The 258216-nt window shown below is 34.4% G+C and overlaps 1 protein-coding gene across 5 annotated transcripts; it reads left to right on the plus strand.

The window, feature by feature from the left end:
* The first annotated feature begins 2227 nt into the window (after nucleotides 1–2227).
* Nucleotides 2228–227327, plus strand: UBR3 (ubiquitin protein ligase E3 component n-recognin 3). 5 transcript variants are annotated; one of them, XM_081261280.1, is made up of 40 exons: nucleotides 2228–2874; nucleotides 29142–29281; nucleotides 32735–32890; nucleotides 39128–39271; nucleotides 39836–39885; nucleotides 52264–52330; nucleotides 56375–56505; nucleotides 57589–57817; nucleotides 64067–64246; nucleotides 64877–65010; nucleotides 84477–84563; nucleotides 93015–93080; nucleotides 93173–93262; nucleotides 94649–94777; nucleotides 95373–95425; nucleotides 95515–95648; nucleotides 96160–96245; nucleotides 97587–97728; nucleotides 99638–99734; nucleotides 106816–106957; nucleotides 111847–111951; nucleotides 113247–113420; nucleotides 113621–113653; nucleotides 115422–115882; nucleotides 123602–123690; nucleotides 130266–130415; nucleotides 137964–138097; nucleotides 142549–142659; nucleotides 146626–146838; nucleotides 148246–148382; nucleotides 155190–155275; nucleotides 167736–167841; nucleotides 176633–176736; nucleotides 205559–205683; nucleotides 210737–210844; nucleotides 210970–211095; nucleotides 220935–221114; nucleotides 223596–223805; nucleotides 224501–224640; nucleotides 224927–227327. In XM_081261280.1, the coding sequence occupies exons 1-40, from the start codon at nucleotides 2324–2326 to the stop codon at nucleotides 225042–225044; spliced, it is 5718 nt and encodes a 1905-aa protein (XP_081117406.1). In that variant the 5' UTR covers nucleotides 2228–2323; the 3' UTR covers nucleotides 225045–227327. The 5 variants fall into 5 exon arrangements, with proteins under 5 accessions (XP_081117406.1, XP_081117405.1, XP_081117408.1 ...); XM_081261279.1 differs by having other exon boundaries at nucleotides 2229–2874; nucleotides 32732–32890; XM_081261281.1 differs by having other exon boundaries at nucleotides 2230–2874; nucleotides 32732–32890; nucleotides 146626–146826.
* Nucleotides 227328–258216: the final 30889 nt, after the last annotated feature.

Raw genomic sequence — 258216 nt, forward strand, 5'->3', positions numbered from 1 at the left:
ACATTCCTACCATAAAAAATATTGTTCCTACTATGTACAAAGTATTTTGCCAGCTGATCACATTTAAGTTTCACAATAAACCTGACAGGTAATTATGATTATCCTCATTTTTCAGGCAACAGTGATAGCGTTTAAAAGAAAAGAAAGAACAGTGAAAGAAAATAATTCAGGGCTGGGGATGTGGCTCAAGCGGTAGCGCGCTCGCCTGGCATGCGTGCGGCCCGGGTTCGATCCTCAGCACCACATACAAACGAAGATGTTGTGTCTGCCAATAACCAAAAAATAAATATTAAAAAAAATTCTCTATCTCTCCCTCTCTCTCTCTCTCTCTCTCTCCCTCTCTCTTAAAAAAAAAAAGAAAATAATTCATTGTTCCTGATTGCACCTGTTTCCCTTTCTCCCCGTCTCTTTTCCTCTCCCTTTCAGTCCTTTAAGATCTCGAAACTATACTTACTGCAATTATCTCATTTGTTTAATATTGAAACAGGACATTTTTAGTAAGTTTCTCAACTCATGCTTTAGAAATATTTTTGAGAAAAAAGCATGACAATGCATAAGGATTTGACCTATATTAACTCCTCTACAGACTAGACTAGTCTGTGCAACATTTTCAAGATTATAAATGTTTAACAATCCTCTGGAAAATTTTTTTGGTACTGGGGAATGAATCCAGGGGCGTTTAACCACTGAGCCAAGTCCCCAGCATTGCACCCCCTTTGTATTTTCTTTAGAGACAGGGTCTCACTGAGTTGTTTAGTGCCTGGTTAAGTTGCTGAGGCTGACTTTGATCCATGGGCCTCAGCCTCCAGAGCCATGGGGATTACAGGGATGCCCCACCACGCTGACTGAAATATATATTTTTTTCATCGTTTAATATCATCAAATTAGTTGTCCTAATTTTCTTTTCCTCCCTGTTTAAAACACACTAGGAATTTTTCTACTAAAGTTCAGAAGATTTCCATCTTATCTTATTCATGCAACAAATTGGTTTACCAAATGTTTGCTGGGCTGCTATCAATTGCTCCCTGTTGCAGCTGGAGATAGTACTGAACGTGTTGCTTACTGTGTTTTTGGGCACATAAGTCATCTCTTTAAGTTTTTGTTTCCTCTGAGAATACCCACTTCATAGGAGTATTGAGAGGATTTAAAATAAATAATATACAAGGAATTGGCAAATATTAGATATTCAAGAAGCATTATTTATTACTGTTCTCTTTTTATTTTATTTTATTTTTAAATTTTCAACGGATCTTTTATTTTATTTATTTATACTCAATGCTGAGGATCAAACCCAGGGCCTCACACATGCCAGGCAAGCACTCTACTACTGAACAACCCCAGCATCTGTAATTGTTCCCTTAAACAACTTTGACTAATATTTGAGCACTTATGGGCAATGATAATGAATATTCACTCTTTGCCTTCAAGAAATTTACCAGTTAGTGCACTGGGACTGACATTTTTACAGTTTAAGGCAGTTATATTATTAAAAAGAAAGTTAAGATTTTTTTTTTTATAAGAAAGGAAATGACCTGACCAAGCATTGCCAAATTAGGGGGGGTATAGATATAGGGTAGGAACCAGGAATGATAAGGACCCAGAGGAAGGATTTGGTAGAACATCTTCAAAAAATGGTCAACAGGCCCACTGGTCTCTTTACTATGATGAACCTGGAATACTATTAGCAGATAAGAATGGGCATGTGAAATAAATATGAGATTGGAAGATATGTAATGATGGTGGGTTTTGAGAGATGATTTAAATTTGATTTTGGTTTCCATTAGAAATTTTGAACAAGAGAATGACAGCAATAATACTTTTTAGTTTTCTAAAGAATGCACTTCACAAGATTAACCTGGAAATAGTGTGAGGGTAAGAATTGATTCAGGCAATAATTAGGCGACTGCTTCAATAATAGTAGTCAGCAGAAACTTAGGTTTTGCAAACGGTAATAAACATCACAAAACAATGCAGGTGCCTAAAATATATCTGGAAGGCATACATAATCTTAAGTAAATAGGAAAAATTTGCTTTTACTAAAGATTTTCTTTAAAGTCAGTGCCTTATTTCAGCGACTTTCATCTTTGAAAGTTGAGAACCAAGAGACGTGGGAAGGAACCGAGGCGGAGCCCAGGAGAAAGGGGTGGGAAGAAGGGACCGTAACCTCAGGGGGTGTGTGCAGGGGCGGGGACCCAGGCGGAGGTGCGCGGCCGCTCCGGAATATCGCGAGAGTTGGGCGGGCCGAGCATTCGCAGCAGTCAATTCCCCCACCCTCCCGGGAGGAGCCGCCGGCCCTGGACTCTCCAAATTCTGAGCTCTCATCATGGCGGCGGCGGCGGCCGCGGCGGCCGTCGGGGGGCCGCAGCAGTCCCAGCCCGAGCTGCCCGCGCCGGGGCTGGCCTTAGATAAGGCGGCCACTGCAGCGCACCTCAAGGCTGCCCTCAGCCGCCCGGACAACCGCGCAGGTGCTGAGGAGCTGCAGGCGCTGCTGGAGCGGGTGCTGAGTGCCGAGCGGCCGCTGGCCGCGACTGCGGGCGGTGAGGAGGCGGCGGCGGCGGCCGGCGGCGGGGGCGGTCCGGGGGCGGCCGAAGAGGAGGCCCTGGAGTGGTGTAAGTGCCTTCTGGCGGGCGGCGGCGGCTACGAGGAGTTCTGCGCCGCGGTGCGGGCCTACGACCCCGCGGCGCTCTGCGGCCTGGTCTGGACAGCCAACTTCGTGGCCTACCGCTGCCGGACGTGCGGCATCTCCCCCTGCATGTCGCTGTGCGCTGAGTGTTTCCACCAGGGCGACCATACCGGACACGACTTCAACATGTTCCGCAGCCAGGCCGGGGGCGCCTGTGACTGCGGAGACAGCAACGTGATGCGGGAGAGTGGGTGAGTGGAGCCCTCCCCCTGGCGAGGCGACCCCAGGCGGGAGGCTCTGCTGGCAGCCCTGCTGGGGTCGGGGGAGGCCTGTAAGGGGGAATTGGGAGCCGACCCTGAGCTGTCAAGGCAAGGGTGTGGGGGAGGGCACAGCCACATGGGGTTGAGGTGACTGAGCTGTCAGTGGTGGAAAGGGGGTGGGGAGGAGGGGAGAGCGTATTTAGAAAACCGGGCTGTGGATTTTCGGCAAGGGATAAGGAGAAAAGAGCCAGTACGTGGGGTAGAAGGGGAGGGAGAAAGAATGGATACTTGGGGAATCTGGTATGGAGCTGTCAATTATGTACTTGTGGGAAAGGCTGCAAAGCTGTCTGCCAGGTTCTTGAGAAGAGACTTAGGAAGTGATTTGGATTGACTGGGGAAGGGGTGATATTGGGGACTGAATTGGGTCACAGGATGATGAGAGCTGGGGAGGTGGACTTGCAACTGCAGGAAAGGACGCGCGGGGAAAATCTTCTGAACTGTCAGTGTGTCTGTCAGTAACAGCGAAGGAGCTCTTGAGCTGATGGGGGTTGAAGGAGGAGGGAAGGGGAGGGGCCTGCATGAAAAGTGACTGTTGAGCTGTCAGTGGAGTATGTGTGCTGGAGTGACATCTAGAATTAGGGGTATTGAGCAGTCAGTTATTGAATACCCTTCATACCAGAAGAACAAACAAAACCTTGAGCAAATTAGGAATCAAGTGTTAGCTCTTCCCCAGTTAAGGGCACTTTAATAATCACCAAGTAATTTATGAACGTCTGTCTAAAAGGAGATATTCGACAAATGCGTCTTTAATAGGATCATATATATTTGACAGGAGTTAGTGTTAGGTGCTGGGACTTGTGACACCACAACATTTCAAAGTTTGCAGTGAGTTGAAGAGTTAATACAAATAGGATTTTGGTGTGGGACATAATGTCAATGTCAGGAAAAATCCTGAGATAAAAGGAAAAACAGTGAAAAAGAGGAGATTTTGGCTGGGCAGCAGTTTAAAGAACATTATCAAATTAGTTATTCAAGTTTTTCAATTTTCAGGTCTTAATAGGCTGGTTTCTTCTTTGAAGTACTTGAAGTACTGTTATTCCAAAATATTTTTACTTATTATGTGCAAGTAATGCTCCTTGGATGTTAAAAATGAGTGGAACACTGACTTACCCTTTAATCCACTTATACTTGAGCATAAAGTGATAAATTCCTTAAGTAGCAGCCTGGGAATTACAGGAGGAAGAGGAGACTTTGGTGTCGGTGTAAGAAAAAATCTTCAGAAAGGAGGTGTTTTGAGCTTGCTAACAAAAACAGCAACAACAACTACTGTTGAGCCAACATTTGAGGCCTGGAAATGTATGCCTGACACTCTAAAAACATTTTTAAAAGTTTAATGTTTGAGGGGCTGGGATTGTGGCTCAGAGGTAGAGCACTCCCCTAGCATGTGGGAGGCCCTGGGTTTGATCCTCAGCACCACATAAAAATAATAAAATAAAAGTATTGTGTTCAACTACAACTAAAAAATATTTTTAAAAAGTTTTAATATTTGAATAATATTAAATAAACTATTAACATAACTAAAAAAGTAAAAAGCAATACTGTAATAAATATATACACAATTTGAAGTTTCCCTCCCATCTGATCTCCTATCTGCCCAGTTCCTTCTAATTATTATTAGATTGTCTTAGTGTAAAATGGAGATTAATGTTTCCTAATTTTGCTGTCATTTTTTATGGAAAGGGTTGTACTGTTCTACATCTTGCATTTTTACCTTTTTTTAAAACATGTCTTTTCATATTAGCAAATCAGTGTTCTCATTCTGTTCTGTAAAAACTGCTACATAGTGATCATGCCATGAATTTGACACTCTTGATTTAGTCATCTCTCTTTTTTAAAATATTTTTTAGTTGTTGATGGACCTTTATTTTATTGACTTGTATGTGGTGCTGAGAATCGAACCCAGTGTCTCACCCATGCTAGGCAAGCGCTCTACCATGGAGCTACAACCCCAGCCCCTAGTTATGTCTTTTGATGGCATTTGGGTTTCCAGTGTGAAATAAAAAATATGGTATGCCTGTCTTTTCCCACTTGTGCAAGAATATCAATGTGATAAATTCTCAAAAATGGGATTTCTAAATTGCTCTCCATGGGCTTATTACTAAGCAGTATATCAGGCTGTTTATTTTCCAGCAGCCTCATTAATAGATTGTTATTACACTTTTTAAAAAATCCATTTGTTTGTTTAAAAGTTGTCATATTTTAACTGCTTTATGTAATTTAATTCATTTTATCTTCAATTTTGAGACAATTGCTGTTATTATTCTCATTGTACAGAAGAGGAAAGTAAGGGCACAGCATTTAAAACTTGGACAAGATCATACGTAGGGGGCTTAGTGGTAGAGCACTTGTTTAGCATGTGTGAGGCACTGGTTTGATTCTCAGCACTGCATATGAGTTAAATAAAGGTCTATCAACAACTAAAAGTATATATGAAAATAATTAAAAAAAAAGATCATACATAGGTAGGAAAATAGATATACTGGCTCTAGAGCCTGACTGCTCATTCACTTTTCTCTACTTTTTTTGGGGGGTGGGTGAGTCAGGGGGTTCTGGGCTCTATCACTGAGCATACTGCCAGACCCTTTCTTATTGGTTCTTTTGTTCAATACTGCGCATTAAAAAAAAAAAAATAAACCATTAATTTTTAAAAACCTTTCTTTTCTCCTCTTCATCTCTCCAGTCTTCCTCCTTCCTCCTTCTCTTTGAGGAACATCAAAACATAGGAGTTGGATCACTCCTTTACTGTTACTTAGGCATTTTTACTTCTTACAATAGGTTAACATTTAGAAGACCCCCAAAGAACATCACAGTAGGAAATAATACTGATTCTTTCTTGAATTTTGGAATACAGTGGTCATTATCAGGTTGTCTTAAATGATACTCTAATCTGATCTAATTCAGTGCAGGAATAGAAACATGTCAGTGAGTTTCTTTTTCTTTCTTTCTTTTTTCTTGTGGTGCTGGGGATTAAACCCAGGGCCTTGTGCATGTGAGGTAAGCACTCTACCAACTGAGCTATATCCCAGCCCTGTCTTTGAAGGTACTCATATAGGTTTAGGGCATCCTGTAGATAATTTACATCCTGAGCTCATGATAATTGCCTTACTGAGATTTCACAGAATTTATTTTTCCCTAACCTGTCAGCCTTCTATGAGTTGATAAATAGTATTTTATGATTTATTTTCTCCATCAGACATGTAGAGTTATTCCTCTATATGCCAGTGTTTGCCATGTCTGATTTCAGAAAGGGCACGATTGAACAAAAAACAGTATTGTGGAACAATAAACAGTATTATGTGATTATGCAAAAGTTTTTCAGCTCCTTGTGTTGGATAGAGTAATTCTTCTATGCTGTACACCTAATCTGCTTTAAGAGGTAGATGGTGTTGGCCAAAAGTGCAAGGTAAAATGATGCCTCTGAAATCTTTTTAGAATTAGAAATTAATAAATTATCACTATTCTAGTAGGCTGAGGCAGGAGGATTGCAAGTTCAAAACTAGCTTCAGCAACTTATCAAGGCCCTAAGCAACTTAGTGAGACCTTGTCTCAAAATAAAAAGATCTGGGATGTGGCTCAGTGGTTAAGTGCCCCTGAGTTTGATCCCTGGTACTCCCCCCCCCCCAAAAAAAAATCAAATTATCACTGTTCATAGTAAGAAAAGTGGACTGCCCTGGCCTGGACAGATTTATTTAACTTTTTAAAAAAAGTTGCAGTATTCTACCTTTTTAAAAGGGCTATACTTTAATTTTCTTCTTTTTTAAAAAAAATTTGTGACAGGGCCTTGATAAATTGCCCAGGCTGGCCTTAAACTTTGAATCCTCCTGCCTCAACTTCCCAGGTAGCTGGGATTATAGGCGTGCATCACCACACCAGGCTAATTTTCAAATGTTGATGCAAAATTTGACTATTTTCATATTCTGTCCTATCATATAGATGTTTTTTGCCTCCTTGCTCTTTAAAAAATTCTAAGCTCTTTAAAAAATAGGGACTTCCAAAGCCAGTGTAGTTTCTTGTGTTTAATAGATGCCACTAAATGTTGAATCAAATTAGGCTATACCTAAAAAGTTGCTCTAAAATTACTTTGCTGTAGCTATTTGAGAGGAGGTATTAATTATCAAATTTGTGGCAACTTTTTTTCTGAGCGCTTCAGGGATAATTTTGTTTTTAATTTCGAAAGTAATACATTTTTGTAACAAAATAAGTGGATAAAATAAAAAAAAGGTTTTTTTTCTCTATTCTCCTTTTTTTAAAATTTTTTTTAAAGAGAGAAAGAATTTTTTTTTTTTTTTTTTTGTGATGCTGGGGATTGAACCCAGGGTCTTATGCATGCTAGGCAAGCACTCTACCAACTGAGCTATATCCCCAGCCCGAGAAAGAATTTTTTTTTTTTTAATATTTATTTTTTTTAGTTTTCGGCGGACACAATATTTTTGTATGTGGTGCTGAGGATCGAGCCTGCTACCACTTGAGCCACATCCCCAGCCTGAGAAAGAATTTTTTTTTTTTTTGAGAATTTTTAACATTTATTTTTTAGTTTTCGGCGGACACAACATCTTTGTTTGTATGTGGTGCTGAGGATCGAACCCAGGCCGCACGCATGCCAGGCGAGTGCGCTACCGCTTGAGCCACATCCCCAGCCCGAGAAAGAATTTTTTAATATTTATTTTTTAGTTCTTCAGCAGACACAACATCTTTGTTTGTATGCGGTGCTGAGGATTGAACCTGGGCCGCACGCATGCCAGGCGAGCACGCTACTGCTTGAGCCCCATCCCCAGCCCTCTATTCTACTCCTTAATGACAGATTTTCTTTACTATCCTTTGAGCTTAGTTATGCATTAGAAGATGTTGATTAGAATTTATCCAGCATTTTAGGAGATTTTGCTTTTGTGGTGCTAGAGATTGAACCCAGAGCTTCAGGCATACTAAGCAAGCACTGTACCACTGACTTACGTCCCCAGCCCTTGATGGTTTGTCATGGGAGGTTTTAGGTTGTTTGGTTTGTGACAGTGCTAGAAATGGACATAGTGAATGTCTGGTTAGTGCCATTCTAATATCTTGTTCTTGTCCTTTAACATATTTATTGGGCACTGTCTCATATTTGTACACATAGAATTGTTTCATTTTCCTTTTTAAAATTACATAGTATTCCATTGCATTTATATTATTCTGTGATTTATGCATTCCTTCCCTACTGATAAGATGTTTACATTGTTTTTAGTCTGGACCTTTGGTAAACATTGTTGTAGTTAATATCCCTGTATGTGCTTCTTTGTTTGTATTTGTAAGCATATATGTGAGGATAAGTTCCCAGAAGTCATATCTCAGTTAAGTAAAATGTGTACTTTAGCTGGGCTTGATATATACCTGTGATCCCAGCTGCTCAGGAAGTTGAGGCAGGAGACTCACAAGTTTGAGGTCACCCTGGGCAAGTTAGAGAGATCCTGTCTTAAAATAAAAAAAAGGACCAGACAGGTAGTTCAGTGGTAGAGTGCTTTCTTAGTATGCATGAGCCCCTGTATTCAATTCCCAATGCCACTTAAGGGAAAAAAAGAAAGAAATGGGGGTGGAGGAGGGGGGAGAGGGAGGAAATTGTTTATGTTAAACTTAAATAGAGTCCTCCAAAAAAGTTTACATTCTCTCCCACAAAGTATAAATTTGTTTCTTTAAATCTTGACCAATATATATGGTATTATCAGTGTTTTTTTTTTTTTTTTTTTTGTGTGTGTGTGTGTGTGTGTGTGTGTGGTGCTGGGGATTGAATCCAGGGCCTTGTACATGCTAGGCAAGCACTGAGCTATATCCCCAGCCCTATCAGTGTTTCTTTGTAGGACAGTTTTTATTTTTCTGTATAGAAAACTCAACAGTATATATATAGTTTACTTTAATGGGAAGTTTTTTATCTTTTGCCTTTTCCAGCTTAACAGTGTGAGCCACAAATGTTGGGCCCAGGACATTGCTTCCCTAGCGATGGTAGATCTCATCATTATCTGTTATTATACTTGGTTCTTATAACTTCCATCAGTTTAGCCAGAGCTCCTTTGTCTCCTGAGTTAACTTGTATGAAGGCAAAGATGGTACGCATCTTGATATAAATAAGAAGTCCCAGTCTACCCTTCCTTTTGATGATGTAGTAGGGAACTCCTGTCTTATAACACAGGAAGGCAGGAAGACAGCTAGCTCTACCAGGTTCAAGCTATGTGTAGTCAGCACCAGCTAAGCCTTCTCATTCTGCACTAAGGTGGGGAAGGACAGGTGGTCTCTTGGTTGGGACGTCCCTTTCGTCCACCGCTTCTCCTTAGCATGGCAAATGGTCTCTGCTTCTTCTCTTACTTTTTTTTTTTATATTTAAAATATATTTTAGATGGACACAATACCTTTATTTTATTAACTTATTTTTATGTGGTGCTGAGGATTGAACCTAGTGCCCCAAGTGTGCTAGGCAAGCGCTCTACCACTGAGCTCTAACCCCAGCCCCTCTTCTCTTACTTTTTATTTGGTCTGTAATTATGAGCTAATTTAAGCAGGTGAGTGTGTCCATCCAAAGCCTGGGTGAACTGGTTAATCTCCAGAGGCACTTTCAGCCGCTTATAGAAGATAGCCTTTGCTGCTGCAGCCAGATGTAGCAGGGTCATTTGAGAAATGGGCCCTTTTGAGTTGGATATCTTTTCCAATGCCACTTTTGGGCTTTTTATCAAATATGGGATTTACCACCTCTTGGCCTCCTGGTTCTTCATGACAGCAAAAGTGGGGCAACCTTTTCCTCCTTGGCCTCCTTTCCTTTAGCATGTTAGGCATCTGGAGAAGGAGCTGATCTTCCTTAATCTCATAAGACAAAATGATATCTTGTTTCAACTATCACCCCCACCCCCATATCTTCCCAGATTGGAGTATTTTGAAGCAAATATCATATATTGCATAATTTAATTTATAAATTTCTCAGTAAAGGGATGTGAACTGTAAAATAAAACATGACTCATGTGTCCATTGATGAATGATAGAGAAAAGAAAATGGGATACACACACACACACACACACACACACACACACACACAGAGTGGAGTATTTATTCAGCCCCTAAAAAGGAACAAAATTCTTTGGTGCATACCTGTAATCCCAGCAACTCCTGGGGTAGGAGGACCACTAGGGATGAATGCCCCTGGGTTTAATCCACAGTATAGGGGGGAAAAAAAAAGGAACAAAATTCTGACAAATGCCATCCAATAGCATGCATAAACCTTGAAGACATTATTGTACCTGAAATAAACCAGTTGCAAGAGGACAGATATCATATGCTTCTGTTTATATGAGGTAGCTGGGATAGTCAAAATTCATAGAGACAGAAAGAATAGTGATTATCAGGGGCTAGGGGACAGGGAGAAGAGGGAGTTATTTATTTTTATTATATGGTACTGGGGATGAACCCAGGAGTGCTCTATTATTGAGATACCCCCGACCCAATCCTTTTTTTAAATTTTGAGATAGGGTCTTACTTAGTTGTTGAGTCTGGTCTTGAATTTGCAATCCTTCTGCCACATTCTCCTGAGTTGCTGGGATCACAGATATGTGCCACCACACCCACTGGAAGTTATTGATATATTTTCTTAAAATAATCATAATTCTTTTTGCCTACTTGTCTTTTTTTCCTATGGTTCTGGGGATCCATCCCAGGTCTTCATGCATGCTGGATAAGCACTCTTAACACTAAGCTACAACCTCAGCCCACAATTTATTCACTCATTCATTCTTTTCTTTTTTTGTCTTGAGCCTGGGATTCAACCCAAGGGTGTTTAACCATTGAGCAATATCCCCAGGCCTTTTAATTTTTTATATTTTGAGACAAGGTCTCCATAAGTTGCCCAGGCTGGCCTCAAACATAGTCTTCCTGTCTCAGCCTCTTGAGTCACTGTTATACAGGCATGTGCCACAAAACCTGGCCCACAGTCAGTTCTTCTTCTTTTTTTAATATTTGTTTTTTTAGTTGTAGTTGGACACAATACCTTTATTTTATTTATTTATTTTTATGTGGTGCTGAGGATTGAACCTAGGCCTTCGCAAGTGGTAGGTGAGTGCTGTACCGCTGAGGTGAGTGCTCTACCGCTGAGCCACAACCCCAGCCTGCACAATCAGTTCTTATGTAATTTAATATCTAGTGAATGTTCAGATTTTCCCAGTAGTCTCATAATTGATTTCTCAGAGTTGATTTGTTAGAATCAGGATGTAGACAAGTCTCTTATTGTATTTGTTGTTATATCTCTTAACATTCTTCATTCATAAGTTTTCTCTCCATTTAAAAAAAAATTCTCTGCAGTTAATTTGTTGAAGAAACCCACATTCTGTGTTTTACTGATTGTGTCTTCGTGATATTTAGGATATTCTTCTGTCTATTGTATCCTGCAAATCAATAGTTGAATTTAGAGACTTGATACAATTTCACATTCTTTTTTTTAATTTTAATTTTTTGGGTACTGGGAATTGAACTCAGGAGTGCTGAACCACTGAGCCACATCCCCAGCCCCATTTTGTATTTAGAGAGAGGGTCTCACCGAGTTGCGCAGTGCTTAGCTTTTGCTGAGGCTGGCTCTGAACTCTGGATCCTCCTGTCTCATTCTCCCAAAGCAGCTGGGGTTATAGGCGTGTGTCACCGTGCCCGGCCAATTTCATGTTCTTTTCTTCTTTTTTGTGAAAACACTTTTAGTAGTTTTAAAAAATATTTTTAGTTATGAATGGACACAATACCTTTATTTTATTCATTTATTTTTTTATGTGGTGCTGAGGATCGTACCCAGTGCCTCACACATGCTAGACAAGTGCTCTACCACAGAGCCACATAACCTCAGTCCTTTTTAGTAGTGTTTTATACTTACATTCTATCATATTAAATGCTACATATTAAAAGTTTGTCTCAACTATAGTAGATGTTAGATTTGATCAGTGGGTTTTGGTTTGTTAACCTGATAAACATTTGTTACAAAGTTCCACATGATGGTAAAAATTTTAGCAGTTATTAATTATCACTGTCCAGAATCCATTATTTTATTAGGGGTTTCAAAATGGTGATTTTCTAGTGGCTTCATATTTTAATAAGAATTCTTTCTAAAGGACTCTATATTTAGTGTGAAGAATCACCTATACTCATGTATCTCTAGACGTTTTTCAGAGATCTTTGGAAGGGGAGTACTGTGGTCAAACAAATTTGGGAAATTCTACATGCTGGTATCTTCATGGATCTCTGCAATGCAGACATCTTTAAGAAATCTTGTATCTGTAACTTTATAATCTAAGGTATGTTCATTAAATCCAAGCAACCACTGATTTCAAGTCATACCAACTTGGAACTTTTGTTTACCTGAGTATTTTGCCGTTTCCACAGTATCAGTATGTCTAAAGTTGAATCAATTATATATCTTTCAAAATAACTCTCTGTAGATTTTCTTTTCTCCTTAAAAACAAAATCACTGTCTTTCTTTTTTTACCCCCTAGTCAGAAACACCAGCTAATAATTGCTTAAGTCACAAAGATAATTACTGTTTGCAGCTGAGGACTAGTTTGGCACTGGTTTATTAGTGTTACTAGGCATCACACTTTTCTATGATGAATTATGAACTTTTGCACCATGATTCAGTCTGTTGACTTTTGGTCTTTGTTATCTCATGACTTGGGGAAAACAGGAAAATGGATATTGGCTAGATATTTAACAACGGCTGCTTAGTGTCATTCTTAATTCTTTTCTTTATGCTTGCTTGTTATAAAAATCTATACTTTTGCCTCATATTTGTTCTTTTCATTCTCTGCTATTACCTTCATCCAGGACTTTATTCCATCATAGCGTATTCCTAAGTTGCTGTTTTTTTGTCACTTATATAAAATTGTGCTAGTTATGTATATTTTACTTAAAATAGCATTCCATTGTTTATAGTCTAAAGTTTAGAGCCCTTAACTAGGTGTCAAGGTTTTCCTCAACATGGTCAACTCTATTGCACCTCTGTTGCTCTGTGGAATCCTCTCCATTATTTTTTAGCTCAGCTTGTATTCCTGCCTTTGAAGTCTCATGTTATATTTTGTTCTGTAAAGTGCAGTTTGAGTTTTATTTTTATTGTGAATGAAGTTCATCTGTAGAGGCAGCATTCCTATTGCATAAAGATAGTATAAAACCACAGTATAGTACTTTTTTCTGACCTAACATTTTTTTTTCATTTGTCATTTATACTTCTACAAATAGTGAACTTTCAGTAAAGTGTTGGTAATGAGGACTTGTGGTTTGCCTACTCTCATTTATATCCAATGAAGACCTGTGCTTTGCCTCTCTCATTTATATTCTCTTCACATGTATTGAGATTTCAACAGACTGGTCAATTCTGCCATATTTTGTAGTTATTAGTTTTATAGGGAGGGTGTTTCTTCCCTGTGAACCTGTAATTTTCTTTTTTTTTTAAAAATAGCTAATCTTTTTTTTTTTTTTTTTTAGAGAGAGTGAGAGAGGGAGAGGGAGAGGGAGAGAGAGAGGGGGAGAGAGAGAGAGAGAGAGAGAGAGAGAGAGAGAATTTTAATATTTATTTTTTAGTTATCAGCAGACACAACATCTTTGTTTTGTATGTGGTGCTGAGGATCGAACCCGGGCCACACGCATGCCAGGTGAGCGCGCTACCACTTGAGCCACATCCCCAGCCCCTCTTTACAGTAATATCCATCTAACTCTCAAGTCACCAATTCAAAGGAACATAACACTTCTTATGATGTAAGAACTTGGAGGAAGAAGAGCTGAAGAAAAATTTCCATTTCTCTTTTCATTATACTTTTTTCATTGTTAGTTTCATTGAAGACTGTACTTCAGCTGGCAGTATAATTTTAATCACCTTCATTATAATGAAGTTTCACTATAATAGAGTAAGTCTTGTTAGGCTGAATTATTTTTTTCTTATCTTTCATTACTATAGAACTACTAATTCTTAATTCTTATTGCTGTGCTGGAGATTGAACTCAGGACCTTATTCTAGGTAAATGCTCTATCTCTGAGCTATATCCCCAGCCCTATAAATCTCTTTGAAACTGTTAAATGCCAGGCGGTAATCCCGGTGGCCTGGGAGGCTGAGATAGGAGGATTGCAAGTTCAAAGCCAGCCTCAGCAAAAGCGAGGCACTAAGCAACTCATTGAGACCCCGGGTCTAAATAAAATACCAAGTAAGAATCTGGAGGTGGCCCAGTGGTCGGGTGTCCCCTGAGTTCAATCCCCAGTACCAAATCCAAAACCAAAACCAAAACAAAACTGTTAAATTATGAAATGAATATATAGAAAAATTCAAACATAATGTAACTTATACATTTATAATTACCACTGAAATTTAATAGATTTTAACCCTTTGCCATGTTTGTTTTAGAGCTGCTTTCAATAAAAATAAAAATAATTAAAGCCCAATCAGAGTTACCCTTCCTTTCTTTTTCTTTCCCCAGGAAATTTCATCATCCTAAAATTCCTATGTCATATCCATACATGTTTTTGTGCTTTTACCACATGGAAACGATCCACATTAATTGTTTTATTGTTAAAATATTACATGAATGATTTTATATTATGTGAATCTTTTTACAATTTGCTTTTTTTCACTTACTATGTTGTTAATAATAGACAAGTTTCTTCATTTCTAACTACTTTTAAGTATTTAATGTTACGACTAAACCATAGTTATCTGTTTCTTTGTTGAGGGACAGTTAAGTACTTTTTTTTTTTTGAAATTATTGCTTCCAAAAGGGCTCTACTGAACAACTTTGTATAGAAGGATTAGAATTTCTTTAGGATAGATTCCTAGGAGAAGAATTATAGGACTATAGAAGGTTCTATTTTTTAACATTACTAAATAAGAATTGTCCTTTAATGGTTGCTTTACTTTCTATTATACTGTCATCTGAAATTTGAGAAAAATTCTGTTCTTACCAAAACTTGGTCTTATGAATACAAATTTTAATTTTTTGCCAATTTATATTATATAAACATATTTTTAAGGTTTGTATTTTCCTATTAGTAAAATTGAGTATGTTTTCATATGTTTTGGGGCCATTTGAGCTCCTTCCTTTGTGAACTTCTGGTTCATATTCTTTGCTTATTTTCTATGTTGTTTTTTCTTGTTGTCTTACTGAGTTTTAAGAAATAGAAATATATTTAAGACACTGATACTGGGTTATATGGGTTTGTAATCTCATCTATCAGGCTCGTCTTTTCACCATGTAACATATAAATGATGTTTCCTATGGTTTTGAAAGTTTGAATGTGTCCCCCAAAGGTTCTTGTGCTAGAAACTTGGTCCTCAGTGTGACAGTGTTAAGAGGTGGTGGATCCTTTAGAGGGAGGCTTTATTGGAAAAGTGATTAGACCACTGGATGTGCTGTCTTTTGAAGGGATTAATGTATTCTCTTTGGGACTCCAGGTAGTTCCTGTCTTCCTGTCTTGCCATGTGATCTTTTCTGCATGTGTTCCTATCATGGTGATACCATCTGCTATGTGGCCCTCATCAGAGGCTGAAGAGATGGGGCTGTCTGATCTTGGACCTACAAAACCATTTCTCCAAAAGAAACCTCGTTTCTTTATAAAGGATTCAGCTTTAGGTATTTTATTATAGCAATAAAAAATGGACTATTATAAAAGGTTTTAAATTAAAAAAATGTAGTTTTTCTTTTCTAGTTTGTATTATTTGTACCCTTAAGAAAAAAATCTTTACCTTTTTAAAAACATGTTTATGTTTTCTTTTAAAAGATTTTGAGATTTTGCATTTCACATTTAGCCTTTAGTAAATTTGGAATTTATTTTATGTACTATGAGATTGAGATCTAATTTTTTCTTTTTCAAAATGGAGATCTAGTTGTTCTAACACTGATTTTTTTTTTTTTTTTTTTTGGTGGGGGTTACTGAAGATTGAAATCAGGGGCACTCAAACACTGAGCCACATCCCCACCCCTGTTTTGTATTTTATTTGGAGACGGAGTCTCACTGATTTGTTTAGCACTTTGGTTTTGCTGAGGCTAGGTTTGAACTCATGATCTTCCTGCCTCAGCCCCCCGAATTACTTGGATTACAGGTGTGCACCACCACACCCAACCTGATACTGATTTATTCAACTTTTTTCCCTCCTTTCTCTACAGTGCTACCTCTATCACATACCAACTTCTTGTATGTGTTCTAAGCTCTCTATTGTATTGATGTGTTTCTTACAATAATATTATCTTGCCTTATTAAAACATTGAAATCTTATGGGGTAGAATTTCCATATTATTACTCTTCAAAAGGAGTTTTGGCTGTTTTTTTTTTTAAAGAGAGAGGTGAGAGAGAGGTGAGAGAGAGAGAGAAGAGAAGAGAAGAGAGAGAGAGAGAGAGAGAGAGAGAATTTTTAATATTTATTTTTTAGTTTTTTTTTTGGCGGACACAACATCTTTGTATGTGGTGCTGAGGATCCAACCCGGGCCGCACGCATGCCAGGCGAGCGCGCTACCGCTTTGAGCCACATCCCCAGCCCGAGTTTTGGCTGTTCTTGTTTCTAAACTCTTCCATTTGAGTTTCAGGGCCAGCTTGTTAAATTCTGTGGAAAGCTCCGGTTAGATATGGACTGGAATCACATTTAATTTCAGGACAGGTGACATATATAAGGTTGTTGTAACACTGTTTGAAACAGGGAAAAATTGGTAACATTGAGATTAGTGAACAGTGGTTTAATCATGCAATTGAATATAAAATATATAAATTGACATTTATTTTAGCTTGTGTTGCTATAAAACAATGCCCAAGGTGAGGTAATTTATATAGAACGGAATTTATATTTATTTCTTAGTAAGTGAAGTCTAGGCAGGCCAAGATCAAGGTGCTAGCATTTGGTGTCTGGTGAGGGTTTTCTTATTGCATCCTTATACATTGGAATGGGTAAAAAGTGTAAAAGGGGCCTATACTATTTCCCTCCAGCCCTTTTATAAGACTGAGATATCATGACTTAACAATTTCCCCCAAAGCCTTATCTTAATAACCACAATGGGGATCAAGTTTCAATATGAATTTTGGAGGGGACACGTATTAGTTCATAGCATTCTACTCCTGGCTCCCCCAAATTCATGTTCTTCTTAGTAGAATACACTTATTCCATTCCAACAACAACTCAAATAAGTTATATATTTCTGTCATACAATGGTGAAATAGACACAAGACAGACATTTTCAATCCAAAAGAGTCAAGAAGAAAGTCTAAAGTTGAGTCCAAAATTCAGCAAGGTAAACATTAAGTCTTAAGGCTTGAGAACAATCTTAACTCCTTGTTCTGCGTTTTGGACAGAGAAGGGTAGAAGTTAGGTCCCCAATGCTCCTGGCAGCCCTACCCATGGCTTTTTTGGGTACAGTTCACACAGTTCTCTCATGGTTTGGGGTCATGTATCTGTGTCTCTTCCAGGCTGGAGTTACATGCTGATGGAGAGAGTTTGCTTATGTTTTATTATTTTTTTTCTCTGTTCTCAATTTCATGGATATCTTTTGTTATGTTCATTCGACATTTTGCTTTGGGTTTAATTTTCTCACCTTTTATAGTAGTTTCTTTTCTTTTCTTTTCTTTTGGTATTGGGGATTGAGCCCAGGGCTACTTTTCCATTGAGCTACATCCCAAACCTTTTTTTTTTTTTTTTTTTTTTTGAGACAGGGCCTTGCTAAATTGTTAAAACTATCTTAGAATTTGTGAAATCCTCAGCCTCCCTGGTTGCTGGGATTACAGGTGTGCACCACCTTGCCTGGCTCTTTCTGGTTTCTTAAGGTGGCAGCTTAGATCATTTATTTGTGGTCTTTTTCTCTAGTAGATTTTAATGTTATAAATTTCCTTCTAAGCATAGTATGAGGCATCACATTTTTTAAATATGTTTTCACTTTTATCCAATTCAAAATAGTTTCTGTTTTCTGTGATTTCCTCTTTGGTACTTGGATTATTTAGATGTTTTGGGGATTTTACAGATTCTGTCTACTAGTAATTTCTAGTTTAAATTGGTTATTGTCAGAGAACATGCTTAAATGAATTCATTTAAAATTGTTAATGTTTCTTTTCTAGTTTAGAATATAGTCTGCCTTGATGAATAGCCCATATGCACTTGAAAAAAGTGTGTATTATTTTGTTGTGGGTGTAGTGTTTTATAATAAAGTTGGTTGATAGTGTTGTTCAGGTCTAAATTTAGGAAGACTTTTTTTTTTTTTTTTTCCTCCTCAGTGCTAGGGATTGAACCCAAGGCCTTGTATGCTAGGTAAGCACTCTACCACTGAACCCCTACATTCTGTTTTTCTTTTTTTTTTTGATATATATTTTTAGTTGTAGATGGACTCAATACTTTTATTTTGTTAATGTTTATATGTTGCTGAGGATCAAACCCAGTGCCTCACACATGCGAGAGGGGTACTCCACCACTGAGCCACAACCCCAGCCCTTTTCCTTTTTCTTTTTTTCCCCTGAAACAAACTTTTTTTTTTTTTTTTTTTAGTGATACATGACAGTAGAATGTATTTTAATATAAATACATGGAGTAAAACTTCCCATCTTGTGGTTGTACATCACGTGGAGTCATACTGGTTGTGTATGCATATATAAGAACATAAGAAAGTTGTGTCCGATTTCTTCTACTGTTTTTCCCATTCCCATACCCCTTCCTTCCCCACCCCCTCCAATCCAGTGAACCTCCACTTCCCCATTTCTCCATTGTGAGCAGTATCCGCATGTCAGTGACAATATTCCACCTTTGGTTTTGGGGGATTGGCTTACTTCGCTTAGCATGGTAGCCTCCAGTTTCATCCATTTACTGGCAAAAAAATGCTGTAATTTCATTCTTTATGGCTGAGTAATATTCCATTGCATATATGGACCATATTTTCTTAATCCATTGTTCTGTTGAAGGGCACCTAGGATGATTCCGTAGCTTAGCTATTGTGAATTGAGTTTTTATGAGCATTGATGTCACTGTCATATGCTGATTTTAAGTCCTTTGGGTATAAACGAGGAGTGGGATAACTGGGTCAAATGGTGGTTTCAGTCCAAGTTTTCTGAGGAATCTTCATGCTGCTTTCCAGAGTGGTTGCACCAATTTGTAGTCGCACCAGCAATGTATAAGTGTATTTTCTCCCCTATATCCTCGCCAACATTTATTGTTACTTGTATTCTTTTTTTTTAAATGTTTAGTTGTAGATGGACAAAATACTTTTATTTTATTTATTTATTTTTAATGTGGTGCTGAGGATCGAACCCAGTGCCTCACACATGACAGACAAGCACTCTACCACTGAGCCACAACCCCAGCGCTGTTACTTATATTCTTGATAACTGCCATTCTGACTGGAATGAGGAAAATCTCAGTGTAGTTTTAATTTGCATTTATCTAATTGCTAATGATGTTGAAAACATTTTTTCATATATTTGTTGACCACTCATATTTCTTCTGTGAAGTGTCTGTTCAGTTCCTTAGACCATTTACTGATTGAGTTATTTTGTTTTTTTTTGGTGTTAAGTTTTTTAGTTCTTTACATATAATGGAGATTAATGCTCTATTTGAGGTGCAGGTGGCAAAGATTTTCTCTCATTCTCTAGGCTCTCGCTTTACATTCTTGATTGTTTCCTCTGCTGTGAAGAAGCTTTTTAATTTGATACAATCTCGTTTTTAAATTTTTTTTATTTTTTAGTTATAGTTGGATGCCATACCTTTATTTTATTTATTTTTATGTGGTGCTGAGAATCGAACACAGGGCCTCCCACATGCTAGGCAAATGCTTTACCGCTAAGCCATGACCCCAGCCCCTCCCCCACCCCGTGTTTTGATGATGGAGACTTGGGCCTACTTTTTCTTTTAGTAGGTGCAGGGTCTCTGGTCTAATGCCTAGATCACTGATCCACTTAGAGTTGAGTTTTGTGCAGAGTGAGAGATAGTGGTTTAATTTAATTTCATTAAAACCATTTTATTACATATGGATTTCCAGTTTTCCCATCATCATTTGTTGAAGAGGCTGTCTTCTCCAATGTATGTTTTTGGTGCTTTTGTCTAGTATGAAATAACTGTATTTTTGTGGATTTGTCTCTGTCTTCTATTCTGTACCATTGGTTTTCATGTCTGTTTTGGTGCCAATACCATGCTGTTTTTGTTACTGTAGCTCTGTAGTATAATTTAAGATCTGGTATTGTGATGCCTCCTGCTTCACTTTTCTTGCTAAGGATTGCTTTGGCTATCCTGGGCCTCTTGTTTTTCCAAATGAATTTCATGACTGCTTTTTTGTATTTCTATAAAGAATGTCATCAGAACCTTAATAGGAATTGCACTGAATCTGTATAATGCTTTTGGTAGTATGGCCATTTAAAAAAATATTTTTATTAGTTGTTGATGGACCTTTATTTTATTCATTTATATGCGGTAATGAGACTGGAACCCAGTGCCTCACATATGCTAGGAAAGCATTCTGCCACTGAGCCACAGTATGGCCATTTAAAAAAAATTATTATTTTTTATTTTTTTAAAGAGAGAGAGAGAGAGAGAGAGAGAGAGAGAGAGAGAGAGAGAGAATTTTAATATTTATTTATTTTTTTAGTTCTCGGTGGACACAACATCTTTGTTTGTATGTGGTGCTGAGGATCGAACCCGGACCGCACGCATGCCAGGCGAGCGCGCTACCGCTTGAGCCACATCCCCAGCCCTAAAAAAAATTATTTTTAGTTGCAGATGGGCATGATATTTTTATTTTATTTATATATGGTGCTGAGGATTGAACCCAGTTCCTTACATATGCTAGTCAAGTGCTCTACCACTGAGCTACAACCCCAGTCCAGTATGACCATTTTGACAATATTAATTCTGCCTATCCAAGAACATGGGAGATCTTTCCATCTTCTAAGGACTTCTTTAATATTTTTGTTTAGTGTTCTGTAGTCTTCAGTGTAGACATCTTTCACCTCTTTTATTTGATTGACTCCCAAGTATTTTATTTTTTTCCTTGAGGCTATTATGAATTGGGTAGTTTTCCTAATTTCTCTTTTAGTTGATTCATCACTGATATTTAAGAATGCAATTGACTTATGGGTGTTAATTTCATATCCTGCTACTTTGCTGGATTCATTTATGAGTTCTAGAAGTTTTCTGGTGGAGTTTTTTTGGATCTTCTAAATATAGAATCATGTCATCAGCAAATGTGGTGCTGAGGATTGAACCCAGGGCCTCACACCTGCTAGGTGTGAGCCACAATCCCAGCCTATGGTGTTAAAAGTTTTTTGAGTTCTTTATGTATCCTGGAGATTAGAGCTCTGACTGAGGTGTGCGTGGTAAAGATTTTTTCCCATTCTGTAGGCTTTTTCATCATGTTATTAATTGTTTCCTTTGCTGAGAAGAAGCTTTTTGTTTGCATCCATCTCATTTATTGATTCTTGATTTTACTTTTTGTGCTTTAGGAGTCTTATTACTACATGATGAAGATTTGGGCATACTCTTTTTTCTATTGGTCGCAGGGTCTATGTTCTAGTGTCTAAGTCTTTGACCCACTTTAAGTTGATTTTTGTGCAGAATGAGGGATAGAGGTTCAATTTCATTCTGCTGCGTATGGATTTTCAGTTTTCTTAGCAGTCCTCAGGAGCTCAGGAAGGCCCTGCCATACCTTGTGTCACTGCCACTTGCTGAGCACTGGGACACCACCACAGCAGTAGCCACCAGCCACCACCCTTCATCACCCCAGAGATGTGGATTCCCACTCAAAAATGTAAAATTTTTAATAGATATATTTTTGACTTTACTGCCATCTTTTCTCTTATTATGTTAGTGTAAACAGAACTAGCAATCATGTAACCATTTAAATTCATTTGAAAGGTGCGAGGAAGGAATTATGTACAAATACTTGAGAGAAGGGTACTCTCATTCATTAGCTCTAACAAAATACCCAGATTGGGAACAGGTTAACAAGGTTCATGGAGAAGAGCTAGGCAAGAGGCAGACAATTTTTGAGAACTTTCCATTTTGTTTAGCTGCCGCAATCTGGCTGGGCACAAAATCACGAGCCACTCACAACCTTGTAGATTCAAACAGCAATTCTACACACACATTCTGGGGAAATCCACACTTCCACTGGGCTCTGCATCCCAAAATACTCTCTGAATCCCGCTGAGAACTCTACGGGAACTCAAGGAGCGGGTGCCTAGAGGCAGCAGGATATGCCCTATTCCCAGCAGGGTCCACCTTAAACCTGGAACTGTCCTAAACCCAAGGAGAGGGATACTCCCTATTCCCAGCACGATATATCCTAAACCTGGACCCACCCTAATCCAGCAGGATCCTCCCTAAACCCGGATCCACCCTGGTCCTTGAGCAGGGTCACTTTACTCAAACAAGCCCATTTCCACAATGGCGAGTCCTCCCTCTAAGCAACATGGGGTAGGCTGACAAGGAAGTTGCCATGCGTCATTCTTACTTAGCTATGGCTCTCAGCATTTAGCATTGACTTGTTTATTATCTATCAGGGTATTTTTGTCAGGGAGTTAGAAGATGTTAGTACATGTGTATACATGTTAGTATGTGTGTGTGTTTTTTTCCCCTAAAAGCGACTTTATTTTTTTGAAATCTACATTTTTGTGTATGTGTACAAGGAAAGGAATGATGAAGAAAAGAGAAAGACAAACCTGTATCAGAATTCTAGTCAAAAAGATGCCCTGAGCATACATTGGTCGTTTATTTATTTATTTTTTTAGCAATGAAAAGCTATAAAGTACGCATTCTTCTTTGTCTTTGAAACGATTAATGTGTTGCCATAATTTTGATAATTATATTTTCCCTCAATTATCCATTCTATAATTACATATCTTTAAAAAAGAGGGTTAAATTTTTATAAACTGGAACTTTAAAACTGATAATTTTGACCCTTTTCTACTGAGAAAGTGGAACAAGTTTATTTGTAAAGAATACATATAAACACACATGATATAAATATTCATGTTAGCTGAGCATGGTAGCACATGCCTGTAATCCCAGTGGCTCTGGAGGCTGAGGCAGGAGGATCACAAGTTCAAAACCAGCCTTAGTAACAGTGGGGCACTAAACAACTCAGTGACCCTGTCTCTAAATAAATACAAAATAGGGCTGGGGATATGGCTCAGTGATTGAGTGCCTTTGAGTTTAATCCCTGCCTCTCCCCCAAAATATGTAATAATACAAATTATGTAAATATTTGTATAATTTGTGTATGTGTTAGATGCTTTTCTGATTCTTGAAATATGTGGTTATTTTAGTTGTCCTCTCCTTGCCTTCCTATCTCCAAACATATCTCAGTAATTTTCAGTGGACCCCCAGAACCTCCCTTCCCCTGATTCATTTTACCTCTGCTGTTCTTAGAGTCCAGGACATTTAAATTTGATACTAGTGAAGTCAGAAGGAGGGTTTTTGGAGGGCTGGTCATGTTCTATTTCTTCATCTTGAATCAATGGTTACTTGGGTATGTTCATTTTCTGATACTTCATTGAGTTATACACTTACCTTTTGAAGATTTCATCAATTATGTTTCAGTGAAAAATTTTGAAAAGATAATTCAAACAAAATTTGGAGAGGCCATGTTATCTACTATTTCTTTCACTTCATCTGATCATCTGTAACATCCAACCCCATTAAGGAATATTTAACCTTTTTTAAAAAAAATAATTTATTTCTTCTTTTTGTGTCTTGAGCCTGCAAACATTGATTGTTATTATATAAACTAGCAACGCAAGATTTTTGTATCAGACACAACTACAACTCAAGTTTAGGATCATCCTTATGGGACTAGGTGCTCCACACATAGAATTAAGAAAAGTGTCTCTTGCTTAGGGCCTTCCACACAGTAGGCACTCTATAAATGTGGAGGGAAAAGAGTGGATCTCAGACTCACCTGTCTAAGGTCACATGGACAATTCAGGACTTAAACCCAAGTCAGTTCTCAGGTAGGTCTGTTATTCACAGATTTATTTTAATTATTCAAGAAATATTTATGAACATATGCTTTGGGACATCTGTTGTATTCCTCCTGGGTTCCAAGGCCCAGCACAACAAAATTAATATTTAACCTTCTTAATCTTGCAAAACTGTTAAGTATCCTTGAAGAAAGTATATGTGACCTCTGAACTACTAATGTTACTACACTACTTCCTATCACATTTTTTTTTAGTTATACATGGACACAATATCTTTATTTTGTTTATTTATTTTTATGTGGTGCTGAGGATCAAACCCAGGGTCTCTCACGTGTGAGGCGAGCGCTCTACCACTGAGCCACAACCCCAGCCCCCTATCACATTTTTTTAAATTGGGAGTCATATTGGTTGTGTAGAAAGATCTCCTCTTGTTTTTTTGGGAGAGGTCTGCAATACCTATTCATATACGGTTTCTTTTGTCAGGCTTTTTTTTTTTTTTTTTTTTGTATTGGGGATCATTGAACCTAGGGGTGCTCTACCACTGAGCTACATCTCCAGTCCTTTTTATTTGATTTGAGATAGGGTCTCACTAAATTTTCAAGGCTGGCTTTGAACTAGTGCCTCACCCTCCTGAGTTCCTGCGATTACAGGTTTGCACTGCTATGCTGGCTTTTGTCAGGTTTCTTTTTTTTCTTTTTTCTTTTTGGTGCTGGGGATCAAACTCAGGGCCTTGTGCATGAAAGGCAAGCACTCTAACAACTGAGCTGCTGGAATTACAGGTGTGCACCATTGTGTCTGGTTTCCTTCATGTTATTTGACTTGTAACTGAAGTTATCACCTCTTCAGAAGGGCTTTCCATGACAAAGTGATTATAAAGGAGCCTACATTGTGCTGTCAAATTGTTTTCATAGAATTTATTACTATCAGGTATTTTCATATTTATTCACTTGTTTCTTTCTCCATCTTCCATTCCCCTTTTGTAGTAGAATGCTGGCTCCATGAGAGTAAGGCCCCTGTATTCCTAGGGCCCAAGTACTAGACATAGAGTAGCTTTTCAAAAACATATGAACAGCTGGGATTATTACATGGTCCCAGGTTATTCTTTAATTGTATGCCCTTAAAATAATTTCTGATGTTTTACTATTAGATTAATTTTTTATTTCATCAAGCCTTTATTAAGCACCTGCCATATAGGATGCTTTAAGTGTCCACATTGTGCTCAGCTTGAAATACAAAACCCAGTTTTGTTTGACAATCCTGTGGTATATTATATCTATGTTGGACAATCCTTCTGTGTCAGCTTTCCTTTATTGTAACAAATACCTCAGATGATCAGCTTATAAAGAGAAAAGATTAACTTTTGGCTCACAATTTTGGAGCTGTCAGTGTATGATTGGTTGCTTTGGGGCCTGTGGTGAGTCAGGATATCATGGCTATAGCACATGGCAGAACTGTTCACTTCATACTTGGGATATGAAAGAGGAAGAGGAAGGGGCTGGGATCCAGATATCTCTTCAAGGGCACAACCCCAATAACTGGAATACTTTCCACTAAAGCTCTTACTCTTAAAGCTTCTATCATCTCGGGCTGGGGATGTGGCTCAAGTGGTAGCGCACTCGCCTGGCATGCGTGCGGCCCCGGTTCGATCCTCAGCACCACATACCAACAAAGATGTTGTGTCTGCCGAGAACTAAAAAAGAAATATTAAAAATTCTCTCTCTCTCTCTCTCTCTCTCTCTCTCTCTCTCTCTTTCTCTCTCCTCTCTCACTCTCTCTTAAAAAAAATATTAAAAAAAAAAAAGCTTCTATCATCTCCCAATAATGCCATGGGTTGAGGACCAAGCCTTTGGGCCTTTGGGGACATTTATTCAAACCATAGTACCTACTTAACTTAAACTAGTACTCAGAGCTTTGTCTTTATTCTTTTGGCTATTAATTTTTTCAGTCTGCAGCCTTTAAAAATATTTATTTTTTAGTTACAGGTGGGACATATATCTTTATTTTATTTTTATGTGTTGCTGATGATCAAACCCAGTGCCTCACACATGCTAGTCAAGCGCTCTACCACTGAGCCACAACCCCAGTCCCAGTCTTCAGCCTTTTGATACACTGCTGTGAAACTCATTCCTAAATTACTTAGACTATACTTGCTGTTCCTTCAATTTCTTTCAAGGTTGAAACTGATTCCTCAATGCTAGTTAACACTGCTCAAATTATTTCTTATTCTTCACCCAGTAGCTCTTTTGAATTTACTTCTTTTTTTTTAATATCTTTATTTTATTTTTATGTGGTGTTGAGGATCGAACCCAGTGCCCCGCACATGCCAGGTGAGTGTGCTACCGCTTGAGCCATATCCCCAGCCCTTGAATTGACTTCTTTCCTGTGCAGAAAATGTACAAGTGAGCATTCTGTGTCTTCTCGTCTTTTCTGTTTACTTTCCTGTTTTTCAACTGTCAAATCTTTCATTGTATTTTTTCATTTTTTTGTGCCTAGTATGTTTCCCCATTCTTCTATTCTGACTTTCCTTCCTTCCTTCCATTTTTTGTTCTTCATATTTATGCTTATAAAGCTCTTTCCATTGTCAAAATTATCTTAGATCACCACTGGCTCACTAATCTATCTTACAGTTCAAGTTCTACTTTATCTTTGAGGACTTTTATAGAAATGGTAGCATTTAAAAATTTCCCTTTCTTTTATTTAGATATTGTGTTTTCCAGGTAGAAGAAATTCTTAAATTCCCTTTACATCGTTTGGACCTTCAAGTGTAATGTTTTCTAAACTTTTTTGTAATATGGTGGATGTAGAAAATGATGTTTGGATCACCCTGGGACAACTGTGGAGGCTGCTTAGGCCCTGCTCCTTTATCTGGCTTGAAGACTGTGGGAGTCTGTATCTAGGGACCTAACAATTTGAAGCTCCACCTTAAGGGTTGATAGACTTCAGTGGAGTGTGAATACTTTGAATATTGTATTTTCCATGTATGTATATCTTTTTCCTTGAGAAGGAATCTTTTGATTCTCTTCTTCTTCCCTCTTCCCCCCTTTGTTTGTGGTCCTCGGGATTGAACCCAGGGCCTTGAAGTTGCTGGGCAAGTGCTCTACCACTCAGCCCTGGCCGCAGCCCCTTCATTAGATTCTTAAAGTGGTCTGTGAACAAAAAAAAAAAAAGTGTTAAGAATTTATACTTTGAACTGTGGAACTAGAGCCACATGTATAGCACAACTTGTTTGTTTTGGTTTAAATTTTTCCTTTTTGATTAAAAATTATACATGTGCTTTGTTATATAAAACTCAAACATTACTCGTAGAATTAATGTAAAAAGTGAGCCATATCCCAGTTAATTTCCACCAAATCCCACACACATTTTCAAAATATTTTTCATTTTACATCCACCAACATTTTTCTTTGTCCTTCTTTCTTCAAAAGTGTCTTTATAAAAGATATTATAATGTATATACTACTTTACAACTCTTCTCAATTTATTTTGAATACTTCAGTGCTTGTTGATCTACCTCATTATTTTTAACAAGTGCAAAGTATTTATGGATCTACCATAGTTTGGTTAATTTATCTTTTATCAATGAGCTCAGGAGTTGTTTCTGCCTTTTGTGTAGTGTAGACTAGTATAATGAACATATTTTTTGTAAGTATATTTTTGCAAATTTAGAAGTATTTCACTAAAATAAATTTCTATACATAGAAATAGGTGGTTAATGTTATAAATATTTAAAAATTTGGGATGAGAGGTGGGAGGGAAAGCGAGAGGGAAGGGAAATTGCATGGAAATGGAAGGAGACCCTCATGGTTATACAAAATTACATACAAGAGGAAGTGAGGGGAAAGGGAAAAATAATACAAGGGGGAGAAATGAATTACAGTAGAGGGGGTAGAGAGAGAAGAGGGGAGGGGAGGGGAGGGGAGGGGGGATAGTAGAGGATAGGAAAGGCAGCAGAATACAACAGACACTAGTATGGCAATATGTAAATCAATGGAAGTGTAACTGATGTGATTCTGCAATCTGTATACGGGGTAAAAATGGGACTTCATAACCCACTTGAATCAAAATGTGAAATATGATATGTCAAGAACTATGTAATGTTTTGAACAACCAACAATAAAAAAAAAAAAATTTGGCCAGGTATTGTGGCGCATACCTATAATCCCAGCAACTTGAGAGGCTGAGATAGGTGGATTCCAAGTTCAAGGTCAGTTTCAGCAATTTAACAAGGCCCCAAGCAATTTAGTGAGACCCTGTATTAAGATAAAAAGGGCTGGATAGGTAGTGTAGCACACTGGTAAAGTGTCTCTGGGTTCAATCCTCAGTACCTCCCAATTTTTTAAAAACATTTCTATTCTTTATATTTGTATTGGCTAAGACTTGGTTTGTGGCATAACACGTGATCTATTTTATAGAAGGATCCATGTGTTGCTGAGAAAAAAGTGTATTTGCTTGTTGATGGATGAGATATTCTGGGGACTGGGGATGTGGCTCAAGCGGTAGTGCGCTCGCCTGGCATGCGCACGGCCCAGGTTCGATCCTCAGCACCACATACAAACAAAGATGTTGTGTCCGCCGAAAACTAAAAAATAAATATTAGAAAAAAGAGAGATATTCTGTATATGTCCTTTAAGTCTAAATTATTGATTGTATTATTGAGTTCTGTGGTTTCTTTGTTTAGTTTTTGTTTGGAAGATCTATCCAGTGGTGAGAGAGGTGTGTTAAAGTCACAAGGCATACAGTTAAACGTCTGTCTTAACTTAAAAGATATAAATATATATGTTTATTTTTTATTTATTTATTAATACAATACGTTAGAAGTAATTGATATATGAATTGAAAATGTAAATTCTTTGGAATGATCATCGTATTTTTATAGGTTATAAAGGAAAGAAGCAACAGTACTTGAAAGTAATAAATTGCAGTTCAAAATATAAATTCTGTGATGAGATTTTCTTTTGGAACTTAACCAGTATGGTCTTGTCTTAGGAAAAATATCCCTGAGTGCCATTTTTTTTTTTTCAAGGCCAATTAGAACTATATTCTTTTGGGACCAGTGGTGAGGCTCAGTTGTAGAGTGCTTGCCTAGCATGCATGAGGCTCTGGGTTTGATCCTTAGCACTGCAAAAAGAAAAGGGAGCAACTTATTCTTTTAACTTGGTGCCTTAAAAATCATGAAGGAGGACCATATTGACTTTATTGGCTAGTATTTTGTTTATGAATATTGGGAATGGAAGTAATATATTGTTGACCAGTTGGATATCACTGTTAATTTTTTTCTTTTTTTTTTTCATTACAGGTTTTGCAAAAGGCATCAGATTAAATCAAGTTCAAATATTCCCTGTGTTCCCAAAGACTTATTGATGATGTCTGAATTTGTTCTTCCAAGATTTATTTTTTGTCTTATTCAGTACTTAAGAGACGGCTATAATGAACCAGGTATGTTTCAAACTATTCCTTGCTAGTACTCTTTATAAGTTCCTAGTTCACAAAGTTTTACATGAATAATGTGATGAATTTTTTTAGACATTATTGTTTTTGTTTACAAAAGAGATGACTAAATACAGAGACTGAATAAAAACACTAGAATAAATGATATTACTATAGATACCTTGTAGTAGTCATGGTTTGGTGTCAAAATGTTTTTGATCAAACTTATTTGACCTTTTGCAAATGAAGAAGTAGTCCATTTTATGGGGTTAAATTCACTTTATTTGTAATCATATTAGGATAGAGCAGAATTAAGATGCCCTGGAAATGTTTGAATTTAATTTATATTTTTAGATGATAAAAGCATTGTATTTTTTTCTTTCTGGTAGAAGTCTATATATTGTAATTTTTATTCCCCTTCATATAGTTTATATAATAATTCATAATAGGGTCACATTGCTCATTTCCATATTACTGGTAAAATGTGTGGGTATACGTATCATGTTAGTATTAAAAAGAGAAAAGAAACATTCAAATTATGGGTATTCATTAAAGATTTTTTTGGGTGCTGGGAATTGAACTCTGAGGCACTCAACCACTGAGCCACATCCCAGCCCTATTTTGTATTTTATTTAGAGACAGGGTCTCACTGAGTTGTTTGGCACCTCACTTTTGCTGAGACTGGCTTTGAACTCTCTATCCTCCTGTCTCAGCCTCCTGAGCCACTGGGATTGCAAGCGTGGGCCATCATACCTGGCTCTTTTTAAAAATATTTTTTTGGGTGTCAATGGACCTTTATTTTATGCATTTATATGTGATGCTGAGAATTTAACCCAGTGCCTAACACATGATAGGTAAGAGCTCTACTACTGAGCTACAACCCCAGCCCGCTACAATCTTGATTAATACATTTTAGTTAAATATTTAGATTTTGTTATCTATTAAAGTTCTTAGTCTGATGTGAATTAGAGATTATCAATGATGTAAAATGAATTTATTAACTTTTAATGTCTTTTATATACAATTTTTAAAATTAACTTTAACTTTTTTGTTTATTTTATTTGCTGTGCTGGGGATTGGACCCAGGACTGAGCCATATCCAACCCTTTTAATTTTATTTTGAGGCAAGGTTAGTAAGTTGGCCAGGCTGGCCTTGAACTTGTTATCCTGCCTCAGCCTGTTGAGTCTCTGAGATTATAGGCATGTGCCACCATGCCTGGCTTGGTTTTCATTAAAAAATATATATTTTTTAATGAAAAAAATATTTTTTTATTGGTGCTGGGGATTGAACCAGGAGTTTGTATACAATCTTTTGTTAAGTACTTCTGCTTCTCTCAGAATATATATCTTATAATACAGAAAAATATTATTTTGATTTAGTCCCAGACTACTGTTTCTTTGAGGTAACAGAATCAGATACCAGCTATCAGCTGGGTTATTGAGATTTCCTTTATCTTCAATTTTTTTGATACTGGGAATTGAACCCAGGGGTGTGCTACCATTGAATTACATTCCCAGCTTTTTAAAATTTGAGACGGGTTATCACTAAGTTGCTTGCGTATTTCTCATAAACTAGTTAACAGATTTTTTTGGAATTTACCTTTTATATTACCGGTGTTCTATTTTGGAAATGTAATAGGTTTAAGTAATTATGAGAACCTTAAAATTTAGTTTAGTCAATGACTACTTCACATAAAAGTGTACTATTGGTGATATTTAGCAGTTTAAAAAGGTAGATGACATAAGTATATAGCTGTGATAATCATGTGTTACCATTATTTGAAAACACGAATGAGTAGGAACACTTTTTGTATAAAGATGAGGAAGAGCATGAGAAGAAGATTAACATTAAACAGGGATGAGAGGTGGGAGGGAAAGGGAGAAGGGAAATTGCATGGAAATGGAAGGAGACCCTCAGGGTTATACAAAATTACATACAAGAGGAAGTGAGGGAAAAGGGAAAAAAAAAACAAAAACAAGGGGGAGAAATGAATTACAGTAGATGGGGTAGAGAGAGAAGAGGGGAGGGGAGGGGAGGGGAGGGGGGATAGTAGAGGATAGGAAAGGCAGCAGAATACAACAGACACTAGTATGGCAATATGTAAATCAGTAGATGTGTAACCAGTGTGATTCTGCAATCTGTATACGGGGTAAAAATGGGAGTTCATAACCCACTTGAATCAAAATGTGAAATATGATATATCAAGAACTATGTAATGTTTTGAACAACCAATAATAAAAATTAAAAAAAAAGATGAGTTTCATAAATATGGGTTCGTGAAATTTTTCTCTATTACCTCTTTGTACTCAGCATCAATTTCTGTATAACAAACAAACAAACAAACAAAAAAACCCCCCAAAAAAACCAGAAAAAGCAAAACAACTCCATTATTTTGTATAGAGATCACTATAAATTAATAGAAGGTAATGGAAGTTAAACGATCTTGTGGTTTTACAGTTGCTTTGAGTTCTTTTTCTTTTTTCACACCATAATCCTTTGACCATTGTTAGAGCTTGTGTCAGAGACTTTAGAAACCAACAGCAAATATTAATTAAATATCTGTTAATATATATAAATCACTGGGGCTGAGTATGGTGGTGCATGCTGATAATCTTAGTAGCTCAGGAGGCCGAGACAGGAGGATCTAGAGTTCAAAGTCAGCCTCAGCAATGGGTGAGGTGCTAAGCAACTCAGTGAGACCCTGTCTATAAATAAAATACAAAATAAGACTGGAGGATGTGGCTCAGTGGTCGAGAGCTCCCGAGTTCGATCTCTGTTTCCCCCCACCTCCCCAAAAAAAGATCACTGGGAAGAGTATACAAATGAATAGTATACAATATTAGCTTTCCATTGAGAAAGTAAGGTTTTAGATGCTGAATAAAGAATGAAATTAATGTCACCTTTCCTGGACATACAGGTGCTCCCTTAGCTTCCTTATATGTGTTCTTCTTTTAATCAATTATGGCTCAATGCTAAAGATTTCTATTTATTTCTTCCTTTTAGATATCAACTTCTCTAAAACATCTTTTTCTTTTTATATTTAATATTCTGTGTCATTACTGTCTAAGATTTTTATCTCTCCCTTCAGCTATACTAGGCATTTTGCCTGCTGTGTTTTTATATATATATATATATATATATATATATATATATATATGATATTTTTACACACATACACATATATGTACTTTTTTGGTGTGTGGTACTGGGTATTAAACACAGGGTTGCTTTCACTAAACAATATCCCCAGCCTTTTGTAGTTGCTGAGGCTGGCCTTGAACTTGTGATCCTTCTGCCTTAGCCTCCTGAGTCTCTGGGATTATAGGTATGTACTACCATGTTCTTCCTTTAGTTATCATTGATTGTACATATACATATACAAATTTTATATGTTTACTTATATCTGTGCGTATATATGTATACACACATACACATATATACATTTTTTTCCCTTTTAGCAGCTGATGTATCATCAGAAAAAGACCTTAACAAAGTCCTTCAGCTTTTGGAACCTCAAATTTCCTTTTTAGAAGACCTAACTAAAATGGGAGGAGCAATGAGGTCTGTTCTTACCCAGGTTTTGACAAACCAACAAAACTACAAAGATCTAACTTCTGGTGAGTAAAATGTTAGATGAGAAATTTATAATTATGTTACTATAAGTATACATTTTATAACTTAAAAGCAAAATGTGGATTTTTCATAAAAAACTTGAAGTTAAGAGAATTCATAGATGAGGAAGTTGAGCTCCAGAAAAATTAAATGATCTATTAAAGATCTCACAACTAATTTATTTTGAGAAGCCCAAGTCTTTCAACATTTGATGTAACATATTTAAAAAAGAAACCTTTATTTTATTTATTCATTTTGTATGTGTGTGTGTGTTGCTGAGAATTGAAACCAGTGCCTCACATGTGCAAGGCAAGCGCTCTGCCACTGAGCCCCTTGATGTAACATATTTATAATTATGCTTTACTGCCCTGTTTCCCAAAAGAACAACCACTTTTATGTTTATAGTTTTGGTATTTTATTTTATTTATTTATTTGTTTTTTGAGAGAGAGAGAGAGAGAGAGAGAGAGAGAGAGAATTTTAATATTTATTTTTTAGTTTTCGGCAGACACAACATCTTTGTTTGTATGTGGTGCTGAGGATCGAACCCAGGCCGTGCGCATGCCAGGCGAACGCGCTACTGCTTGAGCCACATCCCCAGCCCCCTAGTTTTGGTATTTTAAATTTCTGGATTATATGGACTAGGATTTTATTATAATAAGGAGTTTAAATTATAAAACTTATTACTGAATGTTTTATGTATCTGGTATACTGTAATAAAAATAGTTTAAACACCTTTAGTTTGCCCCAATTATTGTACAATAAATGCATCAATTATTTCAAAATCTTGTTATAAATATTTTAAACAGTGCTTTTTCTTAGTTTGTGAACAACATAATTTGAAAATTAAAGTTCATCATGTTTTTTTAAGTGGTAAAATTTTCATGTGTATTGTTTACCATATTAGATGCTTATCTGATACACTTATTTCTTCAATACTTCCTTTTGACTGCTAGTACTGGGGATTGAATACTGGACCTTGTGCTCATGAGGCAAGCCCTCCACCAGTGAGCTACACCCTCAACCCTTTAAATTTTTTTTTTTTAAATTTGAGATAGGACCTTGCTAAGTTGCACAGATGGTCTTCAAAATTGCAATCCTCCTTCCTCATCCTCCCAGAAACTGGGATTACAGGTGGGGTGGCATCACTATGCCTGGCTAAGTCACAAAGTTCTTATTAGGCACCCACAAGGTGCTTGACTCTGGACCAGGCACTGGAGTGTGGGGTAGGGAAGGTAATAGTAAACTTTTATTATTCTATCCTTGCTCTTATAACTGTGGTCTAGTGAGTTAGGTTTCATTAATTAAACTAACCCCCTCTCTCAATTGTGTAATTATAAACTATAATAAGTGCTGTGAAAGTGTTGGGCAAGTGATTGTGAAAGAAAGATCCAATTTCACTGGTGGTAGAGGCGTGAAGCATCACTGCGGAAGCAGTATTTAAAGTAAAACCTAATGGTTGAGAGGGAGTCATTTAACTAAAGGATGAGGGAGTTGAGTATAAAGCCATGGAGTTGGAGTCCAGGTAGATGACATCTGTTTTTGGCTACTGGAATGGCTCTTATGTCATAACAACATAAAACTGGACAAATGATGAGGCAGCTGTTTTCAGGCTCTGGATAATAGGTAGCCCATGACTGTGAACTCAGAAGGGAAAAAAATGAGATGAGCCTCATGACAGCTCTGGGAATAACTTCCTGATTATAGAGAAACACTGGTATTGAAGCAGAGCATTGTGGTCTTGTTAAGAATGCAGAGATTAAGGTGTAGGACAGCTGCTGTCATTGGAAATTATGGAGTCTTGGGGTAGAATGCTGAGATATAGTGGGGGCAGACTTGTGAGGGAGTCCTGGAAGTGCTTAGCTAAAGACTGGATTGCATATTTACAGGATGAGACTACTTAAACCTTACTACATTGATTACTATGGGATTAAAAGCAGAAAAGAAATAGTAGAGGTCATGCAATGTTGGGGGAATTGGAGTTTCAGTTCAACCAGACCTCAGATATTTAGCAGAGTTACCAGTAGGCCAAACCTTGGTGTGAAGTCTGTTTTAGACAAGCCTTTAAGAAAGCCTATATTTAGCTGGGTGCAGTGGCGCATGCTTGTAACCCCAGCAGCTCAGGAGGCTGAGGCAGGAAGATCTAGAGTTCAAAGCCAGCCTCAGCAACGAGTGAGGTGCTAAGCAACTCAGTGAGACCTTGTCTCTAAATAAAATACAAAATAGAGCTGGGGATGTGGCTTAGTGCCCTTGAATTCAATCCCTGGTACCCTACCCCCTCAAAAAAAAAAAAAAAAAAAAAAAAAAAAGAAAGCCTATAACTCTTATCAGGATTTGCAAGGAAGGAGGAGTTTAGAGGTGATTCCTGTGACTCAAGAGGGCCTTCTGAGCAATTAGGCTTTTCACAGGTCTGCTCCTTACTGAGCATGAAACCAAGCCTTCATGCATTTTTGGTATTCAATCTTAAACCTTACTACATTGATTACTATGGGATTAAAAGCAGAAGAGAAATAATAGAGGTCATGCAATGTTGGGGGACATTGGAGTTTCAGTTTGGTATTCAATCTGTGATTGAATTGTCTTCTAGAACAAAATTTAATATTCTTTAGAGGAAGGAAATAGAATCCAAAATGTTCTATAATGTGTCATGAGAATATCCAGAATATAATAAAAACTGATGAAAATATAGGAAAACAAACTGTGCTATAGGCAAGAAAAAAAAATAGCCACTAGAAATTGATCTTAAGGTGGCCCAGATATTGGGTTTATCTCATAAAGATACGAGAGCAATTATTACAAATATATTTACCTATTTTAAATATGTTCAAGATATTTAAGGAAAATATGTTCAAAGAATTAAAGGAAATGTGTAAATTAATGAGTGAAGTGATAGGAATCTTAGCACAGAATGTAAACAAAAAGAACCATTGGCTTAGTAGCAGCTTTGATAGGGTAGAGAAGTCAGTGAATTTCAAGATGAATCAACAGGGCTGGGGATGTGGCTCAAGCGGTAGCGCGCTCGCCTGGCATGCGTGCGACCCGGGTTCGATCCTCAGCGCCACATACCAACAAAGATGTTGTGTCCGCCGAGAACTAAAAAATAAATATTAAAAAATTCTCTCTCTCTCTCTCTCTCTCTCCACTCTCTCTTTAAAAAAAAAAAGATGAATCAATGGACTAGACAGAAAGAAAAATGATTAAAGAAAATATACAAATACAAAGAAAATCACACGTAGATCTTTCCTAGATTCCAGGCAAAAGGACGAGTGTCTGGAAATATCTATGGATGGAAATGAGCCTATTTTTAAGGGACTGTAAAGGCCAAGGTGGTTGATGTGAAATGAATAGGGGGGATAGTGTCGCAAATAAGACTCCTACATTAGACTAGATCCAGATCAGACAGGTTCTCATGGTCCATGTAACATTTTCTATTTTGTTCTGAATGTGGTGGGACGTCATGGAAATATTTTAACCTTAAGAGTGAGATGATCAGATATGTATTTTAAAAAGGTGACTTGTTTTGCCAACAATTAATTGGAAGGTATAAGAAAAGCAGCTCAAGGGGCAGAAGTCTAGGGTAAAGACGATGGTGGCTTGTGCTTGAGTTTTGGTGATGAAACTGGAGAGAGGTGAAGTTCATATCTGGACATCTGTTATTTCTTATCCTAGAAAATGGTTTGTTATTCAGAAATTATCAACTATTGAGAAAGAGAACAAACAGGTTGTTCTTAATCATTGGAGGAATGTATATTTTAGGAATATTTTGTGATAGTTTTCCTCTTTTGTTTAAACAATTTTTAAAAATATTGTTTTAGATATTGATGGAAAAAGTATTCATTTATTTATATGTTGTACTGAGAATCGAACCCAGTGCCTCGCACATTCTAGGCAAGTGTTCTATCACTGAGCCACAACCCCAGTCCTAAACAATTTTTAAAAATTCTTATTTCCCAGGGGCTGGGGATGTGGCTCAAGTGGTAGGGCGCTGGCCTGGCATGCGTGAGGCACTGGGTTCGATTCTCAGCACCACATAAAAATAAAAATAAAGATATTGTGTCCACCTAAAACTAAAAAATAAAATATAAAAAAAAATCTTATTTCCTGAAGTTAATAGCAACAATTCTTAACTTTTAATGATGGAAATCAAATTAGGTTTTAATTCAAAAGCTTTGAATTTGCAGTCTAGATTCCCTTCTGTGTGAAACTGGCTAGCTATATTATCTTTTGTTTAAAAAATATTTTTTGTTATACAAGGGCACAATATCTTTGTTTTGTTTATTTATTTTTATGTGGTGCTGAGGATCGAACCCAGGGTCTCACACGTGCGAGGCGAGTGCTCTACCACTGAGCCACAACCCCAGCCCCACTATATTGTCTTTTTAAGCCTCAAGTTTCTTACTTAAAAAAAAATGATGGTTATATATTTATTTTTCTCAGGGTTATTGTGAGGGATTGACTTAGATGAACATTTAGCATTATTGAAATCAATATGTGGCTTGTATTATACAGCAGATATTTAGTAATTTCTTTTTTTCCCATGAAGCTGGGGATCAAGATACCCAAGGCCTCACACATACTAGGCAAGTGCTTTACCTCTGACTGAGCTATACCCTCCAGGCCTGAATCATTTCTTATACAGAACTCTGAAAGTTCTTTGTTCTTTATTTATTTATTTATTTATTTATTTATTTATTTTTTAGTTATAGATGTATATATAGTTTTATTTATTTTTATGTGGTGCTGAGGATCAAACCCAGTGCCTCACATGTGCAAGGCAGGCAATCTGCCACTGAGCCACAACCCCAGCCCAAGTTCTTTGTTTTTCATAAACTAATTCTTTATTCTTCATGAACTGGAATTGAAGGAGGAAATTCCCATTTGTTTAGTCTGTGTTGGAGTTTTTAAAAAATTTTTATTTTTTAATCAAGGGCAGACAGAGATTGAAAATTATAAAACAAAACAAGAATAAGGAAACCAAATAAAAGAGAAAAGCTCAGCAAATATTAAACTAATTTATATAATCAGAGAGATTCACAGTTTAAGATGCATAATCTACTATGAAGAGGTGAATGCCATGGAAATTTGCCTTGATTGAGAAAATAATTGTTTCACTTAAAAAACTCTTAATTATCAATCTGTTTTTCTTTTACTATTATTCCACCCTCCATAATACATTAAAAAGCAAAAACAAAAGAAAAAATTGGCAATAATAAGCTGAAATGCTTAAATGAAAGTTCTGGGATTGTGTGATTGTAGAACTTAAACCTTTCCGTATTTTTGGAAGTAAATTGTTTTTATTAATATTTCAATAGAAACTATACTTCTAATTCCTTAAATGTGATTGACACAGGAATTAAAATAATTTAATTTGTAGTATTTGAAAATTCCATTCAGGTATTATCTCTTCAAAAAAAAAAAAAAGCTTTTTCTAGGTATTGTGCTTTGAATAAGTTTGAATGCTTGGAATTACAAGATCACAGATTGACAGACCATGTGGTGAAGTCTGCCACATAATTTTCATCTGTTGTATTATCTGCTCCTCTCCCCTCCCCTCCCCTTCCCTCCCCTCCTCCCCTCCCCTCCCCTCCCCTCCTCTCTAAATATTGGTACTGGGGATAGAACCCAGGGGTGCTTTACCATTGAACTACATCCCCAGCACTTTTTATGTTTTATTTTTGAGACTGAGTCTCACCAAGTTTGCAGTGTTGGCCTTGAAATTGGAATTTCTCCTATCAGCCTCCTGAGTGGCTGGGATTATAGGCATGTGCCTGGCTGTTTATTTTTCTTTACCACTGATTTTAAAGTTCTTGAAGGTTAGAATCATGCTTCATTATTATTATTTTTATTTTTTTATTCTAATTTGTTTTTAAAAAAATTTTTGTTTTGCTATATATGACAGCAGAATGCATTACAATTCATATTACAATGTAGAGCACAATTTTTCATATCTGGTTGTATACAAAGTATATTCTCTCATTTATTTTGATGCCAGCTGCTATTTTCCTATTTGTTACAAGTATCCTGTGCCTTTTGGAATTATTAATAACAAACACAAGCACAAAAATATTATCTGAAGCTATTTTATATTGTTCCACTTCCAGTAGAATATTTACCTATTTTATCATGTGTATATTAATTAATGAGATGTCTGTATTTAGATTTTAAATGGAATATATATATATATATATATATATATATATATATATTTATATATATTTAATTTTAAATTTGTTTTAAATATTAGGTCCTGGAGAAAATGCTTGTGCAAAGAAAAGTCATGAGAAGTACCTTATAGCTTTGAAGAGCTCTGGACTCACATATCCTGAGGATAAGCTTGTATATGGTATTCAGGAGCCATCTGCTGGTACTAGCACTCTGGCAGTTCAAGGTTTGTATAAGTATTTAGTTTGAGCAGTAGTGACTTTTCTGTATTAAAACAAAAATAACAACCATAAAACCCCTGAAATGTTCATTATTGAACAAATTTATTTTGAGCTAAAACAGTGTCATTTTTTTACAAGAAAACTATTATAAATTTAGAAGCGAGAAAGAATAAATTGGCTAAAGAAAAAAAATATTTTTCTTGAATGGAATTTGGTTACTTTTATAAGGTTCTGGTTCTAACTCATGAGAAATGTACCACTTGGTATTTAAGAGTGTCCCCAAACTTTATTGGCTTAGTATGTTAATAAATCATGGTTTAAAACTAAAAAACAAACAAACAAACACCATTTGTAATTATTAAATCTGAGATTTTCCATTGAAGTATTAAACCTATTAGGCCCAAATTTATTTAAGATAAATGTTGACCTTTGCCAAGATAACTGTTAAAACGAGGTGTCTTAATACAACAAAACTTAGCTTTTTGATATTTATGTGTCTCAAAATAATTTTAAAGTAAATCAATATATAACAACTATGAAGGGCAACTTTTTTTTCCTCCCTTCTAAAGGTTTTGCAGGTGCAACAGGAACATTGGGACAAGTAGATTCTTCAGATGAGGTGAGACTTAAAGTTTAAAAATTTAAAAAAAAATTTAAAAAGTTATAGAAGTATAAAGATTTGTGTATATTATTTGATTTAAATCCCTCATTCGGTTAGACTAGAACATGGAACCTCAGAGTGATTTTTTAGGAAGCCTGACCATAAAATTACTTAGTAATAGGGCAAGGACTACAAGTAGAGTTTTATTTCTTGTTTCTAATTCATTTCTCTTTTTACAGTTTAAAAGTGGGAGATGTAAAGTAGAAGGAAGACCAGTTGAGTAGAGAAAGGGAATAAGGGGAAGGAGGAGGGAGGGAATAAGGAGGTACTGGGGAATGAAACAGACCAAATTTATATTGTTATATTGTGTGCATGTATGAATATGTAACAGTGAATCCCACTAATATGTATAATTATAATGCACCAATTAAAAATGAACCACCCTAAAATAAATAAAAGTAGGAGATGGATCTTTCTCCTAAGAAAATATCCCCAAATATATCTGTGTACAATGAATTTTGTATGTTCAATGAAATTGTCTTAAAAAATTTAAGTCTAGAATAAATTATTAAAAGAATATGAATTTGGGAAAAGGGAGGAACTATGGAATGAAATTTACAAAATTATGCTATGTACATATATGAATATACCTCAAGTGAATTCCATCTATATGGATGTCTATAAAGCATCAGTTAAAAAATAACACAAAACCAGTAGAATAGAGGAAGGTCAATAGGGGAAGGGAAGAAGAGGGGGAAAGAGGAAACTACTGGGAACTGAAATGGAGCAAATTAGATTCTGTGCATGTATGATTATGTCAAAATGAACCCCACTATTACAAATAACTATAATACACTAATAAAAACGTTTAAGAAACAGAATATGAATTGTAATCATTTTTCTAATCTTATAATAAAAGTAATGCCTTACATGAACGATTACTTAAAAAAAAGTGCTATATTTGGAAGTAGATCGTCAATTAGAAATTTTGGTTTTTATATTGTTGATTAATAAATATTTCTAATAAATCCTTTATTATCATCTCATTTTGTAAGTACATGAAAAAATTGCTTTATTACTTTTGTTTATAATCTGTGTTCTTAAAAAATTATAAAGTTTATATATATTCTATGGAATAATACTTTTAATGGCTAAAAATTAGAAAAATTATATTTAAGCATACACAAGTGCACCAAATGCTTCTTTTGGAAGGATAGTTTCTGTTATAGAATCTTGTAATTAATTTAATGCCTAGATTTAAATTTTATATGAATATTTTCCCTCAAAAAATCCTCCCCAAAATGCAACATTTGAAGCTTCAGTTTGGACAATTTTGAAGAATTTTCATCAGATTGGACATGCAGTTAATATGCCCTTAGGAATTTGACTTTGAAATTAGGCTGCCTGAGTTTGAATTCTGGCTTCTGTACTAATTAGTATTGTGATCCGGGCAAGTGTCTTAACCTCTCCATGCTTAGATTTTCTCATCTGTAAAATGGAGATACTAGTTTTTAGTTCATAGGAATATTAAGAGGGTTGAATCGGTTAATACATTAACTATTTAGAGCTGGGCAAGATAGGGCATACCTGTAACCACAGCTTTTTGTAGTTTTTACATTTATCATGTTTTCCAATGGAATAAAAATGAAATCATTTGGACATTTGAAAATGTAAGAATTTGAATCACCTGTAATCCCAGTGACTCAGGAGCCTGAAGCAGGAAGATTGAAAGTTTGCAGCCAGCCTCAGCAATTTAGTAGGGTCCTAAGCAACTTGGAAACCCTGTCTTAAAATGAAAATGGCTGCAGATGTAGCTCAGTGATAAAGTGCCCCTGGGTTCAGTCTTCATTACAAAAAAAAAAAAAAAAAAAAAGGAAGAAGAATTTGAAGTACAATATTTAATTGGAAGTTGATTGAAGGGACATGTACTTTATTTTTTATTTTTTTTAAGAGCATCATTAGGATCATCAATTTGTTTCCTCTTAGTGTGCAATTAGTTCTTCATGTATTCCTCAAGGCATTACAATATATACCCTGAAAAGAACTTGAGCTTTAGAGTCAAGAAGACTAAGTTTGAATTTTTGCTCATAATATCCCTATGATTTTTTGCAAAGTCATTTAACTTCTGAACATTAATTTATTTGTTAAAAGACGGTAATTCTAATGTTAGCAATGGTCCCTGTTATTGACCAGGCATATATGTGGATTTTTATGTATGTTTTCTATCCTATTGTCTTATGTATATAAGGGATTCAGATATTTGAATTTTTGAGTTATTATGGATCACACTATAGAAATTTCTGCTGATATTTCTTTTTCTTTTTTTTTTTTAACATTTTTAGTTGTAGATGGACACAATACCTTTATTTTGTTTAGTTTTTTTTTTATTGGTGCTGGGAAACGAACCCAGTGCCTCATCCATGCTAGGCAAGTGCTCTACCACTGAGCCACAACCCAAGCTCTGCTGATATTTTTAGGAACTAGTTACTAATGCATGGTTTAAAAACAATGAAGGTTGCTTCCAAATATAGATTAAAATTACTGATGTAATGTGAATGCATTGTAGTTGTTTTGCTGGACAATTCAAATAAAAGTTTTTTCTCCACCCTTTCTAATACAGGCCCCTCCTTTAGTTAATAGTTTGAATGTCTTTGACAGGCCCATTTCTATGTAGTTAAATAACTATTTTTACAAAAATGTATAGTGTGTGTGTGTATGTGCATGCATGTGTGTAAGTAATACTGTAAAACAGTATATTGTTTTGTAACCTGCTTTTATTTACTATGTTATATAAATCCATCTTTGTATACTATTCTTTTTTTTTTTTTTTTTTTTAAAGAGAGAGTGAGAGAGGGGGAGAGAGAGAGAGAGAGAGAGAGAGAGAGAGAATTTTTTTTTAATATTTATTTTTTAGTTCTCGGCGGACACAACATCTTTGTTGGTATGTGGTGCTGAGGATCGAACCCGGGCCGCACGCATGCCAGGCGAGCGCGCTACCGCTTGAGCCACATCCCCAGCCCTGTATACTATTCTTTCTGTTTGCCAAATAACATTCTAAAATATGAATAAGCCACAACTTATCCATTTTCTTAATTTCCAATTTTTACAAAAAAATATAATGCTTTAATTTCTTTTTGTGTAGATGTACAAGTAGTTCTCTAAAATGTGAAATTGTGAGGTCATGGCATATAACATATCTTAAATTTTAATAGGTTATACTTTTTCTGATTATAAAAGTTACACATGCATTTAAAATAAAAAGTGAAAGACCAGTCATGTTTTAGTGACAATGTCAGGAAAATTTCTATTTTAAGATTATGGCTCGGCACAGTGGCACATACCTGTAATCCCAGGGGCTTGGGAGGCTGAGGCAGAAGGATCGAGAGTTCAAAGCCAGCTTTAGCAACAGTGAGGTGCTAAGCAACGCACTGAGATCCTGTCTCTAAGTAAAATACAAAAAAGGGCTGGGGATGTGGCTCAGTGGTTGCGTGCCCCTGAGTTCAATACCCAGTAAACACCCCCGCCCCCACCAAAAAAAGATTGTGATCACAATTTTCTGTATAAAATATATATTCATGTTGTATTGATGTATATACTGCAAGATGTTTGCTTTATGGCAATTGTGTGATGTAACAAGCAAAAATGAGATTTAGGAGGAGCAATTAAAATGTTATAAAAATTATGAATGCTATAGTTAAAAGGGACCTGGAAATTTTTCATGTCTAATTTTCTTATTTATGGATGAGGAAGCTGAATTCTTTAGAATTAATCAATTCACTCACATAGTGAATTTCATGTAGTGAGTGGTAGCACTGAAACTGGACACTAAATCTCCTAATTGCTGGTCTAGTGTTCTTTCTGAAAAGTGAGTCAATCACTGTTCATTTCTGTTACTATTAAAATAACTAGACTATTGTATGCAGTAAATTTTTTGAAAACTTTATGGCTTAAAATTATCATTTTATTTTGCTCATAATTTTATGACTTGGGAATTTGGGAAAGGCAGCTGGATAGTTCTCTCTTGGGATATCTTATGTGATTGCATTTGGTTGTCCCCTGCATCTGGGATTATTTCAAGGCCAAACTCAGATGGAGGTCTAAGATAACTTACTCTCAGAGTTGACAGTGCTGGCTGTCCAGAGGGAGCTCAGGTGACTATTCATCAGTGTTTACATCTGGCTTCTCCAGCATGGTGGTCTTAAATTAGACGTCTTTACATAGTGACTGACTTCTCCCAGAAAGATCAGCCCAAGACAAAACCTGTAGAGCCATATCTGAACTAGCCCTGGAAGTTACATTGTGTTACTACACTGTATTCTATTAGTTATAAGTGACTACAGTTAGCCCAGATTTAGTGGGAGGATATACAGATCCTACCTGTAGATGGGAGGAGTGCCATAGAATTTGTAAACATGTTTTATAACTTCCACAATCACAATGTGACATTAGCTATTCTTTTCATCAGATTCTCTTGATATCCAGTAATGTCTAGTGATTATAGCTAAGTAACATCCCAATGATTGATTTTCGATTTTTCTATTTCAGTGGCATTTTTCTCCTGAGAAAAACTATACCTAAATATGAAATTATAATGTAGCAGGATGGGGTTGTAGCTCAGTGGTATAGCACTTGTCTAGCATGTGTGAGGCACTGGGTTCGATTCTCAGCACCACATAAAAATAAAGGTCCATCAATAACAACAACAAAAATTAATTACTTGGGGCTGGGATTGTGGCTCAGCAGTAGAGCGCTTGCCTCACATGTGGAGACCCTGGGTTCAATCCTCAGCACCACATAAAAAAATAAACAAGTGAAATAAAGGTGTTGTATCCAACTACAACTAAAAAATAAATATAAAAAAAATTTAAGAAAAAAATTAATTAAAAAATAATGATGTAGCCATTAATTTGGACATATAATGACTATTGAAGGATTTTAATGAAAAGAATAATGGCTGCTATTGTACATTGAGACAATGAAAACACATATTTCAGACTGAAAGATATTTAGGTAGCTTATTTTTACCATTGTAAAGTAAAAAAGGAATATTATAAAATTTTGCTGTGTTTATTGCAACTAAAGGAGTAAAACATACTTTTGAATTTAATAATGAAACTAACTTTATGTGATTTGTCTGCTTGTCATTGTTGGGGTCATCTGTTTCCTCTCAGCTTTTGTTTCTTATTTCTTAATGAGAGATATTATTTTATTAGGACTGTTGGCCTACATGGAAAAGAAATTTCTATTTGGGTTAGGTATCATAAGCAAGAAGTGTGTTAATTGAGTATTTCCTGTAGAGGGAAACATAAAATTTGCCACTTAGCCAATTAAAAACTAATGGCATTATTTTAAATTTGTATTGTACTTTTATTCTTTTCAAAGTATTTTTCACATGTATTACTTTAAAATGATCCTCAGCACCACATAAAAAAATAAGCAAGTGAAATAAAGGTGTTGTGTCCAACTACAACTAAAAAATAAATATTAAAAAATTTTAAGAAAAAAATTACTTAAAAATAATAATGTAGCCATTATTAACTATTTAATAATACATTATTAAATATGTAATTTTTTATATTTAAATATGTAAAATGATTAAATATGTAAGCATCAATAAAGAATGGAGTATACAGATTAAGGAGAAAAAAGTTGAAGGAATAAGGTAGATAGAAAGATAAAACTATTTTATGATTTAAAAATTTCATTAAAGCTTTGAAGTCAGCCTGCCTGCCTGCCTCTCTCTCTTTCTCTTGTTTCTTTTCGGACACTAGTAGGCACAAATGGCATGTTAGTATTTCTACTTGACATTTTATGAAAAACTAGATATGACTTAAAGACTAGAATTTCTGCACCTTTACTGTGTAAGACCCATGGGATTATGAACCAAACCCTTTTTGTGTTTTTATATACTTGTAATTTAACAAGTAAAGGAAGGTAGGATGAGAATAGGACAGCATCATCTTAATTGCTAAAAAAAATGTAGAGGTAATTGTAATAATTAAAAAAGTATTTTAGGACCTAGGAATGTAGCTAAGTAGTAGATCACTTGTCCAGCGTGTGTAAGGCCCTGGGTTCCATCCCCAGTACCAAAACAACAACAACAACAACAACAAAACAACCCCCCCCCCAAGCAAAGCAAACAAAAAACAAAAGAAAGAAAAAAAAATAAGTTGGAATTTCGAATTGGAAGAGACTCTAGATACAATCTAATTCCAATACTTCATTTTTAAAATGAAGAAAGATTAGAAACTATTAACAATAGAAGATTTCTTTTTATTTTGCAGTTTTATTTGAAGGAGTATATATATCACAGTCTACTTAATTTTATTATACAAGTAGTGTCAGCTGTTGGTCTCTGCTGTCCCTAGAGGAAAAGAACATTATGTACTCAGCAGTGCTATTTATACACATTACATTCTTCATACGATTACTTCTTATTCTTTTTTTGTGTAGCTCATATGAAATAAGAGGAGAAAATGTTTGTGTTGTGTGGAACCAGAAAGAAAATATATTAAGAGTACATCTTAACTATGTGAATTATTTTTAAGATTTAAATTTATATCCTTATTTGTTTTAATTTATAACCATAATCCAAATCAAAAGTAAATTACTTTATATATAAGTGGGTCTAATTAGAAAGTTTCTTAGAAGGAATAGGATCTTTTAGGTAAAGAACTTTTTAAAAAAATATTTTTGTAGTTGTAGATAGACACAATATCTTTATTTTTATTTATTTATATGTGTATATGTGGTGCTGAGGATTGAATCCAGGGTCTCATGCATGCGAGGCAAGCACTCTACCACTGAGCTATAACAATACCCAGCCCCTAGGTAAAGAACTTTTCAAGAGAAGATTATTCACTGTGATATTTTTCCTTTAGCAGTATCTATTTGTCTGTGTGCAATGACCAGATCATTAATTTCTGTAACTTTGATGTATTTAGCTATTAATATAAGTGAAATAATTTAAAATACTTTTCTCCTGGGGAACTATGACCAGGTGAATGAATGTTCATTGTGAAAAAATTGAAAATATAAAAAAGTACAAGGAAGAAAACATTTACCTTCAGGCCTACCATACAGAAATAACCATTGTTTATTAATTTTGTTTGTTTACTTCTAGTCTTTTTTTCTTGCATACTTTCACATAATTGAGAGATAATCATTAGCAAAATAAAATAAGTCACTGTGTAGATATGCTCTGAATATTCTCACCTTTATTAAAGACAGAATCCAAAAGAACAATTAAAACAAATTTGCTAAATATTAGCAAAGGTAGGATTATTGAAATTGAAAATTGGAGATGTTTTTCATAAATGAATAAGAAATAAAATAGCTTTACTTCAAAAGATATAAGGTTAAATTTTAATTTGTAATCATAAATTACATTAATTGGGAGGGGTGAGGTAGAAAATCATGTAAACTTTTGGTGAGAAAGGTCTTAGACATATCTGATATATTTCTTTTCCAGTGCAGGAATTGATTTTACAACATTCCTGACAATTGGTAAGCTTCTCTGTAAACAGTTCCAGTGGTAGTGAGCTTACCTAGTTTATGGGCCAACTTGTTCCTTTGTTTAACAGTTCTTATTATTAGTAATTTCTTATCAATATTATATAATTTCACACATTTATTCTTATTTTGTCCTCTAGAGAGATTTTTAATTGCCATATGATATCCCTTTAAATATCTACCTTTATTTAATATTCTCTGTTGTGCATAGCTTTTTCTTTTCATCTATTTAGTAAATTCATTTCCATTTAAAATCTATGATCTGGTTCTGTGCACAGTGAAGAGACATCTTTTGATAAGAATACTGTGCCTTCATTTAGGCCTAAAGTTTTTTGCTAGTCTGTTAATAGCTATTTTAAACTGTTGGCAGGAGCCACAGTGGTCAAATAAAATGCCTAGGGTGTTCACTCCCCTCCCCTTCCAGTTCACAACTAACAAGTTAAAGCTTCCTTTGTTCTTGTAAAGTTGATTTAAAGTCTCAGATTACAGTGGTTTATTTAAATCTTTAAGTTTTATTGTATTCCAGTTTTTCAAGATCTCTTTTGGATTTTTTTTTATTAAATAGTCTCATTTTTTTGAGTATTATTTTAATCAACTGTGAATTTACCTGACTTCTTTTTATGGGGTTTGTATTTTTCATTTGCTTAGTAATTCATCAAAGAAAAAAAGGACTAATTTGAATTGAGAAACTCTTTATTGTGGTCATGATAACTGTTTTGCTATAATGAATATATTATATAGAGATTTTATAGACTGGTAGTTGAATATGTTTTTCTTGTCTCAGTTCTAATTGTCTCTTCTCTAAAATAATTTGCACCTATGTCTATAGTTTGTCCCAGAAACACTTGCAGCAATGGTGCCTTGCCCCCAGGGACTAGTAAAATTCTGGAAGGGGGCTGGAGTTATGGCTCAGCGGTAGAGCACTCTCCTTGTGCATGCAAGGCCCTGGGTTTTAAGAGAAGATGAATAAGTAAATAAAGTATAGCATACCTGCTGTGTGTGTGTGTGTGTATGTGTGTGTGTGTGTGTGTGTGTATGTATATGTATATACATATATATATATGTATATACATATACATATATATATATATATATATATATATATATATATATATATATATAAAATTGTGTCCAACTACAACTACAAAAAATAAATATTAAAAAAAAAGTCTGGGGCCTGTACAAATGCTGAGTCAGGATTGTACTCATTTTATTTCGTCTTATCAGTTAGACCCTCTTTTCCCAGTGTCCTGTACTGTTTTCTCATGGATAAATGGGAAGAACTTCATTTCCCAATAATGAATTTGAAAGGATGGAAAATTGTGGTCATGATGACTTTTTTTGCTTTGATCTTCCTTAGTGTCTGAAATTCCAACCTTTGGGAGTTATTTCTGTTCTATCTCAAAATAAAAATATCATATTTAGATGACACAGTAGTCCATCATCTTGAGCAGTTTGTTGTGATTGAGATTAGAAATCAAGGCAGTATTTCTTAATAAATATTTATTAACTTAAAACTACAACCCATATTAATTGTTGAATAAATAGGAAATAAATGTTGAAAAATGATGATAAAATGAGCTATAACTCTGTCACGTAGAGTAACTCATTATAAACATCTGCATTCTATTTTAAGTTCTTAAGAAAAAGTATATAAGGACTTCTATCTTAATTTGTAGTCTAGAACATTTCACTGTGCACTCTGAACATCAGGCTGGGTGCTGTCACAGTATAACAGAATGAAGAATCCTGGCCAAGAGGGGACAAGATGTAGTCTACTCTCAGAGATACTCAAACCATTTTGGCAAAACCACATTTGTCACTTTGAAAGGGAAGACAATTAAAAATATTTCAGAGGTCAGCATATCAGAAGAACTTCATGAATATAAACAAATAAATAAATATATACACACACATACATACATACACACATACACATATACACACATATATACATACATATATATATATATGCGTATATATATAAAACATCTGCATTCTAACAGATCTTAATACATAGACTATTTTAATGGTTTCATGCTATAGTCTTGTATCATTTTTTTCCATCAATGATAATTTTGACTATAATATGTTAACATTTTATTTGTGTAGATTACTTAAATGATTTCTTATTCCATATGTTATTGTACATAACATGCTTTTTTCACAGTAATGCTTTTTGAATGTCATCTGGTAACAATGAATATAGAGTTCTAGCATTGTTTTTTCTTTTATGGTGCATTGTTTTTTCTTTTATTGTTTTTTCTTTTATTTACTTATTCATCTTCTCTTAAAAGCCAGAGATTGTTTTCTTTTGCTTTTATACATAATATTGTTATGAATAGTCATGTACATACTTCCTATTCAATTGTCTCATTACTTTTTTAGGAAAAATTCTTAGAATTGGAATTTCTGTGTTAAAAACACTGTAAGGAGTTTTGACATATATTATCAACTTGTCATTCAGAAGTCTGTACTATATACTTTCACCATCAGTGTGCAAAAGTACTAATTTTTCCACCACCATAGATGAAGATAATCTATTGTCCTAGTTGTGTTTGCATACCATGATATTAAGTCCAATCCCATGGTCCATGTCTCCAGATTTTTGTCTTTGTACCTTAGTTCATGCTCTTTCTCCTTTTTATCTTCTTCCTCCTCTCCTATCCCCCCAGCCCGCACCCCTACCCCCTTAACCAGGGATTGGACCCTGGGGTGCTTAATCATTGAGCCACATCCCCTCTGTTTTTTTTTTTTTTTTTTGATGGTAAGAACTGAATCCAGGGCCTTGTCTGTATTAGACAAGCAATATACCACAGGCAAAAAACTGCCATCTCTTTTCTTCTCAGAATGACTTTTCCTTCTTTTACTTGGCTACTTCTACTTGTTCTTTAAAACTAGAAGGCCAGAAAATTTATAAAACTTCATATTGCCATGGCCATTACTGGATCAAGGATACTTTTTACAAGGGAAGTTTATTTTTGAAATTTATGATGTGATTCTAACCTGGGACTTAACATATTTTTTCCAACTTTGTCTTTTGTCTCAGGTCTGGGAGAATAGTTTCATAAATTGCTATTAGTTGAAATCTTAAATCTGAATTCTTTGGGCCCTGTGGCATGATATTCACATTTTTCTGTCTGTCAAGAATCCAAATTTCATTCTGCTGAATTTCTCCTGGTGCAAGGTTAGAGTGGTAGAGGAGGAGGAGAGTGTAGTTTGATAGTCTTGCTGCCAGGTTGATGGCCATAGAGACTGGACAAAGTGAGGGATTAACAGGGCAGGAATATTGAAGTGCTCAATAAATGCTGAATAAGTAAGCTAAATGGTAGCTCTGGAAAACCTAGAGAATAACCCTGAGGAATGATGCTGGATTTGACAGAAACACTCTAAAGGATATGAAGTATAGGCCAAAGAAGCAACTCCAATAAATCAAGCTGTAGCAGGAAGCTCAGACTACTTTTCTACTTTGGAGGTTTAATCAACTCTGAGAAAGTATTTGGGAGTTTTTACTACAGTTCTAACCTGTCACCAGGTTAGAACTAAATCTATGTCAAAATATTAACACATATGTCTTATAATACCAGTTGACTGATATACATTTGAAATATAGGGAAAGGAAGTATAAAATGAAAGTTTTTGTTTTATATGTAGAATTCCTGATTTAGGAGAGATGGAATAGTGGGGTAGAATCATAACCTGTAGATGAAGAGGAAAATCCTGAGCTCTATTATAAAGATATTAGAAGCCTTTCCAATAACATTTTAAGAAAATTAGAAGTGAGCCCTTATACCTAGAACTACCTCCCTAAATAGGTGCACCTGTAGCTTTATGTGATTTTCACAGTGGCAGGCTCCTGCATCTGCTTCTCTTCCCTATGTGTTGTCTCATCTGGCTGATGCCCATTTTGCTGTTGTGCAGTGTCAGCATCCTCTGAGACAGCCTGAACCATGTCAAGGTGTTTGCCTGGGCATACAAATTATCTCCCCAGGTACCAGTTATTGTTTCTATTACTTCTTTGGTTACAAACTTGAGTAGGTTGTGAGTGGTTTTCCCCTCACCCTTTTTTCTCCCATAATCCTTGTTATTTTAAGTGTGAGGTTTTTCAGGAATGCATGTATCACATGTGAACAAAAATGCCTATATTTCCTTCTTTGTTTTTTCCTAGGCATACTTTGATTTATTATTATTATTCTATTATTTTTAAACTGTCAACTCCAGCTTATAATGCGTTATGTTTTTTTCTTTCAGAATTTGATTTTTTGAATTCATATTGTCTCAAACTCTTTGAAGCTTTTATCCTATTCATTACTTTAGTCCTCTCCCCTTTTCTCTTTCTTTCTATGATAAACTTTCTCCCTATTCTCTTAACTTCTGAGTGTAATTATTGTCATGTATATGAGGTTAGGAAAATTTTTATTTTGGCATTTTGCGGTGCTTAAGAAGCTTCAATTAGAAGCATAGGTTAAGTTTAAGAGCTTTTGTATTTTTAAAAAAATATTTATTTTTTAGTTCTAGTTGGACACAATACCTTTATTTTATTTATTTATTTTTATGTGGTGCTGAGGATCGTACCCAGGGCTTCACACGTGCTAAGCGAGTGCTCTACCGCTGAGCTACAACCTCAGCCCTAAGAGCTTTTGTATTTTAACACTAAGGATATTTCACTATATATTTAAATAAAATTAGCATAAAAAGATTTTTTATAGTAAATACATAAAAGTGAAATATGTTTAATAGTGTATAAGCATGCATTTATTATGTTTAATTATATATATGTATAAGCATGCAAATATTATGTTTTAAGCACATTTGTATTTATATAAAATGTATAAATTTATGAATATGACTATTTATAAATCTAATGCTTTTTTCCCCCTCCAGGAGGATCAGGATGGGAGTCAAGGCTTGGGCAAGAGAAAGAGGGTAAAACTGAGCAGTAGCACCAAAGGTATAAATAGAGTATAATTGGCATAAATTGAGAGAGTGTGTTTATGTGTGTGTGTATTCTGTTTTTTCCTTGAGCAAAATGCCCACCCCCCAAAAAATCCTTAATCACTAAGAACACTTGATGGTTACTAGAGCCATAGTGACATCAAAGTTTTTTTGAAGGGACAGTTATATTGTTAGATTTATTTAATGATGGAGGAAGTGTTATTAGGAGGTAGTTGCAGGGACCTAAAACTCTATTAGGATTTAGTTCATTGTTTGTTATCATAAAACGAGCATTATCATACGAGTCCCCAAATAGAAGGTTTTTTTTTCATTAATTAATTGATTTGGATCCAGTGTTTTTGGTGTAGAGTTTTAGTTTGGTTTTCATCTTTTTATAATCTGTAGTATGCATTTTCTAGAGTGGAAAGGAGGAGCAAAGGAGAAACAGGGGGGAGAAATACAGAAACACAATGTACAATGGCAATGAATGAATAGCATTAAACACATAGTAAAGGCTCATGAAAAACTAAACGTGTTTAGTCAAAGCAAGAGGTAGATATGCCTACAGTAAGGGAATAGATTAGTAGTAATAATGGGTAAAATATTTATTGGCTTTTCTTTTATGGGGAGGTACTGGGGTTCAAACCCAGGAATGCCCTACCATTAGGTACATCCCTACCCCTTTTTATTTGAAACTAAGTTGCTGAGACTGTCCTAGAACTTGTAATCCTTCTGCCTCAGCTTCCCTAACTGCTGAGATTACAGGGTTACCATACTCATTAAATTGTTTTATATGTGCTAGATACAATGCTAAGCACTTTGTTGTATTATTTGACTTAATTTTCAAAGTAACCATTATGAAGTAGGTTTTAGTATTACTTCCATTTTATGAATGAGGAAATGGAGGTATGTTAGAGATCTCAGCTAATAAGAAATAAATCCTTAATTCAAATCCTAGAGCCTAAACTTTTAACCACTGTTTTTCTTGACTCATTAGTGGGCAACCTGTGCTTTGAATTTTTGCCAGGGATATCTAAATTGTAACATGATCCATTTTCTGGGTTAATGCGGTCTATTATAGAGTCTCTAATGGTTAAAATATGATTCTGATGAAAAGAGTTCTTTCTTTTGCTGTTGATTAAGTGTATTGAGACATTTATAGGACTACCTGGAAAGGTGGAAGCAGTGGGCATTTTCATTATAGGCTCTTCTTCTGAAGGACGATTTCTGAAGTTTAGTGGGTAGTTTAGTTTTTATAAGAATTTGATTCAACATTTGCATGTGAACTGAAATAAAATATGTAATGAAAGGCAAGAGGCCAAGTACTATGTTAAAGTCACAGTCTATATTCATAGCCTGAGTTTTAAAGATGAAGAAACTGAAGCTTAGAATGTGCTAACTAACATGGTTAAGATTACTGAAAAAGAGTTAGTGAGGTTGCAGAGGTTGGATCCTCAGTCTAGTTGAGACCTTGCCTTACTTATGCATTTACACTGCACTGATTGTTTTAGAAATATCTTTTTACATTTTAACTTAAGGCAGATTAGGCATTGTTAAAAGTCATGACAAGATTTTAAAAGTATATAATCAGATAAGTCATATAAGAATTTTTTCTTTTCAATATCTTTATTTTATTTATTTTTATGTGGTGCTAAGGATCGAACCCAGGGCCTTGCACGTGCTTGGTGAGCGCTCTTCCGCTGAGCCACAATTCCAGCCCCATCATAGAAGCGTTTCTAATCACATTCCATAATATTACACATAAAACATATAACACATGCTTTAAAATCTTGTGAGACAGACATCACCATTTTAAGAAAATCAACAAAGACATTGCATTTTTTTTCCTTCCTGAAGATAAAGAAATTAAATTCCTCATAACTGCAGTTATTCTCATTTTAAGAGAAGTCAGAACTTTTTGGGGTGCATTCAGATTGATTGTTGATTTAAAACAAAGTTAATGTATTTTCCTTCTGAGTACATGCCAATTAGTAATGATGGTGGCTTCAGACTTTTCATTTGGCTAATGCAGGCTTGCAGACATAACTATGAATTCTAAGATTAATAGCACTAGTTGTGTTCAGCTTTGTGAATATGTTAAGGAGCATTTATTTAGGATTTTTTTTTTTTTAAATTTGGTAGTCTGAAATTTTTAGTCATGTAGGTGCTAAGTGAATTGTGAGAATTAAATAAGGTATTGAAATGTGCTGTTGATTATATTCTGTTTTTAAGTTATAATTCTTTTATTCCTGTTATCTGATTCTCTTAGGTCCTACTTTTATTACTTTTTAGCTTTGAGTCGTCAGTATAGATCTTTGAATATATTTTGCCTCATTTCTTGCAAGCTTAGTTTATTTCTGTTTTTAAATCATTATCACACCATGGGCATGATGGTGTTTCAGGAGGAAATGATTTCTGTCTTACAAGAAGAAAATTCTGAGTTTTGAAAAATAATTACAAAACTCTAATTGTATTTACACCTAATCCTTATTACATATTGCTTATACTGATTGCACCAGAGGAATTTATTTCCAGAACATACAAGATTTTTTTGGGATTTGTTTTCTTCTTTAGTTATTAATAAAGAAATAGGGCTAAAGTCATATCTAATATTAACCAATTCAAGATTTAGTAAACTCACTGTTTTATAAAAGAATCAAGTGATGGCATATTGAGCCTACATTGTTACTCTTTTAGACCTATTACCTGAGGAGATGTGGTGTGGACATTATTGTTTAATAATAGAACTGTGAACTAAGATAGTGTTAATTGAGAAATTGCTACAAGGTTACCCTGCAAGATATTTGAACTGTGATGTATAGGGCTATACTTGACTATTTTGAAGTGTATATTACTGACACCCCCACTGCCCCAATCTTCCATCTAATTCTGCACAGTTGACATTTGCTGTGTCCTTATCATTTTCAAGGAAAAAAATTAGTGGGCAAAAATATGAGTTAGAGAAAGTGAAAGAGATAGCAAAAGTATTAAAACTATCCAGTTCATCAAATACTTGTTGAGATTTTCTGTTGACTAAGCATGGCAAGGATGTAGAAATTTTTATTCATGTAGGTTGCTAAGTGAATTGTGAGAATTAAATAAGATACAGAAATGTGCTGTACCTAGACTTCATAGAGGGGCACTTGTTCTTAGAAATAGGCCTTCTATTTAATCTGCATTTGAATATCTTTATAAATAAAGGGCATCAGTTACCTTTTCCCCTATATGTGAAGAAGGCATCTTGAGCCCAGTGCAAGTACACATATCTAAAATTATTTATACGTTTTTGGATATATTCTTACCAGAGAAAAGTAATATACTAGAGGAAGCAGCACATAAGGAGTTTCCTTTAGTAGTGATATTAGTATCTCATTTATGGGAATTCTTTTAAATAAATAGATGAATTATTGAATCCTATAAAGAAGATAGCTATCCTTTTTTTAGAAATGAAATATTTTGGTGTTATTATGTCCTAAGCAATATTTATTTTTAGCTTAAAATTATTACTGTTATTTTAATTAAGTATTATTGAATAGTTACAGGCTGAATATCCCTTATCTGAGTTCATTGGGACCAGTTTCAAATTTTGGTATTTTTCAGATTTTGGAATATTGGCATAAAATTTACTAGTTATCTGCTAAAAAATGTGGAGCATTTTTAACTTTTTAATATTTTTTTCTTAGTTGTTGATAGATCTTTATTTTATTTATTTATGCATGGTGCTGATAATCAAACCCAGTGCCTCACACATGCTACTGCTGAGCCAGTGTCCCAGCCCTAATTTTTGATGAGGAATGCTCAATATATATTTTGAATCTTTGTAGAAATTTTAGATAAATGGCCTGTGTTTAAGGACAATTAATACTTATTTTATTACTAATTTATATTAAAATAAAGAGATGAAGTGTTTTGTTATTTATATGATTATAGAAACTTAATATTGGTATTATCACTGCATTATTGAAAGGGTGTCCTTAATTTTTAGATACTTTCAGGTATTTGTGTTTGATGTGCTGTTAATTATAGTAAGGATTAAATGAATTTTCTTTTTGTTAAGCAGATCAATCCATAATGGATGTATTGAAGCATAAAAGTTTTCTAGAAGAACTTTTGTTTTGGACAATAAAGTATGAATTCCCTCAGAAGATGGTCACTTTCTTACTCAACATGCTTCCAGATCAAGAGTATAAGGTATCCATAATTTTTCTTTCTTTTCTAAACTTTGCTTTGTCATCATTAAATCTTTTTTTAAAAATTTATTTCTCAGGTGAGACTTATTATATTATAGATCTAAGGATTGACATAACATAAGAAAACATTTGCTTATTCTCTTGCTACCACAGGGTCTGCACAAAATGCACACAGGACCTTAGGTTTCTCTTTAGAATTCAAAAAGTCTTTGTAGAACTTGAAGGGAATGCTGGGGGACAAACGTTAAAAACACAAATGTAGAGGTAAATATGTAGTTAGAAATTATTCTAAATTCTCTGAAAGAAAGGTATAAAATGCTATGATAAAGTTTAATGGGGTAGCTGAATTTAGACTAGACTAGGAAAAGCACAAGGTTAATAGTTGGTGGCCACAGTTGTTAACGAGAATGGTTACTGACTCAGGTATGAATGTAGGTAGAAGTTTTTAGTTCCAGAGGGTTTGAACTCATCATTTAGTATCGTGTGGTTGGTAATGGCAAAGTTACATACCTCAATGTATGAAAAAAGAAAGCATGGTATAGTTGTTATGGTGTCTTTATTTCTTCTTAAAAATTATGACAGAGGAAATGTACATCCTGCATATGAAGGAAATAAAAGTAAACTAAATATCATGTTAGACATTTAGTCAGATCATTTTCTGCTTTCATATCAAATAAAAGTTTTTACTTGTGGAGTAATCACACTGACTCACTTGTTTAGTAGTATTAAATTCTCCATGTGGTTTGTGGCTGAGACTTTAGATTTTGTTGTTAAAGTAGGCAGCATATAGCAAAGACATATCCTTAGACCTTAGTAAATTGATACTTGTAAACAAAACGAAATTCTGTATTCTTAAACCATAGTGTTTGCAATTGCTTTAAAACTAAATTTTTTTAACCATCAAAATATTTGCTGATATTTTGAAAAAGGGAAAATCTGACTTAGGACTATCATCATCATTGAATTATTTTTTAATTACCTTGGATTTCATCACAATTTAGTAATAGCTTTAAAATATTTTCAACATTATATTTGTATTTTAAATTCAGTTAAACTAATGTATTGTTTTCCTCCCTATTTACAGGTTGCTTTTACAAAAACTTTTGTTCAACATTATGCTTTCATTATGAAAACACTGAAGAAAAGTCATGAATCAGACACAATGTCTAATAGAATTGTGCATATTAGTGTTCAGTTGTTCAGCAATGAGGAGCTAGCTAGACAGGTAACAGAAGAATGTCAGCTCCTGGATATTATGGTCACTGTACTATTATACATGATGGAAAGTTGCCTTATTAAAAGTGAACTACAAGGTAAACTTCTTGACCTGTCATATATTTCTCTATCTCTGTCTGTTCTTTTTTTTTTTTTAAACATTTATTTTATTTTTATGTGGTGCTGAGGATCGAACCCAGTACCTTATACATGCTAGGCGAGCGCTCTACCACAGAGCCACAATCCCAGCCCTATCTTTGCCCATTCTTATTTCTCAGTGGTCCTTCATTTTAACTTCTCTTACATAATTTATATTACTTGAATATTTGTATGTACTGGGCACTGTGTTGAATACTATTCATATAATATCTCAGTTAAGCTTCTCAACAACTGTCTGAGATTGGCATTATTATCATCACTTTAAAGATAAGTACATTGAAGCTTAGGAAAATTAAGACATTTGCTATAGATTATACAGCTAGCAAATGACAGAGCCAAGGAAGATTTCTTGTTTCTTGAGGTGAGAACCTTTGTTTTTCACCTTGGCACAATCACATGAGAAGACTTTGTCTTCATTTATTTGTCCCTGGAGCTAAACTTAAAAACAAACAAATAATAAGCAATATCTCAGATTAAATCATAGGACCCACCCATTCTTTGGGGAGGAGAGATTTTTTTTAGTTGAGCTTTGCCTTGTTCCACTGTTGTACCTTTGTTCATATTAGCTTCTATTTTCTCAATATACTCACAGTCTGTATTCAGATATGACATTGTATCCTAAAAATTGATATATGCTCACGGTAAGACTTAATGCCTTATATGTAATAATAGCTGGCTAATTATGATAGCTACCATCTTTTGAACATTCTCCATCTGTCAGGCTCTTTTTTCAGTACTTTTATGCTTTATTTCGTTTAACTGTCATTAATTCTATGAAGCAAATATTGTTGACTCCATTTTATAGATGAGGCAACTGTGTCTTAGTGATTGAAGTCATGGTCTCTGTCATATAGTTCTAAGTGATAAGGTTGAGTGTCTGACTTAAAAGCCCATGCTCTTTCTACCCATGATATGATTTTGCCTTCTTTGTGCAGGTGTAGTGGGAACATAATGTATTGTTTATATTAAGCAATATACCTCTTTACTTTTTTAAAGAAAAATTTAAAAGCTGCTTTACATTATAATTTTTCTGACTTTATGTAGCATGACCTTTTCTTTCTTTCTTAGAGATTTAACTACATTTGTTGATTTTTCTTTTTTTCTTTTTGAAATAGTATCTGTCATTAATTGTATTAATGTTATATAGGATTATATTTAGAGAAAGGCTTCAAATATAGAATTTTTAATTCATAAACTAGAAAACTTTTAAAATAGAAGTATCTGCTCTTTAAAAATTTTATTGATATATTATAATTATGCATAATAGTGGGATTCTTTATGTCATCTATGTACCTGGACATAACATAATTTGATCAGTCTCACTTTTTACTATCTTCCCTTTCCATCCCCACCTCCTTCCTTCTGATCTACTGATCTTTCTTCTAGTATTATTTCAATCAGTATATTATAATTATATATAAGTGAGGTTCATTGTGATGTATTCATATATGGACATAGCATACTTTGATAGATTTTCTTCCTCAGTACTTTCCATGCCCTCCTCTCATCCCTCTTTCTCATTCCCCTTTCTCTGTTGGTCTCCCTTATGTTTTGTGAGATCTCCTTTTTTCATTCCCTACCCTCACCACCTCTAGGTTCTTATAAGAGAAAACATTTCACCTTTGATGTTCTGAGCCTGGCTTATTTCACTTAACATGATGTTCTCCAATTCTATTCATTTACCACTAAATGATATAATTTCATTCTTCTTTGTGGCTGAGAAAACTCCATTATGTAAATATACCATGTTTGCTTTATTCATTTGTCTGTTGCTGGGCTCCTAGGCTGGTTCCATAACTTTGCTGTTGTGAAATGTTCTGCTGTACACTTTGGAATGCGTGTGTAACTATAGCATGCTAATTTTAGTTCTTTTTGATAAATACCAAGGAGTGGGATACCTGGGTCATATGGGTGGTTCCATTCCTAGTCTTTTGAGGAACATCAATACAGCTTTCCACAGTGGTTGTACCAATTTACAGTCTTACTCCCAATCTTTGCCAGCATTTATTGTTATTTGGATTCTTGATGATTGCTATTCTAACCGGAGTGAAGTATCTGCTTTTTTTAAAAAATACCTTTATTTTCTTTATTTATATGGGTGCCAAAGATTGAACCCAGTGCCTCATAGGTGCTAGGTGAGCACTGTACTGCTGAGCCACAACTCCAGTCTAGTATCTGCTGTTTTGAAAAGAATCTGAGTCTTTTTTTTTTTTTTTTTTGGACTAAGTAATTTAGTTGTGCTTAAGTATGGTTTGCATTTGGTCTTTAAGGAAGTATGTTTGGGGAAAAGATGTGTGAGTTTGCTTCTTCTTCTTTTTTAAATCATCAGCTTTCCTGAGAAAGTTTTTTTATATCTTTCAGGCACTCATTAACCCATCTCAGTTTACCTACCTCAATTTAGTGTTCACTCTCATCATTCTATTGAAATTGTCATGTACAAATATTGTCCAGGACTTAGGTGGTCACGTGTTAAATATATTACAGTAGATTACATTATCTCCAAGCCAGTGTCTAAAAACATCTTCAACATCCTTCAAACTTTGCTTTTTTTCTCTTTAAATAGTAGCATGGCATTTGATAATATATATGTATTGCTTTTCTAAAAGCACAATAAGTGTTCCCTATTTTTACATTAAGGATATCAGAATGATCCTTAAATATATTGTGTAGCTACAGATATTACAATAGGATCCCTGTTTTTTTTTTTTTTTGAGAGAGAGAGAGACAGAGAGAATTTTTTTTTAATATTTATTTTTTAGTTTTTTGGTGGACACAACATGTTTATTTTATTTTTATGTGGTGCTGAGGATCGAACCCATTGCCCCAAGCATGCCAAGCGAGCTCACTACTGCTTGAGCCACATTCCCAGCCCCAGGATCTCTGTTTTTAACATTAAAAAAAATTTTCAATAGCTTCTTTGTAGACTTTGCTTAAAATGTGATTAGATAATGTTTTGTTTTGTTTTATTTTATATGATATTATTTTAGATTTTATTTATTTTGCAGTGCTGAGGATTGAACCCAATACTAGGTAAATGCTCGACCACTGAGCTACATTCCTAGCCTCTAGGCAGTATTTGAACATTTGATCTATACTGTTAGTAAATATTGAGCTGATGCAATGAGAATTTACGTGACTAGCAATAGCTAGACTAAAAGGAAAAAGCCTTCTAGTGGTACAGGATCCCTACTCAATGCCTTTACTTTGTTATATTAATTTTTATACTCCATGGTAATTGTGAATCCAACCATAACTCATGATTTGCCATGCCCCTGAATTTTACAATTTGTCTTATGAAACAGTTTGTATAAAATGTAATTTAAAACAATGCATCACATAACTATAGGAATATCTGTAGATACTGAAAATTCCAGATTGATCTTCTGTCTGGCTGATAAAACTAGTTGTTGGAATATTTTTGGATGTCTTTAAACACTTCAAATGCACAAACTCGTTAGTTATATCAAGCTTTTTTTTAAAAAACTTATTCTATGTGTATGTGCATGAACATATGAGTGTGTGTTGTTTTTTTTTTTTTACCACTAAAGATACCCTAAAAACCTGCAAGTCATCTTTACTTCTTTTTTATTTCCTGTAGATACAGCAAACATAACCAACTCTGTCATTTTAACTTTCTAAATATCTTTATAACTACTTCCATTCATTTCTGTTTTTATACCACTGTTCCACAGTTCAAACCAGTGTCATCTCCAGATTTCTTTATTTCTACTCATCACCACTCTCCTGTAGTTCCTTTCCATGCTATGCAACTAAATCATGTTTTCTCTTCTACCCGCTCCCCCAATGTCTTGCTGTTCTTGTCACGATTACTCCCAATGTTGCTGATGTGTCATTCTCTAGCCTCATTTATATTATCCCATCTTCTGCATGTTCAAATGATTCTACCCTTCTTTGTTCAAATGATTCTACCCTTCTCTTACATTATTGCTCCTTTACCTGAACACTATTTGTTCCCTTGTGTCTAGTTTATTTGGCTCATCCTAATTCTTATTACATTTTATAGGTCTCAGTTTAAGCATCACATACTCAGGATAGTCTTTCTTGAATTGTATACTAGCTTTATTTGTTCTTGAGATTCTTGGAATTTTCCCTTTAACATCCCTTACCACACACTTGTTTAGATGTTAAGCTCAGTGGACAAAGATATAATATGTATCTTGATTTTTTTGGGCTTTATTCTTAGAGATTAGTAGAATACCTGACCCTTAGTAGGTTCTCAATAAATATTTGTTGATGAGTGAATTTCATTTAACACTGAATCATTGCTTTTATCTGTAGTGAGGAAAGTAACAATTTTGGTAAAAATAGAAGTTCTAATTATCTCATTATAAACCCAAAGGCGTTTTTCACAAGAACACAGGAGCATTTAAAGCAGTGTCAGGAGAATAGTGATTTTGATCAGTTATATTCTGCTTATTCATCTTCTGATTTCAATTACATAGGACAGTTATTCTCATTCTCTCTCTCTCTCTCTCTCTCTCTCTCTCTCTCTCTCTCGTTAATCTCAACATCCTTTAGCACTGTCCCATCAATATCACTGATTCATTGGCTCAAAGCGGCAGTATAAGGAGGTTGCTTTTCAGAATCTCAGGTGTGGATAATTTGAGAAAGGGTCCTACCCTCACCCCTACCCGCTCCTTTACTTATTAAATTACCTTTTTTCATTCATTGAGAAGTACTAAAAGATAGCATACTTCGCTTCACTGGATTTTGTTCTTCAATATTGTTTAATTTAAGGGCTGGATAAAATAATTCCATGGGCTAAAATATAAACTTAATGTGTAGAAATTAAGAAGTGCATTGGAGGACCTACTCACTGATGAGTTTGACAGTAGGTGGATAGTTGAAAAAGTTGGTTAAAGTGAGGAATCATTTAAAAATGACACACATGAAGCTGGTGTGGTGGCATGCTTTAATCTCAGCTTTTCTAGGAGGGTGAGACACGAGAATTGCAAGTTTAAGGCCAGCCTCAGAAATTTAATGAGACCCATCTCAAAATAAAACACAAAAAGGGCTGAGGTAAAATGTCCCTGGGTTAAATACCCAGTACAAAAAACAAAAGCAAACAAATAAAAATATGTACCTTAAACATCATATTTTAACTTGAAACACAGAAATGCATTGTTCTTTCTTCAGTCTTTTAAATTTGGACAATACGTTTTCAGGATAGTTTCTTTGACTGGAGTTTTATCTCATCTTTTTTGTATGTACTATATCTGTATATTGTCATATGTGAATTCCAGTTTCAGTTCCTTAAAGTTAGAATGTAAAGGTCGTTGTGACGCAAACTGAGTGTAAAATACATCTAGGCTTTTATGATTTTTCTGCTATAAGGTTTTCTCCCCTCCCCCATACTTATTGCCTCTCAAAAACATGTGATCCAGTTTCTATAATACCTCTTAAAATGTATTTATTGATATTTCATTAGTTCATGCACTTTTGATTTAGATTTTATACTTATGACAAAAAGAATAGTTAGCACAAACAGAAATAAAAAAAAAAACATATTCCTCATTTTGTGGACTAGGAAATAGATAACTATTCTTGAGCCTTCTGTGTCTGATGTGTATTAGTATGTTTTATAGTGCTAATAAATTTTAATGATAAAGATTTTTGTGCAGTCTAGTTGTTTCCCACCGCAACAATGTATTTAAAGTTTGAGGATTTTTTTTTAAAGACTTGAGAGGTTTACAAATTTTTTGGTCTTTTATCTTTGAAAGATTGTTTGTTAACAAAGTTGTATTTATGTATTCCTTGACTAGAAGAAAGCAAATATGTATCACTTGAATCATTTAGATTTGATTATTAAGGTAGAATGAGATTAATCTAGGGATAAAAATCTTATTGATAAGGACTGAAAATATTATTAGAATAAAAAATATTTTATGAGCATATGGTTAGCTCAATATGCAATAATAATTACTATAAAAATGTACCAAGTTCTTTATGTTAACATCTCATTTAATCTTTTAAAATATATATTTTTTCCCATTTTACAAATGAGGAAGTTGGTTCAGAGAGTCCAATACACTTAGAGCTATATAGGTACTAAATGGTAGGCTGGGATTTGAATTTAGATGCTTCTGATTCTAAGATGTGTAACATTCTGTATCATTGGCAATTTTTTTTAAAGTTATTTATTTTGGGGCTGTGTGTGTCTTTTTTAGATGAAGAAAATAGTTTACATGTGGTGGTGAACTGTGGAGAAGCATTACTGAAGAATAACACTTATTGGCCTCTTGTTAGTGATTTTATTAATATTCTGTCTCATCAAAGTGTGGCTAAGAGATTTTTGGAGGACCATGGTTTGTTAGTTACGTGGATGAACTTTGTATCTTTCTTTCAAGGTATGAATTTAATCTTTTTGTTAATTTTTTTTTTTGTTTCACAAATGTCTCATGCTAAACTATTAAATAGTATTTAACAATTGAAATGTCTTATTATTTTAATTGTTATTTATAAGAACTTTTATAAATTCATAAAAACACCAGGGAGTTAAGAAAAAGTGTTGAATTATTAAAAAGGAAACAATTAAAAAGGAAACTTTTTTTTTTTTGTGGTGCTAAGGATCGAATCCAAGGCCTTCTATATGCTAGACAATTCCTCTACCACTGAGCCACACCCTCGCCCAAGAGTGTAATTTTTTTTTTAGCATCTCAAACCATTAATCTAGAAATGTGAAATCTAGTCTTCCATAAAAATTTCAACTAGCATCAGTTAAGATTCTTCCTTATTTAAAGATACCCATTTGTTATATGAGACATTCACAAAGTGTTGTCCAAGAAAACATAGTTTGTGAAAAAATTTTAAAGTTCTAGATTATTTCATTTTAAGTAATTTATTTCTGTATGTATTATGCAATTTATGTAATTGTGTGTGTCAACTTGTGTTGGGTACTAGGAAATGTTTTACTTGCTTTTTAACCTGAATTCTTGCTTCTGTTTGATGAGACCTATGTATGCTTTAATTTTTGTAAGGTATGAACTTAAACAAGCGAGAACTGAATGAGCATGTGGAATTTGAGTCTCAGACCTACTATGCTGCCTTTGCTGCTGAACTTGAGGCCTGTGCACAGCCAATGTGGGGGCTCTTATCACATTGTAAAATTAGGGTATGTTGGAAATATTTTTGGTAATTTCTGTATTTGTTTTAAAAATAACTGTATAAGAAAAAGATTTGTGAAAAAAATGGCATGTTTATTTGCATATAATGTACAGGGTTTAATTCTGTTTCAAGTTGAATTCAGCTTTGTGAAAGTTGACTTGAGACAGTAATTTTTATTCTTAGGTTGAAATTAATTTATATTATCTGATCTTCTCAGCCTGCCCCTATTTTGAATAGTCTTTGAAACTTTGTAAGTCTCTACATTCACTTTTATTATTTCTTTTTACTTATTATCAGCTGTCTAATGCTGCTTATCTTTCAAAGGGTAAGGATACTCCTTGGTAAAATTTACAATATTCAGATTCCAGGCACAAAATAAATTTTACACAACTTCCAGTTGTTGATATATAATAAGTCACTGGTTTGACGGGTCCCCAGAATTCTTTTTTTTTTTTTTTAAATATTTATTTATTTTAGTTCTCGGCGGGCGAACACAACATCTTTGTTTGTATGTGGTGCTGAGGTTCCAACCCGGGCCGCACGCATGCCAGGCGAGCGCACTACCACTTGAGCCACATCCCCAGCCCCCCCAGAATTCTTGAGTAGTTCAGAAAAATGAAGTCTTCTAATCCTATTAAAATAAAGACTTGACTAAATATTTGATATATGATCCCATGAAGTCCAGCTTGTTAGCCTGTATTAGTAGCATGCTGGACAAGATTTCATAGAGGAAATATTTTAAAACCCCTTGGTTCTAGTCTTGGTTTTGCCTCTTTCTACTTGTGTGATTTGGTCAACCCATTTAAAACTATTTGAACTTCTCAGTTTTCTATCCTTTCAAAACAAAACAAAAGCAAATGGGACAGAAAAGCCTGTTCTTCCTTATAGGTAATTATGAAGCTCTTTTTATCTATCTTTTAAATGTGTGTTTTCCTTCAAGAAGATTTATATTTTTCTCCCAGGAGTTCAGCTACTTTCTAAATATAAAAGTCTCACAACTTTGCAACAGTCTAATTAGATTCAAATTTCTAATAGGTTAGGTTATTCGTGTAGTTTTCCTAATAGGTACGTGAATTTTCTCAGATCCCAATTAACTTTTTTTTTTTTTTTTTTTTGGTGTTAGTAGGGATTGAATCCTGTGCCACATGCAAGCTAAACAGGTGCTCTATCACTGAGTTATATCCGTCGCGGTCCCCACCCCCATTAACTTTTTAAAACCATTTTTTCCACACTGTAGTTCCTTTTGTGTCCTTCATGTCCTTTGATGGAGTTGTTTGGTCTAGAAACCTCCCCTTGCTGTACTAGCTGTGTTCAACTTATAGGCATATACCATGAATTCATTCTTTCCTTTCAGATGTATCTCCCTCTACTTCTTTTTTGTTTTTATATTTTAAAAATTTAGGTTATTAAGATAATTTCTTACCTTGTTTCCTGCCTCTAGAGTCTTCCTACTGTTATTCATCCCAATATTAAAGTTATTTTTCTAAGCTCTGCATATCTCTCATTTGCTTAAAAGTCTTTCAGGTTCTCATTTGTCTAGAGTGTAATGTCCTAAAGAGTCATTTAAGATCTTCCATAATTTACCCTCAGTTTACCTTTTTTTAAAACATTTATTTTTAAGTTGTAGGTGGACACAATACCTTTTTTATTTTATTTTTTTGTGGTGCTGAGGATCGAACCCAGTGCCTCACGCATACTAGGCGAGTGCTCTACCCCTGAGCCATAACCCCAGCCCTCAATTTATCTTTATAATTAATCTTATATCACCTCCTATTTTTTTTTTTTTGGTTGAATAGTATTCTATTATGCAATGTCCTTTCTTGATTCCTGTGCTTTTGGTCAAGCTAGTTCCCCTTTATGGCAATATGTTCGCTTATTTTTTTTCCTTTGCCTAGTGCTTTTCTTGCATTAGAATTGTCTGGGAAGCTTAAAAAAATACAAATGCCTAAGACCCATTATTAGAGATTTTGATGTGTTTCATATGCAGTGGGACCTGATAGTGATTCTAGCCAGAATGAAGTACCACTGGTGCTAGCTTTTCAGAAATTCTACTCATAAGACCCAGCTGCTAGGTAATCTGCTCATTAGTCAGAGTTGTGATTCTATTCACAGTGTTTTCATAGTACCTCATTTAATCTCCACTGTAGCATTTATAAAACACTGTGAATTTGGTTTGTTCATTCTAAAAAAATATTTATTGAATGTGATTCTATATTATATACTTCTAGATGCTTAAATTTTTGGTATTAATAGACATGGATCTTGTTTTTGTGAAGCAGTTTTACGGGGAGGTAGACCTTAAGTAAAAAACACAGCTTTACTTTTTTTTTTTTAAGTTGTAGATGGACACAATACCTTTATTTTATTTGTTTATTTTTATGTGGTGCCAGGGAATGAACCCAGTGCTTCACACTTGCTATGCAAGCTTACTCTACCACTAAGCCCCAACCCCGCCCACTGCTTTACTTTTATATGTACTTCTATAGGAAAATAACAGGTTGCTATGAGATAGAGAAATGGGTTAGGTCTGAGAGTTAGACAAAGCCTTTCTGAGGAAAGAAAATGGCAGATCCAGCTTTGTGAAAATAAGTGAGGTTAGCGGTGGTAGTGGGGAAGGTAGAATAGAATAGCCTACCTTTAGTAGGAAAATGATTGATTCATATAAGGAGCTATATAATCTGGAACTACAGATTAGATAAAACAGTGATGGATAGGCAAGGACCAGGTTATTATTTTGGTCCTTGTAGATCATGTTGAAGAGTCTTTGATTTGGGGCTGGGATTGTGGCTCAGTGGTAGAGTGCTTACCTAGCACATGTGAGGCACTGGGTTCGATCCTCAGTACCACATAAAAATGAAATAAGAGTCTTTGATTTAATTTTAAAGGGAAGCCTGTGTTTTTTTTTTTTTGTTTTTTTTTTTTTGGTGCTGGGATTAAATCCAGGGTCTTAAGCAGGATGCACAAGTGCTCTACCACTAACCCACACCCTAGCCTCTGAAGATTTCTTTCTTTTTTGTTTTTTTAATATGGGGATCAAAAGGGTCACTTTACCATTAAGTTACATCCCTAGCCCTTTTAATTTAATTTTTTTTTTAGTTGTAGATGGACACAATTTATTTATTTATTTATTTATTTATTTTTTAATGTGCTGCTGAGAATTGAATCCAGTGCATCACACATGGGAGGCAATTGCTCATCCATTGAGCTACAACCCCAGCCCCTTTATTTTTTATTTTACGGGAGGGTCTTGCTATGTTGCTGAGGCTAGTCTCAAACTTGTGATCCTCCTGCCTCAGCCTCCTGTTACTGGGATTATAGACATGTATCACCCTTCCCTGGCGCCTGTGAAGATTTTTAAGTAGGGGTTCACTGTGATCAAATTTATACTTAAAAAGTTATTCTGATTGCTGGTGAAGGTGGGGTTGGGAGAAAAGAGCAGTGGGAAGCAGGAACATTAGGAGTAACTGACCAATTAAGATGCTACGATAAATCCATCTCATTTATATGTGTAATCTAAGTAAGACTTAACAAAAGTGGAGAGTAAAATGGTGGTTACCAGAGGCTGGATGTAAGGGAGTGGGGAATGGGGGGATTTTTACCAAAGGGTACAAAGATTCAACTAGACCAGAGGAATAAATTTTTGAGATCTTTTGCACAGCATGGGACCATAGTTAGTAATTATGTGTGTTTCAGATTTTCTAAACAAATAGATTTTTATATGTTTTCAGTACAAAAATGTATCTGAGATGTTAGATATGTTAATTAGGCTGATGTAATATTTCTATAGTGTACACATATATCCAAATATCACATTGTAGCTCCCCAAATATATATATAATTATTATTTACTTAAAAGATGCCTGGTGGGCTGGGGATGTGGCTCAAGCGGTAGCGTGCTCGCCTGGCATGCGTGCGGCCCGGGTCGATCCTCAGCACCACATACAAACAAAGATGTTGTGTCCGCCGATAACTAAAAAATAAATATTAAAAAAAATTCTCTCTCTCTCCCTCTCTCCTTCTCTCTTTAAAAAAAATTAAATTAAAAAGATGCCTGGTAATAGTCTAAACATGAAATGTTAAACATAAACTTGAATATAAACATTGAGATTTGATTTCTTTTGAAAAGTTATAATTTGGAGGTAGGATCAATAAACTTGGTGTGATGGGTTGTATGTTATTGTTGAGGAAGAGAAACTTTTGAGTAACTGTGTGGGGTAATGTTTGTAGAAGTAGAAGAGACCGTTAGAAAAGAAAGTTTAGAGAGGTTCAAATTAATTTTAGATAGGTTAAGTTTGAGAAGCCTGTGAAACATTCAAGTGGAAATTATGAAGTGACCATTGTAAGTCTCAAGCTCGAAAGATAAGTCTGGATTGTTTATAAATTCTAGATTCATTGATATATAGATGATATTTATCACTAGGGAATGGGATGAGATCAAGTAGGAAAAGAAGAGACATGAACTCTAAAGAAAAAATGACATTTAAATATCAGAGAGAGCTGGGAGCAGTGTGCAGGCCTCTAATCCCATTGGCTTAGGAGGCTGAGGCAGGAGGATAGGAGTTCAAAGCCAGCCTCAGCAAAAGAGTGGCATTAAAGCAACTCAGTGTGATCCTGTCTCTAAATAAAACACAAAAATAGGGCTGGGGGTGTGGCTCAGTGGATGAGTGCCCTTGAGTTCAATCCCCAGTACCCCCAAACAAACATACAAACAAATATTTATGGGAGAGGGATAGAAGAAAAATCAGAAGAATGCAGTATCCTGCATACCAATGGAAGACGATGATTCAGGAAGGTGGTTTGACGTGATACTGATATGAAGAGATCACTATTTTAGGAAGATTATTCTGACAACTGTGTTTAGGACAAATTTGGATTGTGAAACTGGGATAATTTCTGATAATGAAAAACCATTATTTCCATGCAGTAGTTAATATTTCAGCTCTGAAGGCCCAGATTATAATGTGCTGTGGTTCCCTTAACCTAAGAAGTTAAGAGGGCAGTGAGAAAACAGACTTATATTGTCCTGACAATATCTCAGAGAGTAATTTCTTTGTGAAAGGAGCATCTAGATCCTAAAACAAACTTTCTCTTGAGCAGCACCCACACTATACCAGGCATTGTACTTGACACTTTACATATATTCTCTTCTAATCTTTACAGTATTTCATATGAAGTATGTACCATCATGCCTTTCTTTCAGAGGTAAGACAACTTGTCAAGTTCACATAGCTATCAGTGAAAGTTGAATTTGAAATCTGTCTGATTTCATTAACCACTCGCTATACTTATTTTGTAAGCAAGAATTTCCAGAGCTTTTTAGAAATAGTGCTGACAAGTTTTAGAAATGAAAACTAGAAGGTTATTTAAAGTTTAAAATGTATTTCTCTGTTCATATTCTCCCCTATAAAATATGAAACTAAAGGAATAAGCAACATAAAAGGAAATTTCATGTGATTAAATTATGTCTGTGCGATTGCCCTGAATACTATTTGAGTCTTAAAAACATTAAGTTCTAGTTAAAAAAGTAATAGTATCCAGGTATTTCAGTTGGTGGAGCATCACTTTTAATAACAGCCTAATAAAAGCATATTGACTAGAGCATGACACAGTTTTAGAATTTTATTAATTTTATTTTCTGATGGGAACAAATAAGTTGGAAAATCTCCATCTAGTGGCAACTTTCAGTTACTGCAAACTTTATAGACATCAAATACTGTCTTGACTTCTTGGAGCAGTTAACTACTTGGTATCATAGTGTTAAGATGTAATAGAATATTTAAAAATACTTTATTAGAGCATTATAATTATACATAGTATTTGGGTTCATTTTGACAAAATCATACGTGTGCAAGGAATTTGATTTCAACTTCCATCTCCCTTCCCATTTCCTCCCCTCCTCACTTCCTTTAGTCTGCCTTTCCACTCTACTGATTTCCTTTTACTTCTTTCTTTATTTTTAATTGGTACTTTCTACATATACCTAAAGTGAAATTCACTTTGGTACAAATAATATGATTTTTTTTTCTTTTTTTTTTATTGGTTGTTCACAACATTACAAAGCTCTTGACATATCATATTTCATACATTAGATTGAAGTGGGTTATGAACCCCCAATTTTACCCCAAATGCAGATTGCAGAATCGTGTCGGTTACACATCCACAATTTTACATAATGCCCTATTAGTAATTATTGTATCCTGCTACCTTTCCTATCCCCTACTATCCCCCCTCCCCTCCCCTCCCATCTTCTCTCTCTACCCCATCTACTGTAATTCATTTCTCTCCTTGTTTATTTTCCCATTCCCCTCACAACCTCTTATATGTAATTTTGTATAGCAATGAGGGTCTCCCTTCATTTCCATGCAATTTCCCTTTTCTCTCCCTTTCCCTCCCATCTCATGTCTCTGTTTAATGTTAATCTTTTCTTCCTGCTCTTCCTCCCTGCTCTGTTCATAGTTGCTCTCATTATATCAAAGAAGACATTTGGTATTTGTTTTTTAGGGATTGGCTAGCTTCACTAAGCATAATCTGCTCTAGTGCCATCCATTTCCCTGCAAATTCTATGATTTTGTCATTTTTTATTGCTGCATAGTACTCCATTGTGTATAGATGCCACATTTTTTTTATCCATTCATCTATTGAAGGGCATCTGGGTTGGTTCCACAGTCTAGCTATTGTGAATTGTGCTGCTATGAACATCGATGTGGCAGTATCCCTGTAGCATGCTCTTTTTTTTTTAAAGAAGGGGAGCGAGATATTCTTTTTTTTTTTAAAGAGAGAGTGAGAGAGGAGAGAGAGAGAGAGAGAGAGAGAGAGAGAGAGAAATTTTTTTTTTAATATTTATTTTTTAGTTCTTGGCGGACACAACATCTTTGTTGGTATGTGGTGCTGAGGATCGAACCCGGGCCGCACGCATGCCAGGCGAGCGCGCTACCGCTTGAGCCACATCCCCAGCCCCGTAGCATGCTCTTTTAAGGTCTTCAGGGAATAGTCTGAGAAGGGCAATAGCAGGGTCAAATGGTGGTTCCATTCCCATCTTTCCCAGGAATCTCCAAACTGCTTTCCAAATTGGCCGCACCAATTTGCAGTCCCACCAGCGATGTACAAGTGTACCCTTTTCTCCACATCCTCGCCAGCACTTGTTGTTTGACAAATAATATGATTTTGTTAAATTCATTCCTTATTTCTTCCCCATTCCCTTTTTCCCTCCCTCCCTCTTGTTCTCCTCCTACTCCACTGAACTCCCATATGTTTTTATGATATCTGATTCCCTCCCCAGTTACTTTTTTTCCCCATTGTTTTGTTTTAACTTCCACATGAGAGAAAACATTTTGATTTTCTGAGTCTGACTTATGGCACTTAACATATTTTCTCCATTTCTAGCCATTTATTGGCGATGCCATCATTTCATTTTTCTTATGCTGAGAAAAAAAAAAACACTGTTGTGGGTTGGGGTTATAGCTGAGTTGGTAGAGCGTTTGCCTTGCATGTGTGGGTTCAATCCTCAGCACCACATGAAAACATATAAATAAAATAAAGATATTATGTCTGCCTACAACTAAAAAAAAATATAAAAAACACTATTATGTATGTATACCACATTTACTTGATCCATTCATCTATGATGGGCATCTGAGTTGATCCATAATTTGGCTATTGTGAATTGTGCTGCTATAAACATGGAAGTGGCTATATTGCTATATTATGCTGATTTTAGTTCTTTTGGATAAATACCGAGGAGTGGGATAGCTGGGTCATATGGTGGTTCTGTTCTAGTTTTTTTTTTTTTTTTTAAAGAAATCTCCATATTGCTTTCTAGATTGTACTAGTCTGAAGTCCCACCAACAATGTGCAAGTGTACCTTTCCCTCCCACATCCTCATGAGCATTTATTGCTTTTCCTGCTCTTGATAATTGCCATTCTGATGGAGTGAAATGAAATCTTAGTCTAGTTTTTAATTTTTTTTTTTTTTTAAGTTTTAGATGGACACAATGCCTTTATTTTGTTCGATTATTTCTATGTGGTGCTGAGGATTGAACCCAGTGCCTCACACATGCTGGGCACTCTACCACTGAGCTACAACCCTAGTCCCTTAGTCTAGTTTTGATTTGCATTTCCCTGATTATTAGAGATGTTGGGCATTTTTTCATGTATTTGTCTGCCATTTGTGTTTCTTCTTTTGAAAAATTTCTGTATAGTTCTTTTGCTCATTTATTGATTGGGTTATGTTTTTTTTTGGTATTGAGTTTTTTTTTTTAGTTTTTAACATTCTAGATATATACTCTGGATACACACACACACACACTTATCAGAGGAGTACTGGCAAAGATTTTTTTTTTTTTTTTCCATTCTGTAGGCCTTCTTTTTGCTGTGCAGAAGATTCTTAATTTGATGGCACCCACTTAATTTTTGTTTTTATTGCTTAAGCTGTAAGGGTATTGTTGAGAAAGTTGGTACCTGTCCACCTGTGTAATGGAATTTTCTTCTAGCAGTCACAAGGTTTTCTGGAATAATTCCTAAGTCTTTGAGCCATTTGATTTGACTTTTGTGCAAGCTGAAAGGTAGGTGTTTGATGTTATTCTTCTACATATGGATATCCGGTTTTCCCAGCACGATTTGTTAAAAAGGCTACCTTTTCTCCAGTGTATTTATGGAACCTTTGTTAAGTATCAGATAGCTGTAAGTATGTGGGTTTGTCTCTGTATCTCCTATTCTATTCTGTTGGTCTTCATGTCTGTTTTGATGCTAATATCATGCTATTTTTGTGATTGTAGCTCTGTAGTATAATTTGAGATCAGGTATTGTGATGCCTCCTACATTGTTTTTCTTGTTCAGAATTGTTTTGACTATTCTGGGTCTGTATTCTTCTGAATGAATTTTAGATTTTTTTCTAGTTTTGTGAAGAATGTCATTAGTATTTTGGTGGCGATTGCATTGAATGTGTATATTTGTATATATATAATATATATATATATATACTATATGTATATAATATATGTATATATTATATTATTGTATATATATTATATATATGTGTGCTTTTGGTAGTGTAACCATTTTGACATATTAATTTTGCCTACCCAAGACTCTTCCATCTTCTGAGGTCTTCTTCAATTTCTTTCTTCAGTGTTCTATAGGTTTTGTTGTAGAGGTTCTTCACATTTAAAAAAAAATTTTTTTTAGTTGTATTTGGACACAATACCTTTATTTTACTTATTTATTTTTATGTGGTGCTGAGGATTGAACCAAGCACCTTTCATATGCTAGGCGAATGCTCTACCACTGAGCCACAACCCCAACCCCTCTTTCACATTTTTTGTTAGATTAATTCCCAGGTATTTTATTCTTTTTGAGGTTATTTTGAAATAAATGGTTTTCTAATTTCTTCCTCAGCTGAATTGCTGTTGGAGTATTAAAAAAAAGCTACTGATTTATGAGGGCTAATGTTGTATCCTGCTACTTTGCTAAATTCATTTGTTAGCACTAGAAGTCTTCTGGTGGAATTTTTTTTGGGGTGTTCTAGATATTGGATCATGTCATCAGAAAACAGAGATAGTTTGAGCTCTTTGTTTTCTATTTGTATTCCTTTAATTTCCTTCTCTTGCCTGATTGCTCTGGCTAGAGTTTCAAGAACTATAATGAATAGAAGTGGTGAGAGTGGACATCCTTGTCTTGTTCCTGTTTTTAGAAGAATAGCTTTCAGTTTTCTCTGTTCAGTGTGATGTTGACTTTAGGTTTGTCATATATAACCTTTATAATGTTAAGGTAATTTCCTTTTATCCCTAGTTTCTCCAGTGGTTTTAACATGAATCATTACTGCCTTTTATCAAAGGCCTTTTCTGTATCTATTGAAATGATCATATTCTTATTCTCATTTCTATTTAAGTGGTGAATTACATTTGTTCATTTGCATATGTTGAACCCATCTTGCATACTTGGGATGAAGCCCATTTGATCATGGTGTATTATCTTCTTAATGTGTTTTTGAATGCAGTTTGCTAATGTTTTATTAAGAAATTTGCTTCTGTATTCATCAGGGATACTGGTCTGTAGTTTTCTTTCCTAGATGTTTCTTTGTCTGATTTTAGTATTAGAGTTACCCTGGCTTCATAGAATGTGTTTGGGAGTTGTTCTACCTTTCATTTTCATGGAATAATTTGAGAAAGACTAGTGTTAGTTCTTCTTTAAAGGTATGGTAGAACTCCGTTGAGAATCCAGCTGGTTCTGAGCTTTTCTTTATTGGTAGGCTTTTAAATGCTGTTTGTTTTATTACTTGATATTGGCCTGTTCAGGGCTTTTTTTTTTTTTTGTAGTTGTGGATGGACAGCATGCCTTTATTTATTTATTTTTATGTGGTGTTAAGGATCGAACCCAGTGCCTCACATGCTAGACAAGTGCTCTGCTGCTGAGCTATTACCCCAGCTACTGTTTAGGTTTTCTCTATTTTCCTGGTGCAATTTGGGCAGGTTATTTGTTAGAAATTTGTCAGTGCCTTCTAGATTTTGCAGTTTATTGGAGTATAAATTTTTAAAATAGTTTCTAATGATCATCTGATTTTCAGAAATGTATGTGGTAATATCTCATTTTTTTATCTCTAATTTTGTTGATTTTGGTCTTCTCTCTTTTGGTTAGTTTGGCTAAGGGTTTATCAATCTTATTTACCTTTTTGAAGAACCAACTCTTGGTTCTATTGATACTGTGTATTGTTTGTTCATTCTCAATTTCATTAATTTTGGCTCTGATCTTTATTATTTTCTGTCTCCTACTGATACTTTGGAGTAGTTTTTTTTTTTTTTTTTTTGGGGGGGGGTATACCAGGGATAGAACTGAAGGGCACTTAACTTCTGAGCCACATTCCCAACCCTTTTAAAATTTTTAAAATTTTGAGGCAGGGTTTTGCTAAGCTTTGTAAGGCCTTGCTAAATTGCTGAGGCTGAGGCTTGCTTTGAATTTGTGATCCTCCTGCCTCAGCCTCCCAAGCCAATGGGATTACAGGCATGTGCCACCATGCCTGGCTTTTTCTTCTTTTTTCAGTTCTTGAGGTAGAGCATAGCTTATTTATTTGGAATCTCTCATTCTCTCTTTATTTACTGTAGGCACTCAATTTTGCAATGAATTTTCCTCTATTATTAGTATTAAAGTATTGCTTTAATACTATCCCAGAGATTTTGATGTTATTCCTTTATTTTCATTTGTTGTTTCTGTGATTTTTTGATTATATTTCTCATTCCTTTTATCCATTGTTTATTTAAAAGAGTAATGTTTAATCTCCATCTTTTTATGTGATTTCTATTATCTTTCTTGTTGTGGATTTTTCATTTCATTCCATTATGGTTTACTAGGATGCATGGAATTATACTGATTTTTTTGAGGGTGGTGTATTTTCTAAGACCTATAACCTAGAATATGGTCTATTTTGTGAAAGAGTCTATGAGCTGCTGAGAAGAAGGGGAAATTAAACTATTTTGGGATGAAATATTCTATAGGAGTCTATTAGGTATTTTGATTTATAGTATTTTTTATGTTGCATATATTTTTATTGATTTTATGCTTTGATGACCCGTCTTCTGGTGATAAGGGTGTGTTGAAATCACCTATTATTATTTTTTGGGTCTATCTAGGATTTAAAGTCAAGGAGTATTTTTTTTTTTTAATAATGTAACTGGATGCATTGATATTTGAGGTACATGTAAGGTCAGACAGTGGTGACCAAAAGGAGGCAGATTTAAAATGGCTGCTGAATGAGGCTTTATTGAGATTTTGCTCCCAGGCAAGACCCTTAGACCAACAGGGTGGGTCTGAGGAGAAGCACACTGGGGCTCTACTGGACTGGAATTTTTATTGGGCTTAGAGCAGGAAAGGAGGGCTTGGGACAGGAAAAGGGGTTTTTAGAGTCCCATGTCCTACTGGAGTTGTTGTTGGTGGGAGGCTGGCTAAGATCCAGGATTGGTCAGGAGACCCCACTGATTGACAGGTGATTTTGTCAGCATCTGATTGGTGTTTCTGTGTCTCCCGGATTGCTTGGTGCTTTGTTCCTTAGCCATCTCCATCGACCTGACAGTATATATATTTGCTACTGTTTTATTTTCTTGTTAGATTGTTCCCTTTACCAGGATGTAATAGCCTTCTTTGTCACTTCTGATTAGTTTTTATTTGGAATTCAGCTTTGTCAGATATGAGAGTAACTATTCTAGCTTGTTTATGGACTCCATTTGTGTAGAATATTTTTTCCATCCTTTTGCCTTCAGCTGTGAATATCTTTGCCTATGAGATGAACACCTCTCGCAAATAGTGTATAGTTGAATCTTGTTTTTTGTTCCATTCTGCTAATCTATGTCTTTTAATTGGGAAGTTGAGACCATTTATATTCAGTGTTATTATGGATATGTGTTGTGATTTGCTGCCATTTTGATTATTTTATTTTGTTTTGATTTTTGTTTAGAAGATTAGTCTTCTCTTGATTTTTATCTATTTGGGAATATTGAGATTTTTTTTTTTTTCTTTCCAGGCTCTCCTTGATTTTAGTGTCTGAGTTCAGAATCAGAAGTTAGCCTTGTTGGTTTGCCTCTAAATATTTCTCTCTGGCAGCTTTTAATATTCTTTCCTTATTTTCTATGCTGGACATTTTGATTATGATGTCTTGGAGATTTCTCTTCTGATCAGGTCTATTTGGAGTTTTATATGTTTCCTGTATGTGAATGTCATTTTATTTCTGATATGGGGAAAATTTTTTTGTTATTATCTCATTGAAAATATTCTTAATGACTTTAGCCTGCATCTCCATGTTCTCTTCTATCCCAGTGATTCTCAGGTTTGGTCTCTTGATGTTGTGCCAGAATTCTTGTATATTCTGGTCATATTCTATCATTTTTTTTCTTTTGTTGTATTTTGTCTACTCAATCATATATTCTGTCTACAAGGCCTGAGGATCTATCTCAAGGTCTGAAGTTCTGTTTACATAATCTAATGTGTTAGTGATACTTTCAAGTGAATTAAAAAAAATTTTTTTTAAACATGTTGATGGACCTTTATTTTATTCATTTATTTATATGCAGTGCTGAGAATCGAACCCAGTGCCTCACACATGCTAGGCAAGTGCTCTACCACTGAGCCACAACCCCAGCACTCAAGTGAATTTTTAATTTAAGTCATTGTGTCTTTCATTTTCAGGAGTTCTGATTGACCTATTTTATGTATATATATATATATATATATATATATATATATAATTTATTTATTTATTTTGGGTACTAGGCATTGAACTCAGGGTCACTTGATCACTGAGCCACATCCCCAGCCTTATTTTGTATTTTATTTAGAGACAGCATCTCTCATTGAGTTGCTTAGCAACTCGCCTTTCCTTAGCTGAGGCTGGTTTTTAATTCTCTTGATTGCCCTGTCTCAGACTCTCGAGCTGCTGGGATTACAGGTGTGTTTCACCCCTTCCAGCTTTCAGTATTTCTATTTCTTTAATGAAATGGCTTAGATCTTCTTTTACTTCATGGAATATTGTAATAATCAGTAATTTTTCCCTCTTCATTCAACATTTTAATAATCAGTTTTTAAAAAAATAATCTTTCGGGGCTGGGGATGTGGCTCAAGCGGTAGCGCGCTCGCCTGGCATGCGTGCGGCCCAGGTTCGATCCTCAGCACCACATACCAACAAAGATGTTGTGTCCGCCGAGAACTAAAAAATAAATATTAAAAAAATTCTCTCTCTCTCTCTCTCTCTCTCTCTCTCCTCTGTCTCCTCTCTCACTCTCTCTTTAAAAAAAAAAATCTTTCTCTGGAATTTCATCCATTTCCATATCTGTAGGATTCTTTGTTGGGGGATTATTAATTTTGTGCGGAGATTTGTTTTCCTGTTTCCTTATGTTGGGTATTAATTTAGGTGAATTCTCCATCCTCTTTTATATGTGTGTCCTTATATGTGTAATAGTTCTTTTTTTATTCTAGGATTTCTCTCTGTTTTTGGTATATGAGTAGATGTTGGCAGTTGGGGAAACCAGAAGTTCCCCTCTGATTGTTCCTTCTTGGAGCTTAGTTTTTGGTTTGGGGTATTTATCTCCCCAACTCTATGAGTTGAAGTAATGTTTAGTCTCAAGGGAGGCTAGATCATGTGTGGGGTAAGTTTGTCTGTTGTTTGGATTATGAGCATTTCTTGGTAGCAGGATCTGTATAATCTTGAAGTGTCTCAATCACTTTCCATCCCCTTTTAGAAGGAGGGTTAATCCAGGAATTATACTAAAGTTGGTAATAGATGTCCTTTTTTTTTTTTTTTGGTACTTGGGAGTGAACCCAGGGAAGCTTAACTACTGAACTACATCCCTAGCCCTCTTTATTTTTTGAGACAGGATCTCAATAAGTTACATAGAGCCTCTCCTCTTCAAGTTGCTGAGACTGGCTTTGAACTTGGGATTTTTCTGCCTTAGCCTCCTGAGATGCTAGGATTATAGCCATGTGCTAGTGCACCTGGCCAGACATAGAATTTTTATTTATTTATTTATTTTAGTTTTCAGCAGACACAACATCTTTGTTTGTATGTGGTGCTGAGGATCGAACCCGGGCCTCACACATGCCAGGCGAGCATGCTACCGCTTGAGCCTCATCCCCAGCCCCCAGACATAGAGTTTTAAGATAGATGTCTGACATTTACTTTGACATCTGTAATCTTAATTGTCTCCTATATAGGAAAGGTGAGGTCAGCATTTAACATCAGTGACAGCAATACACAACTATGAACTAGATCAGGTATTTAACATCAGGTATCTAATATGTTGTCTATTGTATTAATAATTACATCAACATAAATGGGGTATGATTTACATAAACCATTTAATTGTATTAGTGCAATCTTAGTTTCTTAAGAAAAGGAAAACAGTGGAAAGGTGAGAAAAAGTTTGAAATATTAAAAAAAAATGCTATCAGAGGAAAGGGAGGTAGTTAGCAGATGTTGGCTCACTGAGAAACAGTTTTCCCGCTTTGTAAGTCAAATGCTGATGAGCTGCTGGAAAGTACATCCTTCCTCTAATGTGCTATCCTCTCTCTTCTCAGAATATTTTTTATGGATCATTTCATTTGCATCTTTATAATAGTGCTGGGAGGCAAGTAGTAGTATGCCCATTTTTACTTTTGGAGAAACTGAGAATCATAAAATGTACATTTGCTAAAGGTCATAAAACTATTAAGTATAAGCCACCATTTTTTTTTTCCAGGATTGGTATGGTGGTAATGGGAAGTTGGGAGACATACTCTGAATGTAAAAATATACTATAGAAATGGAATTAACTGGTCATCTTAAAATAGTCTTGGTACCTACTTGTCCAGTTGTTCTCCAAGTGGGTTGTACCAGTTCATACTTGTGCTAAGAGTGTAGAATGGAACACTGTTAACTCAAATCCTTGACATAATGGGAGAATATTTGGTGTTTTCTTCTTTCTTTTTTTTTAATCCATGAATGATTTGGCACTTTAATTTGGTTAGGACAGATTATTTATGGTAACTTATAAGTACACTTAAATTTTTTAAATTGAGAGTTGGGGAATAGAATGTATAAAATAATATTTCTATGAAGATGAATCTCATACAGAATAGACTGAAACAGAGTGAGACTGTCAGCGTTGTGACCAGATAAGTGATGCTTGGTCTGGTTGGATACAGTAACAATAGTTGAGAACCTATATGATAATATTATGGAAGAATCAACAGGACATGGAACCAAATGAGTAAACGAGAAGTAAAAAATGAACTTGAGACCAGTGCAGTGGTGCATGCCTATAATCCCAGCTGCTTATTAGGAGGATGAGACAGGATGATTGAGAGTTCAAAGCCAGCCTCAGCAACCTCAAGGCACTAAGCAACTCAGTGAGACCCTGTCTCTAAATAAAATACAAAGTAGGGCTGGGAGTGTGGCTCAGTAGTTGAGTGCCCTGAGTTCAATCCCTAGTACCAAAAAAAAAAAAAGGTGAGACTCAGTTTTTCTGTGTGTGGGTGTGAATAATTTACTTACGTAGCCCATGAATTTAATGTGTTTGACACTATAATTTTATTTTATACATTGATGCCGTCCAAATACTTCAAAACAATTTTTAAAATTAGGATATAATTCATAAGAAAATGACATTTTAACCACTTTAAACTATATAATTCAGTGGTTTCTAGTGTATTCCCAAAAGTGTGCAACCATTACCACTATTTTCATCATTTATATCACCCCCAAAAGAAATTTCATACTTCCCAATTCCAACCTCCTCTCATCCCCTGGAAACCATTTATCTACTTCTGTCTCTATGAATCTGCCTAATCAGGGCATTTCATGGGTGGCCTCTTGTGTCTGGGTATTACTTAGTGTAATTTTTTTAAAATCTTTTTTTTATTGATTTGTTAAAAAATAAATGACAGTGGAATGCATTACAATTCTTATTACACATATATAGCACAATTTTTCATATCTTTGGTTGTATATAAAGTATGTTGACACCAATTTGTGTCTTCATATATGTACTTTAGATAATGATGTCCATCACATTCCACCATCTTTGCTAACCTACTCTTCTACTCCCCTTCCCTCCCACCCCTCTGCCCTATGTAGAGTTCCTCTATTCCTCCCGTGCTCCCCCTCCCTACCCAACTATGAATCAGTCTCCTTATATCAGAGAAAACATTTGGCATTTTTTTGGGGGGGATTGGCTGACTTCACTTAGCATTATCTTCTCCAACGCCATCCCCATCCACTTACCTGCAAATGCCATGATTTTATTCTCTTTTATTGCTGGGTAAAATTTTATTGTGTATATATGCCACATTTTTTTATCCATTCATGTACTGAAGTGCATCTGTGTTGGTTCCACAGTTTAGCTATTGTGAATTGTGCTGCTATAAACATTGATGTGTCTCTGTAGTACACTGATTTTTAGTCCTTTGGGTATAGACCGGGGAGAGGGATAGCTGGGTCAAATGGTAGTTCTATTCCCAGATTTCCAAGGAATCTCCATACTACTTTCCATATTGGCTGCACCAATTTGCAGTTCCACCAGCAGTGTATGAAAACCTTTTCCCCCACATCCTGGCCAACACTTATTGTTGTTTGTCTTCATAATAGCTGCCATTCTGACTGGAGTGAGATGATATCTTACAGTAGTTTTGATTTGCATTTCTCTAATTGCTAGAGGTGATGAACATTTTTTTCATATGTTTGTTGATTGATTGTATATCCTCTTCTGAGAAGTGTCTGTTCAGTTCCTTGGCCCATTTACTTAGTGTAATGTTTTGAAGGTTCAACTATATTGCAGCATTATCAACAATCCATTCCTTTTTATGGCTGAATAGTAGTCCATTATATGGATATTCCAGATTTTATTTGTCTATCAGTTGATAGACATTTGGATTTATTTTGCATTTTTGACTATTATGAATATAGCTTCTGTGAGCATTTGCATATAATTTTTATGTGAACATGTTTCCAGTTCTCTTTAGTATAGTATGTACCAATGGAATGCTTATTTATATGGCAACTCTTATATTTAACTTGCTGAAGAATTGCCAAAATATTTTTTTAGCAGATGCACCATTTTATATTCTCATCAACAATGTATGAGTTTTCTAATTTCTCTACATTCTTATTAACACATAGTTTTTATTTTACATTTTAAAAATTATGGTCATCCTAGGGGGTATGAAGTGGGGTGTGTGTGTGTGTGTGTGTGTGTGTGTGTGTGTGTGTATTTGATACCAGGGATTGAACTCAGGGGCACTTGACTACTGAGCCACACCCCCAACCCTATTTTGTATTTTATTTAGAGGCAGGTTCTCACTGAGTTGCTTAGCACCTTGCCGTTGCTGAACTCTCAATCCTACTGTCTCAGCCTCCTCTGGGATTATAGGCATGTGCAACTGTGTCTGGCTTTTGGTTTTAATTCACAGTTTTCCATGGTTTTAAACATATTTTCATGTACTAATTAACTATTTGTATATTTTCTTGGGAGAAATGTCTATTCAAATCCTTTTCCTATTATTTATTTATTTAGAGAGCCTTCTCTTGATTTATGTTTTCATTTAATTTAAAACTTTCTTATTTCATTGGGTCCATTTTACCATAAAACATTGTAATTGCCTTTCATAGTACCTTTATTTCTAATGGCTCATACCTATCATTTCTTCTTCCAAATTGTGTTGTAAGCCAAGATATCACAGGCTAATTACAGTATTAATGTTTTGCTTTCCTTTTTTAATTTTATAAAATGTGCACTTTAACCATTTTTAGGTTTACAGTTCAAAGTATATTCACATTGAGTAGTCATCACCGTTGGCTAGTTTTAGTACATTTTCATCGGCCCAAAAGAGACTCTCTGTCAATTAAAAAATTACATTTACCAATTTGTTTTTTAAAAATATTTTTTATTTATACATGGACACAATATCTTTGTTTATTTATCTTTATATGGTGCTGAGATCGAATCCAGTGCCTACATGTTCGAGGCAAGTGTTGTGCCACTGAGCTACAACCCCAGCCCCATATTTACCAATTTGTACCATTATGGGGGTTTCTTAAAATAGAACCTAATTTGAGTCCATTTAAATTTTTTTTTTATTTAACTGCAGGCTAAATTTACTTAAATCGGGACTGACAAAAAATATCCTGTCAGCCATCATGATCTGAATTCTGGTGTATGATAACAGTTAAATATGGTACACATTAAAAAGCCATGAGACATTTTTGTTTTATGATAAATATGGCAGTGGCTATTATTTATTAGTAACTTTTTTGAGGTAAGTTATTAAGTCTGCTTTTTCTCCTTTCTCCTTAATGCCAGTGAAGATAATTTTTGCTCCAGGGATGTACATTTTGGGATTCTCCGAATACTCCATCAGTGTATATCCTCTCTTTTCCTTTATTCTTATTGGTGGCTGAGTGAGAGAATCCAACAGCCTGACCTGTCTTCAGCCCAGACAGTTCATGGAGATTTGACACAGTGTTTTGCTTGACTCCCTTTTCTCTCAGAGTGGCACTGGGCACACTTCTAAACAAAAATCTTCTTACTTCTCACCTTCATCCATTTTTAATTCACTCTCTTGTCGCTAGTCCACTGAAGGTTCCTGCTTGGAAGTCTAATGTCTTGCTTTCTCTCTTTATCAACTTTGACTCATTTTTAGGATATGTTATATAAAAGGAAGCAAAAATTGTATTCTTTAATTTTCATATTTGTCCTCACCCTCACTCCCAATCTCCTTTCTGAACCTTGGGCATGTAGGAGTGTGTATATGTGTATTTATGAAGAGGAGTGGAATTGTCTTTTTTCTTTTCCTGTCATTATCTTTTGAAGGGATGATTTCTTGAAATGCCAAATATAATGGTTATCTTGAAAATATATACATTTTACCATATCTGCAATGTATACCGTTATCATGCATTAAATATAATTTGGTATTGAAATATTTACATTTACATATTGTAAAATTTACATATTATTTTAGGAAACTCAAGAATATACCCGAAATGTTGTAAGATACTGCCTTGAAGCCCTTCAAGACTGGTTTGATGCGATAAACTTCGTAGATGAGGTATGTATATTTTTGATATATGCAAAAGCATTTAAGAAAAATGTTAAATCTCCTTTCACATAAAAAATTATGAATTTTTTAATGGAATAAGGGAAAGAAGTCAGAATTAACATAATGTTATTTTGCTTTAAAAGGGGTAAATTAAAAGGGGAGACTAGTTTTTGATGTTTAGAAAATTCCAGAATGTAGTATTTATGTCTGCTTCTTTCTTAGAACAGGCATGATTTCTTTTTATGTTATGTGTATGTGTGTCATTATTTCTCAGAAGTGAAGATTAATTTCAGTTGAAGAGATAAAAATGTCAGTGCAAATTTGAATAAGATAGGGGAGATAAAGAAAAATATATTACAACTTTTAGTTGGACAGTATTCTTTTTAGAGGTTGAAAAGATACACTTGAACAAAGGTAATTTTTATTAATAATAGAGAAGAGTTGGCACAGGACATTTTATGTGTGAATTGAATAAGTGATTACTTTTATTAGTCAAGTTTACCAGGAGCCCCTTTTATTCATCTTATGAAGTAGGGTCAGAATATGTTATATACAGAGAAACAAATATGTTTAGACAGCACTGCCCCTCACCTCCCAATCTCCTTTCTGAACCTTAGGCAGGTAGGGGTGTGTATATTTGTGTTTATGGAGAGGAGTAGAATTGTCTTTCTTTTTTTTCTTTTCCTGTTTTTTTTTTTTTTTTTTTTTTTAATTTTGACACAATCACAAATTTATTTGGAAGTTGATAGTGGAAATAGGTTTCTTTTCTAGAATCATTGAACAGTTAATTTGTTGACTTGACACCCTATGACTTCCAGGCACTTTAGTGTATATTTCCTACAAAGATATGTTCTTCTATAACCAGACTACAACTGTAAAATTCAGTACTATGTTATTATCATCTAATCACTTATATTTTAGCAGTTGTTCAGTGATGTCCTTTATAGCAAAAGAATTTGGTTCAGAATCAAATTTTGCAATTTGATTTCCTGCCTCTGGTCTCTGGTCTCCTTCTGGAATACTTTCTCAGTTTTTCTTTTCCTTTTTGTTTCCTTCCTTCCTTCTCCTTCTTCTTCTTCTTCTTCTTCTTCCTCCTTTTTTTTTTTTTCACTTGTATCTAGGATTGAATCCAGGGGCACTTTACCATTGAGCTATATCTCCTCAGTCCTCTTTTTAAATTTTTTTTTCTTTTAGTTGTAGTTGGACACAATACCTTTATTTTATTTATTTATTTATTTTTATGTGGTACTGAGGATCGAACCCAGTACCTCACATGTGCTAGGTGAGTGTTCTACCACTGAGCTACAACCCCAGCCCCTCAGTCCTTTTTTAATTTAATTTTTTTTTTTTTTTTTTACACTCAGGACTGAATCCAACGTTGCTTAACCACTGTGCCACAACCCCCTTTCTAATATTTTATTTGGAGACAGGGTCTTGCTGAATTGCTTAGGACCTTATTAAATTGCTGAGGCTGGCTTTGAACTCACAATTCTCCTGCCCAAGCCTCCCAAGCTGCTGGGATTACAGGAGTGTGCCACTGTGTCTGGCCCTTTTTTAATTTTTTAAACTTTGAGACAGGTCTTGCTAAATTGCTTAGGGTCTTGCTAAAGTTGCTGAAACTGGGCCCAAATTTGCAATTATCCTGCCTCAGCCCCCCATCTGTGCACCACCATGCTTATCCTGAACTGTGACATTTTAAAGCATGTAGATCAATCATTTTGTAGAATGTTCCTCAGTTTGGGTTTGTCTCATGATTAGATTCAGATTATATATCATTTTTAGAAATGACATAGTGAAGTTGTAGTCTTTTAATTGTAACTGGTAACTTATGATTTATGTTAGTCCTGATGATGTTCTCTTTGATCACTTGATTAGAATGATGCTTGGTAGCCTTCGTCAGCATGAAGTTACCTTTTCTATTACTGTAATTATTTTATTTAATGGTTTTTAATCCATTAGTATTATTGTTTAATGCTCAAATTCTTTTAGATTTGGCCAGAAAAAAACCCATTCAAGTTGGTTTCTGCGTCCGTTTGCTTGTTTCACAATTCTTTGAGTAATTCCATGCTGTATGTCACAAGATGTTTCAAGCTCACACTATAGATTCTATAACCCATTTCTGGAATAAGTAATTTATTTAAGGTTAACCTGGTGACTTTTAGTGGAGAACAATATTTAAAAGCAAAAACTGGGTGCTAGATGTGCTCATTATTATTGGAGTGTCAGTCTTCTCAGGCTCTCATAGTAAGCCCCGGTTAGGAGTATGGTGTATATTATGTATACACACACATACATATATATTTACTTCTATATTTATTTTTCTATGTGCAGTAAATGTTATGAATCCTTGATACTTTATATCACTTTTTTGTTTGTTTTGGTATTAGGGATTCATCTAAGGGTTTTATTCATGCTAGATAAATAATCTATCGCTGAGCCCTCAAGCAGATATTTTAAATTTCAAAGGTGTGGAGAGGCTATACTTCATGGTAGGGTGGTTGCCTAGAAATGCACAAGACCCTGGGTTTAATCCCCAGTACCCACCCCACAATAAGCTAAATAAATAAATAAAATAGAAAATAAAATTCTACTATAAAACCATAGACCTTTTTCTATTTATGCTCCAGCAATAAGAAACCTCACTTCCATCATCATGTATTCTCTCCTGGGGGTGTCGTATGACTTTATGACTATTCAGGTCTTACTTCCTATGTCAGGCCATACTCCCTATGTTAATTAGCACCCCACCTCCCTTTTCATTCTAAGCAACCTCTGACATCTCAAGCCCTCTTCCTTTGCCCGCATAGTTGTTCTGAACTTGGGCTCTGACATCCCTCTTCAGGCTCCTCACCTATTCTGTCTATTTTGCCTGCCTGCAAAATATGCCTGTTTTGTCCTGCCCACTCTTAGCCTCCCAGTGGCATTAAGAGTATATTGTTTAGGAAGGAAAGAGCCCTCTTTATCTTTTACTCTGATCCTTCCTGCCCCAAATTACATTATCTTCCACCCCAATCCACCCTTCGTCTAATATTTGTGTTTACTCTTAACCTTCAGCATGGATGATCTGGATTTTGTCCTTTTGGATTCTGAGTCTCTCTTTATCAGATTACCTTGATTCTTGCCCTTTAGTAATTGTTGCTCTTTAAGTTTAAACTTTATTTATTTCAGTAATAATGAGTGAATCTCCCTAGAACACTGTCTAGTTTCTAGAGAGCTTTATCCTTCTTTTAGCCCTCTGTATTCTTTATCTCTCTGCAGGATTAATCCCTCAGCTGAATTTTTGACTTTTTTCAACCTGAGACAATAGGAAGATTGAAGTGGGGGAAAGTTATATTATACACAGGATTATGTAGTAAATGACATGAAGTTAATTCATAGTTGGATTCAAGAGTGGAGTTAAGGATAATTAGAATCATTTGTGATATACAGTGTATCTGAATTCAAGGAAATAGTACATTTTTCACACAAATATTTTTAGGAAGATATTGAATGTAATAAAGAATTTAAATTGAATTTTAACAGAAGAGAAAATAAACATAGAACACAAGAGATCAAAAAATGAATTCTGTTTTTATATAATGTTTAAAAGCTTTTATTATCTCTCATTTGTAGGTATGTAGTGTAGATACAGAGATATTAAATGACTTGCCTATAGTTATGTAGTAAATTACTAGTGGTCTTGGATCTAAACCTCATATTTCTTAATTGTTTGTTTAATAGTGTTTCAGGTATGCCAGTTTTTGAGAACAGGAAGGTTGGCATGTGAATTGTAGCTCTGCTATATACAGTTCAGTTAGCTATGTGACCTTAAACACATTTTTAAAAATTTTGTTTTTTATGTATATTTTTAAAAAAAATCTTTTTAACATTGCTCAGTTCATTTTTCTTATCTATTATCATAACATTAACCAATGAGGATTGACTAAGAGACATATTACATGTATGATAATTATTAGTTCTTCTGTCCTTGTGGGTGGATGTCAGAAGTTATTATAGTTAAGACAGTAAAGATTAAGCAAAAATATATATTGAACTCAATAAGCTGAATCAAGTAATTATATAGAAACAGGATAAAGTAAATTTTCCTCTAAGGCAGACCATTTAAGAAACTTCAAATGTGAATATTATGTGGGGTGGTGATTATGAGTATGTAGCAGAAACGTGTGACTGGAGTCCTCTGATAGAAGGATATTAGAACATTTGTTTAGCAAGTATTTATTTAATGTTTGCTTTTTTGTAAACACTGGGAGACAGTGATGAAGCAGACCCTGATTTAAGTATGTGGAACATAAGTAAATGGTTAATTTGATTTGTGTTTATGTGAAGTTGTGAGAAGGTATTGTGGGAACAACAGAAGGGAGCTTCTGATTTACCTTGTAGGACTCAATAGCAAAGTCTTAAAGATATGTTAATTTGGGGATGGGTTGGGAAGAAGGGCTATATAGCATTCAAGGCAGAGCAATAGCATAAACTAAGGAACAAAAGTGCTCTATATGTGTAACAAGAAATGTAATGCATTCTGCTGTCATTTTTTTAAAATCAATAAAAATTAAAGAAAAAAAGGAACAAAATTGTGGTGACTTAGGCAGCACTGCTTATGGTACATAACTTTATGTGACATGAGATGAAACTGGGAAGGTAAGCTTTGTCTTCTCAGAATTTGGAAGGTTAGGGTTGGGGTTGTGGCTCAGAGGTAGATCACTCACCTACCATGTGTGAGGCCCTGGGTTCGATCCTCAGCACCACATGAAAATAAAATAAAGACATTGTGTCCACCTATAAGTCAAAAATAGATAATAATAAAAAAAAGTATTTGGAAGGTTATCACAAGGCTAAAACATTAAGGAGTCACTAAAAGATTGTGAGCTGAAGTTCAATATTGAATTAATATTTTATTAAGACTACTTTCTGTCAGCATACACAGGTTTAACTAGAGAGAAGTTATGTTAGTCAAAGGATTCGTTTGAATGCAAAGATAATTTGAAGCAGCTTAAGTTAAAGGAGGGATAATTTATAATGAGTGCATAGGGGTGTCTCAGGGATCTTAGGGCCTCTGGAGCTCAGGAATGGGTTGGAATGATGCATAGAAACACCTCTTTTGCCTTTTCTTTGCTACATGCATCTGCTTCATTTTTTCTTCCCTCTCTGCTTCCATGTTCATGTGGTGAAATATTGTCTTCTTATATTTGCCTAATATTGCAATTTCAGGCATATACTAAGGCTGTTTTGTGAATGTCTCTAGGTCCCAGTTCCAAACTGTTTTTTTTTAAAAGAGAGAGGGAGAGAGAGAGAGAGAGAATTTTTAATATTTATTTTTTAGTTATTGGCCGACACAACATCTTTGTTTTTGTATGTGGTGCTGGGGATCGAACCTGGGCCGCACGCATGCCAGGCGAGCGCGCTACCGCTTGAGCCACATCCCCAGCCCCCAAACTGTTTTAAGAGTGAGGGAAACTCATTATTCTGGTTGAATTGGGTGTCTTCTGCCTGTTTTGAGTTCAGTCAAATATGGGTATTATAAATTTGACTTTCAGTCCCCAATCCCTGTATGTGTGGTCATGGAGACTGGGTAAAGGGGGTGTGGATATGTTTTGAAGAAGATGGGATGGATGGTCATGAGTGAAATAGACACCACAACAGATGTCTTACAGAGGGTAAGAGTAGAAGCAGGAGCTACTGCTGAAATCTAGGCATGAAACATTGAGAGCCTAAGCTAAGGTTGATTAGATGCAGTGTAGAAAGAAGAGAAAGTGGATTTGTGAGATACTTTAAAAATCAAATAATCATAATTTGATGCCTTGAGGAGGAGGTTTTTAAGAAGGAAGGAGTCTACTTTTTAGATTGTTATTACAGAGAATCTGGAGAAGAGACATTAAGTAGGATTGAGTTTTAGGGCAAAGATGCTGAGTTTGGTTTGGACACTGTATTTATAAACCCTGTGGTATATTAAGTGTTGATTTCAATAGACACTTGATTGTGATTTCTGCTGAGACTTGGAAATTATCTGGGTAGGTTTAGTGGTGAAAGCTTTGAATCTGGATAAAGTCATCTGTAACAAGAACAGTAGGAAATGGAAAATGGAATTCAGGGACCACCCAGTATATATACTGGGGTGAAAGAAAAGGAATTTATCAAGTGACCAATCTGACAAAGAGGGAGCATGAAATTTAACACTACAGAAAAATATGTTTACAATATGCTAAACCCCTCAGAGTAAAATAGAGTCCATGGTTTACTAGTTCACAGTAGTGTGTATTAAGTACTGTGTCATTTTATTTCTTTCTTATAATCATTCTATTGTTTGTTATTCCCACTTTACAGGCCAGGCAACTTATTAGGCACAGAGAAATTAAGTTGCTTGCTTATATTTTTGTGGCTCTAGGTGGTAGAGTTAGGGTTTGAATGTATACAGACTAGGCCTTAAGAGCGTTCTTAATGACTGTGCCTAAATGCCTTTAAAGAAAATTTTGGGAAATTCTGGTTTAACTAGTTAGTTTAGAATGTGTTACTAAAATAATTATGGTAATCAAGGGCAAATTTTTCTTTAAAAGAACACTTTTTATATCCTTCACATTTTGAAGAGCATGTTATTCTCATTAGTTTTAACAAAGATAATAATTTCATATTATGACTCTTTACAACATATATAATGTTATTTTATTGACACAATGTTCTGGATGTTTTTTTTTTTTTTTGGTACTGGGAATTGAACCCAGAGGCAATTTACCACTGAGCCATATTCCAAGACCTTTTTATTTTTAATTTCGAGACAGAGTCTCACTAAGTTGCTGAGGCTGGCCTTGAACTTAAGATCCTCTTGCCTCAGCCTTCCAAATTGCTGAGATTACAGGTGTGTGCCACTGTATCTGGCTCTGGGTAAAACTTTTTTTAAATAGGAAAATACTTAGTGAAAATTGATAAAAGCATTAAGAACAAATAATACCTTTTTAATGTTTCTTATTTGTATAAGAATGAAAAGTATGGTGTGCTTTTGCCCTTTAGTGATATCATGATCCATTGGAGTCACAGATTTAAAATAAAAATTTTATAATATTCACAGGCTGCCAAAGATTATTGACATATTATTTATCAAGTTTTGTTATGGAGGCTGATGTGTTTGACCTATATAAGGGTTGAACTGTACAAGGAGTGTCTCACCCAGCTGGTGAATAAGGAATCAAGGATACTCTGCATCTGTACTTCAGTTTAGAGTTATCTAGTCCCTTCCTTCCTCCCTTCCCTTCCCTTCCCTTCCCTTCTCTTCCCCATTCCCCCTTCCCTTCCCTTCCCTTCCCTTCCCTTCCCTTCCCTTCCCTTCCCTTCCCCATTTCCCCTTCCCTTCCCTTCCCTTCCTCATTCCCCCTTCCCTCCCCTCCCCTTCCCCTTCCCCTCCCCTTCCCCTTCCCTCTCCCTCCCCTCCCCTCTTCCTCCCCTCCCCTCCCCTCTCCCTCTCCCTCCCCTCTCCCTCCCTCAAGGGCAATTGGCAACTGAGCCACATCCCTAGCCTTATTTTGTATTTTATTTAGAGACAGAGTCTCACTGAGTTGCTTAGCACCTCACTTTTGCTGAAGATGGCTTTTAACTTGTGATCCTCCTGTCTTAGCCTCCTTAGCCATTGAGATTATAGGTGTGAGCCATTGTGCCCAGCTGTCCGGTCCACTTAATACTCTGTATGGCAGTGAGGTCCAGACTAGCTCCTCATTTTACCAGTTTTAAGCTTTAGGAAGTGACTTATATTTTCTAAGCTTGAATCCTCTATTGTTTTTTTTTTTTTTTAGAGAGAGAGAGAGAGAGAGAGAGAGAGAGAGAGAGAGAGAAGTTTTTTAATATTTATTTTTTTTAGTATTCGGGGGACATAACATCTTGGTTTGTATGTGGTGCTGAGGATCGAACCTGGGCCGCACGCGTGCCAGGCCAGCGCGCTACCGCTTGAGCCACATCTCCAGCCCCTTGAATCCTCTATTGTTGAGTTGAAATATCAATAGTTCCTATTCTATAGGATTCTTGTGAGAATTAAATGAGGTATTGTGGGTAAAGTTATTAGCATGGTGATGTAAGACATAATAAGTGCTCAATGAATATTAATTGAGTATATTATTCTTATTACTACCAAGTTTATAATGCATGTAATTGAAGAGTCCCTAAATGGACTAATGTAGAAGGTAATCTGTTCCATTTCATTTTTATAATGATTATTTGCTTTAGCTTAGGTTAGAAAAAAATCTGTGATAGATGCTTCAGAAATTTCAAAGATGAATAATATATACTTTCTGTTAAGGACTTAGGTGTTTAAAATTGTAATAATTCTAACTGTAGTGATTTTTAAAGCAATAACTTCTAAAATTTTAAGTTTTGATAAAATTTAGGGATAAATTCAGTGAAAGTATGATTTTAACACTTTAAAACCTTCTTAGAACTTCTTTTAAACATTCTTTGACTTGAGGATTTTGTTCATTCCAGCCAGCACCTAACCAAGTCACTTTTCATCTGCCTCTACATCGTTACTATGCTATGTTTTTGAGTAAGGTAAGACTCCCATTAAACAAATTTGTTTTGTTTTAAAGTTGTTATTTTTGGAGAAATATTGAATTACTATTTTTTTTCTAAATAATTTTTAGGCTGTAAAATGTCAAGAACTAGATTTGGATTCTGTTTTACCAGATCAGGAGATGTTAATGAAACTAATGATTCACCCACTCCAAATTCAAGTATGTATTCAAAATTTTAAATAGTTTTGAATTGGATTTTTGGGCTAAGTGATGCTTTTTCTTATTTTGTTAGTGTGCCTTTATCATTGTTACTATAGCCAAAATGTTTGAAAACATGAAAAAAAATGAATTCTTGTGTTTTTGCCTAATTCAGGTGTTTTTAAAATTTATTTTATGAGATGTAGCTTTAATTTCCCTAGGAGTTCTTTTCACTATATTTAACTACAGAGGAATTTAAACATATTTACCATTGTTTTGGAAGTCATGGGACCCAATAGGTTCTAGCTTTTGGGATTCCTAACATTTTATTTTCTTCACAGTTTGGGGAAATTTCCTTACTGGCCTTCAGTTTCCTCATCTGTAAAATGAGATGAGAAAGAAGAAAGAAGTATTAGCTTTAGTAAGCAATAAGATTTCTTTGAGTTCTCACACTATAATTTTCTGGGCCAGTCTTTTATATACATTAGAGGGACTTGCATCTCAATTTATTTTTCCTAGCTATTGTAGATTGTTAATCATTGAATTTCAACTCTAGGGGTTAGGAACAGGTAAAAGGTGATGTTATGACTGATTAGTTTTAGTAAACATTGGAAATAAATATATGAGGAGTTTTGATATAGTTTAGGAATAAATTCAGTGAAAGTATGTTTTTGACACTTTAAGACATTCTTAGAACTTCTTTTAAACATTCTTTGACTTGAGGATTTTGTTTATTCTAGCCAGCACCTAACCAAGTCATATAAGAAATATAAGAAAGAAAATTTATTCTAATATCCTTTTATAAAAACCTCCAGTTATTTGGAATACGAGTTGTTCAAAGGTTGAGTTAGGTTGAATTAAAGATGTAGGTTGTATTAGTTGATTTTTAAATAGCCAAGTTTCTTTTATGCTCATTCCATTGTGTTTCTCTGAGCTTCATGTATGTGTGCATTTTTTGAGGGAGAAATTAAGTGAAACTGAACATTAACTTCTCATGAAAGATTTCAGTGAAAATATTACAAATATATCTAGAAGTCATCTTTGAAAACTAACTCACATATAAGCTCCAAAAAAGGTGGCTATATAAAACATAATATTTATTTTAAAAAATTAAAAATATGTATTTGGGCTAAATAACTTTTTATCCGACAACTTTTTTTTTTTGGGGGGGGGCTTGTTTTTGTTTTCTGCCAGTACTGTATATGGAACCTAAGGTCTTGCACATTCTAGGCAAGCTCTGTGCCACTGAGCTGCATCCTCAGCCTTTAAACTGAATATCTTTAACCTTAGAATGCCAGGTTTATATTATGATTAAGTCATAAAATATTTAAGAATGATTAATGTGATTTTATAAAGATTGAATTTATGTGATTTATTCTCTAAAGTACTTATTTTTTATTTTATTAGGCAAGTCTTGCTGAAATCCACAGCAATATGTGGGTACGAAATGGCTTGCAAATCAAAGGACAAGCCATGACTTATGTCCAGTCTCATTTCTGTAATTCCATGATAGATCCTGACATTTACTTATTACAGGTAAAGTCAACTTGATAATAATAATGTGTTTTGAAGTGTCTAATTTATACCTGTGGAATTTTAATTTATAAAGGTAACAGAGTGATGACATGGAGAGGGCAGTACCAATGAAAGAAGTTATTACTTACATTTTTAAGGAAAGAGTTCATACCATACCACATGGGGCCACAAAGGAAAGCATCAGGTTTTGGTCAGGAGGTAGAGGCAGGAGTGAGAGGATCTAAGCCAGTGCCTTGTTTTGGTTTCTGCAGGAAAGATAAGGCAGGGCAGGGAAAACAGTTTAGACTTGAATAGTTTGAATAATTCTGGTGGTTTTGTGGCATAGTGACTGTACTTGACTTGTATGTATTCAGCTCTGGGTTGTTTAGGGGAAAACCTGTGTTGGTGTGTAAGTTAGATAACGTGGGTTGGATGGCTTACATGAGGTATGTTATCAAGTAAGGTCTTACTATGTTTAGGAATTATCCTTGGGAGGGGCACTCTCTTCCAGGTCAATAATTCCCTGAATTCCACAATGTCAAAACAGGGAAAAAAGAGTAAGAAGTAAACAGTATATTAAGATATAAAGCTTTTTCTTTTGTTTTTTTTTTTAAAGGTTTGTGCTTCTAGACTTGACCCAGATTATTTTATATCATCTGTCTTTGAACGGTAAGCATAATTTTATTAAAAAATATTTAGAATATAGGTTAATTTTGTTTTAACTTCTAAAAATTTATCTCAAATATTTATTTTTATAGATTTAAAGTGGTAGATTTATTGACAATGGCATCGCAACATCAAAATACAGTACTTGATGCAGAGCATGAAAGATCGATGCTAGAAGGAGCTCTTACATTTCTTGTGATTCTTTTGAGTCTTCGTTTACATTTAGGTAAAAACTACTAGTATTAGCAACACTTAAATTATTAACTATTTTATTCCCTTTCCTTCCTTCTCCATGTGGTAATAATTAGCTTATGGAAAAAGGAAAGGATACAGATATGTTTAAACATACTTTCAAACTCTTGATATGTTGTACAATTGATATATCTTTTAGAATAGCCTTTAAAAAATTCCTTTGGGGGCTGGGACTGTAACTCAGTGGTCCAGTGCTTACCTAACACATGTGAGGCACTGGGTTTGCTCCTCAGCACCACATAAAAATAAATAAATAAAGTAAAGTTATTGTTTCCATCTACAACTAAAAATATTTAAAAAAATTCCTTTGGTTAAGGAACTCCTTTGATTTGCAAATAGCAGGGTAGTTAAAATAGTTAAATTTGGGGCTTTGCATCCTTTACTCTTAATTTGAAGCATATTATATTTGGTAAAACATCTGGGTAAAATGTTTATTTTTTATTATTTACATTCAGATTTATTAATTCTATTTTTAATAATTTTAGGAATGTCTGATGATGAGATTCTCAGGGCAGAGATGGTAGCCCAGCTATGTATGAACGACAGGACACATAGTTCATTGTTGGACCTCATATCCTTTTAAAATGTTTAATGTTCTGTTAGTTGTATTTAAAATAAAAATTATTCTTATGAATTAAAGATATATTAGTATTTTAATTAAAAATGCTTTTTTTGGAGTTGAAAAATTATATAGGAAAAGAAGGATGCCATTTGTGTGCTCAAGTATTTGTTCAGGGATGGTGACAGGTATTTTTAACCTGTTATTACCTCTTAGTCTTTCCTCAGTCTTTAGGATGGACCTTGGGGATAGTGGTTCTGGACTCTCCAGGAACTAACATTCTAGAATAGCATTAGGAAGCTGCGTATTTTTAAAAAGGTAGATAGTTAGCTTCATCAGTGTAGCCAGGCTGGAATTCTAGTTCACAGTGGTTTACTTTGTAATTAACCATTACCAGGGTTTCAAACATTCTGACTTTTTTTTGGATTGTTGTTAGAATTCAATCTTGAAAAAGAAAAAAGATTTTCAAATCTGTATATTCTTGTCTGCAAACCAGAAATTTATGGTTGTTTGCATAGGACTGAGTATACAATCGGTACTTTTTTCTTTTTTTTTTTTAGTTAATGAACATTTAGACAAAGATTATAATATTATTTTGTGAGGAAAATATTTCACTAAATTTAGTATTTTATCTTATGATTTTGTCTGGAAGAATTGATTGAAATTTTGGTTTTGTGAAATGATGCTTCCTTAGAATACTTATTTGATTTCCTTGATTTTCATAAGTAACATCAACTTGATATTTGATGATTTCATTCATCCATTGTAGACTGTGTATGTATCAGTACTAGTTCAGGGCAAAAACATTTTCTGTAACTTTGAATTTAAGAAAAATTATATACTTCAATATGAAACAAAAAGAATCTTTGTGTTTTACTGCTTTCCTTCTTTGATTAAACTTGCTTTTCATCTTTTTTCTTTGGGAAAATTTTGTGTTTTTGGAAAAATAATCTCTTTGCTCATAAAAATATTGATTAATATTTATAACATATTCTTTCTGGTTTCTAAGGAAAGGTATAATATTTGCAAAATGATGAAAATGGAGATCAATTAGATTTTTTTTCTCACTCTTTGAAATTTGATGAATTTATTTGGGAGGAAATATACTTGGGAACTACTACATCATGCAGTTTACTATTTGGCTCCTAGATTTAAAATATTAAAAAAAGAAATCACAATTAATAAAAATAAGTTATTATTGGAAAGCTATGTAGCCCTCTTGTGGCCAATTTTATATATTGCAGCCAGTTATTCCCCATTGGAGTAAAATTAATTAGGAAACTATAGTATTTTGGAAAGGCTGTGAAGCTGGCTTTTTTGGATGAATTTTTTTTTTCTTGACACATACATTATATTCCAGAAAATCCCAACCCCAAAAGTGGCATTATCCCAGGCAGTTACAGCTTTGAATCAGTTTTATCAGCTGTAGCTGATTTTAAGGCTCCTGTTTTTGAACCTGGAGGTTCTATGCAACAAGGCATGTATACTCCCAAAGGTATGTTTATATAGTATGTATATACATAAATTCCTTCAATTATCAATTCTCTGGAGGTAAATTCTTTTATGCACTGAAAGGAAGTGTTCACCTTTTATTGATTCAGTTTTGGTTTTCTTCTCTCTGCTTTCTTACGAAATTTGTGTATTTTATGGTAAAGAGTAATATTGTTTCCATTTATTTACAAATTTTTGGTTTTATGTTATAATCAGGCTTCTTAGATGACTCTTAAATTATAAAAGGAACTTTAGATATGAACTCTTTTTATAAGTGACTATAAGCAAAATGAAACAGAAATTATAAAATAAAAGTATATACTTAAAAATATCTTGAATGTTTTCTAATTATTTTGAAATTTTTCTTAGTTCCCAATTTTTAATTTGAAACAGTTCAAATTAAAAATCTATATAGAATGCTGATAAAATTGGCAAATTTGAACCTATATAAATATAGAAACTCTTTATTTACATGACTGGTTTTCTAAGGTTTTTCCGCTAGATTCACAGATGATATGCTTGACAAGAGCTAGACAGGTTAAGTTCTGATTCAGTGTTTTCTTCTTTTTTTTTTTTTTAACTTTCAGATTTTTTGCTTATGTTAAAATTTTGAAGGGAGTAGCAGTTATATGCTCCTCAACATTCATTTTCTAAGTGAAAAAGCAAACTTTTTAAAAGTTTTACATAGTATATACTGTATTTGGCGAAGCAGCAGAAAAGCCTTGTAGTGAATTTTTTCAGAGTATACAAGAAACAAGAAGATTCTAGAGTCTGTGGTTGGAATGTATTCCATTAAAGAAAAAGCAGTAGTTATTTATAATAAAGAACTCTGTGTCATCCATTTAGGTGGATTCAGGAATAAAGTAGCATTCTGGTGTAGAGCAGTGCTTCTGAAAGTGCAATATGTATATTACCTTTGCCAGCCTCATTTGCAGCCATTGTTAAAGACACAGGTTCCTGTATCTCATCCCCTATCTGCTTTCATCAGAATCTCTGGGGAAAGAACCTGAGAAACTGCTTTTTAAACATGCTCTGTAGATGGTTATTAAGCCCACTTGAGTTTGAGACAAATTAGGGACAATGGTTAATAGTGTTAGAAAGTTGAAAGTAGTTTAAGCTCTATGTCATGTTTTCAAGTGTTAAGAATTTTGTTAGATAGGATGAAAGGAAAAAAAATCTTAACTAGGAAAGAGATACTCTCAAGGAAATGATTTCTGAAATTATTGTTTTCTTACATGAGTTAACTTTCTTTTTTAAACTTTACCTCATCCTAAACATGATGAGGTTATTAGTGAGGTTATAGGTTTTTATTGGCAGCTTGCAATTTTCATATACACTTTAAAAATAATTACATAATTATTAAAATAAAAGCCTTTATACACTTAACATTTGAAATCATCTTATATCCCACCAGTAGTACACATAAAACATATGGGACAATGGTTCATAATTATACAGAAGGTAAGGAGAAAACTATTAATTTTAGCAAAGGGACAGAAAATCTTTTATTAACAAAAAAGATAGGTAAAATAAGAGTCTTGAAAATCAATAGCTCATTAACATTTTAATCTGATTTCATGGTTTTACCTTTGGGCACGTTTTAAGGTCTTTCTAATAGACATCTTACAAACAACAACAACAACAACAAATGAACTAAACTTTTATGGTGGGGCATTGTTATATTGCAAAACTTTTGCTCACTAGTATTTGTAGAGCTTAAGAGAACATAATGCTGAAATTGTGATTTTTGACTTAGAAAACTATAACATCAAGTTTATTAAGGCAAATATAGTAAAATTGATCTATTTCATTTTTTAAAATTTAAAATATACTTAACAAATGTAAGAAGTCATTAGAAATTGACTTTACTTCTAAGAAATCAGTGTTCTGTTTCTACTTTTTTTGAAAAATAGCTGAAGTCTGGGATCAGGAGTTTGACCCTGTCATGGTCATTCTTCGAACAGTTTACCGTAGAGATGTGCAGTCTGCAATGGACAGATATACAGCATTGTAAGTCCATAAAATTGATTAGTCTCACAGTGGAATATTTTGTGTTTATCTGAAAAGATTTCAGTTATAACCCATATAATATATTCTCATTGAAGTATACTCTCAAATCTTAGAGGAGAAAAAATTTTAAGATTAAAAAAAAAATCAGACTGAGATTATGTTCTCAATGTTTGATGTTAATCTCTTCAATTTATAGAACATGATTAGTAAATAAAAATATTACATATTTAGTTGATTTTTGATTAGTAGATTTTTAGGTGTGGTTTTATGTTGTTCTATTTTGAACCAGTAGAGGAGGCACAAGTTAAGAAAATAAAATTGACATCAGAGATGATGATAGTTGTCTATGAAAAAGTGTGAAAATATTGCTATGTGTTTGACAACTGAGAAAACAGATAAAGCAAAATATATTTTATACATTTTTAAAATAAAAGTTTAAAATGATGACTGTGGAAAATAAAATTTTGAAGAATATCTTTTTAAAATTTGATTTTATACTTTATTATAAACTGTAGACTATTTTTAATGTATTATTTCTACCTCTTTTTAAGTCTTAGTAGTTAATATTATTGCTCAACATCAGTGTCTTTTATCTGTGCTTTTCTAAAGCTTAAGTTAAAAATTTTTAAAAACAAGTTTAAAATTATGCAAATGTCTTTGATCTTGAGGAAATATTCAGATAACTATCAAAGTATTATCATAAATACTATATGTAATTGAAACTTCTCCTTTGCCAAGATTTGCAGTAATAGATATATGTTGAATTTCACAGACAACTAATCTGAAGAAAATTGTGGATTGTGGAATTTTAGTGTGCTCCCCTTCCCTCTAAACAAAATAAGAAAACCTAACAAAACAAAACAGAAACAAAACTCAGCTTAGCCATCAACGTCTCTCTTTGCCTTTTCTAAAACCCTTTGGACAAGTTGTCTGAGTTCTCTCTTCTCTGCTCTCTTAGCCACTTCTTTTTATTCTTTTTTAGGTGGTTTGTTAATAATCTATTTGCTTCTAGGCTTTTACTAAATTCTTAAATCTTTGAGGGAAGTTATATCTCAGCACTGGCACATAGTAGGCATTTAGAGTTTATTTGTTGAGTGAAATAAATTTAAATAATATGAATGGAAAAATGAGTGGGAGGATGCTTTTGTGTTGAATACCTAAAGTAGATTTCAAAAATTCCTAAAGTGGACTTCATAAACTTCTCAAGTTGCTCTGCCTTTTTTCAGGTTGTTGTTGTTGATTAGTCATTTTGAATATGTAAATATAAAGCAAATTTAATATTATCTTTTACTTTGTAGCTAACAGAAATTTGAACTGGGTTTGGGCTAAAACTTCCAGTGATTTGAAGGAATCATTAAATTATTAATATAAACAATTTTAAAGGAAAAATTTTATTTAACAATACCCATTTATTTATTGTTTATTATATGCCAGGCACTCTGAAAGGAAGACAGAGTTTTATCTTTTATATTTTACTTAGCAAACTTTTCATTTCGTTCTGAGCAGTTTCTTTCTTTCGTGTAGAGTAGTGTTTCTCAAATAGTGACAATTTTTGTCTCCCAGGAAACACCGGCATTGCCTAAAGAATGGTAGAGTTGCTGCAGACATCTGGTAGAGGATAGGTCTACTCCACAACCAACCTTGCCTTAAATGTCATTAGTGCTAATATAGTTTAGATGTATGTTGTGTTTAGAGGAATTCTGTGCTTTCTAATCTGTTTTGTATTATTAGTTGTTAAAATCTATATCATATTTTGATTTATAGCTACTTTACATAATCCGATAAAACTATATCCCCAAAGATGTTTTTAGTCCTTATTTTCTATGTTGTTCTTTGTGATTCTTACTTCTCTCAGTTCCCTCAATTAGGCCTTTGAGTTCTTGTTCAATTTTTTTTTTTTGGTAATTTCTTAGAAGTGCTCTGTTTCTTAGCAGTTTGGACATCTGTTATTTTTTAAAAGAACTGTGTATTGAAAGCAATAAAAATAGATGACAAAATATATTAACCTTTTAAATTCTATGTGAAAACCATTATATTCATCTGACAACATTTTATTTACTTATGTATATCCATGAAGGAAAATATTTCTTTCTATGTAAAACTTGAATTAAAAAATATATATATTTTTAGTTGTAGTTGGACACAATGCCTTTATTTTATTTATTTTTATGTGGTGCTGAGTATCAAACCCAGCGCCTTGCACGAGTTAGGCAAGCGCTCTAACACTGAGTCACATCCCTAGTCCAAAACTTTGAATTTTTAAAAATTGAATTTTCAAATATTTATTTTTATATCAAATATAAAATGTGATATTGTTGTTGTCTTATTGACTATTCATTTTTGAGTATCGAGATAAAAAGTTGCTTAATTGACTTTGCTGGGTTAGTCCTCTTTTATTTGTAAGAAGACAATAGAAAAACCTTTTGAAGAATACTAGTTTAAAATAGTTGAGTAGATTTAAACTATTGTATCCTTAGAATTTAAACTTTGTGCTAGGTAGTTTGTTGGCAGTCAGTAAATATTTATTAATCGCACAAAAAGTAAATTTCTTTTTGTGCTGAGAGTTGAAATTAAAAACTGTTTGCCTTATGTGATATTTATATATTTAGAATCTTGGGGTCTTATTGTTGGGAATGGCCTTCAAGACCTAGTGCAGATTCCATAAAAGTGTTTTGTGAGCTATCCCTGAAAGAGGGATGGGGCAACAACAAGAGAAGGCTCATCCTGCTTCCCTCATTGCTTACCAGAAACCCTTTAATGGATAGTTAAGCTCTTAAAAAGAGAACAAGCAAGATAACAGCAAACAGCAACAAAGCAAAGCAACAAATGGAAAACTATCCCTACATTGTTAATATTTTACATTATAAGGCCATTGCAGCCCAGAGAAGCTCAATGAAATATGTTCATTAATGGCAGTGTTAGAACTATGATCTAGGCCTTTTCAAAAAGATAAAAATGATTTTATACAGGGACTGTCTTAAATTCAACTGGACAGTAATTTTTTTTATTCTATAATTTCTTTTGTTTCCCATTTCTCATCTTGAAGGTTAATGGCTACTGCCCCATGCTTGAAAGTATGATGTATGACTTTGTATATATCATTTTTGTCTCTAACTGGTCAATAATTAGGTGTTGGTTTGAATCACTTAATTTTTTTTCTGTCATGTAGCATATCATTTGCATTATTCCATTAATGCTTTTGAAAAGAGCAGTCAAAATGATGTATTACCTGCTCCTTGAAAAAATATATAACCTTTATGTTTTAACACTTTAATAATCTAGTGCTGCATAAAATTTAGGAGCTTTAGTGCTTAAAGCAAACAAAGAAAATAAAAACTAGGAACTGCTTTTCTATGCTAAATTAAATACAGTAGTTAAAATATTTCATCACGAGATATTATAATTGTTTTGAAAATTATGCCTATATATGACCATTGTAACATTGTATAGAAAGGAGTTTTTTTTAAAAATGCAAAGTTAATTTTTTGGCATCTAGTTTATGAACCATATATGTAATTGATTTCTCTGATAGAGAATGGTAGTTTTTAAAGATTTGTTTTTCTCCCACCTACATAGTGTTTCTTTCCTCAAAGATACATTTTGTATTGTTTGCTCTCTAGCTTCCACATGAGAGGCATTAGTCAGAAGTCTGATAATTCTGGTGCTTGTTATTGTGCTGGTCAAACTTGTAGAAGCTGAAATTTAATTTAGGGGGATTTAGTTATGCAGGTTTCTTGGGATCCTTTATGTTGTCTCTTTAGATCTTCTTGTTCTGGTCAGATTTCTCAGAGAAGTGTCTTAAAATATTTCCCAGAAGGTAATAGTTTGGCTATGTGTGTTTTGTGAACTGAATGGGAGATGAGGCCTTAGGTGGTCTGAATCAAATATGCATACTATGATTTTAATCTTCCATCTTCATACCTATGTTTGGTGCTTTGTTCTCTTCAGAGACAAGTTGTCTAGGCAGAATTCTATTGCAGTGGTGGAGTGACAGTTTGCATTCAATTCTTCTTATTTTTGCCCTTCCTCATCTCTCCATTTACACTTAGCGAGGTACCAGGAGCTGCTGATTTCTTTGCCCATTTTTAAATTGGATTGTCTTCTTATTACCGAGACTTAAAAACACTTCATGTATTCTGAATACTAGACTTAACCCGATATATATGATTTGCTGCTGTTTCCTACCATTTTGTGGATTGATATCTAAGGCTGTACATTTCTTTCCAAACACTTCTTTGGTCATATCTCATATTTTTTTCTATATTGTTAGGTTCTATTTTATTCTTTTGAAAAATTATTCTCTATCCCCCAACCCCCACTTTGGTATTGGGGATTGAACCCAGGGGCGCTCTGTCATTGGACTACAACCCCATCTCCAATATATTTTTATTTATTTTTTCCTTTTTTTCCTGGTTATTGGGGATTGAATTTAGGGGCATGTAACCACTGAACCACATCCCCAGCCTCCCCCCCCCCCACTTTTTTTTTTTTTTAATTTTTGGTTTTGAGACAGGGTCTTGCCAAGTTGCTGAGCTGGCATTGAACTTGTGATCCTCCTGCTTTATCCTCAGGAGTAGCTAGCATTACAGAGTTCTTAATTTTTAAAAGTTTCTGCTAGGATTTTTAACAACCTCTGAATTTCTAACCCATAGTGTTTTTTTGGGGTGGGGAGTGCTGGGGATTGAACTCAGGGGGCACTTGGCCGCTGAGCCACATCCCCAGCTCTATTTTGTATTTTATTTAGAGACAGGGTCTCACTGAGTTGCTTAGTGCCTCATTTTTGCTGAGGCTGGCTTTGAACTTCTGCCTCAGCCTTCTGAGCTGCTAGGATTACGTGAGTGTGCCACCATGCCTTGCATCCATAGTATTTTAAAATGTCTACATTTTTGTAGTTGTGGATTATCTTTTTAAGTTGGTTTCTAGTTTTATTTATTTTGTGACAAGTGATTGTGGTCTGTGTATCAGTTCTTTTAGTCATTGCTGAATTTACTGTGTACTCTGGCATTTAACAAATTTTTATAAATTTCCAAGTACACTTAATATTATAAATATTCTAAATACATCTAATTGGTGAATGTTATTTATGTGTTCCTGCCTCATGTTTGTTGATTATATTGTTAAAATTTTTTACTAATTTGTTTTTATTGGCCTCTAGGCAGGAGTTAATATTCTCTAAAATAGTTGTGGGTTTGTTAGTTTCTCTGTGTCATTCCCTTAGATTTTTCCTTTTGTGTTTTGAGTCTGCTGTTGTCTGCACACAAGTTTGCTAATTATTTTCTTCTTGGAGAGCCTATCATTCTTCTAGCCCAGAAGAGAGAAGCTTCTCTTTAAGATTTTTATTTCTCCTTGTGAGTTATCCTCTTCATTGAGGTTAAAGACTTCTTAGGGTCTCTGCTTTGGGGGGAATCTCAGTTTCGTCTCTGAGCTTGTGTGTACCCAACATTGATATCAGTAATGAGAATCAGAGCCAAGTCCAGTTTTCCTGATGTTGAAGATTGAACACCAGAGAAATGCCAGGCAATCACAGAAAGCAAGTTTTGTTTAAAGGATAGAACAAAGATATACTTCTCCAAAGACAAGGGGACCGAGAGCTAGGTATCCAAGGAAGTAGGGGTGTCTTGCCCCTTTTATACATTTAAGATTTTCTTTGTTCTTGTGTTCTCTCCTCCCTCTATCCTGCCTACATGACCCAAAAGGTGATCCAGAGGCCAGAAGAAGAGGCTCTGGGGTAGAGGCAGGAAGGGAGTCACCCTGGGGCTAATCATTAACTCCTTACTGTGAGGAATAATTCTCTGGAGGCAGGTAACCTTGGCAACTGGTGGAGGACGGGGAAGTGCTCAGGAGGTATTAACATTTTATTTCCTTTTGTCTGACCCCATCATTAATTACCCACAGTGATTGTTCTTTTGCCTGTAGGCCTCAACACCTTGTTCTCTGCCTAATCAAGGACTTTAAAACCATTGGCACAGTGGTAGTGCTTGTTGTTAACATTCCTTCTTTTTTTTTTTTTTTCCTGGTTTCTGGGAAGTTCCATTTTTTTTTTTTTGGTGAGGTCTTAAATATATGTTCAAAAGAATACATTTTATATTTCATGCAGCTCTTCCAGCCAATGGGAGAGTCTTCAGGTTATCTATTTTGATTATTTGTTAGAACTGGAAATTTCTTTGTCTGGGTACTTTGTTTTGTAATCTTTTTGTTAGAATTCATTTTTTTTTTTTTTTGATACAGAGTCACATTGTTACCCAAGTGGTTGGTCTCAAGCTCCTGGGCTCAAGCCATTCTCCTACCTTAGCCTCTCAGTAGCTAAGACAACAGGCACATACTGTAAGGGTCTGGCGAAGCGTCGGAGAAAGAGACCACACGAGACTAGCTTCATGCAATGGCAAGGGGAATTTATTAGGGATCCGTTCCAGCGCGCTGGGGCTCCGTGCTCACTCAAGAAGGGAGAGCAGCCCAGAGCCCAGAGCAGAGGTCAAGCAGAGCTTAAGTACACTTTTTGGAGAGGGCGGTGGGCTTTGCATACATCAGAACAAATCATCATGAGGCACGGGAAAATTGAACAACAACACTGAGACGTGATTGGCACATTCATTGGCGGGAACAGATCGGGCGGGGGTGATTGGTCACTCCTAAGCGGGATACACATTCAAACTGATTGGTTCGGGCCCTGTGACAAACTGCACAGGGCCCTAGGCTGAATGGCCAGTAGGGCATTGTCTTAACTATCTCAGGAATCTGGGTGTAACAGAGAAATTTAATAATACCTAATCTTTTACATTTTAATTCAAGCTTTCCAGCTTAGAAACTTTACCCTTTCAGTACCACTGTGCCCAACATTTTTGTGTTCAAATTTCTTTCTAGTGTTTGTCTTAGCTCTTTCTATTCATTTTTATCCAATAAGAAAAGCAAATAGTAATGCTCATTGTGTGGAGATTAGATTTCTGTTTGGCATCTTAAAGCAATTATGATTAAAAATAGTACTGCATACAAAAAATGTGACAGAAATTGATATTGATAAATCACTATTTAAACCACAGTTTAATTCTGAGTCTGTCATCTAATTTTGGTTTTATTTTTACAGTTTAAAACAGAGTGGGAAATTCCCTGGAAATCCCTGGCCACCTTATAAGAAAAGGACATCACTTCATCCTAGCTATAAAGGTCTCATGAGACTTTTGCACTGTAAAACTTTACACATTGTGCTATTCACTCTACTTTACAAGGTACAGTAGTAATTTAAGATTACTTAATTAAGTAATTTAAGACTTAGATTAGAATTTATTTTCATAATTTTTGAATAAAAATACTGAAGGGTAATATTTAAATAAAAGTAACACTCATAAAGCAAAGCATATTGATGAGTATGATGTATGTAAAATGTATACGGGTATGTTATAATAGTGTGTGTGTGTGAATTGGAAGTTGAAAATAATGAAATAGCTACACCATTTTTCGTGGTGTATTTAGCTTCAGGTATAATTATTTAGCTTCAAGTATAAGTGTTAGGTTTTAGCTTCTATAGAAAAAGAAGTGAATGATGCAGAACAAAGAAATTATGGAATGAGCTAAGGAACCAAACAACCCATAAACCCACTAGAATGATGTAATTAAAAATGGCAATTACGTGGGCTAGTGATCTTAGTTTATGGTGCTTCTTTGTGGTTTTTTTTTTTTTTTTTTAAATTTATTTTATTCAGATGAACATTCTCAGAGAATTTACTTTTCAACTTCTGTGTTTCCAGCCTACAGAATTCTTATTTATTTTATTTTTTTTAGAGAGAGAGAGAATTTTTTTTTTAATATTTATTTTTTAGTTTTTGGCGGACACAACATCTTTGTTTGTATGTGGTGCTGTGGATCAAACCCGGGCCGCACGCGTGCCAGGCAAGCGTGCTACCGCTTGAGCCACATCCCCAGCCCCATTTTGTGTTTTTTTTTTTTTTTTTAACCTCTGATTAGGAGTATGATATAGAGGGATTTGAGTCATATCTCTGATGTTTCTGGTAGACATCTTAGCAACCTAAAATATGTTTTCATGTTATTTAGAATTTGTTTTATTCTAGGGTTTTCTTTTCTTTTCTTTTTTAATATTTATTTTTTAGTTGTAGTTGGACACAATATCTTTATTTATTTATTTTTATGTGGTGCTGGGGAATGAACCCAAGGCCTTGCCCATGCCAGGCAAGCGCTCTACTGCTGAGCCACAACCCTAGCCCCTATTCTTGGGTTTTCTCTGGCACAACTGGCTGATTTATTTTACTAACATTTATTATGTACTAAAAAATTTTTATGAAATGTGACATTTTTAGAAAGTTGTGTTTATATATATATATATATATATATATATATATAACACACAAATATATAACTTTTATGATCTAACTTAGATAAGAGATGAAAGAAAATAACTATCCCCAGTTTATAGATAAAATAAGTATTAACATCTATAAAATAATTGTAAACCATGATAAATGCTATGCAATTAGATAAAATGAAACCTATCATTGCTATTCCTATTTAAAATTCGAAAAATTAAAAATTTAAAGAAATTTAAAAGAAAACTACACATATTTGTAATATAGATTTCCAATTGCTTATGTACGAATATTTTTAATTAAGAAAGTATAAATTTAATTAGATATGTTAGTCTTTTTCCTAATGTTTGCTTTGCCCCTCATTAAGTCTCACTCATGACCAATTTTTATTTTACTTTTAAAAATTATGCTGCTTTGGGCTGGAGTTGTGGCTCAGTGATAGAGCGCTTGCCTAGCATGTGGGAAGCCCTGGGTTTGATTCTCAGCACTGCATACAAATAAATGAGTAATAAAAGGTCTATCAACATCTAAAAAAATTTTTAAAAATGTTATGCTGCTTTAATTAAGATTTTAAACTAGTGCTTCAATAAATGCCTGGAAAGGTTTATTTTAACTACTTCCCAAGAGGATTCTTCAGTAAAATGATTTAAAATCTCTTTTTCTTCATGAAAAAAACATTAAATATCTTTTATTGAAAAGCTATTTGTATTTATTTTACAAATAACATACATTATTTGAAGGTATTTTTTAAAAATTAATTTTTTTTACTTATACAGGATAGCGGAATGCGTAACTCATATTACATATATAGAGCACATATTTTTTATATCTCTGGTTGTATACAAAGTATATTCACATCAGTTCATGTCTTCATACATGTATTTTGGATAATAATGTCCATCACATTTTACCATCATTTCTAACCCCATGCCCCCTCCCTTCCTTCCCACTCCTCTGACCTATCTAGAGTTCTCTATTCCTCCCATGCTCCTCCTCCCTACCCCACTATGAATCAGCCATCTGGTATCAGAGAAAACATTTGGCATTTGTTTTTTTTTGAGATTGGCTAACTTCACTTAGCATTATCTTCTCTAACTCTATCCATTTACCTGTAAATGCCATGATTTTATTCTCTTTTGTTGCTGAATAAAATTCCACTTTTTTTTTTATCCATTCATCTATTGACGAGCATCTAAGTTGGTTCCACAGTTTAGCTATTGTTAATTCTTAGTGCTAGATTTTCTTTCAAGTGCTTTAAATGTACTTGTAGACATAAATCTAGCAAAAATTCTTATGGTAAAAGTTCTGTTATTATTCATGTTTTTCCATATGATCATTGGGCTCAGAAGTTAAATAACTATTCCAAATGGAGAATTGAATACTGTTATCAATAATAATTAATAATTAATTTCACCTTACCGCAAGTAATTTATGTTCTTTTGAGTTATACATTTTTTCAACCTAAAAAATTTGATTAATGTAAATGTTTATTACAGAATAATAAGGCATTGCTTTAGTTTTCCAAGACTGTTACAAGCAAATTTAAAAAATTTTAAATGTATTTGTAATAGCTTTCCCGACTTCAGCAAGTATAATAAAAAAATTTATCTGATATTACATTATCAAATCAAGTTTCTCTACATCAGTGATAGTAAACCACTTTCATTCCTTGCCATGTTTAATACTTACAATAAAGAAGAATAATCTTTTTTTTTTTGTAGCCCTTAGAAAATGAATTTCCTCCCTTAGTCTTTAAGTTATTCTTTTAAAACTGTAATACCGCAGAATTTCAAGTCAAAATTTATTTGCATTTAGCTGGCAATGTTTCATTATCAAGAGGAGGCAGTATAATAATGATAGGCAATGGTCTGGGAGTCTGAAATCTGTGTTCTCATGTTGCTTTCACTAGCTGGGTGTGTTGCTGTGTCTTGGTTTCCTCTCTACAATGTAGTGGATTTGAAAGGATGACCTTATTGACTCCTAGCCTTCAGTCCCGTCTTTTTCTGCTCCTGCTCCTCATACCATGGGTGCCACTCACCGACTATTTGTTGAACAATAATTGTTAGATACTATGCTAAGAAAATGACAGATATTATTCATGTAATCTTCACAATATTTTCTGGACAATTTTTCCAGATTTAGAAATGAAAACTAAGGCCAGAATCTGTTGGTATAAGTCAAATAGTCATGGATAGAATTTGTGTTAAAAAATCAGTTTTTAAAAGCTTTTGAAAAAGCCTACGCTCTTCACCATTTATCACAACACAAGAGATGAATGGAAAAGCCCTCGCAGTAGTCAAAGTAAGCAGTAGAAAGTCAAAGCAGTAGAAAGTCTATTACAGTAGATTGGGTCTTAAGTGATGAAGTCCTCCTTTCCTAGTCCTTTCAGCCATTTGTGCAATTTCTGTGAGGCTCTGGTTACCCTGTCCTTTGCTGTCTCATTCACTGTTGACATTGGCACTCACTTCAGAAACTTTTTTTTTTTCTGTTAGTATCTTTATTGTTTCCTTTTGTGTACATTCTTTAGATTTAATTTGCAGTTCTTTTTATAATTTCTCAAGATAATTTTTAGCTTTTAAATTTACAACCTTAAAATATATTTATCATAACATTTAATACATTTTTTAAAAATTGGTACTTTAGCTATATCCACAACATCTATTTATTTATTTGTTTATTTATCTATCCATCCATCCATCCATTCATCCATCCATCCATCCATCCAGATATATAATTAGAACAAAATGGTAGCTGCTAGCTCATTTTTGGGGTAGTATTTTAGTTGTTTTCTGATTAGTGGTCACTTATATCACGTTAAGTTACTGATTGGTATGGCTAATCCTAAAATCTTGTGTCAGATATGTTAAGTCTTGTATAATTCATGTATAAGGTCTGATTTATCAGATTTTTCTCAGGGAAGCCTTTGTAACCACTCTCATTCCCTTTGTTTGTTTGTTTATTTATTTATTTTTGTTATTGGGGATTGAATTCAGGGGTGCTCTAGCTTTGAATTACATAACCAGCCCTTTTAATTTTTTGAGGCAGGGTCTCACAAACTTGCTGAGGCTGGCCTTCAATTTGTGATCCTCCTGCTTCGGCTTTGCAAGTCACTGAGATTATATGTGTGTGCCTCTGTGCCTGGCTTCCTTTTATCTTTCTCAACATATAAACCCCACATCGACATATGCATTTATACATCTCCACACAATACTCAGAGGTTCAGACCTTTAATTCTAAGAACATTAATGTTTCATAAGCATTTATTGTGCTCCCAATTATATGCTAGGTATTATGCTAAACACATTGGCATTTGCATAAATAATCTATTTAACAAATTTATTTATGTGATATCCTGGTCTTTAGGAAAAAAGTATCAGAAAATTAGGATATTAAGTATTTTTGTTAAATTATTAAGCCAGGTGTGGTGGTGTCATCTATAACTCTTAACTACTTGGGTGACTGAAGCAGGAGCCCATGAGTTCAAGACCAACCTAGGCAATATAGTAAGACTCCCATTTAAGAAAAATATTTTATTAAGTACTGGCATATGGATATTAGTGATTTTAGTGGGTTATTTAATGAGTTAATCTTTAATCTGCAAGATAGTGCTAAAGTACCGGGTATTCTGTAGAGGAAATGGCTTTTTGATTTTAGCTTATTTTCTTACCAATGTGTAATATGTGTCTGATTTTATGTATTTAGTTATGTCATTTCATCTTTATTAAATTTTTTTTGTCTTTACGTGAAATGTTCTGTGGAAAGAGACAATTTTGAGGTAATTTTTTCCTTTTTTAAAGATTTTGATGGATCATCAAAATCTGTCAGAACATGTACTCTGCATGGTTTTATATCTGATTGAGTTAGGACTTGAAAATTCTACTGAAGATGAATCCGATGAAGAGGTAAGTAATTTCTCATATTTTAAAATTTTTATATAGGAATAAACCTTTCTCCGGCTCTAGGTAATTGTTGCCAGGCCAGTGTTTAAATGAAGTATATTTATGAATTCCTTATACATAAATAAGATCTTCTGAAGAGCTACTTTTATAGAAAACACCTTTTGGATTTTCAAATGTATACTGTCTTTTAGTGCTTTTGTTGATACTTATAGAAATACTTTCTTATGGAATTATTGGAATTGAAATTTTTCATTCATATCAAATTGGTTTATGTACTTTTGGTGTTATGGTGAGAAATTGGCTGCTGGGAAATAATCATTAAGTTAGAATTTCAGTCTAGATAGTCTAATAATTTGATTAGGGATTATTTTTGAGAATAAAAGAGTTCACAATGGCCTAAAGTTATTCAAAGAGAGGTAGATGTGTATATTTGCATTAACTGGCAGCCTGGCTTTATAGAAAAGGGAAAACAAAAATCACTTTGAAGTATATGGGTATGTGAGTATTTGATTAATATGGTTAAATTAAAAAATTCCTTGTACTTTTTAAAAACAAGTAATTTAAGATTAATTTTAAAGAAAATTTGCATTATTGAGTCTAATAAAATTGTTAGCATAATTATTGTTGAGAACCGTATTATTTCTGTAAAGATATTAAGGTAAATTATTAAGTATACAAGTTGTTAATGTATTATTGGATTTTAGAATTATTTCCAACAAAGCAATTCTTACCCAAATTATTTTTACAAACATAAAATGATGTGATTTTCCAAATGTAAAAGACGAAAATCTACCTCTCCACAGGAAAAATATAGCACAGCATAACAGCCTCTCTCCCAAAGTAAACTAAATAGTACTTTGTAGTCCAAGGGGAATCAACATATATTCTTTTGTGTGTATTAAAAGGTCATTAAGATTCCTCTAAGACTATGCCATATTTTTGGTTAATGTTTTAGAGGTTCTTCCATAATTAGTTCACGGTAGCATTTAATTGTATTATGAGTTATTACTAATGGGTGATGACAAATATTCTGTAATGTTAAGTGTTTCCAGATTGACAAATATTTTCTTTAAATAGTTTGATGATTTCACTAGATTTAGCCCTATTAGTATTGAGAAATGTATTATTGTATTTCATGTTTCAATTTGGTTTTATTATTTAAATTTAAATTTATTCACTTTTTAATTTGTGGATTTAGGAGTTTGACAGGCATGGATGATTATTTGGTCAGTTACATCTTTATTGTATCTTAGATCTGAAGTGACAAACATTCATATTCTTTATTTTTTATATTTTAGACATCAGTGGGTGGACCAGAGCGTTGTCATGACAGTTGGTTTCCTGGCAGTAACTTAGTATCTAACATGCGACACTTTATAAACTATGTTAGAGTGAGGGTTCCAGAGACTGCTCCTGAAGTGAAGAGAGATTCACCTGCAAGCACTAGCTCTGATAACTTGGGTTCTTTACAAGTAAGTGTGAAATTAAGGAGGTGGGTGGGAGAAAAGGAAAGGAAAAGTTTTATGTTTAAGTGTTAAGATATATTGTTTAGATCCCCTATGATGTTGAAAGAAAAAAAATGTAATTATAGGTAACTTTACATTGTCTTCTATTTCCTCTGATATATCTAAGCAAAGTCTGTCTTACTAGTCTTTTTCCTTTAACCTGTCAGAGTTCACGACGACCTAAAGTTCTTCAAAGAGAGGTAGATGTGTATGATATGTGTATTAACTAGCAACTTGGCTTTAACTGGAAATGGAAAAAATTCACATTGAAAGTATTTGTGTGTTTGTGTGTGTGTATTTGATTAATATGGTTAAATTTTTGAAAAGTTTCTTTGTGTGTGCTTTTTTTAAAAACTAAAGTAATTTAGGCTTAATTTTGAAAAAATTGATATTATTGATCTCAAAAAAAATAATATTGAGCATTCAATAGTATATTTTTCATATTAGTGTTAGACATGTTTTGAATCAATGATAGGCAGCATATTTGGGTCTGTATTACTAACATCTTAAAAATGACTGTTTTCTAAAAAAATAAATTTAGTTTCTGGCAGCATGCCCATTTAAAAATATTTTTTTTTGGCTTCTATGGGAATTAATTAACTTTGATAAAATAAGTACATAAAATCTTAAACTAAATATATTGTATATTTAGATTCATTTTGAAATACAGCTGCCATTGCATGTAGCTTAATTAATTTTAAAGAGCAAAAAAAAAAAAAGTCTTGAAATAACATGCCAAGTAACTAAACTTGAGCAGTTACATTCCTTTAATCTAGATTTTTGTGAGAAGACAGCATTAAAACATATTTCTCAGAGTAGAGTCTAATTGTAAGAACTTTTTTTGATAGCATGTTTTTGCTGTGAGCATCATAAAGGGTTTTAATTAAAACCATAAGAGTAAGTTTTTGCCCTCTAATGCTGGCAGGGAGTACTTTAACAAACAGCTTGGATGTTAAAAAATAGTGTATATTATAATTTGACTTACAAAAATTCAACTGATATTGAAGCATCCTCTCTATGCTCAGTTTAAAAAACTAATGAAGTCCATTAAACTGACTCATATCTTAATTAAAAGATGAGTTCTAAGAGCCCTAATGCAACTTGGGGTTTAGCAAAAAGACTGTTTAGAAGATAAGTAAGTGAGAATAACACTTAGTTAAAAAAACTTCAAATAATAAATCACAGTGATATTCAAATGTAAAACAAAATCAGTTTGATCTGTCATCCTTATATTGTAGTTTAATAACTTTAAGCATTTGTTAGAAGTAATTTTCAAATTTTTGAAGTTCCTTAAAAGTGAAATTAATTACCAGTTCAGATTCTTTAACTTAGAAAATTAAATTAACTTATAATTTTCTTAACTGGAAACTGTAGCAGTCTTCCAGAAGTTAGTAAAACATAATTTTCCTTATGAATGCTGAATAGAACAGATTTTCTTCCTTTAAACAGGAGAAATTTAGTTTATGATTTTTTTCTTTAACATGGGTATTGGTACTACTTAAGATTGTTTTCCCCCCACTGATTGATAGGCTAAGGAGGTTTAGAAAGTGATGTTATTGCTGATAAGTCTTCTTTTTTCTTTTTTTTTTTTTTTTGAGAGACAGAGAGAGAAAGAATTTTTTTAATATTTTTTTTTTAGTTTTCGGCAGGCACATCTCTATTTGTATGTGGTGCTGAGGATCGAACCCAGCACCGCGTGCATGCCAGGGGAGCGTACTACCTACCGCTTGAGCCACATCCCCAGCTCAAGTCTTCTTTTTTCTTATTGGTGTTTCCAGATTGAGTGGAACTCAATTTATTTGAGAAAGAAAGGTGAAGAAGGATCAGATTTATTTAAGAGTTAATCAGTGTAATAAATCTCTTGATGAAACTTTGAGCATTCCCTTTGAAAAATATATTAATGTATTTTTAGAGTTGATACTGAATAACTTCTCTTGATTTTTCTTTTTTTCTCATGTCTACTGGTAGAATTCTGGTACAGCTCAAGTTTTCAGCTTAGTAGCAGAACGTAGAAAGAAATTTCAGGAGATCATCAATCGTAGTAACAGTGAAGCAAATCAGGTGGTTCGTCCCAAAACTTCAAGTAAATGGTCTGCTCCTGGTTCAGCTCCCCAGTTAACGACAGCCATTTTGGAAATTAAAGAAAGTATATTGTCTTTGCTAATTAAGCTTCATCACAAACTCTCAGGAAAACAAAACTCCTACTATCCTCCTTGGCTGGATGACATTGAAATTTTAATTCAGCCAGAAATTCCTAAATACAGTCATGGAGATGGTATAACTGCAGTAGAAAGAATTTTACTAAAAGCTGCATTGCAAAGCAGAATGAACAAACGTATCATTGAAGAGATATGTAGAAAAGTGACCCCACCTGTACCACCCAAAAAAATCACTGCAGCAGAGAAGAAAACCCTGGATAAAGAAGAAAGGTAACTTTTGTTTTCAATGTTTTAAGTATGTATGGTACAGTTGAAGATTTGATTGTTTTTTTCTCCTTTTACATCATCTGAGACCTGATTGTTTTAGCAATAACAATAATTGCTGATTAATTTGTAAGACAAATGAAATTGAACATAGCACTTATATGCGTAGTATGATGTGTTACTTAGGGGTGAGAAGATGAGTTTCTGACCCCACCATGAAATTACTACTTTAAACTTGTAGGCTTCTTCAGAAAAATTACTATAATTCTTATTGTTATAAGAATCTAATAATTCTGTTGGTATTGTGAGAAAGTATTATCAGTTCAGTGATAAATGAGAATAGAAAAAAATTGGAAGACTTTTAAACATTTCTCAAAATAATAACAATCCAATTACTTTACTCTTGTTCCTTTATAATCTTTATCAATATATAACTACTATTTATTAAAAAGGTAATGTTTTTAAACACACTTATGCCTTAGCTTTTGGAGTTTTAGGTTGCTTCTAATTTGCTGTTGAGTCATAGTATTTATAAATCTTTTCCTTTTGCTTTATCTTTGACTTTCTTCTTGGAATGATGTTTTTATAAGTGGAGTTTGTAGGTAATGAACTGTGGTATGGTTCTTGGCACATGCTTCTTGCTAAGAGCTATATTTAAGTTATGTTACTATGCATTATTACCAGCTGTTTTCCAACAGACTTGTTACCATTGCCTACCTTGTTTGTCAAAAACATGACAAATAACAAGATGAATCTTGAGAGATTGCAACTCAGTGTGATTGTCAATCCTTTGGACCGGATTAGTATTTATTAGAAAAACCTAAAAAACAAAAATAACTTCTAATGAATACAGAGAAGACTAAAAGGACCAGATTATTAAAACATTTTTTAGATGAAATTCAAGAGTGTGATTGCTTACTTTTTGAGCTTTTAAATAATATTCATTGGTTTAATTTCTCTAAAACAAATTTGTCTACTAAAGCAATAAAGCAAAAATTAAAAAAATAAGAAGAAAGCAACAAAGCAAAATTATAGGTGAAATATATACTTTCCTTTATAGAGTTGAAAAGGATCATCTCAATGTTATTTTACTTTTTAAAAATATTTATTTTTTTTTAGTTATAGGTGGAACCAATGTCTTTATTTTACTTTATGTGGTGTTAAGGATCAAACCCAGTGCCTCATGCATGCCAGGTGTGCACTGTACCTCTGAGCCATAACCCTAGCCCTCAATGTTATTTTAATCAAGAACCTTGCACTTTTGTCATATCCTCTTTCATACAGATAAAAATCATTTTTGGCACATTGTTAAATGGACTACTGTTGTGAGCTACATGAGCAACACATAACTTTTTTTTAGTTGTAGATAAACACAATATCTTTATTTTTATTTGTTTTTTTTTTAATGTGGTTCTGATGATTGAACGCAGGACCTCATGCGTGCAAGGCACGCACCCTACCACTGAGCTACAACCCCAGTCCTCCTGCAATACATTATTTGATAGTTTGAAGTGTTTTTTAGAGGTATTTTCTGGAGTTATTTTCTCTTCTTATTACTTTTAAAATTAAATGTAGATATTAGGGGTTGATTATCAGTGGAAGCCAGCCTCAGGTAGATTTTATACTAGTGATACATTTTCCATTCATCAAGTATCATTCAGGATCTTCTCTGGATAGGAACTATGTCCAACGTTGAACTCCCTGACCTTGAGGAATTAATACTATAGTGGGAGACAGACTAGTAAACAAATAGTTGTTAGTGTAATAAATACTGTGGTAGGTGTACAGGGTATTAATGGGAATAACAGGATATAAAAAGCTAAGAAGGTAACCAGATATAATAATTAATTTGGTACTTAGGTATAAATGATTACAGAGAAACCATTGAAAGATTTTTAAGAAGGGAATAATATGTAGTGTAATCACGTGCAAATTGAGTTGAGTGTGGTCAGACTGGAGATTGGGCTACAGAGCTATTTAAGAATCTAGGAGAGCAGGTGTAGTGAGGGTAAATATAAAAATAGGAGAAGATGTATACAAGCTATTTAGCAGCTTCAGGTGGTTAGACTTTGTGATCAATTTGATGTGGGAGATGAGGGAAAATTTATGATTTATTCCTAGAGTTGTAACTTGGATGATGTTCCTGTTTATTAAGATAAGGAGTTATAATAGAGTGCTAAAGCTTTGCTGTAGCATTGATAATTCAGGTCATTACTGAGTTTTAGGAAGACATCTGGGTGAAGATGCCTACTTAAAGAATTTGTGACTTAGGGGACAATTCTTAGCTAGAGCTACAGATATTTTCATAGAGGTTAATAGTGGAAATCTTGTATATGGGAAAGAATGCATATAAAATAATAAAACTGAATGTGAAACTCAAAAAAACATTAAAGCAAATGCTTGAGGAATGGGTACCTACAATGTGACTTAAAAGGGATGGCTAGAGTGGAGTGGTAGGAAAACTGGGATGAGTGGCGTTAGAGAAGGCATCATAGGAGGAAGCTTAGAAAGAAGAAACTTAACAAGATTGTTTGCTGCTGCAAGAGGTCAGATAAGATTGGCAGCCCATTAGATTTGCTGATTAGGAGGTCATCCTTTGGATATTACATTAGGAGAAATATTAGTTATGTATGTAGTTGTACTTCATTTCTGATATTTTAAAAGTCAGTTACAGGGCTGGGGTTGTGGCTCAGAGGTAGAACGCTCACCTAGCATGCATGAGGCACTGGGTTTGATCCTTAGCACCACATAAAAATAAAGATATTGTATCCACCTATAACTAAAAAAAATTAAGAAAAAAAGTTACAGAAAATTCATATTAAGATATACATAGAAGTCTATAGGAGATTAAAAATTTAGAAGCTTTTCTGTTTCTTTTTCATAGAATTGTACTTTCAGATATGACTTATAAAGAACTAACATAATTTAGGTGTCAGCTTATTACTTTTTGTATTAGTAACTGCCCAGAATTTAATACATAGCTACTGTTGATACAGTTAGAAGGTTGGAAACAAGGTTAAGGTTTTTTGTTTGATTTTTTTTTTTTTTTTTTAAACAGTACCAGGGATTGAGCCCAGAGGTGCTCTACCACTGATCTACATCCCCAGCCTTTTCATTTTTTATTTTGAGACAGGGTCTCTCTAAGTTGCCCAGGCTGACCTCAAACCTGTGATCCTCCTGTCTCAGCTTCCCAAGTTGCTAGGATAACAGACATGCATCACCATGCTTAGCAAGATTTTTATTTTTGTTAACTTCTTCTAAATTAATGGTCTTTCCTTTCAATTATGTAATTTATTTGAACATTCAGTGGGTCAGATTTTATTTTATGTGGTTAATGGTATCTTGTAGTTATTACTAATAATAGATGTAATATTGGAGGATATAATTTAGATACTATTTTTATAGAGGCCCTAATGCTCTTGTATTAAATAATACTCAAAATTTTAGACTTTTTTGTGATAGGTTTTGTTTCCTTTGAGCAGTAATGATATTGACATGTACTTGAAATGAATTATGTAACAGATAGAATGAAGATGAATTTGAATCTTGCTGTGCTTCTCATTTGTCCTTTCTCTATTTTGGATTATGTTTCACAATAAAGGCAGATCAGTTTATAAACACTTAATGATGATTCATTTCTATGTGCCTCATCTATAGACAAACTTGGCATCACTTTCATAATAGATTAACTCCTTAGAAAACAAGATACAAACCAGAAACTTTAGATGGTTGTAATAATATACACTTTCAATGTCTTCATCTCCAGGATAATAATGGAAAATTTTGATGACGTAGGCAGTCTGTCTTTTTGTTAATGATCTTTATTTACATTTATGCTCAATTTTAGTAAGTAATAACCTAAATTAAGAAAAAAATTTATAGGGGCTGGAGTTGTAGCTCAGTAGTAGAGCAATTGCCTACATGTGTAAGGCACTGGGTTTGATCCTCAGTACCACATAAAAATAAACAAAATAAAGATATTATGTCCATTGGCAACTAGGAAAAAAAAAAAGAAAGAAATTTACAACAGTGACATTCCATTTCTAGTTACAAAGCTGGTACAGAAATGCATTTTTAATTCTAATGCCAAGCAGTTATACTTGAGGTTTTTAAAATTTGATATATAGATTATTTTGTGGGGGGTGGTGGGTGGGTACTGAGGATTGAACTCAGAGGTACTCGGCCTCTGAGCTACATACCCACCCCTATTTTGTATTTTATTTAGAGACAGGGTCTTACTGAATTTCTTAGTGCCTTGATTTTGCTGAAGCTGGCTTTGAACTCGCGATCCTTCTGTCTTGGCCTCCCAAGCTGCTGGGATTACAGGCATGTGCCACCATGCCCTGCTTGATATATAGATTTGTTATTTGAAATATAGTGTTCTGAACATATTTATTCTAAATATAAATGTCTTTCAGAATGCTGAACATTTATAGCACATTTTTTGTTTGTTGCCATTTCCTTTGTGGCAGATGTTTGAGGATGAAATTAATTTTTATGAATTTTTTATTTTAAAGTAATCTTAAACTTGAAATATTTCAGGGGAATTATAAGGAACTTCTTGAATCATTTCAGAATAAGTTGCTGGTGTGGTTCACCTTTATTGTGGAATATTTTACTATGCATTTCCTAGAAATAAGGACCTTTTCTTATATAACCAGAGCAACTATCAAAATGAGGAAATTAATCTGGGCACAGTGATGCCAGTTACTGTCCCAGTTACTTGGGAATTTGAGGCAGAGGGATTTCTTAAGCTCAGGAGTTTGAAACCAGCAAAGCAGCTTTGGCAACGTAGTAAGACCCTCATCTCAAGACAAAGCCAAGAAAAAAAAAAGTATTTGAGTGTGATTAAATCCTTAATTAAATTCTTTAATTGTATTATTTTTGTCTCCTTCAATGTGAAATAGTTTCCTCAGCTTTTCCTTAATTTTTGTTGACTATGACAGCTTTGAATATTACAGGGCAGTAGTAGCATTGTAGAATGTACCTCAGTTTAGGTATGCCATCCTTTATGTTGGATTTAGGTGGTGCCTATGTGGCAGGAATATCAATGAAGAATTGCTGTTTTGTTTTCATTGTATCCCATCAGGTGGTCCATGATTTCAGTTTGTTTCATTACTGATGATTACATTTGATTGTTTTAAGGGGGTGTCTGCCAGAGTTCTTTACTGTTAAGTAACCCTTTTCCACCTTTGTAATTAATATGCAATTTGTGGAGATATACTCTGAGATACTGTACTATCCCTTCTCTTATCAACTTTCAATATATGTACGTTTATTAGGGTTCCTGCTTTCTGTTTTATAATCTGATGTGCTCATATTCAGTTTGATGCTCAAATTGTTCCAGGTTTAGATCCTAGAAATTTCTTTAAGCTGATTATATGCCCTTTTGATCTATAACTTTCATTCTTAGAGTATATTCTTATTTTTTTAATATTTATTTTTTAGTTGTAGTTAGACACAATATCTTTGTTTCATTTATTTATTTTTATGTGGTGCTGAGGATTGAACCCAGGGCCTCGAATGCTAGGAGAGCCCTCTACCGCTGAGTCACAATCCTAGCCCGAGTATATTCTTATTTTGTGGGGCAATAAATTGTTCGAGGCTCATCTTGTACTTGAGGTCAGTCATTTGTCCAAAGAGTACTGGTTGCTTTTAGTAGAGAATGGTGTTTAGAAACCACAAGCCAATGTGTTTATTCTAATGAGGAATAGTTGTTTCGGGTCCTCTTAGTGGACAGAGCTGGGGAAAACTGTGTGTGTGTGTGTGTGTGTGTGTGTGTGTGTGTGTGTGTGTTGGGAGCTGGAAGGAGGGGAGGGAGAATTATTCTTATGTCTGTTTATAATACTTAAAATTGCAATCCTGACACCATAGGAATCATTCTGTTTTTTCTCTTTCCATATTGTAATTCATTTCCACAGTGAGAAACCCAGCACCCATTATCCTCAATGTATATATTACTTTTTTGATAATTTCCCTTGTCTGTAATCAATTTCTTGCAATCTTTCCACACACCAATGCCCTCTTGTGCTAGGTTGTTGGATCCTGACACCCAGGGCTTGGTAACTCTAACCATTCTTTGTGTTTAGGAAAAAAGGGATATACTTAATGTTTTGAAATGATCAATGCCATTGAGAATTAAGTCTGATGGAGATGAATGATCAACTTTAATAATATTTTGACTCAAGAACAATGTAAAAGAGTTATAGCTATTAAATAATAAAGCAAGTTTTCTTATGTGGATCCTAAATATCTGTAAATGTTAGAAAAGAAATGTTAAAAAATCTTTTGAAAATTATTGGCAAAAGTATGTAACTTCTGATAAGATGGACCACAGTACTTTATAGTTCCTGATTATCTCTTTTAGTTTAATGGGAGCAGATGTGTGAATAATCTAAAAATCACTGTTTGCATTTTATTCCTTTAAATTCTATTATGTCTTTGAATATCTTTCAGATTTATAGAAAAATACTTTGAGGTTTTTCATAGAAATGACTATAGCATCTCCATCTAACATAATACTTTGTCTTTTATAGTGTACAGGAATCATAAAGGGCTATTAAAAGAAATTATTTTAATTTAGTCTACTATGTTATTATGTTTTTTGTTTCATGGGCTGTGATCAGTTCCTCTTTGAGTTTCATTCAACTAAAATGTTATCTTTCCTAAGGAGTTAATAAAACTTATTTTTTAAACTTTTTTCTTTCCTCCTTCTTCCTCACTTCTTTTTAAATTACCATTTTAACCTTTTTTTATTGGGTATGAAATTTTATGCTCCTGGGGCTGGGTTTGTGGCTCTGTAGCAGAGAGCTTGCCTCTGACTTCTGGGGTACTGGGTTCGGTTCTCAGCACCACATAAAAATAAATAAACAAAATAAAGATAGTGTTGTGTCCATATATAACTAAAAACAATTATTTTTATGTTCACTAGTATTGTTAGTGTTCAATTCTATCAGCTTTCTTTATTAGTTTACTTTCATTTTCTTATTTTTATGGTCCTATTGTATTACCTTTTTGTTTTGTTTTTGTAACCACTCTCAAATTAAAATATTCTTTGAAAGAAGATAAAAGTAGATAAGGTATAAATAATAAAGAGACCGTAGTGAATTAATTCAAACGAATATTTATACTTGGGATATGTTTTTATTCTCTGTTGTGTTTGTTTCATATTCTTTTGCTTCATACAAACCAAATTAAACTTGGACTATGTCTTAGTAGAAACTAGGACATTTACTGGCTTTTGCTCATTCTCTATTAGGGGAAACCTATTTTTATGATAAAAATAAATCTGATTATTCTTATCTTTTAGATTTTGTTTATATATAAACCTCATAGCTTTTTATAGCAACTGATTTACTGTCATTTGTGCCTGAGGTTAAATTGCTAGTCCCTTGCTGAAAAAGACTTTTGCTCTTCCTATCATAATACATATACTTAGGACATTGTTTTGTTGGAAATCAAATTTTCTACCAACCTTAATTATTAGATCACATTTAAAGGTAAATCTTGGCTTTTATTTTTACTTATTGAGTTGAGTGAGTTTGAAGCCTAAAGCAGTAGAATCCTTGGGAGAGTCAAGTCTTACATGAAATTTAATGCATAATGTAGAAAATAGATTGTTCTCCATTATTTGCAAGGATCTTTTCATACATTATATACTACTCAAAGATAGTAGATTAGTTTTAAGCACATTTGGTACTCATTATTTATTTCTGTTTAATCTAGGCGACAAAAGGCTAGAGAGAGACAACAGAAATTGCTTGCAGAATTTGCTTCACGACAGAAAAGCTTTATGGAAACTGCAATGGATGTTGGTAAGTCAAAACTTTTTAGGTTAGAACTCTCATAGTCATTACATTAGGGATGATCTTGACCAATCTTCCATAAGTTTTAAATATTACAGACAGATGATTTCTAGTCTTTATGTAAACAATATAATGATGGAGGATTGATCTCTATTATAGACAGTTCATTCTGTGGTTGAGTTGCTGCCATTGTGAGGAAGACCTTCCTGTTGGTAGCAGTACATAGAGAGTATGTTCCCTCTTTTCTATTAAACTGTCCCTCAGATTTCTGAGATATTGCTAAAGATAAGGCACACTTCTTGTTTTCATTCAGATTAGCATTTAGATTCCTACAATAAGAAGGAATGCCATGTTTCTGTATGATGGTAGGTTGCTCTGAGTAACCTTTTACAAACATTGAAGGAATGGATTAAATTAACCTTCGGTTAACCAGGATACTCCTTTCTATGACTTTTTACATTACAGTGATTGTTTTGCTTTGCTTGCTTACAAAGGTTCTTTGCAAGCTTCTTTCTTTTCCCTTTTCTTTTTAGACAAAATTGATGAAAGAAAATAAGTTGTGACAGCAAAACAAAATGTCAGCAACCTTAACAATTTAAAAGTAAATAAGTAACTAACAAGTAGGTTAGCTTTTTCACTCTGTGACTAAAAGACCCAACCATAACAATTGTAGAGGAGGAAAAGTGTATTTGAGAGCCAGCAGACACCATTCCTTGGGAATTGAGGTGGAAAAGTATGTATGGTAGAGGGAAGCAGAGAGAGACTAAGCTCAGATCACCAAATATATACCTCAGAGGCATACCCCCAGTGATCCACCTCTTCCAGCCACACCCTACCTACCTTCAGTTACCACTCAGTTAATTCCTATCAGGGGATTAATTCACTGATTGGGTTAAGGCTCTCATAACCCAATAATTTCTCCTTTAAACCTTCTTGCATTGTCTCACACAGGAGCTTTTGTGGGACACTTCTAACTATAATAAATCCTTACAAATATGTGCATTCAAACATGTGTTTACATTTCTATTCATTTTTTTTTTTTTTTTTTGCCCCTAGAGGGATCTTTGTTTATATACCTTTTTGACAGGTATTTTTTCAGGTAGTTAATGGATAGCTTCAAAGCCTGGAACTTCTTTGATTTACATAATTTTTAAGAGTTACAATCTTTTCTGGCATACCTTGATTACCTAAGATATTGAGCACATTGTTCAAAATCTTTTTTCTATAACCTTAGCCAATCATGATTAAGCTTTTATGTTTTCACCTCAATCACTAAGTGCTAGGTGATGCAACTAGACTACATGTCTCCTGACCTATTATTCACTTCTAACTTTAAAGCATACCTATAGTTATTTCATTGACCTTTAACTTTAAAGCATACTTATGATTATTGGTAAGCTTTCTTACTTCTAAACTAAAATCCCAGTAAAACATCCTTAAAATAGTGAAAGTCTGTTTCCATTCATTTTTGTACACATAAGCACATATCCAATGGCCAGAAGAGGTGTGAAGATGGGGTCAGTCCAGATGTAGCCAACTGTTTTCTAAATGATTGACATTGGGTTTTATGTTCAGGCCATAACTTTGATGGAAAGAATACTCGAATTCTGTTTGTGGAATTTACTTAGTATTAGTTGACTTTCTCATATGGAAGAAGAGGGTTTATCTATTTACAGTACTAACTTGATATCCTTTCATATAAAATGAACTAATAATCACTCCTATGCTTTTTTAATTTTTCCATTCCTCATCTCTATCTCTTGCTTTTTATCACCTACTTTTTAGTTACTTATTTACTTTTAAATTGTCAAGATTGCTGACATTTTGTTTTGCTGTCACAGACTTTGGATGGATGGAGTCTTCCATCCAAAGGTTGTCTCTAAAACAGTGAAGAGTATTTACATTAGTATGATTCTTTGGATGTTATTGAGTACAGGGTTAAGTAATACACTAGGATTTATTTACTGTTTTTGAATCCAAGGGGCTTGATTTAAGGAGACTGTCTTTAAAGTCCCTTTTCTTATAGGTGCTTGATTCCTAAACCCATATCAGCTAATGTTTGTTTGTATTTGGGCCAGGACTTTGTTATAGTGTCTTTTTTTTTTTTTTAATCCTGGAGTTTCCAACTGCCCCTTTTGACTTTATTTTAAAAATTATAGCTGGATGCAGTGGTGCATGTCTATAATCCAGTGATTTGGGAGGCTGAGGCAGGAGGATTGCAGGTTTAGACTAGCCTCAAACTTAGCAAGACCCTGTCTCAAAAATTAAAAAGGACTGAGGATATAGTTCAGAGGTAAAGTGTCCTTGGGTTCAGTCCCGAATATCCAATCAATCAACTAACCAATCAATAAAATTGTATTGTTCCAAGAACTGCACTATCTTTATTCTGTCTCTGTCATTCTGCCTACTCAGTCATTCTGTCCTTTGCGTGAAATACTTTTCCAGTGGGGTCCATGGTATGCTACATAGCCATTACCTTGAGATTTTTCTTATTGTTGGATCAATTTAGGGTTTTCTGTCTCTCATCTCTTTTCTTGGTTATGTCTTATTGGAGTATAGCCTCAAGTATATTTCTTTTTTTTTTTTTAATTTTAATGTTTATTTTTTAGTTATCGGCGGACATAACATCTTTGTTTGTATGTGGTGCTGAGGATCGAACCAGGGCCACACGCATGCCAGGCGAGCGTGCTACCGCTTGAGCCACATCTCCAGCCCCTCAAGTATATTTCTAATAATATTCTTATAGAGGCATTCTGATTCTTTATATCTTTGAAAGATAATTTACTCTGCTGTCACACTTGATTATTCATTTGGATGGATATTGAATGCCAGGTTGATTTTCTGTCACAATTGAAGGCATCACTCTCTTGTCTTTTACTATTCATTTGATGAAAATTCTAGTGGGAATCTCATTCTTATATCTTTGTAGGTGAATATATATTTTTCTTTCCCCATGATCCTTTTATGATCATCTGATTCTGTTATTTTTTAAAATACTTTTTTTTAGTTGTAGTTGGACACAATACCTGTATTTTATTCATTTATTTTTATGTGGTGCTGAGCATCAAACCCAGTACCTTGTATGTGCTAGGTGAGTGCTCTACTGCTGAGCTACAACTTCAGCCCTGATCATCTGATTCTTTGAATCTGAAAATTTATGATTTGTTTCTATGTGCTTTTGTTTTCTTCCTTCTTACAACTTTGTCTTTCCTCCTTAGTCTTTCCAGTCTGTAGATTCATATTTCTGAAGATCTGAGAAAAAATTTACTGTTATTTTTTGATCACTCATATAATCATCCTCTAGGATGGCCCTCAGTGACCCCCATCTCCTGGCATTTATGCCTTATGTAGTTTTCTCCCACAGTGTATCAAAATTATTCTTTATGACCACAAAGTGTGGCAGAAGAGATGGAATATTATTCCTAAAACTTGGGTATGAGAGACATTATGATTTCTGTCTTGATTGCTTTCTTTCTTTTATATTAATTGTTCTGGGGAATCCAGCTGCCATGTCATAGCAGAACCACAAAGAGGAACTGAGGCCTCTTGCCAACAGCCACATCAGTGAGCTTGGATGTGAAGCTTCCTGTCCCAGTTAAGCCTTCAGGAGACTGTACTCAGCTGACAGTTATTATTTTTGGTACCTTTGAATTGGACCCGGGGTCGCTTTACCACTGAACTATGTCCAAGACCTGTTTTTATTTTTTATTTTGAGACAGGATTTCACTAAGTTGCTAAGGTTGGCCTCAAATTTGCGATCATCCTTTCTCATCCTCCTGAGTTGCTGGGATGATAGGTGTCACCAAGCCCAGCCCACACAATAGTTTGACAGCAGTTTTGGGAGAGATCCTAACTGAACTAACACCATATAGTTAAGCTGCTTCTATACTTTCTTCCTTAGAAACTGTCAAATACATGTTATGTTTAGCCACTAAGCTTTGGGGTAATTTATTATAGAGAAATATTATAATACTTTTAAATTTTCTTTCTTTTGAGGGATTCTAGTTGGATGATGGATCTTTTAAATTTTTGTGTCTTATTATCATTTGTTCTTTTTGCTTTATACACTTAGAGATTTCCTTTCTTCAGTGCCTTTACTACCTTGTTTTTGTATGTGGAAGTCTTCTCTGAAATCTTCCTGAATGTGTTTGGGTTTTTCTTTTCTAAATTATCTTTTAGCTTTCTGAATTGCTTTTAAAATTTATATTGGTCTTTCATGTTGCTAGTTTTCCTCATTTGCCTCATGATCCTTGAAAGATGGTCTGGGTAGCTGATGTGTGTTTATTTTAATGAGGTATGCCAGATTCTTTTCATAGAGTCTGTACTATTTTGTATTCCCACCAGCAATGTGTGAGTTTCTCTACATCCTTGTCATTAGCATATGTTTTAATTTTGTAGGTGAAAGAAGTGGTATCTTGATTTAGTTTTAGTTGAGATGTCTCTTATTTTATGAAAGAGAATGATCTTTGAACCTTTAATTGCTTCTTATTTCCTGATGTATCTTTTAGCTACTTTGGTACACTTGGCTATGATTTTATACTAAATTAAGTTTTCTTTTATGTTTGTACACTTCCTTGGAATCAGTTATAGCTGTGAACTTTTTAGGTAGGATTGACTTACTTGTGGCATTGGAATGCATATAATGCATACTTCTATGAACTTGTGACTGTTGTTTATATGTTGTAAAAATGTTATTTTATAAAATATTTCAATGTAGTTTTGAATTTGGTTGTATTAATTTGCAAAATTCTTATTCTCATCACAAAGTAGAACCTATTTGAATAATTGTTTCACTGAAATTAGAGTGGGATAGAATAGTGTTTACATTGCTTGATTTTGAAATATAAAATTGCTAATTTTGAAGATTGGTGTTAATAGGTCTGCCATTTTAAGTCAGTCGTCTGTGATATAGTATATTCCAAAAAATAGACCAATAAATAAAAAACAACATTTTGGTTATTGTTCCACATATAAGATACACTCTAGTACCAAGCCAAAACAGTTTTAAAAAAGAAAAAAAACCCACCAAAAACCCCCAACATAATATATCCTTAACATAGGTGAAATAAGATCATATAAAGGTATATGTGGGCAAAACTAATCATATCTTCCTGTTTTCCTTTTTAATCTTACTCTCTGAGATAAATCCTTGTAAACCTTTTTATTGCTTCATATGATTCCATACATAAATGGATTTTGTATTTATTTTTCCTGTAATGAAATCATACTGTACAAAAGCTGTGCCATTGTTTCCTTTTTAAAACCTTAAAGTATCATGAAAATCCTTGTATATAAATCTTTTTTAAATCCAAGATTTCATCTTCACACACATATAATATAATATACAGGAATTAACATAAATGCTTCTAATTTGTGTTTTTTCTTCTTTCATAACTGGTGATTACACTTTGGTTTGTGTACTTGAGTGCTTTTATCTGTGTTCATATAATCGTACAAATTCTCCCTTTCTTCTTTCTTTTTCTTGGGGCTAGGGTCATTGATTGCTTTACCAAATGAGATCACTCTTTACTTTTAACCTCAGTAATACTTTGCTTTAACTAAAGTATGTGTCAGATATAATAATATGCCTTTCAAGACTGGACCTCTTTTTATTTTAACTCACTAATCTTATTTACGTAGATATGTGCTTTCTGGTTCTGATTCATTCATGTTATTATTTTTTTTCTCTAATTTCTCTTTTGGCTTATTTTCACTTCTGTCAATACTAGGCATTAACCAAAGATCTATTTTAGATTCCTACTTCTCTGATTCTAAATAAATATCAGATGTATGTTTACCTTCATGAATTATTATTAAAATATCAAAAGGACATCTTCCTTTTTCTATTTCTGTCATGTATTTTTACATATTTATTTAGATATGCATCTATCTTTTAAGAATTTAATAAAGCACTTCTGTGTCCTTGGTCTTCCCAATTCCTTCTACACATTTCTTTGCCACTATGGGCAGTTTCACTAATCAGGAATTTAAGTGCCTTCATTTGTAAATCATTATTGTGTAAATATTTTATTTCTTTTTGTTAATGACATTACATCACCAGAGGATTACTGATATTTTCTATAATAGTTTTGCTTTACTAATATATATTATGGTCATATGTAATGATTTCCCTATATATTTTTATTTATGAGGTACAATCACTAGAATTGGAGTAAGGAAGAAATAGTTTTTTAGCTCCCATCTTATTGTAAATTCCCACCCTTAAGTGTCTCAAAGAAAATTAAAACAACCCTCCCCTTCTTTTCTTAAAATGCTATTTAAAATTTTTTTTGATACCAGTGTGTTTGCCTCTGTGTATTTGATATCAATTTTATCTATGAATGATATATCAGGTATATTTAGCCATATATTATTTGAAGTCTTTATATCAATTCTTTGTAATTTTTGCCTAAATTTTTCTGAGTATACATTTTACTTGAGAAAGATAATTTTTGGCATACTTTTATTACTATATAAATTTATTGGTATTGAAGCTAAAATTATTTTAAATGGATGTTTTCATTTTTTATTTAAATGGGCTTTTCTTCTTAGGAATTAGGAGTTTTAATTTGTTTTTCCTGCAGATTCTCCTGAAAATGATATTCCTATGGAGATCACCACAGCAGAACCACAGGTTTCTGAGGCAGTATATGATTGTGTTATCTGCGGACAAAGTGGCCCCTCCTCAGAAGACCGACCTACAGGATTGGTTGTATTGTTACAAGCATCATCAGGTAAACTCAGTTTTTCAGTGGGAACATTTTAGAGCAAAGGTATATACAAGAAATTAAAATTAAACAGATGAAAGTTATATCTTTTTCTAGTTAGAACTTCATCTAGCAGTATTGATTTGATCCAAATGACAAGCTTCTTTATCTGGTTTTATCTCAATTTTCTGGACATGAATGTTGGAAGACCTTAATAGAGAGGTCATAAAGAGATAGAGATTTTGAAAAAGAACCAATGGAAATAAAAGACTTAATAAACCAAATTAAAAAGTCAGTGGAAACATCACCAATAGATTATACCACTTCAAAGATAGATTTTCAATAATAATAGTAATCTTGAAGATAAAGTTGACCATAAAGAAAAGATGTTAAAAGACATTGACCAGAAGAATATTCAAGAAATCTGGGATTACATCAACATATAACATTTAAGAATTGTTGGGTAGATGAATGTTCCAAAATACAAACTAAAAGGGTACACAATCTTTTCAATGAAATAATATTAGGAAAAATTTCCAAATATTAGAAGTGAGATGGAAATTCAAATATAAGAGGCATATAGAACTCAAGATATACAGAACTGCAGTAGAACTACTCCAAGACACATATAATGAAAATGCCTAATATACAAAATAAGGATAGAATTATAAAAGCTTCAAGAGAAAAAATGACTGGTTTGATTTAGAGATAAGACAATTTGGATTTTTTTTTTATTGGTTGTTCAAAACATTACAAAGCTCTTGACATATCATATTTCATACATTAGACAATTTGGATTTAAACTGATTTCTCAACACAGACCTCAAAAGCCAGGAGGGCTTGCAATAATATATGCCAAGCTCTGAAAGAAAATGGGTGCCAACGAAGATTACTACAACCAGCAAAATTATCCTTCAGAATTGAAAATAAAAACCTTCTATGATAAACAGAAACTAAAAGAATTCATAACCACAAAGCCTGTACTACAAAACATACTCAATAAAATATTTCAGGAAGAAGAAATGGAAAATAAAAATGTAAACAAGCATAGGGAAGATGCATTATGTTAAATGCAGTTAAAGGAGAACCAAGTTTGAATTAAATATCACAAAATGAATCAAATTGCCAGGAAAAAAAAAATCTCTCTTTAAAAACATTGAATGTAAATGATCTTAACTCTTCAATTAAAAGACATAGATTGGGGGCTGGGGTTGTGGCTCAGTGGTAGAGTGCTCAACTAGCACGTGCGAGGCCCTGGGTTCGATCCTCAGCAACACATAAAAATAAGTAAATAAAATAAAGGTATTGTATCCAACTACAACTAAAAAATAAATACTAAAAAAAAAAAAAGACATAGATTGTCAGCTTGTATTAAAAACCAAGACCTAACAATATGTTGTTTGCAAGAGACATACCTTACAAAGATATCCACAGATTGAAGGTGAAAGGATGGCAAAAGATATGCCATGCAAATTAATATTACAAACAAGCAGGGTTAGCCATTCTCATATCAGACAAAGTGGACTTCAAGCTGAAATTAATCAGAAGGTCCCTTCATACTGGTTGATGGAATCATCCGACAATAAGATATAATGACTTCAAATATTTGTGCCCCAAGCAATAATGTTTATCCTTTCAAAAAAAAAAAAAACACACTCTTTGCTTTGTTGACATTGTATTTTCTTTTCTTCTCAATTACATTGATTTTGGCTCTGATTTTAATTATTTCTGGTGTACTACTGACTTTGGTGTTGGTTTGTTCTTCTTAGAAGATGGAAAGACATCATATTCCTGGGTAGGCATAATTAAAATTATCAAAATGTCCAGTCTGTCAAAAGTCTTATACAGATTCAGGGCAATCCCCATTAAAATACCAATGACATTCTTCACAGGACTAAAATAAGCAGTTCTAAAGTTATTTTGGAAAAATAAGAGATCCAGAATAGCCAAAGCAGTCTGAGTGAAAAGATTGATGCTGGAGGCATCACAATACCAGACCTCAAATTATACTACAGAACTATAGTATAATTGAAAATAAAATAAAAATTGAAGATAAGAAGTATAGCATGGTACTGGCACCAAAACAAACATGAAGACCAGAGGAATAGAGTAGAATAGAATACACAGAGACAAACCACATAAATAAAGTTAGTTATCTGGTACTAGATAAAGGTTCCCCAGCATATGTTATAGAAAACATAACTTTTTCAACAAATGATGCTAGAAAAACTGGAAATTCATATGTAGAAGAATGAAAGTTGACACTTTCTCTCACTCTGCACAAAAGTTGACTCAAAGTGGATCAGAGACCTAAGAATTAGACCAGAAACTCTGCAACTGCTAGATTAAAATATAGGTCCATCACTTCACCATATTGACATAGGAACCAACTTCCTTAATAAGACTCCTACCCCAAAATTGATAAGTGGACTGGCATGAAATTATAAAGCTTCTGCACTGCAAAGGAAACCATTAAGAGCACAAAAAGAGAGCTTACAGAATGGGAGAAGATCTTTGTTTCCTGCTCCTCGGACAGGACATTAATATCCTGAATATATAAAGAACTCAAAAAAGTTAACACCAAAACCTCCCCAAATAATCCAGTTATTAAATGGGCAAAATAACTGCATAGATGCTTCTCAAAAGAAGAAATACAAATGGCCAGCAAATGTATAAAAAAATGTTCAACATCTCTAGCAGTAAGGGAAATGCAAATCAAAGAGATTTCATTTCACTCCAGCCAGAATGGCAATTTTCAAGAATATAAATGATAATAAATGTTAGAAAATGGAGGAAAAGGTTCACTCTTACATTGTTGGTGGGACTGTAAATTAGTGCAGCCACTCTAGAAAGCACTATGGAGATTCCTTAAAAAACTGGAGATGGAACCCTGATATGACCCACTCCTCAGTATATATCCAAAAGATCTAAAATAAGCATACTGTAGGGATATAGCCACCTCAGTGTTTATAGCAGCCCAATTCACAGTAGTCAAGCTATGGAACCAACCTAGGTATCCTTCAGATGACTGGATAAAGAAAATGTGGTATATATACACAATTGAGTATTAACCACTAAAAAGGAATAATATGACATTTGATGGTAAATGGATGGAACTGGAGACTGTCATGCTATGTGAAGTAATCCAGATTCAAAGGTTGAAAAATTTTTCTAATATATGGAAGCAAATCCAAAATAAGAGGTGTGGGGTGGGGAGAGAGGGAAAGAGAAAGAGAAAGAAAAAGGGTATGGGGATTCTATCAAAATGGAAGAAAGAAAGTCAGTGGACTAGATGAAGGAGATTGAGGGAAAGGAAGAAAGGATTGGATAAGGGAAGAACAGTGGAATGAATCTAACATAACTTTCCTAAGCACATACATGAGTATACCATAGTGAATCTTACCATCATGTATATCCATAAGACACTGAGTAAACAACAGCAATAACAAGAATCCCTGAAAGTAAATGGTAGAAAGATCAGTAGAGGGAAGGGAACATGGAGAGTGTGGAGGGGAGGCAAAAGGGAAGTACTAGGGACTGAATTAGAGCAAATTATATTCTATATGCCTTTATAATTATGTCAAAATATATTCCAATGTTATGTATAATTTAGAAGAATCAATAAAATGGAAAAAAAAAAACCCCAGAGATCTTATATATGTTACACAGTTTTTTTTTTTTTTTTTGTTGTTGTTCATTTTTGTTAAGGTGGGATCATATATCACCAGTGCTATGTGTCCAATAACATGATCAGCTTTCTTGTTAATTTGTTATAAAATTTGAAAGCTTTATAAATTCATAAATATTGTCAGTTTAAGTATTTTAATTATATCTGAAATGTTCTGAAAGTTTTCTTGTTTGTTTGGCTACTAGAGCCAGTAATTTTTTCTTTGGTACTAGGATTGAACCCAGGGGTACTTAACCATTAAGCCATGTCTCTAGCTCTTTTTAATTTTGAGACAGGGTTTCACTAGGTTGCTTAGGGCCTTGCTAAGTTTTTGAGACTGGCTTTGAACTCATGATCCTCCTGCCTCAGCCTCCTGAGTCACTGGGATTACAGGAATGTACCACCATACCCAGATAGAGCCAGTTAATTGTGAAATAGCCTAAGGATATATACATTGCCAACCTGTCATTAAAAAATATTTTAAAAATTTGAAGTTTTTTTTTTTAAGGATTTGTCTCGATATTACCCATCCTCTCCCATTTGAAGTATTTTGAAGTAATGATATTTCTTATGTAATGTAGTCCAATCCGTTTAATCTATCTTCTACAGGAGTTTATATGAAGAAACTAAATCTGAAAAGAACTGCATATCTAGATTTTCAAACTGAAAATCAGTGTTCTTGTTTGTAGAAAGGTGTAAGCAGTCAGATAAAAACCATAAAGGGGAGGGTGGGTAGGGAATGGAGCTGTAAAGAAGGGTATTTTTTGTATACTGTTAAAACTAAGTAGATATTAGTTCATGATTGGCCTGAAGACTATCCTGCTAAGTGAAATAAGCCAAAGGTAAAATGTTTTCTCTGACATGTGGATGGAAGCTAACTCACAATAAGAGGCGGCAGGAGAATAGAAGTTCAGTCATTTAGACAGTGGGGAATGGAGAGAAGAGAAGAGGGGATAGGAAAAGGAAAGACAGCGAATGAATCTAACATAATTTTCCTATGTACATATATGAAAACATCATAGTGAATTGCACCATCAGGTACATCCACAAGAATGGAGTCCTAACTAGACTAAGATATATTCCATACTTGTATATATATAAATGGATTTACTATCATGTGTAACTAAAAAGAACCAATAAATTAAAAATATAAAACAACTCATGCTGCCTTCTCACAAGATCAGAGAGCAGAAAAGTTAAATGGAAAATTTAAATATCATTACATTATTTATTATAATTTGCACACACATAACTCATAAACTGATATGACCCTAAAAAACCTAAGTAGATATTAATTGAAGTTTGATTGTTTCGACATGAAGATATGAATTGTATTCCCTAAGGTAGTCATAAAGAAAAACAATCTTAAAACACATCACATAAGTAAAAGAAATGAGAAAAGAATCAAAATGATGTACTAGAAAAATCTTAATCACAAAAGAAGGAAGTAATGAATGACTTACGAAATAAGAGAAAACAAATAACAAAATGGCAGAATTAAGTCCTTTCTTATCTGTGATCACTTGAAATAGAATGCATTACATTATCTAGGTAAAAGGCAGAGATGGACAGAATGGATGAAAAATTGTGATAACACTATATGCTCTCTACACTTTAGGTCCAATGACACCAGTGGGTTGAAAGTGAAAGAATGGGAAGATATTTCATGCAAATAGTAACCCAAAGAAAGCTTTACTATATAAAGCTTTATACTAACATGAGACAAAATAAACAACACATTATAATTATTTGTAAGAAACAAAGAAGGATTTTATATATTAATAAGCTGATCTTGTGCCATACAACAGAGCCCACAAATATATGAAGTAAAAAATTGAGAGAATTGAAGGAAGAAACACATCTCCAGTAATGTTTGGAGACCTTGGTGGATAGAATAGCTAGATGGAAGACCCAAAAGACAACTGAACACTTGAGCAACACTATAAAACAAACAAACCTAAGAGAATTATATAGAATTCAACAAGAGTAAGCAGATATTTTTTACTGATGAATTCTATCAACCACTTAAAGATTAATATTAATTCTTCTCAAACTAGTCCAAGTAGTAGAAAAGAAGGAACACTTCCTTAATCATTCCTATGATGCTAGCATTATCATGACATCAAAACCAAATAAGGACATCACAAGAAGAACAAAGAGAGATCAATAAATACTCTTTATGAATATAGGTTGCAGAGATCCTCAACAAAATCCTAACAAACTGAGCCTATCAGTATAGTAAAGGATTATAAGTCATCTTGATTATATTTTAGCTGCTAGCATTCATCTGCTTCTGTTACTTTGTTGCTGCTGCTGGAGCTTCTACTGTAAATCCCTCCCAAAGTCATGGCCCACTATGGTTCACCTGATATTCTCTTCTCTAAGAACAGTTTTCCCCATGTTATTGAATTTAATAGTAACATGTGGTACTGTTTATTTTTATTCTCACTCTTTTTTTGTGCTTTGATGTTTTATAATTATAAAATCTTAGCATTGTTTTCCCCTTATTTTGCTACCTACCTCTTTCCAGTTTCTCATTTTGAAAAATTTTGTCTCTAAGAAAGTTGAATACCCTTTACCTATAGTCACCAGTTGTTGCCATATTGCCATGATGTTTTTCTTTAGTATTCTGAGATAGACCCACAGACACATATGCACACAAACACATTCCTTTTTAGAAGAAAATTGTTGACATCATAACATTATATCCCTAAATATTTCAGAATGTATCTCCTAAGAACAAGGATATTTTACATAGACATAGCGCCATTATACCAAATAAATTTAATATTAATAACAATGTACTGACTATTCAAATTCACTCAGTTGTCCAAATATTTTGTGTTTCTTATTTATTTGAAAAATAATAGGTCTTTATATTTATGTGGTACAGGGTGATGTTTTGATGTATGTATACATTGTAGGAGGAGTAACTCAAGCTAATTGACTTATCTGTTACATCACCTTTTGGCATTTCTTGTGAGAACCAATATTATTTTTATAACAGATATTCCTTTTCTTGATCCAGGATCTAATAAATGATCATGTATTGCTTTTTGTTGCCATTTCTTGTTAATCTCATTTAATTTTGAATAGTCTCTCTAGCCCTTTATTAAAATTTCAAAGAATCCAGGTTGGTTGTTCCATAGATGTGTTATTATCTGGATTTGTGTGATTGTTTTCTCATTATTAGATTAAAGTTAAACATTTTTGGCAAAGGTATTACCTAAGTGATGTTCCTTCCATTGGTTTCACATTAGAAGGCACACAATGTCCACTTGTCCCATTTTTGGTGATGCCAACCAAATTTGATCCCTTCGTTAAGGTGGCAAGTAATCGGTAGAATAATATTCTAAGACCTGTTTATCTTTTTACCATTTTACTTGGTGTTCCTTGCCTTAACCAAAGAATGTGTCATCTGTTAACTGTCATTATTCTTATTGATACTTCGTTTTCTCAAATTTGACCTGTCTAAACTCTGTCAGGTTCTCATGAAACTGCCTTCTCAGTGTTTGAACCCTTCCTTGTTGTTCATAATTCTAGGCTCACTTTGAGCTTTTCCCCAATCCTGGACAAAGGCGCTTTCTCCAAAGATCTCTGCTTTCTTTTTGTGAGAAATAGTGTATTTAGGAATTAAATTTGTTTAGGGTTTTTCAGTGGACATATACTTAAGAAACCACCTATCCATCCATACTTTTGTGTTATCTTGAAAAGTAAATATTGACATATTTGTATCTTTATTTACTCTGTAGAAGAAAACTCAAATGCCACTCTTTTTTAAGGTCCTAAGAGTATTTTAATAGTGGAAAATTTAGTGTAGTTTGTGGTAAATAATCTGACTTTTCTTGGAGAATCAGGTATGTTAGTTACTTAATGAGTTTTTTTTTTTTTAATCTATGTTGATGTAGTTTTGGGGCAGTGCCGTGATAATGTTGAACCAAAAAAATTGCCCATTACTGAAGAGGAGCAGATTTATCCTTGGGACACATGTGCAGCAGTTCATGATGTGAGGCTTTCATTATTACAGCGTTATTTTAAGGATGTAAGTACTTTTTTGTTGAACAATATTTTAAACTACAAAGTTGATGGTGATTTCCCTCCAGAGTTTTATTTTATATTTTCTATTTCTTTCTTTTTTTTTTTTTAAAGAGAGAGAGAATTTTAATATTCACTTTTTAGTTTTCGGCAGACACAACATCTTTGTTTGTATGTGGTGCTGAGGATCGAACCCGGGCCGCACGCATGCCAGGCGAGCGCGCTACCACTTGAGCCACATCCCCAGCCCAATATATTTTCTATTTCTAATGAAATGTCATTCTGATTTCAAATCTGAAAGTAGCTTACCAGAAAAAGTTAATAGGTGACTAGAAATGAAAATCTGTTAATAAATAAAAATTTCAAACAATAAATGTGATAGGTTTATTTTAAATGTTCATTGTAAAGTATTCACAGTTCAATTTAGTGGAAGAATGGGTATTAACTCTAAAAAAATTTAGATACAGTGTGAATTAGATAAAGTGTGACTATTTTGCCAAGATTTTTGCCTCCTTTTACTTTCATTTAAAGATATACAATAAAATCTCATTACAGTACTTCTAAAATATAATGGAGGAGTAGTCATGCCTTGTTGTGAACTTAGTAGGTTTTTTTTCCAGTTCTTGCATCTAGATGCTGTAGTACTCAGAAGTGTTTCAAGGCTTTGAAGATATAGTTTAACATCTTTACAAAATTTTTTATATCATTGATGTTTCCTGAGTGAATTATCAAATGGAGTTTCCTTTCCTGTGCTATCGTTTTGAATCAACTGTGTCTTGTGATTTAAGTAAACATATGATAAAAGCTTAAAATACTTAAAATATAAAACATTATTTTTAGTTAGGCTACATATAAGATGATTATCTAGAAAGATTTCCAGATAGAACTTTTTTCTTCCTTGTAAATCTGTTGGTTTAAATAGAAGAAACTATTAGAATAGGTAGGAGACAGAATACTTAATTAGAAAAAAACAGTAACTGACAGTAATGATAAGAGCTAGAATATAACGTGGTTCCATACTATATTTGACTAAAGTTTATGGTGGTTTTTGGAGGTTCTAGTTAGGGAGGCATTGTGTAGAGTAGAAAGAGTCCTAGACCAGGAGAGAAAAAAAAAAAAAAAAAAGAGCGATTTCATTCCAATTCTGCTGTTTCTAAGCTATGTAAGCTTGGCTAAATCCCTTAAAGTCCTCTAAAACTTGATTTTCTCATCTGTAGAGTTGAGAATGGTCTTTCCTGCAGTAACTCACCAGGTTGGAGGTTCTTTTAGATCACCTTTCCTGTAATACAGGTCAACAGAAATGTGAAATGATGTTTTTAATATTCACAGAAGCTTACTTAGGGGCTTAGATTAGGTTTTATGAGGCAGTTCAGTTTAGGAAATGAGGACCATGCTTCCATACATTTTCATAAGCTATAAAATTAAATTATGGTTAGTTTGTAAGTAACTTCTGTGCATATTGCACATGTGTGCACACACATTTTCACACTTTTGAAATTCCTTATTGTTGTTTGAATTTTTTACAGAGTACATGTGTTACATGACTAATCAAAGACTAATATTTTCTTCTTTCCTTCCTTCTTTCATACTGGAGATTGAATCCAGGGTGCTTAACCACTGAGCCACATCTGCAGCCTATTTTTTAATTTTTAATTTTGAAATAGGGTCTCACTAAATAGCTGAGACTAATCTCCAACTTGTGATCCTCCTGCCTTAGCCTCCCAAGTTGCTGAGATTACAGTGTGCACCAGCGTGCCTTGTTAAAGACACTCTACAATTATATTAAGTTCTGCTTTTGTGCAGTTTTGCTACATCTTTGGTTTGATTTTATATTTTGGTCATAATCCTGGTTTCAGTTTTACCGTCTTGAGTCACTTTAAAGTAAATGGATAAAGATAAATGCCAAAGCCAAATAGAAAAACATTTTTGATTCAATCAAAATATAGCCAAGACTTAAGAGCATAATAATTATGAGGGAATGGATGATTAAATAAAGGAGAGAAGGTCTGGGTATGTCTTAAAAGCCAGAGTAGTTATTAATTCTAGAAAAAGTTCTGTTTTGGTTTTTTTTTTTTTTTTTTAAATAAAAGGGCACTGTGACCTGAAATTTGAAAATTTGAATGGACCTGAACTCTGGTGTTTCTGTTAGTGATTATGAGATTTTTATTCCAAATCAGTACTTTTGTGTACTTTCATAATAGTTATTTTGTGTATATATGACATACTCCCCAGATAATATGCCTTTGAAGGTCTAAGGCCATTTCTTATATTGGTTTTATATCCTCTCAGAGGCTCGAACATACTCTGTGTTGTAGATGCTTCCCGGATTTCTTACTGAATCACACTAAACAGAATGCCAGTTTTATAACTAGAATAGACTGTATAGAACAGAAGAGTAACTATTATTGGGCACTGGCATTGATTTTAGAATTAAACTGTAGATTCTGCTCTCTTTACATCAAATGCATGCATTTTACAGAGTTGACATGTAGAATTTAGTTATGTAAGACAGTACATTCACTATAGAAATTGGAAGTGTTATGTATGGATGATGTGACACATTAGAGGGATAGAACCTGAGCTTTGGAGTCAGGTAGACTTGTTTCATCTTGGGCTCTACTGCTTAGAGCTTATTGATCTTACTAAATTTTTCATTCTTCTCTTTTAAAAAGGGATAATTCCACCTGCCCTAGGAAGTCTTAGTAAATACAGAAGTTGTCAAGATTTAGTGTTAAGTACCGATTACAGTGACAGGCAGGCACATAGTTGAAGTTTCTCTAAAATATTAGTCTCACATTAGTAAGTGCTTTCCTCTACTTCTGAATGTAGCAAACTCAGATAAAATATCTATCAGTTATATAGACAAATGACTACTATTTTCATTTTTAAAAGCTAACCACTTTTATTAAAAATAGATTCATTACCTTGTTATAGTATAGTGACAGAGAGAGCAACTTGTTTGTTAACTGACTACTAACCATTCTAAAATAATCTAACACTCAAATCTGCTTCAATTTCAAGTAGCTCCAAAACATAAAACAGAGATGAGTAGGCCTTCTGATGTTTTTCTGATTTGTAACAGTAGAAGCTTGCTTACTTGCTGTGAGTATTTGATTTATGTCACTGCACATCTTTAAATCTGCTGGGAAGGCATTTTGCACTCTGAAATATTTTAAACTTTTACATACTTTTGAAGAGTTGTGATCTAAAATTGGAATTTTTTCCACTATCATTTAAAGTTCATTTTGATTGGGCGTGATTTCAAGCACGGATGATCCTAGCTGCTGGGGAAGCTGAGGCAGGAAGATTACAAGTTTGAGGATAGCCTGGGCCAACATAGTGAGACTGTGTCTCAATAACATGAAAAAATAAATAATTTGGTGATTTTACATATATAACTTTTTCTCTAAAATAAAAATAAAATTTAAAGGTTTAAATTTTATTTTAACATGTAAGAACATGCTTAAAAATTTGATTCGATAGCTTTCAAGTCTTTCTTTCAAATTAGATCTAGGCCTTACATTGCTCTGGCCTGCCCATTTGTTTACTATAGGCTCTAGAGGGTAAATGCCCAAATGTTGTTTGACAGAGGCCAAATGGTGGAAATTCCAAGCAAGAGATTTTGAAAAATCTTAAGCTTGTCTATAGGTTGAGAAGAGGTTTGGAACCCAATGTTGTGGTATACAGGTTAAGGATTGATGTAGAATGACTCTTATTTTTCTAACATGGTGACTAATTTGATTGTGGAGTTTTTAAACTGAGAGGAAGGGAAAGATTCATAGAAAAGGTGCCATGTTAAGTTTTTGACAATGATTTTGTGTTAACTGAGGGACATCAAACTGGAAATTTCTGGTAGGCTGTTGAGATTTTGTTTCAAACAACCAGACAAGATATCCAGACTTACAGGGTAGTAATTTCAACTTACTAATTACTTGCTTAGGGAGAATGTTTTCATGAGAAGAATAGTAGCAATGAGTAAAGAACTTGGAGGAGTAAAAACATTGAGGGGGCAGGTAAAGAAAAAGAGTCTTGGAAGAAGGCCTAAGAAAAACAGTTAAAGAGAAAGGAAGAAAACCAAGAGAGTAGCATTATGGATGCTAAAGGAAAGTAGGCATTTAAGGAAAGCAGTTGTTATGTCAGATATCACAGAAAGATTAAGTTCCATATAGAACATATAAAATAATCAACAATATAGTTTATAGTGAATATATACAATATTGAGAACTTCTCTTTTACAGGATGGAGAAAGGCTAGTTCATAATGTGTATTCTGTTTCCTAATGAGTGTAGGTATTTGGGGCCTATCCAGTCAGGTTAGTCAGATATTTATTTATATCACAAAACTACAAATGCTACATCAGTATAACAATATGAAATCATGTAGAGGTTTGTGAGGATATATTTAAACATGTTTATACATCTTTAACTTTTTTTTTCTTTTTTTCTTTTTTTTTTTAAGAGTTCTTGTCTTTTGGCAGTATCAATTGGCTGGGAAGGAGGTGTTTATGTACAAACCTGTGGCCACACATTACATATAGATTGTCATAAATCTTACATGGAATCATTACGGGTAAGTTGATTGGAAAAAAAATTAAAGGTGTGTGTATCTTTCCATCTTCATAACATGTGCATCCCAGTTCCACCTCTTCAACTTGATTGATTTTCATTTTTTTACTTGACTTTAGCAATTGACTTCCCTGTTGCAACTGAGACTTTGGTATAATTACTTAGAAATATTAACCTTTTTAACATCCTGCCATATCATCTTATTATATGATTCCTCAAATTCTCTTATTTTCACTCTCATTAGATTTTTTTTTTTTTTTTTTTTTTGCATCAAGGATTGAACTCAGGGGCACTTGACCATTGCGCCACAATCCCCAGCCCTATTTTGTTTTTTATTTAGAGACAGGGTCTCACTGAGTTGCTTATTGCCTCACTTTTGCTAACATTGGCTTTGAACTTTCGATCTTTCTGTCTCAGCCTCCTGAGCTGCTGGGATTATATTGCGCCCAACTTCACTAGGATTTTTTTTTTTTTATCCTCTTTACATTTTTCCTAGTAAATTACCTCTTGTATTACGCCTATTCTGACTTTACTAGTCATTTAATCTGTCTCCCCTGATTTTAGATCTGGGAGGCTTGCCCTGCTAGAAAAATCATAAAACTAAATGAATTGTTATCATAAATTTATGATTTCCTATAATAGTGATGTAGAATCATGAGTTGTAAATATACATTTTAATTCAATTATCTGTCTTTAGTTGCTTTCTTCTCTTCTCCTCAGCATCTATTCTATCCTTTGCCTCTCCCATCCCATTTTTTCCCCATAAACTCCAAGATCTTTTTTCTCCCATTAGATTCTGTCTCATATTATGTCAACAGGAAAACTGTCTCTTTGTCATACATTTCCTTGGCTTCCTAACTTTTAAAAAATTCCATAATAAATGATTCCATATTTTAATCCATTCTTTCTTTTCTATTCTTGGAGATAGTATTCTTTCTTCTGTTTAGGAATAACTTTTCTATGAAGGTACTCTATAATCTGAGCTTGCCTATACATTATCTTTTATCAATTTAGCATTAATAAGTTCACTAATAGTTCCTTAATCACATTATACATTTTCCATACCCCTATATTCAATTGTTCATTCAATAAATATTTGTTCAGTGTCTGTAATGTTCTGGTACTATGATAGTCATTGAAGATACAATAATGAATAAGACCTGTGTCCACAAACAGTTGCAGTATATGTGCTAATTATTATGAGGCATATACAGGATCTTATTGGAACATCTGCTAGGTGCCAGAATATCTAATGAAATAAGATAAATGAATGATGAGACATGAGCCTGGAAAGAGAATTGGGACCAGATTGTAAAGGACCTTGTGGCCCATGTAAAGAATTTTACATATAGATTCTTTAGAGAAAGTTATTAAGGGCTTTTAAATAGAAATATGAAATGTCCACAAAGGTCATTTTGACAGTTGCATAAGAGAGGGAATTAAAGGGGCGTAAGAAGAAAATGTGATTATAACTATTTAGGAAGTAAATAATGGTGGCTTGGACTTGGTTATTTTAGTGGAGATGGAGAAGATGTTATAGATTTGAAATACATTTAAAAGGATACTCTTGTGGACTTGGTGAGAGATTGCATATAGAACATAGGGAGAAGGAAGGAATCAGGATGAAAGATGATGGTGATCATTGAAAGATTTTGATTTGGAATAACAAGGTCTCACATTAGGCGCTAGATACATTAGATCTTGTGTAGCAGTGTGGTTGGGAAGCTAATTAGGAAGATCAGCAACGAGGGTAGGAAGAATAAAGTGGCTGGGAGAAGAACTGAAGGGAAGGAGCTGGGGATATAGCTCAGTTGGTAGAGTGCTTGCCTTGCATGCACAAGGCCCTGGGTTCAATCCCCAGCACCCACCCACCCAGACACACACACACACACACACACACACACACACACACAACTGAAAAGACTTATTAATTATGTACTTTTAGTGGGAGAAGGCAAGGAGCTGAAGGATTGCCATAACTCTTCTTTCTCAAAAGGGGGCAGTGGTAGGGTAGGTTAAGGAACTTCGAATTGGATATGAGAAGGCTTCCCAGAATGTTGGAGAAAGATTACTAGATAATATTTAGGACTCAGTTGAAGATGGAATCCATACGTGGCCAGAAAGTATTTTATTTTTCTTTATAGCATTCTGTTTGTATATAGAATTGGAGAAGCTATATTTTGCATTAGTATTGTGTAAAGGTTTTGTTAGACGTGAAACATGGAAGGACATACGGAAGGGAGTGGGAAATATTACCAAGAGTTTTTGAAGTGATAGATCATAGTTTATAGGCAGAATAGGACAGGCCTTATCAAATAGAAGAAAAAGAAGGGAATAAGAAGTAGGATTTGGTGGTCAAAATATAAGAGGTTTGAATTTAGTACTTCAGATAAGGAACAATTTTGGTTCACTACAGGACAGGCTGTGGTCATGGTAACAGGTGCTAGAGTAGAACAGAAGTCAAACCATAAAAGCTCTGAGGTCAAGGAGCTAAGGGACTAGGGTATAAGATTGGTTGTGCATTTATTTACTAATGCTGAATGGAAGGGTGGCAGGACTTGTAATGATTATGTTTGATTTAGGTACCAGAGTCTTCAATGGTGAGGGTAGAGGGTGATAGTGAAAAGGAAGAAAAAGCATGGTATCAAGGCTAAATGATGTAAGCCACAGATGAGCGTGCAGGAGTACCAGGCCAGCCCTAGAGAGGAACTGAATTATGAGGGATGTTAGAGAATGAGGGAGAGGGCTTCTGGAGAGACTTCAGGAAAGAATCTAGTTTCAGTTATAGCAAGGAAGAGAATCTAGCATTCTTTGGATTTAAGGATATGAGAAAGGTTAATCCGGGATGCCCTTCTGTGATCAGGTTCCTTGCTTCAACCTTCTAGTGCACTCTGTGTGTCTTAAAAACAGCTCACAATTCTCCTTTTCTGGAAAGCCTTCTCTGTTACATTTCTCACAATATATTTTATTTGTTTAAATTTACTTTTAAGTTTTGAGTACCTTAAGAAGAGAAAATGTATCTTAACTATACTTACATGGCACAGCATTTGACATGTATAGGAATTTAGTATTTATAGAATTAGACTAAGATATGTTGTTATATTTTTAAGGACTTAAAAATTAATTTCAAAAAGTGAAAAAATAGAATTCAGTTCTTTTATTTAAAATACTTGCATTGCAGGATACAGTGAAATGAGCATTAAGTCAGCTGTTCAATTACTTGTGTTTAGCAGTTAGATACCTTAGAAGACACATCACACTATTTTTATGCTTAATTTACTTTCAAAAGTTATCTAACCTACATCAAAAAACATGAACATTGGATAAACTACTTCCTCCCTCCCTCCCTCCCTTCCTTCTTTCCACCAGGGATTGAACTCAGGGGCACTTGACTGAGCCACATCCCCAGCCTTATTTTGTATTTTATTTAGAGACAGGGTCTCACTGAGTTGCTTAGTGCCTTGCTTTTGCAGAGGCGGGCTTTGAATTTTTGATCCTCTTTGCTTAGCCTCCTTAGCCTCTGGGATTACATAGATCATAGTTTACAGGCAGAATAGGACAGGCCTTATCAACTAGAAGATGTACCACATGTACCACGGCGCCTGACTCCATTGTTTCTTATAAATTTTGAAAATCAGGGTTTGGAGAAAGTGGAAAGTGACTCACCTTATGTGGGTTTTTAAAAATATTATATCCATATTTCAGATTGATTGAATAATTTTTTTCAGTGTTTCATACTGAGAGTGGAGTGAGATACTTAGGCAGTTCTTTGGTGAGGACAAGCTGTTACATAATTACTATGATGTAAGAAGTGATTTCCATAATTAAATAAGAGATTGTTTTTATATGACATATTTTAGAAATGTCTTTCTTTGAATGGTTCATTAGTTTACTAAAAAATTTGGTGGTATAGTTTTTATTTTCTGTACATGTGTGCATTATATATCTATGTGTTTGTTTCATCTTTTAGAATGACCAGGTTCTTCAGGGTTTCTCAGTGGACAAAGGAGAATTCACGTGTCCCCTCTGTAGGCAGTTTGCTAACAGTGTTCTTCCTTGTTATCCTGGAAGCAATGTGGAAAATAACCTTTGGCAACGTCCTAGTAACAAAAGCATGCAAGATCTCATAAAGGAAGTGGAGGAACTGCAGGGACGGCCAGGAGCTTTCCCAGTAAGCATCAGTGTAAGGCAGAAATATCCTGGTTAACTTGGCTCTGCTATTCAGCTTTATTTTCTTTCCTTTTAAAATTTACTCTGTACTTGTATACATTTAGAAGAAATTGCTTTTAGAGGTTTTTCTCTTCTGTTTGAGCTTGCTGAAAAACAAAAATGAAAATAATTGAAGAAATTATCAATGAAGGCTAGACTTTTCCCTATCCTATAGCATTATAACTTTAATATACATCTTCCAGGTCATGATTTCCATTAGGTATAGATACGGTTAAGCCCTTTTAAAATGTCAAAATATTTAAAAACAAAGCAAAACAAATTATATAGAGACACATGTTGCTTAGCAATGGGGACATTATGAAAATTGTCAATTGGTAATTTTGTCATTGTGTGAACATTGTAAGTGTACTTAACATAAATTAATATGGTTATATAATCACTAAGCAATATAATTTTAAGGGACCACTATTGTACACATGGCTAATCATTGATTGAAACATCATTATATGGCACATGATGTTTAGATACATTGTAATATAATTATAAAAATATGCTCATTAGATGTATTAAGATTAAGGAGATATATCTACACATACACTCACACATTTATGCATTTACTCTGTGTGTGTGTGTGTGTGTGTGTGTGTGTGTGTGTGTTAGAGAAAATGTTGTGTGACCATAAGTCAGTCTACTTAACTGTGGGGTTCTGTGTAATTGAACCCATTTGTACCTCATCTAGTAGGATTCATTCATTTGGTTTAAATTCTTAAAGCATTTCACCTTCATTATAGATTTATGATGTGGTTTCTGAGAGAAATGACAACTGTGCCTGCTTTATGTAATAAATTTATGAAAACTGTGCCTGCTTTATGTAATAAATTTATGAAAACTGTGGATAGTTACTGACTTTTGAAACAGAAATTCATATATTAAACCTACTCAGAAGGATTTACCTCCTAGCAATTTGCATTCACAAAACAAATTTTAGAATCTGTGATTATTTTTCTTTTGTAAATCCAAAGTTTTATATGTTTAAAGTATGCTTAAAGAGACATTGATGTTATTCTTTGAAAAATAAACTTAAATGCAAGTCAGGTTTTCTGAAAACATGGAAATTTTATTCCAAAATAGTATTTTAATGATACCCACTTATTGGCTTAGAATATAGTTTGTGTGGATAATTCATATTTGGATTATAATATTATTGATAACAATGTAGAATCAAAAGATTATAAGATAATCCATTTCTGATTGTTTTTATCTTTATACTTTAAATATATTTATAGTGGATAGATAATGTTAAATCTATTTTGCTTTTTAACTTTGATTTCCTTGTATGTTCATTTGATAAATATTCTAGTTTTAGGCTGTTATCTAAAAAATGAATCTAAACTTTATATATATGTTTGCATTTATGTAGTCAGAAACCAACTTAAGTAAAGAAATGGAATCTGTAATGAAAGATATAAAAAATACTACTCAGAAGAAATATCGAGACTATAGCAAGACCCCAGGCTCACCAGACAATGATTTTCTCTTTATGTACTCAGTTGCTAGGTAGGTATATGTAGTATTAACTTTTTTATTTTCTTATTCACTGTATTTAGTTGTTCGTTTTATCACTCAGTGAATCTTTGTTTTATTTCCACTTAAATTTATTTAAGAAAAGGATGTATGTTTTTAATATTGGTTAAAATTATGGCTAATTTTAGAACCTCCTAGGAAGACTAGAGTTGTATACTTCTCTGTCTTTCCTAAAGAGTTTTTAATCTGAATGGAATGTTGGGTGTTATGTAGCATTATAGTATATGTGGAGAAAAGTATATTATTAATGTTTTGGGACAGATAAGTCCTGTAAAAAAAGTGGTAGTACTGAGAACTAGAACATTGTAATATGGTAAATATTTTTAATTTATGGAAGAAAAAGAATAGTAAGAAACAAAAGAACTTTATTTGCATAAGTTTAGTGAAAAATCTATCAATGTCCTGAAAGATGACTGATAGTTTAGCAAACCTGATAAGGAAGAAGAAGGAAGACATCAGGCATGTTCTAAGCCTTTATCCGCAGTAAGTAGGAGCTCAAGAAAGCAGTTAGAAATATGCTTTTCTTATCTTTCTGAGAGGATTGATTAGTCTAATTGACTGAGTAGGTGCTTAGCACCCTAAGAAATAGATCTACACAGGAATTTTAGATAGTTTAGTTGAGCAAAAATGAAGAATGATAAAAGAAGTGAGAGGAGAAGTAGACAAAGTTAGGGACTTGTAAGCACATTCTTGTAGACCCCTGAATATCTCTGGAAGCATACTTCATGTTTTGTCCAAGTAGTATTATACTAGGTAAGATTTAGGAGATCATGTGACTTGAAGGCATGTAGCAGGTTAGTGGCAGAGTAGGACTAAAACTCTTATCTCTTGAGTCAAGTTTAGTGTTTTTTCAATTACTCTTCTTTTTTTCCCTTTCTTATGCATGCAGTACATCATGGCCATTTTCTCTGATTTACTCTCAGAGCAGAGGATAACAAAAGAGTAAATGAACCATAGGTAGCCTTTAGAACCCAGGGAAAATGGAACTAAGAAAAATTGCAGCAAGCAAGTTTGAGCTCAAGATAAGGAACATTAATTAGACTTGGTCTGAGAATGCAAATGCTGGACAGGGATTGATATAAAAGGATATAATGAATTAGAAAGTAATTTTCTGGTCTGCATATTCCTGGACAGTTGTTATTTATGCAGCATGCTTTTGGGGAAAGTATAATAGTTAAATGTTTTCTTTCCGGAATTACCAATTATTGCATACTTGCAATAAAATATTTGAACACTAAACTAAATATTATTTAGTTTAATTAGTTATTATTTAACTTCATTAAGGTTCCAGAATTATATAAAGCTTATGTATAATATTATAATTCTAGTATTAGAGAAGATTGGGTTGAATGAAGGTAGACCACTCTTATGCTTTATATATTTATATATAATATACACCTCTGTGATATACACACACACATTATTTCATTCATATATTTATGTACTTATACCTTTCATTTTGTTAAGAGTTGACCTTATAAGAAAACTCTGTTGAATAAGAATGATCTATACATGCAATTTTCTTATAGTATGATAAATAATTTGATTTAGACATAATTTAGTTGAAATTTTAGATCCTTGTTTCTTGCTTTAAATAAATAAATAATATATGGAATAAAGCTTGCAATGATAATATGAAACTGTTTGAATCAACACATTTTAGTTTTTCTATTTTACAGAGAAGCAGGGATAATTGTCACATGCTTTACTAAGTATATAGGTAAACAAACAGAAAATATGTTATTCCCCCATCATTCTCCGATTCCTAATGAAGCAGCAAGACAATAATTCTGAAAGTGAAAATATATAATACGATTATCCTTTGGTTGGAATTACCCAAGACATTGCATAGTGAGGTTGCAATGTCCTAAGTTTTACTTAGTTATTACAAAGAAAACAAACAAAAAACAAATTGACTCAAGATTAACAAAACATGAATTGAAGGAAAAAAGTATGTTGTAACCTATGTGAACAGGATGTAATTTTCTCAAGATAGAATACTAGGTCTTTGTAATTATCTTATGTCTAACACATAACTCACTCTATAAATATTTATTCCTAAAAGGTGAGCATTAAAATATTTAGTAGCATTTAAATATTTAAGTAAAATATTTAGTAATAAATTTACTTTAAGTTGTTTAACTTTTAAATTAAAGTAACAATTCACATATATATGTATACACACATACACACACACATATAATTTTAGTTGCAGTCAGACACAATACCTTTATTTTATTTATTTATTTTTAATGTGGTGCTGAGGGCTGAACCTAGTACCTTGAATGTGCTAGGTGAGCATTTGACTGCTGAGCCACAACCCCAGCCCCTCTTTTTTCTTTTCTTTTTAATGCTTTATTTTTCTTTTCTTTTTTATTTTTTTAGTGGTGGTGCTGGGAATTGAACCCAGGGCCTTGTGCACGCTAAGCAAATGCTTTACCACTGAGCTACATCCCCATCCCTAAATGTAACAATCCATTAGAATTTGCAGGTTTATTTGTATTTGGCATTGGTAATTTTAATGGAATACAATCTTAGTTTCTCAGAGGTGAGTTTCTCTCAGTTGAATAAGTAATTTTGTTTGCTCTTCAGCAACTTAAATTTTGAGGTTTAAAACCAATATTTTTGGTAACTAGCCTGGAAAATTGTTTTTTTTTTAATAATTGAGTTATATTTTTGAAAATTAGTACATAGTTGTTTTTTATTTTATTTGCATAGTGAAACTTTGGAGGATTTTCTGAAGGCAAAAAGAAGAGATTGCTAGAATATCTTTTAATTTAAAAATTAATCAAGATTACTTTATTCAAGTTTTAATGTATTTCCAAAATTTCCATTCTGTTGCAAATTTTAATCATTCAGATGGATTATTTTAATACCAACTCATAATTTCATTATTGAAACAATGAGTGACATGAATTTTAAGAATTGATTTTTCCAAGGATTTTTTGATCCAAGTTATATAGGGACTAGAGATATTAATGAGTAGCACTTGGCCTGTATATTGTGAGAAAAAAATAGAAATGGAAAGATGAAACATGAGTATCTGAAATGTGTTGGACAGACATCTTTAAATCACAAATGGGTAAAGTACTCAGTATTCAAACATTTTTTAAATCCTTTTAAACATGACTTTTTTCCTCCTGAAATACTTTTTTTTTTTTTTGGCAGTGGTTGGGGGTGGTTATTGCTGGTTTTAAGGAATATAAAAATCAGCAAGAGAAAGATAATTAACTGCAAGGAGTAATAAAAATCTTCTAATTGGTTACATACCAAAACAAAGAAGTTCTTAATCCCCCAAATATTTTTAAGCACTTTGCTGCACACCATTGGGGGTTTAGAAGCTGTATATGAAGTGGTCCTTGTTCAGGAATTTGCAGTTTATATAGAGAGACAAAACTAATAAACAACATTCTATATGAAGCAGAGTATATATATTTTTTAAAGTCATATAGAGAAATGCTATAGAATTTCAAAAGGAAAGATAAGCAAACTGAAATTCAAAGTACATGGAAGTGCTTCTTTCCTGTCTCAGAAAGGCTTCCTGGAATAGCTAGAACTTGAGTCACAACTTTTACATAATGTAGGCTGGGGTGTGGATGAAGGTTTCTGTCCCCCACCACACACCCAGAAAAATTGACTTTCTTATTCAACCAGTAAAGTGATAGATTCAGGCCTTGAATCCAGATCTTTTTTTCTGGGCCTTTCCACCAGACCAATGTGAGTTTGAGCATCTGTGTACATTATTTATTTATTTTCAAATTTTATAAAATAATAGCTAGTGCTGAAGGCTGGTAGAGAGGTGAAAGATGGTGGTCCTGCAAAAAGAAGCAGAGTACAGTTAGAGGGGTTTTATGTGGATATATGGTATATGTAGGTTGTTACTATGATGGGCTTTTAGCAGTCTTTCTTATCATTCTTCCAAATGTAGAGATTTTTCTCTTATTTTTTTCTCGAAAACTAATTTGAATATATTTGAGTTAGAAAATATACAAAATAGAATTGACTTCTTCAAGAACAAAAGGGACATAAACCTCCCACTTTCAACATATCTTTATTTGTGCATCATCCATTCATAAAGGAGAAACAGATTGTTGTGACTTTCAACCAGAGGAGTGATAGACAAGGGACACATGATTCCATTTGTGTGTTTTTCACTCTAGCAAGTCTTTTTTTTTTTTTTATTGATTGTTCAAAACATTACAGAGCTCATGATATATCATCTTTCATACATTAGACTCAATTGGGTTTTGAACTCCCATTTTTACCCCAAATACAGATTGCAGAATCACATCTGTTACATACTCACATTATTACATAATGGCATATTAGTGACTGTTGTATTCTGCTACCTTTCCTATCCCCTACTATCCCCCCTCCCCTCCCCTCCCCTCCCATCTTCCCTCTCTACCTCCTCTGCTGTTGTTCAATTCTCTCCCCTTTTTCCCCCCTCCCCCTTGCCCCTCATAACCTCTTATAATTTTGTGTATCATTGAAGGTCTCCTACCATTTCCATATGCTTTCCCTTCTCTCTCCCTTTCTCTCCCCCCATTCGTCTTTGTTTACTGTTAGTCTTTTCCTCATGTTCTTCCTTCCTGTTCTGTTCTTAGTTGCTCTCTTTATATCAAAGAAGACATTTGGCATTTGTTTTTTAGGGCTTGGCTAGCTTCACTTAGCATAATCTGCTCTAATGCCATCCATTTCCCTGCAAATTCTATGATTTTGTCATTTTTTAGTGCTGCATAATACTCCATTGTGTATAGATGCCACATTTTTTTTTATCCATTCATCTATTGAGGGGCATCTAGGTTGGTTCCACAGTCTAGCTATTGTGAATTGTGCCGCTATAATCATTGATGTGGCCGTATCCCTATAGAGCGCTCTTTTAAGGTCCTCAGGGAATAGTCTTAAAGGGATGATTTTTATATAAATGAAGTAAGGAAAAGTTGATAGGGCTTCTGAAATCAATTTTTAAAATCCCAGATATTATTACATATTAACCCTTGGCTGGGTACTTTTTGTTTTTTAACATGAAAGAAATGTTGTACAGGAGTTCTTCCAACCAAAATTTATTTCAGTAAATTAGATTTAGTAGTTTTATTTCAAGTATCCTTTAAAATGAAATTCCTAGTAACATGTTTATCATCCTTTAAAGTATCATATATGGTGATTGAATAAAAAGAATTGTTTTTATATTTATATATTAGTAAGTATTTTTGCAAATATGCTGAAAAAAATTGACATTCTGGTTCTGACATTCATTTGTGAGAATTGTTCATGTTTTTGGTTAGCATTTTAAAAAATACTATCTAGGAAATCAGTTTTTATAAGAGAATATAGCCATTAATTTTTTTCTACAGATTAGGCAACAGAAGATTTGTGAAAACAAAATGTATTGATCTCATTTATATTCCCTTGATGAAGGAACACATGCTGGTCTCCGCTCGCTTTCTGTCCACTAATATGAAATCCTTGTCCCTGCTTCCTTGCTGGTAGGTTTTTAGAAGTTCAGTGAGCAATGCAAATCGCCTGAAGGGTGGAAAATTCCCTTGTCACACAGATGCCCTTATCAGCAGCAACCAGATGGAACTGTGAGCAGGAACATTATCAGTGTTAAATTGCTTTCCCCCCACCCTGAGTAGAAGGATTAAAGCATTCCTTTAGAAATGGGTGGCAAATGTACATATTTAGGAATATTAATATTTTTAACAATTTGCATTTATAAGTAAATCTGTGAAAATACCATTTCAAAACATTGTGTTCAAAATTGTAACCAAATCCAGTTGAAAATATTTTGTTTTAAATAAAACAGGATATAATCTTTCTTGAATTCACTTGCAAAAAATAAGCTTGAAACTAGCCCCTCATCCCCATTTTAAGATGGGAAAATATCTTACTGCTAGAGTCAAATACATATCTTGGATATAAAGTAGTTAATTCAGTTTTAGTCATAGAAAAAAGGTATATTTAAGTTTATAAATATTATTGAAATAAAACTCCATTTAATTTATAATCTAGAATTTTATTTGTTGTTTTGGCTTTTTTTTTTTCACTGTTGTTGAGTAAATCTTTAGATTCTATGCAGTTTAATTTTCAAAATGTCAGTTTACTAATTACTACTCTATAAGTTAATAATTGCTGAATAGTTTTTAATTTCAGATCTTTATATGAATTAATACTGATGTTTAACAATGTTTATAGTTACACAGTATATTTTAATTACTATATTTGTAGAAGTCCATAAAAGAGACTGCTATTAATTATGTTTTTATTCATAGCCATTTAGATATCAAAGATTTTGCTTCTTGATATTGATTTCCAGATACCATCTAAGCTTCATGAGTGATAATCATTTCTCTAGCAGAAAAATTGGTATACCTTGTGTTTTATGTGACAATAACTACCCACCTAGTGGCTGACCATTGGAGTGCAAATTCTTTCATCAGATTCATATTGTAGGTTTATGAAATATGTTGCAGGTTGTCACCCCCCCCCCCCTTAGTCCTAGTTTTTAGTATTTGCCAACACGTGGGACTTTGCAACAATGACATGGTAATGTGTACAATTTTTTTGCAGGTGTAAATATGAACATATAAGTAAGGATGTATAAGTTGTTTCCTTTTTAGTTCTGAATGTCAGATAAAATATAATTATTACTGATACTGCAGATAATAAAGTTGAAGAACTTTATTATTTAGGTTGATTCAGACATGTCAATAAAGCAAATTAAAAAGGATCTCTTCAGCCTAGTCATGGAAATATATTTTAATGCTTTACTTATAGAACCAATTTGGAACTTGAATTGATTCATCGAGGAGGCAATTTATGTTCAGGTGGTGCAAGCACAGCTGGCAAGAGGTCTTGTTTAAGTAAGTATTAAACAATGTTAAATTTTAAAAAATTTCTGTTTATATCATTTTTATAAGCACATTAGTCAAAGTGGTCTTTGGTGTATTTTCTATTTCTGTTTATGATAGATATAATCACTTTTGTTAATAATATAGTTATAAATAGTTAATCTTGAGGAGAGGAGGAAAAGGGAAATACCGAGTATTATTTGAAATACTGGGAAATGATATTGGCCAAATTACATTTTTATACCATGTGCATGTACAAATATGTAACAGTGAATCCCACCATTATGTATAATTCTAATGTACAAATAAAAATATGGACAAATTATGCCTCAGAGGCATAAAATTGCATTAAAATAATTAATCGTGTACTTAGAAGAATCAAAAATATTTGGCTCTTTCTGTACTAAGATTGTACAGTTTATAAATACCATGTTAAGTGATCATATTTACATTGGTTCAAAATTTTTAAAATGTATTATTCTCAGGTATAAAACATTATCCTCAAACTTAAATTCTTTTAAAGAAATTTTACATTGAGTTGATTTAAGAAGATATTTTTATAAAGAGGATTTATGTTGCCTATAGATTCTTACTATATTGTTATTCCTTATAATGAAGACTCTTGTTATATTTTGATGTATATATTAAAATATATCAAAATTGTGGATATAAAATATACCAGAATTTTAGATTTTTGCTTTTAATTATGTGTATATTTTATGTTATAAAACAAGAATGATTCTTCATTATTGTTTGTGAAAGTATATTTGAGAGAAAGTTAGTTTGTAACATAGTGGATTTTTCATGAGCATGTTTTCTTATGCTTATTAGTATGGTTTACTCATTGTTTAGAGAATTAATGTGAATACTGGGAGTAATTTTTTTTAATGTCACAGTGTAGCTAATTATTGACTCCAAATTACTGGAGTTGAAATATTGCCTAGCATGATGAGTATAGGAAATTAAACTGTTTAAAATATGTAATGAAGTTTGAAAAATGAATATATTTTCTCAAATACTAAAATAATAATCATTAATATTATCAGTTCATACTGGCTTTTAACAACATATACATGTTATTTAACAACAACAACAACAAAAGTCTGTGTAATTTTGGACCAATTTTAAAGCAAAGAATTGACCAAAAGTAACTGAAAATTTCTAACATAAAGATATAGACATGAGGGGCTGGGGTTGTGGCTTAGTGGTAGAGCTTTTGCCTAGCATGTATGAGGCACTGGGTTTGATCTTCAGCACCACATAAAAATAAATAAAATAAAATAAAATGCAGTGGTTTAAAAAAATATAGAGACATGAAATTTTCATCAAGTTAATCTTAAAATTTTTATTGTTATAGGTTTTGATATTTCGTTTTGGATTAGCACTGATTCCTTGAACTTAAACTTTTGGAAGTTATTTTTTAAATGAGTGTTTAGTATATATTGACCCCTTGATGTATGTACCTATATCCTAATTATACTCTGCACTTTTGTAATAGGTCTTAAAGGGGAAATTGTTGCTATAAAGCGGTTTTAGATCTGTTTGAATTGGTAGGTACTGTCAATTCAATTAAATAAATGAATTTTTCATGTTAATTTATTCTTTTTTTGTTAATTTATTCTTAATTGATGTTTGATATTGGATGATAATGTTCTAGAAATTGTTCTTAGAAAGTAGTTAGTAAAAAGATTTCAATATTTTAAAATTTCAATGTTTAAAAAATATTGATTTCATTTCATTTTTTCCCTCTGAAGTGCTTATATTTATTCAGAGACTTGTAAATGATGCATTTTTCCAGAATTTTGAAAACAGTAATAAAATTCCAGTAGTATTCACTTCAGTGACTAGACTCAATTTTAGTTTAAAGAATAAATTGATAGTAACAAACTTTTGTTTCTTTGTTTTCCCCTTTAGTGAATAAGAGATTGTAATGTGCCAGTACAGAAAAGGTCATGATTTAGTTCATCCTAAATATAAGTTAATATTGCTTTTAGTTTTCATATAATTTATTATTCAGTTACTTATTATGTTATTTATGCTAATATTTATGAAAGCTTTTTCTTCTAAGGCTTTTCTGTAACATATTTTATATTATATAAACCTCCCTATTTTGTAAATATGTAAACTCAGTGTATTTGTTATTTACTCAAATCTAATTAAAATGTAGTTTAAATTGAGCATGAGGACTTAAATTGATGTTAGGAGGATCTTAGAGTATAAGTTCCCCCTGCCCCAATCTTCCAGTGGAATTTTAGTAATATTGTTAAGCAAAAATTCTGTCCTTTTCCTAGGGAATTCTCATTTGTCAGTATTTTCCTTTTCCTATTCATGGCTCTTCACTACATTTTAAGTATCTCATTTTTAAAGTGTATTTTTTTTCCCATAATATCTTTTCATAGAGTAAGAGCTTCGTTAATTAAGCAAGTGATAAAAAGAACTTTTGTTTTTATCATTCTAAAAACACTACAATATGTAAAAATAAAGTAATAATACTATTAGAATATTGTTCCATCACAACTTCTTGGTGAAATTGAAGATTTTCTAGACTGGAATAACTTTTAATAAATTTTGTCTGGAAGGATTGAGCAATGCATGATAAGAAATTATGGAGATACATGCGTGTATGCACACTCGAGGACACCCCCCCCCCCGAAACACAGTATTGGGGGGGCATTAGGAGCTTAGAAAAGATTGATATTTTTACAGTAATTAAACCAGAAAATATTACTTGTTTCATTTATACTGAAGAATCAAATAAAAGTAAAACAAAGTCATTCAACACATACATCTTTAAACAAACTTTTAAATAGTTGAGGTAAAGTTACCAGTGTTTGGGAAATTTTTCACAATTAAAAAAATTAGCAAAATTAGTTCACATAGTAGCATACTATGGTATTTTAATAATACCTTACTTGAAGTTTTAGAGTTTATAAAGTGCTTTCACATAAATTATTAATCTTTAGAATGACAATGTGAAATAGGTGTTATCTCTTTTTCATAGAAAAGGAATCTGAAGTTCAGAGTGATTGCCTTGCCAAGTCTCACACAGCTGGAAAATGTCAGAGCTTGCACTTGAACCCAGCTCTTCTGACTCTAAATTCAGTTATGTAAGACATATTCCCTACTCTTAAGTGTTCCAAAGGGTATAGAACCTGTAAGACCTTTTATCCATGGGCTTAGTCAAAGACATTCTACTGCACACTGCTGCTTTGGGATCTTTCTTGATTCTGTGGTGCTAACCCTTTTGCCGTCTATTTTCTTTTGCTAGCCTTTCACTGAGAATCCTAGTTTAGTTTTGGGCTACCCCTTCAGACATTTTCTCAAGTCCTAAGTCCTCTGGACAGCAATTAGTTCTCCTTTATTTCTCACTAGTTTGCTTACTGGTTCCCTCGAATCCTGCTGCAAGCCAGCTGTGTCAGCTTCCACATGGCACTGCTTCTAATTCCTGGGTCAGAGCTCTAGTCCTCCTTATTCACCAGGGAATGTCAGGCATTTAGAACCTTACATCCAGTAGATTGGATTGGTCCTAGATCATTTGTTATAAGATAGAAAGTGTTAAGTTCTAATGATGCTGTGGATAAAGTTCTAGGATATTTAAAAGATTTAGGATTATATCTAGCTGATGGAGTCAGTGAAACTTTGGTAGGTGTGTTATTTTAACAAGATTTTGAAAAATAAATGAGATTTAGGGTTTCTGTTAACAAGTTGCCATATATAGTGATAAGTACTATCAACTTGGCTAGCAACAGATGTAGGACCAAGCAGCTGTAAATATTGAAAACATAGCTTTTTATTAAAAAAAAAAATGTTTTGCTGGGTACAGTGGCACATGCCTGCAATCCCAGTAGCTCAGGAGGTTGGGGCAGGAGGATTGTAAGTTCAAAGCCAGTCTCAGCAACTTAACAAGACACTGTCTGAAAATAAAACATGAGAAGGGCGGGGGATGTGGTTCAGTGGTAAAGTTCCCCTGGGTTGGATCTGACACACACACACACACAAACACACACACACACACATACACACACACACACACAAACACACACACACACACAATGTTTCATTGAGGTTACTTTGTTTATTTCTTCTTTCAAGTGATTTGAAAGTAGATATGAAATGCCATAAATTCTAGTGAAGTTCACAGGCTTTCAGCAACTTTTTTGCCATGATATTTTTAGTGTATTTCTCAAGAAGAAATTGTTGAAACCATCAACAGGTATCATTTGATAAATTATTAACTTGGGAACATAATATAAAAAATATTTTGTTGGAACGACATTTTTTCCATATGTTTAGGTATGAGACTTTCTGCTCATTACTATAGTTTTAACTATAGTCACAAAGTTCACATCTCAAATGCATTCATTTATTTTATATAGAGATTAGAAACTAAACTTGAAGGCTGGAGATATAGATCACTGGTAGAGCTTTTACTTAGTATTCTCAAGGCCCTGGGTTCAACGCGAGCACTGCAAAAATACAACTGGCAAAAGCCAAACAATAGAAACAAAACAAAATAAAAACAGGAAAATCCTTTAACCTTAGAGTGGCTAAAGTAAACTCTTGTTTTGACACTTTCATTTGGGAAGTTCTGATTTACTTCATTTTGATGTAATTTATGATCTTATCAAGAAAGACCTTATCAAAATGGTTTAGGGCAAGTCATTTAACCTCTTGGTTCTGTTCCTTATTATATCCAAACAGGATTATTTTAAGAATTCAAGTATTATAGATTCAAAATTTTGACATTAGTATTTTTACTACTGCAACACTGTCATCATTAAATTGGTGTGTGATAAGGAGACAGAGCAAAAATAACAGTAATTTTTAGCTTACTTTTCATATTAGTTCATTCAGACTGCATAGTGAAATAGGCTGGGAGGCTTATACATAACAGATTTACTTTTCACAGTTTTAGAGGGAGGTCCAAGATCAAAGTTCTAGTAGCTTCAGTGTCCAGTAAGAGCCTGCTTTCTTATAGACAGACATCCTCTTACTGTAACCTCACAAGGGAATGTAAGAGGATCCCCTTTGAGCCTTTTGTAAGGGCACTAATCCCTTTCATGACCTAATGACCTCAGTACCATCCATGACCTGTGGGGTTAGGATTTTAATGTATGAATTGGGGGCAGAGTTATAAACATGCAGTCCTGTGTAATTTTTTAAAAAATGTTTTAAGGCACGTAACAGTCTATTGACCAGTTAAGAGATAGGTTAGGAGGACAGGCTTGGATTTATTTCCATTACATAGTTTATCTATTGTGAATAAAATATTTTGTTAATTTTGGGAGGTTGGGAGGTAAAAGGGGAGTAAGAATACAGCATGAAAATTTGAATTATATGGGTGGCTTTAACTATTCTTTTAAATCTTTCTGAAGGTTTTGTGATTTGTGGCCCAGGTAGCCAAAGCTTTGCACATTATAATTTGAGCATTCCAGGAACTGAGTACTACAACTAATAACTTCTGCAATCAAGACACAGGAATCCTCACATCTTACTTGGCTTAGGCCAGGGCAGCTCCTTTCTTCTGTAGTGTGATTGGACGTTTCCCACCCAGTTTTCAGTGAACTGCTTAAATAAGACACAGATTCATGGAGTGTGTCTTTTCCCATAAGGAGAAAATTAGGAGTTCTAAGAACTGATCTTTGTCATACCCTTCCTAGTACTGTGGAAGCAGTACTGTGCCCCTCTTACCCAATATCATGTTGTAAAGGTGAGAAGGGAGGCTATTAGATGGAGTACAGTTTGCTGAAGCTAATATTAATACATGTAATCCTTGAAGCAACCAGAGAAGGACAGCATAATTTGTCTGGAAGTGGAGGTATAGGAAATCCAGGAGAAAGGAGAGGAACACAGTATGGGAAGTAGGACAGTACTAAAGATAACCTTTCCTTCAGTATATCCCCTCTTCCACTTGGAGGGAAAATACCTCTCTAAAGCAAGCAAAACTTCCCTGTCCTACCCACAAACTCATGTGTCCCCTTATTGACTAGAGGCCACATAGAATACAGTGCTGGAAAGAACAGTGAGTTGGAGTTAGAAGACCTGGATTCTAGTCCTATTTGTTATCTGTTGACTTTAGGAAAGTCACGGAGCTCCATTTCTTATTGTGGGAGTGGTGATGATGAAACCTGTGCTGATCTTCTGATATACATCTATCATGGTTAAATAAAGATCAAATGATACTGGATAAAGGAACTAAAGTATTTTTATATAATCTCTTATTTTGTTACATATGATAATTATTAAACTTTCCCTTTAACCCTTTAAAATTCTACTATAATTGCCACTTTTCTCCCTGTCCTGCCTTGCCTGGAATGCTTAGGAGTGGCATAGGGAAAGGTGAGTTAACTCCTATCACCCCAGAACATTAGCCTCCTATCTCTTCTTTCTTCTTAGAGCTGTTCCCAGGCCTCATTTGAGGAGCTTACTCCTGTCTTTCCATGGCAGATGTCTCAGGGATGTATGGAGAAACCAGGGGAAACTGGCTATGTTGTGAGAGGTGTATATGTATTCCTATTACATTCATCCTGTGTTAATTGGGTCAGAGCTGTTTCTTCATTTTGATTATTCAGTTACAGACAAATGGAGCTCCCTACCCCCTATGGTATTTCAAAGAGTCATTTGGCTAGTTGAGATTTTTTTTTCATTAGCAATTATTTAATCGGTGATGACTAGATTGGTAAAACTGCAATCTTGTTTAAAAATTATTTTTAGTTGTAGTTGTCAATACCTTTATTTTATTTATTTATTTTTATGTGGTGCTGAGGATCGAACCCGGTGTCTTGCATATGCTAGGCAAGCACTCTACCACTAAGCCACAACCCCAGCCCCAAAACTGAAATCTTGAATGATCTGGAAAGAGAGACCCAGTTAAGTTTATCTTAGGTACATTTCAACAGTGGTATAATTTAAGATAGAACCAATTTATATACGTCTTCTCTTTAATATATATTTATGTCTTAATGGCTAGTGTGAGTTATACTAAGAAATAATCTACTAGTTTTAGATTTCTTGCATGTTTAATAACTGACAGACACAGAATTTCCAACTTGGTACTAAACTCAGTGAACATCTGTTTCAAAAGCATTTTGAAAGATTTTGACATACAACAATTTAAAAGAGTGTAGTTTTATTAAGTGGGTATCCCTGAGGTCATAAAAATTGGCATAATAGTGTTTTGTATATCTACATGCATGTATGATATTCATAGTTTTACATGTAGAACTCTTAAGTATGCAATGAATTTACAGTTACGTTTTTTTTTTTTTGGTGGTGCTGGGGATCGAACCCAGGACTTTGTGCATGCAAGGCAAGCACTCTACCAATTGAGCTATATCCCCAGCCCTACAGTTGTTTTATTTTACAGATTTTTTTGTAAGAAAATCTTTCCTTAATGTTGATAAAGTTAGGAAATATAATTAAATTTTATTTTTTAATTCTAGTTAAGAGTACGTAAAATTAAATCTCAAGTTTTCTTAAGGACAAATTGTTCTTTCAGTGTTGTTTTCTCAGTTTCAGTAATGATGTGTCTGTCTTGTGATTAGCACATTCTAATACCTTAGATTTGTCAGGTAGTAAAGAATTTGATTATCAGACATTACTGAAAGTGGAATTCTTTGTCTCAGGTGAGTTGTTGCTGTAGCCAGCGAGGGGAAGATGATAGGAACTAATAGGTCAAACACTGCTTTTGTGGTTAGAGTTTAGAGGTCAGTCTCTTTGGGGGCAGTGAAATTAGAGCTGATTACCTGGCCTACTTCTTGGTTACTGAACCCATATGCCATTATGACAGAAAGGGAAGAATATAAAGGCAAAACCACCATGAATTTTATACTTGTATTGATTTTTAGAAGAATATACATTTATTCATAAAATATTTAATCTAATTTGTAAAAATCCTATTATATGTCAAGCACTGTGCTACCTTGGAGATACAAATGTGAAAGACACAATTGTCCTCCTCAGGAAGCTCTTTCCTGAGAGAATAGGAGAGAAAAATGTGAGAAATAATTACAAGGTTGTTTAAGAAATGCTAAAATAGAGTTAGCTCAAGTTGCAAAGCGTACCTAAAACAAAGGATGATCAGACTCTTCTGAGGTATCAGAAAAGAAGAGCAAAGGGGCACATGAACTGGATCTTGAAAGATGAATTGAGTTTGCCTAGAGGACAAGAAGATGCTATTCTAGGCTGAGAGAGCAGCTTACAAAGATGGAACAAGACACCATGACACAATGGGAAATACTTAAAAAAGGGAAAGGGAGGAAGGAATGTTAAAAAATAAGACTAAAAACGAAGAGAGGGGCTAGCTCACGAAGGGGTTTATATACCTATTCCTTCAGTAGTTCACCAATAAAATGTGAAATCTTGTCAATAGACTAACTGTTTAGAGGGATTGGGAAGAGTGAAACAAAGGGTGTTTTATTTAGTAAACTCTCTATTATGAAAACCAGGGGAGTAATGATGTAGTGATGGAGTGGAGCAGAAAAGTGTGAATCATAGGAGGAAGAACTAATAGGATTGACAATCAGTTGGAAATGGATATGGGAGATGACTTTAAGTTTTTCCTTGGATGTTTGAATGAAAGTGGTGTCATTCACTCAAATAGGGATTATAAAAGTAACAAAAATTGGAGCTGGGTTGAGCTATATAATCAAGTTAGTTTTTAATGTTTTGATTTTGAGGTACCTGTTGAACATCTGAAATTCTAGAGAGATTTGTGGATATAAACTTAAAGGGAGCTACAGAAGACATGGGCTTGGGTGAAGTATGATTCTTTTCCTTTCTTATGGAGAATGTTACCTTTAGGGTTTTAGTAGGGGAAGAAGAGCATGTTAACTGAGAAGGAACTGGAGAAGAACCAGGGAAGAGGGCTACCAAAATTTTAGAGGAGAAGAGAGTTAAGAATATGTGTTAATACTTATTGGTACAGTGGTAGATTTATACAGAAACCTTATGTTTCTAATGTGTCATAATCTGTAATTTTAGTAGTAAAAGTTTTTAAATTTGTTTTGTATTTAGAATTTATTTTTAGAAAGCTATGTATATGCATTTGTTTAAGCATATGCGTACTACAGACATATACATTGCTATAATTACTGTTACCATATAACAGCCCAGAAGGGTGATAGTCTATTCATTCTACAGTTAATAAAACTAAATTTAGGTAATGTGTTTAAGGACATATGACTTCCTGGCTCCTACTAGACAGTGATGTCTATATACATATATTGAAATGACAATAAATCTTTAACTTAACTTAATAATATTTCTTACTTCCAAACCCTTTTGTAAATGTAAATAAAACTTAACAATTTTAAAGTGTATCATACCATAAAAGGAGTTAATTATCTATTCATTTGTTATTATTTTCAAAATTCTAATATAATCTTTATGGATACAGTTATTTTTAAACTTTTTAAATTAATGTCATGTACATCTCATGTTTAATATTTTTTTTTTTTTTAGTTTTGCCTTTTAAGTCATTTAATTATAGGTTATCCTCCTCCTATGTCTTCAGTATTTGTCTGGCATTAGAGGTATATTCACTTCTAAATGAATAATAAAGTTTATTCTTTCTTGATAAGACTAAAATTTGAAAAGAGTACATTGGATAAATATAGTGAAATATATTAATGGTTATTTGGTCAATTCTCTGTTTCCTACAGAAATTATCTGTAATTCTCAGGTTGTTTTAGAAAGATAGATATACTTCATTAGATGTGTTATTCTTCAGTTCTAGTTACAGCCAGTACTAAAAATTCTCATGATAAAATGTAGCTTCAGAACATGACCCAAGGTTATAATTGTAGTGTTTACAGAAATGGAAAGGAAGCTTGTGTATATGTGTGTGCGCTTTTTAAACTTTGCTTTTAATCGTAAAAATCCCTTGGAAAGCTTGGTATGGTGGTGCATGCCTGTAATCCCAGTGGCTTGGGAAGCTGAGGCAGAAGGATCACAAGTTCAAAGCCAGCCTCAGCAATTTAGCAAGGCACTAATTAACTTAGTGAGACCCTGTCCCTAAATAAAATATAAAAAAGTCTGGGAATATGGCTCAGTGGTTTAAGTTAGTCTCTGGGTTCAGTCTCTAGTACTTTATGGGGGGAAAATATCAAACTTCTAGGAAAAGTGGGATGGTATAAATAATTAGAAAGAAGCAAATCTTGAATTATGTTCTTTGATTTTCCACTAATTATTAGGGTGACCTGGCAAGGTAACTTTTTGTAACTTCTGTAAAATGCAGAAATATTAGAAGATGAAAAAGTTTCCTTCTGATATTGAATTCTTTAATTATGGTAGGGATTAGGAAAATAGGCTGGTTGCAGCATTATTTCTGTGCTGGCCATGGTTTCAATGTAATGTGGTTATTAGAACCTTCATCTTGAAAAGAGATAATTAAAAGAGCTCTTTGGCTGGGCATGGTGTTGCACACCTGTAATTCCAGTGACTGGGAAGGCCGAGGCAGGAGGATTCCAAGTTCAAGGCTAATGTGGGTAACTGGAAAGACCCTTAGTGAGATCCTGTCTCAAAATAAAAAATTAGTCGGGCGTGATGGTGCATGACTGTAACCCCAGTAGCTGGGGAGGCTGAGACAGGACGATCATAAGTTCAAAGCCAGCCTCAGCAAAAGCGAGGTGCTAAGCAACTCAGCGAGATCCTGTCTCTAAATAAAATACATAATAGGGCTGGGGATGTGACTCAGTGCCCCTGGGCTCAATACCTGATATATATATATATAGATAGATAGATAGATAGATAGATAGATAGATAGAAAGCTCTTTGACCCAGTTAACACCTATATAAAAGAAATTTGCAAAACTCCTCATACTGCAACTTGAGATAATATTTTTTTCTGCCGGAAGAAGTTAGTCTTTTAAACACTTTTAGATTTTAGTCTTTAATAATAATTGAATTGAAATAAAAGTTAATAATGTATCTCTTATCATGTTACTCCTCTGCTAAAAGTTCTGTTGTTATCAGTGTCATCCATGGAACCAGGAGGCTGTGGTGGAAAAACTGGAAAGCTGGGAAACTTACTTGTTTTAAAAATGGGATGATAATAATGTTTCCCACTTAGTAGAATTTTTGTGAATATTAATTGAAGTGATGTAAAGTTACTATGAAAATAGTGCTTGGCATGTAATAAGTAAGTAACTCAGCTAGTGTTAAAATTAATAGAATGAAGAAATTTTAACAGAAAATTAGACTTTACATTGACATAATTAGTAGAGGAAACTGAATAAGAAAAATTGATTTTTTTCTTTTGGTATAGAGAGATTAGATCGAAATTTGACAGAAATATTTTTCTCTTTTCTGCTGCACAGAGTAGAACATGTATTTTGCTTATATTCTAGCTCATGTCTTCATAGCTTCACTAAGCTACTATACACACTACCATCAACACCATGCCAGAGTTATATTAATGGATCTTTGATAAATTAATCATAAAATATAGTTGATTTCTAAGTCTGTTGCTCAGAGAAAATGAAAGTCTGATGTAGGAAATCAGTGACAATAGGTTTATGTTATTCAGGTAAATTTTTTACCCAGTTTTAAGATTTATTTTTATTCACGTATCTAAAATTATTATCTGACTCTTCAGATTTTGACTTTGGATTCACAAATATTTTTCAGTATTTGTAGCAGAACCTTTTAATCCAGTGCTTGTCACATAACAAAAAGGGACATCTGATGCAAAAGCAAAACTTAGGATGTTTTCAATGAATAATTTAAAATTTTTAGACAAATATTTTAAATGTCATGAGCAGAATTTTGTTGAAAGCTAAGATTAGTGGATTATTTTTAATTCAGGTAGAAGAAATTAAAATAGCTGGAATAGTATTCCTATATAATACAATTATTTCAGTGATTGTTTCTTCATGTTGAACCAAAAGATGATGAATTCACTCTTCAGTCTAAACAAGATTTAGGGAATAATAATAATAATAATAATAATAATAATAATAATAATAATCTTTAGGGAAAGAAGAACTTCATCTAACAGTGAACTGTAAGGATATTACTCCATACTACCCAGGATTGGGAGCTGAAGTTAGTAAGTTTTGGTTAGGAGGCAACCACAATAGAGCACAAATTGGCAAGGCTGCAGCATAAAGTCAAGGCAAAGTATGGGATAAAGGGGGAAAAATTCCCAAGTTCAGATTGGCCATAAGGACAGTCTAGAGTCTAGTAGAAGTCATTTGGATATGTATTTTGGGGTTTACCTTAAAAGAGAATGTGAAGGGTTGGGTGATGTAGGTCAGTGGCAGAATGCTCACCTAGCACATTCAAGGGACTGGGTTCAAGCCTGAGCACTGCTAAATAAATAAGTAAATAATAGAGAATATAAAGTAATTGGGACTTGAACTTGATGAGCTGTAATGATCAGGGTAGGATTCAGATTTCTTTATGAAATAAGTAAAACTGTTCAGGAAGAATTATGTGAACTTTCTATTTACACTTTCTTTACTTTTTTCAGATCAGCTGTTCCATGTATTAGCCTTGCACATGCGACTTTATAGCATTGACTCTGAGTATAATCCCTGGAAAAAGCTTACTCAGTTAGTAGAAGACATGAATTCACAGTAAGTATTATTGAAGGATTAAAATCAGTTGAAACTCTTTTTGAAAAAGTAGCTGTTAAATATAACAATGGGATTGAAATACAGGAATTTTTCTCACATTTTCTTTATGAAACATATATAATGCAAATTGAAAACCATACAATTATACTCTACATAAAAATTTCATAAAAATTCCTGTCAAGTGAGAAAATCTTTTTAAAGAATCTTATTGGTTTTCGAAACATTCAAATGGAACCCCATAACAGCTAGTTGTTCTATTTATGTCAGCATTGATTAGTGGGCTAATAGCCTTAGGCTAATTCCTCCCTTGTAACATTCCCTATTGGTCTTTCACCTAAGGGTTTTAGCAATCCTTGATGATTTGTGGCTTCATTAGGTGCCACAAAATAGTAATTTAAAAAAAAATCCTAAACAAAACAAAAAAAAATATTCTTCCTTCTGATTTATTAGCTAGATTGTTTCTATAAAGAATTTTTATAATTTGTTGATATATAGTTTGGCAGGATGAAGGCTTGATTCTTTCCTATTTTATAAATTTTCAAAGTAACAAGTTGATGCCTTAGTGACTTCTAATGAAGTTCAATAAATTGTAGTTATTTATGACCTCATGGATTTTTATATAGTTAATACGTTTCTTGCCATTTCAGTCCTTCTTTTCAATGCAAATCATTCTCTTTTAGTGTAGTGAGAATCCTTCCAGGTTGGCTGTTGCATTTTTGACATGAGCCAAGTAGTGATGATATCCTTGTTCTCTGGTACAGCAAGTGTTCATTTTGAACATATTCCACTTGGTAACTAGAGTCAGCTGTTTTTCCATGTAGTTCCCTATAATGGCAAATGATATTTAGAGACTATAGTATGGGTTCTAGGGGGACATATATAACTACTATGTTATCATTATTTGTAGACCATTTCAGTGATAGAGTTTAAAAGGAAAAAAGAAGATCTTGAGTTCTTACTGGTATTTGTAATTCAAATATAAGATTGTAAGGTTTTAGTTTTATTTATTTATTTTTTTGCATATTTTTCAAAACACACGACTAAATCGGTCAGGGTCACTCCAGGTGAACTGGGTTGGCACAAAATAATCACACAGAGACAAAGAAATACTTTTCTTTGGGTTCTGTGACAGCTCCTCTGACTCAGCTCCCACAAAAGAGGCAAGGCAGGCAAGAAAAAGTGAAAGCATGCCTTGAACCTGGGTTTTATTGGGGGAGGCTCTTACATGGAATATTCTATCTCAAAAAGGGCAAAGGTATAGGATTACAAAGGAACAAGTGAGTGTAACTCAGTCCCAGCGTGTAACATGTACTACTGGAACCACGCCTTGTTATCCTAGCTGGGGTAAAGCATGCAATAATTGTTCAGCACCCTGGTGCATCAGGACTTAAAGGCATCGTCTTCATCCAGGGCAGCTCCTGACATATCTTTTTTCTTTTATTCTGAAAATCTTTGTTAACATTATTATTTATTAACATAATTATTTATTTGTATAAGTAATTTTTTATAATATCAGTATTACTATTAGATAGAAATTCTCTTTATTCATAACATATAATGTGTATCACTAGGAATATATGGTCAAAATACTATGTTTTCAATTAACTTGAAGTTACTTTTCTTGAGTGGTTATGCCTTCAACTTGATTCATTGTCAGGCTCATTTATTTCAGTTCTTTTTCCTCAGTATTTTATAATTTCTTCACTTTTATTTGTTTATTTTTATTATATAAGATAATTTTTTCCAAAGTTATAACTAGATTTTAAAGTAAATTAAAGACCTCTATCTTCCATTTCTGTCTACTTGCATTTCTTTTTTGTGAAGTCTCTAATTATTTTGCCCATTTCTAAAAGTTGGGTTGTTGGCCTTTTCACTTATAAGGTATCCTTATGTATTATGGATATTAACTCTTTGTGTTATAAGTTGCAAATATACTTTACCATATTGTCAGATATCTTTTTATTTTATGATTTTTTGGTCAAAAATTTTAAAATTATAGTCATTTATTAATTTTTTCATTTATTCTGGATTTTGAGTCATAAACATATCTTCCCCCTACTCCTTAAGTATAAAGCAGTTCATCCATAGCTTCGTGTAGTACTTCTGTGGTTTAAATTTTTACATTTAGTTTTCTAGGCTGTTTGGAATTTATCATGGCATAAGGTGTAAGTATTGGACCCAATTTCATTTTTCCATAATAGCTATCAAATGGCCTACTGCTTTGCCTTCATATAACAATAACATTAAAACAGATCTTAAAATAAAACAGAAGAAAGAGAAGAAGAGTGACAATATAAACATTAGTTTACAAATTAATGCTGTCAATGGAAGGAGTAAGGTAGAAAACTTAACCAATGAAACTTTATCCTAAATTATGTAGTATAATCAAACATGATTATACAGAATTTTTAATTTTTCTTTGTTCAGAGGTTATGTGTTCTGTGTATTTTTGAAAAAGAAAACAGTTTAAATCCCACAAATTGACATTTTGTGTCAATCACTAGTGGACTAAGATTTTTTCCTCAGTAATCTCTGAAATTTGTTTTAAGTTTTACACTTAACACAGGACACAAACTAAATTGTTTTTGTATGTAAGACTGATTTTGCCTGAAATGCTGTCATGAGTACTTGGGGCATTTATCTTCTACATGGTATTCTTAGAGGTAATAACATATAAACTTATTTTATAAACTCTTGAACTATGTATTTGACATGTAAAAAATGTACAGTATTAATGCCAACCATCCCTTAAAAGTTAGCCTATAAGTATTGTTGTATAATTTTCTTTGGTTAGAAACATTTTGGTCTAAGTAATGTCGTCAGAATTTTCTTCAGTGCCATTCAGCAAAACCATCTGTCTTTTAGCCTATGCAACTACCAAAAATTTGTATGCTGCAGAGTACCTTATAGTTTTCATTTTTAAAATTTCTTCACTGTTCTTGTGGAACCTGACCTAGAGGAAAGCTCCAAGGAAATTTACTTGAGAAAAGCCAACATTTCCAGGTGAAATAGTAGAATCTACTAAAGATAACCAATAATGTCTACCATCCCAACCCTCCAAAGTTGAGATTGTTGTTTGTGCTTATTTGTGGGATATTTGAATAAAACTGGACACCAAATTTTTCAGTTCCGTGTCCCTCATGAAAAACAAGCAGTTACTTACATTGACTTGCAGACAAAGTAGAAACCGCCCTGAATGTTTTTGTTTTTGTAAAGATTTTCCCATCCAAGTACGTGCAATCCAATTTCCTGTCTATCACACTATTGTATAAAGAGCAGCAAAACTGGAGGGAAGAAGTGACTGCTATACACACTGAATCACTCTGCATAGTCTTATTTGAGACAATTGATGTATGAAACTTGACTTTTTAATATTTGGAAACATCAAATAAAAATGGAAATGATAAAAAAAAGAAAAGGGGGAAGGTGTTTTTTGTTTACTGGCATAAAAAGATCACCACTAAAATATAATAATAAAAGATAAATAAATCCAGGAGAAGAAAATGTGTAGTTATGCCAGTGTTTGTATAATAAAGTTGGGGGTGGGTGAGGATAAGAAAATAATTTGGTGCTTGTTTATTAAAAAAATAAACCAATCCACAAGCATACATATCTGGATATTAGATTTATACCATAGATGATACTAAGGAGCATTACTTTTATTAAAAAATATACTGAGTTAAATGGAACTTCATATGGGAAAGAATTAATATTTACCCCATCTGTCACAGAATCCAAAGAAAAAGGTATTTCTTTGTCTCTGTGTGATTATTTCATGCCAGCCCAATTCACCTGGAGTGACCCTGACTGGTTTAGTCGTGTGTTTAGAAAAAGATGCAAATAACCAATAAATAAATAAGTAAATAAAACTAAAACATTCAAATTTTGCTAATTGTTTCAGTAAAATATATAGCAAAAGAAAATTCAAGATCATGCTTACATTTGTTGTCATGTATCTTTAATTTTCTTTAATATGAAATTGGTCCTGAGTTTTTCTTTGTATTTCGTAACATTGACATTTTTAAGAAAAGTTTAGGCAAGTTAGTTTGGTAGAAAGTCTTTTAATTTGCTTCTAGCCTACTGATGAGATTCCAGTTATACAATTGAGCAGAAATACTACATACTTACTTTGTGGTCTTTTTTTTTTTTTTTTATGGTACTGGGGATTGAACCCAGGGCCTTGAGCATGCTAGGCAAGGGCTCTACCACCAAGCTACATCTCCAGCTACACTCTCAGCCCTTGTGTGTCATAAGAGGAGGCACATGCTGTTGATTTGTTTCTTATGATAACAACTCTGATTATGTAGCTAAGGAGGTATCTGCCAAGTGTCTCCCCTATAGAGTTATTATTTTACCTTTTATAATTAGTAAGTATTGTATGGGAAGACACTTTGAGACTATGTATATATCCTGCTATACCTCATAACAAAGACAAAACTTTGGGTATGTGTTTTGTGCTTATAGACAAAATTAGCAAGCCATGAGTATTTTGCATGTTGTGATAAGGAAAATTGCTTTCCTTGATGTTAGCTAGTAATTTTCTAGCTAGATTTGAAAACTCAAGGGTAAAAATAGTGTAGAAATAAAAGATTAGAATTCCCGAATCTAAAAGATGTTCACCAAACAAAAAGTTTCTAAGCTTAGTGTTGGAAAATTAAAAGTTTATAGTACAGGGCTGGGGATGTGGCTCAAGCAGTAGTGTGCTCGCCTGGCATGCGTGCGTCCTGGGTTTGATCCTCAGCACCACATACAAACAAAGATGTTGTGTCCGCCGAAATCTAAAAAATAAATATTAAAATTCTCTCTCTCTTCCTCTTTCTCTCTCACTCTCTCTTAAAAAAAAAGTTTATAGTACAGACATAGGTTCTTTGCTTTTCCTAATACTTAATGCCACATTATGTGGAGATTTTCTATCCATCCATGCATCCATCCATCCATCTGGAACATGAGACTGAGAAAAGTTAATCACATGTACTTTTGGGGAACATAGCTGTTAAGGAATAGAGCTGTGATCTGAATCTAAATCTTCCTGATTTCAGAGACTAAGCTTTAACTATTATTCTATGCTTCCTTTCCTAGTATTAGGAGGTCTGAAGAATTTCTTGAAAATCTGGTTGTTTTCCCCACCTCATAGCCACATACACATATTTATTCTCTTTTTTTATGATTCATTAGTTCATTACACTATAATACTCTAGTAAATTGTAATATGTCATGTGCTTAATGTCTATATATTTTTCAATTGAAATCTTTTTCTATTTTCTCACTTTAACATTTTTCCAGCACAAAATTCTAATATTGCATATTTTACTATATATACTTTTTTAATAAAATTTTTTTTTGTAGATGAATACAATACCTTTACTTATTTGTTTTTTTATGTGGTGCTGAGGATTGAACCCAGTGCCTTACATGTGCTAGGCAAGCACTGTACCACTGAGCTACAACCCCAACCATATGCACACACACACACACACACACACAGACTTTTATTCATTGTCCTAATGAAAATTATTTTCTTTACTTTTAATTTCATTGTGTTGATGATAACTGAGTTATTTTTTAAGTGGGAAATTATTTCTGTTAACTATATTACTCCCAAATTTCTTGTTATCTGTAGAGGAAAGAGTAACACATAATTTTTATGATCTGGATTCAAAAGACTAAAAACTTTTGAGAGAAACAATCAAAAAGAAACACAGATTTTTATTAAAGGGTAGTTTTTAGGTGAAATTTAAAAAGGAAGGTGTAGATATTTCTCACATGCTCGTTGCCCTCATGCATGCACTGCCTCTCTATTACTTACCACCAGAGTAGTACATTTGTTAAAACTGATGAACCTGCATTGATACATCATAACCACCACATTAGGTAATGTAATTCACATTAGGTCTCACACTTAGATGTCTAATTTTAGTTTCTTTTGCCACCCTTTAATTTGTTCGTCCATCCATCATTTCATTAATTTTTCATTTGTTTATTTAGTCTGCTAAATAAACAAATTTTTGAATTTGTTTATTAACTCTTTGAATTCTGACATTGGGATATCATTGTAAAGGTGATATAGTTCTTGTGGAAGCTTTTCCCACATACTAACAATATAGAGGAAGAATTAGAAGAGTATAAATTTGGAGGAGATTGAATAATTGGAAGGCAGTGGCCATAGGGTATCAAAGAGGGAGTGGAGATAAAGTCTTTAGGTCTTAATGCCAATTAATTTTTTTGCTTAGTATTGGAAATTACACACAAGGGAGAGAAGACAGGTTTGGAATATCCCCAAATTTGTAGCTTATTTATTCAATATACTTTTATTATGTGAATATTATATTTCAGGCATTGTGCTGAGTGCTGAAGGATAAAGAAATATAACATTTCAACTGTAAAATTATTAGAAGGGAGAACAGATTAATTGTGACTATTTGGGAGTGTATGTATGAAGTACGAGGAAAGATTGTGAATTCACTTTCAGACATGTTGAGTTTGAGCTGCCTGTTGGATATACATACAAATGGAAATAATGAATATTCAGATACAGATTTAAGGAGAATCATGGATAGACATACAGACTTGGATGTCGTCAATGTATAGCTGATGACTGAGATCATGGGTTAGGCTATTAGGTCTTTCAAGAAGAGCCTTTGGTGTGAAAAGAAGGGAGAATTAGAACCATGGGGAAGGCTCTAGGTTGGTTAGAGAAAGAAGAGGAACCTGTGAAGACTGGCGTGGAGAAATTTGACATGTAAAAGAGAACCTACAGCAGTATGTAACAAAAGCCAAGAGTATTCATTTGTATCTAAAGTCAAGTCATAGATCAATAAGATAAAGATTTAAAATATTGACTAAATTTTATAACTAGGAGATCATTTTTGATCATATGGAAAACTAGTTCTATGGGCTACTAAAATTGTAGAAATGGGAACCCCTCCAATATTATCCTTCTTTCTTCTTTCAATTTTGAAGAACTTTGGTCTTGAAGATTGAGAGGCTAGAGAGGCTTGAGAGACAGGATAATAGTAGGTTTTGTTGTCTTAAAGAAGGAGACAATTATAGCATATTAAGAGACATTTATAAGTTGGGTGCATTGGCACATGCCCATAATCCCAGTGTCTTGGGAGACTGAGTCAAGAGGATCACAAATTTGGGTCAGCCTCAGCAACTCAAAATAAAAAACAAAAAGGGGTAGGAATATAGCTCAGTGGTAAAGCTCCCCTGGATGTAATTGCCAATACTAAACAAAAAATAATAAAGAGATTTGTAGACAATGAAGAAATTCAAAGAGCTGTTTTCCTCTGGCAGTTTAAAGCCTCACAGCAGCAGGAACTGATTAATCTACCAATGTATACGTACCTGGTTCATAATAAGTAATCAGTAAATATTTATTGAATGAAGAAGCTTAATTTTTGCTTATTCCATGTCTAGTCAGAAGTGTAGTTTGAGAACTTAGCCAATTCTCTAGGTTCCTATTTACGTTTTTTTTCTCTGACATTAAAAATTAAACCTATAATAAAAAAATTTAACCTTCTAGGGCTGCGGGTGTAGATCAGTGTTAGAATGCTTGCCTCATAGATGTGAAGCCCTGGGTTCAATCTTCAGTATCACAAAAACTGAAACTAAATAATTAAAATAAAAAGGTAACATTCTAAAGGTATTTTAAAAGTTCTTTTGGAATAAGCTCTACTTTATAATAGATTCTATGTCTTTCATAGTACTACACATTTGTAAGTTTTACTACACTGACTTTTATAGAATATTTTAAGTTTTACTTTGGTTATTATCTTTTCTGAAACTTTGCAAATGTTAAAAATTCTATTTAAATTTTATGGTAGTCATAATGTTGAAACAGCTTTTTACTAAGAGATATTAACCAAGCTTTTTCAATATGACTTAACTTGTGAATTGTCCCTGTCTCATTCTAGAATGAGAGCATTTATTCTTTTAGTGCTTTGTGATAATCATTTGCATGTCCCTCTCATTTCTCAGCCATGGCTATTAATTCAGAAGATACATGAGGAGGGATGATGAGGATGAGGAAAATACAAACAGACACACATAGAGAGTAAAAGGTGGGGCCAACCCCTGATGGGGGAAGACTGACACCAGAGCTAGCTCAGCACATTTATTATATAGGTTTTATCATTAAAAGTTTAATTGGGAAAGTTTCAGCAAAGCAGGCAATCTAAAGGATATAGGACTGGCAAGACATTGGGGTCATCTTGTTTTGCTCAAAATTCACTATCCCAGTGAGTTGGTGTCTGAACTCAAGACCCAAACTGATAACTGCTCTGTGCCTTTGCACGTGGCACCCCCACATTACCCTCCTCATCACTATAGCAACTGGGCCATAATGACCTGCATTTTTGTACAGGCAGCTCCCAGCGCAAATATAGCCATGAGAGAGTCAGAGGCCATAATTTGTTTCAAATCACTGCTTCCACGGTGATTGTCCTATGAGCTACCCCATTTGTCCTAAAACAATTCTCTGTTCTAATTCTCTTATATTTCATTTAATGCTTCACTTAATTTCTATAATTTTAAGAGGTTAGAAAGACTCATAATTAAGTTAATGTATCCCAGTTGTTTACTTTGGTAAGATTTACTAAAGTATCTATACAATTTTTTCAAATTAGGAAAAGGAAATTATGGGTCTAAAAAAATTTTAGGCAAAAGATTCTTTTGAGATTTCTCACTTGTTTATAAAGATTTTATTTCTGTTTCATAGACATATAGAATATACAATGAATTAGAAAAGACGTACAATACTATTTAAAGTGATTATTCATTTTTCTTTTAGGTTGGGAAATGAAGAACAACAGCCTGAGGTTCCAATTCTTTATCATGATGTAACATCCCTTTTGCTTATCCAAATCTTAATGATGCCACAACCTTTACACAAAGGTATGTCTTTATAATTCAAATTCTTTTATTATGTACTATATATTGTATTATGATTATTCTGGAGATTGATGGATCAATTAGAGCATTCAATCTGCTGGAAATTTTTGTGAAAAAACATTTTTTATTAGTAGTAAATGATTATCATATGTAAGAAGATGACAGTGAAATAAAGGTAGTTATTTCATTTGAGTTTGTTTGCAGTATTGTAGTCAATAAGAGGTAAAGAATGGGGCTGGGGATGTGGCTCAAGCGGTAGCGCGCTTGCCTGGCATGCGTGCGGCCCGGGTTCGATCCTCAGCACCACATACAAAGATGTTGTGTCCACCAATAACTAATAAATAAATAAATATTAAAAAAAAAGTTTAAAAAAAAAAAGAGGTAAAGAATGGGAAAAGTATTCAGAAAACATTTAAAAAAAAATGGAATTGACAGTACAAAACCAAATTTGAAAAAAAGAGCAATCTGCCACTTTTAATGCCTCCACCTTATCTATGTAAATCCATAGTTCATATATAGTAATTATAAAGCTATAAAAAATGTGAGGTCCTGTCATTTTAAGCTAGTGCTAATGTAATAACATTATTATATTAATTGCATTAATATTATATTAGCAACATTTTAATTATTACTTAATAGTCTTCATAGTTTTCACTTGAAGACATTTAAAATATTCTCTCAGATAATTAATATTCTTCTGTGTTGGAGTAGTAATTGTCTTTTGTTCTGCTATTATAAGTTATAGTAGAAGGAACATCTGTGGGTGTATAAAGGCATTCTTCCTGGAGAAGACATTCTTTGTACATCAATTTGATCATTCGATAAAAATCACTTACCTAAGGACATCAAGTGATCTTATTTTAAATATAGACAAATTATGATATTTCATGTAAATTATAATATTCTGTAAAGAGAAAATGTCCTCAAAAAGTGTCTTAGTCAACTTTTTGTTGCTGTGACCAAAATAGCTGACATAAAAAACTTAAAAGGGTCCCAGGACCACCCCTGCCACCATGTGGGAGCCCAGGCCCAGGTCTGGCCCAGGTCTGCCTCCACTGACCTGCTGACCTATGCTGGATACAGGCCCAGGCATAGGCCTGCTTCTGCCTACCTGTGCAGGAGCCCAGACCCAGGGTAGGTCTGGGTCCTCACCACTGATTGGCAGGCCTATGCCAGAGACTAGGCCTAACCCACCTCCATCTTGGAACATTGCAGCCATTGCCATAACTCTTCCCATGCAGTTTCGTCAACCTTGTGACAATAGACAGGTCCTGGAGGCAGCTGCATCTCCAAACAGGCGGCCAAAGCCATTGTTAGGCCCACCCTTTCAGCCCCATTGCTGAAAGTGGTTGCATTCATCTTGGGGCACCCCCACTGCTATCTCAAGTTACCTCTGCAATTGCTGCCACCACCTTTAGTCACAGTAGCATCCATTGCGGGACACTGGCAGGGTCTGGAAGCCCAACACCAAGGTGAGGTACAGATAATCTGCACGGATACTACAAGATTATAGTGTAGAAACTGTAATACCTCAGATCTGCACTGCAAGAAAGGAAGACACATAGACAACATGAAAATAATCAGGGAATTTTGTGCCCCAAACAAACCAGGATCCTACAATAATAGAATCCATGACAGCACAGTTGATGAAATGGCAAAGAAGGAGTTCAGAATATACATAATTAAAATGACCTGTGAATTAAAGAATGACCTAAATGAGCAAATACAGGCAAAAATTGATCACTTCAACAAAGAGATAAGGGAGCAAATACAGGTAGCAAAAGGTTACTTCAAAAAAGAGAGATTTTGGAAAAAAAAATTGGAAATCCTCACGATGAAGGAAATAATAAACCAAATAAAAAACTCAATAGAAAGCATCACCAAAAGAGTGGATCACTTGGAAGACAGAATGTCAGATAATAAAGACAGAGTATACAATCTGGAAAATAAAGTTGACAACTCAGTGAAGATGGTAAGAAACCATGAACAGAACATCCAAGAATTATGGGGTAGCATCAAAAGACCAAATCTAAGAGTTATTGGGATAGAGGAAGGCACAGAGATTCAAACCAAAGGAATGCATAATCTCTTCATTGAGTTAATATAAGAAAATTTCCCAAATATGAAGAATGAATTGGAAAATCAAATACAAGAGGCATACAGGACACCGGATGTACAAAATTACAACAGATCTACACCAAGGCACATTGGAAATGCCTAGCATACAGAATAGGGATAGAATCTTAAATGCCACAAGAGGAATCAAATCACATATAGGGGGAGACCAATTCGCCTATCAGCACATTTTTCAACCCAGACCCTCAAGCCAGGAGGAGATCCTGGAACAACATATACCAAGCTCTGAAAGAAAATGGATGCCAACCAAGAATCTTATATTTAGCAAAATTAAGCTTCAGATTTGATGACAAAATAAAAACTTTTCATGATAAACAAAAATTAAAAGAATTTTCAGCAAAAAAAGCCTGTATAATAGAACATTCTTGGCAAAATATTCCACGAGGAGGAAATGAAAAGCAACAGTGAAAATCTATAAAGCTAAGAACTACACTAAAGGAAAGGCAAATCAAAGAGAAACCAAGTCAATTTAAGAACCAAAAATAACCAAAATGACTGGGAATATAAAACGTATTTCAGTTATAACCCTGAATGTGAATGGCCTAAACTCATCAATTAAAGACAGATTGGATTTTTAAGAAGACCCAACAATATGCTGCCTTCAAGAGACTCACCTCCCAGGAAAAGACATTCACAGACTGAAGATGAAAGGATGGGAGAAAATGTATCGCTCACATGGACCATGTAAACAAGCAGGGGTTTCCATCCTCATATCAAATAAAGTGGATTTCAAACCAAAGTTAGTGAAAAGGGATAAAGAAGGACATTTCATACTACTCAAGGGAATCATACATCAATAAGACATAACAATTGTAAATATCTATACCCCAAACAATGGGGTATCTATGTATATCAAACAAACCCTCTCAACTTTAAGAATCAAATAGACTACAACACTAATGTTGACTTTAACATACTTCTCCCACCACTGGATAGATCTTTCAAAAAAAAAAAAAAAGAAAGAAAGAAACTATAGAGCTCAGTAATACAGCCAATAATTTGGACTTAACAGACATATATAGAATACTTTATCAACAAGTGAATACACTTTTTTCACGGCAGCACATGGATCCTTCTCCAAAATAGATCATTTGATATGATTGCCACAAAGCAAGTCTTAGCAAATACAAAAAAGTAGAGATACTATCCTGCATTCTGTCTGACCATATGGAATGAAATTAGAAATCAATGATAAAATTAAAAAGAGAAGCTACTTCAACACCTGGAGACTAAACAATATGCTATTGAATGACATGTGGATAACAGAAGACATCAGGGAGGAGACAAAAAAATTCTTAGAGGCAAATGAGAACTTCAATACAACTTACCAAAAATCTCTGGGACATCATGAAAGCAGTGCTTAGAGAAAAGTTCATTGCATGGAGTTCATTCATTAAAAGAAGAAAAAGTCAACAAGTAAACGACCAGACATTATAGCTCAAAGCCCTAGAAAAAGAAAAATAAACCAACACCAAAAGTAGTAGAAGACAAGAAATAATTAAAATCAGGGCAGAAATCAATGAAATTGAAACAAAAGAAACAATTCAAAAAATTGACAAAACAAAAAGCTGGTTCTTTGAAAATAAATAAAATTGACAAGCCATTAGACACCCCAACAAGAAGGAGGGAGAAAACTCAAATTACCAAAATTTGTGATGAAAAAGGAAATATGACATACACTATTGAAATACAGAAGATAATTAGAATCTGTTTTTGAAAATTTATATTTCAATAAAATAGAAAACCTAGAAGATACCGACAAATTTCTAGAGGCATATGATTGACCCAATAATGTGTTTATGAGGATGTGGGGAAAAAGGCACACTCATACATTGTTGGTGGGACTGCAAATTAGTGTAACTAATCTGGAAAGCAGTATGGAGATTCCTTAGAAAATTTGGAATGGAACCACCATTTGACCCAGCTATCCCACTCCTCAGTCTATACCCAAAGGACTTAAAATCAGCAATTATAGTAACGCAGCCACATCAATGTTTATAGCAGCTCAATTCACAATAGCTAAACTGTAGAAGCAACCTAGGTGCCCTTCAATAGTTGAATGGATAAAGAAACTGTGTTATATATACACAATGGAATATTATTCAGCATTAAAAGAAAATTATGGCATTTGCAGGTAAATGGATGGAGTTGGAGAATATTATGCTAAGCAAAGTAAACCAATCCCCCCAAAACAAAGGCTAAATGTTCTCTCTGATAAGTGGATGCTGAATGTCAGGCAGGGCATGGGAAAAATGGAGGAACATTGATTGGGGAAAGGGGAGGGAAGGGAGGGAAGGGGGTATGGGGGTAGGAAAGATAGTGGAATGAGATGGGCATCATTACCCTAGGTGCATGTATGACTGCACATATGGTGTGATGCTATATCATGTACAACAGAGAAATGTAAAGTTGTGCTGCAATTGTATACAATGAATCAAAATGCATTCTGCTGTCATATATACCCAATTAAAATAAATTAATTAATAAAACATATTTTAAAAACCAAAAAATAGTATCATTATAAATACTATTATTATTAAAATGCAGATTTCAAATTGCTGTATTGATAACCAAATGATCCCCCTTTAGCAGTCTGAAACAGCAATCTATTGTCCTCTTGGATTTTGTGCTTCAGGAATTTGGGCAGGACTCTACTGGAATGTCTTCTGTAGTACAGTTACAGTTATCTGGTGGAGCTACAATAACCTGAAGACTATGTGGGCTGGACATCCATAATGGTGTTCTCACATGAGTGATGAATGACTCTTTCTGTAAGCCAGAAATTGCTCCAGCATGGCAGTCTCATAGCATGTGGATTTCACAAGCAATTTTTGGGATCTTTCATGAAAAGATAACTAAGCAGAAGCTATGTCTTTTTCTCCTAGTTTTTAAAACTTAAAGACCATAGTGTAGTCACAGACTTCCCAGAAACAAGAGGAGGTCATTCAGATGACCAGCTCTTTATAAGGTGAAAATTTACATTTTAGAGGTGTATGTGGAATCTGGGTATGATGGCACATGCCTGTGATTACCAGCTACCCGGAAGTCTGAGGCTTAAAGATTGTGAATTGGAGACCAGAGTGGGCAACAAAGCAAGCCCCTGTCTCAAAAAAGGCAATATGTGGGCTAAAAATAGAAGTGGACCAATTCTGTCTTTGAGATCATCTTTCAGGGAAGTTATATGTTTGGTTCTATTTTCTGACATGCTTGGAGAGTTAGAGGTCTCCAGATAAAATATGCCAGTGATTATTTTGTCACCTGTACTACTAACTTGAGGATTAACTACATGGAATCAAAACGTGAATTGTAGAGCATTTGCAGAAAAGCAGGTATAGTAGATTACTTTCCTGACAGGGTTGTCAATAAAAAGTACTAATAAATGAAGAAAGTGAAAGAACATTATAAGGAACATGTGTCAAAAATACTATTCAATTTTCCAAAAGAAAAAATTTTAAAAATAATGTTTGAAACAACAAATTAACAGAACAAAAAACAAAATAATATAGGAAGGGAAAATATTTTTAAATGCTTACAAAAATTAGCAGAAAATGCATGAATTTTTCAAATAAAATTTTGATGTGAAAAAAAATAAAACTTAAAGAATGATATATTCTCATGGTTTCAGTCTACCATCAATCAGCTCCATTTCTTTGGGCCTGTGATGAGGCAGAATGTCATGTCAGAGTACATGGCAGAGCAAACTGTTTACCTTATAACAGCTGAAAAGCAGAGAAAGAGAGAAACAAAAAATACCTTCTTCCAACTAGGCCCTACCTCCTAAAGTTTCTACATCTCCCACTGATGTCATCAAATGGTTAGTCCATCAATAGATTAATCCCCTAATGAAATCAGATCACTCATGGCCCAATCCCCAAAAGCCCCACATCTGAACATTGCTGCACTGGGAACCAATCCTTCCAGATCTAAGCTATAACAATAAGCAAGCATAATATTTTATTTATACCAGCACTGTGAATTTTTAATTAATTTTTTAAAATTAAAGATGCATACAGGAGCTGGGGATGTAACTCAGTGGTAGAGTGCTTGCCCAGCATATGCAAGGCCCAATAAGCAATCACTCCCCATTTCTTCCTTCCTCTAACATTCGGATGTTTTTTCATATTACTTTTTTGGATTTGGCTGTGCCTATGAATTTAATCATTTATGTTTATAGACTTTAAAATCTAAACCCATCAAATAACCTCAATGTAATTAATCTCTTTGCCAAATCAGTTTTAAATTCTTTAGGGTTTCTTTTCCCCCCTCTTGTGTCACTTTGGTTAGTTTCTCTTAGTTTAGGGAAACAATTGTCTTGGAGTCGTGCCAGTTTACTCCTAATTGGCTATTGTAATTATACCACTCATTACATTTTGAAGTATAAAAAGTTACTTTGTTTTACATCTTCAAATATTTATACATTTTATTTTAAATATTTTTTGTTTATAAGTATAGTTATTATGTAAACCTGAAAAACTAAAAGGGAAGAGACTTGACATAGGATTTTTAATTTTCATAATTAATATTTAATCTAAAGAGAAAAATATTTCAATTAAGAGTAGAGGACCTGTTGTTTGAGTGTCTAAGAATTGTCATTGTTGTATCATTGTCACAGGAAACTGTTGGTAATAGTTTTCAACAGAAGGCGAAGCTAATAGTGAAAGGGGATTTAATTGAAACTATAGAATTTAATTTAGTAGAAACATCCTAAAATCGTGTTCTAAAATACATCAAGGAAATTAATCTGTTTAATATGTTGCTCACTGTCATTGTAGTGATGAATTGTTCTTAGAATTTAGGGCTGGACCAAAAAACATAAAAATAAAAAAGCATTCTTTCTTTCTTTATTTTTTTAAGCACATTGAACATTGACTAGAAAGAGACCTTACCTTAACTACTAGGAAGCTCAAAGAGATAGAAGGTTGTTTAATTATATTCAGTAACTTGAGTTTTCCTCAGACAGCTTTTGTGGGATGTGAAGAGTAATAGATAAAGAAGATAGAGTTGTTAATGTAAATTTTTCAGTTTGCCCTCTAATATTGACCTAATAGTTAATAACAGTTGGTAATCTTTAGTGTGTGTGCAAATGTGTGCATGTACATGTACACATACGTGTGTTTGGTAATGGGGATAATGTCTGTTTTTGTTTTAGAAATGTATATATTTCTATAACTTTAGTTATTGGTTGTTATTAGAAAAGGAAAAGAAGGAAAAATTTTACTGTTTACATGTACTAGGCTGGTAAATGCTTCTGGTGGTCTTATTTGAAAGTAGTTGAAGCAGAAATTTATCTGGACACCTTTTAAGCACTAGTTTCAAGTCAAAAGACCTTCTTCCACCAATTGTCTCATCAGAAGTTCAGACTAAATATATTAAAAGCAAGCATTTGTTTTCTTTGATCTTTTTTTACATCTGGGAATCTTATTTATCATAATACCCATCACATTACTGGCCTCCAAAGGATAAGTCTCGAAATAACTTATGATAGATCACTTTCTTCACGTATTCATGTTTAGTTCTGTATGTTCAAGGGGAAAGACATTTTATTACAGAGGATCAGGTTTGGCTATATATTGCAATGAGGAAACGAAAACCAACACAGTTTTAAGCTTAAATATTATTTTTAAGCTTAAATAAGATTGAAGCTAATTTCTCTTTCATGTAAAAAGAAAGTAGGCAGGTCTATTCTTCTACTTCACAGCACCAAATTTCTTATAGTTTGGTTTTCATCTTCCTAGAGTTCCAGCCATCACAGTTTAGTTCAGTAGAATGGAGAGTTGAGATAAGAACTTAACTCTGAGGCCATTTTAGGTTTAGGGAGCTGGCACACTACTGTAATCCCAGTGGCTCAGGAGGCTGAGGCAGGAGGATCACCAATTCAAAGCCTCATCAACTTAGTGAGGCTGCAAGCAACTTAGAAAGATCCTGTCTCAAAATAAAAAGGGCTGGGGATGTGGCTCAGTAGCTAAGTGCTCCTGTGTTCAATCCCTGGTTTTATTTTATTTTTTTAAAAAAGCCATTTTAGAAGATCCACTCAGAACATAACAATTGTATGTCTTTGGCTAAAATTCTTCCTTCATTTTCAACCTCTTGAGTTTAAAGCTTAAAAACATTCTCTTTTTAAGGAAGAGTCAATTACTTAGATCATGTTACTGTTTTTTCCCATCTTGCTGTTATTAAGGAGCTTCACAAATTTGTTCTAACTATGCTTTATAGGATAGTGATTCCAGGATTTTCTGGAGCATCTTCCTGGAGATTATTCTTACAAGATCCCATAAGCAAGGCCAAAAAAAAAAAAAAAAAAAAAAAAAAAAAGGAGATAGGACTTTGCTTTTATTATTTGCCATTCATTTTAAGAGAGAAAATGTCTCAGTTTTGCTTTGTTACATACCAGGGCTTTAAAAATAAATGACTATTTTAGAATATCTCAAACATACATAATGGTAAAAAGCAGAGTTTGATGGTCTTGTGTACCTACCAATTATCAATTCATGGCCAACCTTGTTTTTATTTATATCCTCAACTAGTCCTTCCCCTCTCCTATTCTTATTTTGAAGCAAATCCCAAACCTCATTTTTTATCCATATAGTCTTCATTATGTATCTCTAAAATATAATAATTCTTTAATAAACATAACCATACTGCTATGAACAAATTTTAAAATGGAGTTATGTCTTAATATCATTAAATATCTAGTCAGTATTTAGGTTTCCATAGTTGGTTCTTATAATTGATTTCTTACAGTTGGTTTGTTTGACTTAGGATCCAAACAAGGTTGACACATTGGATTTGGCTGTAATATTTCTTCCCTTTCCCTCTAACATTTGTTGAAAATTTTTAGTCTTTTGTACTTAGAGTTTTCCATAATTTAAATTTTGCTAATTGCATTCTTGTTTAGCAATATGTTCTGTCCCTGTGTGTTTCCTACAAAGTGGAAGATAGATTTAGAAATGTGGATTCAGTTTCTTTTTTCTTTTTCTTTGTTCAGAGATACTTCATGGACAGTGTTAGAAACGTTAATCAGGAGAATAATATCAATTTGCCTTTCTGTAGGTGACATTCAAGAGTATTGTTGATTGTCTTGATTTATTCCTTAATTACTTTTTTTGTTTGGTGTACATTTTTTTTTTATTAAACCCAGAGGCGCTTTACCACTGAGCCATATCCCAGCCATTTTTATTTTTTATTTTGAAACAAGGTCTCTTGTGATCCTCCTGCCTCAGCCTTCAGAGTTGCTTAAGGTCTCACTAAGTTGCTGAGGCTGATTTTGAACTTGTGACCCTCCTGCCTCAACCTCCAGAGTCACTGGGGTTACAAGTGTATGCCACCATGCCAGGAAAAATTATTATAAAAAGAAAGAAGTTTTTCCTATTACTTACCCATTGGTAAAGTTAATATAGGAAAGACTTTTTTTGTTTACCAGTTTGCAGAAAGATTACTTTTATTTTTAGTATTTTCCAAAGTTGTTTGCATTTTTATTTTTCAGTACAATTGTAAATTCATGGATTTTAAAATATTTGATGTCTTTCGGTCTCACTGTGAATAATAACTTAAGATACTTAAATTTGGCTTAGGTTCTATTGATTTGACCTTGGCAGTCTTTGACAGTTTCTTCAGACCAAGGTTTTTTAATCTGTGGTTCTAGAGTTCATTAGTGGACTTCATGGAATCCATGAATCTTCTAAAATGTAGAAAATTTTTGTATGTAAATGTACATTTTTTTTCTAAAATAGTTCTATAGCTCTTAACAGATTTCCAAAACAGTCTTGATCCCTAAAAAGTCAAAAATCTCAGTGACTTGGGAGGCTGAGGCAGGAGGATCCCAAGTTCAAAGCCATCTTCAGCAACTTAGCAAAGCCCTAAGCAACTTGGCAAGACCCTGTCTCAAAAAATAAAAAGGGTTGGGGATGTGACTCAGTGGCTCAGTGTCCCTGGGTTCAGTTCCTGGTACCAAAAAAAAAAAAAAAAAAAAAAAAAAAGATCAATTATTTATTAATTCTATTGAGAACTCCTGGCCATAGACAAAGAAATAGTTCTATAATAAGGAATAGCAGTAAGGAGTCTACCACGCGGCCTGCACAGTGGTTTCATTAATGAGGTTCTAGGCATAAAGTTAGTTAGAAGAGATCGAAATAAAACACACAAACCAGTTACCTTATTTCTATTGCTAGGTCCGAGACGGCTCACCTCTCTGGTTCCCACCTCTAGCCGCCCAGCAGGGCAGCGAGGATTACTCAGGGCTAGCAGGAGAGAAAGAGAGTGAACACGCCTGGGAGTAGCCTTTTATTTGGGGAACAAGAGATTCAGGGGAGAATTCCATCCAATGAAGGTTGAGGGGGGACTGCACTCCAAGGTCAGGGTCAGTGATTGGGTCCCCGGGGTCAGTGGTCAGGCACACCCCACACGGATGGGCTCTCTCATCAGGAAAGGGTCGGGAAAGCTTCGACACAGCCAAAGCGCCTCAGGCCCTTAACGGGAGTCACCCAATCACGTGTCAGAATGGCCCCCGACATATCCCCCCTTTCTTTTCTTAACAATGAGGCGGCGGTTCACTCTCTGGAGTTCCTGGATTCTTGATTGGAAGAATCGCCATCCTATGGTTACAATACAAAAGAGAATTAACAGCAAAGAGAATAATCCAATAATGTACCAAGCGGAGTGTTTAAGAATATTTCCAGGGTTAAATCCATTTAACTCCTTCAATATTTGGTTAGCCAAAGAAGAAGGATCTGAAAAATCAGCTCTATTATTTTGAATGTCTTGGATATGGTGATGAAGTTCCAGAATATCCAAGCTATTATTACTATTTTGCCAAATACCTAATAAATGGTTTTTAACCTTCTCCCAATCTCAGAGAGAAGCATTGTACTTGGCAGCTGTAACACATACATACTTATAATTAGCATGGCATCTAAGCCTTTCCTTAAATTTTAAGGCTGAAAGTTCATTACCAATGTTTATAACAGTCGCCTCTAAGGCGTTTAATTTAGTCTCAATCCTTTCATCAATATTTACTTGATTACGTAGAGCCTTGGAAGTATTTTGAGCTAAATTATTAAGAATTTTTACATGTTGAATATTCTGAGACAATGTCAGAGATGCAGAGACAGTCGAGGCAATAAAAGAGACCAGTGCTAAAACACCAACAATTACGACTCCAATAGCACGTTTAGGTCTTGTTAGCTGGGCATGAATTTGCTGCAAGACTTGTAAACCAGCATCAGCATACCATGGCTCTGAAATATTAGCAGGCAATAAAACGAAAGAGGGCTGATGAAGTATCAGCACTCCTTTTCCTCCATTATACCTAGAAATACAATTAGTTAGGTTGCACTTATTACAAGTAACAATATATCTGTCATCTATCCATTTAACTTTTACATTTCCAATAATTAAAACATAAGGAGATTGGACACAGGCTCTTAAGCCATAGCAAGATCCCTCTTTACAGTTCTTGCCGACAAATTTTGGTAAAGGTTTATCTGTAAAATGTAAATACTCTGAGGCAGCAATTAAACGCCAAATATCTTTTTGAACACCTCCTTCACTATAAGTCAAAATATTACTAACAAATCCTGCAGGTGTCATAGCAGAATTTCTTCGTAATTGTCTCTTATCAATTTTTGGAGACCAGTCTAAAATATACCCACTAGCTTTAGACACCTTATGTTGTACAGGAAAGGTATTTACACAATCCATCCATTTAGGAAAGGTGCCAATTTCAATTGTAGAACTATTTGGACAGTGGGGTATCGCTGGAGGTTTTGCAGAAATGACTGGCTTGTTATGGGAAAGTCCCATCTTAATTACTGATCTAGTATTAGGTTTTAAGTCCCCATAAATAGAATTATTTGTCAGTCTAGGTTTACCAATCGCTGTCTTTTCTTCAAATGATACTTTCAGACAGCCAGCATGTTTATCATGTGACCAACATAAAGGTAATTGGGCACTGTAGCCAGAATAATTAAATCTAGTCACATGATTGGGAGTAATATGAGTATCTGTAAATCCTCCCATCATGAATGAGTCATTAGTAAATACTGGAATAGATTCTCCAGTCCACACAGCTGGGTGTACCAGGGGTGGATCTGGGAAATATGTCCAATAAGTGTCTACTTGATTCCCTTTTTCCTGATAGCCCAGTAGGGCAATTACTGTTGCTACCATCATCACTGGGGTCCTGTTCTTTCCTAGGCGTCGAAGTATTTGGGAAACTTGGGTTGTTAGCTTCTTCACATCTTTCCACAAAATCAGTTTTTCGGCTGGTTCAATCTGGTCTTTCTTCATCTTTTTCCGATATCTCCTCCTTCTGGGTTGTGGCTCCTCCGGGTCGATCCACAGTCTCTTGAATCTGGGTTCTATCTCCTCCATGTCTGATAGCACGTTCAGGCACCCAAATAGGACGGAAAGCACTTTCTGGAAAGATACAGGCATGACCCTTTCCCCACATTATTACCGGGTCTGGACCCTTCCACTGACCAGTCTCTAAATCTTTCCACAAAACTCTGCCTAAGGGGCCTGTTACTGAGGGAGACATTTGCCTCTCAGCAGCAGTATGATCTTCTGCATCACAGTTTAAAAAATTTAAAACAAATAAGGCATGATTAAGGCTATTTTGGGGAGTCACAATCTTATTCCCCCTTTTTAATTTTTGTAATTGAAGCTTAATAGATAAATGAGCTCGTTCCACAATGGCTTGACCTTGGGGGTTATAAGGAATTCCTGTTTTATGATTAATTTTAAACTCTTGGCAAAATTGTTGAAAAGAAGAGCTTACATAAGCTGGAGCATTATCTGTTTTAATCTGCATAGGGCACCCTAAAACGGAAAAAGCTGCTAAGCAATGAGAAATTACATGTTGAGTATTTTCCTTAGTATGTGCTGTAGCAAAAATAAATCTAGAATAAGTGTCCACTATGACATGCACATAACATTGTTTACCAAGTTGAGGAATATGAGTTACATCCATTTGCCATATTTGATTTGGTTTTAATCCACGGGGATTTACCCCTGATGGCAGAGATGGAGTGTGAATAACACACTTAGGGCATTGGCTTACAATCTGACGAGCTTGTTCTCTGGTAATACTAAATTTTTTATGTAAGCTAGAAGCATTTTGATGATGTAAGGAATGGGAAGCTAGTGCACAGTCATACGAAGACATCTGTTGACAAAAGGCTACTAACTTATCAATTTTGTCATTACCTGAAACTAGAGGTCCAGGAAGGTTAGTATGGGCACGGATGTGTCCTATGAAACATGGGTACTTTCGCATTAGCACTGTCTTTTGTAAATTATGAAATAATTCAAATAACTCCTGTGATGAAGTAAACCCAATAACTGAGGTTTCAATATTTTTGGTAACTCAGACTGCATATAAGCTGTCATAATAGATATTAATAGGCTCATTTGAAAAATAATCTAAGGCACAAATCAGAGCTTGAAGCTCTGCCCTTTGGGCAGAAGTATAAGAAGTTTGTATTACCTCTGTGTGAACACGGCTGAAGAAACCTGTCTTACCAGAGTTGGAACCATCCGTGAACACCGATAAAGCTTCCTCTATTGGATGAGAACGTACAATTTTTGGAAAAATAAGTGACGTTAATGATGCAAATTGTACAATCTTATCACGAGGATAATGGCTATCTATCTGGCCAGGGAAATCTGCAAAAGCTATCTGCCAGGAGCTAGAAGTTTGAAAAAGCCAATTAGTTTGTTGAACAGAAAATGGAATAATTATGATATCAGGCTCAGATCCAATTAATTGTAAAATCCTAGTTCTACCTTTAATTACTAATTGAGCTATAGAATCATGAAAAGGAATTAATGTTTTTTGAGGGGAGTGGGATAAATAAATCCACTCAATAACTCCTAATCTTTGCCATATGGCTCCTGTTGGGGTATGCTCAGTTGGAAATGTTAATAAATACATTATTTCTTTAGGATCTATTCTAGTAAGCTGTGCATTTTTAATTGCAATTTCAACTTTTTTCAAGGCTGTCTTGGCCTCCAAAGTTAGCTGCCGTGGAGAGGTTGGAGAAGGATTTCCTTGTAATATCTGAAATAAAGGACTTAACTCAGAAGTAGTTAGTTTTAAAGATGGTCTTAGCCAGTTAATATCTCCTAATAGTTTTTGAAAATCATTAAGGGTACGTAACTCCTTAACTCTTATCTGAAGATTTTGAGGACGGACTATATTTCCTTGAATTATCTGACCTAGATATTGAAAAGGAGATACCTTTTGAATTTTTTGAGGAGCTATACACAAACCCATTGCTGTAAGCGAAGTCTCTAACTGAGTAAAAATTTCTGAAAGTACTTCTGGATTAGCATGAGCCAATAATATATCATCCATAAAATGAATAATATATGCATCAGGAAAACTATTTCTTATGGGATCTATCGCCTGATCAACATATTTTTGGCACAGTGTAGGACTATTACGCATTCCCTGGGGAAGTACCTTCCAGCAATATCTTTTAACAGGTTCCTTAAAATTAATTGCTGGGACAGTGAAAGCAAATCTTTCACAATCTTCAGGATGTAACCTTATGGAGAAAAAAACAGTCTTTTAAATCTATTACCATCAAGCTATAATCTAAAGGAATGCCTGTGGGGGAGGGAAGTCCTGGCTGTAATGATCCCATAGGCTGAATTGCATGATTTATTGCCCTTAAATCCTGTAGTAATCTCTAATTCCCTGACTTTTTCTTAATAACAAAAATAGGGGTATTCCAAGGACTAAGTGTTGGTTCAATATGACCAGCCTGAAGTTGTTCCTCAACTAATCTATGAATTATTTTAAGCTTTTCCCCTGAGATGGGCCACTGAGAAATCCATATAGGCTCCTCTGTGAGCCACGTGATTTTTTTTCAGCTGTCTTAGGGATCGGGGAAGTACTTAGGGCCCCTAGTAAAAATTTTGGTCTGGAGTATTTACTAATCTTTGTCGTGGAGACTGGCTTGTAAACAGATATTCTTCCTGAAAGGTCTCCTTATCATCTCCAGGAAAATATCTCTGATTAACTTCCTCAACTGACCTTATAGAATTTGGAGTAACTAATAACAATCCCATTCTGGCTAAAATATCTCTTCCCCATAGGTTAGCTGGTAAAGACTCTAACACATAAGGCTTAAATATTCCACTGTTCCCACCAGAATCTTCCCAACGGAGATAGTTGGCACTTTGAGCAGGCTGTGAAACCTGTCCTATTCCTTCTAGGTTAGCTGGTGCTACATGCAAAGGCCAGTTCCTAGGCCAGAACCGACTGGACAATACTGAGATATCAGCCTTTGTGTCTATTATACCTAGGAAATTTTTATTATTAAATTTAAGTTTTAATAAAGGGCGTTCTTGCTCTACTAACTGGGACCAGTATACTCTGTCTGGCGGTTTAGAAACTGAATCTACCGGCAGGTGCCTTTCTGAGACACAAGGCAATAATATTAATTGAGCAAAAATATCCTTTGGGGTGAGCCTTAGGGCATAATTGGATTTTACAGTAACATATAACTGCCCTTTAAATTCTGAATCTATCACACCAGGTATTACCTCAATGGCTCCCTTTAAACTATCACGCCCCAAAATTAAACCTACATTATTCTCAGGAAGCGGCCCGAAAATCCCAGTAGGGATTTGTTCTGGCCCCATTTCAGGATCTAATTCAACTGTCTTTGAAGGTCCTAAGAAAACTATCTGTGATTCTGTCCCTGTGCTGGTAAAAATCGCGGACTGTCCTGGTCGGCGCCGCCAGTGACGTCACACTGTGCGACTTTTCCTGGAATTCCCGGGCTCCCGCTAGGAGGGAACGATGGCGGCGAGAAGGCGGGCTGATCCGCGCCATCTGAATCCTCGCATGGGGTTTGGCCCCTAGTGCTTTTGTCTTTAAACGGCTCAAGGGAAAGGGAATTAACTTAGCCTCAGGCTGATTTTCCATTTGAATAGACCTTACAGCTAGTTGAATGCCTTTTAAAAGGTCTTCAGGGGGCCACGAACTTTGGCCCATATATTCAAAAAGACAAACTTTTAGGGCTGTCCAAGTTTTCTGTATATTTTCTATACCTCCAGGTATTTCAGTAGAAAGACAGACTCTCTGTAACTTTCTTCCTAATTTCTCCCAAGTAAGTAAATTTGGAGACTCTTGGTCACAAAACCAAGGACAATATTCACCTACAATCTTTAAGAATTGTAATAACTGAGTTTTCTTTATCTGTTTTCCTTTCTGATTAATTATACTGTCTAAAATAGTCAGATACATTTCCTTATCCGTAGAAGTAGAATTTCCCATTTTAAGTAATTTAACGTCTCTTTCCTTCAATATCTCCAGGTACTTTTGTGACCCAATTGTCACCTCTTCCTTTATCTTTATTTTTATTCCTTATCTTCCTTTATCTTTATTTTTTTCCTTATCTTTTTAGCGCGCGCTCCCACTCAATCTAACTAATCTAGAATGCCCCCCTCGTGGGCGCCAATTCTACCACGCGGCCTGCGCAGTGGTTTCATTAATGAGGTTCTAGGCATAAAGTTAGTTAGAAGAGATCGAAATAAAACACACAAACCAGTTACCTTATTTCTATTGCTAGGTACGAGACGGCTCACCTCTCTGGTTCCCACCTCTAGCCGCCCAGCAGGGCAGCGAAGATTACTCAGGGCTAGCAGGAGAGAGAGAGAGCGAACACGCCTGGGAGTAGCCTTTTATTTGGGGAACAAGAGATTCAGGGGAGAATTCCATCCAATGAAGGTTGAGGGGGGGCTGCACTCCAAGGTCAGGGTCAGTGATTGGGTCCCCGGGGTCAGTGGTCAGGCACACCCACCCCACACGGATGGGCTCTCTCATCAGGAAAGGGTCGGGAAAGCTTCAACACAGCCAAAGTGCCTCAGGCCCTTAACGGGAGTCACCCAATCACGTGTCAGAATGGCCCCCGACAAAGGAGATTGTGTTTGCAGTTTTAAAATCAATAGATGATAGTGGAGTGAGAAAACAGTCCTCAGGGAATTATCAACAGTTATTGGGGAGGGAGAAAACAGAAGCAATACATGGGTGTAATTCATAGGGGTAGCTTGTTGTTTGTTTTTAAGATAGGAGAGTTTTAAGCATGTTTAAATGTTTGCCATTTCTCTTCTTTTTTTTTTTTTCCCCACTTAATAACTCCTGGTGGTCCTTTACTTGAATTGATACCTTCTCTTGGAAGTCTTTCTCTTGTGTATCCCTTGTTCCTTTTCCCATAACAACTTACTCAGACTTCTCTTTTTATGCTTGTCTTATGTCATAATAGATTTTTAAAAATATATCCCTCTGTAAACTATCAGTTCCTCTAAGATAAGTATTATCTTATATATATCCCTAATGCATAATGTATAATGTTCTCAGCAGGTATGGAATGTAATGGATGTGTTAAAAATCCATTGGTCTTATTTTGTGCTAAATTGCTTATTTTCTATTTTGAAATTCAAGAAAGCTCTTACTTTCATTAAAATCTTTAGATTTTATTTTGTGATCACTTCCATGTCATGTTTGTGGAGAATGTTGGTAGTTTATTAGAACCAAAATTCAGTTGCCTAAAGTATGCCTAGGGGAACAGCATTAACTACCTTATTAGTTGTTGGATGGATTTGGGATCTTCTTTCTATCTTGATTAAGGCAAATAAAGTCTTTTAAACTGGGTTCTTCACTCATCAAAGAGAAAATAGATTCCAGCTTATCACACAGAAAAACATATCATAAATTAATTTATGAGAGGATCAGAGCACATGTAATTAGTAACTCTAGATCATCAAAAGGGAGAATGAGATTTGATGTTCTCAAATGATCTGTACAAAGTACTGTTGGAAGCAGTGGAACAGTATATATTTTTAACAACTTTTTTGTGATTATTTTAGGAAAAGAATAAAATATATGATGCCATCTTCAGATCATGTCCTGTTTCTTGTATGTTTTTCCCTGAGGGGTTTTATGTTTTACATGTATTCTACGTTGTTCTAAAAGAAACTTGGAACATTTTGAAGTATCTTAACTCTAAAACAATAAGGAACTTATGCAAACATTTGAATCCTGTTTGTCTTATTCATCACCTACACTAAGCCTGGTACTTGTAGGCAAGTCAGTGCATCTGTGGATATTTGTTGACCAACTCTGTTTCCCCAGGAGACTGCTGATTCCTTGAAAACCTCAACACCAGTCATAGAGTGGATACTCACTAAATACTCAATTTTTTGATTATTGTCCATGTTTTTGTGCCTTACCCACTTAAAAAGAAAGCAAAAAATAAAACTGTTGACATCATTCCAAAATTGGGCCCTTGTTCCAATTAATGTAGATATCCTTAGAACTATTTATTCCATTTCTGGTGTTGTGTCTTGATGGGGGTGCAGGGGGAGGAGAAGGAAAGAAACATGAGCAAGGATTTTCATATGATGTTTATTTAAGATGTTATTTTAGTTTCATGAATTATGACATTTTAAATTTTTAAAAATGATAAATTACAGATAAATTACAAAATGATGACTTCATCTTCTGAAATAGATGTGGCATCTGTTTAGTAGCTTAGCCCACACAGTAATTAAGAATAGGAAATCAAGAATGTATATTACATTTGTAATTCTAAGGAAAATTCACTTCTTAAGTCCCAGGTTAATATTTATCTTTACCACATTTGTTATCTATCTTATGTAATTAGTATATAAATAAGCTTTTTTAAAAAAAATTTATCATTATTATGATTTGCTGTGCTGGGGCTTGAACCAAGGAAGCACCATATACCCAGCCTAGGAGCAAACTATTATTATTGAGCTGCCTTGACTGTACCCTGCCCCAATCCCACCTCTATACCACTGTAAAAGTACCACAGTACTATTATAAATGTTAAAATCTGTTTGCTTCTAAGACATTTCAAGTAGGTATTGATCTTCTTTGTTCAATCTGAAGTGTTTCGATTGTGGACTTTTGTTTTTAAACCCATTGGCTGAGAGTGGTTGTCGATCCTGTTTTTCCTTTTTAAATTTTGATACTTATGTTTGCAGGGATTTGTTCATTTGATCTAATATACATACACTGAAGATAAGTGATTCCTTGCTTTATAAAAGTCCCTAAAAGACTTTGGTTTCATCCCTTATGAGCATTCAATAAATAAATTATTAAATGAACAAGTGAATGTGAAAATTTGAGTGATTTTAAATTGCTGTGACTTTAAATTGCCAGTTTAAATGCTTAAAAAACAGTGACAGTGACTAAAAATAGAAAATAGTACTTTTCTACAACAAAAAGCTTAAATTCTGTAAATAGTAGCTGTCATTTCTTTTAGTGCTTTACTTTTTAATAAAAATATAGTTTAAAAAGAGAAGATACATGTGAGTGGTGTTTCTAGACAACGTAAATGATTTCCCTTGTTAAAGTCTTTTTGTTTATGCTTAGACAAATGCTATTAATTTTCATCAGACTGTTTAAACATTGATGGAACACTCATTTCTTGGTTTTGATGATGTAATTCTTTCCTGGTTCCCCTGTTATCCTTTTTCTACTTATATTGAGGCTGTTTTTCATTCACCATTCTCTCACACCCTGAAATAATCCTTACTTCCTGTCCCTTACCTTCTAAATTTTATCTTTTCTGTAACTTCAGCTGGACTTAATTCTCTAATAATTCCCCAGTCTCTAGCACCAGGCTACAACTTCCTGTTGAGTACCAAACCCAAATTCCTACACATACCTTAAATTCACATATATAATAGTAATTTTCTTCCTATCTAAACCTGCTTTCTTCCTGTTTTCCATTTTAGTCAATCTACTACCATCTACCCTTTGTATAGGAGATACTACCATCATTCTATACCTCTAAATGTCAACCAGTCCTATAATTTCTATCATTTAAATCTTCTTCTAACTTGAAAAATTCTCTTCATCTTCGTTGCTCTTTAGTGCAGGGCATCCTAATTACATATATATATATATGTGTGTGTGTGTGTGTGTGTGTATATATATATATATATATATATATATATATATATATATAATGCTTCTTCAGTCTGCTAGTAGGTGTTCTTACCTCTAATTTTTAAAAAATTAACACTTATTAATTGTACAGATGTTTCACCATGACATTTCCATCCATGTATATGTTGTACATTGCTCATGTCCACTCTTCCTGATATCGATTTTACCCATCCCTCAAGCTCCCTTTCAAGTCCTTGCTAGTCCCTCTTCTGCTTTTTACCCTCTTTGTTTGTTTACACATATAAGAGAAAACATACAATCTTGTCTTTCTGTGTCTAACTTATTTTGCTCAACATGATGTCCTCCAGTGCCATCCATTTCCCTGCAAATGACAGAATTTCATTCTTCTTTGTGTATCTATATCATATTTTATTTATCCATTCATTTATTGATGGGTGCCTAGGCTGATTCCATATCTTGGCTATTGTAAATAGTACCACAGTAAACATTGGTATGCAGGTGTCTGTCTTGTGTTGACTTTATTTTCTTAAGATATATACCTAAGAGTAGTATATGGATCATGTGGTAGCTCTAGTTTTCTGAGGAATTTCCATACTGTTTTTCCGTAGTGCATTTACTAATTTACATTTCCACCAGTAGTTCAAAAGAATTCCTTTTTCTCTGCATCCTTGCCAGCATTTTTTTTAAAATAGTTGTTTTAACTGGGGTTAGATAGGATCTCAAATTAGTTTGAATTTGCATTTCCCTGATTTGCCTCCATTCTTTTTTTTTTTTATTGGTTGTTCAAAACATTACAAAGCTCATGACATATCATCTTCCATACATTTGATTCAAGTGGGTTATGAACTCCCATTTTTTACCCCAAATACAAGTTGCAGAATCACATTGGTTACACATCCACATTTTTACATAATACCATATTAATGACTGTTGTTTTCTGCTACCTTTCCTATCCCCTACTATCCCCCCTCCTCTCCCTCTCATTTTCCCTCTCTACCCCATCTGCTGTTGTTTAATTCTCTCCCTTGTTTCCCCCCCCTTTTCCCCTCACAAACTCTCATATGTAATTTGGTGTAACAATGAGGGTCTCCTTCCATTTCCATACAGTTTCCCTTCTCTCTCCCTTTCTCCCACCCCACTCGTTTCTGTTTAATGTTAATCTTTTCCTCATGCTTTTCTTCCCTGTTCTGATCTTAGTTGCTCTCTTTATATCAAAGAAGACATTGGCATTTGTTTTTTAAGGATTGGCTAGCTTCACTTAGCATTATCTGCTCTAATGCCATCCATTTCCCTGCAAAATCCATGATTTTGTCGTTTTTTAGTGCTGCGTAATACTCCATTGTGTATAAATGCCACAGTTTTTTAATCCATTCATCTATTGAAGGGCATCTAGGTTGATTCCAAAGTCTAGCTATTGTGAATTGTGCTGCTATGATAAAGGCGCTAAAAGCATGCAATGGAGAAAGGATAGCATCTTCAACAAATGGTACTGGGAAAACTGGAAATCCATATGCAACAAAATGAAGCTGAACCCCTTTCTCTCGCCATGCACAAAAGTTAATTCAAAATGGATCAAGGAGCTAGATATCAAATCAGAGACTCTGCACCTGATAGAAGAAAAAGTTGGCTCCGATCTACATATTGTGGGGTTGGGCTCCAAATTCCTTAATAGGACGCCCATAGCCCAAGAGTTATATACAAGAATAAACAAATGGGACTTAATTAAACTAAAAAGTTTTTTCTCAGCAAGAGAAACAATAAGAGAGGTAAACAGGGAACCTACATCCTGGGAACAAATTTTTACTCCTCACACTTGAAATAGAGCCCTAATATCCAGAATATACAAAGAACTCAAAAAATTAAACAGTAAGATAACAAACAACCCTATCAACAAATGGGCCAAGGACCTGAACAGACACTTCTCAGAGGAGGACATACAATCAATCAATAAGTATATGAAAAAATGCTCACCATCTCTAGCAGTCAGAGAAATGCAAATCAAAACCACCCTAAGGTACCATCTCACTCCAGTAAGATTGGCAGCCATTATGAAGTCAAGTAAGAATAAGTGCTGGCGAGGATGTGGGGAAAAGGGTACACTTGTATATTGCTGGTGGGGCTGCAAATTGGTGCGGCCAATATGGAAAGCAGTATGGAGATTCTTAGGAAAGCTGGGAATGGAACCACCATTTGACCCAGCTATCGCCCTTCTCGGTCTATTGCCTCCATTCTTGTCTTGTTCCATCCTTTTCTAAGAAGCTACAGTGGATATTTCAAAATGCAAATATAATGTCATTCTCCTGCATAAATTGCTTTATTATCAGATTTTATTCATCAAGAGTAAGTTGGGCTGGGGATGTGGCTCAAGCGGTAGCGCGCTCGCCTGGCATGCGTGCGGCCCGGGTTCGATCCTCAGCACCACATACCAACAAAGATGTTGTGTCCGCTGAGAACTAAAAAATAAATATTAAAAAAATTCTCTCTCTCTCTCCTCTCTCACTCTCTCTTTAAAAAAAAAAAAGAGTAAGTGAAATTCTGGACTTTTGTAAGAAATCTGTTTTTAAATGTCAGTACATAAAAATGAAATAGGATAAAGGTATACCATACATCTCTGAAGCTGCATTCAGATGGGTAGCCTATTGTTTGCAACATTTGGTTTTCAGCACAGAAATGAACTTTTCTAGTTTCATATCTCTGTATCCTCTGAAATCCTCCTTCCCTTTCTTGATTCCATCCCTGGCTTCCTCATTATGACTTATTTATCTTCATTATTCAAAACTAAGTTTCCTGGTTGGGTCTGGAGTCTTTATTTTTTAATGCTCCAACTTTAGATTTCTTTTCCTTCTATTTGCTCCCATACTATAAGTTCTTAATGCTATATCTATTGCAGGTGAGAGAAATTCATTTGAAGTCCACTGATGGACTCACATGAGCCTGTAGGAGCTGGGAGTAGTAGTCTTGTGGTCTTAGGGATAAACCAGAACCATAACTTTAAGGGCTGACAGATTCTTTCTATCATGGATCTCTCATTCTGCCATGAGTCCACTTTCGTCAGTCTTGTCACTTCATTCAGGCTCAGCTGTTGACCAGAAGCATGGCCTCTGACATTTCTAGGCTCAATATTTACACTTCCCCTTCATCTCCAGTTATAAAAATCCCATAGATGCACTCTAATATGGTTTATATCAAGTACCCACCCTAACTGATCAGCACGGATAAGAGCAGATATGTGGCACACATGTGTATACTCACACAATTTTAAATCGGAGAAGATTTTCTTTGGGAAGTGACTTTCAAGGTGTTATTTGACTGATTTCATGAGTTAGCCTACCTATGAGAAAGGAAGATTATTTCAGTTTGTAGACACCTAGGGGAAGGATGCCAAATGTTTCTTTAAAAGATCATCAGTCTTCTTAATATCAGTAATCATCAGGGAACTGCAAATCAAAACTACAGTGAGATATTACCTCTAACTGGTTTGGAAGGTTTCTATCAAAAAATTACAAGTATTGGTGAGGTTATGGAGAATATGGAACCCTTATACCTTGTTGGAATGAATGTAAATTAGTTCAACCCTTATGGTAAAGATTGTGGAGGGTCCTCAGAAAATTAAAAATAGGACTATCATATGATACAGAGATCCTACTTCTGGGTGTAGAGCCAAAGGAAATGAAATCAGTGTCTTGAGATATCTGTATTCCCATGTTCCATTGCCTCATTGTTTACAATAGCTAGGATGTGGAAACAACCTAAATGTTAATGAGTGAATGGATACACACATACACATGTGTGCGTGCGCACGCGCACATACACACATGCACACATATATACATGGAATGTTATTTAACCTTAAAAAGGAAGGAAATCTTGTTCCATTTGCAACAGTGAACCTGGAGGATATTATGTTACATTAAGTAAGCCAGTCCCAGAGGTAAATACAATTGTCCCCTGGTATTTTCTAGGGATTGGTTTCAGGATGCTGCATGTATTCCAAAATTTGAAGATGTTCAAGTCTCTTATATAAAGATGGCATAATATTTGCATATAATTTATACATGTCCTGTGGTAATACTTTAAATCTTTTCTAGTTTACTTATAAGACAATATTACTATATATTTTTTCTTTAATTTATATATATATATATATATATATATATATATATACACACACACACACACACACACACACACACACAATAATACAAGGTACATTGTGTAATTCCTAATACAATGTAAATGCTATGTAAAATAGTTGTTATACTGTATTGTTTAATAAAGCCAGAAAGAAAACTGTGCATGTTCAATAAAGATAATTTTTTTCAAATATTTTCTATCTGAAGTTGATTGACTCTGCAGATGTGGAAGCTGTGGACACAGAGGACCAGCTGTAATGCATTATCCCATTTATATGTAGAATTTAAAACATTCATACTCATAGAAACAGTAGAAGTGTAGTTACCAGTGGTCAGGAGGGTGGGTGGGGAAGTGGGGAGATAATAGTCAAAGGTACAAGTGCCAAGAAAATAAGTTCTAGAATCTGCTCACACTATATCTCCTAAATTAAGTATACTAACTGTATTTAATAAAACTTTGTTGTATACTTTGATTTGCTAAGAGAGTAGACGTTAAGTATTCTAACCACATACACATAAAGTGATAACTATATAGGTGATGTATATGTTTACTTGAATGTGAATCATTTCAGAGTGTGTTTATACCTTCAGTATTTACAATTTTCATCAATTGTACCTCAGTGGAAACGGGCAGACATCAGTCTAGCTACAGTAAAAAATAGATTGTAAGAATCTAAGAGGTGATACAGATAAACTACCATGTAGAAAAGAATTAACATTTTTTTTTAATTTTTTTTTATTTTTTTTATTTTATTTTTTTTTATTGGATGTTCACAACATTACAAAGCTCTTGACAAATCATATTTCATACATTAGAATCAAGTGGGTTATGAACTCCCATTTTTACCCCAAATACAGATTGCAGAATCACATCGGTTACACATCACATTTTTACATACTGCCATATTAGTGACTGTTGTATTCTGCTACCTTTCCTATCCTCTACTATCCCCCCTCCCCTCCCCTCCCATCTTCTCTCTCTACCCCATCTACTGTAATTCATTTCCCTCCATGTTTGTTATCCCATTCCCCTCATAACCTCTTATATATAATTTTGTAAAACAATGAGGGTCTCCCTCCATTTCCATGTGATTTCCCTTTTTTTTTTTTTCCCTTTCCCTCCCGCCTCATGTCTCTGTTTAATGTTAAACTTTTCTTCCTGCTCTTCCTCCCTGTTCTGTTAGAAGGCCTGCTTGTAAAGTTGGACCTTAACTAGCATCAGTGAACTTGGGCTTTGGAAGGAAACCCGTCATTTTCAGAACTGATAAGAATGCCAAATCTGTTTTGAGTAACAATGTGGTTCTTGCTGAATGCTTTTACTTTCTCCCTAGGAGTCTGGGATTTTGTTATGTGCTAGGCAGAGACAGTCCTTTGGGTGCTGTCTCTTTCATGAGATTTCTGAGCTGTCACAGCTTGTTGCTGGAGGAGATTAAGCACATCCAGTATGGACTCTAAAAATTTCCTTAGGACTTTGCCCAATGGGCCTTTTCCCTTTGCTGATTTTAGTTTGTATTCTTATGCTGTCATGAATCATAGTCATGAGTATGACTATAAGACTCAGTATAATCTTATGAGTTCTAGTGAATCATCAAACATGGAAATGATCAAGGATTTGACATAGTCACTTAGGTTGGAATTTTAGGTCTGGAAAAGAAACAATGGAAGTTTTGTCCAGGTTTTTTGAACTGACTTGGGAGATATTTAAAAAATAGAATTGACAGGACTTGGTGATTATTTTAATGTGGGTGAGAAAGAGACAGAAAGTATCAAGGATGTCTATAAATTTCTCACTCCAGCAACTGATTACATAGAAATAAGCATTTGCTACCAGAGCAGCATAGTATGATAGAAGGAACACAGATTTGAAGAAAAATTATCTATATGGATGCAAGTTTAGAATCCTAGGTGTGTAAGTTTATCTGTCTGAAACATTGAGACCATTTTGAGGATTGAATAAGACATTTGAAAAGAAATTTCTAAGTTATTACGTAATGCAGATGTTAACTATGATTGTTAAGCTCCCATTTAATATAAAAGTACCTCATATATGTCCAAAGCTATCAGGCACTTTATGTATTATTTTTACTGTTTGATATTACTATAGTTTTCACTGAATTCTGAAACTCAGCAACCTAAATACTAGAATGTCTTTTTTTTACTTTATAAAATACATATTTTATATTATTATATTTATTTATTTAATAAAAATATTTTTTAATTGCCAGTGGACCTTTATTTATTTATATGCGGTGCTGAGAATCAAGCCCAGTGCCTCACACATGCTAGGCAAGCGCTCTACTACTGAGCCACAACCCCAGCCCTCTTCTTTTTATTTATATATGACAGAGGAATGCATTACATTTCTAATTACACATATAGAGCACAATTTTTCATATCTCTGTATACACAGTACATTCACACCAATTTGTGTTTTTATACCTGTACTTTGGATAATAATGATCATCACATTCTACCATCATTAATAATCCCATTCCCCCCTCCCTTCCCCTCCCACCCCTTTTTCCTATCTAGAATTTGTCTGTTCCTCCCATGCTCCCACTCCTTATCCCACTATGAATCAGCCTCCTTATATCAAAGAAAACTTTCGGCACTTGGTTTTTTGGGATTGGCTAACTTCACTTAGCATTATCTTCTCTACTCCATCCATTTACCTGCAAATGCCATGATTTTATTCTCTTTTATTGCTGAGTAATAGTCCGTTGTGTATATATGCCACATTTTTTTTATCCATTCATCTATTGAAGGGCATCTAGATTGGTTCCACAGTTTAGCTATTGTGAATTGTGCTGCTATAAACATTGATGTGGCTGTGTCCCTGTAGTATGCTGTTTTTAGTCCTTTGGGTATAGGCTGAGGAGAGGGATAACTGGGTCAAATGGTGGTTCCATTCCCAGTTTTCCAAGAAATCTCCATACTGCTATCTGTGTTGGCTGCACCAATTTGCAGTCCCACAGCAGTGTATGAGTGTATCTTTTTTTTCCACATCCTCACCAACACTTATTGTTGTTTGTGTGGATAATAGCTGCCATTCTGACTGGAGTGAGATGAAATCTTAGAGTGGTTTTGATTTGCATTTCTCTAATTACCAGTGATGATGAATATTTTTTCATGTATTGATTGATTGTACATCGTTTTCTGAGAAGTGTCTCTTAAGGTCCTTGGCCCATTTATTGATTGGGTTATTTGGTTTTTTTTGGTGTTTAGCTTTTTGAGTTCTTTATATAGTCTACTGATTAGTGCTCTATCTGATGTGCAAGGGGTTAAGATTTGTTCCCAAGATATAGGCTCTCTCTATTCACTTCACAGATTGTTTCTTTTGCTGAGAAGAAACTTTTTTGAGTTTGAGTCCATCCCATTTATTGATACTTGATTTTAATTCTTGCACCACAGGAGTCTTATTAAGGAAGTTGGGGTCTAATCCCACGTGATATAGATTAGGACCTACTTTTTCTTCTATTAGACTCAGGGTCTCTGGTTGTATTTTATATATATTAGTTGTCAATGGATCTTTTTATTTATTTATATGCAGTGCTGAGGATTGAACCCAGGGCCTCATGCATGCCAGGCAAGTGTTCTACCACTGAGCCACAACTCCAGCCCTCTGGTTGTATTTTTAAGTCCTTGATTTATTTTGATTTGAGTTTTGTGCATGGTGAGAAATAGAGGTTTAATTTCATTTTTTTTGCATATGAATTTCCAGTTTTCTCAGCACCATTTGTTGAAGAGGCTGTCTTTTCTCCAATGCATGTTCTTGGCACCTTTGTCTAATATACGATAATTGTAGTGGTATGGGTTGGTCTCTGTGTCCTCTATTCTGTACCATTGGTCTACCAGTCTGTTTTGGTGCTGATACCATGCTGTTTTTGTTACTATTTTTCTGTAGTATAGTTTAAGGTCTGGTATAATAATGCCACCTGCTTCACTTTTCCTGCTAAGGATTGCTTTAGCTATTCTGGGCCTCTTATTTTTCCAGATGAATTTCATGATTGATTTTTCTGTTATTTTGAGGAATATCATTGGAATTTTGATTGGAATTGCATTAAATCTGTATAGTGCTTTTGGAAGTATGGTCATTTTGATAATATTAATTCTGCCTATCCAAGAGCTAGGTAGATCTTTCCATCTTCTAAGGTCTTCTTTGATTTCTTTCTTTAGGATTCTGTAATTTTCATTATATAGATCTTTTGTATTATACTATTCTTTATGAGCTCTTTCTTATACTAGAGGTAGGTAATATGTTGGTTTTAAACATTGAAACACATGAATGTTGTAATGAGCACCTGAAAACCAGCGAGGGTATTTGCCAAGGTTCTATAGGCTTCATTTCCAGGTTGAATGACGTTAACTTTTTGGTCTTCCAAAATAGATCACACTTTCTTATGCTTCTTATCAACATATTCTGTGGATGTATAGAGGAACATTGTTTTTATAATTTTAGATCTTTTAGGCAACAAGTATAGCACATCATAATTTCATTTTATTAACTATATAAGTGTTGCACATGCAAGGAAAGCTGTATTTATGAAGTTATCTTGTTTATAAAATGTCTAAATTCCAAAGAAATAATGATATTCTTTTTCTCTTGTAGAACACTTCACCTGCATTGTGAAGGTGCTTTTTACCCTACTATATACACAGGCTCTTGCTGCACTTTCAGTTAAATGCAGTGAGGAAGATAGGTCAGCCTGGAAACACATGGGAGCTCTCAAAAAGGTTAGTCTCTTTTCTGAATTCATCATTTAGTAGTTTGGGGAACTCATTCAAATGAGGATATGAGTGAACTTAAGTGTTTGAAAGACAAAATGAGTTAATGGTATTATAATTGGAAGTGGAATACCTTCAGGCTTTAAAAAAAAAGAATTATATGTCTTCTTACGTGATTAGACTTTCTGCATCTGTCTCTATACTTGGCCTTTATCCCCTTAAATTTGGACAGTTTTGTTTTGTAAATTTTGCTACAAACATTAATCTTAAGGAAGTTATAAAAAGGATTGGGGATGTAGCTCAGTGATAGAGCATTTTCCCAGCAAACATGAGGTCTTGGGTTCAATCCCTAGTACCAAAAATAATAATAATAATAATAAAAACTGTGACATTTCAGTGAACATAGTAATTAAGTATCTGCAGATTTAAACTATTATCTGTCAATTTTTTCTTTATTCCTATTTCCTATTACAATCTGAAGTTTGCTTTTTGACTTACACTTCTTTTTTAAATATTTTTTTTTGTTGTCAGTGGACCTTTATTATTTAATTTATTTATATGTGGTGCTCAGAATTGAACCCAGTGTTTCACACATGCTAGCCAAGTGCTCTACCACTGAGCTACAACCCCAGCCCTTTGACTTACCACTTCTTTTTTTTTTAATTAGTTGCTCAAGACAATACAATGATCTTGACATATCATACATTTGATTCAAATAGGGTATGAATTCTCATTTTTCCATGTGTACAGATTGCAGGATCACATTGGTTATACAGCCATGTATATACATACAGCAATTCTAGTGTCAGTTGTATTCTGCTGCCCTCCCTATCCTCCCTCCCCTCTCCTCCCCTCCCATCACCTCTCTCTACCCATCTACTGTGACACTTTTCTTTTTTTCCCCTTTCCCCTCACACCATCGTATATGTATTTTGTGAAACCATGAGGGTCTCCTTCCATCTTCCGTGCAATTCCCCTTCTCCCTCCCATTCTCTCCCATCTCTCTTCCTTGTTTAGTGTTAATCTTCTTCTCATGCTCTTCCTCCCTACTCTGTTTTGAGTCACCTCCCTTATATCAGAGAAGACATTCGGCATTTGTTTTTTAGGGATTGGCTAATTTCACTTAGCATAATCTGCTCTTTTTTTAATATTTATTTTTTGTGGTTGTAGTTGGACACAACACCTTAATTTTATTTATTTATTTATTTTTATGTGGTGTTGAGGATCCAACCTAGGGCCTTGCACATGCGAGCCGAGCACTTTACTGCTGAGCCATAACACCAGCCTACCACTTCTAAACTTAAAAAACCTAGCCTTGCCTTGTCTTGCCTTCCCTTCCCTTCACTTTCCCTTTTTTCCCACATCCTTGCCAACATTTATTATTACTTGTGGTTCTTGATAATTGCCATTCTGACTGGAGAGAGATGGAATCTCAGTGTAGTTTCCAAAATTAGGTCTTAATGACAAAATTTAAACAATTGTAAATTTCTGATGAAAGGAACAGGATTTAAGTGGCTGTTTAGTCAGTATTCTTTGTTAATTTTATAATTGATAGCTTTAAATTTTTTTTTTTAGTTATACATGGACACAGTATCTTTATTTTGTTTCTTTATTTTTATTTGGTGCTGAGGATCGAACCCAGTGCCTCACGTATGCGAGGCAAGTGCTCTGCCACTTAGCCACAATCCCAGCCCTTGATAGCTATTTTTTAAAAGTCTTAGTAAAACACTATGACACCTGTTATTAGAGCATAAATTAAAAATATGTTAGTTCATAGCCACATAACTTAGTACTGAAAACAAAAACTGTCATGGTTGGTTTGCCACATTACCTTTCTCTACAATAGATATAAATATTTAGATATAGAAGTTGTAAATAATGACTATGAATGATGAAATGGATCGCTGTGTATGACTTAAATTCTGTGTAATTCCTTCTTTGTTTTTTTTAATATACTTTCACTTCCCTCCCTTTTCACTCTCTTTTTCCTTTCTTTACTGGGTTTTACTCATTTCATCTTCATAATTCTTTATGCTTAGGTATGATAATTCTCACAAAAGCTTTCTTTTTGGTCATATCTAATCTAGCCTGGGGCAATAAATATATAGGTATTACGTATTTTTGAAGGGGTTTGAGATTAACTTGATAATAAGGTTTATTTATGTTGGAAAAATCATTATCACTGTAAATTACATTCCTTTGTTCTGTGGAATTTTTGCTAAGAGTCTTTTATACTAGAATTTCTTAAGCCAAGATATTTGGGTAGATTCTGTTTTGTTTTGTTTTCTGGAAGTGGAAATGTGACATTCAGAATATACTTACAGGGCCTGTTATCCCCCAAAGAAGCACTGTAATTTAGACCAAGCATTATACCTAACACATCCCTCTGCATTCTACCTAACACATACCCTCTGCATCTCTTAAATACCTCACTGCATCTCTCAAACCTTGGTCCCTTCCTTTATTTAACCCACTTTGTGTGTGTGTGTGTGTGTGTGGTGGTGGTGGTGGTGGTGGTGGTGGTTCTGCAGATTGAACTCAGTGCCTTGTGCATGTGAGGCAGGCACTCTACCAACTGAACTATGTCCCCAGCCCCCAACCCACTTATTTTTGGTACCTTTTCCTTAGTATTCTTCTGATCTGGAATTTAGATCTTTTGCCCATTTTCTCAGAAATTCTTTCTTAAGTTTCATGAGCCTGTTCTTTCATTTATTCAAAGACTATTTAAAATATGCTTTCTTAAGACTTGTATACATGTGAAATTCATTTTTTTTCATCCAATACTCTGGTGAGAAGAGTGCTCAGTATAAACTAGTAAACATTATATTAACTGTCTGATTTAACATAGAATTTGGCATGTTCTTTATTTATGTAATACATGTTGATGTATTTGATTTATAAGCTAATTTCATTCAGTAATTTACTTGAGTGGTCTAAACATAAATATTATTCTTGAAATCATACTGAACAAAAAGTATTGTTCTTTGAAATAATACTGTTATTTTCTGTAACTCTAATTCAAAAGAGTACTAAATTTTGGAAGCTTTTGGCTGGGTTGTATATTTAAAGAATCTTAAATATGTCACATTTATTAGCAAGTAACAAATCTTTCATGGTTATATTTTTTAAAGTTTTCTACATTTTGCGTTTAAGTAAACTCTGCCTTGTTTAAGAAATTATTTGATTAAGTTTTAATAATTTTTCTTGTTTGATATTCAGTGGTATGTTGATTCTTGTGAAGTATATGTAACCTGTAGGTCATCATATTTAGTATGTGATCATCCTGTTGATTAAGCAAGCAAAGGTGGGTGAGTCACCTGGTATAACACCAGTTGCGTCAAGGACGTTTTGGTGGGGGCCAGGTAACTGGGGATTAAATCCAGGGGTGCTTAACCATCGATCCACATTCCTATCCCTTTTTATTTTTTGAGAAAGCGTCTTGCTAAGTTTTCTAGGGCCTCGTTAAGTTGCTGAAGCTGGCTTTGAACTTGGGATTCTCCTGCTTCAGCCTCCTGAGCCACTTGGATTACAGGCATATGGCACCATACCCAACAAGGATACTTTAATAGTTTAGAATCAGGACATAGTTCTACATGGCAGAGTGAATGCAGCAGAAGGCAGAGGACTAATTTAAAATAAGGCAAAGAACTGATTATCAAAAAAGGAATGCTCAGGCAAATTCTAGCGTCAAAAGCTCCAATATTATCAAATAAATTCTATTTGTTATGAGCAGATATTTATTATGAAAAGGTATTCCTGGAAAATAGCATAGTTTCTGATATTTTGGAATTTATAGTTTGACTGAAAAGAATACAATATCATGGAAGAAACAATTAGAAAATAGAAAAAAGTATCATCAAATAAATCTGCAGTCCAGACTATAAGTACCTTAAAAGTTAAGAATAAACTTATATTCCATGGTGTTTACTCAATTCTTTTATTTTTCGTTTCAAAAATACAGTTAATGAGTAGCCTAAATGACATAATAGCAAAGTCATTACTTTATTCCAATTTATGTTTTACTATAATTTTCATGTTATACTTTTCTTTAATATTTTAATAAATATAAAAGAGGTACATTTCTTTATTAATAAAATATTTTATTGAAATAAATGTGAATTTATAAATAGCCATTATTTTACTTTCTTATAAAATTGGAAGCAGTAATTACGTTTTTGTTGTAGACCATTATTCAATATAGTTTTTGTACATTCTGTAATAAATATATTATTCTGTTTGATTTGTAAATAGTTTTAACAAATCCTCTTCAAGAAATTTAAAGAAAGTTGTAAAATTTTAAAAAATGTGGCTCATGTTTTCTTCTAATACATGCATATATGATTTGTGCCACTACAGTGAGTGGTACAATATCTTTTATTTGGCTCTCTTCACATCATGAATATTTTCCACAAGTTTGAATTTGTCATAATCACTGCCTATAAAATATTCTGTTAAGTTGATATTCCATAATTTAGGTAACTGCATCATTATTGTTGTTCATTTCTCTCTCTCTCTCTCTCTCTTTTTTTTTTTTTTTTTTTTTTTTTTGGTATAGTGCTGCAATGACTATCCTCTGCATATAGCTTTTTAATATTTATTTTTTAGTTATAGGTGGACACAATATCTTTATTTTATTTTTATGTGGTGCTGAGGATCAAACCCAGTGCCTCATGCATGCTAGGCAAGTGTTCTACCTCTGAGCCACAACCCCAGCCCTGAATATAGCTTTTTTAAAAAAATTTCTTTTGGATTATTTTCTTTGGATGAATTCCAGAGTGGAAATCACTGGCTCAAAAGGCATGTTTTGCATGTGTTCATTTGCATCTACATTATACAATTTATATGCTGTCTTTTAAACAAATTTTGGAATAGTTTTTGATTACCTGTTCAATTTCATTGTGTGTCCAAAGGCATATGGTTGTATCCCAGTTTAGAAAAATTGAAGTTTCTATGCTTGAAGAATAATATAATCATAGTTTTGCTCATTAAAAAGTGTTATTTCCAACGTAGATTTTTTAATATTTCATAATGACCAATGTAACTAATGTTAATTTTTTTCCAGAATACATGTGATGCAGAAAAGTCTTATGAAGTGTTATTGAGCTTTATTATAAATGAATTATCTAAAGGAAAGTTATACCATGAAGAAGGAACTCAGGAGTGTGTAATGGTATGTATTTGCTAAGATGAGACAGTAGTTATTGAGTAAAAGCTTAATATTTTGTTGCCATTGTGAATATAATTTACTACATCAATTATACAATGAATTGTTCAAATTTTCTTTTTTAACTTTAGATTAGTCCTATTGCTTGGTCTCCTGAATCCATGGAAAAGTATTTACAGGACTTCTGCTTACCTTTCCTCAGAATCACCAGCCTTCTTCAGCACCACCTTTTTGGGGAAGATTTACCTAGTTGCCAGGTAAAATTTGGGGTAGTGGATAAGGAGCCTTATTTTTTTTTAATATTTATTTTTTAGTTGTGGTTGGACACAATATCTTAATTTTGTATATTTATTTTTATGTGGTGCTGAGGATTGAACCTAGGGCCTCACATATGCTAAGTGGGCACTCTACTCCTAAGCCACAACCCCAGCCCAGGAGCCTTATTTTTATAATAAGCTATTTTTAAAAATTATGCTAATATATAATATAATATTTATGTCTACATATGTAATCCTGACCTAATAAGTATATGTTATTCTGCCTCAAAGAATAAATATTTGCTATTTTGGTATTCATTAGCACTCACCTCTTTTTATAATATTACTAGTGTTGGATATTTGAGCAGTTTTGGATTGAATCAGTGATAATTCATTTCCAGTACTTAAATAGGTCATAGTATTTAGTTCATTGATTTATTTTTATCACTGATATCGTTTGCTTTTTAAAAATTTTTTTTATTTGTTTTAATTAGTTATACATGACAATAGAATGCATTTATACACTTTCATATATCATACATAGATGGGATATAATTTCTCTTTTTTCTGAGTGTACATGTTGTAGAATCACATTGGTCATGCAGTCACATATATATATATATATATATATATATATAAAGAATGTCTGTTTTGTTCTATTATCATTCATATCCCCACATCCCTTCCCCACCCCTCTAATCTCTTTCCTCTACCTAATCTAAGGTAACTCTGTTTTTCTTTAGTGCTCCCCACCTATTGTGAATTAACATCCTCATATTAGAGAAAACATTCAGCCTTTGGTTTTTTCGGGATTGGCTTATTTCACTTAGCATGATATTCTCCAACTCTAGCATTTGCCATAATTTCATTCTTCTTTAAAGCTAAGTGAAATTCCATTGAATATATATATATATATATATATATATATATATATATATATATATATATATCTCACATTTTCTTTATCCATTCATCTATCGAAGGACGCCTAGGTTGGTTCCATAGTTTAGCTATTATGAATTGGGCTGCGATAAATATTGACGTGGCCGTATTAGTGTAGTATTCTGATTTTAAGTCCTTTGGGTATAAACCAAGGAGTGGGATAGCTGGGTGAAATGATGGTTCCATTCCAAGTTTTCTTAGGAATCTCCATACTGCTTTCCATAGTGGTTGTACCAATTTGCAGTCTCACGAGCAATGTATGAGTGTACCTTTTTTCCTACATCCTCACCAGTATTTATTGTTGCCCGTATTCTTGATGATTGTCATTCTGAGTGGAATGAAATGAAATCTCAGTAGTTTTGATTTTCATTTCTCTAATTGCCAGAGATGTTCAACACTTTTTCATATATTTGTTGATCAATTGTATTTCTTCTGTGAAATATCTGTTCAGTTCCTTAGCCCATTTATTGATTGGGTTATTTTTATATATCCTAGAGATTAATGCCTTATTGGAGGTATATGTGGTAAAGATTTTCTCCCAAAATGTAGGCTCTCTCCTCACATTATTGATTGTTTCCTTTGCTGAGAAGAAACTTTTTAATTTGAATCCATCTCCTTTATTGATCCTTGATTTTACTTCTTGCGCATTATGGGTCTTGTTAAGAAAGTCAGATACTAGGCCAACATGATGAAGATCTGGGCCTACTTTTTCTTCTATTAGGCATAGGATCTCTGTTCTAGTGCCTAAGTCTTTGATCCACTTTGAGTTGATTTTTGTCAGGGTGAGAGATAGTGGTTTAATTTCATTTTGTTAAATATGAATTTCCAGTTCTGCCAGCACCATTTGTTGAAGAGGCTATCTTTTCTCCAATGTATGTTTTTAGTGCCTTTGCCTAGTATAAGATAATTGTATTTATGTGGGTTTATCTCTGTGTCCTCTATTCTGTACTATTAGTCTACAAGTCTATTTTGGTGCCAATATCATGCCATTTTTATTACTATAGCTTAGTAGTATAGTTTAAGGTCTGATATTGTGATGCCTCCTGCGTTACTCTTCTTGCTAAGGATTGCTTTGGCTATTCTGGGTCTCTTATTTTTCCAAATAAATTTCATGATTGCTTTTTCTATTTCTATGAAGAATGTCATTGGGATTTTAGTAGGAATTTCATTAAATCTGTATAACGCTTTGGGTAATATGGCCATTTTGACAATATTAATTCTGCCTGTCCATGAACATGGGAGATATTTCCATCTTCTGAAGTTTTCTTCAGATTTTTTCCTTAGTTTACATTGTAGAGGTCTTTCACTTCATTTGTTAGATTGATTCCCAGGTATTTTATTTTATTTGAGGCTATTGTGAATGGGGTAGTTTTCCTAATTACTCTTTCAGCAGATTCATCGCTGACGTATAGGAATGCCTTTGATTTATGGGTGTTGATTTTATATCCTGCTATTTTGCTGAATTCATTTATTAGTTCTAGTGAACTTTTTTGGATCTTCTAGATATAGAATCATCCCATCAGCAAATAGTGATAGGTGAGTCCTGGAATAAATATAATCTCTCCTCAACTCTCATATTTCTATATTTGGTATCAATTCTTGTAACAAAAGAAAGATGAAAATGAGAAAATCAAACAAGTTTATAAACATGTGCAGTGCACATCACATTGGAGAAACCTCAGTGAAAGGTAACTCAAACAAATGACTTAAAATTCAGGCTTATAAAACATCTTCAACAACAAAATAAATTTTAAAGAAGTTACACGACAGAAGAAAGCAGTTTTAGACTTTTTAGAGGTAAGATATTGTAGGAAAGGAATAAATGAATGGAGTTGGGTTTGTTTGCATATTCCTCTGATACCATATCTGAGCTAATAAGAGTTGTCTCCAGTAAAGGAGAATTTGTATCCTATTTTTAGATGGAAAGTAGGGCAGGATACAAAGAGTGATCTTCCTCAGTTTGCCTTACTTCTTACTTGCCTTTAGCTCAAAAATATTTATGTCAAAGAAGCATATTTTGTAGTGACATTCAGTTTCCTTTACAAGTAAAAGAGAGGAAATAACAAAAATCAGGGTATAAGTCAATGGAATTATAATGGAGAAACAGTAGAGAAAATCAGTGACTTCAAAACCTGGTTCTTTGCAAAGATCAATAAAATGGATAAATTTAGATGTCAGGAGCTCAGATGAGCTAGGAGAGAACTGAGCTGCCATGTGTCAGAGTCACCAATTAAAGCAACAAATCAAGAGTGAGTTCTTTCTTCTCTTACTGATGCTGTAAGCAGGAGGCTAAAACTTGAGAAAATGCTAACTCTCCCAGTTCCCGAAAATGCCAACTCCACCTTTCCTTGTGGAATGGCACACTGGTCAAGGTTCTGGCAGTATTATGGACTAGTGGGTTGGAGTCAGTGGGGAAAGAACAGGAGTAGAAAAGTTACTGGGGTACTAAATCATATTGGGGAAAAGTGTCTCCAAAGTTCTCCCTGCCCATCACCACATTAAGGTGGCCTTGGCAGAGGTACCTGAAGAGACTTTTGTCCAAGGCATTTACTCCAAGAAAATAGGAGTAAATCCTCTGGGGCTAGGAATATTAAATATGTGAAAGAGTATAAGTAGCCAAGGTAGCCTGAGACCTTAACTGCGGTTCCTTTCAGAGACTGGAACAATGTGTAGGGAGGGCAGTTTTCTCTATGAGACTTGTCAGGAAAGCCTTTGTAATTCCCTATGGTTAGATCTGAAAACCCATGCATATATTTTTTATTTAGGAGCTAGACTTCTCACTGGATTGATATGGAAAAAGATTACTAATATCAGGAATGAAGGAGGAGACCTCTGTATAAACCCATTAAAATATTGTGAATAATACTTTGCCAATAAATTTGATAACTTAGATGAAATAGACAAATTCATTGAAAGGTATAACTTGCTCAAGAAGAAATAGAAAATCTGAATGGAGTGATATTAAGAAAATTGATTTATTCAAACTATATAATTATTATTCTCTCAAAAAGAATAATCAACAATAAATTCTGTGAAACATTTAAGGAAGAAATCTTATTAATACTATATAAACTTTTAGAGTAGAAGAAGATAGTACAATTCTAATCTCATTTTATGAGGACAGTTTTATCCTGACAGCCAGATCAGGCATCACAAGAAGAGAAAACTATATCTCCCTGAACACAGAAGCAAAAAGATTTACTGTAGTATTAACAATAAAAAGAAGAATACCTCATGACCAAATGGATTTTTCTCATCTTTATTGAGGTAAATTGACAAATAAGAATTATTTATTTATGGTGCACACTATGATATTTTGACACATGTATATTTTGTAAAATGATTACCACAATCAAGCTAATTAACATATCCACCATCTTACATAGTTATCTTATTTTTTCTGATGCGAACATTTAAGAACTACTCAACCAATTGTAAGTATACAATACAGCATTATTAATCATAATCATTATGTAATACATTAGCGCTCCAGAACTTATTCATCTTATGCCTGAAAGTTCATATCATTTGACCAACATCCCCCCATTTTTCCTATCTGCCTATCCGCTGGTAACTACCAGTCTACTCTGCTTCTATGAGTTTGACTTTTTTAGATTGCATACATAGATGGGGATCAGTATCTGTTTTTCTGTGACTCACTTATTTAATATAGCAGAAAGTCCCTCAAATGTGTATGTATTGTAAATGACAGAATTTCTTTCTTTTTTAAGCCTGAATAATATTCTGGTATGTGTGTATCATATTTACTTTATTCATTCACCCATCGATGGACAGTTAGGTTGACTTCATATCTTGGCTAATGTGAATAATGTTGCAGCAAGTTTGGGCATGATCAAAAAGATTTATCCTGGGAATGCACAATTAGTTTAACAAAAATTAATTAATTGAATATATTAATAGAATCAGTGAAAAAATTGTATGTGATCGTCTTAGTAAAAAAAAAGAATTTGCCAAAATCTAACACCCTTTTTGGTAATTAAAAAAAAAACTTCAATAAACTAAGAATAGAAGAGAGTTTGCTCAGCCTATAAAAGGATATCTATAAAAAGGTACCTAGCTAACCTTATACAAATAATTAAAGACAGGAACAAGATTAGGAATCAGGCAAGGATATCTGTTCTCACCACTTTTTTTTTTTTTTTTTTTTTTTTTTTTGGTAACAGGGATTGAGCATTTGAACACTGAGCCACATCAGCCCAATTTTATATTTTATTTAGAGACAGGGTCTCACTGAGTTGCTTAGTGCCTCATTTTTGCTGAGGTTGGGTTTGAACTTATGATCCACTTGTCTCAGCCTCCTCAGCAGCTGGATTATAGGCATGTGCCACCAGGACTGGCCACTTGTTTTTAATATTGTACTAGGTTTGCCACAAGGTATTTAGGCAAGAAAAATAAACAAAAGGTATCCAAATTGAAAAGGTAGAGATATAAAGGAAGAGGTAAAGCAATTTCTTCACAAATTAGGTAGTCTTCTATGTAGAAAATCATAAGGAGTCTTCAAAAAATTATTGGAGCTAAGTTCTATAAGATTGCAAGATAGGGGCCAGGGTTGTGGCTCAGTAGTAGGGTGCTCGCCTAGCATGTGTGAGGCACTGGGTTCGACCCTCAGCACCACATAAAAATAAATAAAATAAAAGTATTGTGTCCAACAACCACTAAAAAAAATACATATATTTTAAAAAAGATTGCAAGAAAAAAATAAAGGTATTAAAATTCATTGTATTTCCATATATTAACAATGAGCAATCTGAAAATAATGTTAAGAAATAATTTTATTTATAATAGAGGATATGAAAATATAGTGGAATTAGATTATGGCAATATGCAGTTTGATTTATAAATATGCTAAAAACCACTGAATTGTTCCTTTAAAGAATGAGTTTTATGGTAAGTGAATGTTTTAAAAAAGTGTGTGACTAAGGACTTGTATCCAGCATATATCAAAATTCATCACTCAATAATAAAATAAGAAACCCAGCACAAAAATTTATAAAATATTTGAATAAACATTTCTTGAAAAAATGTATATGAATAGCCAACAAGGAGATGAAAAATATTCAACATGTTCATTTAAAAAGTCTAAATCAATGTCACAAGTGATAATACCAAGTGTTGGTGAGGATTTAGAGTAGCTAAATGAGTAGAATTCTCATTTTTTAATGGTAGGAATGCAAAATGATATAGTCAATTGGAAAAAGTTTATTTAAAAATTTCTTTTAAAAATAAGCAAATGCTTACTGTACAACCCAACAATTCTATTCTTGTGTATCTTCCAAAAGAAATAAAAACATATCCATATAAAGACTAAATAAATGTGTATAAAAGCCTAATTTGTAGTGAAAAACTGACCTGGAAGTCTATGAATGAATGAATAAAATGTATTGTGTCTATACATTAGACTACTCAGCAATTAAAAAGAATGCATATTGATATATACAATAACATGGATGAATATCAAAATATTATTCTAAGTGAAAGACCTGGCACAGACTACATACTGAATGATTCCATTTATATGAAAAGAAGATTAGAGCTAAAACTATAATGGCAGAAGGCAGGTTAGTGGATGCAGGAATAGGGATCAGGATCGACTTCCTGGAGCATGAGTGAATTTTTTGGGAGATTTTTCTAAAATTTTGTTGATTGTGGTGGTCACATTACTGCACATACACAAAAGTTAATCAAATTATACTTAAAATGGAATTTTATGGTATGTAAATTATGCCTCAGTAAAATGGCTTTTAAAAAATGTCTGTAGCTATATAAATGGAGAATATATAGCTTCATTTCTAGAGATTAAGATGTTGTTATCTTTCTCAACTTGCGTATAATTTTGATTTTTTATCTTTATTTTTCATTTCACATATTTTTGAATTTTGTATTTAATGTAAATAAGTCATTCACTTGTGTAAAGGTTTGTTAAATATCTGCTTTGTGCCAAACACTGGAAATATACAATTCCTACTTTCAAATAACTCACAATCTTATAAAGAAAACTAATTTATTTTTAAAGTTATTAATAGAAAACGTAAGCACAAGAATAGAAGTATTTATAAGATATGGAAGGATTTATTTTATCTGAATGGAGCTGGGTGGTTTAAGGTCTCATTAAATGGGATCAGGTAAGGTTCCCTAGGGAGGAGGAGTTTGGAGGATAAGAGGAATTGACCCAATAGACAAGGGAGAATAAATAAGCACACTAGCTTCCTACATGGTCTTTTTTAAAAAAATATTTATTTATTTTAATTAGATATATATGACAGCAAAATGCATTTTGATTCATCATATACAATTGCATCACAACTTTACATTTCTCTGGTTGTACACGATGTGGCATCACACCATATGTACAGTCATACATGTACCTAGGGTAATGATGTCCATCTCATTCTACTATCTTTCCTGCCCCCATACCCCCTCCCCACCTCTCCCTTCCCTTTACCCAAAGTTCCTCCATTTTTCCCGTGCACCCTTCCTACCCCATTATGGATCAGCATCCACTTATCAGAGAGAACATTTGGCCTTTGGGTTTTGGGGATTGGCTTACTTCGCTTAGCATGATATTCCCCAACTCCATCCATTTACCTGCAAATGCCATAATTTTATTCTGTTTTAATGCTGAGTAATATTCCATTGTGTATATGTACAACAATTTTTTTTAAATCTTTTTAAAAATACCTTTATTCTATTTATTCATTTGTATGTGGTGCTGAGGATTGAACCCAGGGCCTCACATGTGCTAGGTAAGCACTCTACTGCTGAGCTATAGCCCCAGCCCCTACAACAATTTCTTTATCCATTCATCTGTTGAAGGATATATAGGTTGCTTCTACAATTTGACTGTTGTGAATTGAGCTGCTATAAACATTGATGTGGCTGCATTTCTATAATATGCTGATTTTAAGCCCTTTGGTATAGACTGAGGAGTGGAATACCTGGGTCAAATGGTGGTTCCATTACAAGTTTTCTAAGGAATCTTCATATTGCTTTTCACAGCAATTACATCAATTTGCAGTCCTACCAGCAATGTATGAGTGTGCTTTTTCCTTCACATCCTTGCCAACACTTATTATTGTTTGTATTCTTGATAATTGCCATTCTGACTGGAGTGACATGAAATCATAGAGCAGTTTTGATGCAAATTTCTCTAATTACTAAAGACATTGAACATTTTTTTATATATTTGTTGATTGAACATGTATCTTCTTCTGAGAAGCATCTGTTCAGTTCCTAAGCCCATTTATTGATTGGGTTGTTTGTTATTTTGGTGTTAAGTTTTTTGAGTTCTTTATATATCTTGGAGATTAGTGCTCTATCTGATGTGCAAAAATTTGCTCCCAAAATTTGCTCCTCATTGTTTCTTTTGCTGAGAAGAAGCTTTTTAGTTTGGGTCTATTCCATTTATTGTTCCTTGATTTTGTTTCCATACATCAGTGATGAATCTTCTGAAAGAGAAATTAGGAAAACTACCCCATTCACAATAGCCTCAAAAAAAAAACAAAAAAAAAAACTTGGGAGTCAGCTTAACAAAAGTTGACCTCTACAATGAAAACTACAGAACACTAAAGAAAGAAATTCAAGAAGATCTTAGAAGATGGAAAGATCTCTCATGCTCTTGAATAGGCAAAATTAATATTGTCAAAATTGCCATACTGTCCAAAGCGCTCTACAGATTCAGTGCGATTCCAGTTAAAATCCCAACATCATTCCTTATAAAAATAGAAAAAGCAATCATGAAATTCATTTGGAAAAATAGGAGACCCAGAATAGCCAAAGCTATCCTTAGCAAGAAGAGTGAAGCAGGAGTCATCACGATATCAAGACCTTAAACTATACTACAAAGCTATAGTAACAAAAATTGCTTGGTATTGGCACCAAAATAGACATGTAGACCAATGGTACTGAATAGAAGACACAAGAGACAAACCCATATAAATAAAGTTATCTCATACTAGACAAAGGCACCAAAAATATGCACTAGAGAAAAAATAGCCTCTTCAACAAATGGTGCTAGGAAAACTGGAAATCCATATGTAACAAAATGAAACTAAACCCCTATCTCTCACCCTGAACAAAACATAACTCAAAATGGATCAAGGTCCTAGGAATTAGACCAGAGAACTTGTGCCTAATAGAGAAAAAAGTAGGCCCAAATCTTTTTCATGTCGGATTAGGCCCTGACTTTCTTGACAAGACTCCTAAAGCGCAAGAAATAAAATGGTTTTTGATTAAATAAAGAGGAATTAGGGGATATATTTTTGTGTTTCTAAGAGTGACTAACTTCTTTAAAAATCAATTTTCAGGGTATATGTCCTTGGATCACTGATTTCTCTATTCTTTTATTAGTGAGTAGAGCTTCAGATTGCCTGCCTTTTAGATCTCTCAGGTTTTTTAAAATCCATCCCCTACTTTTTTAATGCACTGTGTTTTACACTCCTTGTGAGTCCAAGCAAATTATTTAGCATTGCTTTTCATGAATTCCACATTTTTATTGTTGTTCTTTATCTACATTGACCATATATACCCTTTAAATCAAAGCAACATTCTTTTTGCCCCAAATTAACTTTGCTTTCATTGAGTAACTAGTTTCTGTAGATGGACTATTCATTATATATGTAAATGTAAATATTTAAAAAAAATAAATGTACAAAAGAAGCAGATGCTGTGACATTTATGAAAAATATTTGAGTATGTCTTGATATAACAGTGAGGAGCTGTTTCTTTTCTTCTTGTTCCTCCTGTTGCCCTTAGTTGACTCAGTTAAGAAAGTTTTCTTCCTGTCCCAAAGTAATTGATGAGGATGACACTTAAAATACCTATAATAGAAAATGTTCTTGATTAAATATCTTGAGAATTCTCTATTTCATGTCTAAAAGGAAGAAGAAGAATTTTCAGTTCTTGCCAGTTGCCTGGGACTTCTGCCAACATTTTACCAAACAGAACATCCGTTCATCAGTGCCTCGTGTCTGGAATGGCCAGTTCCACCATTTGATATTATAACTCAGTGGTGTTTTGAGATAAAATCATTTACTGAAAGACATGCAGAACAAGGAAAGGTATGTAAAAAGAGTGGTATTCACTTGCCATAGAGGTGGTATGCTAATAGAAAATAAAGGACTTCGTTAGACTGGTTAAATTGAAAAAGTGGTTTACTCAAATAAATTGCATTTTAGAGTGTAAAATTTTAGAATGTACAAAGAAATAGTTCTTTTAATAAAGATAAGGTATTAGGTGTTATTTGGAGTTTGTTTTTGGTCAGCAGATTTTTATAGCACTATACCTGAAAGAAACAAAGGAATTTTAAGGTAAGCAGGGAACTTGTATATTTATTTGAAGGAGAACTATCTTACATTTTAAAAAGAAAAAAATGATTTAGACTAGCAAATCTAACATATCATGAATAACTTGAAAATGTGCTGGGTCTCTGTTGCCAGCTCAGTGGATCAAAGGGTTTGCATTGGAGACAAGTGAGTTTAGAGCAGAGTTGGGGCAGTAGTGAGTAAGCTGTGAGTGCCTTGATTTTGTGCACAGACTTTTCTTCTATAGCTAGTATTATAGTTTGAGAAATGGAATAATATGATGAAAATAGTATTCTAGGGAAGTATTTCTAGTGTGTTTCTAGAGTAACTGGGATTACAAGGGAGTATCACCCACCCACTCATCTTCATTTTATATCACTTCTCTGCCACAACCTTGCTTAAATCATAAAAGAATGTTTCTTAAATAAGTATTTCTTATTTAATTTTCTGACTGAAAATTAAAATAAAGAGAATAAAGAGAGAGGGAAGCAAGAAATTATTTAGGTGGTAAAAATCTGGACTATTTTTTGATAGTTAAAAATTAGAAAGTAACTAATGCAAGAGACATTCAAGAGAAATATATAATATATATTATAGTATATACTTCCTTAGGTACTAAATTCACAGAAGACTCCAGTACAGCAGTGAAGCAGATTCTTTTTTCCTCTTCCCTCTATTCCTTCCTTCCTTTCTGTTTTTGTTGTGATGGGGATCAATCCCAGGACATCATGCATGCTAGGCAGGTACCCTACCACTGAGCCATACTCCCAAACCAAAGCAGAAATTTAGGACTGAACTTTTAGTTAGAGGTAAGACGATAACTTTCCACCTCCTGTTTTCCATATCTATACATTCTAGTTGTGAGAAAGAAAGATCACTTATATATACTGGTTGCTGTTTAGAGCATATACTTCATTGTACAGGTGTTTTCTTCCAGCTAATAATCAGTTTAGTAGTTTATCATTTAGAAGAACAATAATTTCTTCAGATGATTGAGTATATATTAAGTTTCATGAATTCTGTGGACATCTATCTATTGTCTTACATCTTTCTTCATAAAGGAAATTCTTTGATTACATTATTGTATAGGCTACAAGGTAATGCTCAAACAAATTGATAAAAGTGTTAAATTTGGGAGGAAACATTGCTGTCTCTTCTGCTTAATGGAAGGGTTCCAGTATAATCAATCCATTACAGAGTATGTCATCTTTGAGGCCTGGGTTGGGCACTGAGTATTGGCAAGTGAACTATTATAAGCCCACTTATCCTTACTTGCATGCTTACTTTATCCATGAACTCATTGATAAATAACAACCTAGCCACTTGGTTACTCTACTGATTTAGTTGATTATGGCTGGCTGTAGATAATGTAAGATGAAGATCACATAAGTTGGCAGTCATTCATACAGTTTCTTAAGATAATGGATTCACACACATTTGATCTACTTTAAGTGTGAATAGAGTAATACCTAGGAAAAATTGATGCTCTTGCCCGTATTTTTCTACAACCCTAACTAAGCTCTCCCCCCCACATATAAAGCAGGAAATTTATTAAAAGAATTATAGCTCCCAGTACTGTGGATATAAATGATCTTAATAGTTTGAAGTATAACAAATTTTACATATTTTAGGAAGGAGATTCTAAGTTATGAAGTATTAAAATATAAAAAATGAGTTACAATTGTGAATTTCCTTAAAAAGGTCATGAATTGTTTGAAAATTAAAGTAATAATAATAGGGGAATCAATAGAGTAGAACAAGCAGATTAAGGGAAGGGAGAGGCGCTAGAGAATGAGTTTGATTAAATTATGTGCATGTATGAATATGGCATAACAAATCCCATTATTATATATAGTCATAATGTATCAATAAAAATAAATTATAACTGTTTAAAACTTTTGCATTAAACATGTTAAAAGACAAATATACCAAGATAAATAGTCATGCATGCTGGGAGATATTAATATTTCACTTTTAAAATAATAACAAGTTTATGTTGTAAGGTGCTTAATCTAAAAAATTACATCTGTTATAAATGAAATCTGCATGAAAATAGAGAATGGTAATTGTTGAAGTACTGTTTTTATCAATTGTAAAGTAGAAAAAAGGTATAGCAATAAATATTCACTTTTTTGGAAGCAGATTTTCCTTTTTTTTTAAGCCCTTTTTTTAAAAAAATAAACATTTTGTGTTAGCATCTTAAATACATAAGACTAATGACTATTCTTGGATGTTTAGGCTTTGCTTATCCAAGAATCAAGATGGAAATTACCGCACCTGCTACAGTTACCTGAGAATTATAACACCATTTTTCAGTACTACCACAGAAAAACGTGTAGTGTCTGCACCAAGGTTCCTAAAGATCCTGCTGTTTGCCTTGTTTGTGGTACTTTTGTATGCCTGAAAGGACTTTGCTGCAAGCAACAAAGTTACTGTGAATGTGTATTGGTAAGCAGTAGTACAAAATTTATGAAAACTTAAATCTCATGAAAATTTGGTACATGGGGTCAAGTCAGCTCTTCAAATTTAACTCATCTTTGAGTTAAACACAATATATATATAGATATATAGATAGATGGAATGTGTGTTTTGTTTTGTTGCTTTTTAATTCAGTAGAAGAATAAAAAAAATCTTCAATGCTTTAAGTGGGTAAAACCTTTCTTAAAAATAATTTCAGTTCTACTCCTTTCTCCTATTGTCTTTTTTAAAAATATTTTTTTTAGTTGTTGTTGGACCTTTATTTTATTTATGTGTATGTGATGCTGAGAATCGAAGCCAGTGCCTAACACACATTAGGCAAGCGCTCTACCACTGAGCCACAACCCCAGCCCGCTCTCCTATTATCTTTTAATGTTACATTTATCTTTTAATGCTATGAAACAACATTCTTCTATGTTGTGGAGGATTCTAGCTTCTGAATTACATTGGCTCTTAATTGCTTTCCTAGATAATCCTTACCCCAATTCTTCCTAATGTATTAATAATAATATATTGGGAATTGGGTTATAAATTTAAGATAGATGTGATCTTACTTAAAAAATTTAAATATCTTTGTGTTATTTAGAAAGCATTTAAAGACAGTCTTGATTTTGTTATAAAGTTCATTGATTATCAAATGAAATGATATATTTTAAAATTTTCAGCATTCTCAGAACTGTGGTGCTGGAACAGGCATTTTCCTTTTGATCAATGCATCAGTGATCATCATTATTCGAGGTCACCGCTTCTGCCTCTGGGGTTCCGTGTATTTGGATGCTCATGGAGAAGAAGACCGGGATCTTAGGTTAGATCTGCATTAATATATCCATTGTTTTGATGAAATTTGGTCAGTAAGAACCAAAGTGCCGTTTCTGAATTTGTAAATATATATATATGTATTTTAAATTAAGAAGCTCCACAATCATTAATTTAGAATAATTTCTAGTTTTTGAGTTATTTTCCCTATCAATATGCTGAGGAAACACAAACCAAATCACTGAGATTTTTGCCATATCAAATCTATTAAAAGAAGAAATGCGTGTGAAATCTTCATTATATTGTATTTTAATACTTCTTTTTTCCTTCCCTAGGCGCGGCAAACCTCTCTACATTTGTAAGGAAAGATACAAAGTTCTTGAGCAGCAATGGATTTCTCATACTTTTGATCACATCAATAAAAGATGGGGTCCACATTATAATGGGCTGTGACTCACCACCTCAGCATTGCATCATTTTCATTAAGAATTTATTTTATCAACAATAAGCTTTAACTTAATTTGGGGAGAGTAATGTTTTTGCTGAGGGGAAAAAAAGAATACATTATGAAGCCTTTCCAAAATTAGGTGCTTGGTAATCACTTAATGGAATAGTAATTTTTTTTTAAGTATCTGGAGAATATAATAAATAAATCATTCTTTAGTGGTCATTTTTTTAAGTGCAATATTAATAAAAAGCACAAATTGTCCATAAAATCATTCAGAAGTTATTCTCCCAACAATGCATATCAGCTATTCATTGATACTTAGAATGGGTGTGATTTATTTGAAATTTTATTGCTCCTTTCTATCTGTGTTTTAATTTGCATCTGCTAAACATAATGCATCTTTTTCCTCTGCCATTCTTGTGTTAATTTGAAATTTTTGCTGTATGTAAGTAGAAAAAATGTAAAACATGATTTATGTGAAATATTGTATAGTAAAGTTAGTCTAATAGTAGAATCTTAATTTTTTTTTTTTCTTATTGTGAGGAATCGTTAAAAGTTTAAGGCTTTGCTGAAAACTTAATTCATTCTCAGGAATTTCATAAATATTCTCCCCAGGTAAATGAAATAGTTGTAAAATAAGTAGATAGCGCTGTTAATATAAATACAGTACATTTTGAAGGGCATATGTGTGATTGAGGGGGGGTCCTTAATAATTAAAATTTGTGGACTGAAGGTGTAGCTCAGTGGTAAAGCGCTTGCCTAGCATGTGTGAGGCACTGAGTTCTATCCTGAGCACTGCAAAAGAAAAAAAGAGAAACCAAAAGATTTAAGAAAATCCACATGACAAATTTTGATCCTGTGCATGCCCACCTTTTATTACGAACCAAGTTTTTGTTTATATGATTGGATTGGAAATACTCTTACTTCCCAACTAATAAACCGAACCATAAGTTTTGGAACTTTCTTATCAGCTCAAGAGATTCAGCTACATTGTATTCATGCAGTGGAATCACTGCTATTTCTGCTTGGTTTACTATAAGGAGAAAAAAAGGCTCAGTGGTGATGAACCTCATGAATGAACAGTACATGAAAAGCAATTTTTGTTTGTAAGGGTTTTTAAATCAGTAAAAATGGGATGATTGAGCTACAACCTACTCTATAATAAGAAAAGTACATGGAAAGCATGTTATACATTGCTACTAAGATTTTTTTCCAGATGACTCAGTAATTTGATGATTATTTCATATATCGTGCTATTGAGCAATTCCCGGTACTTTGGAGTTTCATGGCTTGTTATATAAAATTACAATTTTACATGTAAAAATAAAATTTAAAACATCTAATGATAAAACGTAAAAATAACATCATATCCATGTTCTAAAATTTTTTTGAATAATATGGCATTACCGAATATGAAAATGAAACATTAAATGATGGCCTTGCATTATAATAGGGAAAGCAGAGTAGTACATATTCAACTGTGTTCAGAACATCAATAAATTACCTACAGCTCTACAAGAAAATACATGGAAATAGCCTGCTATTTTTATATACATTTCCAAAACATTCAGACAACCTTCTGTAAGACTAGAATGATTCTGTTTCACTAAATCACTGTCCTTTCCAACACATTGCTACTTTTTTAAATACTGTATCATAAGTTCAGCCTGTCATATTTTTGCATTGGTCATTATGAATACCAGACCATTTGTAAGTGTGGTTGAAGAGCAAAATACTAATTCACATCTCTAGTAAATACTGTTACAGGATTCATGAACTTGAATAATTCTACAGTTTGAAACTGATGCTATATATACCTGGTATAATGTATTCAGACTTTGATTACTACATATTTAAAATGGAATGTTTTATGGTTGTGCATATGGATGTGAAGTGAAAATATTAGCCTTAACTTTAAAATTTGGGTATTTGATAGTGTTTATTTTGATATTGGTGAATTAGTCACCAGTAAATTTTAAAAAAGCACTTGGTTGAAAATTGTACTTGAATACATACATGCATGCTGCTAAACTAGAACTTTAATTTTTTTCTCCATAACTTTTATAAGTCCCATTTATAAACCCACTTTTAAAAATAACAGGTCCAAGTTAGAGTGATGTGTGTATATTATTAAAAAAATGTACTGGTGTGATATCTTGTATGAATGATCATTTAAATACAGTACATTACTGTAGAAGCTAAAACAGCCTTTATAATTAAGCAGAAATTACAAAACTAGGAATAACCAACATTGTAAGATATGTTAATAAAAACCTACTGTCATTTGGTTTGTGAAAGGTCCTTAAAATGTTTAATGCTAAATGTTTTTCTTTTTCCAAAGATATTGACAGTGATATATGTGAGTGGCCTAAAAGATCAAAGCATAACATAACTAATAGTTTCCTTAAGGTGGAGTTTAATGTGAAGGGTTTGCCTTATATTTTGCCTTTTATTTGCAGAGCTAGATCCTGTTTCTTTTGTCCCGGTCTCATATCCATTGTTAAATCTTTGCTAAATGTGTTGGGGTAGAGGAAGAGGGAAATGGGTGTATAGACCACTGCTATGGTCCCTGCTAGACTTCAGACTTTATGATGACATTTATTTTGAGTAGGCTATGATCTTGTCTGAATTGACAGTCCTCACCCTTCCACCTCCCTGCTAAAATTCACCAGCTAGTCATCAGCTGGGGGTCCATTTATATTCTCAAGAGTTTTCATTTGATTTTATGCATTCTGGTACTCATTGATTTCTGTGACTTATAGAAGAACTAAAAGCACTGAAAACAACAACAGTACAGAATACTCTGTATACCATTTCTAGGACTGCAATTGCAACTCTCAAATTCCTGTTGTTGACTTGTGTTTGAGGTCACATTGGGAAAAACAAAATGAAGAAAAGCATGGTTTTAACCACTAGAATTAGAGGCAAGGAACATTTACTGATGGTTATGCCAGATAGTTAACAGTTGTGAGAGAGCCAGTGATCTGTGACTGTTCCTCAGTCCCTCCCATTCATAGCACTTAGTCCTTTCCTCCAAGGCTTTGTGATCTGGCTGAGTGATATCAAACACTGCTCAGTTCAACATGAATGAGCTGAAATGAATAAAATAATGGCAGTATGATCACTTCTCTATGACCCTTCAAACTTTCTATTAATCACACATCAAGTATGGAAGTGCTGTCACCTGGCGATTTAGTGCATAATAACCAAGTAGCAGTGGAATGACTGTGGCTCCAGCTGATACAACATAATGAAAGGGCACAATGGGAACTTGTATGGAGCTGCCTTTGTGAATTAATGTAAGGTGTGACAATACCAAATTGAGAAGGAAAACTCAAGAGCACACCAGGAGAATTTGGGTCAAGAGTAGGTTGCAAAGACTTCAGCTGCTGTAGAAGGAAAAAGTGCAAGAGCAAAGAAGGTCTGGAGCAAAATAGGATTTGTATCTGATTCCCTTGTATTTTGATGACAGGAGTAGAATTATGTGTTGAGAATGAGTAGGTCTATCATAACTTAGGAACTGGAGGTAAGTGATAAAAAGTCCAGCCATATGCTAGGAGAGAGAATTTGCCTAAACAATGAAGCTATTTTGAGCTTCATTGGGGTTAGAAACCATAACTGTTTAATGCAACCAATTAGAAAGGTTCTGTGACCATGTGGAATCCCTGAGATCCAATCTAGGACCTGAAGGATAGAAGTGAGACTGCTAAATTAATTCATTGTTGATCAATGGAGAGGAGGATGCAATACATAAGGGTATGGTATAAGTTCCAAGAGAAATAGGTGTGCCGGTTGAAACAAGTGTGGGGTACGTGTTAGATTTGTAGGATGAATTGAGGGATTTGGATTAGAAGTGACTAAGATTCAGGGAGAAGATTTAATGGGAACTTGAAGTTTTCTTTTGAAAGTTTGAAAAATTGCTTCAGTGTTGAAGCATTTAGTTTCAATGACTTAGTAAATATTTATTGAGCTCCTCTTCTGAGCTATCCACTATGATAAATATTGGAAATACAATAGAAATCAGATAGTCCCTTCTCTTACTTGGCTTCATGTGACATTAATGTTACAAATGACAAGTTTGAGGGGCTCTGGAGTTAAAGGTACTATACAGTGGGGCCCTAAAACCAGACCTGGGTCATATGAGAGGTCTAGGATAATTCCTACCTGTGTAGATGTTATCAAGGTGAAAAAGGAGGTATAAAGAATTGTTTTAGGCATAGGGAAGACCATTTTCAAAGATCAGAGTTAAGAGAGCACTTTTAGCCAGGGACCTGATAGGGAATCATTCTGATTCTCTGCATAAGTGCTTTTGAAATGTAAGGAAAGTCTAAAATGACAAGAGTGTCGAAAGCTATTCTAAGGATTTTAGAGATTCCTGCCCCCACCCCAGAACATAAGTGTCTGTTGTGTGCCAGATACTAAGCAAAATGCTGGGGATAACACATTGAACAAGACGGAAAGGCTCAGTGTCTGCTCTCATTCTAATACAGAACAAAACATTATATAATCACAGGTCAATTTGATAGTATCAGCAAGTTAGGCAGAGGGTTATGGGAACCAGTGGACTCTTAGTTTGGGAAGTTCACAGAAGGCTGCATGGAAGAAATGATGTTGAAACTGTGACCTAAAAAAGGGCAGTGGTGAGCTAAGTGAAGGAGAAAGTAGGAGAAGGTATTTAAGAAGATTAGTACGTAAACCATGAAAAAGTGAATAGGTCTCCAGAAACTGAAAGAAGTTTGAAAGCACTGTTGAAGCATAGAAAGCAGAAAGGAGTATGATTAGACATGATGCAGAAAAGACGGGAGGCAATCAGATGCAGTCTCTTGACCCCTAAAACGGCTTTTATTTTGGTTATAGTCTCAATTTAGAATAGAGGTCAGCAAGCCTTTTCTAAAAGGGCCAGACAGTTCATATCATACTATTCAGCTCTGTCCTTATAAGGCAAAAGCATACATACACAGTCCTTGATATAGAGAATGAAAGGAAGAGAACAGGGAAAACCATTTAGGAGTATAGTTCAGTATCCAGAGGAGAAATGAAGACATTTTATACCAGGGCTGTGACAGAAACAACTTATATTCTGACCTGATGGTTGGTAGTGTTTTATAAGTTAGGAAGCAGTGGTGGAGGATCAAGTATAAAATTGAATGTGATGTGCACAGATTTTGACATTAAGTGTGGGATTTCTCTGGGTTATCCATGTGGGTGGGTATGTAGTAGTTACTGTATTCAAGTATGCACTCAAGATAAAGTGCTGAAATGAAGACTTAGATTGGGGATTCCATTTACAAATTATATATGAAGTTGTGGGAGTGTGTCATCCAGAGAAGTCTGTGTAATACCCTAAGTTGTGTCTTCATTTAGTGGACAGGCAGAAGATGATGGACCTAATGATGAGACTGATAGGAGGAAGCAGTAGATAGGAGTTGGAATATAAAACTCTAGGAGGATGCATACTTCAGAAAAAAAATCAACAATAGTCAAATGTGATGGAGAGGCTAAGTGAGATAGAACCAGAGTACTCAATGGATTTCGTGACAAATGAAGTAATTTATTATCTTTGATAAGGATAGTTTTGAGGTGGTAGAGGTAGAAGCTAAAAATGTAGCCTCCAGAGGTGAGAGGGTCGGAAAGTTTGACAAATGTGGAGTTGTAGAACACAATTGTCTAACTCTCCAGAACACTTAGCCATATGTGCATCAAAACTTACTTCCAATTAGCTTTTGTGTTTTATTTAGATAGTGATGGTTTCCATCTGACTCTAGGGCTTGAAATTAGTAGACCAGGGTTCAAACTACTACTCCTCACATCAGTATATTAGTCGTGAATGAGCTTTGTTTCAAGCAAAAGAAAATCTGACTTAAGCCATAGCCAGGTGTTTATTTAAGGGGAAAGGAAGTCTGAAGGTGAGCAAACCAGGAAGTGGCAGCTGCTCAAAAAAATTATTACTGGCTTAGGCTCCTGCTATTTTCCTTTTTCACATAGTTAGATTATAGCTTTCGTTCTCATGACTGGAGGATGGCTGCTGATCTCTAGGCTGCCAGCGGATGAAAACAAGATGACAGTTCACCTTGTCTGTATCCATGTGGGTATGGTCAGGGCCATAATCTGAGACTTAACTGAGTCTAGAGGACCTGCTTCTAAACTCACATGGTTAGTGTCCAGCAGCTGATTTTCTCAGGAAGAAGTGATCACAGAGAGCGTGAGACAAAACACATAAAAGCATACCCATGATGACAACTTCAGTGTTATTTGTAACCTAATCTTGGAAGTGGCATATAACTTCTTCTAAACATCCCAACCCTGATGGGAGGGTGTTATACTAGAGTGTAAATACACAGAGGAAGGCATCTTTAGGGGCTGATCTTACTGAAGAGAAATTGCCAAAAGAGTGGGCAGGATTTGCATAGTCTTAAAGTCTGTCCCCCAAAGTTTGTACTAATTACAAAGAGAAAGGTAGTAAGTTGCAGTGAGAAAACATGGTACACAATTTTTACCGAGTGATTAAAGCTGTCACCAGTACTAAAGTATATTGACTTCCCTTTATATGATGCAATGTCATTTCTGTCATATAACTGCAAAAACCTGGATAACTTCATGAAAATCATGCGAAAACATCAGACAAATCCAACTGAAGAACACTACAAAATCATTTACTATTACTCTTTGAAAGTGTAGATGAAGAATAACTTCAAATTGCAACAGACTGGAAGGGACTAAGGAGACATGACTACATGCAAGTGGAATCGTGGAGAAGAGACACCAAAAATAGCTGGCAAAATTCAAATAAGTCAGTAGTAGTAAACTAATGCTAGTTTTTTATTTTGATAATTGTGCTAAGGTTATGTGAGCTTTTAGTGTTGGGGGAGCAGAACAAAGGATATATAGAAACTGTTTGCACTATCCATGCAACTCTTTTGTAAATCTAAAATTTGTTTTTAAATGGAGGGGGGAAAAAAACACCTAAAGTCTAAGAATGCTTTCCTGAAATAAACTTCTGAGTTCATATTAAAAGAGCACGCATAGTACCAGGAAAATTGACTATTGATAGCTAATTAAGACCTACCCTAGAAAAAAAATTTTACTCTAAAGATATAAGTTCTCAGAGCTTACAAGAAAAAAAAAATCACTGGAAAAGGCAAGAGAGTCAGACTAATGTTAAGACTTTATACAAACAACATACAATGCACGGCAAAGTTGAGCATAATTTAAAAAATTCTCAAAGTATAGCCCAATGATTTTACTTAAGGTCATGCTGACCTTAAAGTCTATCAAGACCATAAAAGATTATTTTTTTTTTAAAGAGAGAGTGAGAGAGAGTGAGGAGAGAGAGAGAAATTTTTTTTAATATTTATTTTTTTTAGTTCTCGGCGGACACAACATCTTTGTTGGTATGTGGTGCTGAGGATCGAACCCGGGCCGCACGCATGCCAGGCGAGCGCGCTACCGCTTGAGCCACATCCCCAGCCCCGTAAAAGATTATTTTAAGCCATGAAAATGCATTCTTTCTAGAGAAAATCTAAAGAATGTGTCATTCAATCACAAGTAGACTAAGGAACATTTATTGAAAAGCCTAAGAGTGGAGGTATTCATTGTGCTCTTGCTCTAGAACAAACTAAGGGATGGTCCTGGATTGCTAATGATTTCCAGTCCTTGACAGAAAGATAAATATCCTCTGAAGGATGATGACATTATCAAAATTTTCAATTATTTCTGAAAGATTTCAAATAAAGTGAAAGAACGTGAGGAGACAATGTAAATAAGCCAGAATTAATAGAAAGATAATAGAAGCAGACCACAGGAATTCTAGGTACTGAAATCATTTGATGTTTACTGTAATTTTTTTTTTCATTTTAAAGTGAACCAATTAGGCTAAGGAACTGAGCACACACTTCATAGAAGAAGATATACAATCAATCAACAGACATGAAAAAATGTTCGACATCTAGCAATTAGAGAAATGAAAACCAACACTAAGATTTCATCTCACTACAGTTAAAATAGCAGTTATCAAGAATACAAGCACTAATAAGTGTTGGTGAGGATGTGGGGGAAAAGGTACACTCATACATTGCTGGTGGGACTGGAAATTGGTGCAACCACTGTGGAAAGCAGTATGGAGATTCCTTAGAAAACTTGGAATGGAACCACCATTTGACCACCTATCCCACTCCTCAACATAAATGCAAAGGACTTAATATCAATGTACTACAGAGCTGGGGATATAGCTCAGTTGGTAGAGTGCTTGCCTTGCATAAACAAGGCCCTGGGTTCGATCCCCAGCACCACACACACATTAAAAAAAAAAAGCATACTACAGTGACAGAGCCACACCAATGTTAATAGCTGCTCAATTCACAATAGCTGCACTGTGGAACCAACCTAGGTGCCCTTCAACTGATGAATGGATAAAGAAACTTTGGTATATATACACAATGGAATATTACTCAGTCTTAAAGAAGAATGAAATTATGGCATTTGCAGGTAAATGGACTGGAAAATATCACACTGAGCGAAGTAAGCCAAACCCAAAAAACCAAAAGCCGAATGTTCTCTCGATAAGTGAATGCTGATCCAAAATGGGAGAGGGACAAGGGAAGAATGGAGGAACTTTGGATGGGCAGAGGGGAGTGCGAGAAGGGGAGGGGGTCTAGGGTTGGGAAAGACGATGAAATGAGATAGACATTACACTATGTATGTGAATGATTGCATGAATGGTGTGACTCTGCATTGAGTATAAATAGAGAAAGGAAAAGCTGTGCTCCATTTGTGTTCAATGAGTCAAAATGCATTCTGCTGTCATGTATAACTAATTAGAACAAATTAAAAAAAATAAAGAGAATCAAGTAGGAATTCTAATACTGAAACAAAAGCCAAAATAAGAACTCAATGTAGTTGTTTAATACCAGATAAGATGCAGCTAAGGAAAGACTTAGGAAACTGGACGGTAAATTAGAAGGAACTACCTAGAATAGATAACAGAGACTAAAAGAGGGAAAATGAGAAAGAGAAGAAGACATAGCATAACTGTGAGACTATTCAAACACACCTCTCATTGGAGTCCCAGAAAATGAAGGGAAAGAGAATGTGGAGGATTTTCCTGAAGTTATGAATAACTGTGAACTGTAAATTCAAGAAGTTCAATAAATTCCAAGTAAGATAAATAGAAATGAATCCCAACTAGATATATTACAATGAAACTGAAGGGGGAAAAACGGAAAAGCTGCTTGGTGGAGAATAACTCTCAACCAAAGATTCTCTATTCAGATATTCTTCAAGAATGAAGACAAAGACATTAAAATGGAGAGAATTTAACAGCATTAAATCCTCACCAAGGGAGGAAAATCCAGAGGGAATTCTTCAGGCAGGAGGAAAATAAGCCCTAATTGAATTTTGGCAGGAAACAAAATGAATTTGTGGTAATATATAAATATAGCTAAAAGGACACTTACAGCATATAATTATTATGCTAATGTATTATATGAAATTTCAGTCCATGTGAGTGTTTGACAACCATAGAATATAAGTTGGCAGAGGTAAATGAAATGAAAATGTTCCAAATTGTTGTATTAGCTCAGAAGAGATTACAAGTTAAGATATTAACTGCAAATCTTTGTTACTTTAGATCAGGCAATAGTTTCCTAGATGACTCCTAAAGCACAAGCAACTTTCCTTCCTTAAAAAAATTAATTGGACTTCACCAAGATTAAAGACTTTGGTGCTACAAAGGACATTATCAAGAAAATGAAAAAGACAACCCACAGAATGGGAGAAAATATTTGCAAATCATATATCTGATAAGGTTTAATATCTAGAATATATAACAACAAAAAGATAACTCAAATTTTTTCTTTTGAAATTAAATTTATTTGTATACATAGACAAAAGTTACATAATAATAATAATAATTGTTTATCTTTATTAAGCTCTTATTTTATAGAAGGCACTGTTCTATACCATACACATGTGTGAATTTATTAAAACAATTATCTGTCAAATGAATTGAACTGGAGGAAGTTTAAATAATGTTGGCCCACCTCTTTTCTATTATTTGAGGTTAACAGATCAAGTGAATGAAATTCTTCATCTGGCATGAAATTTTATATTTGAACAGCAATATCATCTTAAAGGTGTCTGGGTCAGTTTTATGATACAGTTCAATGATCCTTTTTTAAAATTAATTTATTTATTTTAAATAGGTATATATGAAAGCAGAATGCATTTTGATTCATTGTACACAATTGCAGCACAACTTTACATTTCTCTAGTTGTACAGTATGTATCATCACACCATATGTGCAGTCATACATGTACCTAGGGTAATTATGTCCATCTCATTTCACCATAATTCCTACCCCACACACCCTCCCAACCCTTCTCCCCTTTGCCCAAAGTTCCTCCATTTTCCCCGTGCCTCCCCAAGACAACTAAAATTTTTAATGGCAAATAAATAGGCTTTTCTCTGGAGAAGAAACACAAATAGCAAATTAGCATAAGAAAAAACACTCAAAATCAGGCAGAATGTAACTCAGTGGTAAAGTGCTTGCCTTGCATGTGTGAGACACTGGGTTTGATCCTCAGCACCACATAAAAATAAATAAAGATATTTATTTATATCTATATATTTATTTATATTTATATCTACAACTAAAATTTTTTTAATGTTCAACATATTAGTTATTAGGAAATATAAATCAAAACAAAAATTTGGAAAACCCCACAAAATGATGCTACTTCACACCCACTAGGATGGTATTAATTAAAAAGATGGCCAATAATAAGTGGTAAAAAGGATGTGGAGAAATTGGAACCCTCATACATTTGCTGGTGGGAATATAAAATGATTAATTCAGTGCTTGGTAGTTCCTAAGAAAATCAAACAGAATTACCACATGGCCCAGTGATTTCACTCCTAGTTATATACTCAAGAGAACAACAAAATATATGTTCACCCAAAAAATCCTATACAACTATTTCCAGTAGCATTATTTATAATAATAAAAATGTACATCAACCAATCAATGGATAAACAGAAGGATATTCCTATCCATCCATAATGTGAAATATTATTCAATCATTAAAGGAATGAAGTATTAAGATATGGTATAATATGGCTGAACCTTAAAAATATTTTGCTAAGTAAAATAAACCAGACACAGGCTACATAAAAAGACTGCTTATATGATATATCTAGGATAGGCAAACCCATACAGAAAAAAATAAATTATTGGTCACCAGGGACTTGGGGGAAGGGAATATGGGGAATGTCTGCTAGTGGGGACAGGGCTTTTTGCGGGGAGATGAAAATAATCTAGAATTAGTAATAATGGTTATATAGTCTTGTGAATATAATAAAACCACTCAATTTTTCACTTTCAAAGGATGAATTTGTGGCATGTGATTACAACTTTAATATCATTTATTCTTAAAGTATTAATGCATATTGCAATTATTCTAGCCTACATTTTGATAAATCTGCTAGGTAATAATGTCAGGAAAAATGCAGGCTTTGGAGACAGACAGTTCTGTGTTAAAATCCAGTGGCCATGTGATCCTGGGAACATCAATTAATCTCACCAAAATCAGTTTCTTCATCTGTATGGTGGAGATAAAGCTTCATTTTAAAGTTGTTGTGAACACAGGCATCATGGGTATAAAGATATTTGTAAAGATTTAGAACAGCTGGATCCTCTGAATTGATTCAAGACCCAAAATAGTCAACTTGTTAACAACAAAAAAGATTGATGTAATAAATAGCTGACAGTCTCTACAATAAGGTTATAAAATATTTGGTTGTTTTTATAAACGTGATATTTATGTGATGGAAAAAAATCTCCCAAGTCTGAATTTAGAAGACTGGAAATTCTCAAGAAAAATAAAGAAGTTGGCTTAGACTTAAGTTCTTGAGCACCTGAGTCTGTGCTGCTTATTTTCCTAGCTTGTCGATTTGACTTCGTTGGATACACAGAGATACTCAATACCTGTTAAATGAAAAAAGAAAATTAATATTATACCCTGGAAAGTTTATTTCTAAGGACTTTAAAAAAATAGAGTAGAAAGAGGGCAAAAGTTCCAAACTAATATGTGAATGGAAATGGAATAATAAAAAGCAACCTAAAATAAGATACAGGAATTGAAAAGAAATAGAGTCAGTAGAGAATATAAGATGCATAGGAAGGTGGGCATTGAAGTTCATGCTTACAGCAATTACATTAAATTGCAAATAGTCTGGATTTCTAGTTAAAACACAAAGGTTGTTGGGCTGAATTAAATAGAAAACCAACATATACTGTTCACAAGAGACGCATCTAAAGTAATTATGGTATATTTAAGAGTACTTTTCTAGACACATTGAAACATAATAATAGTACAATGTCTGGGCTTGATTTTAGCATAATCTAGGGTGAGGGGGGAAATGAGAAGATAGATATGTAGAAGAAGGTTGATTGGGTGCTCTTAATTAGTGAAGGTAGACAATGTTCACATGGGAATTATAACATTCACTCGGGTTTTACTTATATTTAAAATTTTTCTATAACCAAGTTGGACTCATCTACCAAATAATGGGATGATGGCTTAACATTAACATAACAATGTGATATGTCACATTACATATAAAGGATAAAAATCAAAGGATTATCCAGTAGATGCAAAAATAAGGTGACAAAATTTAACATGCCTTCATAGTTAAAACTGTTAACAAATTAGAAATAGAAGGTAATTTCCTTAATCTGATAAAGGTTAGCTACCAAAAAACTAGCTATAGCTACAGAAAATATCATTTAATGGTGAAACAATGGAAACTTTACTTTTCAGATTGGGAAAAAAATAAGATCCTCTATAACTACTCTGCTCGACATTGTTCTAGATGTCCTAATCAGTTCAATGAGGCAAGCAAAAGAAAAGTATAATAATTAAAAAAGAAATATTGTCATTCAGTGATGACAGTATTGTGTACCATGATGTGACTCTGAACACAGAAAATACACAAGAATCTACAGAAAAATTACTCCAATTAGAGTTTTCATAGGTTACTGGAAATAAAGTCAATATGTAAAAATCAATCAGGTACAGTGGCACATACCTGGAATCCCAGCAACTTGGGTGACTGAAATAGATCACAAGCTTGAGGCCAGCCTCAGTGATTTATTTAGCAAGACCTGTCTCAAAATAAAAAACAAAAGGGGCTAGAGATGTAACTCAGAGGTAGAGTGCCCCTGGGTTCAATTCCTAGGATTGCAAAACAAACAATAACAAAACATACGTATGCAAAAATCAACTTCTATTTATTAGAATATGAAAAAGTTTGAAAAATGCCATCTACAAACATACAAGTATCAAATACTAGAGTAATAGAAGATTTTCAAGTTTCCTTTGGATCAAACAAAATATTGAGAGGAATCAAAGAAGACCTAATTAAACAGATTTACATTTTATAAATTGGTAGACTGACTCAGTTATAAAGATGTTATTTTTTTCTTAAATTGACCTATAATCATTGCCAATGCAGTCAAACTTCACAGATACAAACAAAATTCAAAGATGATTCTAAATTTTACATGGAATTGCAGAGGTCAAAGTTAAGTCTAGACATTCTTAGACAAGAACTAGATGAAAAACTTGTTCTGTTATCAAGACACTATAATTCAATAGCAATTATAATGTGCACTTGGTGCAAAGACAGATAAATAGTCCAAAAGAATGAGCAGAGAGCCCAGAAATAGTCATGTATATATGAATACTAATTTATGAAAAGAGCATCTCTGCTTCAGGGTGCCTGTTCTGTCAGCCTGGGTCCAGTTTGAGGACAAGACAGCCCTATGCTGTATAAGCAAAATAAACATGGACAAAAGTAAACCTGGGGTTTTAATTCAATAATATTCTTGGAATTGTTTGTTATTGAATCATAACCTAGATTATCCTTACTGATAGAAAAACTGCTCCAAGAAATGGGATTATTTGTGGGGGAAAAAAAAGATTTATAAAACGTGTGTCAGTGATTTAAGAGTTGGTATAGCAAGAAAAGCTGACACCGGAGGATGAAAGAGAGTGTGTTATCCAGGAGAAAAATATTTGTTAAGCTGTTGTCTGGAATCATATATAAGATGAACAACATAATTAATGAATTTATAGCTATAGAGGAAATGGGCTGGCCCAGTCCCCACCCCAAGATTGGGAAGAAACCACACTGAGCAGGGAGTTGTGTCAGCCGTGAAGGCGCAGCAGATCTCAGCTTTATTGTGTCAGGGACAAGGTGATATAAGGAGGGAGTAAGAAGAGAAAGTAGTGAAAACCAATAGGGGGCAGTTACGTTACTATCACTAGGGGCTTAGGCAGATTTCAGGTTAAACCATTAGGTGGGGCTAGGGTCAAAAGCCCGCGCACGCCAATCCAGCCAGGTCACATATACAGAAATGCTCTAGAAGAGCCCATGAGGCCACCTCAGCCAACACCCAATAATGGCCGCAGTCCCAAAGGAGGTAAAAAGTTCCAATACTCAGATTGTTATATTAGAAGTTGTACTTTTGTAAGGCATTAATGGATAATAGTTAAAGTTTACAAGAAAAATACAAAATGAAATTAACAAAAGTAAAAACACATTTAGTTTGTGTAATAGCTATAAACTAAGAAACATAATTTTTATAATCCCAAACCTTTACTCTCAATTTCAGTTCGAAAAGCACCAGCTTGGTAAAGTGTTCTTCTAAACCTTACTTTAAAGAGTTGTATATTTGTATATTTATAAAATATATGAATACGTTTAGGAAAATAGAGAATCTGTAGTGTAGTGTAATACTCTAAAATAACAGTTGTTGTTTAACCAGAGCTGTACAAACCCTAATTTCTTCAAGACTATTTCCTATAAATAATAAAACTTAACAGACACAAAAAATTATCTTGATAGATAAGAGCATATTAATGTTTTAATAAATCCTTATTACTTCAACCTATAGAGTATTAAACTTTGGTTTATATTGGTTCATTAATATTTGACCTTATAAAAAAGGGTTTCTTGTTAAACTTATAAATTTTTCTAATTACTCCTCTTAATAAGATGAAGTGCTTCATACTATTTATAGTATTCTAATTGAAACACAGCTGAAACTTTTGGACTCTTTGCATACAGTATTGCACCTGTTTGAACTTTAACTCTTGGTAACCTTACTTTAGTAAAGACCCAGAAACAAAGCAATTTTAAACTCTTTTTTTTTCATTTACCAATTTATAAAAACACATTTAGTGTTTAAATATATTACCATATTGAATTTAAGGAGTCAAGACTACATGATTTCATATTTAGCAGTTGATATTTTTAGCACTTTAACTTTGTAAATTAATCACATCTCCTCTAACAAACATATTTATGATTAATCCAACTGATGTTGATGTTAAATCTAATTTACTCATTGTTAACTGTAAAAACCAAGATTTTAGACAAGTGTAGTTAACAATGTAGCTATCTCTTTCTTGTTGAAGAAGAAATCCTACAAACAATGGATATTATATTCTAGAAATTTTATAGAAACCAACATTCTGTTAATTGTCTGACCACTTAGAAAAACTTGTGAGTTAGTAATTTTAAAAACATCTTTACTCTCATCTGTTTACCTAATTTAAATTGAACTTTTTTTTGGGGGGGGGTACCAGGGATTGAACTCAGGGGTACTAGACCACTGAGCCACATTCCCAGCCTTATTTTTATTTTATTTAAAGACAGGATCTCACTGAGTTGCTTAGTGCCTTTCCATTGCTGAGGCTGCCTTTGAAGCTGTGATCCTCCTGTCTCAGCCTCCTGAGCCACTGGGATTATAGGCATGTGTCACCATACCTGGCTAAATTGAACTTTTTAAGTCATGTGAACTAAAAGATATTTGGATACATTTCTCTTCTAAACTTTAATTTGAGTGCTCATTTATCTATATTCCAATTTTGATACAATGTACCTGATATATAGACACAAGCACATGTGCAGGCACAACAACAATACACAGGTGTGCACACATACATAAAATAGACAGGAAACAGAAATCTTGTAGCTACAAGATTTCCACAGATAAGAGGCAGATAGTATAGACAAATTGGGGTAGATAGGTAGATCTCCATAGATAGGAGGCAATGCTACAGATGTTTATTAAAGCCTCTCTTAGATTTAAACTGTTAGAAATTAAAATTAAAATAATTAAACTTATTAGGCTTTCACATTAGACTTAAATACAGAGGTCAGTGCAGTTGGTGTATACTAGGTGTATTTGAGAGCTAACCCTTGAAAATTTGTTCTCTGAACAAAGAAAGAGTATAAAAACCTCTATGGCTAAATAAAATAAGATGGATCAGAAAAATATTTTAATTTAGGCATGCAGAATCAAATGTGAATTCACCATAAAACCATGAGTTCAAAAATAAAGAATTTTTAAAAAAACAGTTCTAAAATAAATAAGTAAGTAAATAAATAAATAAATTGACATGGCTATAATTAGTAAAGGAGCATTCAGAATACATTTATCAGATCAGAGTGCACTTTTGGGTCAGATTAGAGTCAGTTCAGATATTGAAAGAATGAGAGAGCCCTGAAATCCTTGGTAGATATTTTCAAGGTACAGAAGACTTGTATATATGAGATCATTCCATCTCCCTTCCTGTGCTGTAGTGTTTAGGGAAGAACTTGTTAAGAAATTTGCATGGTAGATTGCCAAGAGGAGATAAGATAGCCAACAATTTAGGACCCACAAGTGACACTTTTTCCCTGCTTTGATCTCAATCAGTTCTCTGCAAACCATGTAAATCTTACAAGCTCTGCAGTCTTTGTAAGCCATAGAGAGACAGAAATCTGGCAAAAACTAAGTAGTAAGAGAAGCTGCTGTTTTTGAGTAAAACCTTATGCATAGGGCATTTTAACCATATTTCATTTCTCTAGTTGGTAATCAGGCCAGGTTTGGATGCAGAAAATCAAGATAGATTTTCTGGTCTTTTTCCTATCAGATGAGGGGAATACAAAAGAAAATGTGTCTTGTGAGAGTCTAGAGAATGTAGTCTAATTTTAAAGTTAGGGGAGCTCTGTCTTGAGAACCTCTCATAATGGGTCCCTGTTTAAGAGGCAGACAGTATGGACAGAATTGGGGTAGAAGCGTTTCTGAACAGGGAGAGATTTCTTGACTCACACTCTGGAAATTAACGGGTCACCTCTTTCCCAAAGATATCAGATCAGACTGAGATTTCATCTTAGGATCCAAGATTCATTGGCTGAGGGTGCCCTCCACCATCAGGACAAGTCAATCAGAAACAGAGACAGATGGTGGTCAATATTTGGTACCCCTGAGGGCTGTCGGGGTCAGGCTCAGGACATGAAACCTTTATGCAGCACTGGAGAGTGGCCTCAGCCAACTGCCTTCAGTTGTCTCAAGCCTTCCTCTGTCCCATGCATCAAATTTCTCTCACAGAAAAGAGACTGAAGCAAGTCAGGACTGACTTTCCCAACACCTGTGTGAAAGGGGAATCCAACCCACCTCTTATCAACATTATTTTTGGGTCTGCATTTCTCCTGTAGTGAACAGATAGTTTGCTAAAGAATGTGACATATCCTGTTCACATTCAGCCAGGAAGGGCTGCAGGTAAATTGCTTCTTAGAAAAGAAAGCATGTAGGAGCCAGTACAGTGGGCCCATTTACTATCAAATATAGAAACATAGATCAAATCTGCCTATGTGGGAGGTTAGAAAGAGTTGTCTATGAAACTTTCCTTTATAGCCTCCAGCTTTACTTACTTTTGGTGGGAGTTCATCTGCTATTTTGGGGGTAGTAAATGAAAAAGAGGGCTGGGGACCAGGACCTGATCTAGAGGACTTATGGAGCCAGGAGTTAGTGAGAATTAATTGTAGAGCAGGGCAAGGTTGGCATAATGAAGGCCTTGAGCAAAGGTAAAAGAAAGCTTGAAGGTAAGAAACCTCGGGCCATTTGCGTTTCATTAGAGGAAATTGTCTAAATTCTGGAGAATTTTTGGATTAAAGGTCTCAAAATCCAAATTTAGTCTATTGGCTTAGGTTGTCAAACTTAGATTTAGATCTGAGTACTAAGCCTAATGAGGCGTCTAATTTTAAGGTCTGTATGGAATTGGAGGTTCTTAAAATTATTTATGAGACAACCTAAGGGGAAGTTCTGACTGGGTAGTTCCCATGTTGGAAGTTTGACTGGGGTGGTGGTTGAGATCAAAGCATCCTTTGATGTCCCCCATTACTAGACAGAGTTTTACCAGAGAATGAGAGGGCAACCCCTTCTACAATCTCAATAGTGGGAGACCCCCTGGGGTCCAGATGAGCCAAAAGGTGGAGGTCTCAGGATACCTCTGCAGGAGACTGGAAGGAATCTTACCTCTCCAAAAAATGAGGAGGTCAGTGTTGCATGCAGAAGCAAAATGGCAAAAAGTAGCCTCTGATCTGTAGGTCTAAGTGCAGGGAGGAATTGGAGAGGAGAGGATTAGAAGAAGGATGCCTCCAACATCAATAAAGGACCCAATACAGCTCCATCCATGTAGCAATGAGGCAGCCAAAACCTACCCAAGAACGGGGTTGGTTTCAGGTCACATACCAGCCACTGTTTAGCCAAAGTGAACTTGGAGGGTGTGAAAGTTGATTTTTGTGCAGGGTGAAAGAGGCTTAATTGAAATGAAATTAATGCAAGGCAAGTACTCTATCCACTAAGCTATATCCCCAGCCTGAAATTGGTGCTTTTAACCTAAAATATTTGCAAATTCTTACCTGAGGTCAAATATTATATTTCCATGTTATTTCATTGTTTATATTGGCCCATAGACTCTAACTAGTTTCCTTTAAAAATAGATTTTAGATCTTTTGCCAGTCATTTGCTGTTAAAATTTCTAAGTTATCAAAATTAGTTTTATCATATAGGTGCTTTCAAAGAATTGTAATTATATAACTTTACCTTCAAGTTTCTCTTATATGACATTTGGGTTTCTTAAGCTTACATTGAGTTCATTGACCTTCACATTTCCTCAAATCAATGCCCTTCACTTCTGTTTTTCCAAAGGGTAAATACATGATGAAGAATTATGTAGAGATGATCCCATCACTGCGAAGACCCATCATGGTTTCATCATGGTCAAAGGCTGTGGAAGAGGAAAGCAGCTCAGGACCCAGGTCTACACAGATTAGCTGCTTGCCTGAAATGGATTCTATGGTCAAGCAATTTCTTTGAAATGTTCTCGATTATTAAAAAAACAGTTACATCAAGGTAATCACTTTCTCTGTACTTTTCAATCATTAAATTTTTCTTTTGAGGATCTCACTATGTAGTCCATGCTGGGCTGGAAGTCCTGGGCTCAAGTAATCCTTCCTCCTCAGCTTCCAAGGAGCTGGGACAATAGGTGTGCATCACTGTGTCAGGATTCATCATTAGTTATTTGTGAAATAAAAACCTGTGGTTCTCAATTATGATAATATCACCTTTTGCTAACTCTACTGCTAATAAGCTTTATTACACATAATTTTATTTCTTTATAAAATGATATAAATTTGTTGGGAAAATTATACTGTGCTTAGGGATACTGATTTGATTTTATAAAATAAGCCAAACCTTAGGCTTCATGGTAACTAGCAGTTGTTATTAGGCATATTCCATCCCTGTTTTGTAAGCTCACTGATACTTAGTCTTTATAACACAAAGATATTTATCCTAATATTGATGTATTCTTCCCATGTGTGTGTGTGTGTGTGTGTGTGTGTGTGTGTGTGTCCCCATGTCCACCTAGAGGGAATAGGAGGAGGGAGGGAGGGAGGAAGGGAGAGAGAGCATGTATGCAAGATCAAGACCAATACCCTGAATTGAGCTGGGCCAGATGGGGTTTGCCTGTAATCCCAGGAGCTCGGGAGGCTGAGGCAGGAGGATCACAAGTTCAAAGCCAGACTCAGAAATTCATCGAGAACCTCTCTCTAAATAAAATATAAAAAAGGGTTGGGGATATGGTTAAGCACCTTTGGGTTCAATCCCTGGCACTAGGGGGAAAAACAAACAAACAAAAAAACCTGTATGGATGGGAAGAAAAAAGCTAAACATGTGAATTAATTATCCACCTGATTGAGGAAAGCATTTGTGAAAATACTTGTTTCTTTTGCAAGTAATATAAAATGGGTGGATAAAGAGAATAGAGTGAAACGGCCTACTGCTTAGCACTTCTGACAAGATAGAAAAGTGAGAGCAGAGCATTTGATCATGTTGACATAACGTGCACAGATGTCTCAATGATAGTTTAAAGGTGCTGTTACGACTGGTGTTCCATAAGAAGTTAACCCAGCTTCCCAGGGGCCCCAATTTTGGGTTCTGCCTCCTGCAATTTAACCTTCCCTTTCTTTAATTTTTTTTCCCTCCTGATTTCTTCTTTCTGGCTACCTCATGGCTCTAGCTCTACACACTTAGACTCTATTGATATAATTTTCTCCTGTCTATATTACAACTCGATCCAATAAATGTTTTTAAGAGCCTGCTGTTCATAAACGATTTTCTTTAGATATTTGGGAGGATATAAAGTGAGAAGTGCGCTATCATGTTTTGGGTGCCTGCTACAAATAAGAAGACATCATCCTGCTTGGCGTTTTGTCAACATTCTCTTGTGTGATTCTTACAGCAACCCCATTGGGCAGACATTATTTCCACTGACTTTATGGATAAAGAAATTAGATCCAGAGGGATTAATTGGTGCAAGGTCACACAGTTAATAGCAGAGTTGGAATTTAATCCTAAAACCTATCGTCTTTTTCAATATTTTGCTGTGTGAGAAGCGATGAAGATGGTTGAAAAGCTAGACACATCCTCAAGGCTGACTTAAAGTTGTTGAAGTGAAGTGCCACGGGAATGACAAGGAAGGTTAATTCCAGCTGAGTGATCAAGGCTCCATAGGAAGATGGCTTTGGAAAGTGGCCTTGAAAAATGCATAAGATTTCACCCAACAGATGTAAGGTAAAGGAGACTCTGGGCTGCTGGAGGAGCAGCAGGAGCAAAGCAGGCTGGGTGGAGAGCACACACTGGTGGCCTTTAGATGCCACAAAAAAAGGACTTCTAACCAACCAGCCATCCCAGGAGTCTAAGCAGGGGAGTGATGTGCTTTTTGAGTTTTGAGGAAAAAAATGTTGTAGCACTATGAAGAAAAGATTCAGTTATTTTGGTCCATATGGGAAATAATCAGGATCCAAGGGAAGTGGAGAAAAAACTAGGGATTGTTAAAAGATGGTGCTCAAAAACCCAATTAATTTGATGCTGGAGGTGAAGGGGAATGAGGGAATCGAGGGCCACTCAGCTTCTGATCTGGGTGAATGAGCTGGGAGTGAGTCTGATTGCAACAATAGGGAGCATTGTTTTAGTCAGCTGTTTTGCTGCTGTGACCAAAAAACCTGACAAGAACAATTTTAGAGGAGTAAAAGTTTATTTGGTGCTCATGGTTTCATCATGGTCAAAGGCTGTGGAGGAGAAAAGCAGCTCAGGACACAACAAAAGCAGAGAGAGAGCTCCCCTCACACAGACAAAATATAAACCCAAAGGCATGCCCCCAGTGACCCATTTCCTCCTGTCACACCCTACCTGCCTACAGTCACCATCCAGTTCATCCCCATTAGTGGATAAATGCACTGGTTAGGGGAAGGCTCTCAATCATTTCACCTCGGAACTCTAGATAGTAGGTTCAGCATCCTACAGTCCTGAAGAACCACTACCACTGGTTGATGCCAACGTCGGCCACCATCTCCAACAATAGCCAAGTCTTGAGGGACTCTGGCTGCAGCAGTCTCCGGGTGGCTGAACACAGTGAAAAAACTTCATAGGTCCCACTGGCCTCTGCTCAAAGGAATTTTTACTTTTACACCCTTGAGCCTGAGATGGGTGTGGTCTTGCCAATTCCTGAGATGCCCTCAACCATCTTTTCCTATTGCTTCTGGGTAAAGTGCTTAGCAGACCCCTTAGTGACTATAATATTTAACAACCATACCTTCCTTAGCCCAGTTTTACTCACACTTTTCTGACAGAACTTCAGGGTTTTTCAAATATTTCTGCTCTGTTTCCTGGTTGCCGCATCCTCATCTCCTTTCTTCTGCCACACTTTTCAACTGTGGTGTTCTGCCCCACCTAGGGGCCAGAGCAATGGAGCTGTGTGGACTGAGACTCTGAAATCGTGAGCTCCAAACAAACTTTTCCTCCTCTAAAATTCTTCTTGTTAGGTCTTTGGGTCACAGCAGCAAAAACAGCTGACTTAAACAAGTGTGGTGGAGGAAAATCTTCCCTGGAACATAGAATTGAGTTTGGGTTACTTCTGGGGTGCTGATGACTCACTGACCTTGCAGTAAATTGTCCGGAACTAGAGACACATGGGATGATTTCCAGAAGATCATGGAAAAAAATATATGAGAGAGGGCAGAAGACAGAGTCCTGGGGAATTCCTCCGTTGAAGTGTGGCCACTATGATATCCTGTTCTGACTAAAGAAATTGAAGGTTGAGTCTCTTAGTGAACAAGAGGCCAGAGAGTGAGCAAATGTGCATGGTTGGGGGAGAGACAGGTTAGAAGATAAGGAGTTAGCAATATAATTGTGAACCACAAACACCTGTAAAGTAAAAGCTATGAATTTCTCAGATTTGGTGACTGATATTAAGGAATATTGACCTTGAAGAAGGGAAAAGGGAGCAAAAGATACAAGTGAAGGTGGGTAAGTGGAGGATTGGTGTTCTCAGTGTGCTGAAGAAAATGGAGGGGAGCCATTATGAGCTTAGGTTTTAAATTGGATAAATATCAGTTTAAACCTGTGCTCTATCTTCTAGTTTGGTCTTTGGTGAGTCCTTTGCCTCTCTGATCTGATCTATAAAATGGAACTCTGATGGCCTTGGCTTCTGCACCACTGAAAGGATTAAATAAGGTAGAATGGGAAGTCCCTTGATGCTTTAGTTGATCCAGAATCTTCTTCCCCAATTTGTTATCTATTTGTTTACTTTGAATTTGCTTATAGTGTCATTTATGGAAAAGAATAGGTTATGTGGTGTCAAGTTTATCAACTGTGTACTTTATAGTTTGTGCTTTGGAGAGACTTGTTTAAATTAGTAAAAAGTACCTGGAACTCTTGCAGAAAAATGTGCAAAGGATATGAACAGACAACTGCAGAACCAAAAATCTATATAATGACTATGTCTATGAAAGAAGTCCTTAGCCTTTGAACAATCAGGGAAATACAGACTAAAAGCACAATGAAATATTGTTCTGGAGAGCATTCTAGCTATACCCAGTAAAGATTAATTATATATGCCTTATGGGCTAGGACCATAATCCCAAAAGACACAATATTGAAGGTCATAGTCCTACATGTTGAAATATTAAAAGATCAAAATCCAAAATATATAATTTTAGAAAAACAATTTTAAAAAATTCTTTAAAAGGTATTTTGTGGGAAGCCATTTCTGACACGTGATTGGGTGGCTCCCGTTAAGGGTCTGAGGTGCTCTGGCTGTGTCGAAGCTTTCCCGACCCTTTCCTGATGAGAGAGCCCATCCGTGTGGGGGTGTGCCTGACCACTGACCCCGGGGGCCCAATCACTGACCCTGACCTTGGAGTGCAGCCCCCCCTCAACCTTCATTGGATGGAATTCTCCCCTGAATCTCTTGTTTCCCAATAAAAGGCTACTCCCAGGCGTGTTCAATCTCTCTCTCTCTCCTGCTAGCCCTGAGTAATCCTTGCTGCCCTGCTGGGCGGTTAGAGGAGGGAACCAGAGAGGGGAGCCGTCTCGGACCTGGCAATATAAATAAGGTAACTGACTCTGTGTGTTTTATTTCGATCTCATCTAGCTAACTATATACCTAGAACCTCATTAATGAAACCATTGCGCAGGTCGCGTGGTGAAGTATTTAGATTGTTAAAGGAGGATTTATCCTGAGAAACATAAAAACATGACAGAACACTTCCTAGGCTACTTTACACATAAATGGGCAATAACATACATATTTTTTCAAACATAGACATGCCAGTATATTAATGACAATCATGCAAGTGTAACATTTATAAGCAGGTGAGCCATATTCATTAAAAAAATAGGTCAAAAAGTATAATGTACTGGGCATGGTGGCATACACCTGTAATCCCAGCGGCTGGGGAGGCTGAGGCAGGAGGATCATGAGTTCAAAGCCAGCCTCAGCAATTTACCAAAGCGCTAAGCAACTCAGTGAGACCCTATCTCTAAATAAAATACAAAAAAGGACTGGGGGTGCTGGGATTGTGGCTCAGTGGTAGAGCGCTTGCCTAGCACGTGGGAGGCCCTGGGTTTGATCCTTAGCACCACATAAAAATAAATAAATAAAATAAATATATTGTGTCCAGTTACAACCAAAAAATAAATATTAAAAAAAAGGATGGGGAATGTGGCTCAGTGGTTAAGTGCTCCTGAATTTAATCCCTAGTACCCCCTCCAAAGACCCTGGTATAATGTATAAATGCATATTACCATCATTGGTAATTGTACACACCCAGCTTTTTCAGTCATCTGAAATACCTTGTTGGCTAACCTAAGCCTTTTGATAAGTGATCAAAATTCATTATGGGTCACCACCATATCTGCAGAGGCCCAAAGAACCAAAAATCTAAAGAAGTAATATATATCACAAATGCGGCTATATGTAAAGGGCATATTTTCATTTACTGAGGGAGTTTCAACATTTTTATTTACACAACAATGCTTACTTATGCACAATGCTTACCTACGAAGTTCCACAAAGTTAATGGTGTAATATTTATACTCATGGAGTCAAATATGCAAAAATACATGTGAATCAGAACTCTTTAAAAAAAGTCTTTATACAATTTGTATCTTTAGTATCACACATGATTTGAAAAACAGCATATATTTCAGCAGTGAATTATTAAAAAAAATCCTGACAATTTAAGGGGAGGGGAAGCTAAAAAAGAAATAGCACATGAAAACTAAGGAGAAATTTTGACATATGAATAAGTGTATTATAAAGATAGATGATGAGTAATTGCAGAGATGGACGAATAAGATGGTCAACTTTCACAATCATCAACAATATTTTGAAGTCTTATGTGGAAATGAATAGCTGGTCACTGTTTTTTGGGGGGAGTGTGTGTGTATGGGGTGCATGGCTCTCTCCAAGGATATATTCACATTTAGTTTCTACCTAGTTGTAGGTGGACACAATACCTTTATTTTGTTATTTTTATGTGATACCGAGGATCAAAACCTCACACATGTGAGGCAAACTCTTTACTGCTGAGCCACAACCCCAGCCCCTGGTGCTGCTGTTTTGAAATTCTTCTGTACCTCAATGTACACCAATATGAACATTCCCTCTTAAATCCTTCCATCTCCTGTGCGATGCTCTTTGTTGCTTTTAGTATGCAAAACTCTATTCCATTTGTACTCATATACAGACCACAAATTTGGCAGAAACACTACTGGTGATGAAGCAGCAACACCATTGTGTAAGTGTCTTCTTATCCTACCATGCACATAATTATTTTTGAACCAATCAGTAACTTTACTACTGCTTCAGGCAAATGCGGATTTAATTCATTAAAAGCTCCTGGAATTTCGCCAGCTGGGATGAATCCCAAAGCAGACAAATGATGCATTTTTAAGCTGAAGTTTTCATTATTGTTGTATTGAGTGGCATTTCTTCAGAATTCAGCTTTCTAGTCCTCTTATGTTAGTTTTGGTAGAAGTGGGAATTGTGAGTTTAGGGATTTTAGCTTTAAGGGTTTCAACATTCGGAATGTTAATCTCTTTCAAGAATTGCTTTTTGGGGCTGGGGTTGTGGCTCAGTGGCAGAGCACTTGCCGAGCATGTGTGAGGCACCTAAAGGTATGTCAACAACTAGAAAATACTTTAAAAAAATTGATTTTGGGGGGATTTTAGTTTTAGGGATTTTGATCTTTCTGGATTTCAGCATTCAGGATCATGGCATTTAGGATTGTGTCTTTAGGACTGTAGTGAACACTGATGCTTTATGACAAAGCTATCCCATAGCTTTGCCAGAGAAACTTTTTCACAAGCACAGGTAAGAGGTTATTCTCTGCAGTCTCTTTTGGTGTTTATCACAAAGGGAAAAGTAATAGATACACACTGAGTAAATGCTGCAGCTGTCAGAAATAATGAACTAGATGTGACATAGTGACATGTAAATGTTCAAAAACATGTGGGGTGAAAAAAGAAAAGTGATAAAGATCTACAACAAATAATTTATGTAAACTAAAAACTTTAAAACATAATTTTAAAGAATACATTAACATCTACGGGAAGTCTCAAGAACATTCCCTTGGTACCCATGTTGGAGGCAAGGGGAAGACAGGGAGGGAAACAGAGGAACTCCAGATCCTAGAAGAAAACAAACAAGACCAAGGACACACTTTGTGCAGATATGGGATAGTTATCCCAGTACTTGACCCCAAGACCACTGCTCCCTAAATGAAAGCATACATAATGCTTTATAAGGACCATCAATGTTAGCCACAGTGACAACAATTACTGACAATGAAAAGTAGTAATAGTAAGGAAAATATGGGTGATACTGATGCCAATTTTATTAAACAAATACTTTATGAATAAAATATTCATAAAGGGCTAATGACATTTGTAAATTAGGTAAGGTTAATCAATGTGTTTCTCAGATCTTTATACTAGTGTTAACTGGTGAATGCCAAATGCCAACTGTAATTTCAAAATGCAGTTTCATCAATGTTTCAAGACAGATAGCACTTTCTATATTATTATTATTATTTAAAATATTTTAAAACATATTAGATGTGCAACAAATTTTCAGAAAATCATACAATTTGTAATTGTTTAATAAATTACCACAAAATAAACATGTCATCACCCAAGTCAAGAAACAGAATCCTAGCAGAAATCAGAAGTTCCCCATGACCTGCCTCAGTACTTCTGCTACCTTTTCTCCTCCCCAAGCTAGTGCCAGTACTATCGTCTCAATACCACAGCTTAATTTTGTCGGTTTAGACCTTTTAGAACTCTAAAATGCCTGAGTACTACAGGAATTCAGAAAACAATCTAAGTCTGAAAATCAGATTTGTATCTGAGATCCTATAATTTTGTGAGTCAGTATGGTATCTTAAAACCTTATCAAACCTTATCAAACCCTATTAGTGCTAGAAGGTTTTTTGCTAGTTTTCTTGTCATCTTCCATGCAGACAACCATGTCATCTGTTAATAGGAACATTTTTCTGAATTACTTTTTCTTGTCTTATTGAGTTGGATAGAATGTCCAGTATATTAACTTACATTGGTAAGAGCACATTCTTCACTTCCAATTTTAGAGGAAAAGAAGCCAGTTAAGTAAGTTGTTTGCTATTTTTCTAGTTTGCTGAGAGTTTTAATGGTGAACAGATGTTGAATTTGTCAAATTCTTTTTCTGTATCAATTGATATTATCTTTATACTATTATTGAAATTAGCCTCATATTCCTAGGAGAATATATTGTTTTTCTGATTTCAATTTCACTCTACTTGGTGATAATGTCCTATTATTATTTTTTATAATGCTGGATTAAATTAACCAAAATTGTATTGATGGTTTATGCATCTATGTTTTTGAGGGATATTGATCTGTTATTTTCTTGTCTTTGTCGGTTTTGGTATTAGAGTATTGTTGGAAGCATGAAATGAGATGATTCTGGAAGACACTGTATAAAATTGGTATTATTTCTTTAAAAATATATGGAATTTGGGTTGGGGATGTGGCTCAAATGGTAATGCGCTCACCTGGCATGTGCGGGGCACTGGGTATGATCCTCAGCACCACATTAAAAAAAAATAAAGATGTTGTGTCCACCAAAACTAAAAATAAATATTAAAAAATTCTCTGTCTGTATATATATGTATACATATATATATGTGTGTGTATATATACATATATATGTATTTTTTATATATAAATATATATGGAATTTGCTAGTGAAACAATCTGGACCTCCAAATTCCTTTTCCAGAAAAATTTAAACTATGGACTATCATACTTGGTAGTTTCAGGACTACATAGGTAATTTATTTCATTTAGAGTGAGTTTTAATAGCTTGATGTTTTTGAGAAATGGTCTGTTTTACCTAATTTTTTTTTTTTTTTGTACTGGGTATTGATCTCAGGGGCACTTGACCATTGAACCACACTCCCAGCCTTATTTTGTATTTTATTTATAGGCAGGGTCCCACTGAGTTGCTTAGTGCCTTGCTTTTGCTGAGGCTGGCTTTGAACTCATGATTCTGTGCCTCAGCCTCCCGAGCTGCTGCCATTTTACCTAATTTTTTAGTTTCTGAGCCTTTGGTTGTTCATAGTATCCACTTATTATCCCATTAATGGATATTGTTGATATCTCTTTCATTCCTGATATGGAAATTTGTGTCTTTTCTCCTTTTTCTTTTCAGTCTTCTAAAGTGTTTGCCAATTTTACAGTTATTTTTAAAGAACTAGCTTGTGGGGCTGGAGATATAGCCCCGTTGGTAGAGTGCTTGCCTTGCATGTCTATGTAGACTATATTTCATGTAATTAGATGTGGAAGGGAACTAAAGGCTTTGGGTAAAAAAAAAAATGAGCTTTTGATTTTGTTGAATTTTCCCTATTGTTTTGCTGATTTCAATTTCACTGAGTCCCACTCCCTTCTTCTTCTGTGTGGTTTACTTTACTGTCCTTTTCTGATTTCTTGAGGAAGATGAGATTATTGATTTGAGATTGTTTTTCTAATATAAGCATTTCATGTTTGGAGTTTTTCTTCTTTTTTCTTTTGGTTAATGATTTCTAATGTAATTCCACTATGATTGGAGAGCATATATTGTGTAATTTCAATTATTTTAAATTTGTTCAAGTTAATTTTATGAGCCAGGATGTAGTCTATCTTCGTGAGTGTTGTGTGTATACTGTAAAAGATTTCTGTTGTTGGGGAGAGTTTTCTAAAACTTTAACTTGGATGCTGCTAGCTGATGGTGTTGTTCAGTTCTTCTTATAACCTTGCTGATTTTCTGTGTACTAGTTCTGTCAATAACTGAACAGAACGTGAAGTCTTTAACTGGTAACTGTGGATTCATATGTCTCTCCTTTCAATTCTGTTAGTTTTTCCTTCATGTTTGAAACTCTGTTGTTAGGTACATACACACTTCGGATTATTAGGTCTTCTTGGTAAAATGGACATTGTATCATTATTGAGTGCCCTTCTTTATTACCTGCTCATTTTATTTGCTTGTAAATCAAACTTTGCCTGTTATTAATACAGCCACTAAGTTTTTAAAAAAATGTGTGTATGGTATATTTTGTCCCACCCTTTTACCTTATACTTGAGTTTACTTGAGATAGTACATAGTTGGGGTATTAAGAAACTTTTGTTGGAAGATGGCGGCGGGAAGTGAGTAAGCCGCTCTGAGCCCCGCGCCGCGGCGTCTGAAAAGATGAGGTAAAGATCATTAAAGGAGATCTGTCGACAAAAACCCAGCACCGTGTCATGATAGGGGCCTAGGTGGAGTGAATCAGCCACTAATCCAGCCAAGGTGAAGGGAGTACAGCAGGACTTCAGCGCGAGCAGTAAGGCTGCAGCCCGAGCCGCCAGGCTCCATCAACCCCTTCTCCTTCTCCCTCCCCTTTTCCTCTCCGCCTTTCCACCTTGCTTCTTTCTCCCCAGCCGTCTCTCCTCCCAAGCTCAGTCTCTAAATTTAGATCTCAACTTCTTTCCCCCACCCCGCCCGCTCTCCTGCGTGTCCGGTACCCGGACTGCGTGGCCTGAGGCGCCGCCTCCCCTCCCCCAACCCGCACCCCCTCCCCGGGGTCCCGAAGGCCGCCGCCGCTGCTGCCGCCGCTGCGGCCGCCTCCCACAGAGCACCACAGAGCAGACGCTTCACCGCGCGATTGAGCTGCCGAATTATATGAAACAGCTGATAAGATGAGCGACAATTTAAAATCCAAGTGATCCGAGAACACGCACTGAGATCTGGCCCGCTGAATTCAAACTCCCGGTCACCTGCTTCCCGCAGACAAACAGCTATGACTCGGCATTAATTCATCCCGCTGAAACAACGGGTCAGCCCTTCTCATCCTACGAAGGTAAATGCCTACCGAGCCTTCATAAGTAGTGGCCACAGGTTTGAAACGGGGCTTGGGAGAGAAGGACCCACCCGTAGAATTAGTCTCCCGGCAAAGGGAAACCGTGTCATCAGACTGCTGCGGAGATAACTTTGTTGAAACAGGTGTGTGATCCCATAGCCTTGCCTCTCCACACATCGGGAAAACTCTAAGAGCCCCTCCCAGCTCTCCCCTAAGGGCACCTCCCAGCTCTCTTGTGAGTGCTTCAGCCAGCCCGAGGGAATCAGAGGTGGTGCGGGTCTCGCAAGCGGAAATACCGCTCCCACCTGGGCTGATTGCTGAGGCCTCTTGCACCACCTACGGGAAGTGGATACCAGAGGGCAAGTAAAAGCCGCTGAGGATTCTCAGCCCCAAACTCTACAAGCTTAGGGTCTGAGGGAATGGCAAACTGGAAGAGTGTGCCCAGTCGTTCATGAAAACAGGGCTCCCGGGAGCAGCAGACTTGGCGTGTAGCCAGTATTGTGGTGAGAGGGGCCTGGCTAGAGAAAAAGTGGGAAGTGACTAGACACAAGAGGAGGCCCTAGACACTCAGGATTGGAGACTCGCCCAGTCTGGGAGGAGCTGCTGCACAGTGATTGGTTCCCGCGTATTGACAGGAGAAACTTGACCTGGTGGGCACAGCGCCATCTACTGGAAGAGAAGTTAATCAAACTCTAAGACTGCAGTTATTAGGTTTTTTTTTCTTTTTCTTTTCTCCTTTTTTTTTTTTTTTTTGATTTAGGTTTTCCTTTCATTTTCATTTTTTTCTTTCTTGTTGTTTTATTAATTTTTTTTTTACAAAATATTTTTTAAATTTTTTTTCTACTAATTTTAACTTAAATTTTTTTAATTATTATTATTATTTTTTTTAAATCTTTTTCTTTTTTAGTTCCTATTCTTTTTCTTCTTTAGTCTTCTCATTTTTCTTATCCCCCCTTTTTTTCTTGAATTCTACCTGCCTACTCTCATTCTCTTTAGAGACTTCTTCCCTTCCCTTCAAATACCTTTCCTCCCAAGCATCAAACTAATTTATAGGAGTAAACAGTAACTCAGCAGTCAAACAGAACAAGAAACAACATGAGCAGCTTCAAAAAACAAGGAAGAAAAGGAGTACAAACAACGCAGGACAGCCTAAATATTCAGGAGGACCTAGAGTCATCAGAAAAATGGTCATATAAAGAACTCAAGGAATACCTAAGACAGATGGAATGGAACCTTAAAGAGGATACAAGACAGCAAATTCAAGCAGCGAAAGAACACATTGAGAATGCATTTCACAAACAGATAAAAGAAGAAGTTAAGCATCTTTATCAGGAGATAGAGTCTATAAAAAATAATCAAACAATAATTCTAGAAATGAAGGAAACGATAAACCAAATTAAAAACTCAATTGAGAGTATCACTAACAGAGTGGAGCAAGTAGAAACCAGAACATCAGATAATGAAGACAAAATACACCATCTTGAAAAGAGTCTAGCCAACTCAGAAAGGCTGGTAAAAAATCATGAGAAAAACATCCAAGAATTATGGGATAACATTAAGAAACCGAACTTGCGAGTCATCGGGATAGAAGAAGGTACAGAGATTCAAACCAAGGGAATGAGAAACTTACTGAAGGAAATAATTACAGAAAACTTTCCAGAAATAAAAAAGGAAACAGATATACAAATTGAAGATGCATACAGGACACCGAGCACACAAAATCACAGTAGACCAACGCCAAGACACATTGTTATGAAGATATCCAATATACAGAACAAAGAGAAAATATTAAAAGCTACAAGAGAAAGGAGACAGATTACATTTAGGGGTAAACCAATACGGTTAACCACGGATTTTTCATCACAGACACTGAAAGCAAGAAGGTCATGGAACAATGTATTTCAAACACTGAAAGACAATGGATGCCAACCAAGAATTCTGTATCCAGCAAAATTAAGCTTCAGGTATGACAACGAAATAAAAATCTTTCATGATAAACAAAAGTTAAAAGAATTTGCAGCCAGAAAACCAGCATTGCAAAGCATTTTGAGCAAAACACTACACGAGGAAGAAATGAAAAACAATAACCAAAACCATCAGTGGGAAGTGCCGCAGTAAAGACAGAGGGCAAGGGGAAAGACAATCATGGAGAGACAAACTAAATTTTTTTTTTTTTTTTAAAAAAAAGGATAAACAATCAAACATGGATGGAAGTTCAAACCACATATCAATAGTAACTCTGAATGTTAATGGCTTAAACTCTCCAATAAAGCGACATAGGCTGGTATCATGGATTAAAAAAATAAATCCAACAATATGCTGCCTCCAGGAGACACATCTGATTGGAAAAGACATACACAGGCTGAAGGTGAAAGGATGGGAAAAAATATACCACGCACATGGTCCTCGTAAGCAAGCAGGGGTGGCCATCCTCATATCGAATAAAATCGACTTCAAGACTAAGTTAATCAAAAGGGATAAAGAAGGTCATTATATACTGTTAAAAGGAACCATTCACCAACAAGACATAACAATTATCAATATTTACGCACCAAACAATGGTGCTGCGACATTCACAAAACAAATTCTCCTCAAATTCAAGAATCAAATAGACCACAACACAATAATTATGGGAGACTTCAACACACCTCTCTCACCATTGGACAGATCCTCCAAACAAAAGTTAAATAAAGAAACTATAGAACTCAATACCACAATCAATAACCTAGACTTAACTGACTTATATAGAATATATCAACCATCATCAAATGGATATACTTTCTTCTCAGCAGCACATGGATCCTTCTCAAAAATAGACCATATATTATGCCATAGGGCAAACCTCAGTAAATATAAAGGGGTGGGGATAATACCATGCATTTTATCTGATCATAATGGAATGAAACTGGAAATCAATGATAAAAGAAGGAAGGAAAAATCCTACATCACATGGAAAATGAACAATATGTTACTGAATGATCAATGGGTTACAGAAGACATAAAGGAGGAAATCAAAAAATTCTTAGAGATAAACGAAAATACAGACACAACATATCGGAATCTATGGGACACAATGAAAGCAGTTTTAC

Source organism: Spermophilus citellus, assembly GCF_964194105.1.
Source record: "Spermophilus citellus genome assembly, chromosome: 11".
NCBI lineage: Eukaryota > Metazoa > Chordata > Mammalia > Rodentia > Sciuridae > Spermophilus > Spermophilus citellus.

Coding starts and splice junctions, on each gene's coding strand:
- UBR3 (XM_081261279.1), top strand. CDS start 2,324: ATGGCGGCGGCGGCGGCCGCGGCGGCCGTCGGGGGGCCGCAGCAGTCC. Junction 99,735..106,815: donor ATGGACAGATATACAGCATT/GTAAGTCCATAA, acceptor TTATTTTTACAG/TTTAAAACAGAGTGGGAAAT. Junction 210,845..210,969: donor GAACTCAGGAGTGTGTAATG/GTATGTATTTGC, acceptor TTTTAACTTTAG/ATTAGTCCTATTGCTTGGTC.